The 256355-nt window shown below is 42.1% G+C and overlaps 4 protein-coding genes and 1 pseudogene across 7 annotated transcripts; 1 reads left to right on the forward strand and 4 right to left on the reverse strand.

Annotated features, from left to right (window-relative positions):
• Window positions 1-35654: 35654 nt before the first annotated feature.
• HMGA1 (high mobility group AT-hook 1) lies at window positions 35655-44807 on the forward strand. 2 transcript variants are annotated; one of them, XM_054568704.1, is made up of 6 exons: window positions 35655-35753; window positions 35996-36106; window positions 39470-39632; window positions 41591-41674; window positions 42314-42364; window positions 43633-44807. In XM_054568704.1, exons 3-6 carry the CDS (start codon window positions 39498-39500, stop codon window positions 43684-43686), a joined length of 324 nt encoding a protein of 107 aa, XP_054424679.1. In that variant the 5' UTR covers window positions 35655-35753; window positions 35996-36106; window positions 39470-39497; the 3' UTR covers window positions 43687-44807. The 2 variants fall into 2 exon arrangements, with proteins under 2 accessions (XP_054424679.1, XP_054424680.1); XM_054568705.1 differs by having other exon boundaries at window positions 39470-39599.
• A 205-nt stretch (window positions 44808-45012) lies between these two features.
• On the reverse strand, window positions 45013-47432 carry SMIM29 (small integral membrane protein 29). Its single transcript, XM_054568706.1, has 5 exons — window positions 47371-47432; window positions 46093-46276; window positions 45898-45923; window positions 45555-45660; window positions 45013-45407 (listed from the first exon to the last, which is right to left on the reverse strand). Exons 2-5 carry the CDS (start codon window positions 46201-46203, stop codon window positions 45342-45344), a joined length of 309 nt encoding a protein of 102 aa, XP_054424681.1. The 5' UTR covers window positions 46204-46276; window positions 47371-47432; the 3' UTR covers window positions 45013-45341.
• Window positions 47433-63319: 15887 nt separating this feature from the next.
• NUDT3 (nudix hydrolase 3) lies at window positions 63320-196358 on the reverse strand. The gene is made up of 5 exons (XM_054569235.1): window positions 196085-196358; window positions 121619-121729; window positions 76844-76888; window positions 74332-74416; window positions 63320-71367 (listed from the first exon to the last, which is right to left on the reverse strand). Exons 1-5 carry the CDS (start codon window positions 196181-196183, stop codon window positions 71189-71191), a joined length of 519 nt encoding a protein of 172 aa, XP_054425210.1. The 5' UTR covers window positions 196184-196358; the 3' UTR covers window positions 63320-71188.
• On the reverse strand, window positions 91543-92565 carry LOC129067395 (small ubiquitin-related modifier 2-like; annotated as a pseudogene).
• Window positions 196359-218663: 22305 nt separating the features above from the next.
• Window positions 218664-225499, reverse strand: LOC129067394 (40S ribosomal protein S10). Of its 3 annotated transcripts, none has more exons than XM_054569236.1 (6): window positions 225411-225499; window positions 224494-224643; window positions 224095-224266; window positions 222619-222696; window positions 219574-219629; window positions 218664-218753 (listed from the first exon to the last, which is right to left on the reverse strand). In XM_054569236.1, exons 2-6 carry the CDS (start codon window positions 224641-224643, stop codon window positions 218712-218714), a joined length of 498 nt encoding a protein of 165 aa, XP_054425211.1. In that variant the 5' UTR covers window positions 225411-225499; the 3' UTR covers window positions 218664-218711. The 3 variants fall into 3 exon arrangements, with proteins under 3 accessions (XP_054425211.1, XP_054425212.1, XP_054425213.1); XM_054569237.1 differs by having other exon boundaries at window positions 225333-225431; XM_054569238.1 differs by having other exon boundaries at window positions 225286-225423.
• Between the last annotated feature and the right edge of the window lie 30856 nt (window positions 225500-256355).

The following is a 256355-nucleotide window of genomic DNA, read 5'->3' on the forward strand; positions in this document are numbered from 1 at the left end:
GATTCAAAAATATAACAACTCTAAATACCTAATCACATAGCTTCCAAATATATGAAGCAAAAAAAAAAAAGTGGACAGAAACAAAGAGAAATTAAAAGAACCATGATCGTGATAGGACATTTCAACAGACCTTTTCCAAGTATTAATAAGAAGACATAAAGGTCAGCAAAGATAGATTTGAATGATGAAATTAACAAACAATTTACTGGACATACATAGTAGCCTGCACAAACAATTAGAGAATAGGTATTCTCAAGGACACATGGAATATTCACAAAAAAATGATCACATGCTGGTCATAGAGCAAGTCTCAAGAAATACTAATAATACAGTGTCATGCAATCCATAGCTCTGACCACAATGTAATGACATCATTAGTCATTTAAAAAAAAAGATAAAATATTCTCATACATTTAAAAAACACCTTCAGAATAAACCAGGTTTGGGAGTTGAGGGAGTATATGGGAATATAGATAAAAATAGACTGACCGTATGTTCACAATCACTCTGGACCTGGCTAATAAGTACCCGGGGGTTCATTACATATTCTCTTCACTTTTATGTATTAAATTTTTTCCATAACAAAAAGTTCTTTTAAAAAATACTCCAGAGTAACTCATATCAAATAATGAAAACTAATTTTTAAATATTAAAAAATAAATATTAATGAAAATACATAAAAACTTGGGGAATACCGTGAAAGCAATGAGTAGAGGGAAATATATAGCATTAAAAGCTTTAAAAATCCCTGGCCAGTGTGGCTCAGTTGGAGAGTTGTCCCTAAATCAAAAGGTCGCAGGTTGGATTCCCAGTCAGGGCACATGCCTAGGTTACAGACTCAGTCCCTGGTTGGGGAATGTATGAAACAACCGATAGACGTTTCTCTCTCTCTCATCCTTCCCTCCTCTCTCTAAAATCAATAAGCATGTCCTCTGGTGAGGATGAAAAGATAAACAAGTAAAAGCTTTAAAAAGAAGTAAGGCTGGCCCTGGCTGGAGTGGCTCAGTTGGTTGAACATCGGCCCGTGAACCAAAAGATGTCAGTTCGATTCCCACTCAGGGCACATGCCTGGGTTGCAGGTTCAGTCCCCTGTCAGAGAGGCAACTGATTAATGTTTCTCTCTCACATGGATGTTTCTCTCCTCTTTCTCCCTCCCTTCCCCTCTCTCTATTAAATAAGTAAATAAATATTTTTAAAAAGAAGAAGAAAGGCTGAAAAACCATGCTTACTCTCCAAGTTAGAGAAAGAACAGCCACATAAAGCCAAAAAGTGTGACAGGAAACAACAGATAAGAACAGAAATTAATAGAAAACAACGTAAAGAGAATCAATAAGGTCAAAAATTGGTTCTCTTTAAAGACAAATTGCAAGCATCTGGTGAGACTGACCAAGGGAAAAAGAAGTCACAAATAATTAATTACTAATTCAAGACTAGGCAGCCTTACTGTCAAGTGGATATGAAAGGATGAGGGAAGTACAAGCACCTGTGAAACCTCAAGAGGGCCAGAGAGTCCAAGATGGCTTAAGTTCCCAAGGTCACTCCATTGACCTTGGGCCTGAGCATCAGTACGTCATGTACTCAGAACCACATTTCTGACAGCTAGAGCCCAGCTCACCGGGAAAGGGACAGCCAGCAACCTCCTTTTTCCTGCCCACCATCTCCTGTCATCCACAGCCTCTCGTAAGTGTCTGATTGTTACTGTAGACAGTCATTCGAAGCATCGGGGGGTCTCCCCACACTGGCCAATATGGCACATGTGGACGTTTTTAAACTTGTGCCACAAGATAGAAAGATGAATGCATAGGCTCCAAGTACACCAAAAGTTAGCAAGATAATTGGATAGGGGAAAAAAGCCCTCACCTTCCCTGTCCCTATAAGAACAAGGGACTTCGCCCTGGCTGATATGGCTCAGTTGGTTGAGCATCAGCAACTGATCAATGTTCTCTCACATTATATTTCTCTCTCTTTCTCCCCTCCTTCCCCTCTCTTTAAAAATAAATAAATAAAATCTTTATAAAAAAGAACGGGGAGCTTGAACAGCAACGAGGCATGGTCTTTGAGACAGGAATCCACCAGTTCCCCAGGATGCAGCACCTGAATCTCCTGTACCAGTACCTGTCTCATGAGTTTGGTTTCCTTGCGACAAGCAGCCAAACGTGTTTTTTATTGTTTTTTTTTAATGCAGATTGATTTTATTTATTTTTTAATGTCAAAATCCATTATAAAATATTTAAAAATTTAAATCCATTATAAATACTCAGCAATTAAAACAACATGACACCAGCACAGAAATAATAAAGTAGATAAATGAAATAAAACGAGCATTCTAGAAACAAATGTATATATCTATCTAACAATGTAATATATGATTAAATTGATATTTCAAATCAATGGGGAAAAGGCTTATTCAACAAATAAAGTGCATGGACCACTATTACTTGAAATAAAACAAATATAGAGCCCTATTTCACACATTATACAAAAAAATATTCAGATGAGTTAAAATCAATATGTAAAATCTAAGGAGTTTTAGGAGAAAATACAAAATAATATTTTTCTTATCCTGAAGTAAAATATTCAAACCCAGAAGCTATAAAGTAAAATATTGACAATATGACTATATTAAACATTTAAGACTATGTAGTAATACACATATAAAAAAAGTTAAAGGCCAAGTAATAGAATAACAAAGTATTTGTAACACATCTAAAAAAACGTTTGTTTGTTTTAGGGAAAAATTCTACAAACATTTAGTCAAAAAATGAATAAAGAATACCAAAAAGTCATTTAAAGCTTTTTAAAAATAATAGAAATAGGCAAGAAATATACTAAAACAGGTTTAGTTTCAACAAATAATAAAGCAATGCCTAAAATAACATGTCATTGTCACAATCAGATTAATAAGTATTAAAAATATTGGTAATATCAAGTATTGGTGATTGTGAAAAGAACTAGGTATTCATAGACTCTTTTTCTTCATCTTCTTAAAGCAGTCCCTTTAGCATATTTTGCAGTGCTGATTTGGTGGAGGTGTGTTCTTTTAGCCTTCTTTTGTCTGGGAAACTCCTTATTTTGCCTTCCATTTTAATTGAGAGCCTTGCTGGGTAGAGCAGCCTTGTTTGCAGGCCTTTGCTTTTCAGGACTTGGAATATTTCCTGCCATTTCCTTCTGGCTTATAGTGTTTCTGTTGAGAAGTCAGCTGCTAGTCATACCGGGGCTCCCTTAGATGTTACTACGTCTTTCTCCCTTGCTTCCTTTAGGAGTCTCTGTCTTTGATATTTGCCATTTTAATTATGATGTGTCTTGGAGTGGGCCTCATTGGGTTCCCCTTGAATGGGATCCTCTGTGCTTCCTGGACTTGTGTGACTTTTTCTCTCCTCCAATTAAGGAAATTTTCCATCATTACTTTTTCCAACAGGTTCTCTATCCCTTGCTCTTCTTCTCCTTCTGATATCCCTATTATACAAATATTATTACGTTTCAGGTTGTCCTGCATTTGCCTAAATGCCTCTTCATTCTTTTTTAGTCTTTTTTCATTTTCTTGCTCTTTCTGGAAGCTTTTTTCTACCTTATCTTCCAGCTCACTGATTCGATCCTCTGCTTCCCAAACAAGAAAAAACTAAAGGAGTTCATCATCACCAAACCACTGTTACATGAAATGTTAAAGGGCCCTGGCTGGTGTGGCTCAGTGGATTGAGTGCCAGCCTGTGAATCAAAGGTCAATTGATTCCCAGTCAGGGCACATGCCTCAGTTGTGAGCCAGGTCCCCAGTAGGGGGCACGTGAAAGGCAACCACACGTTGATGTTTCTCTCCCTCCCTTTCTCCTTCCCTTCTCCCCTATATAAATAAATAAAATCTTTTTTTAAAATGTTAAAGGGACTATTTAAGAAAAAGAGGAAAATCAAAACTATGAACAATAAAATAGCAATAAATACATATCTATCAACAACTGAATCTGAAAAACAAACTAAGCAAACAAGAACGGGGACAGAATCATGGATAAGAAGAGCGTTTTGATGGTTGCCAGATCCATCTGGAGGGTGGGGTAGGGGAAAGGGTGAAGAGGTGGGGGTATTAAGAAGTACAAATAGGTAGTTACAGAATGGCCATGGGGATGTAAAGTATAGTATAGGAGATGGAGTAGCCAAAGAACTTATACGCATGATCCGTGGACATGAACAAAGGTGTGGGGACTGCCTAAGGGAGTGGGGGGTGCTGAGTGGAGGGTGGCAAAGGGGGAAAAATTGGGACAACGTAATAGCATAATCCATAAATATAATTTACAAAAAGAATCATGAAATATTATAAGTAACTATTCTTAGCAGGAGAGCAGATCAATCTTAGTTGTCATAAAAGAAGACACACGGGGATTACAATGGAGGGATTAGATTTACCTAGATCAGCACTGAAGATCTCAAAAGCATAATGCTGAGATCAAGCAGTTTGCAAAAGGATAAGTAATATTATGGTACCATTTATGTGGAATTTTATTTTAAGGTTTTTATGATTGATTGATAGAGTTTAGAGAGAGGGGAAGGGAGGGAGACGGAGAGAGAGAGAAGCATCTATGGGTTGGCTGTCACATGCCCCCAAGCCAGGGAGCTGGCCCACAACCCAGACCTGTCCCCTGACTGGGAACTGAACTAGCAACCCTCTGTAGGACAACACTCAACCCACGGAGCCACACCAGTCAGGGCCATTTACGTGGACTTTTAGAACACGAAACAATATGTTACATTGTTTATGGATATATAGATATTTGGTAAAAGTTTTAAAACATGTTTGGGAATTTTTAAAAAATACTTCAGGGAAGGGAGAAGGAGGGATGCCAAAGGTGGGCTTTAGTTTTTTCTGTGACAATTTTTCTTTTCAAAAATTATATATATATGACATAAAATATTTTAAACAAAATAGTCCTGTTAGAGGATTATAGGCATTTGTTATAACATTTTCTGTATGCTTTAAATATTTCAAAATTTGTAATTAAAAGCAAAATAAAAAGAGGGCTATCCATGTAGCTAGCCAGGCGAAGCAGGGGGAATGGCAGTGAGAGGTCATTTTCCATCCCTGCCTGGAAACCCTGTTTCTTTGACAGTCCTTCCCAACAGTGACCCAAGGACTCAGCCACCCCCATCTGACCATAGGGTCACCTGCCCCTGGTTTGCTACTGGAAAACCTGAGTCCTGACCCCACCACCCACCACCACATACCCTTACTGGATGCACAGCCCAAATAGCCACCCATCACTCGTGACACAAGGTCAGGCAGAGAATATAGGACTGAGAGCCAGAAAACCTAGGTTCAAACAATAGTTCTGCCATATCTTGGCTGTGTGACCTTGAGCAGGTTGCTTTACTTCATGTTGAAGGTGACAGAACAGCAGCAGAGGAGGAACTGGGTCCCGGACATCTCACCTTCAGTCTCGTTAACCTGTCAGAGAAAGAAATTCCATCTCGTTTAAGCCTTTATTACTTTAGAGGTTAATATTAATAATATCTGCTCTTCCCAGAATGCTCTGCCCATAAACTTTGTGTATCTTAAACTTTGTTTCTCAAAGTGTGGTACATGGACCAGGAGCGTGGGCCTCACAAGCTGGGAACTTGTTCAAGATACAGAATCTCAGGCAAAATCCCAGGGATTCATATGCACGTTGGAATGTGAGAAGCCCTGCTCTAGGTGTAGGACATCAAGAGGAACATTCTTGTGGCCCTGGAATTGCAAAAGCAACAAAAAGGGGGAAATCGGGGAGTAAGTACCCTGTTATTGCAAAGCTGCCCCCAGGGAAAACAGGGCTGCTCCCTTCTCCAGCCCTCAGGAGCCTGTGTGAGAGGAACTTAAAAAAGGGAGAATGCTGTGGCTTCTCCCTTTCAGTTGCTCCCTCCCACCACCACCACCCGCTGCAGGTCAACCAAGAAGGGCTCCAAGGTGACCTGGGAAGGGGAACCTAGGGAGTGTTCCACTCTCTGTAGTTGTGGGATATCCCGGGGAACATTACCTTGTCCTGGCCTGCATGAGCTTTCTTCAGGGGTGCTGCTGGGTCTCTGCACTGCCTGGCACCTGACAGGAAGATGCCTTCTCATGTGGCTCTTTGCAACCCCAGCTCCTTGCGCTGCCAGGGTCCCTATGCCTGTGGAGGACTCTGCGAGGCCCTTACGTCCATTTGTGGTAAACACACATTTGCCAAAAGGCGGGAAGCAAGCTAGCCCTTCCCTCTGTCTGCCATCTTCTTTCTCCTCCTGCTCAAATAGAGGATCCATTTGGGAAGGTCAACGTCTAAATTGTAGGAAGTGCAAAGGAGAGAGCAGAGAAAACAGGAAACCAGACAGAATTATTCAATCGTAGTAGCCAAAAAGTGGAAACAACTCAAATGCCCATCAACTGATGAATGGATAAATAAAATATGGTAGACCCATATAATAAAATATTATTCAGCCATAAAAAGGAATGAAGTACTGATACATCCTACAACATGGATGACCCTTAAAGATTCTGTGCTAAGTGAAAGAAGCCAGACCTGAAAGACCACATGTTGCATGGACCCATTTACATGAATGTCCAGAATAAGCAAATCTGTAGAAGCAGAATGTAGACCAGTGGTTGCCTAAGCTTGATGGAAATGGAAGGAGTGGGGGGTAACAGTGAAGAGGTGCAGGTTTCTTTTCTGGAGCAATCAAAAGGTCCTAAAATTGATTGTGATAATGGTTTCACAATTCTGTGAATATACTTAAAGCCATTGAACTGTATACTGTAAATGGGTGAATTGTGTAGTATGTGAATTATATCCCAATAAAGCTGTTAAAAAAAAAATTCAAGAACACTTCTTTGAACTGAAGGGCATGGGTTTCCAGACTTAAATGGCCAGTCAGGTAGCAACACAACGGGTACAAATCAATCCTCACCAGAGTTTGTCAACATGAAGTTTCAGACACATATATTCTATAATCTTCTGAAGAGGAAAAACTAGGTCACATTTTTCCTAAATGGGTCAGGAGCTAAATGGCTTCAGATTGCTCTATGGTGGCATTAGAAACAAGAAAATGAACAAGAGGACAACACATCGTCACTTGGACATTCTGAAAACAAGTGCTTCCCCACCCTGAGTTCTATAGCAGCCACTAGGTGTGAGGGGACTGAGGACGTGTCGGGGCCTGCGCTGCTTGCAAGGCTTTGCCCCACCAGCGCTTTCAGAAAGTTAGAGGCTGTGTTCCACCAAGAGGAAGGAGTAAACTGAGGACAACAGAGGGTACAGGGAAGACGGGTCCCCCATAGTGAGGGGCAAGGACTCCTGTAATGTGGACAAGGGGAGGCTAGGGTCACAGTCAGGCATTGGGCAGAGAGAACAGCCAGACACCTCTGCTGTCTTTCAAAAAATATATAGTTAATACTCCCCTAGATAAATATAAGTGCTGATTATAGAAAATGTGACTTAAAAAGAAGGACAGTCTGGCTCCACACCGGCCTGCACTTAATCATGTGCTGATGAGGTGCCTCTGACCCCTCATGCTCCCCGACCTGGGTCAGCTGGGGACTCATGCTTCAACCTTCTACAAGCCAGAGGCGATCACTAGGAGCTGAGAAGAAGAAATCCAGAGGCACCTGCTCCCCTCACGCATTCTGGCCAGCCTGGGAAGACACAGGCCTCACCACGGGCCTGCAGGCAGCCCCAAGTTTTCAGAACTCATTCACGACCTTACCCACCAACTCGTCCACAAGGGGTTCTTGTCCCCCCTTGGAAAGGTGGAAGCCCATTGTGACCAGAGGCTCAGTTCAGAAGATACTCCTGGGGCCTCCACCTGAGTACAAGACAGGCCCTTCTCCTTCACAGCTGGATCCTGCCTTCCTTCATCCATCTATATGCAAACCCTGCCTTTTTCTAAGTTTTTCTTCTGGTTGAGGAAGAAAATAAAGAGTAGAAAGAAGAGTGTGCCCAAAAGTCATGAAGTCAGAGAAGCCAGTGTGCAAAAGTGTACAGGTGAGTGCTGCTAAAATGGAGAGTCTGAGGCAGAATGGCAAGCCAGTCTGCAACGTGAGCTAGGGGGCGGACACCTGGGACTTTGGCCCTCAGGACAGTAGGTTCCCAAACCCTCTCCTGGGCTCATTCCAACTGCCCTCTCCCTCCAGTGGGAACCAGACAGCCCTGGGCCTGCTGAGGTGGGTCCTAGGGCAGCCTGGGCGGTCCGGTGAGGCCCAGCATCCCCACACTGCTGCCCCACTCTTGCTGCGAGCCTGGGGGTGTCCCAGGACAGTGAGCACACATTGCACTGCTGACCACCTAAGCTGCCTGGAGCCAGAGGCCCCACGGGTGAGCCCGGCTGGCCCAGGAAGCTTGCCTCACTTCCACAGCCTCACTCAGGGTTCTAGTCCTGGATGGATGACAGGCCTGGGCTGGGGCCCCGACCCTCCTCCCCACCTGTCCTCAATGATCAGGAGAGAGTGAAAGATGCCTCCAGCCCATCGACAAACCAGGCATCGTGGCTGGGTCACAGAGGAATCTCTGAAAAGGTGTGGGATTCAACTGACGGTAAATAGAACGATCGATCGTGTGGATCCTGGGGTGTTTTTCTCCTCCTGAGACCCAGGGAGGGTCCTCACCTCCCATCTCTGGACTGGATTCCCCTTACTGCTTCCTTCCCCACCTTTTTGCTCGTCACAGGCCCCTGGGAGCCCTCAGAGCCTTGGTTGTTCCTTCCAAGACAGGAACAGGGGTTGAAGGTTTGTCGCAGTGTCACAACCCAAGAGTCCAAAGTGGCCCAGCCCTAGCCTAGCGCCCGCGCCAGCATCCCCTTTCAGAGCAGGCGCAGCAAAACCAACCACAACCACGAGGTGGCACCAGGAAACCGCCTGAGACTTCCAAACTGACACCCACGGGGCACATTTCTGTGCCTCCAAGCTGTCCACTGCAGCGGGCCCAGTCCCCCCTCCCCAACACCCACTCCTGGAGCCCCGCGCTTGCATTGAGGCCCTCGTTCACAGAGGAGCAGTCTGGTGGGCAGCGGGCCGGGGAGAAGTGTGGGGAAATGGTTCAGCCAATACTCTCCTGAAAGGAGCCTAGGGGCCACTTCTATCTAGAGCAACCTGTAGGCTGGAGGGCACCAGCATTATCCCAGGATCCTGGAGGTGTCCCCATCAGGTGTGCAATGCTCCCTCCCTGCAGGGACCATCAGGGCAACCGTGCTCCTCCTGGATCGTGAAAGGGAAGGGAGGAATAGAACATGGAAGAGAAATAGAAGACAGCCATTGGCAGAGCCACTCCTGTGCCCAGCTCTGCCTGTGCCCTGCTCTGGGCCAACCTCAGCCAATGTTTCTAATCTTTATCAGGTGCTCTTATCCCTTGCCTTTCTCCACAGCATGGAAGGATTTCATGGCTTTCCCAGGCTGCACAGCTATCCGTGGTGGGAGCTCGCTGGCATTGGAGCTCATTCCTGCCTGCTATGGAAACTCAACCCCAGGCCTCCCCTGCTGCAACTGGGAATCTCAGCCTCAGGACAAGGCAGAAGTGCTCACCGCTCTGCTTGGCCAGGAGTCAGTCCAGGCACCTGGCACATGCCTAACCTGATCCCCAGCCTCCTTCCCAGTCCCACCCCTGAACTGGACTCGCCTTCCCCACATCCCACAGTCTGGAAAGAACGGGGGCTTTGGGGGCCTCACAGACCTGGAATAAAGCTGGTTCTGCACTTTCTGGCTGTGTGATCTTGGGCAAGTCATCACACCATCTGAGTCTCACTTTCCTTGTCTGTGAAATGGAAGTGCTCATGCCCACCTTGGCAAGTTGCTGTAACTATGAGAAACCACACACAAAAATTTTTTTCTCAGAAAGAAAATGTCTCGTGCGTAGTAGATGCTCAATAAAGTCTGGCTACTGAATGAGTATTTAATGACTCCTGTGTTGTGCCAGGGCCTTTGTTGGGGTCCAACAGACCCCAGATGAATGAGATCCAACTGCTGCTGTCCAGGAATGGCTACTAGAGAAGCGAAAATTGTCATTCTCCCCTGGAGGTCCAGAAGGAACGGGAGATGCACAAAGGCTTCAAGAAGAAGCAGCTCGCTGCTGACATTGAACATGGTGGCATTCCAATGTTTATAACATGCCAGACTATAAACATGCTGCAGATAACAGCAGCTATAGCCACCTTCACAGAGCACATACTCTGCACATACATTCACTCAATGGATAGGTATTGAAGGCCTAGTGACTGCCAGGTATTCTTCCAGGAGCTCCGCATAGGACTGGGAGCGCCCACACGGAGCAGACAGTCCAGTGGGGAACAGATGACAAAGTTGCAACACAGACACACTCTTTGAGGTAAGTGCCTCAAAGGGAAATAAGTGCAGGATTCAGTACCAAGGAGGGCTCATGCGGAACGTGGGGTGGTGGGAGCATCAGCCCTGATGACAGCAGCAAGGAGGGGTATCGTAAGCAACAAATTTTTAACAATACAAACACACTGCAGTCTGTTTTTTATTACCACTATGTACCAGTAATTCTAAACAATGTCCTCCCCCAAAAGATCTTTTATTGATTTAAGACCCTAACAATTATTTCAGTCACTGTTGACTTTTCATGATATATAATGTTTCAAATTAGCACCTTTTTATTACTTATCCTTTACTGAGCATTGTATTCTACTTGGAAGTTAATTGGGAGAATTCCCTGTCATTGAGCCACTCCCTACATGGGGAACCAGAGACCCAAGGTTGTATGGATGCGGAATTGTCCACATGCACTTCAGAAGAAAGTTGTGTTTCTAATCCTGTTGCACTGTCCTTCATTTACAGTGGAAATAAACATTGGTAGCACAGTTTGACGTGACCATGTGGAGTTTTTATTTATTTAAAAATTTTCAACTAGGAAGATATTTGAAAGCTGCTAGAATCAATTCCAAAGAAACAGACGTGGACAGTACTATGATTTCTGGAATTTATTGTGAAATGAATTATTTTTTTAATTTCTGCCAAATTTATCCTTATGTTTAAGGCTGTCCCTAATTATTTGTGTATCAATTGCTTCATGTGAGAAAAAACATTTCCAAATAAAAATTAATAAAAAAGATTCTTTGTTCAATTACAATCAAAGAAAAATTGACAAGTCTGCCTACGCTATTTCTTAAATATAAATATTCAAAGATAATTTTTGAACCCTGGCTGGTGTGGCTCAGTGGATTGAGTGACAGCCTGCAAAGATAATTTCTGATGAAGTCATTGACAAATTTGTAGAAGCCTGAAAAATAAATAGTGTGATGTTATTCATTATTGCAATAGACGTAGATATATATTTTTCCCTTTTGTCAAAAAATGCATTAATTTAATTAAAAAGTATTAGTCCATTACTTTTTTTGTGCTATAATATTTTACTTTATTTTCAATTACGGTGATTATATATATGAAATAAAAGAAAAATGTCATTACTATATTTTTAAAGTATATTCTATTGATTATGCTATCACAGTTGCCCCAATTTTTCCCCCTTTACCCGCCCTCCGTCCAGTACCCTCCCTTCCCTCCAGCTTCCCCCCCACCTTAGTGCATGTCCATGGGTCATGCATATAAGCGCTTTGGCTTTTCCACATACTATTCTTAACCTCTCTCTGTCTATTTTGTGCCTGCCAATTATGCTTCTTACTCTTACTCCCTGTACCTTTCCCCTCATTCTCCCCCTTCCCCCTCCCAGCAGATAAGCCTCCAAATGAACTCCATTTCTGTGATTCTGTTCCTGTTCTGGCTGTTTGCTTAGTTCGTTTTTGGTTTTGATTTTTAGATTCAGTCATTGATAGTTGTGAGTTTGTTGTCACTTTAATGTCCTCCATTATATTTTTTATTGGTTACTATTACTATTCATGTCATGATTATCATTGAAAATATTGTATAGAGGATAGGTATTTAAAAAAAGAAAACCAACCCCACCTGCTCTGGGTGCGGGAGACTGTAGGTGTGCCCCTGCAGTCCGAGAAGGCTTCCTCGAGTAAGTGTCATCCCAGCTGAGGCTTGAAGGGGGAGCTGGAGATGGCCAGGGAAAGAGGGTGCTCTAGGAAGAGAGGAGAGCACATGCAAAGGCCCTGAGTCGAGGCACAGCTTGGAGCGTAGGAGAAACTCAACACCAGCATTGTAGCGAGAGCACAGTGGCCACGGGGAAAGGCCACGGAGCTGACACTCCAGAAGGCAGCAGAGGCCATGGGATCAGGGCAAGCTTTGGTTGAACTGTGAGAAAACCTAAAATAACTGATTTAAACTAGATCACAGTTTATTTCTGTTTTCCACGAGAGAAGCCTAAAGGTAGACAGGTGTGTGCATCAGTGTCAGGGATCAGGCCTTTTCTGCCAGCCTCAACATTGGCTTCCTTTCCATGGCCCAATATGGCTGCTTGAGGCTTTGCCATCCTGTCTACGTTCTTCTCAGCACCAGAGAGGAAGGGGCAAAGGAACCCCACCCCACCCCCATGTAGGAACACGACACCTGCCTTCATCCAATTGGCCAGAATTTAATACATGGCCTACCTAGCTACAAGGAAGGATGGGAAATGTAGTCTCCATTTAAATGGATTTGTACCTGCCCAGCTACAAATAGGGGGTTCTCTCTCAAAGTCAGAAAAGAATGGATAGTGGGGAAGGGACAAGTGACTCTGTCACACCATGAAAAGAATTTTTGTCTTTATCCCAAAAGCAATGGTTTTAAGAACGAGAATAGTATGATAATACCTCCATTTTAAGATGGTAAGGAATGGCTGGGGCAAGCTATGGTGGCTCCATGAGGACAGGAAGCGGCTCTGGTGGTGATCCAGGATGTAAAGTGCATGTGGAAGGAGAGATAGAGGAAGGTATTAAAGATGCCAAGACTGTTAGCTGGAGGGTGGAACACTTACAGAGACCGGCTAGAGTAGAAGAGAAGCCAGTGTGTGGTGATGTCATAAGCTCAGTTTTCGATATGAAGGTGCCTGTAAGTCTCCCAAATGGGGGTGTTGGCAGACAAATTTGGACATACAGACCCAGAGCACAAAGAGTGGTCCCGAAGGCAGATAGGAGGGTAGTATGGCTCAAAGTAAGGAGATGGTATTTAATGCCATGTGCCAGATGAACACATAGGGTACAAGTGAGAAGGCTGAACCTGGGGGCTCCAGCAATCACAGGCCAGGAAGAAAACGGGGAGAAGGAGACAGAAAGAGACCAAAGATCACGTGAACTGCAGAAGACAGAGGACCTATAGAAGCCAAGGAAATTGAGTGTTTTGAGGCTTCCTTAGCCATGGCCTCACTTGACCTGTGTTGACAGAGAGGCAGGAGAATGGGAAAACCTGGGGTCAGAAGTGAGCAAACCAGAGGTTCTAGACCCAGCCCTGACACTTCTTCTCTGGAACTCAATTCTTCATCTGCAGAATGGGGCAAAGGCACCAACCCTCCTTCGCAGGTGCTGTCTTTGCCTCTCCAACATCTTCTTCCTGACTCCCTCACAGAACCCCAGTTTTATTGGAGTAACTATGGTAGAGACTGCCAATTGCCCAATATCCATTCGCCCTTTTTCCGTAGAAATGAAAATTTCAGGTGCACTGAAGAATACATTTCCCAGCCTCCTTTGTGGTGAGGTGTGGTCATGTGACTGCAGTGAGTGGAACAGGAGAGAAACCCTAAGCTTAGGGAACCTAAATCTTTTCAAATGGGAACTAAACAAATATGCTCCTTGATCTTGAAGAAAATGCTATATTCTAAAGCAGCTGGCTACACAAACCTTCTTGAGAGATGTGCAGAAACATGAGAGACCCATGGAAAATTAAATTTCTCCCAACATTGCTCTAATAATTGATTTTGAATGAGCAATGATATAATTATGACCACTGAGAAACGAAGATGAATTGTCGGTAGCTTCCAGGAGAGTTCTTCTCTCCTTTCACTATACATTGTCACATCTATACATGATGCTTGGTGAAAGGCAGCGATCCTGTGACCATGAGGAAAAACATGGCTGACCCTTGGCCATGGCAGAGATGAAGGCTGAAAACAGCCTTAGCCCTTGTCGCTAAGCATGTGTTTCGCAAGACAGTCTTTCAATAAGTCAGCTGGGCAATTGCTCAGCTAGGTGCCTACAGAGCAACCCGGCACCAAGGAATAGACAAGAGTCACACAAAATAATTATGCTATTTACTCAGCTTTTATTGAATGTAGGTTCACTCAAGGTAGAATATCAACATACACTAATATCCTACTCACACTCTTAACAATCTAGGAGGACTGTAACACACACAGCAATCAATGGGGGATAACAAACTTGAGTCCCAGAATATCAGCCAATGGCTCTGGGACACAGCATGGTGAGCAAGGTAGCTGTCAGCATCTTGCAAGGAAGAGCTGGTCTCACAGATCAGAGAGGGTACGGTCTCAATCTAGTGGAGCAAAGCCTTCAGCGGCCAAGCCAAGAGAGGAGCAGCACTCTGGTGTGTAGCGCTCGCCTGTCTCAGCAGTGGTCTGAAGTCCACCTCAGTTATGTCCTTGAGGGTCGTGTACTCCATCCCTCTGGGTCTCCTGATAAGTGTCTTGATACCCCTGATGGTGAGTGAGGAGCTTCCCCAGGAGCCTCTCTCTGCAGCAAGGTGAGGAGGGGGTGTTCCCTGCTCTGCAGACACGGCTGTTCTGGTCACGTGTGCAGATATCTTAGTCATACTTCCTTGCTAGATGTGTCTGGTGTGACTTTCATAGTTTCCTTCTTGAATCAAAGTGTATGACTGACTGGCAGCCATCTTGGTTGACATGAGTGATGTCATTTTGTTTTATATACTTTATCCTATCTTGACCAGACCAATGTCATTTTATTGGTCCTACTTTCCACAGGTTCTTGATGACATTGTTGAGCCACTCCGTTAACTAGCAATCTTACCATGTCAGCTCTGGCCACCTTGTTACAAGACAACAGAAATTTTCTCAATGTTGAAGCTGTTTGAGCCAGGGGTCAGGTTGAGGCACCCTGGATATTGCTCGAGTATGGTACACCCCTCTCCCTCCTAGAAATGCTATGATACCATTTGGGGCAAAAACCCAGGTGGGAGGTAATTCCTCATGAGAGACAGACCTAACCTTATCCAGAGGGATGGGGTGAAATAGCTCAGTTAGGGGTTTTCCTCATCTAAAATCATGGGTAACAGAACCTTGCCCATCTAACAGTGAAGGACCAGACCGATTGGCTTATTGGGTCCCCTTCACCTCTGAGCTCTGAGGCTGTGTGACACCATCTCACTGAACCACAGCACAGCTGCTCCTCCATTCCTTGGGTGCATTTCCACTGGGGCTGTGCATGGGGGAGGGGCTGTGGCACCGATGGGAGCTTATTCTGCTTCACACTCCTCACCTGGGAAGCCCCAGCAGGACCCTGAGCGTGGTGATTGGAGTGTTAAGTTTTGGTGAGGAGAGGCTGTTACATGGGGGTGGGGTTACTAAGAGGGGAGTCCAGACCACCAGGGGGTGAGTTGGGGCTTGGGTGGTGACCCTGAGGAAGAACGAAGTCAGGAGAAGGCAACAACACATTCAGTGATTTTTATAACATGGCTTGGAGCTGTTGGTGACAGATGGTTCATCACATCAGTTCATCAGGACTAATGGGCTGCTTTGTTACCTGCCCACGGAACAAGCTGGGCGCAGATTTGAATGGAGGCTTTCTGAAGACACTGGCTTTGAAGCCAGGCATGATTCTAACGGGGTGATTTCAGGCATCTTGAACAAGCTGGTGGAGGGAGGGGTATTTGGGGGAAAGCAGGGATTTTATCACCCCTCAAATCCTCAAGTAACCCTCCTTTCAATTAATTTCAAAAGGAACTCTTGAGCAACTAGAGTGAGCAGATGAGAAAAACACAATTGCCACCCACTGCTGACTTGACATCCTGGAGGGCGGCAAGGGATACCATTCACTTCTCAGCTCAGGCTCACTTCCTCCCGGTGGCCTTTCCGGAGTGGCAACCTCCCCAGCCCCAGCCTCTGCTCCCCATCTCAGCTAGGTTATCTTCTTGCTCCCTGTAGCGAGTTAGCCATCCTAGAGGCCCTCTATCTCAGCTGAGTTAGCCACCACCCACATCAAAACTGTTCCAGTGTGGGTCTTTCCACCCACCCCACAGGCTGTGCCCCGTACAATGCCAGGCACAAAGAACAAGGCAGGGGACATGTCCTACAAGGCATAGAGGAAGCCGAGGCCCACCTGGGTGATGCCATCAGGAAAGGCTTAGGGAAGAGATGAACAGGAGGAAGGGGCTGAGTGTGAGGATGGCATGTCAGGTTAAGGTATTGGGGGTGCAGGAAGCACAGGCCAGGCCCTGGGAGAGGGCAGTGAAGTCAGCTGGCAAGGTTAGGTAGAAGATGCTTCAAATGCCTTGGTGTTGCAGCCTGGGGAACCCCCTCGAGAACACTTTGCAGGGAAATTCACCATCGTAAAGCTTTATTTGGGCAAATTATGATGTACCAGGTGCTAGCTTAGGTGTTTTACCTGGATTTCCTCTTTTAGTCCTCACAGAGACCCAATAAGATAGATATCAGCATCCCATTTGATGGATGAGGAAACTGAAGCACCACAAATACCGAGAAGCAAAGCTGAAACTAGAACTTCAGGCTCTCTGAGCCTCTTTCCACCAGGACCTAACATTCAGTGAGCACTTACTGTGCTAGAACTTACCAGAGGGCACCCTTATGGTAGGTACATTGCTTCTCCCCTGTATCCCCAGAAGTGGCATCAGTCTTTACTCAGGTAAAACCTTCGACAGAGGGCAGGCTCAGGGCAGGCCCTCAGCACAGTTGGCAACAATGTGAGTGAGCCATGTGAGTGAGCTACCTTGGGGGCACCTCCAGCCCCCATCGAGCCTTCACATGACTGCAGTTTTGGCCAACATCTTAACTTCAATCTCATAACGAACTCCAAGCTAGAACCACTCAGACCCCTGACTCCCACTTACTAAATTTTGGAGGGATTTCTTACTCATCAGTAGATAACTAATACACATTCCATTCAAGCTCCAACTGTTTCTGGATATGTGACTGTGGACATCTTTACCGCTCTGGGCATGTTTTTTCCAACTCAGACCCTTCTGCTGAACTCCAGATCAATGCACTTAGCAGCCCCCATTAAGGTTCCTTAGGCATGGGAAATTGTTTAGGCCTAGTAGAATGCTGCGAATAACAAAATCTCAACATACCACTAGATTATACCAGGCGGAAGTACATTTCTCTCACACATTCAAGAACTCCAGCCCTGACCAGTGTGGCTAAGTTGGTTGGGTGTCATCCTGCAAAACAAAAAGTTGCTGGTTCAATTTCCTGTCGGGGTACATTCCTGGATTGCAGGTTTAGTCCCTAGTCAGGGCATGTACGACAGGCGACCAATCAATGTTTCTCTCTCATATTAATGTTTCTCTTCCCCCCTTTCTCCCTCCCTTCCCCTCTCTCTAAAAATAAGTAAATACGATCTTTAAAAGAAGACGAAGAAAAAGTCCAGAGGCAGGCTGTCCAGGGTTCGCATGAGCATTGTGTATATACCACAGTCCCAGCAACCGATGCTCTATCTTGTTGCTCTACAGTGTTCAGCTTTCATTCCCAAGGTTTTCTCATGGCCTAAAACAGCTGCTTGTGCTATAGACATCATATCCACAATCTAGCATTTATAAATTTTTTTAATTTTAGAGAGAGCCCTGGCTGGTGTGGTTCAGTGGATTGAATGCCAGCCTGTGGACCGAAAGGTTGCCAGTTCAATTCCCTGTCAGGGCACATGCCTGGGGTGAGGGCCAGATCCCCATTTGAGGGTGTGCAAGAGGCAACCGGTCAATGTATCTCTCATACATCAATGTTTCTCCCCCTTTCTTTCTCCCTCCCTTCCTCTCTCTCTAAAAATAAATAGATAGATTTCTGGCCAAAATGGAGGCATAGGTAGACACTCTTCACCTCCTTGCCCAATCATAAGGAGCATCACAACTAACCTCAAACAAAAATCATCCGGAACTGCCAGAAAAATCAAACTGTATGGAAGTCCGACAACCAAGGATTTAAAGAAGAAATATTCATCCAGATGGGTAGGAGAGGCGGAGACGGGGACCCAGAGCGAAGAGGATGTGGTGTGGCAGCAGCAACTGGTGGAATGGGTGGTCCCACACGCATATGTGATGGATGAGAGCCAGGAGGGCCACCTGGGGAGCGAGTGACCCAGCACCAGGCCAGACGGCACAGCCCAGGGTTCCAGCACCAAGAAGTAAAGCCTCATAACTTCTGACTGTAAAAACCAGTTGGGGCTGGGGCAGTGGAAGAAACTGCCAGTCTTTCAGGAGAGTCCATTTATAGGACACACACGGTCTTAGAACATATGCAAACCCACCCACTATGGAACTCAGCACCAGGGCAGCAGCTAGAAGGGTGCTAATTGCATATGAGAAGTGGGGGAAGTGACTGGGAATGGGGCAAATCCAAGCAAGTGGCATTGTTCCCTCTCTGACCCCTCCCCACATACAGTGACACAAAGCAGCAAGCAGGTTGCCCCACCCTGATGAACACCTAAGGCTCTGTCCCTTACAACATAACAGGTGTGCCAAGACAGGGAGTAAAATCCGCTCTACCTAATACGCAGAAACAAACACAAAGGGGCTGCCAAATTGAGGAGACAAAGAAATATGGCCCAAATGAAAGAACAGATCAAAACTCCAGAAAAAGAACTAAGCAAAATGGAGCTAGCCAACCTATCAGATGCAGAGTTCAAAACAATGGTGATAAGGACACTCAGAGAACTTCCTGAGTACAGCAAATACATAATGGAAGAAATGAAGGCTACACTGAGTGAAATAAAGAAAAATCCACAGGGAACCAGCAATGATGGGAATGAAGCCAGGGTTCAAATCAACAATTTAGAGCATAAGGAAGAAACAAACAGTCAACCAGTACAGAATGAAGAAACAAGAATTCAAAAAAACAAGGAGAGAATGAGAAGACTTTGGAACATCTCCAAAGGTGCCAACATCTAAATCATAGGGATGCCAGAAGGAGAAGAGGAAGAGCAAGAAACTGAAAACTTATTTGAAAAAATAATGAAAGAACACTTCCCTAATGTGGTGAAGGAAATAGGCATACAAGCCCAGAGAGCACACGAGAGTCCCAAACAAGTTAAACCTAAAGAGGCCTATATCAAGACACATCATAATTAAAATGCCAAAGGTTAAAGATAAAGAGAATCTTAAAAGCAGCAAGAGAAAAGCAGAGAGTTACCTACAAAGGAGTTCCCATAAGACTATCAGCTGATTTCTCAGAAGAAACTTTGCAGGCAAGAAGGACTGGCAAGAAGTATTGAGTGATAAAAAGCAAAAAACTGCAACCAAGATTACTCTATATAGCAAAGCTATCATTTAGAATTGGAGGGCAGATAAAATGCTTTCCAGACAAGGTAAAGCTTAAGGAGTTCATCATCACAAGCCCTTATTATATAAAATGTTAAAGGGGCTTATCTAAGAAAAAGGAGAAGATCAAAACTACGAGCATTAAAATGACAACAAACTCACAACTATCCACAAATAATCTAAAAAAACAAAAACAAAACAAACTAAGAAAACAACTGGAACAGGAACAGAATTATAGACATGGAGATGACATGGAGGGTTATCAGTGGCGAAGGGGAATGAGAAAGAGAGGGAGAGAAATATCGAGGTGTGGTTGCCTCTCACGCACCCCCTAGTGGGGACCTGACCTGCAACCTAGTCATGTGCCCTAGTCTGGGAATTGAACCAGTGACTCTTTGGTTCGCAGCCCAGCACTCAATCCACTGAGCCACACCAGTCATGGCTAAAATCTTAAAAAAAAAAAAAAAAAAAAAAAAAAGTTAGAGGGAGAGGAAAGAACAGAGCAAGAAACCTCATTTTTTTTCCATTTATTTATATATTCAGTGGCTGACCCGTATTTGTGTCCTAACCAGGGTTTGAACCTAAAACCTTGGTGTATTGTAATGATGCTCCAACCAACTGATCTACCTGTGCAGAGCCACAATCTAGCCTTTAGAAAGGAGTAACTGGAGAAAAAAGAAAAAGAAAAAAGAAAAACTACTCCTTCCTTTTAAAATCATTTTGCTTAGCCCTGGGTGGTGTGGCTCAATGGATTGAGTTTTGGCCTGGGAACCAAAAGGTTGCTGGTTTGATTCCTGGTCAGGGCACATGCCTGGTTTGTGGGCCAGGTCCCTGTTTGGGGGTCTGTGAGAGGCAACTCAAACACATTGATGTTTCTCTCCCTCTTTTTCTCTCTCACTTCCCCTCTCTCTAAAAATAAATAAAAAAATATTTAAAAAAATAAAAAATAAAAATAAACAAAGTATTAAAAAAAATAAAATAAAAAAGTTTTGCTTAGCCCTGTCTGGGTTTCTCTCTTTCTCATTCTCCCTCTTCCTCTTTCTCTCTAAAATCAATAACTAAAAAATTTTTATAATGAAAAAATAAAAATATTTTGCTTATTTTCCACTGACCACATCTCATAAGAGAAACAAGAAAACATAGTCTATTCTGATGGTCACCTAGATGTGCTCATCTAGAAATACGGAGATTCTGTACTCAGGGAAAAGGGGACACAGGCATGTGGGACAGCACCCTCCATGCTGCTTCCGGGTGACAGGGTTTTATTAATTCTTTTGTTTATTTTTCATGATAAAATAATATAGAAAGCTGAGGCCCAGAGAAGGGTTATAGAAAGCTGTTAGCTGTGCCAGATGTAAACCATGCCTGCCTTTTATGTTTTAAATATTTATAGTTATATTTTTTAAATAACAAAGAATGCAAATTCTTTTCCTAGTTCAATTCTTGAAATGTGGAAAAATTATTACACCTTCTTTGCCTCAAATTTATAGAACAGAGGCCATTTTCTTCCTTGTAAATGTAAAATTATTATTGTAGGGTAATGGTAATGGGAAACAAAGATGTAATATGTTTGAGCTAGTTTTCTAAAGATGACATAATGTAAAAGAACTAAAGATTTACCCTTTAGAATATATGCAGAATGTCCCCTGTAGGGTTATATAATTCTGTATTATTTGAACTTGACCATAAGCATAGATTAACATGTAAGTGAAAAAAAAGACATTTAAAATAAATAAAATAGCCATGGCCAGGTAGCTCAGTTGGCTGGATCATCGTCCCGTATTCTAAAAGGTTGTGGGTTTGATCCCCAGCAGGGCATGTAAGGGAGGTAACAGATCAATGTTTCTCTCTCACATAGATGTTTCTCTCTTTCTCTCTCTTGCCAAGAAAAAAAGACCAATAAACATATCCTTGGGTAAGGATTTTTCTAAATAAACAAATAAAATATAGCTGATACTCTTCCTAAATAAAATAATGTGCTCGTTATAGAAAATACAGAAATATTTTTTAAAACCATTGTAATTACCCACAATTTTACCCTTCATAGAGATCCCCATTATTAATATATTGGTATGATATCTCCAATTTTATTCCTATGTGTAGATAGGCAGAAGATAGATCGATGGATAGATTTTAAAAACAAACAGGATCATTCTGCATATAGTGTTCCCCAACACTGTATTATGAAAATTGGTCGACAGCCAAGCTAAATTTATTGTTCAGTGACCCCTCATACCCACCACCTAAGTTCTCCCATTAGTAGTGTACTATTACTTGATTTATTGCATAGTTATCCAATTAGGTGTGTGTAGTTGTTTTTTTTTAATTATCATACAGTAATAGTGACCTCTTTGGGGTGCAGTTCTAGGAATTTACATGTACTGGCACATGTAACCACCACAGCCAGGATTCAGAACAGTTTCATCATCCTCAAAAATTTCCCTCTTGCCACCACCCCCTTACAGGCACACCTTCCTGCATACCTAAGCCCTAGGAGCCACTGATCTGTTCTCAACACCATTGTTTGTCTTTGCTAGGACATCATAGAAATTGAAACATGCAGCATGTAACCTTTTGGGACTGGCTTCTTTCATCCATGTTGCTATGACTAGCAACAGTTTGTTCTTTCTTACTGCTGAGTAGCAGTCCTCTGCATGGACGTACCACATTTCATTTACCCACTCTCCCAATTGGGTTGCTTCCAGTTTTTGGTCATTATGAATAGAATGGCTGTTAACATTCTTGTGTGAATGTCAGTTTTATTTCTCCAGGGTAAAGATCTAGGATTGGATTGCTGGGTCACTGTGGTTTTAATTTGCACTTAACCAATGGCTAATGATGTTGAACATCTTTGCATGTTCTTATTTGCCATCTGCATATCCCCTTGAGTGAAATGTCTGTTCAACTGTTTTGCTCATTTTAAAATCAGTAGATCTTTTTCTTACTGTTGAGTTTTGAGGGTTTTTTGGGTTTGTTTGGTTTTTTTTGTATCCTGGAAACAAGTCTTTTGTTAAATAGGTGATTTGTAAATATTGTCTTTTAGACTATACTCTGTCTTTTTACTCTTAACACTGTCACAAAGCAAAAGGTCTTGATTTTGATAGTCTAACTTATCAATTTTTTTTGTAGCCTGGAAGGCTACAAAGAGAGCGTGGCCCTGCTGACACATTGACCTCAAGCTTCTAGCCTCCAGAGCTGCGAGACAATTTCTATTGTTTTAAACCACCCAATTTGTGGTACTTTGTTATGATAGCTAGAGAAAACAAATTCAATTAGTTTGGAGATAAATTGCATCTTTATCATGTTGAGTCTTCCAGTCCATGAATGCAGTACGTTTCAGATCTTTTTTTATTTCTTCATCAACATTTTATTTTCAGTGTAAACACCCTGTGTATGTTTTGTTAGCGTTATACTCAAGTATTTTTTCCTTTCTTTCCTTTTGGAGCTATTATTACAAATAGTATTGTATTTTTTAATTGTTCATTGTTAGTATATAAAATATGATTGACTTTTTTGTATTAGTCTTGCACCTTGCAGCCATGATGAACTCAATTACTTCTAAGACTTTTTGAAAAATTATAGTTATTAAACATTTTGTGATATTTCATTTTAATTTGAAAATGCAAGGGAGATACTGTTTTTCTCCTATCAAATGGCAAAAAGTTTTAAAAAGGAGCAACTCCTATATGTTGGGCATTTATATTGTTTCCTTTTATTATTACTGCTATTAATGATGAAATGAATTTCAGATTCTGGGACATCAGTCTCTGACCCCTTTTCTAAGTATGTCGGAGGAGGGATTCCTAGAAATGGGATTAGCAGGTCAAAGGGCTGAACCCTCCTTGAGTACTTACTACACAATGGCTCAGCTGCCTTCCAGAAAGGTCAAACCAACCCATCCCCATCAGCATCACATGCAAGCACTCAGTGCTCTGAAATGTTGCCAGCACTGGGAATGAGCATTTTAAAGCTCTTTGCTGTTTGGTAGGAGAAAAAGACTATCTCCCTTGCATTTTAAAATACTGCTTTTGAAAATGCTAACCTGTCCCACCCCTATTACAAACCTTCCATGGCTCTCTTCAAAATAAAGTCCATGTCCCTGGCTGACAGGTGCATGCCCCAGTATCAGCTCCTGTTTACACCCTTCATTGTCAAATTCCGCTGCTTCCTTTTCCCACTGTGTACTAGGTGCTACAGCATAGCAAGTAACTTCTGAAACTCATGACAAAATTTCTTCCCTCCCAAGGCACTGCCTGAAATGCAGCCGTGCTCACCCTGCTTGTTCCTCCCAAAGTACCCAAGGAGGTACCTAGGAGAGATTTAGAGTGGTGGATCTGAAGCCAAACTGACTGCCTTCCTGTCTGGCTCTGCTGTGTGGCCTTGGAAAAGGCCACCTCTCTGTGCCTCAGTTACCTATACTGCAAAACAGCAGTAAGGAGAGCAGCCATCTCATAGAGTTGTTGTAAGGATTAAAAGAGTTAACAACAGTACAACTGTCTGGTGCTTGGAAAGTGTTAATATGTCTTAGCTGCTACTGTTATTATTCACAGCAGCCCCCTCCTTGATCTGGCCCATCACCCATAGGAAGCAGTTCACTGTCATGTACCCTTATTCCATTGTGTTGCTTCTTAAATGCATGAGCCTCATGTTTCTCTTCTACCAATAAACGAAGTGAATAACCCCACACCTGCTTCAGACTCACCACGATGATTTAAAGAGCTAATATGTATCCAAATGCTTTTTAATGTTGTATATCACTTTGGTGAGGGTTATTATCTCTGTTCCCCACCCCCTCCATCGGAAGGAGAGAGCAGGATGACAATGAGAGCTGCAATTTACTGGGTGCCTGTGCTGGCCACCTCCTTAAGTCCTTCCGTGCTCCCCCTGCTGTGCAGCAGTCAGGGCCCTGGCAGGATATGGGACCCACCCCAGGGCCTTCAAGAAGCTCTAATGGAGGGTCTCTTTACAGGGGTGCAGGCAGGCAGGGTGAAGGGGATCAAGGAGGGGCGGTGTGGCACAGGGATCAGTGATGGCGGTAAGTCATTGAACCTCCCAGGGCCTAGAGGACCAGGGGCATGTGCGCTGTGCCCCAAGTCGCAGTCATGGAGGGACACAGAGCAGCCAGGTCAGGAGCCAAAGCAGGACCAGGGCGGGGAAAGGAGCACCCCAACTTCTCTCCTCCTCTAGGATATCCCAAGCTAGGCACTGCCCAACAGAAAGCCATCTGGCAAGGGGGCCCAGAGGTCAGCCTTCCAGGCACTGCGCTAGTCAGAGCAGGGTAAGTGGGGTGAGTGAAGGGGTCGATGGATGAAGGGAGAGTAACAAGCACGGGGAGACAGGATTGTTCTCTACCATCACCACCTCCGATTTTGCAGATGAGAAGATTGAGGCCCAGAGACAAGAATAACTTACTTTGCCAGCTCTCTCAGAGCTGGTTGCGGGGGCGGGGGGCGCGGAGAGCAAGGCTCAGAAGGATGGTCCTGTCCCCGCCCTGCCCAGCCTCCCAGGTGTTAGCTGGGCTCAGGGACAGCAGCACCCATGAGCTTCTGTCTCCCTCCTTTCTCCTCCCTTCCTCTCACTGTCACTTGTCCCATCCTCTCACCTGCTGTCTGCCCTGGCCTCCGAGAAGGCTTTTGGCTCTCTCCCCCGTGTCTCTGTCTTTCTCCACTTCATCTCTCTCTCCTCCCATTTTCCCAGTCTCCCTCTTTCAGTCTCTCCTATAGCTGCTCTGTGACTTGTCATCCATTTCCCAAAGCTCAGATTCTCGGCAACTCTCCTCTCTAGGTTGTGCCTCTGAGTCTCCCATCTCCGCCTCCACATCCCTCCCATTTCCGCCTCCACATCCCCATCTCCGCCCCGGCACCGGTGCCTGCATGTCCGCCTCCGGTCGCCCCTGTCCCTCCGCCCCTGCAGCAAGCTCGGTGGCCGAGGTGGGGGTGGGGGGGATTGGCGCGGCGCCCGGCCTGAGTCACACGCATGAGGCAGCGTGAGTCAGGCGCGGAGGGAAGTCCCTACGGAAGGGGCTTTCGGAGCCGCAATCGAATCGCGGGGAAAGAGAAAGTGTTCGGAACGCTCCTTTGACACAGTGACCTTGTGTGAGCCCAGGCCGGACACACCCCCACACTCTACCCACAGACAACAACACGCACCCCCAACCCACGGCAGCCGAGGGCCCTCACGCCTGCTCCCAGGTGCGCGGCTGCCGGAGGTGGGCGCACAGGGACGCCCCGCGGGACCGGGCGGGGCTGGGCGAGGGGCAAGCCTCTTGGGAACCAAGGGCTCTCCAGTCCGTCCACACGACCGTCTCTTCCCCAGCTTCCCAAAAGCCTGGCGAGTACTCCATCCAGCATCGCTCACCTGCTCCAGACTCCAGACCCATTTCCCCATACAGGGTGGGGGAAGGGTGTCAAGAGGGCTCCTCAGGGCCGATTAGGTCACTTTGTGGGGCCCCGTGGGTGGTAGAGTTGGATAACGTGGGTCCCTACACGGACGCTCTCCTAACCCTCTGAGGCTGACCTGCAAACAGATCGTTGGATTCAATTAAACAAGTATTTATTGAACACCTACAATAAAGACGAGTGCCAGGCTTAGAAGACCTGGAATATGGCCGTGAACAAAACAGAAGAGTGGACAAAATAAGTCAACTCCTGCCCTCCAAGAGCGACATGGGGTGGGGATGGGGGTTACAATAAATAATAAATAAGCAAATAATCTAGACCAGCACCGTCCAATAGAAATGGAACGGAAGGCACATATCTAATGTTATATTTTCTAGTAGCCATATTAAAATGGTAAGAAGAAACACAGGAAATTAACTTTAATAATATATTTCATTTAACCCAATATATCCAAATATTTACATTTCAACATGCAACCAATATACAAAAATCAGGGTTTTTTTTTTATGTGTGTGTGTGTGAGAGAGAGAGAGAGAAAGAGACAAGTCTGGGAAATCCAGTGAGGACTTCATGCTTCCAGCACATCGTAACTCAGACTCACTACCTTTGAGAGTCAAGTACTCAGCCACCACCTGTGCCTAGTGGCAACCCTGATGGGCAGCATAGTCAAGATATCAGATAAAAGTTGCAGAATAGAAAAAAGTAGAGCACAGTGAGGGGATGGGAAGAGTTGGGTGGGAAGAGGAGGTGAGGTGGGGCAGAATTCAGAGAAGTGAGACCCACAGATATTCTAAATCCTGGTTCTGCCACTGGCATTGGCAAGTCACCTGATCTTGCAGAGTCCCAATTTCACCATCTATGAAATGGGAACATGACTTCTCCTGTGCGGATTGGAGGAATGCCCACTCATTAAATATTATTTTTGTCCCCACCCCCTCCAGCTGTCTGTAGCAGTGGCCACCGCACAGCCCCCTAATCTCAGAGTCATATTCCCTCCACCCCTAACATTTAAAGTCCTCTAATTGCAGCCTAGCTACCCACCCACCCCCCAGACCCTCCATTTTTTATGTTTCTATCCCAGCAATATACTTAACTTCTTTGGACTTCAGTTTCACTGACTGAATTGCACACCTTGAATTCTTAGGAGAAATTGCAAGGTGTGTAATTGCACACCTTGAACTCCCTCTTCGGGAAACAGGAAAAAGATTTCTGCCCATGAAAGTCATCCTGCCCCCAAAGACCTCTCCCACCGAACGCAAAATGCCAGAAAAAGGGATGCTTAGGAACTGTGGACAGAGCCCAGGGAGCGGGGTTGGAGGAGAAGGAAACCCCAAGCCAAGAGGCTGCAGTGTGAGGCGTTCTGCATAGCTTTTATGCACCCCGCCTCCAGGGCAGGCAGGCCAGGGGGCCCAAAAGCCCAAGGGAAGCTCAAGATCAACAATCAGGCCCTCGGAAGAGGACTCCATGGGGTTTCACCAAGGCCCCACCAAGGATGGAAGTGCCAGGTGGGGGCAGGCCCTTAGTCCCAAAGGAGGCAGCAGGGTCTGGATTTGGCATGCAGCCCTGCCCTCACCTCACTGCACCCCACCCCCAAAGCCTGGGAACTGGTAGGGCTCCCTGGATGGCGACCCAGAAATCTGTCAGCAGCTCCTCCCTGGCACTGCCCACACGGATCTCCACTGCTTCCCTGGCAGCTGCCAGGGTTTCTTTCCCCTGGCTTCCCATGCTCACCCACTCGCCCCTCTACCCCTAGAGACCCACCCAGACTCTCCAAGGCTACCCAGAGCCAAGTAGCTGGATTTCCGGCTATCCAGACCTCAGCGTTAAGGCAGTGAGAGCATGTCCAAGCCTGGGTTTGCTCTTAGACTGACACTGCTCAGCCCCCAGGGCCACTCAGGTGTTCCGGATCCAGAGGGCCACCGATCCTTTAGTGACTGAGTTCCTAGAAAGTAAGAAAAAACAAAGATGCCGCCCACTCAATTCACAGTGAGGACTAGGCCTTGGAGGACATACGACCCCCAAGGATTTATAAGGTACGAGAAAAACCGGGAGCCTGGGTGAGCGGGGAGCAGCGAGGTTTAAGCCAGGTTGGTGAGGAGGAAGGCCGGCTGGGCCCCTCCCCGCCGCCATCTCCTGCTCGCCAGATTCCAGACCAGCAGGCTCGCCCTGCTCCGCCCGCCTCCTTCCTCCTTCGCTCTCCCGCCAGTGGCCACCTCCCCTCCCCCACTTCGCTCCTCTCCCCTCCCCCCCAACCACCTACTTTCTCTGCCCCTCCCCCAGCCTCTTTCGCTCTCATTCATCCATCCATTCACCAAACTTTAGCTGAGAGCCAAGGCCCCCTAAGGCCCCGGTGCGAGGCTCGAGGGTGTGGGGAAGAAAACAAAGCCCTGGAGAAGCCCCACCAATCCCCGGCGTGGCGTTGGCTCCTCCCCCACTCCAGCCCACCTCCCTCAGCCAGGCCCCCCGCCCTTCGAGGCCCCTCGACCTCTCCCCTGCCCTCCTCTCCTACTCCGAACTCTGGCCCGGCCTGTGGGGCTGTGGGTCCAGCCGAGCGTCCCATGTGCTCCGGGCGCAGGCAGGCAGCACCCTCTCCTGCCCGTTCCCCGTACGGAGCTCCCAGCCCTAAGGAAAGTTCAGGGTGAGGGTTCAGGGTGACCTGGAGCGGAGAGAGCACTGCGTGACTCAGGACACATCTCCCCAGTTGGGGCAACATTCCCCTGCAGAGGCAGAAGGAACCAACCAGGACTCCTGCAACTGCGGACTTGGGGTAGGAGGTCGCCTCCCACAGCTAGTAATGGAGGACGGTCACTTTGGAAGGCCTCGGGGTCACTGTACCCTTCCCCAGCCCAGGACATATTCCCACTCGAAAAGCAGGCAAGGCATAGGACAAGAGAAACAGAAGCCAAAGACCATATGACTGTTTCCTGAAACCTTGGGGCCTATGACCTGGAGAGACAAACTCAGCCCCCAGAGAACAGAGTCACAGGCCCACAGCGGCTGTCCCAACACTTGCTTCCACTGGCTTACATGGATGGGGCCTCCGTAGGCTACATAACTTTAAAGGGCATGTATTTTGCACCCTTTCTCAGTGGGAGGAGGCAACGTGTTAGAGGCATTTTACCTGCAGTCTGTTGCACTTGGCGTCATCAGATAGTTCCTTAGACCGAAGGGAAACTGTTTTGTTCCATGCGAAGCATATATCTTACACTCACCTAAAGTGCACTCTGCCACCACTGCCCAGTCACCAACAAGCAACCGAGCCAGCCATTCTGCCCCAGCCAAAGGCCAAGATGGTTGTCAAGTGGCTACCAGCTGGTATTGACTAAACCTGAGACCAAGGGGAAAAATCCAATTTCCTACGATCAGTGGCAAATTATAAAGTCTACAGGTAATATCCACTAGACATGAGCTTGTGTGCAGGAGATCGTGTGATGATGATAGCCCACAATTTTGACCTAGTGAGACAAATACAGATGTCCCTGTAAGGTGCAGATTCCTGTCTCACTCAGGCCGGGCCACTCTGTCACTCCTATGATGATCTGCTGGCTTCCTTGCCCTTTTCTCCGCCTTGGAGTTTGGGTCCTCAGAACAACTCCCTGTGGCTTGGTCTTTGCTGACAACAGAAATCACTTTGGCTAATCATTCCTCATTTAACACATTTTTGAGTTTGAACACTGGGCTAGACCCTAGCAATACCCCAGTGAGCCCAACTGATAAAATTCCTTACCCTCCAGGAGCTGACCTTTCAGTGGGGAGAACCAGAGAGAAATACGAGAGAGAACCAGAGCAACATAATACATATCACTTTTATTGATAATAGTCCAATAGAAAAGTTAACTACATAATATGTTAGAAATTGACAAGTGCGATAGGGAGAAAAAACATGGTAAAGTGGATGAGATTTGCAGGAGGAGATGAGCAGTTTTAAATAGTGTGGACAGGTAATACTGAAGGCTGTGAGAAGGCAAACTGTGAGAATATTTAGGTGAAGAGCATGTCAGGCAGAGGGAATGACAAGTACAAAGGCCCTGAGGGGAGCTCCTGCCTGCCAGACCTGGGCAACATCCTGGGAGGCTGGTGTGGCCAGAGCAGAGCAGCAGGTAGGAGATGGGGCGGGCTGGGGGGGGGGGGGGGGGGGCAATTTGCAGGGCCTTCTGGGCCTTTGTGAAGACCTTGTTTTTACTCCATGTGAGATGGGAGCCCCTGGAGGATTTTGAGCAGAGAAGGGACATGCTTTATGTTTTAGGTGAAAAACGATTCAATATTGAGAATTAGGTGCTTCCCAAACCATTAGGAAGAACTGGAGGAGCCAGCTCTAGGCTGGGTCTCCTGGAACACGACTGCCTGCTTTCCTCTGCCCTGATGGGGGGCTGGAGTGGGGGGCGGGGGGATTGGGATCAGGAAGCCCTGCCTGAATGGCTGAGCTATGATCCAGGGATAGGAGTTCTTTCTGCCACCGTTCCTGACTCTTAACCCTCACAAAGCTGGTGAGTGGATGCTGCAGGTGCTGCAGAAAACCCCATGTCTCTATAGCCCTCACAGCAATATTTCCCTTTCCTTGTTTCCTCCCCCAGAATTTCACTCTTTTATTAGGACCTAATTTACGTTCAAACCTGCAACTTCAAACGAGTGTGGAGAATGGTGCTGAATGCCAAGCCCATCCCCAAGTCAAATGACCTGCCACGTCCCACCCCCACCCCTGCATGCTCTGCCCACGGCCAGACTCCTGCTCTTCATGCCCCAGGCCCCCATCATGGCAGGTACCACACTGGTGAAACTACCCTGTACTTGTTCGTCTCCCTGCCCCACGCAGTCAGTCCCCAGAGGACAGGGAACATAGCTACCCAATTCAAGGGCCCACCCTGAGTGCCTATCTTGGTGCCTGGAGGGATCCAACTAGCCAGGCTGGGAAAAGGCAACAAGCTCACTCAATTTAGGAGAAGAAGCAGTGGAGGGGAAAGAGGCAGAATCCCAAGTTAACCTTCCTGAGCCTCAGTTTCAACACCTGTAAAATGGGGGCAACAGTCATGCTGACCTGGAAGGGACATTGTGGGATCTGCATTTAGTAGGTGCTCATCAAATCCCCCTTTTCCTCTGCTTTTTTTTTTTTCTTTTTCTTTTTTTCTTTCCCGATGTTGGCGAGGATCTGAGCTTTTCTGGGTTCCAGCTCTGAAAAAGAAGGCTGATAAAATTGATGGTATTGTGGGGTCATACCTGGTGGGTGGCTGGCTCAGGAAAATAGGGAGAGAGGTGCCTGCCCCCTGGGCAATCCTATTTATCGGAGAAGTTTTCCCTCCAAAGTTGGAAACAAAAGGGGCCCTCCTCCCACTGTAGGCCTGCCAGGCTTCCTGGCAGCAAAGCCTGTGGTCAGCAGGGCCTAGTGGCCTAATCCTGCCAAATGACCAGATGTACTAGTAGCTGGGTGACTCTCCAGGAGAGTGGTCAAACACTGTGCACTGGGGTGAGCCTATATCCAGCTTGCCTGGGTCAATTGTGGTTGTTGTGGTCCTGGGGCAATCCTAGTTACAATGGGCCAGTTCAGGTTCATGCTCATTGTCTGCTCATAACTACTACTACCTGCTCCTACTCTGAAGTGTCTTGCTTGTCTGTAATAGCTGAGCATACACCTCCTATGATCCAGGAATTCCTCTCCTAGGTATGTACCCAATAGAAATGAGCACATCTCACCAAGATACATTCACAGCAGCACTACTTGTAATAGTCCCAAACCAGAAACTATCCAAATGCCCTGCAACAGAGTGGATATAAAAACTGTGGTACACTTAACATCATATAACCGTGCAGCAAAGAAAATGAACGTTCTGCAGCCACATGCAATAACATGGATGAATCATGACATAATGTTGAAAAAGGAAATTAACACAAGAGAGTACATAACATATGATTCCATCCACACAATGCACAAAAAAGTTGGAACTAAAGAGTGCTGTTAGAAGTTGAGATGGTGCCCTGATTGATATGGCTCAGTGGGTTTGGTGTAGTTCCACCAACTGAAAGGTCGCTGGTTTGATTCCTGGTCAGAGCACATGCCTAGGTTGCGGGCCAGGTCCTCAGTTTGGGGCCCTGAGAAGCAGTCCAAACATCGATGTTTCTCTCCCTCTCTTTCTCCCTCCCTTCCCCTCTTTCTAAAAATAAATAAATAAAATCTTTAAACAAACAAACAGAAAAGAAGTTGAGATGGTGGTTACATAAGGGAGGCTGAAAATGTTCTCTTTCTTGATCTGGGTGCTAGTGACACATGGGTGTTAACTTTATGAAAGTGCATTGAGCTGAACACAGGGTTTATGCCTTTTATACAGTTTTCATCAGTAAAAGGTGTACTTTAAAACATATCTTGGTTTGTACAATAGGTTCCAGGGCTGTCCAACCTTTTGGTGGCTCAGTGCCACACTGAAAGAAGACTTATCTTGGGCCACACACACATTAAATACACAAACACTAATGAAAACTGATGAGCCAAAAAAGGTTTTAAGTAAATTTATGATTTTGTGTTGGGCCGCATTCATGGCCATCCTGGGCCGCCTGCGGCTTGCAGGCCATGGGTTGGACACCCCTGGTAGACAATTCCTACTCCTCTCCTCCCTGCCTCTTACCATCTACCTTTCAGGTTGGGCTGACACACAGAACACTGTCACACCTTATTCCCATGCCTTTTGAGAAACCTCTACTCTTCCAAGAGCTGCAGTTGACTCAAAAGCAACAGGTAAACTGATACGTAAACATATAACTGGAGAGATAGGATGCACGAATCCCCAGGTATGCTAAGGGACACACCAACTACCACAACCTCCTAATTTCAAGCCATGACTGGGACATTGTCAAGCTCCTGCTACTCCACTTAGCAGAGCAGGGGAAAAACTAACATACATCAGAAAGAATTTCAACAGGTCAAGTAAAATTAAGTTTACCTTCAGCTGTCCTGAAAAATAACGTTGACTCAAATTCCCCACTTCCTGAGTATGTCTGTTGGGGTGGGTCATTGAGTTCAATGTGTTATCCTTGTGAAAACTGTATAATTCAACTCTGACAGTAAGAAAATGCTTCCTGTGGCAAAGACTGGTTCTGATACGACCAATTCCCCTGGGGCCCCTCAGGCCTTGACCAGCCAAGTTCATGTCCCTGGCCTAGAGTAGCTCTCTTTCTGTGCCTGCTCCCCATGGCTTCCCACCTGTCCAAATACCATCCTGGCCCACTCAAGCCCACCTCTAGGAGACTTCCTTGACTACCCACAGCTTCCTCCTCTCCTCCGGTAGCACCTGCTAAGTCTCTCTTTACACATCTGACCCCTCAGTCTAAGTTTCTAAAGCACAGGGAACTTTGCTCACTGATGGTACCCCAAGAGCATGGAAGAGTTCTTGGTACACAGTAGGCCCTCAGTAAATACTGAATCAATGAATGAATGAATGTTTTCTGCTTCATGAAGGGGTCCCCAACCTCTGGGCCTGTTAGGAACCAGGCCACACAGCAGGAGGTGAGCTTGCATATAATGTGCTTGAATCATCCCAAAACCACCCTCCCCCGCTATCTGTGAAAAAATTGTCTTCCACCAAAGCGTTCTTGGTTCTGATTCCTCTAGACATGAAATTCACTGGAGCAAGGACTTATTCATTTTTAAAATCCCTACCATTCACCCTTATGCTTAATAATTACTGAAAGAAAAAAGTAAGTCATTTGGGGCATTTGTAATCCAGAGAGCATGGAGGCAGGGGTCAGTGATAGGTATTTGGCTTTCAAAGGTGTGGGTAATCCTGGAAAAAAACAAACTACTATGTTTGCCTAGACATTTTTTATTTATATCTGCTTCCTTCCGGAGAGAAATTGAGGTGGCTTACAGAAATACACATAATACAAGGTAAAAAAACAAGTCGGTAAGGAAATCAGGATGATGGGAAAATAAAAGTATGAAAAAAAATAAGATCAGGTCAGCTGGTGAAAAGTGGGCCAAAAATTTGGACACATTTTCCCACAGCCCACTGGAGAAGGAAGTCCCTCTCTCTTCCACACCCGCCGCTCAGGGGCAGCCACAGGCCTCACAAGGCCTTCCTGGCCACTAGCGCCAGAGGCCTGGCCTAGAAGCCTGGGGGGCATTGGGGAAGGCTATGTCTAGGGGAACGCCACTCTGCGAGGGCTATCCTTAGCCCAAACCTGGGGGGCCCGGGTTGATGGCAGGAACCCGTAGCACGAGGGCTGAAAAATCGGTCTTCCACTCAATGTCGCGTAGTTTGGGAGGTAACAACTCCATGCCATGAGGCTAACTCTACTCGCGGCCTACTAAGCGCGCGCTTATCGCGTAGGGCACAAAGATGGAGCAGCGCGCCTAGCACCCCGCCCCACCCCCGGCTCCAGACAAAGGGGCAGGCCGCCCCTCCCCCAGCCTCTCCCACGAGTTCCCCTCCACCCTCCTCTCCCCTCAGGCTGCCCTTCGTTGACTTCCTCTCCCCTCCAGGGGCAGCCTGGGGACGTCACGGGGACGGCGTTCCACCTGGGCGTTGGGCGGAGAGCGGGCGCGCGGGTAGGCGGACTCCCCGCCCACCCCCAAGCTCAGGCAGGCCCCAGACCCAGACCCGCGCCCTCTTCCTTGAACCGGTTCTGTTGGCCCCCAGCGCCTTCCCGCCCGGGCGCCCCGCCCCCACCCGGCCGAGCACGTGCTGCCCCGGGTGGGGGCTGAGCCCACTCCCGCTTCGGTACCCCACCCCCACCGGAAACATTCCTGAAACATTCTTGAAACTAGGAGGCCCGGCCCCTTCGGTTCCCCACCCCGCCTCCACTCTGTGCTCAGGGTTTTCCTGAAGTCCCCCCTTCACTGCCGGCTTGCCCCTTGAGGAGGGGGTTGGGCCAGGGCCTCAGCCTACAAGGGAGGAAGAACAACATGAGTCACTGCAGTGTGTCACCGGGCCGCATTGCAATTCCCTGTATCACGGGAGGTGTGGAAGGCCGCCTCCGGGATCATGGGCGGGGAGGTGCGCTCTGTAAGGCCCCGGCCCGGCCTGCAGGGCGCGCCACTAACAGCGTCCTTTCTTCTCCCACCGCCCTCCCCGCCATCTTCCCACTTTGGCTTCTTTCCCGGTCGTGCAACAAGTCTTTGTTGAGCCGGCGCCAGTGCGCCCGGCGCGGCGGGTATAGCGTACGTGGGCTGAGTCCCTGCCCTCAAAGTGCTTCCTAGCGGTCACTGGTTCACACTTTATTTCTTAAAAAGTCACAACAGATGGGGCCAGGGCACCAAGTGGGAAAGCATGTATGAAGGAACCTTCCCTCAGGTTTACCTGCACCGAGTCAATCGTTTGCTTTGTTTGAAACAAGCACCTTAATTATGGTTCACTTGCGACCATTAATAATTTAAAACTCTGGATTTCACAAGTTTCACGTTTAAATTTCACAACACCTTAATTTCACCAATCAGCCACACGCAGGTTGGCACTGAAATGTACACAGACACCTGTCCGCCCAGGGGAAATCTACCAGCCACATATCTGGGCGAAGGGGGCGGCGGGTAGGCCGCGGAATTCCAGCCCGCGCGGACCCCGCCCGCACCAGCACCACCCACATCCTCGCGCTCGGTGGGCGCCAGACCCATACGCCCCGAAGACCCCTGAAGGTGATTCTGTCGGGGCCCCTCAGTTCCAGGCGGTAAGGACGCCCCCACAACCCCGCGAAAGCCTATTGGTGACCCCTCTTGTGCCCTTTCTCAGGTCTCCCGATAAGAGGCAGTGTGGAGTGGGCCGGCACCTCGGGTTCTTAGCCCGCCCCGCCGGCGCCAACATCTGCGTACCCCTCTCCAAAGTCAGCATCCACCCGCGGGGCGGCTGGCGGGCGGCCGCCCTTTTAAATCCCCGGGCTCATTTGCATGGCCCCGCCCCCTCAGTGACACGGCTGGCGCGGGCGGGCCCGTCCCCCCTGCCCCTGGGTCGCTCTTTTTAAGCTCCCCTGAGCCGGGGCTGCGCTCCTCTAATTGGGACTCCGAGCCCGGGCTATTTCTGGCGCTGGCGCGGCTCCAAGAAGGCGTGAGTTCGCGGCCCCTCCGGTGGCTTTTTTTTCTTTTAATATCTATCATTTAATTAAATTATTTATTTATTGAGGCCGCGCACGGGCCGTGCCTAGCTTCCTGCCCCTCGCATCCTTCGGGGGAGGGGGAATATTTTTGTTCCCACTCCTGGATGTGACACATAAATACCCCGTGGGGGCCTGGGCGGCGAGCACGCGGCGGTGGCGGTCTCTGAGCGCCTCTGCTGTCTCCCGGTTTCAGATCCGCATTTGCTACCAGCGGCGGCGGCGGAGCCAGGCCGGTCCTCAGCGCCCAGCACCGTCGCTCCTAGCAGCCCGGAGCGCGCACCACAGGCCGGCGACCGAGCTCGCGGTGAGTCGTCCCCGGGCCCCGCGACGGAGGAGGGCGCCCGCGCCCCCCTTCCTGCAAGCCACCGGGGGCTGCAGCGCGCGCCTCCAGCTTTATTCCCAGGCCGGGACTGCGCGAGCCTCGGGCAGAGGAGGGCCGCGCAGCGCGGGGGCGGGCGGCGGGGCCCGCAGGCGTGGGGAGGGCGCCCGCACCTCTTCCCCCGCGCCGCGGGCGCCCAGTGGGGGGCGGGGACCCGGGAAAGGGAGCGCGGTGGGGGAGGGGGCGCGCGGCTGCGACGAGCGCGAGTTGTGCACCCGGCGGTTCCCGATGCACCTCGCGCCCGCCGCTCCTGCCCGAGCCCGGGCCCTGGCCCTGGGTATGGGGGGGCGGGGAGAGAAACAGGCTGCGGCGCAGCGGCAGAGTGGGGGGCCGGCCATACCCCGCAGCCAGGGGAAGTTCTAGAAGTGAGGGGAATGCTCAGGAACCTCGCAATTAGGCCCTACTCCCGCTCGGCCTTTACCTGGTGTCCCTTCTCGATGATGAGGCCGAATCGCGGGCCTGGGTTTGGGGCTTCACCCCGACCCCACCTCTGGCCCTGCCCGCGTGCCTCTTCAGCCCCCAGGGCCAGGCCTGCCCTCCACCCCCACAAACTGGTTTCTCTGCTTTGCTGGGCTCTGTTGGAACTAGTCCCTTTGACTCCCCGTTTCAATATATTTTCCCGGAGCTTTATTTTGCGGGGAGGGCACAGAGGGAGGCAGCTTTTTTCCTCTCCCCCGCGCCCGCGCGCGCCAGGTTTCCTGCCCCAAGGCGGGCTTGGGTGCCCCCTCTGGCAGGAAGTGGGGCTGGGTGCACCCGCGTGGCCGTGCATGCGGTCGGGGTGCACCAGTTTCCCGCGCCTACTAAAGCGGCCTGCGCCCCTCCCCCCGCACATTCTAGCCCCCAGTCCCCATCGGTAGACCTGCAGTGACCAAGGCAGACACTTGCACAGTCACCCTGGGGCCGGGTGTGGAGCAGGGTATCACAGAGACTTAACTAAACCTGAGGGCGGGTAAGGAAAGTGGCGGGCTAGAGGGTTGCCCTGAAATCTACTCCATCCTGTTCTTCAACTTTCTGTGTGACTTTAGGCAACTTGTAAGGGCTCTCTGGACTACAATTTTTTTTTCCTGTAAAATAGGGTAGCGTCATGATGATTTTCTAGGGTTATCCTGGAAATTCTCTCAGCATTTGTGGTGCACACATTACACGCACGGTGTTATAAAGGGGACAAGGTTGAGGCCCAAAAGGCCTTGTAAATTGAAGGATTGAGATTGGGCCCGAAAAGAACCTTACTCGTGCCAGGCCTCTCTGATGTTCTAAACAGGTGGAAGAGACAGCATTTCTTGGTCCACGAGAGAAGGGCCTCGGGCCTTTATTCATTTCGTGGAGTCCTAGATTTGGGGTGGGTGAGTGGACTCAATGGTTCCCAGCAGCAAGAGGTGGGGAGAGGGAGAAGCACCAGATGAAATAAGAGCTTCCAGGAAGACCCACCAGGATCCCAGCAGGCTGTCGCGGATTAGGGACCAGCTTTACCCAACTAGAACCCCTTCCCTCAGGGGTCTTCCAGCAGACCTCATGTGAGGTCAGTACTCATTTAGCTGATTAATTTGGATGTTTAGTTTGAAAAGGAGGCCTGTGGTGTAATAGAAGATTCTAATCACTGCCTTTAATTACAGAGCAGGCCAAGCCACTAATGACAGAGCAGGATATATCACCAACCACCTTGTTTAAAGGGTCTTCAAGTCTGAAATTTTATAAAATAGAATAATTATCAGAAAAAGCCCTGCTGTCTGGAGCATCCTGAACCTTTGAGAATGGAGGCCTTGCGCCCTCGAAAAGTCACAGTTGTGCAAAATGGGGTTTTTTTACCCTTTGATTGAGTTAAAATTGGAAATTGTCTAAAATCTGAAAAGGAGAAAGTAGTCATTTTCAAATGTTCTAGTTCTCGTTTTGAAGGAAGACTTCTTGTTCAGGCATTTTTAAACTATTTGGTTTGATCTTTGCAACAGTCTAGAAAGGTAGTTGAAGCAGATGTCTTACCTTCACCCTCATTTTATAGACTAAGGGGCTTTCAGAAGTGGAGCCATTTGGGCCAACCCTTTACCAAGTGCAGCCAGGAATTGGTCCACATGGAGGTGTGGAGCAATAGGTTTCCTAATTCGTCTCTAATCTGTAACACGGGGATAATGACTGCGAGGACAAGAATGGGAATGCAGGGTGGGAGGGACTCTCACAGTCCCTTTTTTTTTTAAAGATAGTTTTGTTTTACTGTATTCATTGATTTTGGAGAGAGGAAGGAAGAGACAAACATCTTCTCATTCCACTTATTTATGCACTCATTGGTTGATGCTTGTATATGCCCTGACCTGGGATCGAACCTGCAACCTTGGCGTATCGGGACGACGCTCTAACCAACTGAGCAACCAGGCCAGGCTCTCACTTTTAAGCCTCTGGAAGAGGCTCCTAACTACAGGGTACTGGTGCCCTTTGTGGGGGAGGTTTTAGGTGACTCCAGTAGTGGTGCTGATTATACCAAAATAGGCTTTTATGAAGAGGGAACACACTAGAAAAGGACCAAGATGCTTTTAGAAGCAGCCCTGCTGGGGCTCCAGAGGGCCAACTGGAAAGGTCCATCTCAGTTGGAGGTGCCCCTCCTGTAAGAAAGTATAAAAGGGAAAGGTCCCATCAGACTCCGAGGAGGCCCAGTGGGAGAGAGGGGACCCACCTTACCCACTGCAGTTCAACCGTCTTCCTCCTTCCCAAATTGGGTCCCCATCATTGAATCCTAGGCTTTATCCTGAGAGAGCGAGCAGAGAGGGGCACTGGTGGGGCCCAGGCACCAACCCTGGCCATGTGATTGGTGTGGAGTGTGAAGGTTGCCCTTGTAGTTTTTGGTTCTGAACCTTGAGAATTTGCAGCTAGACGTGCAGGGGATTGAAGCTTATGGCTGCCAGGTGCCCAGGCTCATTTTCTCTGCTTACCTTTCCTCCTTGACTCCCTGTGAACTCCCCAGGCTTCGTGAAAGGGCAGAATTCTGGTGGCTAAAGAGAGGGTCTGCCCCTCAGCATGAGGACCCCCACTTCATCCACAATTTGGCCCAGGTGTGGGCTGCCTGTGCCTCTGGGCCCTGGCCCTGTGTGGGTGGCAGGACAACAAAGAGCCCTTCTGAACAGCAGATAAGGAGCTGATTAGGGTCAACGGCCAGCCCCACCCTGTGGCAGCTGGGTGGGAGTCCCTGCACCCCTGTGAGCAGGCAGCTTTGCTACAGTGTGCTTGGAGGTGGGAGGGCTGAAGGGGTAGGAAGTGGCTGAAACAAAGTATTTTGTCTAAAACCACTTTTCCTGCCTCCAGCATCCACCTGCTCCATAGGGAAGGGAAGATGAGTGAGTCGAGCTCGAAGTCCAGCCAGCCCTTGGCCTCCAAGCAGGAAAAGGACGGCACTGAGAAGCGAGGGCGAGGCAGGCCTCGCAAGCAGCCTCCGGTGAGTCCCGGGACGGCGCTGGTAGGGAGTCAGGTGGGTGTCCAAATCTTTGCCTCAGTTTACTTACTCCTTTGGGCTAGGGAGGTGCCAGGTATCTTGGCAGGCAAAAACAGGAATGGAGGAGCGCGCAATTGTTCCTGTCTGCATGTGCCATCCCCACACTTGCCTCCATCCACATCCTGTACTCATGAACCCTGTAGATAACTCCTGAGACCCCGGGAGAAAAGTGGGGATTGAGCCCATGCCAGAAAGTCCAAGCCTAAGTGACCCTGTGCTCATGCAGGGCTGTGCTTACACTTTGGTAGAGGACCTGCTCTTTATTTCCAGTTTATTGTGGACCAGTGCGTTTATAGAACAGTAAAGATGAACTCTAGAAACTTGAAAAGAAATATAAGCCATCCCTGGCTGGGGATTGAGCCCTGGCCTGTGAACTAAAGAAATATAAGCCTAGGATTTTTAATCATAAGAGTCATCACACTTACTACTCTGTTGATTTACTAATATAAAAGTTTCTGGATACTTTATGGCAGTTTCTGTATTTCCTCATCCTGGGCCAGGAACCAGGTACCTGTTCATGGGCCTCACAACCAGTGGCCGTGGACTGGGCTTTGCTCCTGGCTCTGTAACTGGAAGCTGAGCCCTGGCTGGGTGTTGTGGCTCAGCTGGTGGGAGCATCATTCCATATACCAAAAGGTTTCGGGTTCGATATCTGGTCCAAGCGAGTACAGGAGGCAACTGATAGATGTTTCTCTCTCACATTGATGCTTCTCTTTTTCCCCTCCTCTCTTCAAAATCTGTGAATATATCCTTGGGTGAGGGTTTTTAAAAAGGGAGAAACTGAAGCCCCAAAAGTTGAAAATATTGGGGAGCTGGTGGTAGAGTGACCCTTGGAATGCTGGTGCTGTCTTACCACGGGGTTAGGCCAGCCGTGCAGTCTGGGCACCCCAGAAAGCGTGGCCCATCAGGCTGCAGGGGCTGAGCTTGTTCTGCGGTGGCAGTCTTGGCTTCTCACATGGAGAGGGCAGCAGTGACTTCCCCTTCTGGGGAGAGGAGATGAGACTGAGTTCAGTCCTTGCCCTGTAACCGGAAGCCCCTGGCTTCTCAATCACTGAGGTGGAAAGAGTGGTTAGTGGTCTGTCCTGACTCTTTAGGAGACATGAGCCACGTGGTGGCATCAGCTGCCTCTTTCAGAGCCCACTGTGGAGGGAACTCCAGCATTCCCTGGACCCCCCCGCCCCCACCTGCCTGTTAGCTGGGGTAGGGTCGAGGGTCAGAAAGGGGAGCTGGGTCACTAGTCCATGGTTGGAAACAGCCCAAGGGAAACCGTACCTGAAGTGCCTTTACTGCCCAGCTTCTATGCATAATGTAGCAGCTTTTTATTCTGTGTAGGGCTTATTAAAATTTTAGTGGCAGTAATGCCAGAGATCTGTGGGGTTTCTTCTCTTCTGGGAGGCAGCCTGGAGGGGGCCAGTTTACAGGTAGAGGCTAGAGACTCCCTCCAGGGGAAAGCATTTTTTCTACTCTTAATTCTTGGAAGTGTCCAGCTTCTGTTACCTGAAAGGATGAGCAATGATCCTTGACCTGGGGTTAGACAACTCTTTATTTAATTTTCATGACACTCTGCAAGGTAAGTCTTGTCACTATTTACATCAGGACACTGAGGCGCAGGCATTAAGTGTCTTCTCCAAGATCTTAGGGCTGATCAGTGGCAAAGCTGGGACTGGGGCAAGGCTACCTGTCTGCTCCCATGACATCTTTCCCAGGGGTCTTGTCACAGGGAAGCAAGGGGAAGGGCTTTGCAAAAAAAAAATAGTCAAACATAGCTAAATTCTGAGGACTTGCCCCTGCCATTGTGAATTCCTGGGTCGGGGTGATGGCTTACTTAAGGTCGGGCTGACTTAAACCCTGTTGGGGTGGGACAGAGGGCCCTGTCTTCTGAAGGGGGTGGCACAGGTGGCATCTGTGTCTGACTGCCTCCTTTGTCTTTGCAGAAGGAGCCCAGCGAAGTGCCAACACCTAAGAGACCTCGGGGCAGACCAAAGGGGAGCAAAAACAAGGGCGCTGCCAAGACCCGGGTAAGACTGGCGGGGGTGGGGGGCAGTTCACGAAGAGGGCGGCGTGGGAAAGGGCTGGCTTATTCCGCATCTGCTGCCTCTGCCCGGGTATGTGGTGTCAGGCAGTGGGTCTTTGCTAATTGGGGAAAGCAGTGTGATGACTGAAATCTCACTTCTGGGGCCTTGGTCCTGCCCAGGACAATGGGGGAAATCAAGTCAGAAGTCCTGCAGCATTCCTGGTATGAAGAAAAGAGAATTGGAAAGAGTGAAGGGGCAAAGAGCCCCTGGGCTGAGAATGTTACCTTCTGGCCTGGGGTCTCCTGAATCCCAAGGGACTGGGGATAAGCAGGGAGGCCAGATTCCCAGTGGCATCGGGGTTTCAGAGTTGTTTTGTTTTTTATTTTTTCTAAGACACGACTCATATCCTCTGAGTCATGGGTGGAGGAGGGAGTTGGGGGCGTGTGTGTATATTGAGGGGGCAATGTGGCCAGTCATCACCAGCTGAACTTGGGTGGGCCTGCTGATTAGGGTGAGATTCCTGGGCTGCCCTGAGCAGAGGTAGGCAGCTCTGTCCCTCTCTGTTCCTCAACCATCATTGGATGAGCACCAGTACCAGCAGGGACATTTTTGACTCAGTGAATCTTTTCTCTGACCACCTAGAAAACTACCACGACTCCAGGGAGGAAACCGAGGGGCAGACCCAAAAAACTGGTAGGTGAAGGTGGGGGGGCGACTTGGCCCTTCTGGGTGGGGTGCAAAGACTGGCTGATGCCTGCCATGGAGGCAGTTCCCCCCTGCAGGGCCAAGAATGGTGGACCGTCACATGTTGCCTAGACCCAAGCTCCTGGCACCCAGCCCAGGGCCTTTAAAGGGCTCCATGTCCATGAGTAGTGAGGGGTCCCAGGTACAGACCAGACTCTTGCCCTTCACTAGTAGGGGATGCCTCTCCTTTTAGGGCGATCTTGGAGTCCTCTAGTCTGTCCCCCATTCTGGAAGTGGGCAAATGACATCACCCAAGAGGGGGTGAGGTTTGTGTTTATCCTGATCCTGAGGAGGGAGAACAAAGCAGCAAAGAGTTCAGCCCCCAGAGGGAGTCAGTGCTGGGTGGAAGCTGAGGTATGATCCCACAGGGAGGCACCTTCCATTTCTGGGCCCCCAAATAACTGGGAGTGAAAGTCGGTGTCTCCAGTCAGGAGACTGCCTCTAGGGGGCTCCCCTGCAGTTAGCTGCCTCGGCCTTCCTGTTCCTGGTCCTTTCCTATCCCCAACCCACTCCCCGGACTCCGAGACATTCATTCCTCGAGGTGAGCTACCACCACCAGGCTTAGTGGGGCTGGGGGTCCTGGCTGGTCCCCAGGAGTTGAGCCACCACCACCACCAGGGTTAGCGGGGCTGGGGTGCTGGCTGAGCCCCAGGAGTGAGTAACAGGAAACAAGTTGTTTTGGAGTTTGTGCCTGGCATGGGGGCTGAAGCCCGTGTGGTGTCCCAACATTCCGGCCCCGTGAGTGAGCCTCTGCGGCACACACTTCCCCTTCCTCCCCACCCTGGCCCGGGGTCAGCCTGTGTCTCAGCAGCTGCCCCTGTGCACCAAGGTCGCCTGGTGCCTGGGCACCCTCTAGCCACCCTTTCCCATTTCCTTTCCCTGGTTGCTGCTTCCCACTCCCCCCACCTCCTCACTCCCTGCTGCTACAGTGCATTCTGCCCAGTCCCCCCACCGTGGGCCCTGGGGCAGAGAGGATGGTTCTGTGAGAGCAGCATGTGTGGTTTTTTTCCCTCCCTTTAAATTCTTCCTTTTTTATGAATGAAACTGGGCTGTGGAGGTTGCTGAGTCACCCACACACTCAGCCCTGACTCATCCTCCTTCTGGGGAGGCAGGGAGGGGTGGGGGCAGCAGGCCTGTGCTCCCTCCATCATGGCTGGGGGTGGAGGAGGAGGGCTGGGCTTGGCACTACTGATGGCCCTGCCCACCTCACCTCACAGGAGAAGGAGGAAGAAGAGGGCATCTCGCAGGAGTCCTCAGAGGAGGAGCAGTGACTGCCGTGCCACCCGCTTCCTCACGGAGGAGCAGTTTCCTTCTGGGACTGGACAGCCCCGCTCCCACTGCCCCCGCCCCTTCCTCCAGACCCCCAGTCACCTCCACCCACCTGTGCCCACCCATCTGCGCTGCCCGCACCACCACACTACAAGTGCACCAGCCGCTGCAGGGCCCCGGTGGCCCGAGTGGGGAGCAGTTTTCCTTCAGTCTTGATTCCCAGCAACCCTTTACCCACTCACGTGCATTCACTTGCCCTTCTGGACAAAGCTGACTTCCCACTTAGCTGCACCCTGCGCCTGTTGCATCCCTGCTCCCTTGGTGGCAGGGTCATTGCTGACTGGGCTCCTGGTTTTGGGGGGTCCCTTCCCCACTCTTACCTCTGGCTTCCCATTAGGGAGCCTGGGAGGGCTCCTCTGGCCTTAAAGGGGCCTGAGCCCCATCTCTCTTTGACACGCTCAATCCACTGTACTGGCGGCAGCAGCACATGTGGCCATGGATAGGGCTGTCTGGCCCCAAGATGCCCACTCTCCTTTCTTCCTGCCTTGCCTAGTCCCAGCACTAGGTTGGACAGGTCCCCCTGGGGCACAGGAAGGAAGGCAGGAAGGCAGGAGGGGCGTGAGCCCCCTACCTGGCTGCTTCCACTGAAAGCCTCTGAGTTTCCTCTTTCCTCACATGGGGCACTAACAAGGAGCTAACCTTGCCCACTCCCACCCCCTGCTCCACCCCACCCCCCAAGGTTCTGGTTCCATCTTTCCTCTGTTCACAAACTACCTCTGGACAGTTGTGTTGTTTTTGTTCAACGTTTCATTCTTAGACATCTGTCATTGCTGCTGCTACCAGCGCCAAATGTTCATCCTCACTGCCTCCTGTTCTGCCCACACTCCCCTCCAAGATGCTCTTGGGAAGGGGCCAGGGGCAAAGCAGGCTGGGAACCAACTACCCCAGTCCCAGGGAAGGTGGGGCTCTGCCCCTAGGATGCTGCAGCAGAGTGAGGCCTGTGTTGATGGCCGAGAGTGTAGGGCCACCTTCTCTCCCCTGTCCCGGGGAGGAGGTAGCGTTATTTGTCCCAGCCTGGGGCCCCCCCTCTGGTTTCCTATTTGCAGTTACTTGAATAAAAAAAAAAAAATCCTTTTCTGGACTGGAGACTTTCTGTGTGGTGGGTGCCTGAAGCAGGTAAAGGTGGAAACCAAGGATGTGGGTGGTGGGGGTGGCTTTGGAGGCTCCCAGCCCAGCTCTTCAAGCTTCAGGAGGGAGGAGAAAGCATGAGTCAGATCCAGGAGAATCACTGTAGTCCCTCGTGAAGAAATCACATCCCTAACCACAAAACATTTTATTTACAAAATATATATACTGAATACTATACATCAGGCCTTGCTGCCACGTAAACTCCAAAAGCCAGGTCAGGGAGGGCTAAAGGAAAGTGGGCCCCACAGAAAGCAAAGCTCCCTGCCCCCCAGTTACCCCAAAAGAAGTCTCCCTTTATGCCTCGGATGGACAACAGGCATAGCCCACAAAGGACTTAAAAGGCCTAGGGGGCAGTGAGGTGATGGGGGTGGGGGGTGAGGGGTGGGGAAGAGCAAGTGGGAGGGGGGAGAGCAGGCCACAGCCCTGGACGCTCCAGGACCCCACGGTTCTGAAGATCAGGGAAAGGGCATCAGGTCTTGACATCCAGCAAGGGCATCCGCTTGTGCTGGTAGCCACTCTGCCAGCCATGCACCACCTGTGGGGGAGGAGACTGCACAGCCTCGCAGAAGGGACCTCACTACGCCAGGCCCAAATGGGAGGGCTGAGGGCAGAACTAGGCTCTGGTGTGAGGGGTGAATATGGGTGAAAACAGCAGACTGCCCTCTCCGTCGTGAGTGCTCACCTTCGGGTCTGCTATGTCAGAGAGTAGCTCCTGCTCAGCCTCGTGTAGCTCCTCAGCGGGGTCGTAACTATACATGGGGAGCAGGTGATGGCGAAGCCGGTCCACCCTGGGGAGCAGAGGAGGGGTTCAGCTCAAGGGGCCCACGCCCTCCTGTCTTGTCTCTACTCCCCCAGGGGGTAAGCTGAGCCTGGGCAAGAAAGCCTACCAAAGGGATGCAGGGGATTTCAGGCTTGTATCTGGATGGCTGAGGGGCAGCTTACATATATGCAGAGATCTTGGATGCTGTGAGAAGATACTTAAGCCAAATATGGGGGAGGTAACACTGGGGGCCAAGGACACTCACCGCTTTTTCTTCTGGACATACATTACCTGTAAAAGAGACAGCACTGTGGAGGCTGGGAGCCCAGGACAGCCCACCCACTTCCATGCCACTCACAGCAGGACAGCTTGAGAGGCTGTGTGTAGGCTGGACCGTGCCCACCCAGCCCTGTTTAAGCCAAGGTGTGGGTGTATGTGTGTGAATGTGGGGGCTCCTTACCACAGCCACCACCACCCCGACCAGGGTGATGAGGAAGAAGGGCCCCAACACATAGCCCACCATGGAGTCACTGTTGGCCTGGGGGGCATTGGGCACTGTGGTGTTACTCATGACATCAGCAGCTGGAGGGCTGGGCAGTCAGCATGGGCAGGAGTGCCTCGGGAGGGCGCCTCCACTGGGCTCCCTGGGGAGGAGGAAGAGAGGTTATCATTTTTTCCCAGAGTGACATCCAGGCTCTGGATCCCTCCCCAAGAGCTGGTGATGCATGAAAACTTAGGTCAAGAACTGGGACGAGAAATCCTCCTGGTCAGCGTGCTAACCCTGCAACTTAACCCAGCAAATCCTGGCTATAAAGGGCACCTGGAGGAGGGCCCGACCCAGGGCCTGAGTTCTGCCTGGCTCCTATCCCCAAATCAGGGTGGGGCCCACCTCAAGTGCTGGCCAAACATTTGCAGAGCTCAACACCTGGGAAAGGCTAGATATAGGTTCCCAGCTTCTGCAAACGACCTCCTCGGGCACTAGGCTGCCAGCGCCTATCCAGTGAAGCAAAATGGGGAGATTAGGTAAAAATATGAGGATCCAGCACTGTGGCCTACGGGGTGAGGTAGGTGCATTTAAAGGAGACTGCCCCAGTCCTGATCCAGTCCCCACACTTCAGGCTGTAGGTCCTATGTGCTCTCGTCCCTGGTGTCAGTCCAGACCTATGGCCTGGCCATCCTGTCGCCCATCTGTCTCTTGCCTGGATGGTTACAAGTGGTTCGGGCCGGACTGCATCTGCGAAGTGAGGTCACCTCCTTCTCTGGTCCACACCCAGGGCTCCGCCCACGTCCCTCCCCTGTTGGCCTGGGCTGACCGGCGGAGAGGGTCAGTTCCCATCGACAGATGCAAGAATACTCTCCATGGGAGGCTGCACGAAGATCCCCAACGGTCCCTGACCCCGAGTCGCCTGGTTTCCATCCTAGGGCAAGGCGTGAGCTACCTGTGCCGGTGTTCGCGGGGTCACCGGGCTTGCCTAGTCGCACGCACACCGTCCCATGGTCGAGAATACATGTCGAGGTGGGGAGGATGTCAAGCCGACCCTAGGATGCGGACTAGCAAGGGCGAGCGGGAGGTAGTTCCCAGGGCTCTGGGAGGCTCTGGGAGTCTCTGGGAGGCTCAGGCCGTGGGAGAGAGGCTTGAGGGTAGCGCAGAGGGGCCCCGGCATCCTGCAACCCCGGCACCTGGAGGCGTGGACCCGTGCCAGCACTCTGCAGCCCATGCAACCCGGCCATGCCTTACCTCCCGCCGCTGCAGCCCGAACAGGAACGCCCTCCGACGGCTCCGGGGCCCCGGAAGAGCCTGGAAGCGCGTGATCAAAGGACCCGGGGAAATAGGTGGAGCCTCAGCTCCGGGGCTCAGCCAATCCGGTGGCGGAAGACGACCGGCCCGGAGACTTCTGGAGCTGCCAATCCCACGGTGTGAAGGAGGGGGAATGGCCCGGGTTGTAGGGTCCACTCCGTGGCGACAGGGGGCAGCCGAGGGCTGCGCAGCGGGGGTAGGAGAGCGCGTGGGCTGGGGTGGGGGCAAGGGCGGGGGCGGGGGCTGGGCGCGCGGTTTCCCGGCGTGCCCCGGGGCGGACCCCAGCAAAGCCCTCACCCTTTAGACTCAGATTACGGGATACGGCTAGTGGATCTCATCGCTTCCCCTCCGGTTGGAGCCCAGGTATGGAGCCAAGCCACACTCGAACGTTTAGTACAGGCCTGTGGCGACTAGCGGCACGCTTCTCAGGCAGAACCTTGCCCCGGACCCACAAGGCTCCCATTAGTGTGTTGCATCCTCCACGCCTCCAGGTCGGGAGCAGAGGATAGAACAGGCAGGCTGGGTTAGCGCCTGACCAGCCAAGGGCCCACCCACACTCTCCGCGCCTCAGGTTTAACACGCTGTTGTGAGGACGAACCGGTAACAGGATTAAGAAGGCTAGCACACTGCGTGCCCCGGATGTTAAATTCCCCGTTAACTTCTTTGGGGGTGGGGGCACAGATAGAGCAGCGGGGTGAAATCTCCTGTGTTACAGGCACTTGCTAAATAGGTAAGCTTGGGTCAAAGCTTTCGTGGCCTGATTTGAAATGTCACACACTTATTGAACAAATCTGAATAAGAATGGTGAATGTTATCAATGTCGGTATACTGGTTGTCATACTACAATTTTGCAGAAGTTATTGGGAGAAACTAGGCAAAGTGTACAAGGAGATCTCTATACATTTCTTGGAACTTTAGATGTGCCTACAGTTACCTGAAGTGTATGTGTGTGGTTTTTTTTACCAGACATCCCCTCTTCCCCAATCACAGGCAGTTGGAAAAACTCATGACTGGTAGGTGATAGATACCACCTAAGAATGTAAAGGTTGTGGCAGCTGCTCTAGGCTGAGGTCCTCCTGAGTCCTCGGATGCTATTGAAGATAAAGGGCTGGCCTGGGTCACCCTGTTTTTGCCAGACGCAGCCAATGGCATGGACATAGTTGAGCCATTTGGTCTGACCTCACCTGTTTCCTCAGCGCTTCCAGGGAAGGTTAGATGAGGGCAGGTCTGGTGCAGAGATGACTCAACTGGGAACCAGGGAGCAGGTGGGAACTTTGGTCTCTTGCCCCCAGACACCACCCTCTGACTGTGGTGGGGAATCAGGTAAAGGGAAAGTAATCAGAAACGTCTGGGTCTGGAGGTCCCAGGTAGACATCCTGGTGATCTCAACCTTTTGAGTTTGAAGAATAGGGAGACCACCCATCCAAAGCTTCTATCAGAGCTGACAGCAGAGGCAGAAGGCCACCACCCCAGGCAAGTCCTTTGTGAGGAAGTGGGGATCAAATGATAGGTTTCATTTTTCTATAGTATTTTTTAGTTATTTATCAAGAGAGACTATTTCATAGCCCAAATACCCATCTTTCACAGTTCAGGAACACAGATCAGTGACAAATTTCCATGGAATTCAACCCAAAGAAATTTTTTACATTCCAAAATCACTTTGCACTCTGAAAGATACCAGCCTCTTTCATCTCAAAATCTTTCATGGAATCATAATTTCTGCAGAAATCTTCATATGCCCTCTTTCTTGCTTCAGCCACAGCAAACTAATAGAAAGCTGCAACCCCCGGGGATACAATGATTGCTCCAACAATATGAAATTGCAGGCAATTGGCTGGAAGGCCAAAGACCTGAGGTTTTGTCAAAGTCCTAGAAGCCCTGGTAGTTATTCTCAACCCCGAAGTCTTCTGACTCAGCTGATAGGTTTTACAACCCAGGCCCCCTTGGCTGCCCACACGCCCAACTTTTGTCCCCATTCTCAGGGATTCCAATCATGTATCTTGGGGGCTTAATTGTCCAAGGAGCAGGCCTAGTGGTCACATTGCCTAGGCCAGTGTGTAGAAAGGTTTGGGATCTCTGTCAGAGACTTAGCATGTTTTTACTTCCCTTACTCCTAGGACAGAACACCGTTCTGAGCTAGGAAGGGCAAGTGGGGCAACCCCAATTCAAAAATGAGTAAACTCAGGATCTGAGCAGTATGATGACTTCCATGGCTCTTGGCATGATCAGCAAGGGTAGGGCCAAATAGGATGACAGCTGGGTCTTTCTTCCTGGATGGCGCTGCACTGGCAGCTGCTCCAGGGCTGCATGTGAGGCTTGGTTAGTTCCTGTGATGAGGTGGACTGTGGTAAGTTAAAGATGTATATTATAAACCCTAAAACAACTAGTAAAATAACAGTTACAATTAATAAGGCAACAAGAGATAAAATGGAATAAGAAAAATATTCAAGTAATCCCAAAGAAGGCAGAAAAAGAAGAAAAAGGGAACAAAGAACAGATGAGAGAACTAAAAAACAAAGGATGATAAACTGAAATCTAATTATATCAAAATCCCTTTAAAGGTAAATGGTCTAAAGTTGAGACTGAACAACCTAATTAGAAGGCTGAGATGTCAGAATGGATAAAAAAACCAAGACCCAATTGTATGCTGCCTGTAAGAAATGTACTTTAATATAAATATTCAGCCCTGGTTGATGTGGCTCAGTGGACTGAGCGCCAGCCTGGGAACCAGAGGGTCGCCAGTTCAATTCCCAGGGTAGGGCACATGCCTAGGTTGTAGGGTGGATCTCCAGTGGGGGGAGGGGGGCACTTGAGAGGCAATCACACACTGATGTTTCTTTCCCTCTCTCCCTCCCTTCCCCTCTCTCTGAAAATAAATAAATAAAATCTTTAAAAAAAATTTAAATACGGTAAAAACAAAAAGATACTCCAAAAGGAATCTGGGAAGGCTATAATAATAACAGGTAAAGTTGATTTCAGAGCAAAGAATAATAGTAGGGATAAAGAAGGTCTGTTCATCCCTGTCTGATGTGGCTCATAGATTGAGTGCCAGCCAGCAAACCAAAGGATCACTGGTTTATTTCCCAGTCAGGGCACATGCCTGGGTTGCAGGCCAGATCTCCAGTTGGGGGCGTGCGAGAGGTAACTGATATATGTATCTCTCACACACTGATGTTTTTCTGCCTCTTTTTTTCCTCTCCCTTCCCCTCTCTCTAAATTTTAAAATATTTTTATAAATAAGTTAAAAAAGGATTCAAGTTCCTGCAAAGTATGCTCTGATCACAGTGGAATTATATCAGAAATTATTAACAGGAAGGTCCTTGGAAAATCCCCATATACTGTATTTGGAAAATGAATAACACACCTCTAAGTCAAAGAAAAATTACGAAATATTTTGAACTGAATAAAAATGAGAACAAACATACCAATTTGTGGGACACCTCTATTAGAGAATTTTATAGCACTAAATGCCTATTAAAAAAAAAAGAAGTCAATGATCACAGTTTCTACCCGAAACCAAAGTGTGAAGAAGAAAATAAAGATCCTTGCAGAAATCCATGAGATAGAGAACAGAAAAATAGAGAAATATCAGTGAAACTGAAAGCTGCTTCTTGAGAAGTTCAACAAAAGTCATAAACCTCTAGCCAGTTTGACCAGGAAGAAAGGAAATACCAATCACCAAAATCAGGAATGAGACAATATCACAATAGATTCTACAGATAATAAAAGAATAAAAAGGAAATATTAGTAACAATCATATGCCAATAAATTCAACAACTTAGTTGAAATGGAGAATACATGGAAAGACATAAATTACCAAAGTACTCTTAAGAAGAAACAGTCTAGGTTGAGTGGATACCATCTTAGCTTCAATAGCATACATAAATTTCTCCTACCTATTTCTGTACACACACACACACACACACACACACACACACACACACCCACCCACCCTTTATGTTTTTGCTACAAATTCATCTCTACATGTTGGGTATATATTAAGATAAATTTATAACTATTGTTTTATGCATCTGTCTTTTAAATCATATAACAAAAAAGAGTTACAAACCTAAAATGCAATAATACTAGCTTTTATATTTACCTTGCAGTTACCTTTACCAGTGATCTTTTTTCAAGTATATTTTATTGATTATACTATTAAAGTTGTCCCATTTTTTTCTCCCTTTTATCTACTTCCACCCTGCACACCCCCTCCCTCCAGCAATCCCCACCTCCCTTAGTTCATGTCCATGGGTTGTACATATAAGTTCTTTGGCTTCTCCATTCCCTATACTCTTCTTAACCTCCCCTTGTCTATTTTGTGTTTACTAATTATATTTCTTATTCTCTGTACCTTTTCCCTCCATTCTTCCCCTCTCCCTCCCCACTGAAAACCCTCCATGTGATCTCCATTTCTGTGATTCTGTTCTTGTTCTAGCTGTTTGCTTAGTTTTTGTTTCTTAGGTTCAGTTGTTGATAGTTGTGAGTTTGTTGTCATTTTACTGTTCATAGTTTTTGATCTTCTTTTTCTTAAATAAGTCCCATTAATATTTCATATAATAAGGGCTTGGTGATGATGAACTCCTTTAACTTGACCTTATCTGGGAAGCACTTTAATATGCCCTTCCATTCTAAAGGATAGTTTTGCTGGATGGAGTAATCTTGGGTGCAGGTCCTTGCCTTTTATGACTTTGAATACTTCTTTCCAGCCCTTTCTTGCTTGCAAGGTTTCTTTTGAGAAATCAGCTGATAGTCTTATGGAAACTCCTTTGTAGATAACTCTCTCCTTTCCTCTTGCTGCTTTTGAGATTCTCTCCTTATCTTTAATCTTGAGTAATGTAATTATGATGTGTCTTGGTGTGTGCTTCCTTGGGTCCAATTTCTTTGGATGTAGATCTGGTAGGGATATCCTACCCATGGGCCACACGTGGCCCAGGATGGCTATGAATGTGGCCCAACACAAAACTGTAAATTTACTTAAAACATTATGAGATTTTTTTGTGTGTGATTATGTGTCACAACGTATTTAATGTGTGGTCCAAGACAACTCTTCTCCCACTGGGGTGCAGAGACACCAAAGGGATGGACACCCCTGAGAGAAACTAGAATTCTTGTGCACTGCTGGTGGGAATATATAATGGCACGGCCATTATAGAAAACAGTATGGCAGTTCCTCAAAGAATTAAGAATTACCATATGTTCCAGCAATTCCACTTCTGGGTATATACACAAAAGAATTGAAAACAGAGATTTGGACCTATATTTTTGTATACCCATGTTCATAGTAGCATTATGCACAATAGTCGAATGGTGGAAGCAACCAAGTGCCCATCAACAGATAAATGGATAAACAAAATATGGTATATATGCATAATGGAATATTACTCATCCTTAAAAAGGAATAAAATTTTCCTTTTATTATTATTAATGTAGACACATCTACATCTACAACATGGAATCACCTTGAAGACATTAAGCTAAAAGAAGTAAATCAAGCACAGAATGGCAAATACTATATTTTACTTACATGATGTACCTAGAGTAGTCAAATCCATAGACAGTAAAAATGGTAGTTGCCAGGGGCCAGGGATGGGGAGGAATGAAGAATTATTGTTTAATGAATATGGAGTTTCAGTTTGGGAAGATGAAAAAAGTTCTGGAGATGGATGGTGGTGGTGATGATTATACAACAATGTAGTTAATGCCACTGAACTGTACACTTAAAATGGTTAAAAGTATAAAACTTTAAAAAGAGCCCAGTATATGCTGCTTGCGAGAGACTCACTTTAGACCCAAAGACACAAGTTAGTTGAAAGTGAAAGGATAGAAGATATATTCCATATACAGAATAGCCAAAAGAGAGCTAGAGTGGCTATTCTAGTATCAGACAAAATAGATTTTAAGTCAGAAACTGTTACAAGAGACCAAGGGAGGACATTTTATATTGAAAAAAGGGTCAATTCATGAAGAAGTTATTACAATTATATGTATACCAAACAACAGAGCCCAAAATATATGAAGCAAACATTGAAAGACTTGAAGGGATAAATAGTTCTACTATAATAGTTGGGGACTTAATACCTTACTTTCAATAATGGATAGAATATCCTATACAGAATATCAATAAGGAAATATAATACTTTAGAACACTATAAACCAACTAGACCTAACAAACAGCGCTCTTTCCAACAACAGAATATACATTGTTTTCAAGCACACATAGAACATTCTCCAGGACAGATAAAATATACATTAGGCCACAAAAGAAATCTTAGTACATTAAGAAACAAAAGAAAAGCCCAGGATCAGATGGCTTCACTGGTGAATTTTACCAAACATCTAAAGAAAAATTAACACCAGTCCTTCTCAAACTCTTCTGAAAAACTGAAAAAGAAGGAACACTTACTCTCTCATTTTAACTCAGCATTCCCCTGGCACCAAAATCAGACAAAGACACAAAAGAAAAAGCTACAGGTTAGTATCTTATTAATATAGGTGCTGGGTCATTAAAGAATTCTCAATATATTTTAAAGGACTGAAATAATACAAAGTATCTTCTCTGACCACAGCAGAATGAAGCTAGAAACCAGTAACAGAAGGAAAACTAGAAAATTAGCAAATACGTAGAAAGGAAACAACATTCTTGAAAAACCAATGGGTTGAAAAAGAAACCACCAGGGAAATTAGAAAATATTTTAAGACAAATGAAAACATATGAAGACATACCAAAACTTACGGGATGTGGTAAAAGCAGTACTCAGAGGGAAATTTATAGATCTCAGATCAACAATCTAACTTTACACCTTAAGGAACTAGAAAAAGAAGAGCAAACTAACCCCAAAACCAGTAGAAGGAAGGAAATAAAGACTGGAGAACAGCCCTGGCTGGTGCGTCTCAGGGGGATGAGTGCGTTGAGCGGGTTGAGCCTGTGAACCAAAAGGCTGCCATTTGATTCCCGGTTGGGGCGCATGGCTGCGTCCTGGGCCAGGCCCCGCCACCCCGGAACCCCCCACCCCGCGCTGGGGGTGACGGAGAGGCAACCCATCAATAGCTCTCTCACACATCAATGTTTTCCTCTTTCTCCCTTCCGTTCTCTCTAAAAATAAATAAAATCTTTTAAAAACAGCTAAGTATTTACTCCTTCAAAAAAATTAGAGAACAGACATGAACTAGAGGGGAAACAAACCTGAACAATAGAATCAACAAAAGTAAAAGTTGGTTCTTTGAAAAGATAACAAAATTGACAAAACTTTAGTTAGACTGCCTAAAAAAATAGAAGATGCAAATAACTAAAATCACAAATGAGCCGCTCCTGAGTGTCCGGTTGTGGAAACGCGAGCGTCGGTGCGTCGCATGTTGGCCGGTTCCGAGCTGGACGCCACGCCGGCCTCCTGAGGATAATTTGCACGTGATGCTCCAGGCCCGCGACAAGGCCAGGCAGGGGTCCCTTTCCTCGCCCGTGCCGAGCCGGTCGCGGGGGCGGTCGCCCGGCGCGGGCGGAGACGGCGTGCGGGCCTCTAGGCAGAGAGGGTCCCCCTGCGCGCGGCGCCTCGCCGGCCGGGTCGCAGCCTCTGGAGCCGACCGCGCTCCCCCTGCCGGAGGAAGCGAGACCGCCCGTCCGGCTCCCCGGTCACACCGCGCGCGTCCTTCCCGGTCCCGACACCTTTCGCAGTCTTTTCCTAGAAATAAGCCGCCTGGTGTCTGTGTCTTCACCCCCGACACAGGTTGGTTTAAACCAGATGGGATGGCACCACAGAACCCTTGAGAATCTCATCACCCTGGGACGTAATCCGCCCTTCCCGAGGAAAATACGGAGAACACGAAGCGGGATGTTTGGGCTTCATTCTTGTTCTTTGACGGGCAGATGTCAATTACTTATTTTCTTTAACTTGGGGTAGGTTTACTGTTCTGAAAGAAAAACCACGTGTCATGTCTGTTATCAGTTACAACGTTTTCTAGTTTTTTTCTCATTAAAAAAATACCTAATTATTAAAATAAAAAATGCTTTTTTGCTACCTCAAATCAAATAGTCCGTGGACACCTGTTGGGAAGCCTCCCAAGAGCTGAGCAGTTTTGAGGGTGGTCGGGACCTCCTGGTCTGAGCTGCGCTGAACAGGACCCACCTGTTTCCATAACGAAACCCAGACATTTCCTCCCCTGCCCGCTCCTGTCAGGGAAGCTACGCCACCAGTGTGAACAAAACAGTTGGAACACGAAGGGCAAGAGAAGCCAGTTGTCTTCTAGTAAGACAGATATAAAAAGACATTTGCAAAAGCGTAAAACAATGCCCTCCTTCCCACTTTTTATTTGTTTTGAAAGGTTGAGTTATTTTTAATAAAAAATATGTTTAAAAAAAAACCCCAAATGAGAGCTGGTATATTACTACTGCCTTTACAGAAATGGAAAGGATTATAAGAGAATGCTATGACTAACTGTATGCCAATGAGAGAATATGGACGAAAATGGACAAATTCCTGAAAACGTGCAAATTTTCAAAACTGACTCAAGAAGAAATAGAAACTCTTAACAAACCTATGATAAGAAGATTGGACGAGTAATCAAAAAAAAAAAAAAAAAACCAACAAAGAAAAGTCCAGGAGTAGACGGCTTTACTGGCCAACTCTACCAAATATGTAAAGAGGAATTAAAATCAACCCTATTCTAACTCTTCCAAGAAGAAGACAAAGAAGAGGAGGGTGAGGAGAACACTTCCTATCACATTCTATGAGGCCAGCATTCTCTTTATACCAAAGCCAGAGAAAGATTCCATAAGAAAACTATAGATGAATATTCCTTATGAATATAGATTAAAAAATCTTCAATAAAGTACCAGTAAACCACATCCAATAGCACATTAAAAAAGGATTATATACTGTGACCAAATGGGATTTATCCTAGGAATGCAAAGCTGTTTCAGCATAGGGAAATCAAAATAACACATACAGCATACTAATTGGATAAAGAAAACTACATGATCATCTCCATAGATGGAGAAAAGCATCTGACAAAAATCCAACACCTTTCATGATAAAAAGACTCAGAAAACTAAGAATAGAAGAAGAGCCTTTTCAGCAAACATTGGTAGAACAACTGGATATCTATCTGCCAAAATTATCAATTTAAATCCATACCTTGCAACATATACAAAATTTATGACATATGATTCTATTTATATAAAACCCTAGAAAATGCAAACTATAGTAACAGCAAGCATATTAGTGATTGCTTGGGGGTGGAGGCGTGAGGGACAGGAGAGGAGGACCACAAAGAGGCACAAAGAAAATTTGTGGGTGAGGGATGGGTCCATCACCTTGGTTGTGATCATTTCATATGAACACATGTCAAAACTTATCCAATTGTACACTTTAAATATGTACAATTTACTCTATGTTAATTATATCTCAATAAACCTTAAAACATATGATGATAAAGAATACCTTTAAAAATAATGGCATACCCAGTAGGTGATCAATACATATTTATTTTATAAATGAGTTAATGCAGTTATTGACAAGTTGAGTTGATGGGCCAATGCCCAGAGATGCGGAAGGAGGAGACACACGAAGAAAGAGGAACCAAGACTGGAGCAGAATCTTGTTGGGCACCATCATGTTGCGCAGGCTCGACCTTGCCAAGCTGGCCCCAAGTGCCCTGCTCCCACTCCCCACTACTCTTGTGGCTGCAAGTAAGTAACTCAATAACTTAGAAACTCCAAAATGTACCTAATAATATCTATCCCTTAAATAACATAATTGTTGATTGAAAGACGTAATTTATATGGGATAAATACTGGGTAAATAATAAAATGCTCCTTAAATGTAAGGGACTAGTTCCTTTCTGATTGCAAAGACAGATTACTATCAAGAGTTGGAAAATAGGCCCTGGCAGGTAGCTCAATTGGTTGGAGTGTCCTCCTGATGTGCCAGGGTTGTGGGTTCAGTCTGGTAGGGGCACATGCAGGAGACATAGCCAATGGCTGCATGAACAAGTAGAACAAATCAATGTCTTTCTCTTAAAAAAAAAAAAGGCCCTGGTTGTGTGGCTCCGTTGTTTGGAGTGTCATCCCGATATATCAAAAGGTTGTGAGTCTGATCCCCGAGTCAGGGCATATATCTATGTTGCAGGTCCGATCAGGGAGTGTATGGAGGAAACCTATCAACGTATCTCTCTCACATTGATTTTTTTTCTCTCAAATCAGTAAACATATCTTCAGGTGAGAATTTAAAAAAAAAGAAAGAAAGAAAACTAACCACCTTAAAAAAAGAAAGAGTTGGAAAATATACAAAATCACAAAGAAAAAAATAAAATTCTTCATAATCCCAACTTTAAGACGTTGTTTTCTTACACGAGCTCACTTGTGTTTGTGAAGCTATTTGGGGATCTGCATGCCTGCGGCCCCGACTGCTATGCCCCGCTCCCGTCATGGCTGCTTCAGCTGTTTCCAGAAGGCCGTCCCCCTTCTATCTTTTGGGAAGGCGGAGAAGGAGGCCTCTCCAGAAGGAGGGAGGAGTCAAAGAAGAGCTTCTAAGGAAACATTGGCCAGTGGCGTCAAGTCAGCCTCCGCCCCTACGCCATTCCGTGATAAAGGTCGGGGGCGGCAGGGTCCAGACAGCTCCCCGCCTCCCTCCACCCCCTGACATCGCTGGCAGGCTAGGAGGTGAGGTTGTTATTTGGGAGCTCCCTCTGTTTCAGGGTCATCGGAGGTACTGCAAGGCGTGCCAGGAGGAGGACCACTCCCCACCCAGCCCCCAGCCGCTCCACTGTCCAGGTTCCGCCATGGTGGTTCTACCCGGGTCCCCTTCCACACAGGAGGCTTACCCTCCTTCCAAAGTGGGGCCCCGACAGCACCAGAGGCCTGACTTGCAACAGATTTGCTTCCCCCAGCCTCCTTCGCCTTCTGACTCTGATCCACACTCAAACTATTTTCCCGTGTCCTCCAAGCTCCTCTAGGCTTCACCTCCCTCAGCCCTGAGATGGGGATCAAAGTATCTGCCTCTCAGCATAGAGATGTGAAGGTCAGGCCCCTCGCCCCTGGCCCTGTTCAGGCAGTAGGTGTTCAAGGAATCGTGTGACCTGATGGCAGAGGACTTTGAAAACAGGAAAGCACTAGTTAAACGGTAGCTGTTATAACTGATCCACTCAGCTTCCTCAAATCAAGTTCTCCCCAAGTAAAAGAAATTTCCCTCGACTTCACCCCTAAAATGCCATCTGACGCTTTGCTTCTGCCAACCAACATTTCCTACATACCTGCTCTGAACCACTCAGCTGGATATCAAGAACAAAGATTCTTCCCGCCTTCAGAAGGTGCCACACAGCATCGCCTAAGGGACAATCTTGCAGCTCTTTCTCAAAGGAGGGCCCTGCCCGTGGAAACTGTGAAGCAGTGGGTGATGAGGATGCATTTGGAAACCTGCACAAAGTTCTAAGAGGCCAAGGTGCGCAGCAGGAAGTGAGGCTGCAGAGGTTGGCGGGGGAGCAAATCACAAAAAGATGCTTGGTACTAATCCAAGGAGCTGGAACTTGACTCTGAAAGCTATGGATAGGAAGAGAGCCCGAAGTGTTGCTAGGGACACCATGGGAGAAGGGAAGGGTCAGTGAAGTCAGATAAGACAAGTGGCCTTTGGACTTATCAATGTGGCAGTCATTGACCATTGATTGACAAGTGGCACTGGAGGCTCAGTGGAGGGAAGGCATGAACCGATGGTAACCCCACAGCAATGGTTCCCTCTGGGCAGTCTCAGCTCTAGTATAGGAGTGGGTAGGAAAGGATGGATGAATTCAAGGTTGACATTATGAAGGGAGGCTGCAAGGGAAGAACATGAGGACAAGAAAGATGGAGTAAAGAATGATACACGAGCGAGTGATGAAGCGAAAGATACGGGGTTAGACCTGGCACTGGCTGGATTGTTTGGTGGCCAAAGCAGGGTAACCATTAAAAAAAAAGATATTTTTCGTGCCAAGAGACAGACGAGCTGGCTATTTGCAGCATGGCCAGAGATCTGCATTCTTTGCTCAAGATTTCAAACTAGAACACTGGCGAAGGCCTTCTCACTGTTTCTATTTCCCAATCTGTAAAATGAGAGGACAGGATAGATAATCCCTAAAATCCCTCCAGCCCTACCATGCCATGATTCATTGCTGCTGTCTTATTTTTATCCTCTTCACACCTTCCCAAGTGTCATGACTACCCGCACACCCTCAATAAATGTTTGTTGAGTTCCTGACAGTCTCTCTCACACAGACACTTGGTGCCTAGGTACATCATCGGTGCCCAGCCTGTTGACTGAGTGATGGTGGTATCATGAGGAAGTCCCTCCCTCTGCCTCCCCAGCAACCCTTCATGTGAGGTGTTTGGGGACCAGATGCAAATCCAGCCTTCACTCACCACCTCCCTGCCTTTAGTTTCTGCTTACCCTGGTCCATCTTACACACTAAAGTGACCGGGAGAGAGTACCACTGAGTGGCAGGAGGGCGGGTTCTGGCATCAGGCCCCTCAGGTTTGACTACAGTTTTTCCATTTTTAACCTGCATGATCTAGGATATGTTACTTAACTTCTATATTTTCTTCTAAAAGTTTTATGATTCATTTGACACAGCTGAATTTACTTTCATGTGTGGTGTGAGGTAGGGATCTGATTTTACTTTTTTCCATTTGTCCGTCCAGTTGTTCCTACACCATTCACTGAAGAACCCATCCTTCGTGCACTCAGGTGCCCATTTCCTCTGGCTCTTACCATACTCCCACATATGCATAGGTCTGGTGCTTGACCCCCTGTTCTATTTACTAAGTTATTTCTCCTTCTATCTAGCTATTCCCATTTATCACTTTGTTTTAGTTGTTTTATCTTCATATTATGTCTTTATATGATAGAACACAGGACTCCCCTTTTAGTTTTAGTTTAGTTTTGTTTTCCCTTGTAGTTTTCAAAATTGTCTTAGACATCCTTGGCAATTCATGCTGTGATTTTTAAAATTAGTTCTCCCAATACCTTTAAAAAGTAGTTTGCTTTTCTAAGCCTCCACTTCTTTACCACATAATGGTGATGATCGCAGGTCCTGAGCGTTACAGGACTGCAAAGACTGTAAAGCAGTGACACACGGCCTGGCATTAAGGCCTGGAACTCAAGGAGCACTCAGTAGAAAGTATCATCTTCCCCAAATGCCCAGATGCAGTCATGCTCTGCTTAAAACTGTTGTTGGCTTCCCAGTCATGCAGAGTAAAGATCACACAGCCTGCCAAGCCACCCGACCTCAGCTGACTTTCCCATGCCATCTCCTGCCTCTCCGTCCTCCCTGCCCACTATTGCTATTGTGTTCCATCGCCAGCAAACCTCACTGCTTCCCAAGAACAGCGCCTTGCTCTTGCACATGCTGGCCCTTAGGCGAGAATTTCTTCATCCCTCTTGAATCATTTGGTTGGCTCCACAGCCTTCTTTTTATTGCACTTGTCACTTTGCACTGTGATTATTTGTGTCTGTTGTGACTATTTTCTTATTTAGTGAATTAACACAAAGGAGTAAATTTCTCCCCTACTGAATTGGAGGGAAAAGGATAGTAACTTGCCTAAGACCACAGAACTTATCAACAGCTAAGCTGAGACCTGAACTCTGGTCTAATTCGAGTGCTCACAAAAAGGCGAGCAGTTTTTTGTTTTTTGTTTTTTGTTTTTTAATTTTAGCAAGTGGACTTTTGGCAAATGATTGTTGTTCCTTCCTTTTCTGAATCCCTTACTCCATCCCACCCTCCCATGGTCCTCCTGCCTGAGCTCTCTACATCGTCCCCTCTCACCCCACCTCCAGTGGCTTACCTCCCAAGGCTATCATCTCATGCCATCTGTCACCTAAGCAGCTGCCTGTGAGACTGAGCATCCTGGGTTTAGCATATTGCTGTATTCAGGACAAAGAACATGGAGCTTCATGGCTGTGTCCTCAGATGCTGAGATGTTAGCTGGGCATCACAAAACCAAGGAGATAAAAATAAACCTTTCACACCTCAAATGTGTCTGCAGCCAGAAGGCAAACAAGGCCATGGTTTAAACACCAGGCTTTCTTGGGCATGATTATCAGGCCTCTGGAGCGGACAGGAGCCAGCCCGACTCGGGGATGAGCAGGAGTCCTGCTGACTCAGCCTGGCTTGGCTGATCGGAGCTGCCGTCCAGCATACCGACGGGCGTGTCGTGGCACCCTGGCCTGGGTCCTGGTGCCAGCAGTGTCAGGGCTGCCTTGGTGTTCTCTGGGCTAATTTTCTCTCATCGCTGATGCTCAAAGTTTTGGAGCCTCTTTCGAGTTCTCTCTCCAGCCACGAGTCCTGCAGGCTCCTGGGAGACTGGACTGCAGCAAGATAATCCCAGTTTGCATTTACCCTCTGTGAACGTAGTAAACGTGAGGGGCTACCTGTAGAATGGTCCATCATGATCGGACACAGGTGAATGGAGAGTTTCTGGAACCCCAGATCCCAAGTAGAAGGTGGCCATTTGGTGACTTTCTGAGTATATCACTTGCATGAGCATTTGTAAGCTCATAGTCTCATTACACACACTAAATCTGGCAAAAGAAGGAATCCTCTGCTAGAGGAAGGAGCAGTGATCATCACAGGATGGGCAAAGGAGGCCTACAGAATCAGAATTTTATGGAGAAAGAGTACCTTGACCAGCGGATAGGGAATTTGCCCTGTGGTGGAATGAAGTCATCAGCTATTATTGTTCAGTAAATCAACTTCCTGCCTATTTTCAGCTACCCACACAGACAGCCAGTGCACTAACCTGGTAACTTGGTTTGACAATTTACCATCAAATAAACGAGCCAGGTGTCATCCAGGCACACATTCTTGTATCTCAGTCTTCAAGAGTTAGGTTCATGTGATTGTCACCCTACTAGTGACCTCTGGATACACTGACCATGTCAGGTTTGTGGGCTTACAAAATGGCCATGCCACCGGAGTCCCGGAGAGGCCAGCCTACTTCAGTGGCTGGACATGTTTATCTGACGGCGATAGGCTGCTTGTTCTTGCTTGTGCTGCCGTCTCTTCATCGCCAGGTCCACTGCCGAGTCCATACCACTTCATGCACGGCCATCCCAAGCTTCCAGACTGCTCCTCTCCAGCCTCTCCAGCCGCCTCCTCCTCAACCATGGCTGATAGTCCATGGCTGCCTTGCTCAAGGCAGCTTCACCTGGCCCTGTCCAGGGAGCTCAGTTGGTTACAGCATTGTCCTGATACAGTGTTTGCGGGTTCCATCCACATTCAGGGCACAGAAAAAGAATCAATCAATGAACGCAAAAATAAGTGGAACAGCAAATAGATGTTTCTCTCACTCTCAAAAAAAAAAACCAAACAAAAAACAACAAAAAAAACCAAACCCCAAAGCAATCAAATTTAAAAAATAAAGGCAGGCTTTGCCTGTACAGAGCTAAACTCCTTGGCCTGGCTTTTGTGGTCTTCTCTAATTTAATCTCATCATGCTTTATTTCTCATTACAGCTCAAATACTCTTCATTTGTCTTTGAACCAAGGGGTCCTAGCTCACTTAATGTTGCTGTGACACTGAAGGCGCACTGCCTGTTCTCTGTTGAGGTCCCATCATGACAGTCTTCAAAACACCCCTCCAGCCCTCTTGACTCCACTGTGCCCAACTTCTTCCGCAGACAGAAGCCACTCCTGGCTGTGCTCCCTCGTTATCTCAGAGTGGCTCACGTCTGTCCCCTCAGTGCTGGTACTGCCAGTCTGCCCCTGGGGTCTCCAATCCATTCCTCACCTGAATTCCCTGAACAGCACATCGTCCATGAGGCCACAGATGACCTCTGGGGCAACTGCCAAAAACCCAGCAGGGTGGGAGTAACATCAAGGACTCAAGGAAACCTCTAGAAAGAAGAGAGCAGACACTAAGCAGGGATGTGTGTGAAATACTGGTTTTTATTGGTTGGCACAAGATTACAGCCTACAATTCTGATGCCCTTCCCTCCCACACAGCTCAAATGGAAGGAAGCTGATAAACACAAAGAAAGGAATAGCACACTCACAGGTTTAAGCATTTGTACAAAAAGGAGTGGGATGTGGGGCTGGTGGGCTTTTAGGGGTACTACCAGAGCTCTCTTGGGGGGCGGTGTGCCCTCTGCTGCTGGCACCACATAAGCAGACACTTGCGAGGGGGAATGGTTACATGCGGCTGGCCTGTGGTTAAAGGGGGAAGTGGGGCTCCCATCCGCGGTGTACCTGTCTTGGACCCAAACCTGGGGGCTGGACCCAGTTCCCCTTTCTTTTCAGCCCTCCTCTGAAAGCCAACTGTTCTCATGGGAAAGAGAGGTGTGAAGGAAGCCTGAAGACACCCTCCTTGAGAAAAGGAAACAGGAAAACTCAGGTTCCTTCCACCTTCTTTGGACCAAGTTCCACCCCCCTCAGCTCCTATGGGCACAGTGAAGGTCTTCCTTAGAGGTGCTGTGAAGATACTGGGGAAGAGGTCAGGGCTTGGGCAGGTAGCCCAAGTGGGCAGGAAGGAACGCCTGGTTTTCCATGCAAAACTGAGCAAAGCTGTTCGGAAACAAAGGAAATGGGAAAACAAGGCCATATAGCCATAGGTTGGAACTTAAGTCCTGGAGTGCATTTGGATTGGGGTACAGCAAGCATGATGACAGACCCATTTCATAACGCAGCACTCGATCCCAAGAGGTTAAAGGACCATAACCAACCCCTCCTCCTTATACGAGCGCCATTCCATTCCTTTGATTCCCCAGTTCTGTTCAGCTCGTTCGGGGTTATTCCTGCCAATCTCTCCAATGATGTGAGTACTCCACTTTCTCTCCTTTCTACAAACATAAAATGCACTGCCTGAACAGGTGATACATACACTCTCTCTATAGAATGGCCAAGGAACTAGGAGATCTAACGATGGTAAGGCTCTTTGCTTTTCTGTGCGGTCCTGAGGGAAGGCGACAGCAGCAGAGTTCTGGTGGCATCAGAACAGTCTAGACTGAGCCTGTGTGACCGCCAGGGCACTGGTCCCTGGGTGCATGGGCCCCTGGTTCTGTGTCTCAGTTCCAGAGACATTACTAGATTTGACCATTTAAGCCTCTGCCAAAATGGATGAGCACTAGGGGGAAGGGACAAAGACTTCTGTCCTTTGGAAAAAGTTAAACTCAAAGTACATCCTGGCTACTTTGCCTGAACCCAAAGGGTTCCCTAGAAATACCTGCCGAACTTGGCCCAAGGGACACGGCATCTGGGCGATACACTTGCGACAGGGTAGAAAGCACATTTAGTTCATCTGTTTGAGAACTAGAATGGTCCCAGGGATTTTAACCTTTCTGATGCTGTTGGTAGATGAGGTGATTGCAGGGAGGAAACACCTTAATAAACCTTATGGTGTCTGAAGACCACAACCTGCAGCTGAGCCAACAGGGCAGGGCTCGCCTACTCCTCAGAGCCCATCCCTTACCAAGTCCATTGGATGGGATGGGAGACCAGGTCCTTGAAATAAAGGCTGGGCTGGCAAGATCAAGTATGATGATGCTACTAATGGGCTTCCACTTCCTCTCTGAGGAATAACACATCTGGGTAGGCCAGAGACACTTGCTTTACAACAGCTCTCAACAGCCTCAAATGCTCCTAGCTTCCTTAAATGCATGGCAAACTGGTAGCTATCTTTCTTAAGACAGATGTACCACTGACTGAAATTTTATCTAACCACCAACCTTTTGATTATAAACCAGTTTGAAAGTTTTCAAACCAAAAAATAATAAACACAGAACTGACATTTACAAAACCGCACTACATACTCTGTATTTCTTTTACGATAGAGTTAACTAATTGTTTAACTACTAAATGTAACACTATGCCACTGGGCCCTGGACTCACTCATGCACCTGTGCCCTGAGCAACACATTCACAAATATCCATCCATGGGTGGAAGGGAAAAGGTGAGGTTCTTGGGCTAAACAAAACACCTGAAGCTAATCTGATTTTGGAGGAGAGTCCCTTTGGGGTTCTGAGCAGAACTGCTCACAGCCACGTGGGAAGGGAGAAGGGGCAGGGTTGCGCCTGCCCGCTGCAGCTTAGATGCCTGCCATTTCCTTTTGAACTCCTTCCAGTTCTCGGGAGGAACACACACTGCCTGCTCAGCCTTCGAAGACCTCCTGTTCCTTCAGGATTTGGAAGACCTAACTTGAGATGTGCCCTGGGTGAAAGCTCTATGTGGAGCAGACCCATCCTGGTTCCTGGGTGTCTCCATAATGAGTCTTGACTTTCCTTGGCGTAAGTAGTATCTGTTGCTACTTAACTGTACATAAGTAGTACAGTATGCTGCTGGAATCAAGTAACTAAAACTAGATGTCTTCTCTGGTCATTTATTAGTGAGCCTGAAAAGCTCTTTTTTCAACAGGACAAGATAGAGGCCATAGGGATCTGTTGCAACTTTAGGTGCACATGTCCATTCAGCACAAAAGTGCTCAGGACAGGCTCGTATCAGTGCTTCCTACAGGTAAGCCAGCTGCACCCCACAGGACAGAGAGGGGAGTATAGCCTCAAGGCCCAGCATTGGGATTGAGGCATCTTGCTTTTTTCCTAAGGAGTTCCAAAGACTTAAGATTTTGACCTAAATGGGACCTCATTCCCAGGAGAGTGATTTTATTGCACTGTCGAGATGTTCCCTGAAAGGTACACCCAACAGATAATGGTCACAGACAGTAGGCAATTTAGTGGGTAATTGCACCAGAACCAGTATTTGTTCCTCAGCTCAATGATTAATAAAATCTTCTTGCCTCGACTGGCTGCAACTTGGGGTGACAAAGCTGGAGAATGACAAGGCTGCCGTTTTTGTATCTAAATTTTAAAGACTATCTCCAGGGTTTTAAACGCCTCCTTTGGTGTTTTGGAGGCCCTTGTTCCAGGTTAAAAACTGGGAATGTAAACCAAAGGAAACCTAGGGCAACGAATCAAACAACCGATTGCTGGAGGAACAGGAGCCATGGCTCTCCACCTCTCACAGAACCGCTTTACTTCTTCAGCAGAGTCCCTCCTGGTGTGCTGGATTCTGAGCTAACTGGTTTCCGTTTGAGCTCCCTCGCCGCAGACAGTCTGAGTTTCTCAAGACAAGCTCAAGCTCACCAAATCATCACGATGAACAAAGCTTTAAGAAAGAGACATGCCTTTTTATTTAGAAAACTTCACATTGCAGAGATACACAAAATCATGTGACTGGCCTCAGCTCCAGGACCCTGTCCAAATCAACATCAAATGGGATTCTTTCCTTCTCTTTTATTAATATTTAATGGGACTTAGAGGACAAGTTATTTGATGAATCTAAAGATGAGAGGTATCATTTTCCCAGATGTCCTGATTATGGCCTCTCACATCCCTGAGAGGTTACCAGCTAATGCAAGAACGTGGTCAAAATGGGAACGCAGGAGTGGAAGGAAGTGCCCCTAAAATCCCACGGTTTCCAGGACCCACAGTCATCTTGAGTCAACCTGGTGCACAGGCAACAGTGTCTTTTATAGATTGCTGTCGATGTTTCCCAATTTTAAATTTACCTGACAATCTCAAATGTCTCACTGTTTTAGATGATATCTAATGACATAGAGAACACAGCTCTTCCCGAGGGCGAGAGGTCTGTGCTGCACAGCTCACCCCTGAGCGCAAGGCTGACTCCCGGCTGCTGGCCCCGCCCCGCTCCAAGTGAGGTGAAGCCCAATGCAGAGACGGAGACCACCAGAAGCGGGGCTGCACAGCCCACAGCCGCCTGCAGCCCTGGAGAAAGGTTCCACCCCAGCAAGGCTCACAAGAAATGCTTGCTGCCTCTTCTGGGCATATGACCTGCACAGCTTCAGGTCTGACCTCTTTATCTTCAAAGAGTAAGAACCAGAAAAGGGTTTGCACTATTCAGTCACTACTGAATAATCTCACCCTGGAACTGCCGGCTTAACTGTCCTGCATGTCTCTTTTTCTTTTGTTAAAAATGTGGATTATTTTCTGAAATGCGGATGGGACCAGGATGAAGTTATATTGTCAATTATAGCTAACCCTCATTGCTCTTAAAGCAAAAATTCATCCCACTGTAATAATTTCTCTAGGTATTTCTTTTAATTCTAAATCTACTCTCACCTAGAACAGGCTTACAGAACACTTCAGAAATATTAAAAACTATAGTTGTGGCAAAAATCACATTGTGATTATTAAATCCCTTCTGTAAACTAAAACAATGTGGCTCAGGCTGTTTTTTAAAAAAAGATCCGGTGGGAAGGCCAACAAAGGTGTTAATATAGCACTAAGTGGAAATGGTAAAAATGAAAAGTACAATGTGTGAAATGCACACTAGGGTCCCACAGGAGACTGATCAATCCTCTGGTTAAAGAGGTTCAGGAGCCTCCAATCAGCATTGTATGTGGAAAAGAGAAAGGGGAAGGAGAATGAGGAAAACGGTCCTGTGTGGAACTTTTTTCTTCTAAAAACAAAGTGACTTTTTTCTTCTAAGCAAGTCTAGGAGAATTCACATGTGCTGACTGCTAACATCAAGACAGAAAATATTTTTTTGCCACAAAGGAATTTGACTATGTAGCAACACATTTACAAAGCTGCTGCAAAACACTCTCAGAGGGCAGGGACCCCCTCTCCCCAGAGGCTATGAGGAGTAAGGCCCTAACTGCTGTTCCTGCCACAGCATTGCACGGTGCAATGCAGACTGAAGGGAAATCCAGCTGCAGCCACAGAGGGCGTGACAGCCCCACACCCTGTGGTCCCTCCAGCTGGCCTCTGCTCAGACGGAGCAGTGAGGGAGCCCTCTGTATGCAGGGCAGATTGGGCGGCAGACACTTGTAAAAACAAAGCACAGTCAATTCCTAACGTGTCCATCCTGTTGTGTTTGCGTTAAGAAAAATCAAGACTCCTGTTTTATGGGCTGCACTGTTCTGGAAGGCTTCCAAAAAAAAAAAAAAGTTTAACATAGCTGACTCCTGAGGGTAGCACCTGCTCCCCGCCCCCCAGAGTCCTGTTCCAAAAGGATGGCATGACCTCACTTGTGTGTCCCCAATGGCTGCAATTTCCAATGGCTGCAATTTATAAACTAAAAACAAATTTAAAAAAATCCATTGCTGTTTTTCTCTATCCTGAGGATTGCAGACTCTGATGGATACTCCAGTGGCAGCCAGAATCTAGAAGATGCAAATTCACTATGAGACAGACTTGATATCTGCCCTGAACACAGAAACCTGTTTCTGTCAAACCTGAATAAGGTGAGTATTTGTAAAACTAATGGCAAATCAATGCCAATAAAATTATTTTGAAAGTAGGATAAGTTTTGTGCTTTCTTTTGTTTCTCCTCACTTTCTCTGCGGAGATACAAAGTTAGCTGCAACAGGTCTAGCTAATCTATCGCAAAAGGGCTGTGACTACACGTCAGTAAAGGCAGGCATGGTGTTTATGGTGCCCGGGAGGGAAAAACACCAATCCCTGCTCATCAGAGTCCCAGTGCAACAGAAAACATCACCAGCTGGACAAAGCCTCCTTTTGTCAGTCAACAAGGCGTCAGCACAATCTCTTCAGTTCACTGTGTTAATAGAATCCATTCATGTTACGGAAAAATACTTCTTGGCACAGTTTACTTTCCTGACCCAAAGACATCAACAATCCAAAGTGGACTTGGTAGGGTAGTATATTGTTACACCAGCCCAGTAAAGGCATCTTTAGATCATTAGAAAATGCACAATTACTGTTAACACTCTGGTTCCCTTTCCAGGAGTACTGACTCTTTTCCTGCAAAGCACTTTCAATCCACATCACAAAGGTAGAATGTATTTGGGTAAACGTGCTTTTGGGATTCCACTAAATGCTTAGGTGATCTTATTTTATTCTCCCCTGTACGTATTTGAACAGAACCTTAGACGCTCTATAAGATGACAGCAGCAGTGTGTGTGTTTTAAAGTAGGGCAGCCAACAGTGAACTGGCATTCAGACTCAGATCCCACGGTGCTGTTTCCATCCAACGGGACCCTAACTTGGGGACAGAACTCCTTTCCCAGAGGCAGGAGGGCATGCTAAGGAAATTGCTGGCACTGCCTTCTGGTTCTGTGTTTAAGACTGGAAGAGAAGATAGAAACTGAGAGTATAGAAAAATTTAAGTTTACCAATTGGTGGCCCCCAAAATGCTGAAAACTAAATGACACAGGCTGACCAGATACATACATTCTTTTCGTGGGAGGGAAGAGCAAAAGCTTTTCAAAGTTTGAGAATTTATTAGAATTTTTAAATAACGAGAACTGCGATTCTAGTTTCACATCTTGGCTGTTTTGACAAAGGAGAAGCCACTAAGAATACAGTGACAAGCTCCTATCCCAAGCCAGGGACTGATCAGTGGCGCCCCAACCCCACCAATTTGAAAACCTTTACTTCCCAACTGAACAACACAAGTGGTGAATGAAGCCAGCAGGAGACCTGTATCAACATCCAACAGGACAGTCTGCAGGGAGCCAATGCATTTCCATAGCTGCTCTAGTAAATGATGACGCATTCTGCCATGTCATTTCTAGGTAGAAGACAGGTCTTTCACACCCCAGTGAGCGACACAGTCAGTATTTCTGAGCATGCTCCCTATGCACTTACAAGTACTGTAACCTTACAAAGACAAGCAAACACTTGGATTTTCCTGCCGTGTACTTTTCAGAAACTTAACATCGTTAACCACGATGGGGACAGGACTACACAGCTGCATTGCTGAGGAGAGCTGGCCACTCCAGCGCACAAAGACAAATACCCAGTTCGGCAAGCTGTAAGGCATGTACGCACAAGGAGAGAGGCCACTGTCGGCGGTATGTAGCATTATGGAAAAAATTCCAAACCGGCGGGATAGGAACAGTGCTCAATGCTCCAGTTTTTTAGAAGTAATCCCAAAAACCCAGTTCAAATCCCTACTGTCAACATGTAGGGAAGAATTCAATTTCTATCATTGTTTCTCTGGATCAGAGCTCAGGCCATTTGCTCCTGGCTTGGTAATAAAAAAGAAAATAGGTTTCTTCCTGGATCTTTCTTGGCATGGAAACACAACTGCAAGAAGAGAAGGCCGTGCGTCCTGGGCACTGTGACTGACGGTGGCTGCGCTCTTCCCGTCCTCACATGACTGCAGTCACAACTGGGGAAGAGCAAAGACAGGAAGCTGATCTAGCCCCTAGCATCAAAAGGAAAGTGTAAATTGTGAGGCTCTCTGTTTCAGAAATGCCTCAAATTTGAAAAACAAAAAACCTTGAAAAATTTAAATTCCTCTTCTAAAAGTCATTTATTTACATATTATATGCCCAGTATATAATGTGTAGATAAATGTATCCTGCAGTCAAAGGAACCGACCTACTGGACAGCATAGCACTTTATAGAACAAATTCTTGAAAGGTTTCATCTCATACTGGTATCTTTTAATAAAAAAAAATTAAAAATCAAAGGAAAAGGCCTGGCCAGGGCTAGAATGAGAGAGACAGGACTACTTCAGAATCCAAGGTAGGGGAAGGCTGTTTGCCTATTTTTAGAGAATGTAGGGGTGTGAACAGGTAGGGACAGATCATGCACAAAAGTACTTATTACAAATTACACCCCCCCCTCAATAAAAGAGAAGAAAAGCCCCATCATTTAACATCAAGTAGCAACACTTTCAATGAACACTTTCTTTGCTGCCATCATGCCTTATTTCAGAGAGGAGGTCTGTGAGGAGAGGTGAGAAGAGCAAGGGTGAGAGGGAAGGTCTGCACTTCAGTCTAATTTCCAATTTCCACCCTCTTCCAGGTCTTCAGTCATCTGATGCCTGATGTGGAGCTCTGAGCAGAAACCGAGTAAGTGGTGGCCACGACTGGGGTGCCGTTGTTGGTGGAGTAGCCTTGCCTCAATGTCTCAAAATACGACGCCTGCACGGGTTTGTGGTACTGCAGCATTTTGATGGCATCCTCTATCTTAAACCACTCCCTCTTCCTTCCTGTGGAGGCACACAGAAAAATAAATTAAGAACACCAGGGAAGCAACGAAAGGTTTCTATCATCTAACCTTTGAGATAATGTAAAAGGAAACGTGCAAGTAATTTTCAAAACATGTATTATAAATACATTTTGTTTTCTTTTAAGAGTAAAGCAAGCACATTTAAAAACTATTTTATTTATTTTTAGAGAGGGAGAGAAACATCAATGTGTGGTTGCATTTTGCGCATCCTCTGCTGGGGACCTGGCCTGCAACCCAGGAGTGTGTCCTACACTGGGAATCAAACCAGCGACCCTTTGGTTTGCAGGCTGGTGCTCAATCCACTGAGCCACACCAGCTATGGCAGCAAGCACATTTTATATGCTTCAAAAATACTGTACAAGTGCCCAATGCAGAAATTAGGTAAGAAATCTGAAAACTGAAGAGATGACAGTAATCGCAAGACAATGCCCTCCAGACAGAACCTCAGCCGGCGGTCCCCCCTGCGCTCCCAGGCCCAGGGGCCCTCCTCAGCTTGTTCAAGCATCCCTCCAGCATCCCTCTCTCCTGAGCATCGAGCTTCTAGAAGTACCAGGAGGGCTGGCTTATAATCAGTTAATTACTTTAAAAAATATATATATATATATATGAGTGATATAGCTATGTAATAAAAAATACTACTTTAGGAAAAAAAATCTCAACACAATGACTATTAACTTTTCAGTATATTTTCTTTTTTAAAATGTGTGTTACATGCCATTGAATTGGCTCTGTCTACACTGTCCTGTCTTCTGTCCTCACAGCGCTGTTCAGCTTCTGCAGACTCAGGCCCATGGCTTCCTTTATTTGGTCAATCCACCTCCTATTTGATCTTCCTCTTAATGCAGTTTGAAAATCTTTTTTTTTTTTAAATAATAAAAGATCACTGCTTAAAAATGGGAAAACAGAGGCAAGTGTAATATAATTACCCCTATTCTTATGAACTGGAAATGACCACTTTCAATACCTTAGTGCATTTGTTCTTCTTTTACTTTATTTAAAAAAGACACTGTATTTGAACTGTAGCTGGATCATGCTTTAAGGTGCTCTAAATCCTGAAATTCTCTGATAAAGTGTTATGGGTGGGAACATGGATGCTGATGCTAATATACTGAGCTCCAATTACATCACTGGCTCTAATGAGCTGTGCAGCTTTGGACAAGTTAGTGAATCTCTCTGTGCCCTATTTCCCTCCTCCATGACAGAGGGATAATAAATAAGACCTATCTCACAAGTCTGTTGTATTAAAATATAAGGTATTTGAACAATACGTGGCACATGGTATGTGCTGTAAGAGTTTGCTTTTTATTATTACCATTATTACTACTGTTTCTTTTTTACTTCACAGTGCTTCTTAAGCATTTTTCTATGTTATAAAAAGACATAACATTTTATGGCTATGCATTACATCATAACATCTAGCATGGATGTGCTGTCATTTATTTAACCATTTCCCTATCACTGAACATCAATATCCTACGATTTTATTATAATAAATAATACTACAGTTAAAAAAACCTTTATCTGTGTTCTTTTTTTACTATTAACCCCTCAGGGAAAGATCCCTAGAACTGAGACTATAAGAATAAAACATGTTAACTCTAGGGGGGTCTTGATATGTAATGCCAAACTGTCTTTCCAGGCGGCCACAGAGACTCCCAGCCCTGCGTGTGCTGGTCTCTACCCCCAGCCAGCACTGTTACCTCTTCTTGATCACTGGCAATTCTTTAGGTGAAAACCAGTGTGTCATTTTTGTTTTCATTTCAAATTATTATTTCAATGTAACTCGTGTGTATGTGTATGTGTGTATATAAAAATTCTATATCATACTGTTTTCATTCACCAAAACTTATTTTGTAAGCACTTCTATAAGTATGTGTTTAACAGCTATCTGACATTCCATCAGATGCAAGTACCTTAAATCACTTACCATTCACTGAGTTGTACAGTTACAACCCAATTTTACCTTTGAAAAAGGCTGATAGCCTTATTCCCCATATTTTAGATTACCTCATCAGGGTCAACTGTCAGAGGTGGGAGTATAGGTGGAAGGCTACATAGCAATGATACCTTAAAAATTCATATCCCAAGTGTACGACTCCTGCCCGACTGAGTGTTCTGAGGACAGGGACATGCCACTCATCTCTGTCTCCCTTTGAGGCCCCAGCACCTGCTGTCAAGGAGTCTATTTTTAATACCACCCCCTCCTACCTTACTTAAGCATACTGCATCTTACCAGACACAACGACATTAAAAGCTGAGGGCTATGAAATGCCCGATTCATCAGTGCAAGGGGCCTGATGACAAGACACAGAGGGAGAGGTTTCGGCAAGCGTTTTGTTTGCCAATTTAAAACAGGAATTAAATATTACACTTTTCTAGAAAATACTTTTGTTCGGGGTAAAAGATTAGCCATGAACCGACCATTAATCACTTTAGTTTTTTAGTTCAAAAGAAATACATCCAATAGTGATCTCAGAGATCAAAGAAAATGGCTCCTTAGAAGAAAGATAGGGGACCTGAAGGGTGATGTGAATAAAACTGGAAACTACTCCCGCTCCTCTGCATCTGCGAAATGACTCGAGAGGGGCTCATACCAGCAAACCAACCGTCTTCTCTGACAGCAAGGATAAGCATCATGAGGAACAGCCAAGGTCCTGCTCTCACCTATGGTTCTGTGGCCAGCTGGCATTGTGGAGGAGGATCCAATCTGATTTTAGAAACATTTCCTATTTTTCATGGGCCATGTTTCTATTTGTTGACCAGGTGTCCAACTTCAGCTTTCTTTGGAACATTTCAAAATACTTTCACAAATTTAAAAATGGACATGCTTGTTTGTATTTAACATATCTTCTATAATTTCTCTTCTCATCAGGCTTTTGTTTCTAGTTCTGAGTAACGACCTGTGCTGTGGCAAGCTCTTTGGAGGCCATCTGGGGTTACTTACCAATGTTAACTGAGTCTTCCCAGTCTTCCAGCACCTCCGTGACAATGAGCACATAGACATACGTTCTGTGCTTCCTTTCCTGGTTCTGAGGGCAAAGAGAGGACAGAGAAAGAGTTATTCCTTACAGAGCTGAGATGACTTAATGAAGCTCACTCTCACACATATGTATAGAGAGCTTAGACATAGGACTCCTTTTACTTCTTACTGTCCCACAGTCAAACATGAAATAGCACCAGATGTTCTATTTGAAACATACCACACTGCATTTGAGGGTAAGCTATTCGGCCGGGTTCCTAAGGCCAAGGCTTTACTGTTTGTTTTTTAAATATATATATTTTTTATTACATTATTACAGTTGTCCCATTTTTTTCTCCCCTTTATTCCCCTCTGCCCTGTACCACCCCTCCCACCAGCATTTCTCCCACCCTCGCCCCTTAGTTCATGTCAATGGGTCATACATATAAGTTCTGTGGCTTCTCCATTTCCTACACTATTCTTAACCTCCCCCTGTCTATTTTGTACCTACCATTTATGCTACTTATTCCCTGTACTTTTCCCCCCATTCTCTCCCCTCCACCTCCCCTCTGATCTCCATTTCTGTGATTCTGTTCTTGTTCTAGTTGTTTGCTTAGTTTGTTTTTGTTTTTAGGTTCAGTTGTTGAAAGTTGTGAGTTTGTTGTCATATTGCTGTTCATAGTTTTTGATCTTCTTTTTCTTAGATAAGTCCCTTTAACATTTCATATAATAAGGGCTTGGTGATGATGAACTCCTTTAACTTGACCTTATCTGGGAAGCACTTTGTCTGCCCTTCCATTCTAAAGGATAGCTTTGCTGGAGAGAGTAATCTTGGCTGGAGGTCCTTGGCTTTCATGACTTTGAACACTTCTTGACAGGCCCTTCTTGCCTGCAAGGTTTCTTTTGAGAAAGCAGCTGATAGTCTTATGGGAACTCCTTTGTAGGTAACTCTCTCCTTTTCTTGTGCTACTTTTAAGATTCTCTCCTTGTCTTTAATCTTGGCTGATGTAATTATGATGTGCCTTGGTGTGTGCTTCCTTAGGTCTACCTTCTTTGGGACCCTCTGAGCTGCTGCACTTCCTGGAAGTCTACTTCCCTGGCCAGATTGGGGAAGTTCTCCTTCATTATTTTTTCAAATAAGTTTTCAGTTTCTTGCTCTTCCTCTTTTCCTTCTGGCACCTCTATGATTCAGATGTTGGAAGGTTTATAGTCATCCCAGAGGTTCCTAAGCCTCTCCTCATTTTTTTGAATCCTTGTTTTTTCATTCTGTTCTGGTTGAATGTTTTATCTCGTCCTTCTGCTACAAACTGTTGATCTGAGTCCCTGTTTTCTTCCCTTTACTGTTGACTCTCTGTATATTTTTATTTCACTTTGCATATCTTTCATTTTTTCTTCTATTTTGTGACTATACTCAACCATTTCTGTGAACATCCTGATTACCAGTGTTTTGAACTGTGCATCTGATAGGTTGGCTGTTTCTTCATTGCTGAGTTCTATTTTTGGAGCTTTGATCTGTTCTTTCATTTGGGCCATATTTCTTTGTCTAAGCGCCGGCTTTACTCTTTTTTACCCCTTCCCCTTTCTCAAAGTGTGACTTCATGGGAAAGCTGTGAGCAGTAAGATCATGACCTCTGAAGAAAAAGGCGCCAAGGAAATTTAACTAGCTGGGCACCAGAAAGAGAAGAGACTGGGAGGATGGGTGGGGCCTCATCAATGCAAGCCAGCCAATTATCTCCCATATCCTCCTTCCCCTACTGACCTGGCTCATCTTTATTCCCTGACTTCTCACTTCCTTCCACCTTCCTCCAAATCTCTACCCCAGTTGATTTCCTTGTCTCTCTGTCTTTTCTACACTTGCATTTTGCTGTGTACAACGTGCACCCACATTTTGGTGCACATTATACATAGGATTATTATACCCATGTATAATACATATCCTTATTTTTCCCTCAAAAACTTGGGTAAAAGAAGTGCATGTCATATATGGCAAAATACAGTATCTACCCCTCCTCACATCTCAGAGAAGGAAAGGAAGAGAGGTAGAGATGGGATAAGTAATACTTACAAATAATACTCTGGGTGTTTGGAGGAGACAAATGCTGCAGTGGACTGAATATATATGTCCCCCCCAAATTCTTATGTTGAGACCCTAATCCTCAATGTAATGGCATCAGGAGGTGGTCTTTGGGGGTGATTAAGTTTGGAGGGCTGATTCTCATGAATGAAATTAGTGCCCTTATAACTGAGACCTAGAGAGCAATCTTCCCTTTTCCACCATGTGAGGAACAGAGAGAAACAGCAGTCAGGTTCTTAACCGGACAATCAAGGCTGGTGCCTTGGTCTTGAACTTCCAGCCTCCAGAATTGTGAAAAATCAATTTCTATTATTTATAAGTGACCCAGTGTGTGATATTGTTATACCACCTTAATGGACTACGACAAAGATATATGTGGTTATAAATATGATATCGTATGTACAAAGATTTTAACAGACTTACCTCAAAAATTCCGACTAATCTTCCCAATGTCCCTTTTACTCCAGCCTGAAAAGTGGGGGGAAAAAATTAACACACTGATAGTCTATACTGTTGTCTTATTCTGAATCTTCTGAGCAGTTTGTAAAATAGAAATGAAAAGCAAGAAGACACATGCCCTGGCCGGTGTGGCTCAGTGGACGGAGGGCCAGCTTGCAAACAGAAAGATCACCAGTTCAATTCCTGGTCAGGGCACATGCCTGGGTTGTAGGCCAGGTCCCCAGTTGGGGGAACGTGAGAGGCAACCAATTAATTTTTCTCTCGCTCTCTTTCTCCCTTCCTGTCTCTCTAAAAATAAATAAATAAATAAATTAAAATAAAAGAAAACCAAGAGGACACATTTTGGTGGAGGTCACACCAGTGTTTCCTGTGTGTCACTGAGAAGAGTAGAGTGCACACTGGAGAGAGAGAATTCCTCTCGGCTCCTCCCAGGCTCTTTCCACACTGCAGAGCAGGGCAAACAGAGCAGAAAATCAAGGCCATGAATTATTTCACTCATTTACTCATTCATTCAACAAACACACTGAATGCCTAATCTGAGCCAGATCACACTTGTAGGTACCATAGATGTAGTGATGAATAGGCTAGAACAAAAGATCCATAAGAGCAAGACCCGTATCGCAACTTGTTCTTAGATGTCTATGTACAGTATGCCCAGAACCGAGCTCAGCACCTCTGAGGAGCTCAGTAAAACTAAGTCAACAAAAACATAAATTTGGCCATTCTGCCAGTGACAGGTATTGACAGAGATGTACAGAACAATGTGAGGGACAGATAGTGAGCAGAATGACAACTTTATACAGGGGTTAAGCATTTGAATATATACTCTCTATTTCCCATTAGCCCTTTGGTAATTTTTTTTATATTTGTGTCTTTCTGATGTATTATCAATGAATTTTTCAGTATATTCCAATTTACTAATTTTCTGTTAAACTGTATCTAGGCTAGAGTTATCTTATCTCTAGTCTGTTTTTCATTTGACATTTTCACTTCTACCTGTTCTTTTTGTATCTGTTTTCCATCATGTACACATTTGTTTCCATATTTTGTTCTTTTAAAATGGAAGTTATTTCTTCATTTACTTCTTCATCGTCTGAACATACTTACGTTGTCTGGCCACGCTGAAAAATTCACTGAATACTGGCTCTCCAGGGTCAGATCTTAAAGTGACAGTTTATGCTCCTGCTCAAAGGTGATATGGTGAATATTGCAGATAGAGCTGTGGAATCAGAGGGTGGCTTGGCTCCATCCTTTATTGTGCACTGCCTCTGTGTCCTCTCCTACCTAGGCCCACATCTTTCTAAAAGTCTCAGCTCACGGTGTCCTTTCCATTGGGCACTGGGCTCCCCTCACTCTGAGGGGTCCAGGCAGGCTGCAGTTTTGCTGTGCTGCTCCCTTTCTGATGTCTAGAGGTAGTGTTCACCTAGCTTTTGAGCCAGGCTGTGTCTTTTTAGTTTTTTCATTTTATATATCTGTCTCTGCTAGGAGCAGGAGGGGTCAGTGTAAGGCCATACTGCCCTGAATGTCCCAGATCTCGTCTGATCTGGGAAGCTAAGCAGGGTCGGACCTGGTTAGTACTTGGATGTAAGACCACCTGGGAGTACCAGCTGTACTATGCTGCTCTGGCCAGGTAGTTCAGTTGGTTAGGGTGCTCTCCTGATACACCAAGGCTGCGAGTTCAATCCCCAGTCAGGGCACATAAAAGAATCAACCAATGAATGCATAAATAAATGGAACAACAAATTGATGTTCTCTCTTCATCTGCCCCCTTCCTCTCTAAAAAAAAAAATTTTTTTTTTAGAGGGCTCAAAGGGGAGGGAAAGATGAAGCTTGGAAATGCAATGGAATGCTACATTTACTATTATTCTATTTCTTACTATCATTCATTTTCTATTATTACTGCCTTATTTGTATAATAAACTAAAAATTAAGGCAAAAATATTTTCTAAATACAACACAATAGGTGCTCAGTAAGTGTGTACAGAATGAACGAAAATTTAAAATAAGTACTCAAAAAGTTTTAAGAGTTAATAATAGAAAGGAAATAGGCCAATTTAAAGGCCTAGGCTCCTAGGGGAACTATATCTTGAAATTAATTTTTGCTAATTATCTGTCAAGGAATTCTAGATCTTTTGCTTGCTAACATGCCTGTTTCTTTTCCTATTCTTATTCTGCCCATTCTTGTCCCCATGTGGCTTTTGGTGTACTTGAATGGAAATGTTATTTTTTCTTATTTAAATTGCTTCTCCACAGTTTTAGAAAAAACTGGACTCCACAGCCAGATAAGACCAGCTACACTGTTACTTCATCAATTAACCATTGAAGCAGCCTGAACGAGTGGGACAAGCTGGCAGGCCAGCCTGAGCTGGAAAGCCAATTCTGTTCTCTGATCCCAGGCAGCCTAAACACACTCAGGTATGTCACCCATGCCCTTGCCACAGGCCTGCACTGGTAGGGCCTGGGAGGAGAGCTGTCAGGGTTGGGGTGGGAGTAAGGAAAGATTCATAGAGGCTGTTACTCACTTTTCCTTCTGCAAAGTGGAGAAAGAACTCTCTTTAGTAGATGTTATTGTCAATTCAGTTTATTTTTAAAAAAGACTTCCGGAGAAGATGGAGGTATATAGGTAAATGCAGCTAATGTCCTTGCAGAACCACAGCAAAATTAGTTAAACTACAGAACAAATATCACTCAGAACTGTCAGAAAATCAAGCTGTATGGAAGTCTGACAACTAAGGAATTAAAGAAAGCACATTCATCTAGATGAGCAGTAGGGTGGAGATATGGAATGGGCTGGTCCCACACATCCACGTGTAGTGGATAGAAATAGGGAGGGATATCTGGGGAGCTAGGGATCCCAGTTCCACATCAGAGCACCCAGCCCAGGGTTCCAGTGCCAAGAAGATAAGTTCCCATAACTTCTGGCTGTAAAAATCAGTGGGGGTTGCGTTGGTGGGAAAAACTTTGGGATGCTTAGGTGTCTCCTCCTGGAGCCCTCCGGCCCTCACCACCTCTTGCACAAGGACTTACTCAGACTCACTACTTCTGGGCTCCAGCACTGGTGCAGTACCTTGAAGGGCACCAGTGGCATATGGGGAGGAACTGAAATGTCTGGCATCAGGGCAAGAGCTGGAGGACAGCTTCCTCCCAAACAGAACTGCAGACAGTGGCTATTGTACCTTTTCTGAGCCCTCCCCCACACAGAGCCACAGTGCAGCAGCCCCATATGAGTCTCCACCAACCTGGCTCACATGGTAAGCTCCGCCCTGATGGTTAACTAAGGGTGTGCCCCATTCAAATTACGGGTCCACCTAAGCTGGTAACAGTGGCTTTTCCATATGAAGGTATGGACTAGATTTCAGACCTTCCTAAGTCCACTCAAACAAGCAACTACTGAGCTCAGCCCCCATACCACTTGCTGAGTGGCCCCAGGCCCAGCACTAGCAGCAGCCATCCACAGATCACTTTATAGCTTATGCCCCAGACAGAACACAGGTGGAGGCTGACCTTGACTTGCGTCACCCAGGAAACTCCAGAGTCTGCACTCCCAGAAGGCAGTTACAGACCATGTTGAAGCACACAACCTCCACAAGCCATGGAGGGAGGTGGTTGCTGGCCAGGGGTCACAGCTAGTCCTACCAGCTGTCCAGACTGGGTAAATCCCTCCCATTGACCTGCTGACAGCAATCAAGACTCATCTACAAGAGGAGGGAGTACCCAGCCCACACAGATGGAATACCTCAAGTACACAGCTTAGGGGTTAGGGGAGGCTGTGCCACTGGATCCTACAGGATACCTACTACATTAGGCTATGTTATGAAGATGCGGAGTCAAAGCAGCTCGACCTAATACTTAGAAACAGACACAGACAGGGAAGCTGCCAAAATGAGGAGACAAAGAAACATGGCCCAAATGAAAGAACAACAAAATGGAGATAAGCAATCTTTCAGTTGCAGAGTTCAAAACACTGGTTATAAAGGAAGCTCAAGAACTCAGTGGGTACATCAACAGCATAAAGATGATCCAATCAGAAATGAAAAAGACACTAAGTGAAATAAAGTACAATTTACAGGGAACTAACAGTAGAGTGGAAGAAGCCGAGAATGAAATCAATGATTTAGAACATAAGGGGAAAAAAAGTATCCAATTAGTACAGTAAGAAGAAAAATGGAATCCAAAAAATCGAGGATAGTGTAAACAGCCTCTGGGACAACTTCAAGTGTGCTGGCATTTGCATGACAGGGGTGCCAGAAGAAGAGAAAGAGCAAGAAACTAGAAACCTATTTGAAAAAATAATAAAAGAAAACTCCCTTATTTGGTGAAGGAAACAGACATACATACATATCTGGTCACTGTCAGTTTGTTCTTTATTTCCATGTCTCCGGTTCTATTTTGCTTGCTTGTTTGTTTCACTGATTAGGTTCTAAAGAGAGAATCTTAAAAGCAGCAAGAAAAAAACAGAGTTATCTACAAAGGAGTTCCCATAAAACTCTCAGCTGATTTCTCAAAAGAAACTTTGCAGGCTAGAAAGGACCAGCAAGAAGTATTCAAAGTGATGAAAAGCAAGGACCTACAACCTAGGTTATTCTATCCAGCAAAGCTATCATTTAGAATGGAAGGGCAGATTAAGTGCTTCCCAGATAAGGTCAAGTTAAAGGAGTTTATCATCACCAAGCCCTTATTATATGAAATGTTAAAGGGACTTATTAAGAAAAAGAAGATCAAAACTATGAACATTAGCCCTGGCTGGTGTGGCTCAGTGGGTTGAGTACCCACCAGTGAACTGAAAGGCCACCGAATTCGATTCCTGATTCGGGCATATGCCTGGGTAGTGGGCCAGGTCCCCGGCTCGGGGCATGCAAGAGGCATCTGATCAGTGTTGCTCTCACACACGATGGTTCTCTCCCTTTCTCCCTCTCTCTAAAGAATAAATAAAATCTTAAAAAAAAAAAAAAACAACTATGAACATTAAAATGGCGATAAATATTACCAACAACTGAATCTTAAAAAACAAACTAAGCAAACAAGCAGAACAGAAACAGAATCACAGATACGGAGGACACTGGGATGGTGGCCAGTGGGGAGGGGGACCTGGGGGAATGCTGGAAAAGGTGAAGGCATTAGGAAATACAACTTGGTAGTTGCAGAATAGGCAGGGAGATGTTAAGAGCAAGTATCGGAAATGGAGTTGCCAAAGAACTCATACGCCTGACCCATGGACATGAACAAAAGGAGGGGGGATCACTGGAGGGAGTGGGGGGTCCTGGGTGGACAGGGGCAAAGGGGGAAAAATTGGGACAACTATCATAGCAAAATTAATAAAAAATATTTTAAAATAAAGTTTAGAAAATGGTCTTCAAATTTTAGGGGCACAAATCAACTTCCTAGTATGGCAATTCAATATGATGTAAAAGTTTTATTTAATAATCATTTCTGCATTCAATTCCAACATATACCCTGAATTTACTCTGTGTCGGATGCAGCTGGGACAAATATAAAGGCATTTTCCTTTATGAAATAGATACGTTCTTTTAAAGTCTATTGTAACTCAAATAACGCTGCCATTTGAACACTAAAATTTCAGTGGCATTTATTTTCACTTCTCACTAATCTCCAAGTTATAGAAACTAACAATAGTTTTGTCTCTCTTGTTTCTTTCAAGTTTTATATTAACATTTAGGGGATCTACTTGTGAGAATTCTACCTAAGGTGATCCTACCAATGATTCCATGGTAAAAAGCAAATACTTCCATATTCACCAGCTTTTAAAACTGAGAGTCAGCACTTTTCTTAGGAAGGGGCCCTTCTTTAGTAAGAAAGAGGATTTCAGTTCTTTAAAGTCATAGTGCTGAAAAAGACAAAGATTCCTTAAAGGCAAAGGCAAAAGGTCCGCGAACACAGGGTTCACTGCAGCCATTTCACTTTTTCATAATTTTCCACAGTCTAACTTTCATCTCACAGCTCTCTTTCAAATGCTGCTACAAGCAATTGGACAGTCATCTTTATCTCTCGCATGACCCTTGCATGTAGGTTAGGGTAGGTATCAGGGTCACATCTGACAGATATTCCACTCAGACACGGGATAAGATTTGATTCAAGCTATCCGTAAAGTGGTCCAGTCAGGGTGCTGGTATGAACCTGTTTTTCTCAAAATCATTTGAAAGCAGTTAGAATTTCAATATGTATGTCAAAAGCCCTTAATCCAGAGAAGGAGACTTTATTTAAAAGTCCATCTTAGCTACCAGTAAGAAATCCAAATAAATTATCAATTGGCCTTTATTATTCAACCATATGCAGGTGGGTGCTTCCTTGAACTTCAAAATATATACTATTCTAGCACTTTAGGTCTAGTTAAGAAAAATAATCTGAGCAACTGCCTACTTTTTAAAAAGAAAAATTTTCAAATGTCTTTTTTCCTTTTAGGGTGTTTTACTGAGATTGGAAGTATATCTGCAAAGAGCTGGATCAGTTGAGGAAACTTCCCCATCTTTCCTTCTAGTAAGAACCCCCTCACCCGGTATGTACATGAGATTGGGGCAGAGGTACTTCTGTGGATGGGCCATTGAGACTGCCGCTAAAATGATCTACCACAAAGAACCCTTGCTTTTTTTTTTGTACTTTGGGTACAAAGTGAGCCATCACCTTCTGAAGCCAGTATCTCATTCTAAGGTAGACATTTTGGCAGACACTGATGCTTGTCTAGCCCACAGGCGTCCCCCCTTCTGAAGCCTTGCTACAGGGAAGATCAAGATTCTGTCAGGTGAGAGACAGGGCACGGGAGTGGCACAGGAAATTCTGCTTCCCTCTGCAATGATGGGTTCAGGGGTGTGGCGTGTGACCCAGTTCTGGATAAACGGCTCCTGAGACAATGTCTCTTGGTGGCTTCTGGGAAAAAGATTTCCCACCATGATAAAAGCACTGCACAAAAAGAAACCCTACACCTTCTTGCTTGTCATGTGGGGACCTGAAACTTGGAGCTGCTACAGTCATCTTGGGATCATAAAGAGAAGGCCAAGAGAATCCATGAGAAGTTAAACCAAATCCTGACACTGCCAAGCTGCTGAAAAAAATAAGATAATCACCTACCTCTATCTTCTTACGTGAGAAAATTAACAGGTACTACTGAAGCCACATTTAGTTGGGTATTATGGTACTTGGATGGGAAAGCTTCCTGCTACTTCTCTTGATTTAAAAGGTAGTGTCTGTGAGAAGCCTGGTTATCCCAAAACAAAAATTTTGCACATTCGAGGGAGTTCTAATATAAAAGTTTCCTTTATTAAAGCAATAAACCCAGACCCAAAAGGAGCTCAGGGGAGCAACTCTAATCCAAGCATCTATATGAGGAAACCCACCAACAAAAATAATGGTCTTCAAAGCACATAACTTTCCACTTAAGTCTAGTGAAATCCCTTCCCGGGATTTTTTGTATTTTTTTTTTTAATGAAATATTTCAAACGTTAAAAAGTAAATAGCTCCGAGTGGTGCTGCTCGGTGGGTGGGTATTGTCCCACAAACTGAAGAGTCGCCGGTTCAATTCCCAGTCAGAACACATGCCTGGGTTGCAGGCCAGGTCCCTGATTGGGGGCATGTGCAAGGCAATAGTTTGATCTTTCTCTCATATACTGATGTTTCTCTCCCTCTCTTTCTTCCTCCCTTCCCCTCTAAAAAATAAATGAATAAAATCTTTAAAAATTTTTTTTTAAAGACAGTAAATAATAAATAATCAGGTCACCACTAGCCAGCTTTGTCAAATAGTAATGAATCATTTTGTGTCTTTTTTTTTTCTTTTAAAGAAATAAAACTATTGGTACAACTGAAGCCCCTTCTGCATTCCTCACCCCCTGAGAAGGGAAAACTACTCACATGAACTTGGTGTTTTTCACTTTCCTGCATGTTTTTACTTTTATAACTTAGGTATATATCTATTATTAATGGTATATAGTATTTTCTGCATGTTTCTCTACTCAAATAAAAAAACATTATACCTTCTGCAACTTCCACAAATACCATGTTCCTGAGTTTTAGCTATATTGATACGAGTGGGTCTAATTATTTCATTTTAATGTTGGACAGTATCTATTTTAAAAATTTACCACCATTTATTAATTCATTTACTTGTTGGTAGATATTTAATCCTGCTATACTTTAAAAAAAAAAAAGCGACCAAACCACAAAAACTCCCTTGTAGGGTATTTTTATTATCTACCATGTGTGGGAGTTTAATATCGCTACTAAAAGTCAAATTTCTGAATCACAGGGTAAAAATACCTCCAATTTCCCCACATATTAAGTTGCTCCTTGCAGCAGAACAACTGCAGAAATGGCTGCAATTCACTAGTTCTCCCAGTATCCACATCCTTTGAAATGTAATTTTATAGGTCTTCCTATCAAGAGATAGAAGCTACTTACCTACCCCTATACTAGGCTGGCCTTGTGCCTTGCTTTGGCCAGCAGACTGCAGAAAGATGGAGTACCAGATTCAAGCTTAGGCCTCAAGAGGCCTTACAGTTCCTACTTCTTCTCTTGGAGCTCTCCCAGTGCCCTGTGAGCTAGTCTCCTGAAGGATGGAAGATCTGTCTCAGCTGAGGAAATTACAAAGCAGCCTACAGCCAGCTAACCTTCAAACTGTGAAAGGGCCTAGCTAAGATCAGCAGTTTCCTACTTGCCCCAGAGCTGGCTGCAGGCAGCTGAGTAGTCCAGCTGACACAGAAGCTGACTCATGGGCGTGTGAGCAAATCATCAATACTTAGTATTTTAAGCTACCGAGTTTTAAGATAGTTTGTTAAATAACAATAACTGGTATTCTCCAAGTACACAGGCAGTGTACAAGTTTTCATCACTCTTGTTCCTCTCTAATATTTGATGTCTGCTGTCAGCGTTTTTATTTCAGGTCATTATAATGTATAAAATTATACTGCATTATTTTTATACTGAAATAGTGTACTCTTTCCTATGTTTAATGAACATTCAGATTTCTTCTTTTGGGAATTTCATATATTTTCTCCATTTTTCCTATTTGATCATTGACAATTTTAATGATCTTAATACCTCTGTGGTAAATACTTGCTATAAATCTGGCACCTGTTTTTTTATCTTTGTTTTCGATGTCCTTTGCTAAACATGTTTTATAAGCCATTGCTGATTTTACTGGCCTTTTCCTTTTGTGTATTTAGTATCTTTTAAAGAAACATCCCAGTGGCATAAAGTCAGTCTCCCGTATTTTTTCTAATAGCTTGATAGTTTTATACTATGGTCCACCAAAATAATTTTGGGATTTTTTTCCCAAATAGCCAATGGTCTAGAGACTCCAGAATAGACCCATGGGTATTATGATGTTTTACTAATCTAGTTGTTAATTTATGTACTATTATCACATGGTTTTAACTTACACAGCTTTATTTTAGCCCTGGCTGGTGTGGCTCAGGGGACCGAGTGCCAGCCTTAGAACCAAAGGGTCACCAGTTTGATTCCCAGTCAGGGCACACGCCTGGGTTGCGGGCCCGGTCCCTGGTAGGGGGAGCACGGCAGGCAACCACACATTGATGTTTTTTTCCCTCTCTTTCTCGCTCCCTTCCCCTCTCTAAAAATAAATAAAATCTTTAAAACTAAAAAAATCCTACTACACTCAGAAGGTAAAGCATTATTTTAACACCTAGAAAGGTATTCTCTGTTTCTGGTCTTTTTCAAAAACTCTGAAGCCATTTTTATACCTTTATTCTTCCACATAAATTTCAAAAATCAGTTTTTCAGATCTCTTGAGAAATACTTTGGGATGTTTCTTTTTATCATTTAATTTTTTGATTAATATGAGGAAAACTCCTATCTTTATAATATTTAGTCTTCTCATCTAAGAATAGATTATACCTCTCCATTTACTCAAGTCTTTTTTGATACCTTCAACAAAGTTTTATTACAAAGATCTTCTTGCATTTTATTAATCTGTAGTGAGGCACTTCAGTTTTAGTTTAGTTTTGTTGCTATTGTGAATGGTATATATATTGTGAATGGTATATATATATTTTAAAGTTACATATTTTCTAATTTATTACTGCTGGTTTACAGAAATAGTGCTGGTTTATCTCAATCATTCTAAATGCTCTTACTAGTTCTATTAGTTTCTATTGTGTTCCTTAGGTTTTCTGAGTTAATAATCACACCACCTGCAAATAATGACAATTTTGTATCTTCCTTTGACTCTTTATAATTTTATTTTTGTCTTACTCCAGTGGCTAGGGCCCCAGTTCAATATTAAATGCCAGCATGATAGCAAACACAACTGTCTTTTTCCTGTCTTGGTACCATGGGGATGCTCTGAAAATTTCAAAAATATGATATTTGTGTAGGTGTTATTAGACACCCTATCAGGTTAGGAAATTTCCTTTTATTTTTCAATATATGGGTATTGAATTTTAATAAATAATTTTTCACTTACTGAGATAATTTTTTTCTATTTTAATTTCTTAATAAATTACATAAACATATTTTCTAAGACTGAACTATCCTTGTACTCTTGGGCTAATTCAGTTGCATGATACTTTGAGAAAGCTTTAGATTCTATTTGCTTTTATTTTACTTGGAATTTCTGCATCCATGTTTGTATGTGAGAATTTATTGTTCTTTTCTATGCTTAATCATCAAGATCAGAGATTAGCAAATTATGGCCTGTTGGGGACCACTTTGTGTGGTATCGGGAACTGTTGCCCTGCAGGAGCTAGGCCTCCTGCCTGTGAGGTTTTTCAACTGGAAGCTAGGAATGCTGGGAGGTGCATAGACCAATACTAACACTGAGGTCCCCTGGGAAATCTAGCCTTAAAAAAAAAAGGCAACATAATTACTGAGGCTTGCTCTGCTTCCCACTGCCCTACTAAGGGAAAAACCGGGTGTTTTATTTCACCAAAAGGAGGTAATTTCTGAGCCCCAAAAACTGCTTAATGAGCATCTGGTGCCAACTTGTCTGACAGAACTTGATTTAAGACAAACTTCTGTATTTCTTCAATTTATTATCTATAGCCTTTTGATGTAGATTGATAGGCTTTGTATGCACGCTTTATGGGTATATCATTCTCAATAAAAGCCACTTCAAGGAAAGGGCTGCAGGCATTCTCCACTAGAGGGTTTTGCCACCCCCTCTCCCGACAGGCAAACTGTGTCTGGTACAGTTTATTTCCTCATCCGTAGTGACCAGAGAGACTGTGTGACAGAACCCTCCCTCAATGGCCTATGGGTCAAATCTGTCTTGCCATTGGTTTTTGTAAATAAAGTTTTATTGGAACACTGCCATGCTCATTCATTAAGTATTATGTAAGTGTGCATTTACATTACAACAGCAGAATTGAACATGTCACATATGCACTACGGCTTCTAAAGTCTAAGATAGTTTATGTATCTACACATTTTATTGATTATGCTATTATACTTGTCCCAATTCTTCCCACTTTGCCCCCCTCTGCCTCACTTCCCCCTTCCCTCCAGCAATCTCCCCTCCCCTTTAGTTCAAGTCCATGGGTTGTGCATGTAAGTTCTTTGACTTCTCCATTTCCTATACTATTCTTAACATCCCTTGTCTGTTTTGTGCCTACTATTTACGCTCCTTATTCCCTGAAACTTTTCCCCCATTCTCCCCCTCACCCCCTCCTTGCTGATAACCCTCCACGATCTCCCTATCTATGATTTTGTTCCTGTTCTGTTTGTTTGCTTAGTTTGTTTGTTTGGTTTTTTTTAGGTTGATTTGTTGATAGTTGTGAAGAATTTGTTGCCATTTTAATGTTCACAGTTTTGATCTTCTTTTTCTTAAATAAGTCCCTTTAACATTTCATGTAATAATGACTTGGTGATGAACTCTTTTAGTTTTACCTTGTCTGGGAAGCACTTTATCTGTCCAATTCTAAATGATAGCTTTGTTGGATAGAGTAATCTAGACTGTAGGTCCTTGCTTTTCGAAACTGAATATTTCTTGCCAGTCCCTTCTTGCCTGCAAACTTTCTTTTGAGCAATCAGCTAATAGTTTTATGAGAATTCCTTTGTAGATAACTCTGTCTTTCTCTTGCTACTTTTAAGATTCTCTCTTTATCTCTAACCTTTGGCATTTTACTTATGATGTATCTTGGTGTGGTCCTCTTTGGGTCCAACTTGTTTGGGGCTCTCTGTGTTTCCTGGACTTGTATGTCTATTTCCTTTGCCAAATTAGGGACATTTTCTTTCATTGTTTTTTCTAATAAGTTTCCAATTTCTTGCTCTTCCTCTTCTTCTGGCATGCCTATGATCTGCATGTTGACCCTTCTGGAGATGTTTCAGAGTCTTATTTTCTCCTCATTTAAAAAAAAATTCTTGTTTCTTCTTGCTGTTCTGGTTGAATGTTTATTTCTTCTCTATGTTTCAAATTGTTTAGTTGAATCCTTGCTTCCTCCGCTTCACTGTTGGTTCTCTGTAGATTTTTCTTTATTTCACTTAATGCAACCTTCACTTCTTCATGTTGTTGCCATGCTCAATGAGCTCTCTGAGCAACCCGATCACCAGTGTTTTGAACGCTGCATCTCCATTTCATTTAGTTCTTTTTCTGAAATTTTGTTCTGTTCTTTCATTTGGGCCATTCTCCTTTGTCTGCTCAATCTGGCAGTCTCCCTGTATTTGTTTCTGTTATTAGGTAGAGCTGCTTTGACTCTGTGTCTTAGTAGCGTGGCATATTGTGGAAAAGGCACCTGTAAATTATGTGGGGCGGTGCCTTAGGTGATCACTAGGGTGAGGCAACCCACTTCACTGCTTTGTTACTCTGTGTGGGGGGAAGGCTCGGACAGGTGACAGTGTCACTGCCTGGCTTCTGGAGGTTTGCTTGGCACTAGCCCTGTTTCCAGTCACTTTACCACTCTCCATATACAACTGCACTCTTCCAGCTGTTGCTATGGTGCTGAACCCCAGAGTAGTTTGCATGTGTTCTAAGACCTTGCAGCCCTTTAAGCAGAATCTCCTGCAGATCTGGCAGTTTTTTCCACTGACCCAAACCCCACTAGTTTTTACACCCAGAAGTTATGGGGATTTATCTTCCTGGTGCTGGAACCCTGGGCTGTGCAGTCTGGCCTGGGGCTGGGATTGCTTGTTCCCAAGGTATCCCTCCGGACTTTTACCCACAACAGGTGAATGTGGGACTGCCCCTTAAGCTGCTGCCCCCGCCGTCGCCTCTCTGCACCACACCATGTCTCCTCGCCTGAGTCTCCACTCCTCCTACCTGTCTGGATGAATGTGACTTCTTTAAATCCTTGTTTGTTGGACTTCCAATACAGTTTGATTTTCTGACAGTTCTGGGTGTTACTTGTTTTGAGGTTTAGTTGTAATTCTTTCTGTGGTTGCATGAAGAGAGGAAGCGTGTTTACCTATGCTTCTATCTTGACTGGAAGACCTAAAATCTAAAACATTTATTATCTGTCCCTTTACAGAAAATTTTGTAAAAATCTGTTTAAATTTTATGTACTTATTTTTTTACAGAGAGGGAAAAGGAGGGTGAGAGGGAGAGAAACTTCGATGTGTGAGAGAGACATCATCTCGCATACCCCCAACTGAGGACCTGGCCCGCAACCCAGGCAATGTGCCCTGACTGGGAATTGAACCAGCACTCAATTCACAAATCTGCACTCAATCCACTGAGCCATACCAGCCAGGGCCCTTTACAGAAAATTTTGATGATCGTTGATCAAGATTATACTAGCCTTACAAGACGTGTGTAGTTATCTTTCTGTAGCATAGTTCATTAAGATAAGAATATGTGTTTATAGCCCTGGTCAAGTGGTTCAGTTGGTTGGAGTGTTGTACCAGGTACCAAAACGTTGCAGGTTTGATTCCCAGTCAGGCCAGGACACATACCTATGTTGTGGGTTTGATCCCTGGTTATGGTGTGCATGGGAGGCAACCAATCGATGTTTCTCTCTCTCCCTGCCCCGCTTCCTTTCTCTAAACATATCCTTGAGTGAGGATTAAAAAAGAATAAGTATTTTTTGAAATTTTGGTAAAATTCATCTAATCTGATCTTGGTACTTATTCTTGGGAAGAAGGATGATTACTACTGAATTTCCATAAGGATTAATTATCTATATACAGGCTTTCTAATTTTTCTTAATTAGGGTTTCCCCCCCCCTCAAAAACTTTTATCAATGTTTTCAAAAAAATTTTTTGTAGCTCTTCCTAGCATTCTCTTAATTTCAAAGTCTCTGGCTATTTCTTTTTTGTTCCTTATTTATTTGTTGCGTTCTCTCTTAAAGTTTCCTTTATCTGTCCTGTGAGAGGCTCATTTATTTTATTAGACAAATAAAAATAACCTACTTTTGGTTTTGTTGATTATTTCTATTTTTCTCTATTAATTTTTGCCCTTTTCTTTGTTATTTCCATCATTTTACTTTTTTGAGCACACCCAGTTCCCAGCTGTTTTTTTCTAGCTTCTTGAATTGATTGCTTAGTTCATTTAATGTCTATTTTGCTTTCTAATAAAAGCTTCTAAGACTCAAAGAACTGAACGAGCAGCATCTCATAAGTCATGATACAGAGTGCTTTCATAATTGTTTATCTCTATTTGCTTACTAATGTTTTTGTGATTTTTGCTTTAACTCAAGGATTATTTAGAACATTTTTTCCTACTTCCAAATATGTTTATTACTCTGTCAAGCTGGCTCTATTGTTGATTTTTTTTTAAACAAGAAGTTTATTTAAACAACAAGACGCTTGACTTGAAGGGAAAACTACCTAGGATTCATTTCTTTTAGAGTAATTTATCCCTACTTAAAGACAGGTTGCCCTACACATAACAGCTACATACAAAAAAGTTATAAAATTGTCCTTGGTTTTACAATGATAAATGAAAAACATTAAAATTCTCCAATCAAACAAGGTATGCAAGAGTTTTTATGTTGTTCTTTTTTTTGTTAAACAGTGAGAGCAAAATAACTTACTGGAATATAAAGATAAGAGCTGAATGAGCATGCCACTAATGGAGAAAGGGGGCATCTTCACAGAACCAGTTATTTTCCCCCATCCCATCTCCATGTGATGTCAATCAAAACATACCATTGGCCATTTAGTTAAAAAAAAATGCAAATGCTTGTGTACATACACCAGTTACTTTATGTACAATAAAGGAATGGGGAAAGGGAAAATGAAAGAATAGAGAAAACTATACTGTAGTAGTCAGGATGTGGTGGAACCAAATTGCAGTTTTCTAATTGAGAATGTCTTCTTGGTCTGGAGGAACAGAGTTCTGAAGTAAAGTAGCAGGTTCCCTTTTTAGTAGACACCTCCTGTCTGCTGCTGGAACACATCAATTGTATCTTCATCCTCCATTTCCAACTGTGCAGGTGTTTCTGTTTCATTGATTGGCTGCCCGTCAAATCAGAATCTGATCTGCCTCATTGACAAACCCTGTCGTTCACAATAGGCTTTCATTAGTTTACTAAGTGGTGTATGCCTCTTAATCTTAAACTGCACCACAGAACCATCCTGCCACGCCACCTTCAAATTAATATGATCGTTTTTCTCAGTCTTGACTCCTTCCTTGGGCTTTTCATCGGCCATGGCGAGCGCCGGAGTCTCCTCAGCTACCGCTTCACAAAAGAGGTACCAGGTCCGCACCGAAGGAGCACTCAAGCAGCACCAGGAGCGGCAGAAGAAGGAGGCGGCAGTGGTGGAGGAGGGAGAGGGCGCGCGCACGTTGTGCCAATTGTTGATTTTTGATTTTACTGCATTGTGTCAGAGAATATACATAGAGTCTATGTAATTGATATATTGGGATTTTCACTATTTCTTTTAAAGCTTAATACATGGTTAATGTTTATAATTCTTCCATGTGTGCTTGAGAAAATTGTATATTCTTTGTTGGATGCAAGATTATCTCTCAATATAGCTATGTGGTCAACTTTGTTAATGGCGTTAATCCTATTTTTCTTACTGTTTGCTAGTTTTTCTATCAGTTTCTGAATTAGATGTTTTAAAGTCTTCAGTACAGCGATAGTCTTGTCAACTTTTCTCCATAGATGAAGGCTTTGCTAGGTGCACATAAATTCATGACTGCTGTTTGTCTTGGTATTGTTGTTCCTTTTATCAACATTAAATGTCCCTCTTATCCCTTTAAATATGTTCCACGTAAATTCTATTTTTCTGATATTACAATTATTATCTTAGTTTTCTTCTGGTTAATATTTGCCTGATTTACTTGTTTCCATCCCTACATTCTTAGTGATTCAGCATTATTGTGTTTGGAAACAACATTTGGCAAGTTTTATTTTCTTTTTTAAGCCAAGTGTGTGTCTATTAATTAGTAGCTTTAAGTGAAATCAAGTTACATTTATTGTGATTTAACCTGGAAACTTAGTTTTTCACTGAGCCACACAGGGTCCCTTCAAGATGAGTTGTAATTAGAGTCCTTAAATTTATTTCCTGTGTAGCAAACAAGCTCTGTGCTCGGCAGTTTGCATTTGCAAGTTCAGAGAATTAAAAGGACATTGTTAAGAGGCACCTCAGCAAGATAAGTTAGACCTGCCCAGGAACAGTAGCTGTTGGTTAGATTGCGGAGTCTCTAGAGGCAAGGGTTACATTTAGTATTTGCTGAAACCACTCTGAATTGTATTAGAGTCAGTGAAAAAGTAAGCTGTGATACTTCCTAATGACTAAAACTCCTTTCCTGGAATGTGGAGCTGGGTGGGAAAGCAAATACAACTGTTTCAGAAGAGTCATCTGGACTCAATTCATTTAAGCAGAATGCACTTGGCACCTATCCCAGTAATTCAGTCTCTAGTCAGAGTTACAACACAGATCAGCTCAAATACAGTACTATGTTCTCTAAGAGGGCAGATTCTAATCTCTACACTAAGCCACTGAATTAACTATTCATCAATGGGTAGCATTAAATTATGTGATAATGCAGACAGTTAATCTTAGTAAAAAGATATCTTTTAAAAAAATTCCAGTTTTTAAGGAAGGGTTGAAAGGTAACTTAGCAGCAGTTATTTGCAGTAAAAGCTAATTTTTAAATCAGGTTCTCCTAGTAAGTATAAAATAAGTAATAAACAAAAAATAATATATATATCAATTCTTTTCAAAAAAGTATTTTATTTATATATTTTTAGAGAGGGGAGGAAGGAGAAAGAGAGGTAGAGAATCACCAGTGTGGGAGAGAAACATGAAACGGCTGCCTGTTGCGCACCCTCAACAGGGAACCCGGCCCACAACCCAGGCACGCGCCCTGACAGGGAACTGAACCAACAACCTATCAGTCCACAGGCTGGCGCTCAGTCCACTGAGCCACACCAGCCAGGGATATAAATCAATCCTTTGACTAAAGAGTGATTCTTTTAAAAAGCTGCTAGTGTTTGAGATAAATCACATGCAAAGATGACTGAATTTTTACAAAAACATGACCCACTTAGAATTTTTTATCTATTGAAAACAAGATGCAACACCTGATTAGTCAGGAGCACTGACCTCTTTCCCATTAGACTGTCAAATAAAAAAAGAAATAACAACAGCCAAAACAGCAGCCATCTGGTGTGAATGAATCAAAATTATACCTTTTTTTTTTTGTCAGATCAGCAAAAAATGTATTTTTGGGTGTGCTAAAGAATTTGAGTAATGAGTTTATGTGTATCATGAGATGAAAAAGATTGAAAATCACTGGCTTAGAAAAAGAAAAATATTTATAGTATTGCTTCAGAGTCAAAGGAAAGAAAAGAGAGATACTCTAAAAATAAAAAATTATAACTAAAAAATGTAGTATTAGATTGACTAAGCATATAACCTCTTCTTCTTCCTGAGATTCCATCAAAATGGAAGTAGGGAAATAAAACTGGAAAGCAATTTCAAAAACTCCAAGATGCAGAGAGATAAATAAGGGTTGAAAGGCGAAGAAAAGCAAAAGAAGCTAGCTCAGCTTTCAGACACTGGAGAGGTTCCAGGATAGGACATGGCAGGAACACACAGAGTGCAAGTGAGAAGGGTCCTGAAAACCAAAGGTCTAAATACCAAACAGCTAGCTATCCCAAACACGGAACATGGCCTGGAGCCAGGGCCCTATCACCTGGCCAACTCTGAGGGTTCAAACTGAAGCAGAAAAACTGGGATGTAGTATAGCTTCTATATCTATAAACATCCCCAGAATAAAGTCCTCCTATTGTAGCATTCTTTAAAGGCCCTTGGCACAACCGCTACACTTTGATGCAGGTGAGCCTATATATCTACCCATTCAGTGCTGCTACTGCCTCAATCATGCCTGTGATGGGACAACCACGAATCCCCTGACATCCAAAGAAAGTCACTAAAAGGAAACAAAGATCAAAATAAGTCAATGAAAACTGGCTCTGGTCAAAAGAAAAATTTTTAAAAACTTGGAGAAAATTAGTTCTTATCCTTAAAGAAATTTGAGAGGCTATGGCACTCTAAACAAGAACAAAAGGTATACAAAAGCAACCAAGAATAAATATGTTACCTTAGAACTTAAAAATGATTGTTATCCTTAAGACATTAGAGGAGTTAGAAGTAAATAAAACTCCCTAAAACATAAGAGATGAAAAATATGGCTGGAAAAGAGTTAGAGTAAATGCTTAAGCCCTGGCCCAGTAGCTCAGTTGTTTGGAGAGTTGTCCCGATATGCCAAGGTTGTGGGTTTGATTCCCGGTCTAGGCAAATACAAGAATCAACCAATGAATGCATAAATAAGTAGGACAACAAATTGATGTTTCTCTCTTTGCTTCCCCCACCTCCTTTTCTCTCTCTAAAAAAGAAAAGAAAAAGAGTAAAGGCTCAATATAAAGGACCTAATATATAATTAACAAAAATGATAGATTTCCAGCCAAGATGGTGGTATAGGCAGACATGGCTCACCTGTTTGCACAATCACAACAAAATGACAACTAAAATATAGAACCACCATCACTCAGAAACAACAGAAATTGAGTTGAATATAAGTCTGACAACTGTGGAATTAAAGAAACCATATCCATACAGACTGGTAGGAGGGGCACAGACTCAGAATGGGCTGGTCCCACATCCACCTGTGGTGGATAAAAAATTCAGGAGAGAGTGATCGTTTATCATGGACCTTGCCAACATTCCTTTCTAATCCCTTCTGTATATTCCTCAATGACAGAGCCGGGCCAGCCAAGATGGAGGCATTGGTACAAACTCTTCGCACAACCAAAAGAAGGATAACAACCAATTAAAAAACAAAATCAACCAGAACTTCTAGAAAATCAAACTGCATGGAAGTCTTGACAATCAAGGAGATAAAGAAGAAACATTCATCCAGACTGGTAGGAGGAGTGGAGATGGACAGCTGGGGCAGAGAGGATGTGTGGAAAGATACCTGACTGGGGTGGGCAAGGTGGTGGGAGATGGGAGTTGGCAAATTTGTGTGTAGATAAACCGGGAGGAACAACTGGAGAGTGAGACAAACTGTACAAACCGGAGTTCCAGTACAGGAAACTAAACCCTCAAAACTTCTGGCTGTAAAAACCTGTGGGGATTGCAGCACTGGGAGAAACTCCCAGTCTCACAGGAGAGTCCACTGGAGAGACCCAGGGGGTCCTTGAACATACACAAGCCCACCCACGTGGGGAATCAGCACCTGAAAGGGCATAATCCACTTGTCGGAAGCAAGGGAAGTAATGGAAAGTGGGGAAGATCTAAGCGAGTAGCATTGTTTCTTCTCTGACCCCTTCCCACATACAGTGCCACAAGGCAGTGAAGTGGGTTGCCCCACCCTGACAAATACCTAAGGCTCTGTCCCTTACAACATTAAGAGCTGAACCAGGACAAAGAAATATGGACCAAATGAAAACAGATCAAAACTCCACAAAAAGAACTAAGTGATGAAGAAATAGCCAACCTATCAGATGCACAGTTCAAAACACTGGTAGTCAGGATGTTCACAGAAACAGTTGAGTATGGTCACAAAATAGAGGAAAAAGTGAAGGCTATACAAAGTGAAATAAGAAAAATATACAGGGAGCCAAAAGTAAAGGGAAGGAAAGAGGGACTCATATCAACAATTTGGAGCAGAAGGAAGAGATAAACATTCAACCAGAACAGAATGAAGAAACCAGGATTCAAAAAAAATGAGGAGAGGCTTAGGAACTTCTGGGATGACTTTAAACATTCCAACATCTGAATCATAGGGGTGCCAGAAGGAGAAGAGGAAGAGCAAGAAATTGAAAACTTATTTGAAAAAATAATGAAAGAGAACTTCCCCGATCTGGCCAAGGAAATAGACTTCCAGGAAGTCCAGGAAGCTCAGAGAGTCCCAAAGAAGGTGGACCCAAGTAAGCACAAACCAAGGCACATCATAATTACATTAGCCAAGATTAAAGACAAGGGGAGAATCTTGAAAGTAGCAAGAGAAAAGGAGAGAGTTACCTACAAAGGAGTTCCCATAAGACTATCAGCTGCTTTCTCAAAAGAAACCTTGCAGGCAAGAAGGGCCTGTCAAGAAGTGTTCAAAGTCATGAAAGCCAAGGACCTCCAGCCAAGATTACTCTCTCCAGCAAAGCTATCCTTTAGAATGGAAGGGCAGACAAAGTGCTTCCCAGATAAGGTCAAGTTAAAGGAGTTCATCATCACCAAGCCCTTATTATATAAAATGTTAAAGAGACTTACCTAAGAAAAAGATCAAAAACTATAAACTTAAGAAAGGACTATACATGCCAAAATTAAAATTAAAAAAGAAAAAGAAAAAAAATTCAGAAGGACTATCTCCAGAGCAAGGAGTCCCAGCCCTATACCACGCGCCCCCCAGCCCAGGGTTCTAGTGCCAGGAAGATAAGTCCCCGCAATTTTAGGCTGCAAAAACCACTGGGGATTGAGTCGGAAGAAACTTCTGAAGCCCCAAGTAGTTCCTCTTAAAGAACCCCAAAACAGACTCACCTACTCAGACTCACTCCCCCTGGGCTCCAGCACCAGGGTAGCAGCTTGAAAGGCACCAGGGGTGTGCAGAGGGAGGCTGAGGTGTCTGGCATCCAAGCAAGCAGAAGCCATTGTCCTTTCCTGGGCCCTCCGCCCACAGAGCCAGCAGACTGGTGCCTTTTCTAAGATTCCTTTAACCTGCCTAACGCTGTTTGACCTGAATTGGGGATCCCCAGAGACTACACCCTGCCCAATTTATGGGCCCACACAGGTTCCTTTTCCATATGAATGGCTGGTCTTGCCTCATGCTTCCTCCCTTATTTCCTAAATCCTCTCAAACAAGCAGTGGCTGATCTCAGTGAGCCCCAGGCCTGGAACTAGAAGGCTAGATCCACAGCTTGGCTTTGCTTGGGAATCTCCAAGCACAGTGCAAGGAGCAGCCATCTCAGATGGCTTTACAGCTCAGGCAGGGAGGCCCCAGACAAAATACAAGTTGGGTCTGATTTTGGCCTACACCACCTGGGAAACCCCAGGGCCAGTGCACCCAGTGGACAGCTACGGACCATGTCAAAGCACCACCACCCTGTCCTTGTAAGCTGATCCTCCATGGAGGGTGGAAGGAAAATGATTTTCAATAAAAAATTTCTAATTAGCCAAAACCTTCAGTGGGACAATGAAAGTGTGATGCAACCAAATAGGATATTAACTATTGTGTGTTTTTACTAAGTGGGAATTCCTTAACGTTTCTCTTCATTCTAAGTCTTCCAGTCGTGTTTTATTTTTGAATCATGTACTATGCACAAATAAGATTTTGATATAGTTTCAAATATAATTGATATAATTTTAGAACTCAGGAAAAGCTAATTAAAGAAGAAACATACTAGTTTTATGCACATATATTTGACTCCCTCAGTTTTAATTTCCTCCTGTAACAACCAACATACTTGAAACTTTTGACTCTTAGCAGTAAGAGTGGAGTGAATGGAAAAGTATCAACAAGCATAGGCAGGACCTGTGGAAAGTAAAGGAATCCTCTGTCTCAGTCCCCTGACACTATTGTAATCGCTCCTGACACACTGCAGGAAGTGAGTAGTCAGTAGAACTCTAACCCTGCCAGATATGGAGAAGAGGAGTCCTGGCAAGACTAATGAGTTTATATGTGGTCACTCCTGAGGTATACAAGTTGGAGAAAAGCAAAGACAGCCACAAGTAAGAAATGGTTCCTTAAAAAAAATCTATAATCACCGCAAGTTTTTATTTCAGTTACAACTACTAAACAATTTCAAACTTCATTCAAAGAACAAGCACTCAGAGAAAACTCAAACATGAAAAAACAGCAATTCAAAAAGGGAACCAATCTGCTAATTCAACAAATAGGGTTATTACAAGAAAAAAAAAATGAGTCATTATTCAGTAAGATTCAACAAGACATTACAATTAGAAAACAATGGCAAGCTGTCACAATTAGAAAACAGCGTAAAAGTAGAAAAGAGTTCTTAAATAACATCACCATTATTATTAAAAACTAATAACCTGAGAGAAGGGAATAAATAACTAATTAAATATGGCAAAAAGTGGAGATACAGAGGGCCAAAATTTGAAGAATTCTTCAAGCATGCAAAGTAAAAATGCAGAGATCAAATTATAAAAAGAGATTAAAGAATACTTTATGATGGTGTAAAAGTGATATGCACTCGGTAGTAACCATACATTGGGCCATGCAATTATGAAGTTAAACAACCAATATTCTACAGTGCATTGTTGCCAGCATTTTTTAGACATTGTGTTTTGTTTTTTTGCATCCAATCATCATGTCTACAAAACGCCCACCTGTGTCTCTGCTTCTGGTGAGAAGAGGAAGGCAATTTACTCTTGAGATGAAGCTCAATTATACTTGAGATGAAGCTAAAGATAAATGCTCAACTGTAGGCTAATGTAAGTGCTCTGAGCCTGTTTAAAATATACTAGGCTAAAAAGCTACAATGTTCAGTAGGTTAAGTGTATTCAACTTACAGTATTTTCGACTTACAATGAGTTTATCAGGACATAACTCCATTGTAAAGTCAAGAAGCATCTATTTGTAATAGGAGTTTTAGCAAAGAAAAGCTAAACTGATGAAAGTGGGACAAAACTGAAGAAAAAAAAAGAAAATTTCCTGAAGCTCTGTATCTGAAGGAAAGATACAAATATTCCTATCAAAAGGGCTCACCAAGTAAGAAACAAACTCCAGTGATATTTCTGAGTTTCAAGAAGGAAAAGTTTTACTGTGTTTACATGAGTAAATTTTTTTTGATACTTGACTTTTCCTCTACAATACCATATGCTTGAGGTCAAGAGGCCTGAGGAAAAAGATTATTCTTCAAAGAATCTATAATTAGGCAAATCATTCATGTATTCCCAAGAAAGGGGAATACATGGGGATGGGTTAGAAGAAAGAATAAAAATAGCTGTGATCAATAAAAGCGGGAAAAATTTTTGAGCTTAAGTTTAATTATTGTCAATATGGTGGTTATCAACATAACAAATGATAATTTTCTCTGTTTTCAAGAATAATTTAGTGATAATCTGTACCTGAAATTACAAATTTATTTATCCTTTAATTTTTTTTCAAATATTTTATTTATTTTTAGACAGAGAGGAGGGGGAAAGAGAGGGAGAGAAACAACAGTGTGTGGTTGCCTCTTGTGTGTCCCTTACTGGGGGCCTGGCCCTGCAACTCAGGTATGTGCCCTGACTGGGAATCGAACCTCAACTCTTTGGTTCGCAGGCCCCCGCTCAGTCCACTGAGCTATATCAGCCAGGGCATGACATTACAAGTTTAAACAAAATGAGAATTGGGCAATAAGGAAATGCTAATTTTTTTCTGTTATATAGGGAGTATGTGTATGAGTAGACTGTCTGGCTGGAAAAGAAATACCCTATTCAAATATGTCATTTAAAAGTAAAAGGGACTTCTAGTTTCTGATCCAGCATGTAAGGAGCTTAAGAAGCTGCCACTCCATTCTAACAACAAATAAAAACCTCAACAAACTGGAAAATTAACAGCTCTTCTTATATGCTTCAAAAAGTGATGTTACAAATTTCTCTTAGCAATATTTTTTTCTGATACATCTTCTTGGGCAAGGGAAACAAAGAAAACAAACAGACAGGACTACATCAAATTGAAAAGTTTTTGCACAGCAAAGGAAACCAACAAAATGAAAAGACAACTCACTAAATGGGAGAACATATATGCTGATACATCTGAAAAGGGGTTAATATCCAGAATCTGTAAAGAACTCATCAACTCAACATCAAGAAAACCCAAACAATCCAATTAAAAAAATGGGCAAAGGACCTGAATAGACACTTCTCCAAAAAGAACATAAAGGTGGCTAATAGACAAATGAAAAGATACTCAATGTCCTTAATCATGAGAGAAATGAAAATTAAAATGACAATGAGGTATCACCTCACCCCTGTCAGAATAGTTACCATCAATAAATTAATAAACAAAAGGTGTTAGTGAGGATGTGGAGAAAAGGGAACCCTCATGCACTGTTGGTAGGAATACAGATTGGTGCAGCCGCTATGGAAAACAGTACGGAGGTTCCTCATAAAATTAAAAATGGAACTGCCTATGACCCAGGCATTCCACTCCTAGGTGTATACCCGAAGAAACTCAAAACACTAATTTGAAAGAATAAATACACCCTATGTTTACTGCAGCATTATTTATACTATCCAAAGTATGGAACCAACCCAAGGGCCCATCAACAGATGAGTGAATAAAAAAGTTCTGATATATATACACACACACACAATGAAATATTACTTGGTCATAAAAAATAAAACAAAATCTTACTATGTGAAATAGCATGGATGGACATAGAGGGTATTATACTAAGTGAAATAAGTCAGAGAAAGACAAATACCACATGGTTTTACTTATATGCGGAATCTAAAGAAAAAAATAAACACAACAGAAACAGATTAATAGATACAGAGAACAGAGGGGAGGGGGCTTGGGGGGCTGGGTGAAAAAGGTGAAGGGATTAAGAAGTACAAATTGGTAATTACTAAACAGTCACAGGGATGTAAAGTACAGCATAGGGAATACAGTCAATAATACTGTAATAACTATGTATAGTGCCAGGTGGGTATTTGAAATATTGGGGAGATCATTTTGTACAGTACAGGACTGTCTAACTCCCATGCAGTACACTGAAACAAATATAATATTGAATGCCAACTGTAATTGGAAAAGTGATGTCACAGGGCAAACTGCTTCTCCCCAAACTGGAGACAGACAGGTGGATACAGAGAATTACAACTTACAGGAACAGAAACCACTAAGGAGACAGAGGTACAGAGGTAGGGGGGAGGGGGCCAGAAAACCTAAACTGTAATTGATGAATTTCTGGAAGCTCAGGAGACCAGTCTGAGAGTTAAAAACTTCAGGGGCCATACCATACTTCTGTGTGTTTTACAGCTAGGAGGTCTAACAGGTTTTCACAGTGAATATTGAGAAAAGTTCTCTCCTGCTTTTGAGAAGGGGAAAAAGAGTCATTTGAAACACTCTTGCCTTCAAGAGAAATGATTTTATCACAGCCTAACCTATTGGGGTTTTATCAGAACCTAGCTGAACTAGGAGAAGGATAATAGCCAATTCCAGCCCCTTTCTGCTGTCCTGTTCTACCTAAAGGAAGGGTGGGGAGATCCTGGGGAAAGGAACTGGAACCACTGAAAAGCACTTGTGATGTTCACAGTCCAGGGGCACAAACTCACTAAAAGACTGAGACCTAATCATAGGACTGGAGAATGCTTCCCCTCCCTGCACTCAATACCATCATATCACTAAGGGCCTATTTCCCAGAATTCCTTCTATCCAGTATATCATGTTCAACTTCCAACCAAAAAATTACAAGGCACACTAAAAGGAAAAAATAATTTGAAGACACAGACAAGCATCAGAACAATATTTGCATATGGTAAGAATGTTGGAATTATCAGATGATGAATCTAAAACAACTATGATTAACATGCTAAGAGTTCTAATGGAAAAAGTAAAAGCTAATGGGTATTGTAAGCATGTAATTTGAAAACTCAAAGAAAAAAAATCAAAAAGTAATGCAAGAGATCAAACACACTGTTAACAGAAATTAAGAATGCTTTTGAAGGGCTTAGTAGTAAATTAGACACAACTGAGAAAAGAATCCTTGAGCTTGAGGATATGTCAGAAGAAATTTCCAAAACTGAAATGCAAAGGAAAAAAAGATAACCCCCTCAAAACACAATATCCAAGAACTGTGAGATAACTATGAAAGGTGTACACTGTGTAATGGGGACACCAGACGGAGAAGAAAGACAAAGGAACAGAAGTAATATTTGAAGCAGTAACGACTTAGAATTTCCCCAAATTAATGTCAGATACAAAACCATAGATCCAGGAAGCTCAAAGAACAGCAAGCAGGGTAAGTGCACAAAATTACATACAGACATCATATTCAGATAAGATTGGGTGCGTTCAGGGTGGTACGGCCATAGACTTATTCAAACTGTAGAAAATCAAAGATAGTAAAAGATACTGAAAAACACCTGAGGGGGAAAGACAGTTTACCTATAGAGGAGGAAAGAATTAAACATGACTACTTCTCAGAAACCATACAAGCAAGAGGAGAATGGAGTGAACTACATAATGTGTTGACAAGGAAAAAACCACCAACCTAGGTTTCTGTTTCCTGCAAAATTATCCTGTAAAAGTGAAGAAGATAAAAAGACTTTCTCAGACAAACCTAAACTGAGGGAATTTGTTGCTAGTAGACCTGTCTTGAAAAGGATGTTTAAAAGTTCCTTAAGGGAAGGAAAATGATAGAGGTCTGAAATTCAGACCTACATTTTAAAAAAAAAGCATTAGAGAAGGAATAAGAAGGTTAAATGAAAACTTTTATATTTCTTACTCTTTATTACTATTTATAAATCATGTTAATTCTATTACAGTTGTCTCAATTTTTACCCCTTTACCCCCCTCCACCCATCCCACCCCCACTCCCCGCTCCCACAGTCAATTCCCACTCTGTTGTCCATGTTCATGGGTCATTCATACACGTTCTTTGTCTAGTCCCTTCCCCTTCTTCCCACCATTGTCCTCTTTCCTCCTCCCCTCTGGTCACTTTCAGTCTGCTCCATGTTTCTGTGACTGTGGTTTATTTTGTTTATTAGTTTATTTTGTTGAATAGAGTCCACTTATAGCTGAGATCATATGGTAATTGTCTTTGATCAACTGGCTTATTTCACTTAGCTTAATATTCTCTATTTCCATCCATGTTGTTGCAAAAAGTAGGAGTTCCATCTCTCTTTCTTTCTTTCATAAATGTACATTGATTTTATTTATTTTTTTAAATGTCAAATTATAAAATATTAAAAAAAAATTTAAAACCATTATAAAGTCTCAGCAATTAAACCAACATGACACCAGCAGAAATAATCAAGTAGATCAATGAAATATAATGAACATTCTAGAGACAAACATATATATCTGGTTAACATATGTATGATTAAGTTGATATTTCAAATCAATGGGGAAAATAAGGTTTATTCCACAAATAAGGTGCGTGGACCACTATCACTTGAAATAAAACAAATATAGGGCCCTATTTCACATATTATACAAGAAATATTCAGGTGAATTAAAAATCAGTATGTAGAATCTAAGGAGTTTCAGAAGAAAATAGAACTAATACTTTTCATGACCTGAAGTAAAATATTCAACCCTAGAAGCTATAAAGTAAATATTGACAATATGACTATATTAAACATTTAACTATACAGTAATATACATATAAAAAAAGTTAAAGGACAAGGAATAGAAAAGTAGTTGCAACACATCTAAAACATGGTTAGTAGGGTTTTTTTCTTTTTTTTTTTTTTTAGAGAAAAAAGTTCTACAAACCTTTAATCAATAAATTGGTAAAGAATACTAAAAAGTCATTTAAAGTTTAAAAAAAATAATAGAAATGGGCAACAAATATACTAAAACAGGTTTAGTTTCAAAAAATAGTAAAGGAACAATTAAAATAACATCATTGTCACAATCAGATTAATGAGTATTAAAAATACTGGTAATATCAAGTATTGGCAACTGTGAAAGGAACTGGGTATTCATAGAAACTTTTTCTTCATCTTAAAGCAGTCCCTTTAGCATATTTTGCAGTGCTGGTTTGGTGGAGGTGTATTTTTTTAGACTTCTTTTGTCAGGGGAAACTCTTCATTTTGCCTTCCATTTTAATTGAGAGCCTTGCTGGGTAGAGCAGTCTTGGTTGCAGGCCTTTCCTGTTCATGACTTGGAATATTTCCTGCCATTCCCTTCTGGCTTGCAGTGTTTATGTTGAGAAGTCAGATGTTAGCTGTATTGGGGCTCCTTTATATGTTACTACCTCTTTCTCCCTTGCTTGCTTTAGGATTCTCTGTCTGTCTTCGATAGTTGCCATTTTAATTATGATGTGTCTTGGAGTGGGCCTCATTGGGTTCCTCTTGAATGGGACCCTCTGTGCTTCCTGGACTTGCGTGACTTTTTCTCTCCTCCAATTGGGGAAGTTTCCCATCGTGCCTTTTTCAAACAGGTTCTCTATCCCTTCCTCATCCTCTTCTCCTTCTCGCATCCCTATTATATGGATATTTTTACGTTTCAGGTTGTCCTGTATTTCTCTAAATGCCTCTTCCTTCTGAGTCTTTTTTATTTTCTTGCTCTTTCTGGAAGCTTTTTTCTACCTTGTCCTCCAGCTCACTGATTCTGTCCTCAACTTCATCTAGCCTGTTTTTGATTCCTTCTACTGTGTTCTTCAATTCAGAAATTGTATTCTTCATTTCCTCTTGTCTCTTATTGACAGTTTCTATGTCCTTTTTCATGCTGATGTAGTTTGCAGTAAGTTCCTCATAGTTTCCCTGTAGTTTTTTGTAATTCTCTCTGAGCTCACTGAGCTCATTGAGCTTCCTTAGAACCATTGTTTGGAACTCAATATCTGATAGTTTACTTGTCTCTATTTCATGTAGTTCTCTTTATGGGGATTCCTCCTTTCCCTTCGAGTAGGGCATATTTCTTTGTCTTCCCATTATTTGTGAGACTCTTCTCTTTTGCTTCTGCTTCTTAAGTTGACGTGTCTTGATTTCCTGACTCTGTGGTGTGAACCTGTATGGTAGGGGACTGCTGTTTTTACTTCCTGGATCTGCTTCTGATGATGTCAGATGTTGACTCTGTCTGACCTTAGGCAGTCTGTTCGAGACTTCCAGGAATCTCCTGTCTGTGGCTGTCTCCTTCAGCTGTTAATCTATTCACTCTGCACTCAGCAGGGTGCCTTAGACAGCTCAGGGCGGGGCGGGTGGGGGGGGGGAAATCCCTCCTAGGGGCAGGGCTATTGGGCCCTTTCACACTGCTGCCATATGGGGGAGGAGTCCACACTGGGATTCTGCCGGCTACTCTCTCCATTCTCTCCCCAAAGCCTCCATCCCCAGTCTCTCCTCAAGTGTCACCAGACCTCTCTGCGTCCCTTTTAGCCAGGGATCTAATGTCTGTGGCTGCCACTCTGCATTCAGCAGGCAGCTTAGACAGCAAAGGGTGGGGTAGAATCCCACCTGGGGGCGGGACTATTGGGTCCTTTGATGCTGGTGCTGCTCAGGGGGAGTGGTCTCTTCTGGAGCAAAATGGCTGCTGCCGCATGGGGGATGAGTCAGCACTGAGAGCCCGCCAGCTACTCTCTCAGTTCTCTCCCCAAAGCTGCCTTCCCCAGTCTCTCCTCAGGGGTCTCTAGCCCACTCTGCCCCCGGCCTTTGATGGAGACCAGGGTAAGTGGCTGCAAATAAAAATTTTGCATTGGTCCTACAGAAAGCTCTTTGCGTCTCCAGCCGCCTGTCTCTGGGAGAGAACAACCCTGCCGCTTTTCGCAGCTGGCTGTCTTCTGTGTACTTTTTGGGCTCTGGTGCTGTGGCCTAGAGATCCCTGCTTTTGGTTTAGACCCTGCTCTTCTCAGGGCGATCCAACTGGCCATTTCAATATCCTTCTGGTGCTGCCACCCGTGGGCGCCCCGCCCACCTTCTCAGGTCTGTACTGCACTCCTTACTAGTTAGATTGCGTTAAAGCCGATTCTTCTGTCTCCGAGGTTACAAGGCTCCTCTCTCACTATTATTCAGTTGTTTGTTCCAGGTGATTTCTCCACAAATTAGTTGTTATTCCAGGTTGGTCCTGGGAGGAGGTCAGTGAGACTTCCACTCATTCCTCCGACATCTTGGTTCTCCTCTATATTTCTTATTCTTAACTGATGTAACAGATAGATTGTTCAAAATAACAGCAACATGCAGGCAACTATGTATACATATATGCATGGCTCTCACTGGTGTGGCTCAGTGGATTGAGTGCTGGCCTGCAAACCAAAGGGTCACAGGTTTGATTCTCAGTCAGGGCACACACCTGGGTTGTGGGCTTCATCCCCAGTAAGGGGCATGTGAGAGGCAACCATACATTGATGTTTTTCTCCCTTTCTTTCTCCCTCCCTTCCCCCCTCTACAAAAAAAAAAAAAAAAATATGCTTATGCATAAATGAAATGAATGATAGCAATTATATAAGGGACTGAAAAATAAGAACTCTTTTGTTTTTCTAAGGCACACTACCAGTAAAGTGGTACAGTGTTATTTGAAATTGGGCTTGGATTAATTGTAAATATATACATATATTGCAAACTCCAGGGCAATCACTAATTAAAAATAAAGAAGTAAAACTGGTATGTTAAGAAAGTAGAGAAACAGATTCATAAAAATTGCTCAAAAACTACAAAAGGCAGAAAAGAGTGGAAGACAAAAATAGGAACCAAGAACAAAGTCAACAAATAGAAGAGTATCAAACATGACAGCTATTAATCCAAATATATCAATAATCATTTTAAATATCAATGGTCTAAATAACTTAAGGACAGAGATTGTCAGAGTTCATTAAAAGACAAGAGCCAACTAATATGTTTTCTCCAAGAAACCCATTTTATATTTTTAAAAAAGATTTTATTTACTTTCAGAGAGAGGAGAAGGGAGGAAGAAAGAAAGTAGAGAAACATCAATGTGTGGTTGCCTCTTGCGCACCTCCAACTGGTGACCTGGCCCATAACCCAGGCATGTGACATGGCTGGGAACTGTACTGGTAACCCTTTGGTTAGTAGGCTAGCACTCAATCCACTGAGCCACTCCAGCCAGGGCAAGAAACCAACTTTAAATATAAAGAGATGGTGAAAGATATATCATGCTAATACAAATCAAAAGAAGGTGTGAATAGTTATATTAACTTCAGAGGAAGGAAAATTATCAGGGATAAATAGCACTGCATAATGCTATATAAGAGAATTATGTTGATAAAGGGGTCAGTTCTCCAGGAAGACAATAATCCTTAATGTGTATGCACCTAAAAGCAGAGGATCAAAATATGTGAGACAAAAACTAAGAGAGCTGCCAGGAAATGCAGATGAATTCACTATTATAGTTAAAGACTTCAATGTCTTTCTGTCAGAAATGAACACATCCAGCAGACAGAGGAGTAATCAGATATAATTGACATCTACAGATTACTTCATCCAATAAAAGCAGAACACACATTCTTCTCAAACTTACATGGTTTATTCACCAACACAGACCATATTCTGGGCCATAAAACATACCTATTGAAAAGTATAGAAATCATACAACATATGCTCTAAGACCACAATTGAAATAAACTAGAAATCAGTACCAGAAAAGATAGTGGGAGGATCAAAAATATTTGGAGATTAAACAATGCACTTCTAAATAACACACAGGTTAAAGAAGAAATCTTAAAGGAGATTTTAAAATACTAAATGAACATAAAAAACTACAAATCACCAAAATCTATGAGATGCAGTAAGAGCAGTGCTTAAAGGGAAATTTATATCAAAAAGATATATAAAACACACATAAACACAGACAACAGTGTGGTGATAGCGAGAGGGAGAGGGGGTTGGGGGATAGGTGGAGGTGGACAAAGGGGTGGGAAAGGAATGAAAAGAAACTTTGCTTGGGGTGATGGGCTCACAATGCAGTGTGCAGGTGACGTTTTATTGAGTTGTACACTTGAAACCCATACCTCAATAGAGTCAATCAATAAAAATGAACTCCTACTGTATTTTGCCATGTATAATGCACTCCTGCATATAATGCACACCCATGTTTTTGGCTCAAACTTTTAGGAAAAAAGTGCTTCGCTCTTTGTTTCATTTCACTGAATCGTTGGCCAAAACTGCTTTCCCTGCAAGTTTATCATAAGTTCAAGAAAAACTTTTATCATATTCCGGGATATTATTTTGCATACAGATATCGTTACTGCTTTTGAGATTTACACTTTTAATGTTTAAGCACAAATAAAAGAATTAAAAACATTTATACAGACACAGAATTAGTACTACCCATGCATAATGTGCATTCTTATGTTTCCCTCAAATATCTGGGCAAAAAGTGCGCATTATACACAGCAAATTATGGTATATTACATAAGAAAGATCTAAACTCAGTAACCTAAGCTTTCACCTTAATTAGAGGGATTTCCAGTCAAGATGGAGGCGTAGATAAACATGCCTCACATCCTTACACAACTAATGCAAAAATTACAACTAGACTACAAAACAAGTATCACCCCAAACTGTCAGAAAATTGAGCTGTATGGAAGTTTGACAACCAAGGATATAAAGAAGCCACATTCATCTAGACGGGTAGGTGGGGCGGAGATGCAGAGACAGGTGGAGTGGCATGGAGAGGCCCAAAGACATAAAATGGGCAGTCCTACATCCACATGTCATGGATAAAAATCAGGAGGAATATCTCAGGAGTGAGGGACTTCAGCCCCAGACCATACCACCCAGCTCAGGGTTCTAGCACCAGGAATATAAGTCCTCATAACTTCTGGTGGTAAAAACCAGTGGGGGTTGGGGCAGGGGAAGAAACTGAAGGATTCTCAAGAGACTCCTCTTAAAGGGCCCAAAACGGACTTAAAACTTAGGCAGACTCAATCTCTTTGGGATTCAGCACCAGGGCAACAGCTGGAAGGGCACCAGTGGCACATGGGGAGAAACTGAAGTGACTAACACCAGGGCAAGTGCTGGTAGACAGCTTCCTCCTGGGCAAAACTCCAGAGGCCAGACAGCGGCACTCTCCCCTCTCCAAACCCTCCCCCACAGAGGGCCACAGTGGTGACACAGGTTGCCCTGCCTTGGCAATCACCTAAGGCTCCGCCCCACACAACTTACAGCTGTGCTTTTCTACAATAGGCCATGCTACTAAGACAGGGATTCAAAGCAGCTCTACCTAATACATAGTAAAAAAAACACAGGGAGGCTTCCAAAACGAGGAGACAAAGAAATACAGCCCAAATGAAAAGAAAAAAAACCAAAACTCCAGAAAGAGAACTAAGCAAAATGGAGAGAGCCAACCTATCAGATAGAGAGCTCAAAACACTGGTGATAAGGATTCTCAGAGAACTTAGTGAGCATTCCAAATGCGTAACAGAAGAAATGAAGGATACACTAAATGAAATAAAGAAAAATCCACAGGGAACCAATCCACAGTGAAGGGAAAGAAGCCGGGGTTTAAATCAAGGGTTTGGAACATAAGAAAAAACATTCAATCAGAACAGCAAGAAGAAAAAATAATTCAAAAAAGTGAGGATAATATAAGAAGCCTCTGAGACATCTTCAAACATACCAGTGTCATAGGGGTGCCAGAAGGAGTAGAAGAAGAGCAAGAAACTTAAAAGTTACTTGAAAAAATAATGAAAGAAAACTAATTTGGCAAAGGAAATAGACATACAAGTCCAGGGAGCACAGAGTCCCAAACAAGATGAACCCAAAAGAGACCCACCTCAAGACACATCATAATTAAAATGCCAAAGGTAAAAGATAAAGAGAATCTTAAAAGCAGCAAGAGAAGAACACAGAGTTACCTACAAAAAGAGCTCCCTAAGACTGTCAGCTGATTTCTCAAAAGATACTTTGCAGGCAAGAAAGGACTTGCAAGAAGCAAAGCTTACTAGATTACTCTACCCAGCAAGGTGTCACTTAGAATCAAAAGGCAGATAAAGTGCTTCCCAGACAAGGTAAAATTAAAGGAGTTCACCATCACCCAGCCATTATTATTTGAAATGTTAAAGGGAACAATATAACAGAAAGATAAAAACTATTAACATTAAAATGGCAACAAACTCACAACTATCAACAACTGAATCTAAAATACAAACTAAGCAAACAAGGAGAACAGGAACAGAATCATAGATATGGGGATCATTTGGAGGGTTATCAGTTGGGAGGGGGAAGGGGGAGAATGATGGAAGAGATGCAGGGATAATAGAAATACAAATTGGTAGGTACAAAATAGACAGGAGGATGTTAAGAACAGTATAAGAAATGGAGTAGTCAAAGAACTTCTATGCATAACCCGTGGACAGGAACTACCGGAGGGGGATGCTGGAGGGAACAGGGGTACCGGGTGGAGGGGACAAAGGGGGAAAAATTGGGACAACTGTAATAGCATAATCAATAAAATATATTTAAAAAAAAAGAATAGAAAAAGGGCAAATTAAATCCAAAGCAGAAAAAAATAAAATTAGAACAGAAATCAATAAATTTCAAAACAGAAAATCAAAAGAATTAAAAACTGGTTCTTTGAAACAAGCAATAAAATGTCTCAAACCAGAATAAATAAGGAAAAAAAGGATACAAGTTATTAATATCAGAAACAAAATAGGATATCACAGATCCTATGAAAATCAAAAGGAAAATAAAGGAATATTATGAATCAATGAATACTATATGCAAATTTATTTTTAAAATTCTATTTTATTGATTATGCTATTATTGTCCCAATTTTTCCCCTTTGCCCCTGTCCACCTGGCACCCCCCGCACTCCCTCAGGCAATTCCTCACACCATTGTTGAATCTATAGATCAAGTTAGGAAGAACTGACATCTTGACAATACTGAGTCTTCCTATTTATGAACATAGAGTATTTCTCCAGTTATTTAGTTTTTTATTTTTCTTCAGTTTTATAATTATTTTTATAGAGACCTTGTACATATTTTGTTAGATTTAGACATAAGTATTTCATTTGAGGGGGTGCTAATGTAAACAGTACTGTGTTTTTATTTCGGATTTCACTTGTTCATTGCTGTTACATAGAAAAGCAATTGACTCCTCTATATTAAAACTTGTATCCTGTGCCCTGACCGGTGTGGCCTGGTTGGGTGTCCTGCAAAGTGAAAGGTTGCTGGTTCGATTCCTAGTCAGGACATATGCCCTGGTTACTGGGCTGGACCCTGGCTGGGTCACCTGCAAAAGGCAGCCCATCGATATTTCTCTCACACATTGATCTTTTTCTCCCTCTCTTCCTCCCTCCCTTCCCCTCTCTCTAAAACTAAATGAGTAAAATCATTTTTAAAAATTGGAAAAAATTTTTGCCTTGGCTGGTGTGGCTCAGTGGATTAGTGCCAGCCTGCGAACCAAAGGTTGGCTCGATTCACAGTCAGGACACATGCCTGGACTGCGAGCCAGGTCCCCAGTAGAGGGTGTGCGAGAGGCAACCACACATTGATGTTTCTCTCCCTCCCTTCCCCTCTAAAAGTAAATTAATAAAATCTTTTTAAAAAAATTTATATCCTGCAACCTTGCTATAATCACTAGTTCCACAAGTGGTTTTTGTCATTAATTTTTTTAAAAAAGCACCTATATTTTTAAAAATTTTATTAATTTTTTTAGAGAAAGGAGAAGAAAGGGAGAAAGAGAGGGAGAGAAATATCAATGTGCGAGAGAGACATTGATTGGTTGCCTATTTCAGGCCCCCAACCAGGGACGTGGCCCTCTACCCAGGCATGTGCCCTAACTGGAAATTGAACCGGTGACCTTTCACTTTGCAGGACAGCACTCAATCCACTGAGCCACACCAGCCAGGGCACACCTATATTTTGAAACTAAAATGGTCACTAATGAAAATTCCTAGTCAAAAAGCACCCATATATTAAAACTACAGTAAAATGGCCACTAACACAAATATGTAATAACATTGTGAATACCACTTTTCATAAAGCCAAGAGTAGCTACTTAAGTATTTTTATAAAAGTCAAAATGACACTCACTAAAAATTTTAAGTCTAACTCTAGAAGCAAGTAATCACAGAGTAGCCCAGGAGTAGCCATTTACCATTTTGTAACAGCCCTGGAACAGAGGACCCCTCCTTTGAAAGAAGAGGTCTCCTTGCTCTGGTGCCAGAGTTGAATTACTGGTACATCATCGGCCACAAGAGCACAGGGCAAATCCTGAGCACAGGCATTGTCGTTGCACCTCAGCCAGTCTCTTCACAGGATGCAGTGTCTTTGCCAAGGTCTCCTTTCATCCCTGAATTGTAACTGAGGAAAGGCCCCTTCTAAATTCTTAGCTGCCAGGAATAAGAGATTCAATACAGATTTACTTAAGGGCCTTTGCCAGAGATCTGAGCGATTCACTCTGTCCTCTAACATAAAACAGCTTCACAGCAGCTTCCACACTAAGGCCTGGTATGTTTTCACTGTTCATTTTATATAGTCAAAATTATTCTTCCTGAGGAAAAGCTCTGTATTTTTGTGCATATGCTTTTCCTAGGAGAGCAGGATAAAGATGCTTCCACACACGAAAATATATGTCCGTGTTAAGCGAACAAAGGCTTTCCTAAAATTTTAAATCACATCTCCTATTATTTTAAAAGAATAAATCATCAGAATAAGATCATTACATATAATATTAAGAGACATGATAATTGTTACAGTCTACAATGTGGTCACTAAAGGAGCTAAAAATAGGTCTCCTTACCAAGTAAAAATAAAGACATAGTAGTATGTACAAAAACACAACTTAGGAAGAATGGTGTTCAAGATATCACTGTACTTCATAGTTTCCTCCTCAAGATCTTGAATATATTTGGCATGTAATAAATATTTGTGGCTATTTTCTACCCAACTTTTTATTTTGAACAATTTCAAACCCAGAGAAATTTTTCTATTTTTGTACCTATTTTTAATATAAATCTTTAGGTGTGAATAGTTATACATATACATTATTACTAATAGTTCATATTTGTGTGATTTAAAATTCCTTACAAATTAAATAACAGAAGTTCAGAAAATGCTATCTAAATAAAGCCTGCTTTTCAACAAACGAATGGAAATGATTTGTGATCTCTTGATTTATAGTAATTTACACCTGGATATATGAATATTTTCTCATATTAACATTTCCACTAAACAGTGAAATATTCCCAAGATTAAAAACCTTTATTTGCTTTCACTTTTTAGGAGACTAAAAAAAAAATAATACTATGTTCTTCCAAGAAGTTGGAGCTTAGTTTATGGGTCAGAAAAAAAGTAAAAACCTAGAACACAGCTCATCTACCTGATTAGGAACACATCTTTTGGATGTTTTTCATTACACATCTTTTAGTACTACTGTTGTCATTTCTTTTAATCGGTATGCATATATTATGTTGATTAACAAACTTTGTAAAAATTAGTTGCCTACATTGAAAGATCAGGAGATCTTACACGAGAATCCAGCTTCAAGTCTCTCTTAAAACATCAGAGCCACATTGGGTCTTAATTGCCACATGACAACTACTGGCTGAGCCTAAGAAGGGACCACCTCCAACTAGGGTGGCCTCTCCCTCCTTTGTCAGAGCTATACCCACTGTTAATTGCCTGCCCCGCTTTGCTACAAGCTTAGAAGCTGGAGGACCCTGGTCTACAACATTACTTCGCCCTGTTTTAGGATGTTGAGATGATTGAAAATACTGTTAATATATTATGATACATACTTTGTGATTAAAGTTCTAGATTAAAAAAAAATCATGTTATTCCCTAATTAATTCTGTGATACTTTATCCCCACTTTCCATTCACAACTGTTCAGACTGTAAAGATGAAAAATACAACACAGTCATACAAGGCCTTCATTCTTTTCTCCATTTCAAATAGAGTCAAACACTTATTAGCTAAGAATAAAGGTTAACAAAATTGTATCATAAATTATCCCCAAGTAGTTACAAACTTTTAAAATATTCTACTTGTGTATAACAAGAGATAGGAAAAACTGCTTCCCTATTAGAGACAGTGCTGAGACACCCTTTGTAGACTTCTGGTTGCTATCATACATATCAGAGAGTAGTATAGACACTTATTTGCAGGAACAGGAAACACACAGTGTTGGAACTGGGATAAGAAGACAGATTTTTAAAATAGAGTTCATTATAGCATTTTCCATGTTCTTAGATGAAAATACAAATTAGATCAAGAAGGGTTACAGTTAATCCTTGATAGGCTGACATAAGATTAGTAAGGCTATAGATGATTACAAAACAGCTCTGAACTCTTGAGGCAATTATGATCCTTATACTATATTAAGGCATCCAGACATTCAAAAAACTTTCTTAAATTAAAGTGTAAAATCACTACTTTATGTAAGACACTGTGCATGAACAACTTGAGGGAGGGTATCAAGAGACCAGGAAATCTAAGAAGATATCACTAAACTGAAGAAATGTCTAAGATGGTGCATTTATATGACAAAGCAACAAGTGCTAAGAGCCAAAGCAGTAGCAAAGAAATGTGACATTAGGACACAAGTGAGAAAGTCAGAGGACAAGCTACGTTGTTTTTTTTTTTAAAGCTAGGCCTATGTCACAGGTTAATTATCGGGCTGGGCTACCTACAAATACTTTATATGCTAGAAATGGTCCCATGGACATGGGCATGTAGCGGCAGATGAAAAGAATGGGCATTTGGCTATACATTCTCAGTTATCACCACTGACTGCATTTCTCTAAAGGGAGAAGATAACCGACAACCTTGTCACCCTTGAAGAGAATGAAGCTGAAGGTATGCACATAATTTTCCCTTTTTGTTTCAGTTTTCAGATGTCCTGTATCTTTGTAATAATGCTCTTGATTTGATTGAGGTGAGAGTGAGTAGAAGAAATGAAAATGTAACAGATGAACAGAAGACAGAATAGCTTCAGACCCAGCTTCTCTCTTTTTTTTCCTGTCAGCTGACAGTTTTACCTTTTCCATTGAATCAGCAAGAAAGAACAGCTCTGAAAACCACACAAAGAGGTACTTTTCTTTATTTATTACAGAGAGAGTATCACATAGCTGCTCCAACAAGCCTTTGCTGCTCTGGGCTACAGATGCACTGTAGCCCCTCACCACGGCCCCTCCTGACAGTGGGAGAAAGCCTCTCCCTCTAACCCTTTGAGTCACTATAATAGGATTTTAACTTTAAGCAACTAAAAAAATGGAGGACAGTTCACAGAAGGGAACAGTTTAGTCCTTTAAATGTAACTGCTAATGTTTCAAGTTTTACAGATTTACCTGTTTCTGAAGTTTAGCCACCATGTTGAAACTTTTAAGTTGGCTGAACAAAGTTTCAGAACAGGTTGAATTTGATGGTCCCTAGCCCTGCCATGATAAACTACTTATTAATCTTAACCCATTCATGTTTATATAGAACATTCTTTTAGTAACAAAATAAATATATGTTTAATGAAGACCTAGCTTCATAGATTACCAAAAAGTTGGTAATCTATGAACTAACCCAAAGATAACCACTGTGAACATGTGGTTAACATTCTTTCAAGGAGCACAGCATTAGGAATGTGGGTGCTTTGACTAGATGTTCTAGATGCAAATCTTACTAAGCACTTCAGCATGTTTAACTGGGCACAATTTGTGTGGACAAACTATTTAATCTCACTGAACCTCAGTTTTTTTCTCATCTGTAAAATGTAGATAAAAATAGTTCCTATCTCATAGGGTATGGTGAGAATTAAATGAGGCAATATATGCAAAATGCCGAGAACAGAGCTGAGCACATAGTGTACACGCACTGCTATCTATTCTTTCTACACATATAGTTATATACACCTTTCTTTTCCATTAAATGATTTCATATTATAAATGCTGTTTTGTAGCCTGCTTTGATCACTTAGGAATGGGCTGCAAACATATTCCTGTATTCATAAATATCTTTTCACTATACAGAGAACCCTCAGGTGTGCTGCTGCAGATAGTACCTCAGCACAGGTTGCTATGCTTTTATAGCACCCGAACCTGCCACTCTCAGCACAGCTAGAGGAATAAGAATCAGCAGCTGGGGCAAAGGCACAGCAGGCATCTTAAAAATGTCCAGAAGCTGATGATGGGGCCTGGCAGCTCTGCCCAAAGGTCATAACTAGGCAAAACCAATCAGAGCCTCTCTTAGGAAGACTGAAAGTAAGATACATAGAGTCAACTGACAGGTTAATGGTGCCCAGGGAGGAAAAACAAAACAAAAAGTGGTAAGCAGAAGCCAGGAGGCTGAGGTTAGAAAGGCAGCACCTCCACATTGGAAGGGAGGGACAGGGTCACCAGTGCAGTGATCAGGCTGCTTGTGCTACATGGCATTCCCAATGTCCACTTACCATGAGCAAGACCTGCCTGTGCACTGTGACCCAAGTTTTCATTTCTGCACAGCTGGCTGGGCAGCTGCTGCAATACTATCATATTCTTTCTTATTTAACTGAACGACGTGTAGGCACGTTCACTCCTAACAACCTGAAAGTGCCAACTCAAATGCATTTACGTGGCTGCTCTAGAAGTCACATTAATAATAGTAATAATTGTAAAATACAAAAATTGTGTTTTCTTAAGCTCTTGCTATGTGTTAAGCACTAGGGATTCCAATAGTGAGCAAGAAAGAATGGCACCCGATTACAGAGTGTAGAGTCTAGCCCAGAAGACAAGCCAAACAGTACCAATAAAGGATGATAAACTCCATGATGCTAGAAGTACAGACTGCACTGGACACACAGAAAGAACAAGTTTTCAGGGTGGAATCAGAAAGACTTCATGAGAGAAGTTAACTCTTAGATTAAGGCACAAAGTTAGCCAGACGGTGCAGACTACTCATTCAATGCCCATTTCTACCCACGTGGACTCCATGACCACCCGTCTTGTGAAGTAAGAGATTCCTGAGAGACCAACAGTGAACTGGGTCTATGTTTCCCATCAGGCCACTCAAGAGTCCTGACCTCATTTAACAGGGAGGGCCAGTTTCTTTGGTAGGTAAGCATCTTTCAACACTGGAAATATTTACCATGAAATATAGAAATCAAAATCATAGTAAATTCTATATTAAGAAGACCAGACATATTTTATAATGTTTAAAAGAATTTGGCCTATTAGCTCTGGTTGGTGTGGCTCAGTGGATTGAGTGCCGGCCTGTGAACCCAAAGAGTTGCCGGTTGGATTCCCAGTCAGTGCACAGGCCTGGGTTGTGGGCCAGGTCCCCAGTATGGGGCACGGGAGAGGCAACCACACATTGATGCTTCTCTCCCTCCCTTCCCCTCTCTCTAAAAAAGTGAGCAAATAAAATCTTAAAAAAAAAAAATTTGGCTTATTAGATTGTAACCTCAATTTTGAAAGTGTATATTAATTTATTATACTTCCTGACTTAAGATTTTAAGTTGGAAATCTTAAGTTTACATACACCATGGGAATATGAGGGGGGACCTCCCAAAATCCTGAATTATCTTTTAGAGGACAATGCCCCTGTAGGACAGGCTTCCCCCACTAGGTGAGTATTCTAGGAATCCATCTGTAACAGTTGACATTGTAAGAGGCTGCATTCAGCTTCAGTGAATTTTTTTGAAGATTCTTTCAATGCATTTGTCCATTTCACGATGGGAGATTTACGAGTGCATCTGCCTACACCGCACTGCATGCTCAGTAGTTTTTGACCAAAACTGGCATGATCCCCATGCTCCACCCCCCCTATTCATCTGATCTGGTCCTGAGAGATTTTTGTTTTGTTTGTTTCCCTGAATGAAAAAATTTCTCAAAGGGAAACTGTTTGCTGATGTGGAAGAGGTGAAACAAAAAAAATGGCAGAAGTACTAAAAGGCATCAAAATAGACACGCTCAAAAACTGTTTTGAGCAGTGGGAAAAAGTCTTGACAGGCATACTGCATCAAATGGAGAGTACTTTTAAGGTGACTGAAGTTTAAACATGTAAAACAAAATGCACAATTTTTTTTATAAATTCCAGTTTTTTTGGATCCCCCTCATATTTAAAGAATCTAAGATTCACCTTATTTGTAAGTTTACTATTTGAGATTCACAGGATGTTTCTGTTGAATAGTTTTGTAAGGCCTTTATTTTTTAAGTCAGATAACTGAAATTCTTTAAAAAGCAGTCAAACATATAAAATCTGTAAATGCAACTTGAAACATCTGAAAGTCTTCAATTAACTGGTCTAAATATTATCCAAAAGCCTCTTACAAGTGACTAGTAGCCCTGCCTGGTGTGGCTCAGTGGATTAAGCGCCAGCCTGTGAACCAAAGGTTGGTTCGATTCCTAGTCAGGGCATGTGCCTGGGTTGTGGGCCAGAACCTTGGTTACGGGCGTGAGAAAGACAACCAGTACATGTATCTCTCACACATTGTTGTTTCCCTCCCCCTCTTTCTCCCTCCCTTCTCATTTCTGTAAAAATAAATAAATAAAACCTTTAAAAAGAAAGTGACTTGTAAAATCTCCTCTGCTTACAGAGCAATCTGATCTATCCGCATTACGGAAGTACTAACTTTCTGAATGTGAACAATAAAAAAAGGTAGTAACATTTTGAAAACTAAATAAATCCCTGAATAGTGACTTCTGTTTAATAAAGCTACCCTTTAAGGGCAATAGAAAACATCAACCTATATCCTCTTCAATTCCAAGTCTTATTCTCTGTTTATAGACATGGAATTGGAAAAACCAACCACTCCATTTTATTTTGAAGGAAGCCACTGAAATGTTTGGTTTTGTAATGACACATTTCTTTAATTTTAATTGTTTGTACAAACATTTGTATTTGATAAATTATTCTAAAATCCAAACATAGACATTTTTTTATCCTCTAAATATAATGGAATAAAGTGCAAAGTATGATATGACTCTCCTTGGACTGGAGGAGAAAATTTTACTCAGTCAGACAGGACTCTTCAGGATTGAGAATGGCAAGCTGAGTTTAATTTTAAACTCGGGATTCCGTTCAAGATAGGAGGTATATCAGATACTGGACATATGAGAAATTTCGTTTAATTATCTGTTGGATCATTCACTTTCTCATGTACTAAGCACTCTTTTCCTACTTCATTCTATTCTCCCTTCTACCTACTGAAGGGTGGTGCATACTTTCCAGCCCTATATGCTGTCCTACTCCCTCACTGTATTTCTTATGGCAATCATCTAGTTTTCTACATCTTAGCTGCACTCACATAAGGTAGGGACAGTTCAGCCATAACACTCCAAACAAAAATAGTAACAACAACTAATACAAACTTTACTGAGGCATGGCCAAATCCAAATATCCTCTACAAAGGTAGAGCTGTCAAGAGTTCCCCCCACAACTCCTAAGACCAAGTAGCAAGTTTGGCACAAGGTCTCTGAACTTTTTCCTATCTTTCAGTTCTAGAACCATCACTCTATTTTAGGTCTTCCAACATGTCTGAATCCACAACTGCCACAATACTCTGTTGAACACCACTTTTGCCTTAAGTGTCTTAGAACCTACCTACAGGAGCCAAACAGATTTAAATCAAAAGGATGCGGTTGAGGTCCACCAACTACCCGACTGCACTTATTTGAAGGGTCAAATCCTTAGGATCCTCCAAAAAGAATGCTAATAATTTTCATTTGGGGTATTTCTTCAGGGTTTTTATTATTTCATCTGTCACAGAGGCACACAATAATTACTTTCTGTTCACCTAGCTGTGTACTAGGCACAGAAAGGGAGGATTTAAAGTAGGAAACATAATCTCTGTCCTCAGAGATTACAATCTAGTTATAGATACCAAATATATAATGAGAGTGACACAAGAATTCCTTGAGTATTCCAAGGTTAAGATTAGCCTAAATGGACTTCATCAAGTGCTGGATCCAAAAGAAATGGAGAATTTAGACTTGTTCTAAGTGTCATTTTGTGTGTCCTTAGAATCAGTCTTACATCCCCTCTGAAACAAGGAAATGGATCTAAAAATACTACTGAAGTGATGGGGGGAAGTAAATGGGAGTATTGAAACTTACACTACCAATCAGGAGTTCCTAAATGAGATAACAGAGCAGAACATGGTGTCGCCACAAGAGGCTATGGGGAAACATTAGTTCCTTCCTCCTGGTTTTGAGTGCATTCTCTCTCTTAGTTTCCCCAACCTAACTTGTAACTCTTGAAGTAGGGGAAGAAGGGCCTAAAACTTTACTTCTTCTAACTGTTTATCATAGAATATTTAGTTGGATATACTGAGCATGGCCCAGAAACTCAATACATGTTATGTTGAATACCATATGATTAAACTTTTTAAAAAAGATACTATTATCTCTCAAGCTGCACCATTAACAGCTTCTGGCTAACAGAATTGTTGCTTTAGCCACTGATTTAAGGCCAGGACTGAGGAAAAATAGGACAACAAGGGTTGCTTCCTCCTCATCCAAAGATAAATGAGAATGAGCCATTTCTACCAAAACAGCCTGCTCTTCTTATTTCTTAGGGCTGATGAACTATTTGATTCTTGATCTGCCACAGATAAGAGATGCAATGTTGGAAGAGATCCAAGGGAAATCACAGAGCCCTCTCCCTGCATAGAGCAGTGTTTGATAAACATTACCATGACAGAATCTGATCGGAGGAGGCACATGGTAGCTGTTAGATGCCTTCTATGATCATGAGTATGTTTATCAGTGAGTGGTAATAAATGAAAAACTACACACACACAAAAGGTTCATGATTATAGGGTACACCATCCTCTTTTTTTTCTCAGCGCATACCTCCTCACAGACTTCACGAACTGCTGCCACACTTGGCTCCTCCTCAGGCTCCATGCCTCCTCCAGGGACAATCCATCGGTCTGGATGGCGACTACTGCTCACGAGTAGCACCTGAAAGTCACACAGGTCACACAGAGGTGATTAAAAACCTCAAAAAATACATTCATACAAACTGAGAGTTTAAACACAAAAAAAGTGAAAGTACCTAAGACCCCTCTATTTATACCTCTCCAAATCACTTCTTCTAAGGCAGCTTTCATTTCTGTTTGAAAAAGTAGACCATCTGCCTAGTAAAAGCAGAAGGGCATCTAAATCAGTGGCCACTACCTCTGCCTTCCTCTCAGATTCTGACACTTGTCCTATCTATCCCCTCCTCCATTCCTTTCTCTAAAGCCATGTGAATGCAGAGCTGACAAAAAAATTTTTTTTAAAGATTATCTGTTATGAGCTTGTGAGTGTTGTGAAGGGCTGGCCAGAAGGAAAGAAGCCTTTAGCCATGGTTGGTGCCACAGTCCCAACACTTTCCCTCCAAGGTTTTCACTCCTGTGTGGCCTAAGCTCCTGCTCCATCAGATGGCCAAAGGTCAATACAACATGCCTTCCTAGGTTCTAAGTGTGCACTGAGAACCTAATTCTCTTATCTACATGAGAAGCAGAAAAATTTCTTTTCATCATGCCTTCAGCTGAGATAAAATGATTTTTTACTAAGAAATTTTATTAATAAATAAAAATAAAAGCAAACAAAAAAATATTGATATAGAAGACAGTTTACTAATTCAAATTTAACCAGCCTTTTAGTCATGGCTGAAATAAAATCTGAAATTTTCTTGGTCCCTCCTTCCTTACCCCTCTCTAGGACAGATGCTAAACACAGCTGCATTGATTTGGGAATAAAGTTGGACTAGCATTATTTCCAAAACTAAAGGAATCCTCAGCTGCTCCGTAAACCACCACTTTCTGGTGATGTCTTTTGAGCCTTCATCTTTATCACAAACCATATCCCGTCCCCTATCCCTTTACCTCTAGTCCACTCCACCACTTAATTTCTATTCTGCAGTCATCCTTGTTGCCTGAAAGAAAATATTATTTCCTGCCCTGACTGGTGGATCTCTGTGCGTTAGGAGAAGTCTCGCATGTGGAAAGGTCGCCAGTTGGATTCCCAGTCACGGTACATGCCTGGGTTTCAGGTGCAGTCCTTGGTTGGGGCACTTACAAAAGGCAACCAACTGATGTTTCTCTCCCTTTCTAAAATATATAAATATAAAATAAATACATAAAAGTATATAAATATATATGTAAATGAAAAAAACTTCCTTTCTAGCCCTTAGAGATTCCACCCGTGACTTCTGGTTACTTAACTTCCAGTCATCTCCTCCCTCTCCCTTGACGTCTCTGCAACTATGAGCCCTTGGAAATTCTACCTTTTCCTTCAGCCTTAATCCCTTTACTTCCTGTCATCATCATTGTTCCCCATGGTCCTCTACAGAATCTGTGATCAGCAGGACCAGAAGGGACCAAAGATTTACAAGAAGGAAACCCATTAATCCACACATAGTCATCAATATATAGTCCACGGGAAGCAGCCAAGATGGAGGCGAAGGTAGATATACTTCGACTCCTTGCACAACCAAAAGAAGGACAACAATCAATTTAAAAACAGACAACAACCAATTTAAAAACAGAAAACAACCAGAACTATCAGAAAATCGAACTGCACAGAAGTCTGACAACCATGGAGCTATAGAAGAAACATTCATTCAGATTAGTAAGAGGGGTGGAGACAGGCAGCTGGGGTAGAAAGGAAGTGCAGCAAGGAGTGGCTGGTAGACTGGGTGGGCAAGGCAGTGGCTGGCAGACCTGGTGGTCCTACATTCATGTGGAGATAAGAACTGGTAGGAACAGCTGGGGAGTGAGCAGTACAGACCGTGCAACCCAGGGTTCCAGCCTCATAATCTCTGGCTGTAAAAATCTCTTGGGAATTAAAGCCTCATAACTTCTGGCTGTAAAACCCTTTCGGGGTTGCAGAGGCAGAAGAAACAGTAAGTCTCTCAGGAGAGTCCGTTTGAGTAGCCCACGGGGTCCTGGAATGTACCTTGCCCACCCACCTGGGAATCAGCACCAGGGCAGCAACTGGAAGGGTGCCTGTCACTTGGGGGAAGAGAGAGAAGTGACTGCAAGCAGGGTGAGAGCCAAGCAAGTAGCATTTTTCCCTCTCTGACCTCTTCCCAATATATAGCACCACAATGCAACAAAGCAGGTTGCCCCATGCTGACAAACACCTAAGGCTCCGCCACATACAACCTAACAGGTGCACTGAGAAAAAGAAATATGGTCCAAATGAAAGAACAGATCAAAACTTCAAAAACAGATTTAAGTGACGAGGAGACAGCCAACCTAACAGATGCACAGTTCAAAATACTGGTAATCATGATGCTCAGAGAAATGACTGAGTATAGACACAAAATAAAGGCAGAAGTGAAGGCTGAACAAAGTGAAATAAAGAAAAATATACAGTGAACCACCAGTGAAGGGAAGGATACCGGGACTCAAATCAATGGTTTGGAACAAAAGGAAGAGACAAATATTCAACCAGAACAGAATGAAGAAACAAGAATTTAAAAAAAATGAGGAGAGGCTTAGGAACCTCTGGGACAACTTTAAATGTTCCAACGCCCAAATCATAGGGGTGCCAGAAGGAGAAGAGGAAGAGCAAAAAATTGAAAATTTATTTGAAAAAATAGTGAAGGAGAATTTCCCGATGTGGTGAAGGAAATAAGACATACAAGTCGAGGAAGCTCAGAGAGTCCCAAACAATTTGGATCAAGAAGAAACACACCAAGACACATCATAACTAAAATGCCAAAAATTAAAGATAAAGAGAGAATCTTAAAAGCAGCAAGAAAACAGAAGAGAGTTACCTACAAAAGCGTTCCCATAAAACTATCCGCTGATTTCTTCAAAGAAATCTTGCAGGCAAGAAGGGGCTGGCAGGAAATATCAAGGTCATGAAAAGCAACAACCTACATCCAAGATTACTCTATCCAGCAAAGTTATCATGTAGAATGAAAGGGCAGATAAAGTGCTTCCCAGACAACATAAAGTTAAAGGAGTTCATCATCACCAAGTCTTATTATATGAAATGTTAAAGAGAGTTATCTAAGGAAAAAAAGATCAAAACTATGAACAGTAAAATGACAACAAACTTACAACTATCGACAACTGAACTTAAAAAAAACAAACCCAAAAAACAAAAACAAACTAAGCAAACAACTAAAGCAGGGACAGAGTCAGAGAAATGGAGATCACATGGAGGGTTATCAGCGGGGTGGGGGAAGGGTGAGAACGGGGGGAAAGGTACAGGGAATAAGAAGCATAATTGGTAGGTAAAAAACAGATGGGGCAAGTTAAGAATAGTATAGGAAATGGAGAAGTCAAAGAACTTATATGTACGACCCATGGACATGAACTAAGGGGTGGGATGCTGGAGAGATTGAGGGTACTGGGCAGAGGGGGACAAAGGGGAGAAAACAAAATGGGATAATTGTAATAACAATAAAATATACCTAAAAATATATAGCCCATGGACTGAGGAAATGTGTTATAGTTACAAATACTATTTTTTAAATGTACGTAAGTTCTGCTTTAATACAATGCAAAATAATTTAAAGTAATATAAAATTTACAGTAGTTTTTGGTTGGTATATACAGGGGCTGGCACAAATAATGCCCCTCTTTATTACAAAATCTTTTATTACAAAATCATAAGCATGTGATTTTATTACAACAATATCACACTCAAGCACACCATATGCCTTTCAAGTGAAATGTTCAAATTAAAACTATAAATTATTACACCATATGATTACCCTACTAACCACACTCAAGCAGGCATTACTTCTGCTGGACCATATATACATATTTATTTAACCAATGGATAGTAAAAATACAACAAGGAGAGATCCAAGATGGCAGAGGAGTAAGTGAAGGCTACATTAACCTCTTCTCAGGACCAACCTGAAATTGCAACTAAATTGTAGAGAAATCATCTTGAATAACCAACTGAACACTAGCTAGAGAAAGGCCTTACAGCCATAGGCTGACACAAGAAAACACTTCAGCACAACGTGACTGGTAGGGAGTGCGGAGGAGACATAAGAGGGCTGTCTGGGCTCCCACGGGCGGCAGCTGAAGTGCCAGAGGGATATTTCAGTGGCCAGAGGGTTCCCCCTGAGAAGTGTGGGGTCTAAACTCCAAGCTGGGCTCCCCAACCTACAGCACCAGAGCCAGAAATGAACCCAGATAATATTCAGCTGTGAAAAGCAGCAGGGGTTCTGTCAGCCAGGGAGAGAGAGCTGGAGATGCAGAAAACCTTTGAAAGGGCCAAAGCACAAAATTTCATTTGCAGCCACTTACCCTGGGTGCCAGCAAGGGGAGGGCAGAGTTGACTAAAGACACTTAAGGACAGCCTGGGGTTGGTGGCTCTGATGAGAGAACTGAGGGAACAGCCACCAGGGTCCATGTGCTGAGTCATGCTCATAATGCAGGAGCTATATCAGGGACAACACTCCTCTATAAATGGCATCAGCTTGTGGGGTAACAATAGCCCTGCCCACAGGAATTACTCTGCCCTACCCTGCGGTGCTTAAGCCTGACTGCTGATCACAGGCTGATTAGATTAACAAATGGATTGCTTTAATGGCTGATTAGTTTAACATCTAAGGCAGAACATGCAAAGAAGAAGCCAAAATGGGGAGGCAAAGAAATAGACCCCAAATGACAAGAACAAGAGAACTTTCCAGAAGAACTAGATGAAATGGAAGTAATTTATGAAATAGAGAGTTTAGAGTAATGGTTATAAGGACACTCAACAGGATGAAAAAAGACACAGAAACCATAAAAAAGGATCAGTCAGAAATAAAGAATGCCATATCTGAGATAAATAATATACTGGAAGGAATAAACAATAGGTTAGATGAAATAGAGGACTGAATCAGTATTTTGGAAGACAAAATAGAGAAAAACAAACAGGTAGAGCAGCAAAAAGAAAAAAGAATTTAAAAAAATGAGGAGAGCTTAAGAAACATCTTGGACAACACGAAGGATAACAACAGCATCATGGGAATACCAGGAGAAGAGAGTGAGCAAAGGATTGAGAACTTACATGAAGAAATAACCAAAACCTTCCCTAATGTGGCAAAAGAAAAAGTCACACAAGTCTTGGAAGCTCAGAGAGTCCCAAACAAGTTGGACCCAAAGACACCTAAATCTTCCAGGCAGATAAGGAATCAGGGGCCTAAACAACACACTCAATCAAATGGAGCTAATTGATATCAGAGCATTTTACCCCAAAACAGCAGAATAGACATACTTTTCAAGTGCACATGGAACGTTTTCTTGGATAGGCTACATGCTAGGACACAAAAACAAATCTCAATGAATTTAGAAGACTGAAATCATATCTCTGACCACAAAGCTATGAAACTAGAAATTGACCACAAGAACATTGAAAAGCAAGCAAAGACATGTTAAGACAAGCTAAATAACATGTTATTCAACAATGAATGGGTAAACAATGAGATCAAGGAAGAAATTAAAAGATATCTTGAAACAAGTAAAAATGAGGACACAAAAATCCAAAATAGGTGGGACACTGGAAAACAATCGTAAGAGGGAAATTCACAGCATTACACGCCTATCTCATATAAGCAATCTAACTTCACACTTAAAGGAACTTGCAAAGGAATAACAAACAAAGCCCAGTGTGAGCAGAAGGAAGGAAATAATTACGATCAGAGCAGAAATAAATTGAAATAAGAGTCTAAAAAAAATGATACCAAAGATCAATGAATCCAAGAGCTGATTCTATGAAAAGATGAACAAGATTGACAAACCTTTCACCAGACTAATCAATAAAAAAAAATGAGAAAGGACCCCAATAAATAAAATCAGAAATGAAAGGAGAAATATCAACTGACACCAAAGAAATACAAAGGAAAAAGTGGCAGGAAGATGGAGACAAAAGTATTTGAACAATAAAATAAATTAAAAAGAAAAGATATACAAAGGAGTATAAAAAAAATATTATGAACAATTATATGCCAACAAACTAGACAACCAGGATAAAATGGATACATTCCTAGAAACATACAATCTTCAAAAAATAAATCAGGAATAATCAGAGAATCCGAATAAGACACATTATACCTAATGGAATGAAAGAATAATCAAAGAACTCCCAACAAAAAAAAGCCCTGGATCAGATGGCTTCACAGGTGAACTTCAGCAAACATTCTGAGAAGAACTAACACCTCTCCTTCTCAAACTATTTCATAAAATTCAAGAGGGAAGGCTCCCAAACTCATTTAACAAGGCCAGTATTGCCCTAATTCTACAAACATATAAAGACACTACAAAGAAAGGAAATCATAGGCCAGTATCACAAATGAACATAGATGCTAAAATCCTCAACAAAGTATTAGTAAGCTGAATACAACAATGCATCAAGTGGGATTTATTCAGGGGATGGAAGGATTCTACAACATTTGCAAATCAATCAATGTGATTCACCACATAAACAAAAGGATAAAAACCACATGATCACATCAGTTGCTGCAGAAAAAGCATTTGATAAAATCCAGCACTCATTTATGATAAAAATTCTCAGCAAAGTAGGAATAGAGGGAACATACCTAAACATAATAAAGGCCATATACAACAAACCCAAGGCAGCATCTTACTCAATGGGCAAAAACTACAAGCATTCCCCTTAAGATCAGGAAGACAGGGGGTGTCTGTTTTCACCTCTTATTTAACATAGTACTGGAAGTCCTAGCCACACAATCAGACAAGAAAAAGAAAGAAAAGGCATCCAAATTGGAAAAGAAAAAGTGAAACTGTCTTTATTTGCAAATGACATGATACTGTAATAAAGAACCCCAAAGATTCCACCAAGAAACTACTAGAACTGATAAATGAATTAAAAAAAAGTAGTATACAAAATTAATATTCAGAAATCAGTTGCATTTTTATATGCCAATAACGAACTAACAGAAAGGGAAATTAAGAAAACAATCCCATTCACAACTGCTTCAAAAAGAATAAAATACCTAGGAATAAACCTAATCAAGGATGTAAGAGACCTGTACTTGAAAATTTATAAGACATTGAAGAAAGAAACTGAAAAAGATACAACTAAGTGGAAGCACACATCATGTTCATGGATAGGACAAAGTAACATCATTAAAATGTCCATACTACCCAAAGCAATATATAGATTCAATGCAATTGCTATCAAGATTCCAATGCCATTTTTCACAGAATTAGAACAAATATTTCAAAAATTCATATGGAACCCTAAAAGGCCCTGCATAGCAACAGTGATCCTGAGAAAAAAGAATGAAGTTTTAGGAATCATGCTACCTAGTATCAAACTATGCTACAAGGCCATAGTAGTTAAAACAGCCTAGAACTGGCAAAACAAAAACAAAAACAGAAACAACCAAAAACCAGACACACAGATCAGAGGAACAGAATAGAGAGCCCAGAAATAAACTCACACCTTTATAGTCAATTAATATTTGACAGAGGAAGCAAGCACATATAATGGGCTAAAGACAGTTTGTTCAATAAATGGTGTTGGGAAAACTGGACAGATATACGCACAAAAATGAAACTAGACCACCTTCTTACACCACACACAAAAATAAATTCAAAATGGATTAAAGACTTAAATGTTAGACCTGAAACCATAAAAATCCTAGAAGAAAACAGAGGCAGCAAGATCTCGGACAGTGCTCAAAGAAACTTTTTATCAGATATGTATGTCGCCAGGCAAAGGAAACAAAAGAAAAAAATAAACAAATGGGACTTCATTAAACTAAAAAGTTTTTGCACAGCAAAGGAAATCATTAACAAAAATAGAAAGACAATCCACAGAATAGGAGAACATATTCATTGATACATCTGGTAAAGGATTAATATCCAAAATCTATAAAGTACTTACAAAAGTCCAATTAAAAAAAAAACAAACAGCCCAATTAAAAAATGGGCAAAGAATCTAAAGAGACACTTCTCCAGAGAGGATATACAGATGGCAAACAGACTTATAAAAAGATGCTCAACGTCACTTATCATCAGAGAAATGCAAATAAAAACACAATGGGATACAATCTCACACCTGTCGGGATGACTATCATCAATAAATCAAAAAACAACACTTGCTGGCGAGGATGTGGAGAAAGGGGAACACTTTTGCACTGTTGGTGGGAATGCAGACCGGTGTGGCCACTGTGGAAAGCAGTGTGGAGATGCCTCAAAAAATTAAAAATGGATCTACCTTTTGACCCAGCAATCCACGTCTGGGAACATATCTGAAGGAACCCAAAACACTAACTGTAAAGAACATAGGCACCTCTATGTTCATTGCAGCATTATTTACAATCACCAAGATATGTATGGAAGCAGCCCAAGTGTTCATCAACAGAAGAGTGGATAAAATAACCATGGGACATTTACACAACGGAATTCTACTCAGCAGTAAAAAAGAAGAAAATGTTACCCTCTGAAACAGTATGGATGGACCTGGAGAACATTATGCTAAGTGAAATAAGCTAATCAGAGAAAGACAAATACCGCATGAGTTCACTCATATGTGGAATCTAATGAACAAACTGAACAAACAAGCAAAACAGAAACAGACTCATTGATGGAGAACAGATGACAGCTAGTTGGGGTGGGTGAGGTGAGGGGGTGGAGAGATTGAGCATAAAAGGACTCATGGACATGGACAACACTGGGGTGGGTGGGGTGAGGGGGTGGTGATTGCTGGGGTGATGGGGGTGTAAGGTAATGGAAAAAATATAATTAAGATTTATATATTTTCTTAAAAAGTACAACATGAAGGTTTCACAAAAGTTTGTTCTTATTTTTTATCTTACTATTATTTTCTTTTAGGGTTGACAGAGCCAGCTGAGGCAGTATTTTGAGGGGGGGGGAACACGTGATTTAGTTGGTAAATTCCATCCCAAAGGTGAGCTTAGGACTGGGGCTGAGCCTATGCCTGCCACTCTCCCCTGCACAGCTCCTTTTCCACAGGCTCGCACAACAGTAGGAACCACAGTAGTTGTTCTCTTGGGCAAGACATCAGATGACTGAAATACCAGCTTCCCATCTCAGGTTTCAAGCTTCTTCACAACCCCTCTCTTGGAAGAGCTGGTGCTGGTGCAGCTGAAGGAACCAGAGCTCCCGCCAGAGCCCAAGTTGGCCTGGAAGCCCAGGCTATAGCTGAGGTTCCAATAAGCTGGGGCTGAGCCTACCTGAGTAGCTGCTGGTAGTGTTAGTATGGATACTGTTGTTCTATATCCTAGACTCCAGCAAGTTTTCCTTGCCCTCCAGCAAGTTGGGGTAGGTGGCGACCTCCACATCTAGGGACAGCTTGACATTCATGAGCTGGTACTCATGCACCTGTCGGGCCATGTCCAGTTTAGTAGTTCTCAGAGTGACCTCCAGCTCAGACATCTTGGCCTGAGCATAGTTGACAAATAGCTCCCCATGCCCTCAATGTCAGCCAGCAATCGACTGCTGTTCCGGTTTATCTCAGAAATTTGTTTTCATACAATGCAGGACATATCTGTGCTTCCTAGCCAATGCCTGCAGCTCCTCTTACTTGATCTGGTACATAATCTCAGCTTCAGCCCAGCTGTGGTTGGCTATCTCCTCATACTGGGCCTCGGTGATGATGCCATCCAATTCCAGGGAGTGGCTGTTGTCCACTGATAGCACCACGGATGTGTCAGAGATCTGGGACTGCAACTCACAAATGTTCTCTTCATACAGCTGCCTGTAGAAGTTGATCTCATCAGTCTGCCCTTCTAGGTGGGACTCCAGCTCAACCATGTAAGCTTCATCCACATCCTTCTTGATGAGGACAAATTCTTCCTCCAACTCTGTATACTTGTTTATCTTATCCTTGTAGTTATTCTTCAAGTCGTTCACCAGCCCCTGCATGTTGCCAACTCCACCTACAGCCTCAGGTTCTACAGGGCCAGTGTGTCCAGCTGCCGCTGAAGGTTGCTGATACAGCTCTCGAACATGCTGTCCATGCTACTGTGAGTTGACTTCTGCTACTGCAGGAAGTTCCGCCTGGCCTCAAGAATCTTATTCTGCTGCTCCAGACTCTGTACCTTATTGATGAAAGGAAAAAACTTGTTGAGGCTTTTGATCTGCTCCTTCTCTTGGCTGTGCACAGCATGGATGCTGGGGTCTACCTCAGCTTCAGGGGCTCAGAAGGCTCTGATCACTTGGATAGCTGTGATGCTCCCCATACTCCTAGCCTTGCTGTAACCACTGGCCAGATTCATTTTGGCGCCCAGGCCAACTGGGAAAAGACTGAGGAGCTGATGTGGGTGCAGGGCCCATTTGAGTAGAGGCAACTGCTAAGGCCTGGGGCCCAGAAGTGGACACCTTGTAGGTCTTCTTGGTCACCCTTGTGGACATGGTAGAGGCTGGAGTGGAGGTGAGAAAGCTGAACCAGACAGAGATTCAAGAGGAAGACAGAAGGTTGCCTTGAAATTTTCTTTTTCCTCTCTGGACTCCTGCTTTATACCATATATAAAAATTAACAGACAGTGAACAATAACTTAAATGTATGAGCTAAAACAATAAAACAGAGGTAAATCTTTGTGACTTTGATTTTGGCAATACATGCCAAATTCTTAGACATGCCACCAAAAGCATGAGCAACAAAGGAAAAAATAAACAGGACTTCATCAAAATGAAAAACTGTGAATTAAAGGACATTATTAAGAATGTGAAAAGAAAGTACAAATTGGTTGGTACAAAATAGGGGGATGTTAAGAACAGTATAGAAAACAGAGTAGCCAAAAAACTTATACGCATGACCCATGGACAGGAATTAAGGGAGGGGACTGCTGGGGGGAATGAGTGGTGTTGAGTGGAGGGGGGTAAAGGGGGAAAAATTGGGACCACTGAAATATCATAATCAATAAAATATAATTAAAATAAAAGAATATGAAAAGATGACTACAGAGTAGGAGAAAAAGTTATGTGGCAAGAGTTTAATATCCAAAACATATAAAGAACTCTTACAACTCAACAACAGCAAAGCAAATATCATTTATCCAAAGAAAGCATACAAATAGCCAAGAGGCACACAGAAGATACAACATCATTAGTTACTAGGGAAGTGCAAAGTAAAACCACCATGAGGTACCACTTTATACCCACTGGAATAGCTATAATTTTAAAAATAACAAGTACTGACAGAATGGAGAGAAACTGGAACCCTCATTCATTATTGGTAGGAAAGTAAAGCAGTTCAGGCATTGTGGAAAACAATCCGGTGGTTCCTTGGAAAGTTAAACATAAAATTAAAATATGATCTAGAAATTCCACTCTCAGAACTGAAAATCCCAAAGAACTAAAAACAGGCACTCAAACACTTACACACAGATGTTCATGGCAACATTATTCACAATAGTCAAAAAGTAGAGTAACTCAAATGTCCATCAATGAATGAATGGATACACACAATGTGGCTACACAGTGGATGAACTTTGAAAACATTATGCTAAGTGAAAGCCAGACTCAAAAAGTCACATACTGTATGATTCCATTTGTATGAAATATGTAGAATAGGTAAATCCATAGAGACAGAAAGCAGACTGGTTGTTACCAGGGACTGGGGGAAGGAAAGAATGGGGAGTAACTACTTAAGGTACAGGGTTTTCTTTAGAAAGATAGAAATGTACGAAACTAGGCTGGCGTTCAATCCACTGAGCCACACCAGCCAGAGCGAAACGTTTGAAACTAGGCACCCTGGCTGGTGTGGCTCAGTGGAGTGAGCGCCAGCCTACAAACAAAAGGGTCATTGGTTCAATTCCCAATTGGGGCACATGCCTGGGCTGCGTGCCATGTCCCCAGTAGGGGACATGTGAGAAGCAATGACACATTGATGTTTCTCTCCCTCTCTTTCTCCCTCCCTTCTCCTCTGTCTAAAAATAAATAAAATCTTTTTAAAAAGTGTTTGAAACTAGATAGAAGTGGTGATTGCTACATGCCACTGACTTCTTCATTTAAAAATGGTTTATATTATGTTATGTGAACTTCATCTCAATAAAATAAAACTAGTTTTAAGATTACAGCATTTTAAATTTTTTTAGAGACCGGGGAAGGCAGGGAGAAAGAGTGGGAGAGAAACATCAATGTGTGAGAGATACATCGAGACTGCCTCTCGAGTTCCCCCAACCGGGGACCTGGCCTGCAACCCAGGCATATGCCCTAACTGAGAATGGAACCAGTGACCTTTCGGTTAGCAGGCTGGCACTCAATCCACTGAACCAGTCAGGGCTACAATAATTCTTTAAAAGCTAAGAGAGTCAAAGCCACTACTTTCTTCTTTAGAGTTTAGACTCCTAGAGAGTGGCCTTCCAGAAGGTTATCCTTAGTTTTATAATACTAAATTCTAAAGCTAAAATAATATACTATTTCCATAAAAGATAAAGGGAATCATTGTTACACGCATTCTCCCCAATAACTGTGGACAATCTTATATTTTAAAAAAATTCCTTGTCAAAAAAAGAACCCAAATATAATTGTTTAATTCAAGTTAAAAAGTTTTTTAAAGATTTCCCCAAAGACAACTCTAAACAATGGCATTCAAGTCTTATCTACCTAAACTGTAAGGAAGATTCCAGAAGAAAAAGTAGAAAAGAGGGTTAATCCTTCACTGATTTATTATATAAATAATACGTAGTCCTTTTTCATACAGTTCCCCCACTTCCTGGCAAACCGTTTATCAGCCATTCTAAACCTAAGCATTTGCTTCAAAGGCTGCCGAGGACCATCCAGTTGGGTTATAGTTCAAATGAAAGACCTTTATTATAGGGATATTTCAGATCTAAAGAAAAGGAAACCTCTACCATAAAGTGTAATTTAATTTCTAAATTTCAATCTATGTGAAATATTAATTAGTAAATCCAGCAAATATAACCAAAGGATAAAAATATTTTGAGTATTCTGTATATTCAAAGCATGACTTATATGAGGTAAGATTCTATGTAATACTGAGGCTTTGTAGTCACACTTCAAAGCAAACACCACTACCAATAAACAGTTCTCCCCAGTAAGTTTCCCTGACAACCCATCAAACATTTACTGGAAAAGAAAAACACCCAAAATATTCTTTACTTTAACCAGAGGCTTTACTCCCTTCCTACCTTATAAAATATTAAGTGATGTTCTGGTCACTAAATTCTTATTCAGAAGCTTGATTTTTATATACAAAATTATCTAAAAAGAAATTAAATGGCAAAGTTCTGAAAAATGACACACTAAGAAAAAAATAGAATTTGTCATTTATTCAACAAGCATTCATTAAGCATTATCATGAGTCAGCAATAGGAGATGCAGAAATGAAAACTTCTGCAATTTTGATGCAGATCAGAATGGCACTGGCCAACTAGGTATCAGACCTTTTGTAAAACTTGTTATTGGGACAGGTGATATCAGTGCATGCAGAGATGCATAAGTGCACCCACAGAACCCACCACCCATATATGAACTCCTGGATTCATGATGCAGGTTCCCCTGCTGGAAAAACTTGTTATACACATGGACATACACCAAAAAATCCATTATAGTGATTAGGGATATGTGTGCAGTGAAAAATAAAGAAATATGTGGAAATGGTAAACCTAATGGGGGGAGACTTACAAAAAGGGCTCCAGCTAAAACAGTAATGCTTCATTTCTTAGATTTTAAAAACTGCTTTAGTATTGTTAAATACAAATTTTCAAAAGAATATAAAAGAAAGCCATAGTCCCTGCCCTAAAGAAACTGAATGGAGGAAGAAAGACGGAAAAAAAGAGAGTAATAACACAGGGTGAGGAGTGCTTTGGCTGAGCTATGCATAGGATACCACAACGTCATTGGAAAGAGACACCTGGCTCAGGCTGGGGGGAGCAGTAGAGGGATGGTATGGGAAGGTTTCTTAAAGGAAGTGACCTGAATTGAATCCAAGCTCAAGAACATCATTTACTAGGAGAAAAAAAAAAATCATCAGAAGCGTACTGAGTGCCTGTGTGCTTGGGACACAAAAGCAAGGCAAATATAGCCTCAGCTCTGGAGAAATTTAAAGTCTAGTGGATGAAGCCAACAAGAAGTAAGGTGACTAGATAAATTTCAGTGACTGTTACCAGAAACCATAATGCTCACTATATGTTTCATGTTCTTACCTATAGCATCCAGTTCCCTTGCTATTAGGTGAGGCTATTTGACTAGTTCTAGCTAATGAAATGTGACATGTCACTTCTGCTCTAAGGTGAGGAGAAGCCTATCCAGTCTCTCTCTTCTGTCACAGTGTCCAAGGGCAAGGTGAGTTCTTGTTGGTGAAGCTATGAGTCCCTGAATGGAAGAGTTCCTGTGTGAAACAGAGCCTCTGAAACCTATGATTGATAGACATCATAACGAGGAATAAGCTGTTGTGTTAAAACGAGGAGATTTGGGGGTAAATTTGTTACTGCAGCATAACCTAGTCTATCTGATTAATAGTGTGAGAGGTCAGTGAAATTTCTAAGGATCTGTTCTGCTAACTGCCTTACATCCAATTCCTAAGCATAGAGCCTGACCCATGTAAGTGGCTAATAAATGTTTGAAGAGCAAAAGAAAGAATGGACCAATGACTGAATGAACAAACAACTGCTTTTAAAAAGGAATGCAGAGTATACAGAAGAGATTGTATAGGGAAGCTGAAAAAAGGCAGAGGTCCAATTATAAAGAGTTTGGATGGTAATTTAAAGGCAATGGGTAAGTCACTGAAGTGGTTTATGAAATGACATAGCATGCCCTGGGCAGGTGGCTTGGTCGGTTGGAACATCATCCTGTACACCAAAAGGCTGCAGGTTCAATATCTAGTCAGGGCATATATCGAGGTTGCAGGTTCTATCCCTGATCAGCGCACATACCCAGGTTGCAGGTTTGATGCCTGGTCAGGGTGCATATGGGAGGCAAATGATTAATGTTTACCTCTCACATCAATGTCTGTCTGTCTCTTCCCCATTTTCTTCCCTGTCTCTAAAAATCAATAAACATATCCTTGGGATTAAAAAAAAAGAAGGAAGAAAAAAAGCAATGACTTGGCGCAATCTGGGTTTTAGAAAAGTCACTTTGACTTGGGCTGGTGATAGACAAGCCTGTAACAGAATAGGTTTCTGCAGTTAATTTGGGTTAAGAAAGAATGAGGACAGAAGTGGGAGTTAGAAGAAAGTGACAGGTTTCCAGATATACCAAAGGAAGAATCCACAGGACCAGGTGACTGACAGGATGAGGGCTGGGTCAATAGTGGAGCTGACCTCCAAGGGAGAATGTGAAAGGGTCACGGATGAGGGGACCACAGGGAGGATGTCCTCTGAACACAGGAATCTGATAGTTCATGAGATGTCTAATGAATATTTCTAGTTGACAACCATAAAAATATTTTTAGTTGGAGACTGAGATTTGGAAAACAACAGTCTCAGACTATCCCAGTCAGGGGGGGAATATGTGCATTTGCAGAGCTCTAGCTAGAGGAGCTATTCCCATTACCCCTACCTACCACCCTTGGCGTCATGAAAGTTTCCATTCCCACCACCAAGAGTATAGTAGTGGTAAATATATTCCAGTAACCCATATTATTAAAGTTCTTGAAATAGTTTTCTCAAAACTTAGATTATCTATAGTGATAATCTACATGATGGGAAATCCTGATTAGCAATCTCTATATCTTAGACATATTATTAATTTACAGAAAATTACATATAATAATGCACCTAATATGATATCATTTCCAACAATGTAATGCCCCTAGCAGCTGACAACCCCTCAGCCCCGCTGTTACTGACAGCTAGCTCTTCTAGTATCTCAGATGGCATAAGGACTGTACCCTATCGAATCTGTGACATGCCCTGCAGACTGCTCTTTCTAATTACTTATGTGTCCTTTCTTAAAAATAAGACCAACATAATAGTGAATAATTATCTGTACTTGCTTGGATTCCAGATAAATAGGAATTGCCTTTTTTTTCTTTTTTTTAAAAACAGAACAGCTGCCTTAAGTCCTTGTGCACAACGACCCTATCTTTAAAAGATGAGTAAAGCTGAGTATGAGATAAAATAACCTGTTCAAATCAAGTCAGTGAATTATCACAGGGCCAAGCATTAGTATTTTCAGTTTCTAGATTTTTAAAGCCCTTTTACCCATTAGCTTCCCCCGCAACACACACACAGGAGCTCAAGACACTGCTAAAGGAGGAATAAGTAAACATAAACAGTTTACAAAATGCCTTATAAAAATCCCTTCACTTTAATCAGTTTTGTTTAACAAAAAAGGAAATTCTGTGTCTTGTCCAAAGAAACATACTGTGCTGTGAACAGATATTCTCGCAATTTTTACTTTGGGAGCAACAAGGTATTTTAAGAACAATATGAAAGCAACACACAAACTATTCACACACAGATTTCATTCTTCAGTATGAGTCCCAGGGTATCGAGTATAATACTAAACTTCTAAGTAAGAGTATCCTGCCCTGTTTCCCCAAATTAATGTCTAAATATTAAGAACATGTAACACTTTATATTGTCTGGTATTTAGTGACTTTTTTATTTCTAAAAAGAAGACTAAAGAAATGAGTAAACTTGGCCATATCTGAAGGTTATATAAAAATAAAGACAAAGTACACTGTTGAATATAACTCACTGGAACATCCAATGTGTTCCTATAAACCTTGATCCCCCCACCCCTTACACAATTCTTGCAAATACTGAAAGAAAACAGACTAATATCAAGGGCAAATAAATAAAAGCAGCAGGTAGTATTTATTCAGTTTCCACTTTAAGCCACGTGCTGGCTTTTTATATATATATTTTAAATCTTTCATTATTTTTTTTAGAAAGAGGAGAAGGGACGGAGAATGAGAGGGAAAGAAACACTGATGTATGAGAGAAACATCAGAAACATCTCCATCAGTTGCCTCTCGTGTGCCCTCAATTGGGGGCCTGGCCTGCAACCAAGGCATGTGCTCGGACTGGGAATCAAAACTGCGACCTTTCAATTTGCAGGCCAACTCTCAATCCACTGAGCCACACCAGCCAGGACTGGCTTTTTACATATTCTAGTTTAACTATACTATCTGTATTTTCAAGCAACCATGCAAGCCAAGTATTATGTAACTCTTGCCATTACAGCAATGAGGAAACCAAGCCTTAGATTATTTGGTAAGGTAACAAAGGGCACAGAAAGGGTCAGTGCTAAACCAGGATTTAAACCTACATGCCTGACTGGGACCACCAAGCCACTGAGAGACCATTAAATCCACAATGTAGCTAAACCCACATTAAACACCTTCTGAAAATGTAACTGCCACTGGATAAAAGCCACAACACTGTTTTCTTCAGGCCAGGTATAAGGAAAAAGAAAAGATGGAGAAGGCATTTTAATCTGATCTTTGATTCAAATAAAAGATTTGAAGCACTTTTCAATTTTCTCTCCCACGTGCAAAGAGTATTTGCTTATTTATTAGCTTTTTCCTGGCAGAGTTATCTTATACATAGAGGAGTAGTCCTCTTTGTCTTATACATAGAGAGGACCTTCTTATATTTTCTTTTCTGAAAACATTTTATATGTATAAAAATGAATACTCATTTGCAATATGAAGTTCTGCTATTTTTCACATTTGTTTAGAAACTACCATATACATAGGTAATTCCTTACTTGAGCATTTATTCCATAAACAATTGCTGTCCAGTCATTATTTGCTTTAGAAATGAACTGAGGCTTGGGGGTGACTTGGGGGTCGGGGCAGAGATGTACAAAAATATATAAAGCGTACCCTTGAACAGCCCACCCTCTACTGCAAGGACTGGAACCTGGCCCATAGGCCTAATCTAGTATACCATCTGTTTTTGTATGGCCCATGACCCAAGAATAGCCTTTCAAAAGGTTGAAAAAAATCAAAAGGATAATATTTTGACATGTAAATTTATATGAAATTCAAATTTCAGTGTCCATAAATAAAGTTTACTGAAACACAGCTATGCTCATTCATTTACCTGCAGTGTACGACTGCTTTCAAGCTACAAGGGCAAAGTTGAGCAGTTTTGACAGAGATCATGTGGTCCACAAAGCCAAAAATGTCTACTATCCAGTCCTTCACAGAAAAAGTTTTCCAACCCTTGATCTAATGAAGGGCCTGAGCAGCCACAACTTCATGTTGATAAGAACATGTTGATTATGGAGGAAGAAAGATTCTGAAAGGGCCCCAGGAGACTTTTCAAGAGGGAACATTTTAGCTGGGCCTACAGGAGGAATTTAGTGAGCCTAGAAAGAAGAGGTGTTCCAGGCAATGAACACTGCACTTGCAAAGGCAGATGTTTCCTGCAGGAGATGCTGGGAAACTCAGGTAGTCTGACATGGTGTGGGGTGCATGATGGAAGGAAGCTGCTAAATTTGACTGGGACCAGTATAAAAAGTTCATTTGGTGAGTGCACCACAGAGTTATGGCGACTCAGAATCTTCCCTAGTTTTGGGGAGGAAAATGTCAACCTTACTTGTGTTTCAGAAGCCTGAATCTGGAGGCGGGAAGACCAGGTCAGTTCAAGAGGATAAGGGATCTGGATATAATCGGCATCCCTGGAGATGGGGAGCAGCAAGTGGACTGAAGTCATATTTAGGAGATAGCAATGACAGGAACGGGTAACTAATCAGAGACAAGGGTGCCATGAAAGGGAAGTAGAGGCTATGGCATCTACTGGGGTCAACACGTGGACAGAAGATATCCATTTCTCAAGAGAGATAAACATAGGAGGGGATCATGTGAAAAAGAAAAAACAGTTTGAGGTATCTTACAGGAGAAGTTAGGCTTCCTACACTCTCTGTATATGATGGGAACTTCAAAACTTCAATTTAAATGTTCATTTGAAAGCATTCACCCAAGACACAATGATTGCTTCTGTACAGGACAACTGGCAGCGCTGAAGAGGAGGCGGCATTTCACTTTAAAGCCTTGTGTAAGCTTGAATATTTTAGAATAAGCACAAAAGACTTTTGTAATTGACCAAGAAGAATGTCAAACATTATAGCTTAAGACATTTCTGAAAGCCAAATGGAGTGAATGAAATATTTAGAACACTCAAGTTTCCGGAGGTCATTAAAACAAAGCCACTGCAACAGCATTCCTGACACCTATAAACTACATTATTCCCCTCCACCTCCAGCCTTAGAACAATAGGAATACACTGTAACAAGGTAGGTATTTGTATCCCCAAAGTAGCATCAACACATTAGTCACATTTCAATCTAATTTAAGATGTCAAAGTTTAAACCACAGTTTCATGCTATCTACTTTAAAACGGAGGACAGTCAGAAGACTTGGGTTACAGTTCTGCCTTTCACCCCAATCAGTCACACAATGGGGAAGAAAAAAAGAAAAACTCTCTCTCTTTAGATTTCTGCTTCCCTGTTTTAAAATGAGGTGGTCCAAATAATCTCTAAAACCCCTTCAGCATTAACATGCTATTGTTCTATGTATACACAGGTGTATATGTCTAGAATTGTGGTTCCTACTTCTACTTTTTCAAGAATCTATTTTTCCAACAGTACACACTGCACAAGCCTTGTCTTCTTATGAAGACTTCTCAAGATATTCTAGCATACATGAGTTATACTTACCCTTTTCTTTTCCCTTTGTTAAGCCAAAGAGTAACCCATCATATGCACTGTTCTACCTTATTTTTTCCCTTAAATTATAAAGATCTCATTTCATTGCTACACACTGAAGAGCCTCCTCTTAAAAAAAAACCAAAATGACCATTTGGTATTTTTAAAACTTCTTTAGAAAATTTCTACCTTACACAAAAGTAGAGAGAAAATGTAACAAATTTCCAAGTCTTCATTACTCAGCTTCAATTATTAACATTTTGCTTATCGTGTTTTATTTACTTATACCCCACTGCCAGAGTATTTTAAAGCAAATCCAAGATATCAATGTGTCACCACTAAATACTTCAGTTATGTACACTAAAAGAACTTTAAAAAAAATCACCTCATTATTAATAACTATGAAAATTAATAATTCCTTTTAATGATCTAATAAACAGGCCATATTAAGATTTCTCCAACTGTTTCAAAGACACTATTTTACGATTGGTTTATTTATATGAAGATTAAAATCAGGTCCAAACACTGCATTTGGTTGATATGACACCCAATCTAAAACAGTTCCTTCTGCCCTGATTGCTGGGGTTCAGTATGTTGGAAGTCATCCTCCAAACTGGGAGGTCATCAGTTCCACTCCTGGTCAGGACGTATGCCTGGATTGTGGGCCAGGTTCCCAGATGGGGGAGTTGCAAAAGGCAGCCAATCAATATTTCTCTTGCACATTGATGTTCCTCTCCTTCTCTTTCTCCCTCCCTTCCCCTCTCTCTAAAAATAAATAATTAAAATATTTAAAAAAATAATGAAATAAAAAAATAAAACTACTCCCTCTCCTGGCCCTTTGTTTTCAAGCCATCTATTTGAGGAAAACATCATTTATCCTGTAAAACTTCCCACATTCCTGCATTTACTAATGACTTCTCTTGTGGTAATATTGAACTTCGTCCTTTATCCTCCCTTATTTGCTGTATCCAGCTCAGTATCTGGAAGACTAATCAGGTTTGCATTTGGAGTTTAGGCAAGAAAACTTCACTGAAGGTAGCTATATACCTCCTACAGCATCATACTCTGAGATACAGAAGATCTGGCAACATTTTTAGTGAAGCTGAAACTCTGGTTTCAAGTGTTGTCACATAATCTATCCATTATAGAGCTCACCATCAACCTTTCATTCCATGGTTTTAGCCAAAAAGTCAGTATGGTTTGGCCATATGGATTGGCCAAAAAGTCCGTATGGTTTTCCATAAAACAACATTTTCACCAAGAACTTTATTGATTTAGATATTCTGAGTATGCATGCTATCTCCTGTGTGATATAACATTCATTGTTCTTAATTAATGTCTTGATTTGGTCACTATCTACTTCAACTGATCTACCTGACTATGGAGCATCATACAGCAAGAGCTCTCCAGCAAGAAGCTTCACAAACCACTTTTAACACATTTGATTAGTCATAGCACCTTCTCCATACACTGCATGTCTTTTTGCATTTCAGCTGCATTTTTACCTTCCTTGAAATAATAAATCATCGTATGCTTAAAATGTTGCCTATTTTCTTCCATCTTCAATATTAAAATGGCTACATAAAAATTCACCAACTTCAGAGACAATTGATATGGCAGAGGAGTGAATGGAAGTCACACTCATCTCCTCCCAGGGTCAATCTGAAGTTAAAACTAAATCGTGGCGAAATCACCTGGAATAAAGAACTGAACAACAGCCGAGAGAAGAGCTTTATAACCTTGGACAGACAGAAGAATCAGCATTAGCACAACCTAACTGGTAAGGAGTGCAGTAGAGACCTGAGAAAGTAGGCGGGGCACCCATGGACAGCAGCACCAGAGGGCTATATTGAAACAGAGGGATATCTCAGAGGGATATTACCCCTGACAAGAGCGTGAGATAAACCATAACCGGGGATCTCCAGCATACAGCACCACAGCCCAAAAAGTGCAAAGATAACAGCCAGCTGCAAAAAACAGCAGGGTTTCTCTCTGCCAGAGATAGGCAGCTGGAGACACAAAGAGACTTTTAAAGGGCCAATGCATAAATTTGTACTTGCAGTGACTTACCCTAGGCTCCGGCAAAGGTGGGGGCAGAGTGGGCTAGAGACACCAGAGGAGAGACCAGGGGAAGGAGGCCTTGGGGAGAGAACTGAGAGAGTAGCTGGCAGGATCTTGGTGCTGACTCATCCCCCATGTCAAAGCAGCCATCTGGCTCAGGCAGACCACTCCCTTGAGTGGCAGCTGCGTGAGAGGACACAATAGCCCTGCCCCAAGGAGGGACTCAGCCCTGGCCTGGTGGTGCTAAAGCCTGACTGCTGAGTACAGAGTGACAGCTATAGATAGTAGATCCCTGGCTAAAGGGGGCGCAGAGTGGTCTAGAGACACTTGAGGAGAAACTGGAGACAGAGGCTTTGGGGAGAGAACGGAGAGAGTAACCGGAGGGATCCCAGTGCTGACTCCTCCCCCATATGGCAGCAGCCATCTGGCTCAGGCAGACCCCTCCCCTGAGTGGCAGCAGTGTGAGAGGACCCAATAACCCTACCCTCAAGAGGGACTCTGCCCCACCCTATGGTGCCTAAGCCTCACTGCTGAGTGTAGAGTGACGAGATTAACAACTCAAGGAGACAGCCACAGACAGTAGATTCCTGGAAGTCTCAAAGAGACTGCCTAAGGTCAGACAGGGTCAATATCTGACATCATCAGAGACAGATCCAGAAAAAAAAAGAGCAGCCTCCTACCATAGAAATTCACATTACAGGGTCAGGAAATCAAGACAGGTCAATTTAAGAAGCAGAAGCAAAAAGGAAGGGTCTCACAAAGAATGGGAAGGCAAAGAAACGCCCTCCGGTCAAAGGGAAAGGAGGAATCCCCGGAAAGAGAACTAGAAGAAATAGAGGCAAGCAAACTATCAGATATTGAGTTCAAAACAATGGTTCTTAGGAATCTCAATGAGCTCAGTGAGCTCAGAGAGAACTACCAAAAACTAATAGGGATACCAGAAGGAGAAGAAGAGCAAGGGATAGAGAACCTGTTGGAAAAAGTAATGATGGAAAACTTCCCTAACTGGAGGAGAGAAAATGTCACACAAGTCCAGGAAGCACAGAGGGTCCTATTCAAGAGAAACCCAATGAGGCCTTCTCCAACGCACATCATAATTAAAATGGCCAATATCAAAGACAGAGAATCCTAAAGGAAGCAAGGGAGAAAGACGCAGTGATAAGGCATTGATTGATAAGCTTTGCCTGCACGCTGTATACCCCTGTGCACCGCATTCTCAATAAAAGGCACTTCAAGAGAAAGGCTCAGGGCACTCTCCGCTAGAGGGAATCACCGCCCTCTTTTCCTGGCAGACCAAGAGTGTCTGGAATGACTTATTTCCTCATCAGTGGAGGGCGGGGGGACTCTGTAGGATGGGGTACCCCCCTCACAGAATCACCTGAAGACTAGCTGAACAGCCCCTATAACTAAGGATATAAAGAAGAAGCCATGTGGACACTGAATGTCAACTGTAATTGAAAATTTAAAAAAATTTTTAAAGACATAGTTGATAAAGGGCTTACGAAGAACTCTTAAAACTCACAGAAAGAAAATGAGCACTTGATTTAAAAATTGTTAAAAGCCCTGAAAAGACACCTCACCAAAGTAGACATATAGATGAAAAATATGCATATGAAGAGATGCTCAGCCTGAATGTCATTAGGGAATTACAAATTAAAACAAAAATGAGATACCAGTACACACCTATCAGAATGGCTGAAATCCAGAGCACTGACAACACCAAATGCTAGGGAGGATATACAGCAACAGGAACTCTCATTAATTGTTGGTGGGAATGCAAAATGATACAGCTACTAGGGAAGACGGTTTGGTTGTTTCTTACAAAATTAACATACTCTCACCATATGATCCAGCAATTATTCTCCTCAGTATTTACGAAAAGGGGTTGAAACTTATGTCCACACAAAAACCTGCATATAAACACTTATACAAGCTTTATTCCTAATTGCCAAAACTCAAGCAACCAAGGTGTCCTTCAGTAGGTGAATGGATAAACTGTGGTACATTCAGAATATGGATTATTCAGTTTAAAAAGAATTAGATATTAAGCCATGAAAAGACAGGGAGGGAGGGATCTTAAATGATTATCACTCAGTGAAAAAGACCAATGATTCCAACTATATGACATTCTGGAAAAGGCAAAAATATAGCAACAGTAAAAAGGTCAGTGGTTGCCAGGAGTTAGAGGATAGGAAGGGATGAAAAGGCACAGAGTACAAAGGATTTTGAGGGCAGTGAAACTATTCTGTATATTATAATTGTGGATACAGTCATTATACATTTGTCAAAATCCATAAAATGTACAACACCAAGAGTGAACCCCACTGTAAACCATAGACTTTGGGTGATAATGATGTGTCAGTGTGGGGTTACTGACTTCAACACATGTACCACTCTGGTGGAGGATGCTGACAGTGTGGGGCAGAGGATATATGGGCTCCCTCTGTACTTTCCACTCAATTTTGCTGTGAACTTAAAACTGCTTTTAAAAAATAAAGTCTATTTTTAAAAGGTACTAGATATACAGAATGTCCCAAGTGGTATGCATGTATATATAATCTAACTTAATTCTCACAATAATCCTAGAAATTAGATGATGTTAGTGGATGTATTTCTATTTTACACTTGAAGACACTGTAGTTTAAGGAGGGTAACTCAGACCTGAACTACAGATTGGACTAACACCATGTTCTTTTCACCATACCCTTGACTTCATCTGATTGCTGTAGCACTATCCACTATTATTAGCTAACACTCATAATGAGAGTCCTGGGAGCCTGCACATGAATAAAGAGCAAATTACACTCCTTGTAGCTTCAGTTGTGTAGCACACGGTTTAAATCTGTAAAACATGCTCGGCATATAAAGTAACAATCACAACACTCAAACTAGCAAAAATATTATCTTTCTCTCTACTTCTCTGGGTAACACAAAACTGACAAAAGATTATAGCTCATTTGTGAACTGTGAGGCTGTATTACATGCTAGGAGCCATACCAAGGTTCAGTCAGTTCTTAGCCAGCAGAGCCTGGAAGTCCTCCAGATCCACATACTCAAGCCTCAAGAATGATAAAGGGTTATTTGGGTCCCTTTGTAAATTAAAAGTACTGGTCTTTCCTTGTTTCTTCTAGAGGAAGGTAGCTATACAAAATCAATTAGCAAAAGTAGCAAATAATCAAAGGGAAATAAAAACACAAAGGGCAGACTTAACTCCTCATCCACCCACAGCATTGAAAAATAACTGGATTTTTATCCTAACCCATTAAAAGGAGTGAGGGAAAGCAGGCTTGTCATTTAAGGGTCAGAAGCAAACTCAGCAGTTGTGGGAGATAAAAGTCCTGGCAGTAGGAAAAGAGGGCCCAAAATAGATGTATTACGAACAGCTAGGTGAGAGTCTGATAGCTATTTTTAGTAATTGCACATTTATAACTTTCACACGTCCAGTTCAAAATTAGTCTAGCTATCAATCTTTTAAAATGCCAGAAAAATTATTCCTACCCTATCATACTCACAACGGAAATAACCATATCATGCATTCAGGGCTCAGCACTGATTCTGCCACAGCCCTGTAGCCTTGTAAATCCATCCTGACAGTTAATTTTCACTCTCACCATTCACCTTTCACTCACCATTCACTCAGCCCATACCCCTTTTTCCTGTCAAAAGGAACTTTATGCTCCATGTTTGATCTGTGGGTGGAATTGTGGGGCAGCCTAACGAAAACAGGAAGGATAGGAAGAAGAGAAATATGGCAGAGACTCCCAGTGGTCTCTCAATATCTGTTCTTAGCTTCATCCTTGAAAAGCTGAACGAGAGAGCTGCTTGCTAACTAACCAGATTTAGTCCAGCTCTCAAGACTAAACTTGACCATACCTTGTTTCGGCTGTCATATTAGTATTACAAGTCTCCCTTTATCTGCTTCTGTTGGACATCAAGAATTGAGAAACATGTTTTAGATGACTATAAAATGTTAGAAAACAAGGCTGGTATAAGAAACAGTAATAGTTCTTACACTGTACTTGTCAATTGTTACAAAAACATAACTGAATTAAAATGAACTAACTAAGGTTTTGCTCTCATCTAGAAGATCAACCCTGCCCTAGTCAGGTGGCTCAGTTGGTTGGCGCGTCTTCCTGTACACCAAAAGGCTACGGGTTCGATTCCTGGTCAGGACACATGCCTAGGTTGTGGGTTCCATCCCTGGTTGGGAAGTAAACGGAGGCAACCCATCGATGTCTGTCTGTCTCCCCTCTTCCCTTCTTTTCTCTCTAAAATCATTAAACATACCCTCAGTGAGGATTAAAATAAAAATAAAAAAGAAACTCAACCCTTTTATTCTCAAACACAGAAAAAACTGCATCATTTTGAATATTTCCAACAGCAGCTCAACCTGTTGTTTCCTTTCTGTAAAAACCTTTTGAAAAATAAGTATCTGCATTTACTAATAACATTTTCTAAATAAACTGCTCAAATGACAGTTTCTAAATCTAAACAACAGGGAATCAATACATAAATCCTACCAATCTTTTGAGTCTCAAAGCAAATGATTATTGTGCCATAACCTATAATGGACCATTAGTTGAATACAGGATACAGAAGGAACACTTACTATAGAAATATAAATTTACAAGGAACATAAATGTAATTCTACAAATTTCTTTCAAAATGATTTCTACAACATCTGCACATTGAAGGTCAATGGATCAAAATTACTGTATATAAGATAAATATGTCCCCATACTTAAAAAGCTAGTAGCAAAAGAAATATATGGTGAATATCTTCATCTTGACTTTTTATTAGTGGGAATTAAAAGTTACTCATACTTTCAATGTTATATACTGAAAGATAATTGCAAAAAAGCATCCTGAAATCTCATCTTTCATCATTCTGAAACAAAACTATCCTAAAAATGTGAAATAAACCAGTTTTATTTTGTAAACCATTATGCATTTTGATGTCCATTTTAATATGAGCCAGGTACCAAACAATTTATTTGATGACAAAGAAAGCACTTTTCTTATGTGATTATTTTAAACTAAATTATACAATGTGAGTTATCTATTGTAATTAAGAAATGAAGAAAAGGTAGAACATATTTATATACTCACATTCATTAAGTCATTCAAAAATAGTTTCTTCGTAATGTGTAATGTGCCTGACTCTTGTCTAGGAACAAGGATTGCACTGGTAAGCAAGACAGAGGAGAACACTGCTCTCATGGAGTCAGTGTTAAGGAGGGGAGTCATATAACAGGTAAATAAGGTAATATCAGACAATAATAGGTGCCAGAAAGAAAATGAAGGAGCATAATATGACAGCGTAAGACTTGGAGAGCTACATCAGAGAGTCAAGAAAGGCCTCCTTGAGAAAAACCTATAAAGTGATTCGTCTTTTTTTAAAAATTGTATTTTATTGATTATGCTACTATAGTTGCCCCAATTTTACCACCTCGCCCTCTCCATCCTGCACCCACCACACAATTATTCATGTCCATGGGTCATGCATGTAAATTCTTTGGCTACTCCATTTCCTATACTGTACTTTATATCCTCATGGCTATTCTGTAACTACCTATTTGTACTTCATCTGCTCATTTCTTCACCCTTTCCCTCCTACCCCCTCCCATCTGGCAACCATCAAAACCCTCTCCATATCCATGATTCTGTCCCTGTTCTTGTTTGCTTAGTTTGTTTTTTAGATTCAGTTGTTGATAAATATGTATGTATGGCTATTTTTTTGTTCATGGTTTTGATCATCTTTTGCTTAAGTATGTCCCTTTAACATTTCACACAATAATGGTTTGGTGATGATGAACTCATTTAGTTTTTTCCTATCTGGGAAGCTCTTTATCTGCCTGTCATTCTAAATGACATCTTTCCTGGGTAGAGAGCAATTTTGGCTGTAGGTCCCTGCTTTTCATGACTTTGAATATTTCTTGCCAGTCTCTTCTAGCCTACAAAGTTTCTTTTAAGAAATCAGCTGACAGCCTTATGGGAACTACTTTGCAGGTAACTGCTTTTCTCTTGCTGCTTTTAAGATTCTCTCTTTATCTTTAACCTTTGGCCTTTTAATTATGATATGTCTTGGTGTAGGCCTCTTTGTGTCCATCTTGTTTGGGATTCTATGTGCTTCCTGGACTTGCATGTCTATTTCTTTCACCAAATTAGGGGAGTTTTCTTTCATTATTTTATCAACTAGATTTCCAATGTCTTGCTCTTCCTCTTTTCCTTCTGGCAACCCTATGATGCAAATGTTGGACCTCTTGAAGTTGTCCCACAGGCTGCTTACACTATTGTTGCCTTTTTCTTCTTGTTCTGATTGGTTCTTTTTTGCTTCCTTACATTCCAAATCACTGATTTGTTTCTCGCCTTCATCCACTCTACTGTTGTTTCCCTGTAAATTGTTCTTTATTTCTATTAGCGTATCCTTCATTTCTGACTGGGTCTTTTTAATGCTGCTGAGGTCCACACTAAGTTCCTTGAACACCCTTATAATCACTGACTTGAATTCTGCATCTGGTAGATTGCTTATCTCAGTTTTGTTTAGCTCTTTTGCTGGAGTTTTGATCTGTTCTTTAATTTGGACCATGTTTCTTTGTCTCCCCATTTTGCCAGCCTTCCTGCTTGTTTCTATGTGTTACATAGAGCTACTCTGACTCTGCATCTTGGTAGCATGGCCTGGAGTAGTAGGTGTCCTGTAGAGTCCAGTGGCATAGCCTCCCTTATCACCCAGGCTGGGTATTTGGGGTATCCCCTCCATGTGGGCTGAGTACACCCTCCTCTTGTAGTTGAGCCTTGGTTGCTGTTTGGAGATCAATGGGAGGGAATTACCTAGGCCAGACAGCTGCAAGGATTGGCTGTGACCACTTACTTCCAATCTCCACTCTCTGTGGAGGGTCAGCTCTGCAGGGGTAGGGTGGTGGTACTCCAAACTGGTCTGTTGCTGTCCACTGGGTGTGCTGGCCCTGGGGTTTTCCAGGTGGTGTGGGCCAAGATTAGCCCCTACATGATTTTGCTGGGGCCACCCTGCCTAAGAAGTAAAGCAATCTGAGATGGCTGCTACTTGTGCTGGGCTTGTAGATTCCCAGGTGAAGCCAAACAGTGAACCTAATCTGGCTGCCACTAGGGCTCACTGAAGCCAGCGGTTGCTTGTTTGATAGGATTTATGAGTCAAGACCAGCCACTCTTAAGGAAAAGCAGCGTGGGTGGACCTGTAAATTGGTAAGTGTCTCTGGGAATCTCCAAGGCAGGTCAAATAGTGTAAGCCAGGTTGGTGGAGTCTCAGATATGGCACCAGCTTACTGGTTCTGTTGGGGTAGGGTTTAGCAAAGGAACAATGGCCTCTGCTCACCTTGATGCCAGACACTTCAGTTTCTCCCTGTATACCAGTTTCTCCCTGTATACCACTGGTGCCTTTTAAGCTGCTACCCTGGTGCTGGAGCTCACAGGGAGTGGATCTGAGTAGGTGAATCTATGGGTAGGTTCTTTAAGAGGAAATGCTTAGAGCTCCAGCAATTTCTTCCACTGACTCAATCCCTGCTGGTTTTTGCAGCTAGAAGGTATGGGGACTTACCTTACTGGCACTGGAATCCTGGGCTGGGGGGCTTGGTATGGGTCTGAGACTCCTTGCTCCCAAGATATTCCTCCTGAATTTTTATCCATGTGGGTGTGGGACCAACCCTTTCTGGGTTTGTGTTCTTCCTATGAGTCTGGATGGATGTGGCCTTCTTCAATTCCGTAGTTGTCGGACTTCCATTCAACTCAATTTCTGACATTCCTGAGTGATGGCTATCCCATATTTTAGTTGTAATTTTGGTGTGGTTGTACAAAGAGGCAAGCCACGTTTGCCTATGCCACCATCTTGGCTTCCTTAGTTTTAAAATCACAAGTATAATCATATGGGTGAAAATACAGATGAAATAAGACTGGCAACTACTGATTAAAGGTGGAAGATGAGTACACTGAGTTTATTATACTATCTTTCTTCCATGTATTTTTGAAATTTTCCACAATAAAATGTTTATTTATTTATTTTAAAAAAGATTTTATTTACTAATTTTTAGAGACAGGGGAAGGGAGAGAGAAAGAGAGGGAGAGAAACATCAATGTGTGGTTGCCTCTCATGCGCTCCCCACCAGGGACCAGGCCTGCAACCCAGGCATACGCCCCAACTGGGAATTGAACCAGTCACCCTTTGGTTCACAGGCCGGTGCTTAATCCACTGAGCCACACCAGGCAGAGCAAAATGCTTGGTAAGTAATGACCAAGAAACAAAGACCCAATGCCAAAGACTATGGCTGACAAGGACCTCTATGGTTTGGCCCCACTAACCTCACTTCATGTTTATTCTTTGCACCTCTAATCCCACTGGCCTAATTTCAGTTTTTCAAATGCCCTACACTCCAGCTTGCTGCAGTGTTTGCACACACTGATCGCTCGATGTGCAATGCGCTTCCCAATGACTAGTTAACGCCTACTCATCCTTCTGAGATCAGAGCAGCCTTCCCTAAGATACCCTACAAACACTGGCTACATCAAGGTCTTTTATAAAATGTACTCACTGACTGCTGTTCTCTTTCTAGATAATGTCACCTCAGTTTGTGATCAAACATTTCTGATTGTGATTAACTCTAAACTTTGTAAGGGCAGAAACCGTATTTTTAGTTTATCAGTGAATACCAAGCATCTAGCATAGGACCTGGCAGAGAACCAACTTTTTAAACATAGCTGTCTAATGATTTCTTAGTATCTAAGACTATCAATGTAACCACTTTCAAATTTTTATAACAAAACACATTCTAAATTTCAAACAAATTGATATGTTATTTTGGCCTCAGTTTCGCTCAACTTGCTACAGAGAAATTGCTCATATTCTCTTTGTAGAGCCTTTCATATGAGACACTAGAGTACTCAACATTCCTATGATAAAAGTATCATGATTACCAACCAAAAATAACCACACTAATCCATACCCTGGTCTCATTTCACTCTTCTTTATAGTTGCTTCTCCTCTTCCCTCCCCCAAATCAACATCAAAGAACTGGAAGACACTTGGGGATAAATTCCCTGCCAGACCCCAGGAGCTTCCTTCCGTTCCTGCTCCAGATGGCTGGCACACAGATTTCTGTTAGAGATGCTTCAGCAGAGCCCCAGGACTTTGCTCCACTCTGTTTTTTACGTGATCACCACTAACATTCCTTCTGCGATGTATTCCAGGCGTCACCACAGTGCCATTTAAATGGGCTCATCTTTTTTATCAAAATGGGTGACAGGCAAAAAGCAGAAGAGATTAGAAATTAAATCTGATTTAAGTAAGTTTGGTTATTTTTATCATGTTAACATTCAGTGTAACGATTCCCGTGACTAGAGAATGACATCTTGAACATTAATTTCAATACTTCTTAGAAATGCAGTGCTGGGACTAAGGAGCCTTAAGTGCTTAGGACCCTAAGAAATAAAATGGCCAGCCAAGAGACTCGATTCATCAAAATACCATCTAAATTCTTTTTAAAAATGCATACAGCATCTGGCATAGGTTTCACCAATTAATTCAGACATCACTAATCCAAATTTATCACTGAGAAGAAGCCAAGTAAAAATTTAATTTTTATTCTATGACATGCTAAGTAAATCAACAGTAGAGTCCAAAAAAATTTAAGCCCCCGCAAACCCTTGTTCATTTGACAAATCACTCTCGTCAGTTAAAGCTAGATGGTGAGGACCTTCACTAGAAAACAGTCTAATGCTTTGCATATATGTATCTATGAATCAAGAAAGCTCAGTAATATGTAGTTCAGACTATCAACTAGCATTATTACAGGCAAATGAATCTGAATTAAGAAGGTCCTTGAAATATGAACATAGAAAAAGAAGGGCCTATTATAGTTTTAAGTCATCTTTTAAACACCAAAGTGAAATTTAACACCGCGGAGAAGAGTAAGTAAACATTAAAATTCCTTTTTAAATATTTAGGACAACATTCTTCAGAAATTTTAAGTAATTACTAAAAATTATAACAGTAAGACTATTCAAAAGCTGAATGAGGGCATTGAAAGATTTTCAGAACTTTTTTGCCAAGCTTAACAGAAGTTATCTTCTAATCTAGTAAGGGAAGTTCTCAAGACTGCTTTATCATTTGCTAATTTTAAAACCAGGGCTAAAGAGATTTTCTAAAAACAAGGTCATTCTCTACCTGCAGGAAAGTGTGTATTTCAATTTCAGACAGATGGAGCCTGTCTTTAAGGAAACACTTGATAGCCTATTTGTCAATTTTCACTAGTCTCAGATGCTTGCCCTTGTACTTAACTATCATTAGTCCTATTCTGGAGTTTATTGGAGAATGAAAATCAATCAATCAATCAATCAATCTTCTGTTTTTCTCTTTAGGAAGTGTGGCTCTTGCCCTGGCCCAGTGGCTCAGTTGGTAGGAGCATCCTCTCATACATCAAAAGTTGGGGGTTCGATTCCTGGTTGGGGTGTGTAGGAGGCAAGCAATCCATCTCTCTCTCTCTCTCTCTCTCAAATCAATAAACACATCCTTGGGTGAGAATTAGGAAAAAAAAGAAGAGTGGCTCTTTATCTCGTAGTTACTAAGAGAAGATTTAAAGTGGTAGCCTGTATTGACAATTAACAGTATATATGTTGATCTAAGTGTCTGTCAATAGATGAGCGGATAAAACAACTATGGGACATTTACACAATGGAATACTATTCAGATGTAAAAAATAAGAAATTTTACCCTTTGCAACAGTATGGATGGACCTGGATAAGTGAAATAAGAGAAAGACAAATACCATATCATTTAAAAAAATGTGTGGAATCTAATAAACAAACTGAACTAACAAGGAAAATGGGAACAGACTCATAGATGGAAAGCAGGATGACAGCTAGTTGTTGGGGAGAGTTTAGAGGGGTGGAAGGATTAAGCAGAAGGGAAAAAGGACTTAAGGACATGGACAAGAATGTGGTGATTGCTGGGGGAGGGGGGATATAAGGGGACTAAAAGGTAATGTAAAAAAATACAAGAAAGATTAAATTATATACTAAAAAACCAAACAAACCAGTATCTACGTATGTCTCCTAGGCTGTAAGTACTGACTAAATGTTTAACAAGCCATTCACTATGTCTATGCTGAAGTATCAGGGCCCTTGAGAAGACTGTTCATGTCTATCATTCTATAGAACTTGTGTCATATTCATTACACAATTTTCCTGTTAATCTCTTAAAACATATAGAGATTTTAAAATCAGTCTTCTACTTCTTCATCTATCAACGTATTGCCTACAGATGGAATAGGTGACAGTTTCCAGTTCTGTATTCCCAGGAAAAAGATTTGACTGTACACATGATTTTTCTGATAAAGTCTAAACTATAATCCCAGCCACCTGAAGGATTATCATCAGTCCACAATAAAGTGCTCATTCTGCAGAATGGGGTGTGATCTTCCAGTGCACAATCAAGAAGTTTCTGGATCATCAATCCAGGATGCAAAAGAAACAAGTTAAATTACTAAAACTCAACCTATGAGAGTGTTAAGAGTTTAACATGTAGGGAAATAATTGCAACACTCAGCTAATCAGCCTGATCATTTCAGCAGGGGTAGGCAGCTCTTTCCCAGCACAGTCACTGTGTTATCAGTAAGAGGTGACCCAACCAAAACGAGTCAAATAAATCCTGGACTTAGTCACAAAGCAACAAACTCTCTCCACATAAGAGTTAGAAAAGGGCTGGTTGTGTTCTTTTCAAACTTACACATAACATAATACCAGTATACAACATGATTTACAAATACAAAAAACATGACAATATATGGATGACACAGTAAGGATCAGGAGCAAAGAATTAGAAAAGCATGTATTGGGTTGGCCAAATAGTCTATATGTTTTTTTTATGTAAAGTAAAAGACACACTTTTCATTTTCACCAATAACCATTGATTTGGATATTCTGAATATGTCTGCTATTTCCTGCGTATAATGCTGACTGTTCTCAATTAATGTCTCAATTTGATCATTATCAACCTCAACTGGTCTACCTAACCATGGAGTACCGTCCAGTGAGAAATCTCCAGCATCTAACTTCAGGAAGCACTTTTGACACATTCAATTAGTCTCCATACACTGGCACAAATCTTTTTTTGCATTTCAGTTGCATTTTTACCTTTCTTGAAATAATAAAACATAATATGCTGAAAATGTGTATTTTCTTCCATCTTCAATATTAAAATGGCTACATAAAAATTCACCAATATTTTTTAAAGTATATTTTATTGGAGGAGAGAAGATGGCGGAGGAGTGAATGGGAGTCACGCTGACCTCCTCCCAAAACCAAAGTGGAATTGCAACTAAATAATGGAGTAATCACCTCGAAAGCAGTGGAGCGATAGTGGGAGAGGAGCCTTGGTGCCGCAGATAGTGGATTCTACTCTCACACATCCCAACAGGTGAGAAGTGCGGTGGAGGCTTGAGAGGGTGCGCTGGGTGCCCACGGGCACTGGCACCAGAGGGACATTGAAACAGCCAGTTAGCTTCCCCCGAGAAGAACGGGGTCTGAATCATAAACAGCAACCCCTAGACTACAGCAGCTAAAGCCAAGAAAATACAGACAAAACGCAACCCCAAAAAGCATAGGGGCGCTCTCTGCCAGAGGCAGGTGGCTGGGGATGCAAAGAGACATTTAAAGGGCAAATGCAAAAGCTGCAGTGGCAGCCACCCTCCTTGATCTCTGGGTAGAGGCGGCAGCAGGGTGGGCTGGTGCCTGGGAAAAGACTGGTGAGGAAAACTTTGTGAAGAGAACTGACATGGCGGCTGGTGGAGCCCCGGTGATGGCGCACCTCCCACTCTGCAGCTACCATCTCGCTCAGGCATAAGGGAATCAATTAACCTGCCTTTTGTGCGTTCCGCACACAGCTTGTATGTATGTGTGTGAGCTGCGGGGCTGAGTGCAGAATGGCTGGGAGAGCCTTGAGGAGAGACTGGCGATGGAGGCATTGGGGAAAGAACAGGAGGAGGAACCGGGGAGTCCCGACTCCTTCTCCTTGCCGTAGTCTCCATTGTGCAGGAAGAGGCCACACCCCCAAAGAGCCAAAAGCCAAAAAGCACACATAGACACCCCAAAAACACCCAGTGCAGGCGCGCACACTTGCGCCGAGTGACCGGCGAGGGTTGGCGAGCGTGTGTGTGACCCGCGCGGGCTGGCGAACGCTTGCACCGGCCGCCAAGGCCTCCCACAGATTGGCACCGATATGGCCTGCGAGGGAGTGCACAGAGCAGCAAGGGCAGGCGTAAATTGACCCGCCTGCCCGCGATTGTGGAGTGGCCCACAAAATTAGTAGAGCTGCCCAGAGTCCCTGGAGGAGAGACCAGAGACGGGATTAACGGGAGAGTCCTGGAGCTGACTTCCTCCCATTTCCGTAGTCCCCACTTGGCGAGGGCAAGTAACGCACCCAAAGAGCCAAAAGCGGGGAAAACACACAATAGAAGACCCTAAACTGACCACGGTCACGGAGCTCACCAGCCAGGGGGGCCAGATGAGTACGCAAGGTCGTGAATAAGCCCCCTGGTCTGGGGCAAGCACAGGCGAGCCCAGGCAGGTGGGGGACCCTGCCACGCTGGGAGCGCGCTCAAGGAGCCCGCCTGAGAGTGCAGAGAGATACCAAAAAATAGCCCAGCCCTGACTGAAGAGGTCACAGAGCTGCTCCGAGCAGGAGTCAAACACAGACATTAGACTCTTGGAAGGCTCAAACAAACAACCCAAGGCCCTATAGGGTCAACAACTGACATCATCAGAGGCAGGCCCAGAAAGAAAAGTAAAGGACAAAAATATTTAACAGACTCTCACAAAAATGGGAAGAAAAAGAAGTTCCCCCAAAATGAGTGGAAAAGGGGACTCCCCACAGAGAGAGCTAAATGAAATAGAGGCAAGGGAACTATCAGATACTGAATTCAAAACAATGGTTCTAAGGAAGCTCAATGAGCTCAGCCAGCTCAAAGAAACTGCAGAGAAACTATCAGGATCTTACAGCAAACTATATCAGCCTGGAAAAGGACATAGAAACTATCAAGAAGACACAAGAGGATATGAAGAATACCACTTCTGAATTGAAGAACACAGTAGAAGGAATCCAAAGCAGGATAGATGAAGCCGAGGATCGAATCAGTGAGATGGAGGACAAAGTAGAAAGAAGCTCCCAGAAAGAACAAGAAATGGAAAAACGGCTCAAAAAGAATGAAGAGGCATTTAGGGAAATGCAGGACAACCTGAAATGCAATAATATCCGTATAATAGGGATACCAGAAGGAGAAGAAGAGGAGCAAGGGATAGAGAACCTCCTCGAAAAAGTAATGATGGAAAATTTCCCTAATTGTAGGAGAGAAGGGCTCTCATGGATCCAGGAGGCACAGAGGACCCCACTCAAGAGGGACTCAAAGAGGTCCACTCCAAGACACATTATCATTAAAATGGCAAATGTCAAAGACAAAGAGAGAATCCTCAAGGCAGCAAGGGAGAAGGAGAAAGTAACATACAAGGGGGCCCAGATATGCCTAGGAGCTGACTTCTCAACAGAAACATTACAAGCCAGAAGGGAATGGCAACAAATATTCCAAGCCATGAAAAGCAAGGGCCTACAGCCAAGGCTGCTCTACCCAGCTAGGCTCTCCATTAAAATAAAGGGGAAATACAGAGTTTCCCAGACAAGAGAAGACTAAAAGAATACATCTCTACCAAACCAGCACTCCAAGATATGCTAAGGGGACTGGTTTAAGCAGATGAAGGAAAAGAATGAGACAGAGAGGAACACAGGTACAAAGAGAAAAGATGAGCAAGTTTCTATCAGTAATATCTCTCAATGTGAATGGACTAAATGTCCCAATCAAAAGACACAGGGTAGCTGAATGGATACGAAAACATGACCCACACATATGCTGCCTACAAGAGACCCACCTCAGAGCAAGAGACCTACACAGATTGAAAGTAAAGGGATGGAAAAAAATATTCCAAGCAAATGGGCAAGAGAAAAAGGCCGGGGTTGCCATACTTGTATCAGACAAAGTAGATTTCAAAACAAAGGCCATAAAGAGAGACCCAGAGGGGCACTTTATAATACTTAAAGGAAGAATCTATCAAGAAGACATCAACATTGTAAACTTATATGCTCCCAATATACGAGCCCCCAAGTTTAGAAGGAAATTGTTGGATGACTTCAAAAAAGATATAGACAGCAACACACTGATAGTAGGGGATTTCAACACCCCACTGTCAAAAATGGACAGATCTTCCAAACAAAACATGAATAAACATATTGTGGCGCTGAATGACACACTGAATCAAAGAGACTTAACTGACATATATAGAACCTTACATCCCAAAGAAGAAAAATACACATTCTTTTCAAATGCTCATGGCAGTTTTTCAAAGATAGACCACATGATAGGACACAAAGCAAGCCTCAGCAAATTCAGGAAAATTGAAATAATACCAAACTTTTTCTCGGACCACAAGGCCTTGAAACTCGAAATCAACCTCAAAGAGAAACTTCAAAAACTTGCAAACTCATGGAGACTGAACAGTAGACTATTAAACAATGAATGGGTCAATAATGAGATAAGAGAAGATATCAAAAAATTTCTGGAAGAAAATGAAAATGAACAGACAACAGTCCAAAACCTATGGGACACAGCAAAGGCGGTCCTGAGAGGGAAGTTCATAGCAATACAAGCTTACCTAAAAAAGATAGAAACATTTCAAATAAAAGACCTAACACTACAACTTCAAGAACTGGAGAAACAACAAATAAATCCCAGAGCAAGGAGAAGGAAGGAAATAGTCAAGATTAGAGCAGAACTGAATGACATAGAGACAAAAAGAACAATTCAGAGGATCAACCAATCCAGAAGCTGGTTCTTTGAAAAGATAAATAAAATGGACAAGCCTATAAACAGACTCATCAAGAAAAAAAGGGAGAGGACCCAAATTAATAATATCAGAAATGAAAGAGGAGAAATAACAACTGATAACACAGAAATACAAATGATCATCAGAAACTATTATGAACAATTATATGCCAAGAAATTTGAAAATCTTGATGAAATGGACAAATTTTTAGAAAAGTATAATCTTCCAACACTGAAGGAGGAAGAAACAGAAAGCTTGAACAGACCGATAACAGCTGGGGAAATTGAAGCAGTAATCAAGAAACTCCCAGCACACAAAAGCCCAGGGCCGGACGGTTTCCCAGGAGAATTTTACAAAACATTTAAGGAATTGCTAACCCCTGTCCTTCTCAGACTATTCCAAAAAATCCAAGAGAAGGGAAGACTCCCAGACTCCTTCTATGAGGCCAGCATCACCCTGATCCCAAAACCAGATAAAGACCCTACAAAGAAAGAAAACTACAGGCCAATTTTGCTGATGAACATAGATGCTAAAATCCTCAACAAAATATTGGCAAACCGCATCCAGCAATACATTAAAAAGATTATCCATCATGATCAAGTGGGATTCATCCCAGGGATGCAGGGATGGTTCAATATACGCAAATCAGTAAATGTGATACATCACATAAAAGAAAAGACAAAAACCACATGATCATCTCAATAGATGCAGAAAAAGCATTCGATAAGGTACAGCACCCATTTATGATCAAAACACTCAGCAAAATGGGAATAAATGGGGCATTCCTCAACATAATAAAGGCCATATATGAAAAACCTACAGTCAATATCATACTCAACGGGCAAAAACTGAAAGCTTTCCCACTAAGATTGGGAACACGCCAAGGATGTCCGCTCTCACCGCTTCTTTTCAACATCATATTGGAAGTCCTAGCCACAGCGGTCAGACAAGGGAAAGAGATAAAAGGCATCCAAATAGGAAAGGAGGAAGTAAAGCTATCATTGTTTGCAGATGACATGATAGTGTACATAGAGAACCCTGTAGACTCTACCAAAAAACTCCTCAACATAATAAGTGAATTTGGCAAAATAGCAGGATACAAAGTCAACATTCAGAAATCAAAGGCATTTTTGTACACCAGCAATGCAATAGAAGAAGAAATCAGAGAAAAAATACCATTTGATATAGCAAGGAGAAAAATAAAGTACCTAGGCATAAATTTAACCAAAGACGTAAAAGACCTGTATGCAGAAAACTATACAACATTGAAAAAAGAAATTAAGGAAGACACAAATAAATGGAAGCATATACCGTGCTCATGGATTGGAAGAATTAATATCATCAAAATTTCCATACTACCCAAAGCAATTTATAGATTCAACGCAATCCCTATTAAGATACCAATGACGTATTTCACAGAAATAGAACAGACATTTCAAACATTTATATGGAACCATAAACGACCCTGAATAGCCGCAGTAATTTTGAGAAAGAAACACAAAGTAGGAGGGATCACAATACCGGACATCAAACTCTACTACAAAGCCACTATACTCAAAGCAATCTGGTACTGGCACAAGAACAGACCCATAGACCAGTGGAACAGAATAGAAAGCCCAGAAATAAGCCCAGGTCTCTATGGACATCTACTATTTGACAAAGGGGGCAGAAGCATAAAATGGAGCAATAAGAGCCTCTTCAACAAATGGTGTTGGGAGAGCTGGACGGCTACATGTAAAAAATTGAAATTGGATCATCAGCTGACACCATACACAAAAATAAACTCAAGATGGATAAAAGACTTAAATATAAGTCGCAAAACCATCAAAGTCCTAGAGGAGAACATTGGCAGGAAACTCTCAGATATCCCACGCAGCAATTTTTTCACTGATATGTCTCCTAAAGCAAGGGACATAAAGGAAAGAATAAACAAGTGGGACCTCATCAAAATAAGAAGCTTCTGCACAGCAAAAGAAAACATCAGCAAAATGAAAAGGGAGCCAACCATTTGGGAAAATATATTTGCTAATGATACATCAGATAGAGGTTTGATCTCCAAGAATATAAAGAACTCACTCGACTCCACTCCAAGAAGACAAACGATCCAATCCAAAAACGGGCAAAGGACCTGGGCAGACGCTTTTCCAAGGAGGAGATACAGAGGGCCCAGAGGCATTTGAAAGGATGCTCAGCATCACTAGCCATCAGAGAAATGCAGATCAAAAACACCATGAGGTACCACCTCACACCGGTCAGAATGGCCATCATAAACAGATCCACAAACAACAGGTGCTGGCGAGGCTGTGGAGAAAAGGGAACCCTAGTCCACTGTTGGTGGGAATGCAGACTGGTGCAGCCACTGTGGAAAGCAGTGTGGAATTTCCTCAAAAAGCTGAAAATGGAACTGCCTTTTGATCCAGTGATTCCCCTGCTGGGACTATACCCTAAGAATACCAAAACGCCAATACAAAAGAGCCTATGCACCCCAATGTTCATAGCAGCACACTTTACAATAGCCAAGTGTTGGAAGCAACCTAAATGTCCATCAGTAGATGACTGGATCAAAAAGTAATGGTACATATACACAATGGAATACTACGCAGCAGAAAGAAAAAAAGAACTACTAATCTTTGCAACAGCATGGATGGAACTGGAGAGCATTATGCTAAGACAAATAAGCCAGGGGGCAAAAGACAAATACCATATGATCTCACCTATAAGCGGAACCTAACCAACAATACAAAGATGCAAGGAAAATATGACCAGCAACACTGAAAGGAAAAGAAATCAACAGAGACAAGAGGGAAGGCGGGGGGGCGGGGGGCGCAGGGAAAGGGAAGGGAAGGGGAAAGTCAAGGAACATATAGCAAGGACTCACGGACAAAACCAAAGGGGAAGAGCTGAGGGAGGGAAGGAGGGGGGGGCAAGGGAAAGTGGTGGGGGGGAGGCAGAGACAAATGTATTTAAAAAATTAATTAATTAATTAATTAGAAAATCAATAAAGTATATTTTATTGATTTTTTTCTCCCCTTTTTTCCACTCCACCCTGCATGACCCTTCCCACCAGCATCCCCCATCCCCATAGTTCATATCCATGGGTTGTACATTTGAGTTCTTTAGCTTCTCCATTTCCTATACTATTCTTAATCTCCCCCTGGCTATTTTGTCCCTACTATTTATGCTTCTTATTCCCTGTACCTTTTCTCCCATTCTCCTCACCCCTCTCCCTGCTGATAACCCTCCATGTCATCTCCATTTGTGATTCTGTTCCTATCTAGTTGTTTGCTTACTTTGTTTTTGTTTTTTTTTTAGGCTCAGTCATTGATAGCTGATGAGTTTGTTGTCATTTTACTGTTCATAGTTTTTGATCTTCTTTTTCTTACATAAATCCCTTTAACATTTCATATAATAAGGGCTTGGTGATGATGAACTCCTTTAACTTGACTTTCTCTGGGAAGCGCTTTATCTACCCTTCCAATTCTGAAGGATAGCTTTGCTGGATGGAGTAATCTTGGATGGAGATCCTTGTCTTTCATGATTTTGAGTGCTTCTTTGCAGCTCCTTCTTGCCTGCAAGGTTTCTTTGGAGAAATGAGCAGGTAGTTTTATGGGAACTCCTTTGTAGGCAACTGTCTTCTTTTCTCTTGCTGCTTTTAAGATTATCTCCTTATCTTTAATTTTGGGCAATGGAATTATGATGTGCCTTGGTGTATGTTTCCTTAAGTCCAACTTCTTTGGAACTCTCTGAGCTTCCTGGATCTCCTGGAAGTCTATTTCCTTGGCCAGATTGGGGAAGTTCTTCATTATTTTTTCAAATAACTTCAATTTCTTGCTCTTCCTCTTTTCCTTCTGGCACCCCTATGATTTGGACGTTGGAACGTTTAAAGTTGTCCCGGAGGTTCCTAAGCCTCCCCTCATTTTTTTGAATCCTGGTTTCTTCATTTTGTTCTGGTTGAATGTTTATCTCCTCTTTCTCCAAATCATTGATTTGAGTCCCAGTTTCCTTCCCTTTACTGTTGGCTCCCTGTATATTTTTCTTTATTTCACTTTGCATATCCTTCACTTTTTCCTCTATTTTGTGACCACACGCAACCGTTTCTGTGAACATCCTGACTACCACTATTTTGAACTCTGCATCTGATAGGCTGTCTATCTCTTCATCGCTTAGTTCTATTTTTGGAGTTTTGATTTGTTCTTTCATTTTGGCCGTATTTCTTTGTCTCAGAGTGCCTGCTACATTGGAAGGGGCAGAGCCTTAGGTATTCACCAGGGCAGGGCAGGGCCACACATGTTGCTGTGTTGTGACACTGTATGTGGGGGAGAGGCCCAAGAGGGAACAATGCCGCTTACTGGCTATTGGCCGGCTTTCAGTCACTTCCCCCACAAGCAAATTGTGCCCTTCTGGTGCTGATTCCTGGTGGGTAGGTTTGTGTACATTCTAGGATCCTGTGGGTCTCTCCAACAAACACTCCTGTGAGGCTGGGAGTTTCTCCTGCTGCCCCAACCCCCACAGGATCTTATAGCTAGAGGTTTTGACGCTCTCTTTTCCCATGCTGGAACCCTGGGTTGTGTGGTCTGTCTTGCTCCCCTGTTGTTCCTCCTGGTTTATCCACACACAAATGTGGGACTGCCAGCTGCCGTCTTGCCAGCCTAGTCCTCCAGCCGACACATTGCTGCGCACCCTCTCTGCCTTGGCTACCCATTTCCGCCCCTCCTACCAGTCTGGATGAATGGTTCTTCTTTAGTTCCTTGGCTGTTGGATTTCCATACAGTTCGATTTTCTGGCAGTTCTGGTTGTTTTTTTTTGTTTTTAAATTTGTTGTTGTCCTTCTTTTGGTTGTGTAAGGAGGCAAGGTGTATCTACCTATGCCTCCATCTTGGCTGAAAGTCCAACTTCACCAATTTTTATAAGTTTTTTAAAAGTACCCACTGGTATGACATCTATCACAATACAATCTAACAAAACTGTTTCAAATGAAATTAAAGGCGACTAAGCACTACTAGAGCCATCTTACTGAAAAAAACAAACGAACTTTTTGGCCAACCCAATATGATACACACTGGGTTTTTATTTGTTTTGTTTTGTTCGTTCTCCCAAAGTTCACTGTTTAAAAGCTTTGGCTTTAATTATATACTTTATTAGTGAAGGTGAATTTAGGTTTCACACAAAAGATCAAATATTAAGCAACATACTTTCAAATGTATAATCACTCTGATTAGGCAAATCCTTTAACAGTTCTAGGAATGAAAGACTTAATAAAAACATAGTTTATTCATTTGTTTGCTTTTCTTCCTTCACTAAAAACTAGCTGGCCATTGGTTTTACAGATCTGCAACTTATTATCAACGTTCATTAACACATTGTACATAACTGAAGACTGCTGTTTTTACCCAATATAATCAACTGTTTCGTTTTTACCCAATATAATCAACTGTTTCTACCCTTTTGTGTTTCAGTTAATAAATTTTTCTAACACCTTTGTATATTATTTACAATAGAGTAGAAACAAGAAAAAGTTGAAGGTAAAATTTCACTGTGAAAGCTAATTATCTGAGTGCACAAAAGACATCACACCCTAATTAGGCAGTACACTTAAAAATATTCCTTGATATGAAAGGTAAGATGTAAGAAATTTAAATAAACTTAAAGAATACAAGTATCCCCCATTTAGTGAGAATATGGAACAAAATGTAAACTCTGTAATAGTTATCTTAGAATTCACTTAAGATAACCGGATGTGAAGCTCACAAGTAGCCTAACTTGTTATATTACATTAATGCATCACATTACTGCTATATTACTTGTTATATTACTGTCCTTTTGTGGCTTTTTTGCCATTTCACAGCTATACATGATGTTGCATATTACCCTTAAATGCCCCACCCTCACTCTCTTGATTTTTCTTTTATTGAGAATATAGAGCAATTTAAGAGGAATATCCATGTGTTTCCATCTCCACATCCTTCTATGTACCTGAATCCATGCCCATATACCGTGCCTCTCCTCTTGTTACTATGGAAGCACTACCAGGGAAAACCAATGCCTTCACTTGGGCATGAAATCTCCTCTCTGCCTTACTTAAAAACATTAGTTCAACAATTCTTCCCCTCTCTCTTCTGCACTGTAACACTTAAAAATTATTTTTGTTTACTGATTTTGGGGGGGAAGTGAGGAGAGAAACATCAATTTATTGTTCCTCTTACTTACGCATTCCTTGGTTGATTCCTGTATGTGCCCCGACCAGGGATTGAAACCACAACCTTGGTGCATCAAGACAGTGCTCTAACTGAGCTACCTGGCCGGGGCCTGCATCCTAACACTACCTCTTTACCAGATCAGATCATCCCCATTAACGTAAAACATACTATAATTTCTCCTCTTCTTAAGAAAAATTAAACCCCCTCTTTACTCCTTATCTCCTTATATTTACTGCTTCCCTTTATAGCAAAACTATTCAATAAAACTATCTATTATTATTGATTTATATCCTTTTCTCACTGTCTCCTGAACACAAGTCAGAGTTTCACCTCCTTATCAATGTTATCAATTATGTTCTTGCTGCAAATTCAATAGTCAATTCTCAGTCTTCATCCCACTTGACCCATTAGCAGTCCTTGTCATGCTGACATTCACTCTGCCTTGAATCAATCTCTCCTTGGCATCCAAAACACGTACTCCTCGTTTTCTTGCTCCCTTGCCTGTTACTGTTGCTTTATCTCCTCAGCCTCTAAATCATGGAATGCTGCAGGGCCTGGTCCTCAGGTTGTCTTATCTTCCGTACCTACCCATTCCCTTTGTAATTTTGTCCAGGCTTATGGCTTAAAATACCACTGACAGCCTGACAACTTTCAAATTTAAACCTCTCCCCTGAATGCCTATTTCTTATAAAGCTGATCTTCTCTCCATCCCAAACTTGCTCCTTTAGTAGTCTTCTCCAAGGAAATAGCAGCTCTATCCTTCCAGTTACTCTGGTCAAAACCTTAGGACCATCCTTGACCGAACTCGTATCTCACACCCAATCAACAAAATCCCACTCTCAGATATAATCAAATTGTGACCTCATACCACCTCCACTGCCACCATCCTAATCTATGCAACCTTTTTATTTTAATTTAAAGATTTTAATTATTTATTTATTTTAGAGAGAGGGTAAGGTAGGAAGAATGAGGGGGAGAAACACTGATGTGTGAGAGAAACATTTATAGGTTGCCTCCCATATGTGCCCCATCCAGCCACCAGGCCTGCATCTCAGGCATGTGCTCTGACCAGGAATCGAACCAGAGAGTCTTTGGCTTTGCTGGACGATGCTCAACCAACTGAGGCCAGGGCAGACCTATGCAATCTTCACCTCGTATCTTAATTAAAGTAACAACTCCCTAACTGGTGTCCCAATATCCATCCTGGACCCTTCACCCACACAGTCTACTCTCAACACAAAAACAAGGGAAATCCTTTTTAAATTTAGTCTTACTAGCTATTGTCATTTATACGTGTTATAATTCCTATAACCTGAATATTGTCTAACATATCATGAATTTCAAATCCTGAGGCTTTGCTTACGCCTACACAAGCAGCATACTCTGTTGCCTCATTTTGCAATAAGATTTTTAAAATTTAAAAACCTCTAAATTTAAAAAATTTATCTAGCCCTGGCTGGTGTGGTTCAGTGGACTGAGCACCAGCCTGTGAACCAAAGGGTTGCTGGTTTGATTCCCCGTCAGGGCACATGCCTGGGTTAAGGGCCAGGTCCCCAGTAGGGATGTGTGAGAGGCAACCCCACATTGATGTTTCTCTCCCTCTCTTTCTTCCTCCTTTCCCCATTGTCTACAAATAAATAAATAAAGTCTTTTAAAAAATCTAAAACTGTTATTTTAACATTTTGTGACTTTATTATTTTATTCTCAAATAAAAGAAAATGGGTCTATAACTTTTTTATATGTAAGGATGGATAATTTCCTTAAGAAAGGAAGATTAGAAGACTCCATGTCTCAACTCACAGCTACATGATCCATATCTAAAGGTGTTAAAAAAAGATGAAACTGACCATATGAGTAAGCTGTCTGACTCCTAAAAGGGAGGTGTCTACTCCAAGGAAACAGGATGAAACTGTAAATATGAAACAAAAATATGATGGGAGCTCTTACACTTACCATTATAAATGTCAATAAATTTACCTTATTTTGTCTTATGCAATAAGACACTATCTAATATTATTATTGAGGCATCATTCTGAGACTAATCAAAGTTTTTTAAAAAAATTGAGTGTTTTATCAACCATGGGGCATTTACACAATGGAATACTATTCAGCCTCAAAAAAGAAAATTTTACCCTTTGTAACAGTATGGATGGACCTGGAGAATATTATGCTAAGTGAAATTAGCCAGTCAGAGAAAGGCAAATACCGTATGATTTCACTCATATGTGGACTCTAATGAACAAACTGAACTAACAAGCAAAATATAGACAGACTCAGAGAGAGCAGGATGACAGCTAAGGGACGGGGAGGAGAAGGTAGGGGAGAGGGTGGAGGGGTTGGGCAAAAAGGAAAAAGGGCTCATGGACATGAACAACAATGTGGTGATTGCAGGGATGGGAAAGTGGGTATAAGGGGAATAAATTGTAATGGGAAAAAAATACAATAAAAAATTTTTTAAAAAATTTTGAGTGTTTCATGCACCATGATCAAGTATGATTTATTCCAGGCCTACAAAGAAAGTTCAACATCTGCAAATCGATGAATACGATACACCACGTGAAGAAAATGAATAAAAATTATATGATCATCTCAATAAATGCAGAAAAAGCATCTGACAAAAATTCAACATCATTCATGATTAAAATCTCTCAATGAGTGGGTGCAGAGAGGATGTACCTCAACATAATAAAGGCCATATATGACAAGACCAAAGCTTACATCATACTCAAAGGTAAAAAACTTAAGATCAAAAACAAGACATGGATGTCTAGCCTCATCACTGTCATTCAAAATAATACTGAGCCCTGGCTGGTGTGGCTTAGTGGACTGACTGAGTGCTGGCCTGTGAATTAAAGAGGCGCTGGTTCGATTCCCAGTCAGGGCACATGCCTGGGTTGTGGGCCAGGTCCCCAGTAGGGGGCGCATGAGAGGCAACCGCATACTGATATTTCTCCACCTCTCTTTTTCCCTCCCCCTTTCTCTAAAAAATAAAAAAAACCAAAAAACAAAATAATACTGAAAGCCAATTAGGCAAGAAAAATAAAAGGCAACAAAATCAGAAAAGTAGAACTGTCAGTATTTGCAGGTAATGGTGGTTCCCCCCTCCCCCCAGCTAAGAAAATAATATAATAGTAACAAAACACAATAATTTGATTTTGGCAACAATATACTGGCAACAACCTAATTATGCATTAGGAAAATCATTTACTATGTAACCACAAAAATACTCATGATGAAGATTGTGGCAACATTGAGAAATGGTTCTGATGTTAAAGTTTATTTACTGATTTTTAAAAAAAAATTTTCAATAACATGGTCTCATATATAAAAAACCTGAAGACTCCCCCTGAAATAAACCAATTCAATAAATTTCAGGATATAAAGTCAATATACAAAAATAAATTGCACTTTTCTACACTATCAGTGAACTATCAGAAAAAAAAATTAAGAAAATAATCCTCTTTACAACTGCATCAAAACTATCAAATAATACCTAGGAATAAATTTAACTAAGGAGATGAAAGATCTGTACACTAAAAACTGTTAAGTCATTGATGAAAGAAGCTAAAGACACAAATAAATAGAAAGGTATTCCATGCTCATGTATTGGGAGGATATTGTTAAAATGTCCATACTACCCAAAACAACATACACATTCACTACAATCTCTATCAAAAATTCTAATGACATTTTTCACACAAATAGAAAAAATATTCCTAAAATTTGTATGGAACCACAAAAGACCCTGAATAACCAAAGCAGTCTTGAGAAAGAAGAACAAAGATGGAGGAATCATGCTTCCTGATTTCAAACAATATTACAAAGTTATAGAAATCAAAACAGAATGGTACTGGAATCAAAACAGTCACATAAATCAATGTGACAGAATACAGCCCAAAAATAAACTCATGCATTTATGGTAAATTAATATAGCACAAAAGAGTCTAGAATATACACATAGGGAAAGGGCAACCTCTTCAATATCTCCTGATGGAAAAAGTGGACAGCCACATGGAAAAGAATGAAACTGGACCCATATCTTACACAGCATACAAAATCAACTCAAAATAAAGACTTGAACCTAAGACCTGAAACCATAAAACTCCTAGATGAAAACATAGGGGGCTCCCTGACATCAGTCTTGTCCATAATTTTTTTTTTATTTAACACCAAAAACAAAAGAAATGTAAAAGTAGAACTACATCAAGCTAAAAAGCTTCTGCACAGCACAGAAAACCATTAACAAAATGAAAAGGCAACTTAGCAGATGAGAGAAAATATTTGCAAATCATCTCTCTGAGTAGGGTAATATTCAAAATATGTAACTCATGCCCAAGCTGGTGTGGCTCAGTGGATTGAACGCCGGCCTGCAAAACCAAAGGGTCACTGGTTCGATTCCCAGTGCAGGGCAGATCCCCAGCAGGGGCGTGCAAAATGCAACCACACATTAATGTTTCTCTCCCTCTCTTCCCCTCTTTAAAAATAAATAAATAAAAATCTTTAAATATATATATAACTCATACAACTCAATAACAAATAATCTGATTAAATGTAGGGAGAGGATCTAAATAAACATACAAATGGCCAACAGGTACCTGAAAAGGTACTGAATATCACTAATAGTCAGGGAAATGCAAATCAAAAACGCAATGAGATCAGCTCAGACCTATTAGAATAGCTGTCCTTAAAAAGACAAGAGATAGCAAGTGTGGAACATAGAGAAAAGGCAAGCCCTGTGCACTGCTGGTAGGAAAGTAAGTTGGTAAAGTCACTCAGCAATTCCACTTCTGGGGACTTATCTGAAGAAAATGAAACAATTCAAAAAGATATATGCACCTCTATGTTTACTGCCGCATTATTTACAATAGCCAAGTTATTGAAGCAACCTAGGTGTTCATCACTAGATGAATGGATAAAGAAGTGAACGTGAATGCGCACACACACTGGAATATTACTCATCCATGAAAAAGAAATAGATCTTGCATTTGCAACAACATGGATACACCAAAAGGGTATTATGCTAAGTGAAATTAAGTCAGAGAAAGACAAATACAGTATCATCTCATGTAGGTGTAGAATCTAAAAAACTAAAGAAATGAACAAACAGACCCAAAGATACAGAAAATCCAGTAATTGCCAGAGGGCTGGATGGTGGGGTTATGGGCAAAAAAAGGTTAAGGGGATTAAGAAGTAAAAACTTATAAATAAGTCACAAGGATGTAAAGTACAACACAGGAAATATTAATAATATCACATTAGATGGATAGTGGACTTTTTGTGGTGATCACTTTGTAAGGTGTATATATATATATATGAAATATCACTGTGTTCTACACCTGAAACTAATATAATATTGTATGTCAACTGTATTTTAATTCAAAAGAGCTTTATATTTCCAAATAAAAATTAAACATAAAAAGAAGGAAAACAGTATGGAAAAAAATTAAAATAAAAAAATTAAAACCAGAACTACCATATGATCTAGCAATTTCATTTATGGGTATATATCCAAAAGAAAAAAAAATAATTATCTCAAAGAGATATCTGCACACTCATTGTTCACTGCAGTATTATCTACAATAGCCAACACATGAATACAACCTAAACATTCACTGACTGATGAATGGATAAAGAAGGTGTGTGTATACACACTCACGGTGAAATATTATTCAGAATATAAAAAGGAAATGCTACCATTCATAACAACATGGATGGACTGTGAGGTCCATCTACGTGAAATATGTGAAATAATTCAAAGACAAATACTATATGATCTCATTTATATGTAAAATCTAAAAAAAAAAAATGAACTCATAGAAACACAGAACAGATTGGCAGTTGCCAAAAGTTGGGGTGAGAGGTGGGAAGTGAACATGGCAAAACGGTACAAACTTCCAGTTATAAGATAAAATAAGAGCTGGAGATGTAATGTACAGCATGATGACTATGGTTCTACAACACCGTACTGTATATTTTAAAGTTGCTAAGAGAATAAATCTTAAAAGTTCTCATCACAAGAAAAAAAACTTCTTTGTTAACTATGTTGCCAGTAGAGAAACCAGACAGACAAGACCTTAACCAAGCAATCAAGGAAGACATACTGACTTCATGTGCCCTCTGGCATTTTGCATTGACAAGGGCAAATCATTTCTGCATTACTATTGCCAAAAATGCATCACTCCAACCTAATAGAAAACATCAGACTCAAATTAAGGAACATTCTATAAAATAATTCATTATGTATCTGTGTGCAGCTCAATATTCTTGATACTTCAAAACGACATATTGCAAGACACTGAATGTAGAAGCAGCTATGAAAATGCATCTATCTTCAATTAATCCAGACATTAAAGAGATTTGTAAAAAATATAAAATGCCACCCTTATTTTCACTAAATCTCACACTTGCTTCTTACTAATGACCACCTGGGGGAAGAGGCTGGCAAATGGAATTAGTAATTCTTTAAGATAGTTGGTTGTCATATTTTTTAAAATTTGTACTTTGTGAGGCTGGAGAAAGAAAACCAGTAATTACTGTGGTCACCAATCCTATCTTCTTTTGTGATTTAACAATGTCATTTACAACAGCAAATAAATTCTTTCATCCACTCAATAGACATGTCACCATTAAAAATGTTTATGCCAAGTTCAGACTAGGAAAAAAATGTTTATTATATGTGTATATGAAGAAACATAAAATTGTATATATAAATCAATTATAATGCTATAATAAGTAAAAACCATAATGACTAACAAAAATAATTGTTTCCGTATGTTTTTAAGGAAATTATTTGGAGGATGAATGGCATTTATCCTCACAACAATAGTGGACCTACTATGTACAGTGCACCACAGAGGATAAATAGGCCTGAGAGATGAATAGAACTCTGGTAACTTAAAATCTAGTGGGCTCAAAGGAGGAGTGTTTCTCAAATTTGCTTTAGTGAGTGTGAAAAAAATATATATATATTTTTTAAAGATTTTATTTATTTATTTTTAGAGAGAGGGGATAGGAAGGAGAAAGAGAGGGGGAGAAATATCAATATGTGAGAGATACACTGATCAGTTGCCTCTCACACACCCCCAACTGGGGACCCAACCCACAACCCAGGCATGTGCCCCGACTGGGAATTGAACCAGCAGCCTTTTGGTTTGCAGACCGGCGCTTTCTCAATCCACTGAGCCACACCAGCCAGGGCTGATATATCTTTATAACGGAAGAAAGACTAATAAAACTGCCTTCAAAAATGTTTGGTTTTAGCAAAATTTGCCAAAAATATCCATCCTGCTGATAAATTCACCTTCTTCCTACAACATGTACTGGCTCCAAGATATGTGATGAGCTGCAGCTAATGGTGACAATAGAGCAACTGATGCTGCTGAAGTCGGTCTAGATTACTCTTCTATAATTTTATCACAGCCTTTCATTCCACCTGCTTTGTTTTAATGCTGATGCTGGGAGTCAGAAATACATTTTTACTCAAATTCCTTTCATTCCACTTGTTTAGTTCCTTTTGTGGATCTGTCAGAAGGAATATGCGTTCTTTCTGCCTTTGCACACATTATTTTACCAGAAATATCACAATAGACAAATGTGAACACCCTTGTGGTTTCAGTTCCCTCATCTGACTGAGGTAGCTGGATAGATCATGTCTACGGCTACTTCCAAGCGAGGTCTTACCTCCTTCCATAAAACCCTTTCAAACTAAACTCAGCAGCTCCATTTACTGCATTAAATCCTTTCTTTCCCAATTCCTGTATTTTTGGATCACATGCCAAACTGAAGTCTATCTTTGTGCAGTTGTGTTAGGCTGTTATGATCGGGATCTGACTGTGCTCATGCCTACACAGTCTATTAATGTAGTGGCAACAAATTTCTACTCACCCTTCTATGCTCAGATCTACTCCTTTCCCACTGTTTCCAACTTCCCAATTCAGCATTAGTCACTTCCCCATTCCTAAAGCATTCTGCACAGGGTACTTTTACAACACATATCTCACTATATAATTACTTGTTGACCATTTTCATGGCTAACAATTCCTGAGTGCTCAATATGTACCTGGGAGGCACTTTATCTACATTTCCTCATTCAAGTCATAGCAACTTCATGAGTTACATACTATTAATTCCCACTTTACAGATGGGAATCCATTTGTTCAAACTGACTCGGCCAACTTCTCATTCCTCTGACCTGATACGATGCTCTTGAATCAGTCCCCAACTGTCCCTTCAATTTTTCTATATGACCCAACACAAGACACATAGTACCCGCTTGTTCAACTGTATTAAAATGGCTAAAGGAAATTTAACTAGTCATTTCAGAAAAGCATTCCTCCTGGAGAGCAGAGAACATGCCCATAGTTTTTAAAATCATCACTGCACTCAGAATAGTTCTTTGTATAAAGACTCTATAAATTCTTGCTAACCAACATAAAACTTGGAGACGCTGTCACCTTTCCCCTCTCTAGTTCTACATGCAAAACGATAAGGAAATAAATAAAATTATAAATAAAATTTATAAATAAACACTACAAATTCTATCCTCTTTTGAGCTCACTAGATAATAGTTCCCAAGTTCTAAAATTGTCGCTCTTGCTCACAGTTTATCCTCTGTAGTACTCTATACATAGTAGGCCCAAAACTGTAAGGTGTGTACCCTATAACCTTACAACATTATTTTAATCCCAACCCTATCACAGCAACTCTGACAGACATTTTCTTGCCTCTCAAACTCCTATTATCAGACCACTTGCAGTAATAAACTTAACTTCTCAGAGGGATGGGACTATCTGGAAGGAATTCCTCAAATTCCTATCAATATAATTGAGGCTCTAGGTTTTTTCTTTTATGTACTCTCCAATCTAAGAAGAAAATGCACTTCTTTCCTAAAGCCTGTCCTGATCAACCTAAATCCATGAGCCCATTTTACCATTCTGCTAGAATGGCTCTCTGAAGCCACCCTTAATTCTGCTGCTCCATCTCATCTTCATTATATCTGACTATGCTATGTTTGACACCATCACCCACCATTCCTTTCTTGACATGTCCCTCTCTTTCAACTTGTGTGACACCACCTCTCTGACCATTACGACGCCCTAAGTTCAGACCCTGCCCTCAGCTTTTCTTTGTGCATTTTCTCTCATGCTGACTTTCCAGGATCCCCATCTAGGTCCTTGACGTTCAACTCTCTACTATAGCCCTGACTTCCTGCTCCACGTCTAGCCCCACATCTCCAACTATCATCAATCCATTTGTTCAAATTCGACAAGACAACAACCAAAGTATCATCTTCTCTCCAAAGCCAACCTTGCTTCTCAATTTTCGTTTTTCCTGTCACCCAGGATCAAAATGTAAAAGTTGTCTTTAACTGCAATGCAACCCTCTTCATCTTTAGCATACCATCTGTTGCCCAGTCTGTCCACTTTGACTGTAATACCTCTTAATTTACTCCTTCACTCCACTTCCCTGTTGCCATGGCTCTCAACTCTAGAATAGAATAGCATTCTCCCAACCATTCCTTCCGGTGAAAGGCCCATCAAGTTTATCCTGCATTCCACACTCAAACAAGCCTCCCCACAATAACCCTTTGAAGAATAATCATCGTTCCCACTGCGGGAGCAAACCCAAACTCCTCATCCTCTGAAATCAAGGTCCTATGCCCTCAAATCCCCTCCACCCCATTTCTTGCCTTCCACACCACTAGTCCCAATCGAGGCTCATGCACTCAGAGTCTCTGAAATGCAACAAGCTCATTCCCACCCCCAATCATGTTGGTTCCCTTCTCCCTTGTTCCCTTCTTTCTATCTAAATCCTATCGATTTCTTTAAGTCCAAGATTGAGTACTTCAGTATTCTGCCTCCAACATGAAGTACCTCCAGAGCACAGTCTCTCTACATTTTTCTAATTGTTCCATGTACTTTAAGTCCTGCCTCTTCAATTTTACTATATGACCCCACACAAAACCCACAGCAGCTGCTTGTTCAATTGTTCTAAAATGACTAAAGGAAATTTAACTCATCATTTTAGAAAAGCATTCTTCCTGAAGAGCAGGGGAGATGTCCAGAATAATTCTTTGTATAAAGACTCAATAAACTCAGGATAGAATTTGGAGATAACAAGATGTGTATTTTAAAAAGTATCCTACAGTTTTCATAAACTTGTATTTTAAAAATTCATTTTGTATCTGGTCCTTGACACCCTTAAGGATTAAAATACTAAAAATTCACACATTCACAAATACTCTTTAGGACAATTCTAAAAAGAGAAACTATAAGTATCAAGGAGGGAGAGGATCTGACGATGCTGGTAAACATTTAATAAAAAGATCAATCAGTCCTGACCAATGTGGCTCGGTTGGGCATTGTCCCGCAAAGCAAAGGGTCACCAGTTTAATTCCCAGACAGAGAACATGCCTGGGACGTGGGTCAGTCCCTGGTTGGGATGTGTGTGGGAGGCAACGGTTCGATGTTTTTCTCTAACATTGATGTTTTTCTCCCTCCCTTCCTTACTCCCTAAAAAAATATAAATAAATAAAAATTCAAAAAGATCAATCAGAGTTCAAGCTAGTGTTAGTTACCTTTGCTCTAATTTGACTGGATTGTATTTTGGCCATTCAGAATTTTATAAACTTTAGCATGAAGAAATTCCCCCACATACACATACACACAAAAGAAAAATGTTAAAGCTCTGCTCCATATACAAAATTAAAAAGCTCCTCCACAAAAGAATAAATAAATTTCAACACATACATCATTTCTTCTAGTGCAGTGGATTGGTGAGGAGGTTACCTATAAAACTACCCAGGGTGTGAATTAAACAGGGTTCTTGGGTTGCAAGTAACATACACAAAGTCTGGTTTTCTGTAGCCAAAAGGAATGTACTAGAAGAAATATCAAAGGCTCAGAAAACTGGAGTGGAGGGTCTAAAGAGCCATGGGCACTCCAGAGCCCATAGCAGAAACCACAGCCTGGGTCTAGAGCACAAACACCTGGTCAGGAAAGGGCCACTGCCCTCTCCTCGCCCTCCACTCAGCCATCTAGGGGAACTTGAATCCTGCACCCACAAGGGCACATCAGAGAAGGGAGCTACTACACTGGCCTATTGAGTTTCTGGAGTGGAGGATGAGCATTTCTCCTCTCCAAGGGGGCTGTCTCCAAAAAGGAGAGAAGACTGCTCTCAGAAGGAGGAGATAGCCAGAGACCCCAGAAATAATAAATACTTATCTATCTCCCCAAAGATAAACCCACTCCCAAAATTATTCACAGAATAACTCTTAGAAATATTTATTCTATGCTCTCTAATCTACCAGAAATACTCAATACACTCAAATACAAATGCCTGCACCATAGCCACCAAAAACAAACTCTTCAGAGACTCCACTGTTTATGCTATTGCCTCGACTTGCCCTTGCCCTCTTCTGACAGTCTGACCACAGCATACCCTCCCCCCAGTCTCTTCAGCAAATCCTCTGCCAAGTCCTTCCCAGTCACACACCTTATCACACCTAAGAACTCATCTCCCCTCTTTCTCTCCCATAGCACTGTATTTCTAGTTAAAAAAAAAGTTTTATTATAAAAGCAATCCACAGAGGTTATTTTAGTAATAAGATACAAGTTGTTAAAATAATTCAGAGTTTTAAAAATGCATTTCAAGCAATTTCTTAGAGCCCTGGACAGGTAGCTCTGTTTTCAGAGCATCATCCTGATGCACCAAGGTTGCGGGTTCGGTCCCTGGTCAGGGCACATAGAAGAGTCAACCAGTTAATGCATAAATGAGTGTAACAACAGATTGATGTTTCTCTCCGCCCCCTCTACTTCCTCTCACTCTCTGAAATCAATTACAGAAAAAAAATTTTTTAAACATAATTTCTTAGACATGCAATTAAGTACTAATTTTTAATAGTATATAGTATTACTATTATGAAATAAAAAGTACATAAAATTTTGAAGGATTTTCCTGTTCCCAGTGGCAGCTCCCAGGTTCAAAACAGACAGGGTTGCCTGTTTGCCTTTTTGTTTTCAAATCCTTGCAAATGAGAAGAAGTGTCTTTATCCCTCTTACAGACACTGGTTTAGGTTGGACCCTCTTAGTTTCTCTTCTCCCAGCACAGACGGTGGGGCAGAGGTGGGAGGCAGGCAGACAGAATTTTCTTTGTCAAGAGAAAGGCTTCTCTTCCTTTTTCCCTGCCAGCCTTGGTCATCTGCTTCCTTGATAGTAGGTATTCCATAAATTATGATGTTCTGAGGAAGGAGTAGGAAAGACAGTGGACCACTTACAGTGCCATGCGCCTAAGAACAGGGCCCAGCATCACCAGTACTCTGCCCTGTCTGGTACCTCTCCTAACACTGAAATGTCACAAAAGATGAAAACAGAGAATCATTAAACTACTCTATTTTAAGATCTTCTACTTTAAGTATCACACCATATTCCAATTGCTGGCTTAGTCATTTTTCTTCCAGGTTCCAGGTTATAAGCAACGTGAAGGCAGGGCTGTGTCTGCCTTGTTCACTGAATGGAACACTGTGCCTACAGCTCAAAAAGCACTAACAAACACAAACCACCAGGGCCCAGAAATTCCCATAACCTCTTCCTAGTGCAAGATCAACTGCAATGCAGTTAGAAATTTGCATTTTTCTGCAATATTTTTGCTGCTATATCTCCCAGGGCAAGAGAAATAAAGGAAATAATGAACAAATGGGACTACATCAAATTAAAAAGTTTCTGTGCAACTAAAGAAACCATCATCAAAATGAAAAAGGAACCAACTGAATCGGAGAACATATTTGCCAATCATACACTGGACGAGTTTGATCTCCAAAATATACAAAATATTAATGACTCAACACCAAGAAGACAAACAATCCAATTAAAAAACATGCAAAAGACCTGAATACACACTTCTCCAAGGAGGACATACAGATGGCCCATAGACATATGAAAAAATGCTCAACATCACTAACCATCAGAGGGATGCAAATTAAAACCACAATGAGATATCAACTCACACCTGTCAGAATGGGTATCATTAATAAATCAATACACAACAAATGCTGGCAAGGATGTGGAGAAAAGGGAACCCTAGTACAGTGTTGGTTGGAATGCAGACTGGTGTAGCCACTGTGGAAAAACAGTATGGAATTACCTCAAAAAATTAAAAATGGAACTGCCTTTTGTCCCAGTGATTCCATTGCTGAGAATATACCCTAAGAATCCTGATACACCAATTCAAAAGAACTCATGCACTCCTATGTTCACAGCAGCACTATTTTCAGTAGCCAAGTGCTGGAAACAGCATAAGTGCCAATCAGTTGATGAATGGATTAAAAAATTGTGGTAGGTTTACACAATGGAATAGTATGCAGCAGAAATACGGAATTCCTACCTTTTGCAACCGCATGGATGGAACTGGAGCCTATTATTCTAAGTGAAATAAGCCAGTTGGTAAAAGACAAATGCCATATGATCTCACTTACAAGAGGAATCTAATGAACAAAATAAACTAATGAGTGAAACAGAACAGAGACATGGAAACATAGTTTTCCATAGCCTGACAGCTGCCAGAGGGGAAGAGGGAGGGGGCCAAATGGTAGAAGGAAGGGCAAGGGACTAGTCAAAGAACACGTATGAATGACCCATGGACAAGGACAACAGTTTGGGGATTGATTGTGGGAGTGGCAGGTGGGCTGGGCAGAGGAGGGCAAAGGGGGAAAAACTGAGACAACTGTAAAAGAATAAACAAAAATTAAGAAAAAAAGAAATGGACCTTTTCTTAGCTTGATACACAGCTGACATTAAATGTTTACACGTGTTCAGACACTGGACTGTGTTGTATACATTAAATGATTTCACCAACAATACAATGAAATAGAGCAAGGTACTATTGTTGTCTCCATTTTACAAGTGAGACAATGAGGCAAAAAGACATAATTTGCTCAAGATTACCAGGCTAGTGAGTGTTAAGAGCCAGGGCTCCCACTCAGATCTGTCTGATTACGGGGTCTAATCTCTTGACCACTAAAGACATCAAAACTCAAATGCCACCCTATGGGGCCTGGGTAGGGGAGCATAGGTATGTGAAGTCAATCAGACTATGCTGACATAAACACATCATGATTCCAAAAAAAAAAAGAAAGAAAGAAAAAGTAGGAATATTTTCATCTCCAGAAAGAAATGTGCTCTCCCATTTTTCTTGAAACATGTTGCCCTTTTTTATCTTCCATCTTTCCATTTTTGAGAGAAATCTGCAAGAGTACAAGAAACATCTGACCTTCCTCTTAACTCTACCTTTAAAAAGGCAGTAACATCTCAGCCACCACAATAAACAGCAGCTGACACCGAGCCTTGGAATCTCCACAGGGAGTGTGAGGACTATGTCCAACTGAGGAGGCATGAATAGTGCAAAGGGCAGCCACCACTCAGCTCTGGCCAGTCACTGCACAGGAATGTTGGCCCAGTGCTGCCAGACCTTGTGATTTTTCAAGAGAATCTTAAGGACCAGGTTTCTTATTGAAAATTTTCAATATTAAATATTAACAGAGACATGGGACAGGCTGACAGCTGTCAGAGGTAAGGATGAAAGAAGGTGAAAGGATTAGCCAAAGAACATACATGCATAATTCATAGACAAAGACAACAGTCTGGGGTAAGGGATGGGTGGAAGTGGGCAAAGGGGGAGGGGGATGTGGACATCTGTAATAATAAATTAATTTTTTTAAAAAGAAAATTTTCAGTATTAAAACGTTGGTAAATAATTTTTAAAAATTAAATTATCCTGCAGCCCAAATGCAGCCATAAGCCATTAGTTTGTTGTCCTCACAACACTGAGGGACAAACAGGCTTCCAAAGGCTATATACACCCAGGCCTCTGACTGTCCACAGCCTACCTGGGCCCATGACTTCCACCTGGAATATTCTTCATCAGCTACCCAAACCCAACCAATACATCCAGGTGTGGCTCTGCGCTCCGGAAAACTGTCCCTGACACTCCAGCTCATCTTCATAGACTCCTCCATCAATTCTAATTATTTTACATTCTCAACTGCATCTTTCCAACAGTATAGAGCTCATCAAGAGCTCAGATTCCGTGTTCTATACATCTTAAACTCCTCAGCTCAAAGTATGCTTTCCATATACAACAATTACCTTTGTATAAAAAAATTAATTTCTTTCTGAAAGAAAAATCACTCAGATGTGCTTAGCAGAAGGATGACCTCAAGCTAGCTCCTTATTAAATAGTTGCTAAACCTATGAAAATACCATATAAATACAATTATTACACACAGAAACTCTCTGGATTATTTTTCCAACTCATTTTACCAGTAAGGTTTGTAAGTTTTGTCTTATTCTACCAAAACTGCAAAACCTCCTGGGAAGAAATCAACACCACAGTGATAGATGGAAAAGCTGAGTAGGGCTCAGGACATTTAGTAAATGACTGAATCTAAGTACCAACCAAGTCGTCTCTGCAAAGAGGAAGCAAATGAACACATTAAATAATCAAAGTTCCAATTATTTAAATTAGTTCAAGGTACTCATATATAAAAAGTGTTATATAAAAGTACACAACTTCTCATAAAGCATATTTTATTAGGATTGCTATATATATTCTATTGTACTATTAAAAGGAGGAAGAATCGTGATTTTTCTTCCTCTGAATATTTAGCATTTCTGTTCATCATTGCTAAGCTCCTCTTTTAAAGCACATCAGAAAAGTGTGTTAAAAAAAAACCCACACACAAGATTTTCCAAGCAGTTCTTTAAAAAGTTTATTTATTTATTTATTTATTTTTCTAGAGAGAGAAAGGGAGGGAGAGAAACATTCATGTGTGAGAGAAACATCAATCAGTTGCCTCTCACACGCCCCAACCAGGTACCTGGCCTGCAACCCAAGTATGTGCCTTGACTGGAAATTGAACCAGCCTCCTTTAGGTTTGCGAGACGATGCCCAATGCACAAGCAGTTCTTTAAAAGGCAGTATTCATAAAAGTTCTTTATGAATAAAGAGATCAACTAACTATATACAAAGAAAGTCTAAGGGATTTTTAAAAATGTTTATAATACTCTTGTCTCCTCTTTATAAACAGGTTTTTACTTGATTTAAACTTAAATTTTTATTTTGCAATAATTTTTTACATGGAGTAGAAACTCAATCTCTTTATTTCCTTTCAGAAGTGCTCACAAAATACACCAACATAAGATCTTTTATGACACTCCAGTTTATTAATTTTTCATTTTGAAAATGAGTTAAAAAGCCTCCTAAACTGTCTAAGAATTTTTAAAGTGTATTTGGATAAATCACACAGAAGGCACAATCTCACCCTGCCTTAGATACATTACCAGATTTGCAGAAAGTCTATTTTTAATTAATTGCACTAAGAAAGCTGCAGCAGCGCACAATTTAAATTGCATAAAAAGTCAAAAAAAGAAGAAAAAATATGCAAATACTTTTGGTGCTCACATTTGAATATAGATTTATCATTCTAGTAATTTTTTTCCATTTGAAAGTAAATAAGGAGGTTGCATTATGATGATCTTTTCCAGTCAAGTTTTCCCATATCCAGCTCTTGCATTGTGGGGGACTGGTAGGAAGAGATAGAAAGTTTATTTTAAGGCATGGTCTGCCTCAGGAGGAGATGAAAGGCCACAATCCCACTCAGTATTCTACTGGCCACCATTCTACAGCTATGTGCAAAGGTGTATGAATAAAAGTAAAGAGCTTCCTACAAGGTTTAGGCTCATACATTACCTTGAAAAAGAAGGTACTTTGGCTTCAAAGGTCGACTCTGAGTAATCTAAACAATGTGACCAGTTAGAAATCAGCAAACCCAGTCTAACCTAGACAACTGCTGAGTTGTTGTCTAACCTAGACAACTGCTGAGTTGTTGTCTAACCTAGACAACAACTGGGGCTACTTGTCTCAGTTTGGCAAGTAGCTTCTACACAATAGCACTCTCCTGACACACACAGCCAACTACCAAGAAATTTTCAGCCTCACAATAACTGATCCTACAAACACACAACGCTGTATTCCTAGCAATTCCCCACTCTAGAAGGATCCCTGGCACTTAAGGTAATCAAACCTCAGTGAAACTACATAAGTGTTGGAAAGCATAGGTACTGAAGTGCCCCAGTTCAAGTACATTTCTAGGGAAAATCTGGCATAACTTTGTTCTATTAAACAAAAAATGTCCCCAATATCTTACTTGCAATGCCCAGCAGTACTAACTTTTATAAGTAAACCACCTGACTGTTAAACACACACACACAAACACAATCTCTGAAAAAGGAGGCTAGGGCAAAATCTAGTGAATAGGAATTGGGTAGCTGTTGGGAAACGCCCTGTCTGGTTTCACGAACTGTAACCTTGCCGACAGGCTGGAGGGCCCCAAGGCTGGAAATAATCAGGAGGCCTTGGAGAAACAGGCTCCTGAGGAGACACAATCTGTCCCCCTCTGGCAGGGGCATAGCTCCTGCCTCTCTGCTTTGCCTTGGGAGGGTCCTTGTCAACGATAGGTAAGATCCCTCGGGGGAGGGGCGACCTAAGACAGGCATGGACTAGTATAGGCAGCGGACAAGAAATTGGAGGACACAGAGGAAGGGCAAAACGGCCTGCACCTCTCTGCTTAGCTTGGATGTGGCTGGGGTCCTCATTATAGCCAAAAAACAGTCTACTTATCTCTTGGTAGTTCCCTCCCCCTGCCTGGCTCAGGCTTGAAACAGTGCAGGAATCAGCCCTAAATCAGACCTGGTGGTTCCTGGGGAAATCAGGACTAAAAATAAATTCTTTCGTGTTCTTTGTTCTTTCCTCAAAGCTCTGGCCAGCTCATGCTGAGAAGGACCTTTACATTATTTACACCCCATACCCTATATGTTTAGGCACCTTTATGCCTACTTTGGCCTTATCTTTAGTCTTTCTCGTTGATACTAGTCTCCTCCTAGACCCATGTAAATAAGTGTATTCCTGTCACTTGTTTTCTTAAAAGCACTATATATTCTCTGTGAAACTTAACATACTAATGTAATGAGATAACGTATGCATTCCTGTTACCTAGCCCCACTGATAGTATATTCAATAAAAGCCTTGGAACAAAGGGTGACGGGGCCTTCCCCACTAGAAGGATGTGCCACAGCTTTCTCAACTAAGGGGGCAGTGCCACATCTGCTCTCCCGGCAAACAGGGAAGTGTTTGCAACGATTTGTGTTTATTCCCCTCTTCCGTGACAACCCCTGGACGGGCTCTGCGGGATTCAGAAGCTTGCTCCCATCTCAGCTGGCCTCCGCGGGTTTCCCTCAGATTCAGGGAGTGCGGCGCTCCCTGCAGCGCAGCAGCTGCTGCCCTGGCTGGGAGGAGCGGCAACCCCAGCCGCACTCCCTGAAATGGGTGCCCTGTCTAGCTGCCATGCAGCGCAACAGGTAGCTAGAGAAGACGTATTGGAAGAAGCTCTACCTTTCAGTTTGTATGCTTTGTACCCTTTGAATTTTGTATTGTGTGCAAATATCACCTGTTCAAAGTAGACTTTCTGACTAAACTACTCTAGTAAGAGTATAAAACTTTAGGAGCTTTTCTTTGAGTATTTTCACAATACTGCCCGGACTGGTGTGGCTCAGCTGACTGGGCATCGTCCCACAAAGAAAAAGATGTCTGGTAGATTCAGATTCCTGGTTGGGGCACAAACCTGGGCTGTGGGCCAGGTTACCAGATAGGGGAGTTGCAACAGGCAGCCAATCAATGTTTCTCTCGCACATCGATGTTTCTCTCCTGTTCTCCCTCTCTTCTCCCTCTCTACAAATAAATGAAATTTTTTTAAAAAATTTTTAAGAAAGACCACAGTACTTTATCTCCACCTGTACATTAAACAGCTTTTTTAAATAAATTCTTATCATTCAATTCACTTCTACCGTTTCAGGGGTGTCCAACCTTTTGGCGTCTCTGGGCCACACTGGAAGAAGAGTTCTCTTGGGCCACACATTGAATACAGCGTGACACATAATCACAAAAACATAGCATAATGTTTTAAGTAAATTTATGATTTTTGTGTTGGGCTGCATGTGGCCCATGGGCTACAGGTTGGACACCCCTGCATCACATTGAAAGGAAAGAAGGTGGTTTCATGAAATGTTACTGGTTTGTTTGCTGGCTTGGCTTGCTTTAAGTGATAGAGACAGGAAATATTAAAGAAGAATTAAGAAAACTATTAGAGTAACAAGGCCCCCACAGGATCTGGTTCCCTCCTACCTCTCTAATATCTCCCACCACTCTCCCTGACTCTGCCCTCCAGCTATACTGGCCAGCTTCCTGTTTTTCCTCTTTGCCAACCTTATTCCCCACTTGGTGCCTCTTCATTTGCCTTTCTATTTGGGTTCACCCAATCAAAATTTGCTAACCACCCCCACCTCAACCTGCAATCATATCACACACTTATTTCCTGCCCAGCACCCACTGCTGCCTAAAATCAAGTTCACTTATATTTTTGCTCATTTACTGTCTCCTTGCATTCCTATCAAATGCTCCATAAGAGTGAGGGCTTCCATTCTGCCTTGTTCATCACTGTGTCTCCAGAAAAGTGTATGGCCTAAAAGCAGGCACTCAATGCAAGTTTGCTAAATAAATAAATGAATGAACAAATGAATGAATGAATGAATATAAGAATGAACACTTTGCCCTATTCAAAGTGTTTCAAAAAGTAAAGGCCCAGGAAGGGTAGGGAAAAGATATGAACATTCTTGAGCCGCTTCCATGTTACCTTAGGGCAGAAATTCTGAAACTGGATTCAAGAAAGTTTTACTGGGGGCTGAGAGGATTTTATCAGAAAGTTGACTTAGGCCTGGCTGGTGTGGATCAGCTGGAGCGTAGTCCTATAACCAGGATTCTCCAAACTTTCAATGTCTCTGGGCCACACTAGGAGAGTTGCTGTCTTAGGCCACACATTAAATACACAAACACTAATGAAAGCTAGTGAGCAAAAGAAACGTTTTAAGTAAATTTATGATTTTGTGTTGGGCTGCATTCACAGCCATCCTGGGCCACATGTGGACCATAGGCTGGACACACCTGCATGTAACCGAAAGGTTGAAGGTTTGATTCTCAGTCAGGGCACATGCCTAGGTTGGGGGTTTCACCCCTGGTCCAGACATGTATAATCCCCAGTCTGGTGCGTACGGGAAGCAACTGATTGATGCTTCTCTCTCACATCTCTCCCTTCCTCTCTCTCTAAAAACAATGAAAAAAAATGTCCTTGGGTGAGGATAGGGGAAAAAAAAGAAAAGAAAGTCAGACTTCAGTTGTGTATGTTTTATTACTAAATTTTAAGTTTGATGGCTTTATTTCCTAATTCAATTTCTTATTTTTCATTTATTCACATTATTTTATTTGCCTATGATGGTTCTTTTGTTCTGTTTCATATGCTAATCACCATACATCAAATGCTTCATGACCTAGCACCCACAAACATTATGTTTCTTTGTACTTTGACCTAAAGAACAAAATGACGATGAAAGAAAATTTTTATGACCATCTCTTATCAACCTTCATCTTCAAATTAACTAGTCTAATAGTAACTAGAATCCAGACTTGACATTGAGGGGGACCTCCAAAAAACCAATTACCTTTTGGAAGGTGGGCTTCCCCCAGTGGGTGGATGTTCTAGGAACCCATCTGTATCGGTGTACCAGATGGTATTGTTGTGAGAGGCTGTGTTGGGCTTCAGCAATTTTTTTTTTAAGACTCTTTCAATGCATTTGCCCATTTCATGATGGGTGATTTACAAGCGCATCTGCCCACAACATGCTGAGTGTTCAGCAGTTTTTCACCAAAAATGGCACGACCCCCATGTCCCACCCTCCCCCTGTTCATCTGATCTGGTCCCAAGCGACTTTTTTTGTTTGTTTCCCTGGATGAAAAAAGGTCCTCAAAAAGAAACATTTTGCCAATGTGGAAGAGGTGAAACAAAAAATGACAGAAGCACTAAAAGGCATCAAAATCAATGCTTCAAAAACTGTTTTGAGTAGCGAAAAAATTGTCAATAGGTGTATAGCATCAAATGGAGAGTTGAATAAAGTTTAAACATGTGAGAATATACAACTTTTTATAAATAAATCTATTTGGGGGGGTCTGCCTCTATTGTAGGCTATGAACCACTATGGACAATTCATTAAAACAGTATACACTATATACCTGATTGTAGTTTGTTGATGTACTTATTTACTTATTAAGAAAAGGTTCCAAGCTATCAGCAAAATGAAAACCCTTTCCCCTGAAGTACCGTATCACCAGGGTTGGGGATCAGTATATATCAACTACCCGACACAAATCCTGCAAGATAGTATAGACTTTCAAGTTCAACATCTGAAAGAAATCCGAAGTGTCCTATCATAGATTGATCCAATTATATTCGTAAAAGATTTATAATCAAGTATACATATATTCCAGTTGCGCTGATACTCAAGATCATCAGACGCTCTGTCACTAAGATACTGGAAACACGGAAAGAGCTGTAAGACTTCTCTGGAACATATTTATCAACAGATTACACAGTAGCATTTGGTGTATTTTGGCTACTTTCAGTTCTTTCACTAGACTGTAAGCTTCTTAAAAGCAGGGACTGTTCATTCATTCACCCAGTCAACAAATAATACTGAGTATCGAGGTTCGAAGCACTGATGACACCACAGTGAATAAAACAGTAAAAAATTCCTATCCTCATGGATTAGCTTGCATTCTAGTTAGAGGAAGCATACAATAAATAAATGAATACATAATATGTCTGGTGTTGATATGTGCTGCCAAAGAAAAAAGCATAAGAGACACACAGTTGACAATGGACTGATATTATTTTACATAGGCTGATCATTAAAGACCTGTCTGATAAGGTGAAAATTAAGCAGACCTGGAGTGAGCCACGAAGGAAACAGGGGGAAGAAACAGCACAAAGGCCAGTGTGACTGGAAGAGAGGGATAAGTAAGTGGGAGAAGGGGAAGAGATGAGGTCAGAGCCATGGCAGGGGACCAGATTATCCAGAGCATGAGAAGACTTTGGATTTACTGAGACAGTACTAAATCACTGGAGCAGAGTGACATGATTTGGCTTCTGTTTGAAGAATCACTTCAGCAGCTGTGGTAGAGAAGACTAGAGGAGTACGGGCAGAAGCAGGGAGAGCAGTTAGGAAGAGAGAGCAATAGGCCAAGAGAAGGGGAATAATGGGTTAGGCTAGAATAGCACAGTGGGGGTTGAAGAGAGAAGGTTGTTCAGGTCTTGCTATCAGATAGATGTGGGTATGAGAAAGGAAGAAATCAAGGATAACTCCGAGGTTTCTAACCTGAGCAACTGGTAGCATGGAGATTTCATTTACTGAAAGAGGGGTAACTGTGGGAGAAATAGGCTTTTGTTGCTGTTTTGTTTTCTGGTAGATGGAAATAAGAATTCAGCTTGGGCATTTTAGTTTAAGATGCCTCTCAGATATCCAGATGGAAATATTAAGTACATTGCAGGATATATGAGTCCTGATTTCAAAAGAGAGAGCTAAAAATAGATATATGAAAATAATCAGTATAAACATGGTATTTAAAGATGGGACTGCATGAGATCACCTACTGTATGGGTGTGCGTTAGGGGCAGGAGTCAAAGATTGTGCCCTTGTGCACTGCAATGAAAAGGACTCAGGAAAATGAGGAGGAAAACAAAAACATTAAGGAGCAACCTGGAAGGGAGAGAAGGACTTGAGAGATGGACTTGAGAGATGCTCTAGAAGCAAAGTGAAGAAAGTGTTTCAAGATGAAAAGAATTATCAGGTAATGTAAGGATTGAGAACTGGCTTCTGGGTTTAGTAACTTGCAGGTTATCTTCAATAGTGGCTTCAGTGGAATCAGAGAAAAGAATGCCTAACTGGAATGAGTTCAAGAGAAAATGGAAAGAGGAGAGGTGGAAACAACCAAGTACAGAAAAGTTGTGCCGTGGAAGGGATGGTAGTTGCAGGGAATGCAGGGTCAACAGAGCAGTTTTTTAAAGATAGTAAATATTACAGGCTTTTTGCCTAGGAATGATAGTGGAGAGAACAGGCAATGAAGTAGAAGAGATGAGCCACGGTAGGCGCGAGGTTACTGGACAGGCAAGAGGGGATGGGCACAGAGCAGAACAGGCAAAGGGGTTGGCTTTATGAGGGACTACAGTCTTATTTATCTGTGTATTCCCAGGGTCTCACACAGAGACTAGTCCATAGTAGGGATCTCAAAAAAGTGTGCTGAAAGAATAAACAAATGCATTCTTGAACAGGGCCCTTTCTTTTTGTACAATACTAGGCTATGAAGAAAAATATAGACTGCTTCACACACAGTTGATACACAACACTATGTATTTATTGTGAAATGAGAATCACTCAAAAACAGGTAAGATTAGGACAAGGTGTAGAAAAGAATGGAGACTACAGTATATATGACCAGGATTCCCATCTCAGGAAGTAGGTAGAATGAGAGGTAATGGAAGAAATGTTTAACTGAGTAACCAGTATTATTAGACAAGTACAAGGGAAAGCATGTGCTCGTGCGCACGCCTCCAGGAAAGACTGAGAAAAATGAGGGGCAAAGAAAATAAAGAAAGAAAATAAAAAAAGAAAATTTAAAAAAAGAGAAAAGAAATAAACAGAAATGTCCAGTCAGATGACCGGGTCAACGTTCTCAGATATACTACAAAGAAACGACCCAACCAGCCCGAGATCTTCTAGAAATCCTTCATCCTGGTTATTGCCTCTGGAATTGCCACCTATGTCTTACTTCCCTCTCCAGAGTCTGGGGGAAGGTGTGGTCTGCAGAGCTGTCCCTCCATCTGCTCTTCTGTGACATTTTTACTGACAAATACTCAAGCCACCAGAGTCCTGGCCACTGAAGATCTTCAATGTCAATCATCTTCCCATCCAACCTAGCGTGCTCAAGGGTCTGAGAAAGTGGGCAGTGGCCCTTTGCCAAGAGATGAAGGGCTCCTTGATGGAACAGCTCAAAAAACCTAACACCCTTAAGAACAACTTTGGTCCGTTCTTTTTCAAAAAGATTTAATGCACAAGGAAATCTAAGATGATCATATCAGTACTCACTCTTCCCCCTTGGGAGTATATAAACAAACCAGTTTATATCTGGTCCTTTAGGACCAGTTTTAACTTTGCCAGACACTCTGATGTCATCTGGTATATAGACTGTATCATTGACTTTTCTAAGTGAGTATTTCACTCTGCTAGATATTTCAATTGTCTAAAAATGACTGTGTTAGACTCCCCCACTCCATTCTGGGGAGGGTACAGAGTATAGACAAGCCCACCCTTTGTGTCTCTCTCCTGTCATCACAGAAGCTCCAAAAATGGAAAGAAGTGGGGGAAGAGGGAAAAAATTTCACTGGGAGTGCTTTAGGAGGGCCAAAGTTGAATAATATGACAAAGATGAATGTCATATTACCCAATCCAGTGAAATAAAAATTTACTCAACAAGTTTGCCTTCTATACTGTTTGTGATAAAATATCAACTGGAAGATATGGCAGATTAAAAATATAAATGTATATTTATTTGCTAATATTTGTTTGTAGTCCAAGATTTTTGTCCTGAGTGTGGATCTACTACTGAATTGCAAGTTGTCTTTCTTTCATATACCACACCTGCTGTGATGACCTATGTTTTCAATACATATAAACAAACACCTGAAAACATTCATGAAGTGACTAGGTACAGGGTCATTCTAGACTTTTAAGACTCCCTCCCAATCTATCTCAGTTTGTTTCTCCACATAATTAAGCAGTAATTTATTTTAGAGATTTGAAATTATTGAATTATTCCAAAGTATTTGAAATGCTCACAAAACCATTTTTTAATAAAATTCAAATTCCACTGGTTTATGTCAAATTTAATTACACTAGACAACTACAATAAGAAGTACCATGAACATGAACAGACACAGAAATAAATACAACTGACTCTCTGTAAGCACAGCTTGGTTGGGAGGCCACATGGTTCAGCTATATCATACCCATAACTCACATAGTAAAAGCAAGTGTTCACTATGCCAAGTTGGTTAAAGTGTTAACGGGAGAAACCTGGTTCTTCCTGCTGACATGATAAAAACATATCAGCAAGCCCATTAGCATACAGGTAAAGTTTATTAGTGCTCAGTTCTAATGGGAGAGCAAAAGCAAGGGTGGCAAGAGCAGAGAGGCCAGAGGCTGAGTGACCGGCACCCCGGTGGCCAGAAGCCGGCCACCCAGCCCTGCCCCCCAAACCCAGTGTGGCAAGAAAGGGCCAAGAGAGCGAGTCCTTTGTTCTGAGGACTTACACAGTTGGCGGGATGGGGGTGCGGGAGTTATATATTGATCGACAGGAAAAGCTGGTGCCAGCTTTCTCCCAGGGAGACACGACTACCCAAACGTAGGCACGTGTGGGGGTCTGTTAGCTCAAATCCTTATCTTGCTCTAGACTCCTTTGTTCATTTTGTATATGTATGGGGAGGCAGGCAATTAACCAAAGCTGTTTTGTGGGCTTTTTCTTTGGGCGCTGTGGACCCCTTCCTCTTCCCACTTCTAGGCCTTGGGATGAATGCACAGTCTCAAGATTTTCCTTTCCCAGCTAGTGAAATGATACACAGACTTTCAGGGACGCCCTCACTCCTGCACTATCACAGTTTTGCTTGTGTTGTTCAAGGTGCCTGGCAATCTTACTGGACGGGATCAGGACTGCTGAGTTAGTGGGTGAGACATGTCTTCCCCCTCCTCCCTGCCTTGGTTGACTATCTTTTCTACCTAAGTGCTAAAAGGAATTGCCTGGCAACCAGGACGCTAGCCTCTGGCCAGCAACAGCAGCGCAATCTCAGAGTTCTTCCTATGCTGTCTCCTGCATCAAAAGGGTACATTAAGTCAGAAAATGTTCACTGTATATCAGGTTCAAAGTACTGTAATAAATGTTTAGTTATGACAAACACCCTAAACTTAAAGATTTTAATTTATCAAAATGTAAATCCCAATTAGTAAAATTGGTTAAGTAGGGAAATTTTCCTGCCATGTATTTCTTGTTTATGAACAAGAAAAGCATTCAGAGATTTGAAGGAAAGGGAACTCATTTTCATGTTGCTGGGTCTGTTTGCTTTTCCATCTCTCCCACTAGACTCTCAGTTCCCTGAATGTCTGCTGCCTTTGTAACTGTTTCACAGAACATGACACTCAACAAACTTGGTTGGTAAACTCGCTGAATATGTTCACACATCCTGAAATACTGAATCAGTATTTCAGCTAGCCTACAAATAAATTTTCTAGGGCTGATAAAACATGTTAGAAGGTTTGATTCATGGTCTATTATCTGACAATATTTTCCATCTCTTTTTTTGTTACATTGTATGTATGCTTCCTGATACTGGTTAATAAAATTTATAAATCAGGGTCCTATTCATACATATATTACTACTGTATTACTGTTAATAATATTCTGTAAACTACTCTTTAATTTTTTTTAATTTATTAATTTTAGAGCGAGGAAGGGGTAGAGAGAAAGAGAGAAACACTGATTCATTGTTCCACCCATTTATGCATTCATTGGTTGACCCTTGCATGTGCCCTGACCAGGGATCAAATTGCAACCTTGGTGTATCAGGAAGATGTTCTAACCAACTAAGCTACCCAGGGCTAAACTATTCTATCTTGATTAAAGTCTTTAGTGCCCATAAAAAATAAAAATGGGTTGAATGTCCTACTGAATTAGAATTCCACTTTCCCACAAAGTGGCAGCTAATATTCCAGTTTCTAGACTTTTATTGAAAACATTAAAGTTCTCCTGGAACTCACAAATTCATCCCATCCAATACAATTATATAATCTGAGAAGTGAGCAGCACCCTGGAGATTATTTTTTGTCCAAAATCTCTCCTAATTAAGGGATCCCATTGAAAACTACTCATCTTTTAGGGGCAGGGAGGGATGTTTATCTCACATTAGAGAGTGCTGTACACATAGTAGACTCTTAATACATACTTATTTAACTGAACTGATGAACTTTAAAATGGACCCATTTTTTAAATTCTCGTTTTTCCTAGGTATTACTTGTAACGTCCACTGAATCTGTAATTAAAGATTTGCATGAATGTTCTCATTAACCAATGTTCAAAAAGAAATTCAGTAGAACAACAATAAAAAAGATTTTTTCAAAATTCAGTAGAGGAAATTCGACTTCCGGCAAAGATGGGGGCATAGGTTGATACACTCTGCTTCCCTACAGAACCAAAAGAAGGACAATAACAAATTTAAAAACAAAAGACAACCACAACTGCCAGAAAATCAAACTGTATCAAAGTCCTACAACCAAGGAATTGAAGGAGAAACATTCATCCCAACTGGTGCATCGAGACAAAGAAATATGGCCAAAATTAAAGAACAGATCAAAACTCCAGAAAAAGAACTAAGCAATGAGTAGATAGCCAGCCCATCAGACGCAGAGTTCAAAACACTGGTAATCAGGATGCTCACAGAAATGATTGAGTACGGATACAAAATAGAAGAAGAAATGAAGGCTATGCAAAGTGAAATAAAGAAAAATATACAGGGAGCCAACAGTGACGGGAGGGATACCAGGGTTTGAATCAACGATTTGGGACAGAAGGAAGAAATAAACATTCAACTGGAACAGAATGAAGAAACAAGAATTCAAAAAAATGAGGAGAGGCTTAGGAACCTCTGGGACAACTTTAAACATCCCAACATCTGAATCATAGGGGTGCCAGAAGGAGAAGAGGAAGAGCAAGAAATTGAAAACTTATTTGAAAAAATAATGAAGGAGAACTTCCTCAATCTGGCCAAGGAAACAGACTCCCAGGAAGTCCAGGAAGCTCAGAGAGTCCCAAAGGAGGTGGACCCAAGGAAGCACACACCAAGACACATCATAATTCCATTATCCAAGATTAAAGACAAGGGGAGAATCTTAAAAGCAGCGAGAGAAAAGGAGACAGTTACCTACAAAGGAGTTCCCATAAAACTATCAGCTGATTTCTCAAAAGAAAACTTGCAGAAAAGAAGGGGCTGGAAAGAAGTACTGAAAGTCATGAAAGACAAGGACCTACAGCCAAGATTACTCTCTCCAGCAAAGCTACCATTTAGAATAGAAGGGCAGATAAAGTGCTTCCCACAATAAGGTCAAGTTAGAGGAGTTCATCATCACCAAGCCCTTATTATATGAAATGTTAAAGGGACTTATCTAAGAAAAAGAAGATCAAAAACTATGAACAGTAAAATGACAACAAAGTCACAACTATCAACAACCGAACCTAAACACAAAAACAAAGCAAACAACTAGAAAGGAACAGCATCACAGAAATGGAGTTCACATAGAGGGTTACGGGAGGGGGCAAATGGAGGGAAAGGTACAGGGAATAAGAAGCATAAATAGTAGGTACAAAATAGACAGGGGAAGGTTAAGAATAGTACAGGAAATGGAGAAGCCACAGAACTTCTATGTACGATCCATAGACATGAGTTAAGCGGGGGTGGGGGTGGGGGTTAATGTTGGAGGGACGGGACATACAGGGAGGAGGGGTATAAAGGGGAAGAAAAAATGGGACAATTGTAATAGCATAATCAATAAAACAGACTTTAAAAAAAAGTTCAGTAGAGAATTCCCCATGATCAGTCAAATGTATTAACATCAATGCTACTAATGTAAGTAAATAATAAACCTTTAACAGAAAAATGGAAAATGAAATTTTCTTTCATTTGTTTATGATCAGTTAAGGATTTCCAATTTATCCACAATGCTGACATGTTGCCCAGTCTGGGTAGCTCAGCTGCTCAGAGCATCATCAAGATACACCATGGTTGCAGGTTCATTCTCCGACCAGGGCATACACAAGAATCAACTAATTAATGCATAAATAAGTGGAACAACAAAATCAATGTTTCTCTCTCTTTCTCTTCCACCTTCCCGTTCTCTAAAATCGATAAATTAAAAAAATATTTAAGAATTTAAAAAATGCTCACATGTCCTCAACTTCTAGTATGATTTTTTAAAACAAAGTCTTACGCTATTCACACAACTAAATTATATACTTATAATTGGGTGCTCACAGACTTAACCACAGTACTGTAGTGAGACATGTTATTATGTTAATTAGCTTTCCACCCAGTTAACACCCTGTGATTCCATATGATACGGTAATGAAGAGAACAAAACCTCTGGAGCAGTAAATACCACCAATAATTTTACTTGCTCAAGTATGTATCCCAAAACAGTACATAACTTACATGACCCTGCTTAGTGCACCTATTATAATGCATCTGTTGAGGGGGGTTCTTACAACATATGCTAGGACACAAAGTACAAAATCCATTACAAAATCCATTTCCTTCTGTTTTGCTGAAAGGGAACACACACCATCCCTCAACAGCATAACTAGTGCTTTATTAATATTTTTCAGGCTATAATTTAAATTCCCATTTCCTCCTAAATATCTCTGGACCAACACTCCTGCCAATCCATCCATCTGTCTCTTTCATCACGGCTTCTTTTCATAACTAACAGGTCAAGTTACTTTCCCCTCATTTCAACACAGTGCACTGTATCCACCATAGCCCACTGCTGAATGCCAGACTATAACATATTGAATTTCACTGTCCTTCATTGTTTCCAGTTTAACTGCCATTTTACTACCATGCACGTGAGAGAAATGTGTTCCCACAGGCATCTTATAAATTTCCATAGTGCTATTTTTGTGGATTTACAAAACATGTTCCTTCTCTGAATTCCCTTTACCACCACAAAAACAGCTTTGAAAGGCAGAGATTCTTCCCCCACCCCCCCACAAGTACCCTATGCAAAAAAGAAACTGATTCGAAGTATTTCTATTTAGCTGGCCAATTTAACCCCAAAGGCCTTGATATTGAGCAATATAAGAATATCAGGGCAAATATCTTAAGTACCACTTTCGGCCTTCCAAATTAAAATAAAAATTTTTCAACCCTCAAAAATTATGTTGTTAAATATCCTTTCCTCCCAGGTTATACCTAAAGGACTACCCAGCCCATTATAAACAACTGGCTTTGACTTCTGCACAACGTCCTAAATTTTACTAAATCCCCCACCCCATCCCCGCCCAGGTCTCACAGACACACACAAATCCCTGGGCAAACCCCAAACCTGCCAATGAAGTGAACTATTTCCCTGCCACAAAGAGGCGGCCTGCGCCTCGTGCACGGCGGCCTCTGCACACATGTGCTGGGCAGACAAGTGCGGAACTGCCCTGCGTGGATCCCAGCCTGGAGGCCTGGACCGAAAACCACTCTTCCCCAGCCACTGCCCGCCCACCCACCCCCATGCCTCGCGGCCACTCTCTCCGAAGACAGGCGGCTGGCTCTGAAGTGCCCCAGTCGCAGGCCAGCGTTCCCCTCCGCCCGGCGGAATGGCTGTGCTCAGACCCACTTTCAGCCCACCCACCATCCTTTTTCCTTCCCCTTCTTCTTCGCCTCAGGAAATTCCATCGGAACTTCACTAGGGCCTGGCCGAGGAGTCCTGCCAGGAGCCCAAGCACACCGTTCCCCGACGGCCGCGCCCCCGCGCCTCGCCCGAGGCGGCCACCGACTCCTGCGACCCCCGGTCCTGCGCCTCACCTCTTCCTCGCTCTCGCTGCGGAAACACAGGCACGCGGCCCGCTTCTTGTAGCCGTCGCCGTCATAGGTGCGGGTCTGGTTCGACTTGAGCTTCATCATCCTCTGGCCCGGGTGGGGGTGCGGTGCGGGTCGCAGGAGTAGAGGGTGGGGAGCCCGCTCCGGACGGCCGCGCACGCGCGCCCGCGCGCGCGTTCCCGGCTCGCTCAGGAGCAGCAGGGAGAAGGAGCAGCTTCTCCGCTACCCAGCTCTTCCGCTAGCCCGCCGCAACCTCCTCATTCCCCTCGTCCCAGGTCCTGCGCTGCCGCTGCCGCCATCACGACCGCTGTCCCCGCTGTCCCCGAGGCTGCCACCCCCTTTGCTGCCACCACCCCCGACGACAACCGCGCCGCCATCTTGGGCGTGCTGCGTCAGCAGCGTAAGACCGCGCTGGCCTGCTGGATGACCATGCAGTCGCAGCACCGGCCGCTTTCAGGAATTGCGCCCTCCCAGTCCGAGCAGCGTAAATGAGCGTCTGGATTGAGTGGGCTGCGCGACTCGAGGCGGTCTCTACGCCAGCAGCGTAGGGGTGAGGTTGGTGGGGAGCACGGCAAGAGAGCCTGGGAAGAAATCACGCTGGAGCAGGGCCGCCCAGGAACGGCCAGGGTAGAGCCACAGCTCTTTCAGCCGTTTGGCTGTGTGAAGAGGGAAATAGGGACTTGCACAAGGTCACACTGTGAGTCCGAGGCTGAAGATGACCCAAAGTCAGGCCGCCTGGGCCTTGACCCTGCTAGTCCATCTGGGAGGAGTTGAGGAGCAAGGTCTGGGAGAAAAAGTGGGATGCAATTAAACACGAGAGTGTACCCTGGGATGCCTGGGATTAGGTACTGCACCTGAACGGCGAGGTCTGGGGCGGGGGTATGTTGGGAGGGCGGGCATGTTTCACTGACATCCAGAAGCTCTGGAAGTCTTATGGGCTGTGGCATGTGGAACAAATGTTTATCCTGGGATCCTTTATTTGTGCAATAAAGCAAATATTTCCTCTCAAGGTAAACACAAGGGCCGGAAAGAAAGATACCTGTGTGTATGTGCATACATAACGCAAATCATAAGGCATCAACATTTCTGGCAATAAATGGGAGCATATTGTGGATGTGAAACAGATTCTCCAGGGAAATACATACAGTCAGACACACTCGAGCTGCAGTAGCCCAGACCTCCGAGGCCCTAAACACGTTGAAAATCCTGTATAGGATTTGTCCATGAGTTGCGTATTACCCTTTTTTAATTTGCTTGCATTTAGCATGGTCAAAAAAGACAAGATTTGAAACCAAACAAACCTAGGTTAAAAACAATTATATAATTTATTTTCCTCTGTAAAATGGAGAAAATAAACCTACTTGGTGCCTGGCATATAGTAGGCACTCAGTATATTGCAACTAATATTATTGACATTTCACACAACTCTTGCCACATAACATGTGGAATTTCAGTTCATTTTGGTCAGTCGTCATAACAGTTCCCCAAATCTTGGTGATTTTGGTAGTCTTTTTAGCTTTTCCTCTGTCGTTATGTCTCTAAAATAAAGGGGGGCGGGGGGGCAAAAGGCCTGATTGTAGAAATACTGTTACGTGTACATTGTCAAAAATTTGAAAAATACAGAGGATCTAAAATACTAAATTATGGATATCTTTGAGCACCTTCTGTAGAAATCTGTGTCCTACATTTCTTCCAGTCTTTCCCACATGTGGTTATTTTAAAATCCCATTTCTAATAACCACCTAATAGTCCATCATAGGGGTGTATCATCAATTTTTTTTGCCATTTCCCATTGTTAGAAGCTTAGGTTGTATCTGTTTTTTTTAGAAAAACAATGAACATCCCTGTACATAAATACTTGTCCATATCTCAGATCGTTCAAGATAAATTCTCAGGGGTAGATCCAGGGGGTAGGAACATACGTGTGGCCTTCGCCACCAGCTACCAAAGCCTTTGCAGAAAAGTTGTAGGAGTACAGTCACACCAGCAGCTAGACAGCTACACTGTACCATCTGCCACTTTGTTAAGGATCAGAGCAGAATTGCAAAGGCATTGCAGGTTTCAGTACACGAGCAAAAATAGTGAGTTAGATTGTAAACTCCTTAAGGGCAGTCTTGTGTCATTTACCTTCATATCCCCATATCCTAGCACAATGCCTTGTCCAAAATAAGCACTCAGTAATGTTGATTGAAGAGATGGATGGAAGTTTTTTATTGGTTCCTAATTCCATCCTCAGCTTTTATAGGCCTGTTTAGTTGCAAGAGCCCACAAGACCACTTCCAGATCCCTTGTCTTAGTAGTAATAATTACTTTCTCTCGTTCAGGAAACATTAACCAAGGAATCCCAACCTTTCCTGGAAGACAATGGGTAAATATTAGATAAGTTGCTTCCCACAGTCTCAGTTACCTACAGTCAATGTGTTCTGAAAATATTAAATGGGAATTCCAGAAATAAATTCTTGAGTTTTAAATTGCATGCCTTCACAAGATGCATCACCCCTTAGTTGAGCATCTCCACACTATATACGCTGTCCTCTCTCTCTTAGTCACTTAGTAGCAGTCTGGGTTATCAGATCAACTCGTGGTATCTCAGTGCTTGTGTTCAAGTAACCCTCCGTTTACTTAATGTCTCCAAAGCACAAGAGGACAACAGGTCCTCAAATAATATCCTTTCCTTATAATGTTGCTGAGATGCCAAAGGGCCTTAACTCTTATTTATAAAATTAGCCTATGGTTAAATTGGTTCTGGTACATGTTTTGCTTAAAGTCACAGAATGTATTTTTCTTTTTTCTTTAATTATATTTTATTGATTATGCCATTACAGTTGTGCCAGTTTTTCCCCTCTCCACACAGTCCGTCCCACTTCCTCAGGCAATCCCCACCCAGTTCTCCATGTCCATGGGTCATGCATATATGTTCTTTGGCTACTCTGATGCTGTACTATACATCCCCATGACTATTGTGTAACTACCATTTTGTGCTTCTTAATTCCTTCACTTTTTTCGGCCATCCCCCTGACCCTCATGTCTGGCAACCACCAAAACATTCTCTATGATTCTGTTTCTGTTCTGCTTGTTTCTTTATTTTGTTTTTTAGATTCAGTTGTTGATAGTTATGTATTTGTTGCCATTTTATTCATATTTTTATCTTTTTCTTAAATAAGTCACTTTAACATTTCATATAATATTGGTTTGCTGATGGTGAACTCCTTCAGCTTTTTCTTGACTGGGAAGCTTTTTATCTACCCTTCAATTCTAAGTGATAGCTTTAGTAGGTAGAGTAATCTTGGTTGTGAGTCTGCATTTCATCACTTTGAATATTTATTGCTAATCCCTTCTAGCCTGCAAAGTTTCTTTTGAGGAATCAACTGACAGTCTTAAGGGAACTACTTTGTAGGTAACTAACTGCTTTTTTTTTTTTTTGCTGCTTTTAAGATTCTCTCTTTGTCGTTAACCTTTGGCATTGTAAAAATGATGTCTTGCTGTTAGCCTCTTTGGGTTCATCTTGTTTGGGACTCTCTGCACTTCCAGGACTTGCCTGTTTATTTCCTTCACCAAGTTAAGGAAATTTTCTGCCATTATTTTTTCAAATAGGTTTTCAATTTTTTGCTCTTTCTCTTCCCCTTCCAGTGCCCCCATGAGGCAAATGTGGGTATGATTAAAATTGCTCCAGAGGCTCATTACACTGGCCTCATTGGGAGGGAGGGGGATTATTTTTTCTTCTTGCTGTTTTGAGTAGCAGGCCATGGTCAGCTACTACCTGTGTTCTGTCCAAGGCCATGTAGCATAAGCTACAAAGCAGTCTGCAGATGGCTACTACTTATGCTGGGCTTGAAGGTGCCCAAGTGATGCCAAGCTGTGAACCAGTGCCGGCTAGTGCCAGGCCTGGGGCCACTTAGCAAGAGGTATGGGACTTGCTGAGACCAGATGCTGCTTGAGAAGATTTAGGAAAATCTGAAGCAGGAGCCAAGACCAGCCTGTGTATGGAAAAGCCTTTCACTGGAAACAGCTTGGGTGGGCCTGAAAGTTGGGTGAGGCAGAGTCTTAGGGAATCACCAGGGTGGGGCAAACAGTGTGAGCCAGGTTGATGGAGTCTCAGATATGGCACCTGCCTGCTGGCTCTGTGGGAGGAGGGATCAGAAAAGGAACAATGGCCTCTGCCATCAGTTCTCTCCCCCAGCTCTCACTCCGCTGCTGAACAATTCAGGTTCTCCCATGTACCTGTGGGCCTTCCAAGCTGCTACCCCAATGTTGGAGCTCAGAGGGAATGAGTCTGAATAAGTCTGTGCGTGAGCCTTTTAAGAGGAACTGCCTGAGAATGCAGCAGTTTCTGTCTTCTACAACTTCATTTCCCACTGTTTTTTACAGCCAGAAGTTATGGGGACTTATATTCCTGGCACTGGAACCCTGGGCTGGGGGGTCCACTGTGGGGCTGGGACCCTTTGCTCCTGCGATATCCCTCCTGATTTTTATTTGCCACACATGGGTCTTGGACCATCCCATTCTGTGTCTCCATCCCTCTTACCGGTCTTGATGTGGTTTCTTCTTTAATTCCGTAGTTGTAGTACTTTCATTCAGTTCAATTTCCAGCAGTACTGAATACTGACTGTTCTGTAGTTTAGTTGTAATTTTGATGTGGTTGTGTGAGGAGGTGAGCTGTGTTTACCTAGGCTGACATCTCAGCTTTCTCTCAAGTCACAGAACCTATTGACAACTTTAAGGAAGGACTTAGTGTAGTGACATTGGCAATTCGGATATGCCGAAGAGAAGCCATAAAGTGCTTCCTTTAACAAAAAAGTATATATGTACTGTAGAGGAAAAAACACAGTATATATAGGGTTCGATACTCACAGTTTCAGGCATCCACTGGGGGTCTTGAAGCTTAAGGGGGGATTCCTGTACTTATTGCCATATTATTTCCAGTTAAATACTTCTCCAAAAGTCCTATAAGAAAAAACTAGTATGTAAAATGTTGCCTGTTTCCTTATGACCAGAGTAAATAGTAAGGTATCTCTTTAGTTGCCTAAGCCAGAAACATAGGAATCATTTATATATCTCTTATCTTCCATTTGTCGATAACTCTGTTGCTTCTGCCTTCTGACATCAACCCAGGGCCTTCCCTCCTTGCCATCTGCCATTACTTCAGTAGGATTCTTCCCCTTACCTCTTCTTGGCTCCCATCGAGACTTTACTTCAGCCCCATCCACCCACAGCAGCAAGAGGAATCTTTCCCAGATACAGAACTAAGTAAGTCATTGCTTTGATTAAAACCCTGCAGATGTTTTTCAGTTCTTTGAAGTTAAAATCTAAATTTTACTAGGAGATACAAGACTCCGCAGGAACTGGCCCCCCTGCACCTTTACCCTCTAGTCTAGTCATTCTGAATTACCTACAGTTTCTTGAACCTCTACACAACCTTCCAGGTCTTGAACATGCTTCCCTGTTGTGTGAAGTGCTCTTCTTCTAAGACCCTCACTCACTCAATTGTCCTTCCCCACCAACCCAAAGAGAGGTCATATGCATTTATCCTTCAAAGCTCATATTAAAAGTCACCTCTGGAAGCCCTCCCTAACTACCCCTGTACCTCCTATTAGCCAGGGTTTGCCCTGCTTTATCATGTTATTTGTCACATAGTATCATCATTGTTTTCTTGCCAGTTTCACATTTCAGACTTCTTGAAGGCAAGGTCTTGTGTCACACTTATCCTTGCTTACTTCACTCAGCATTTATCGCAGGACCTAACATAGAACACATCTCAAAAAATTTGTTAATGAAAGAACAGCTATTGCCCTTACAGAACCTGATCTTAAGTATAGAGCTCAATCAGTTGCCCAGTGTGAAATGAGACTGACTCGTTATAGGAACACCTCCATATAACACACCTAAAATTTGTTTTCTGAATGAAGATCACACAGCATTCTTTGTTCCACATTTCAGAGATTATCTGTAGTAACTTTTTAGGGCCGATTCTGGATAAAATGACATATAAAATACAGAAAATTGGTTTTTGTAGGTTCCTTACTTGACTCTGCTCCCTAAACATGCCTCTCACTCCTTCTACCTCTCCAGGACTATCTTGTGCATCCATGAAGTTCCCCAGGAGCACCTTCTGTTTCTGGTCTTTGCTTCTGAATTAGCTCTCTATTTCTACATAATGAATCTCCCCAAAACATAATGGCTTAAAGTCATGAATTATTTATTATTTCTCATGGTTTCCATGGGTTATGGATCCTGGAGTGGTTTTGCTGAGCATTTTTAGTTTGGCGTCTTTAATAAGATTTCAGTCAGGTGTTGGCCAGGCTATGGTTATCTGAAGGCTTGACTGGGGATCCAATTCCAAGGGGCGCCCTCATGTGGCTGGCAGTTGGAAAGAGGCCCAGTACCCTTCCATGTGGACTTCTCCATGGCAATACTTGAGCATCCTCATGACATGTTGGCTTGATTCCTCCCAGACCAAATGATACAAGATTCCAAGACTGAATTGCAATGCTTTTTATGACCTAGCCTTGGAAGTCACGACTTTATCAGTGTCACAGCTTTTTACTTATAAAATAGGGCAGCCTGACTCATAGGTCAGTGAGGGAGGAGGGTACACAAAGGTATGAATAGCAGTAGGCAGGGATCATTGGGAGCCATATTAGAAGCTGCCTACTATACCTCTAATAAGTTACCATTTGTAGTAGCATCAAAAAAATCAATATCTAGGGATAAATATAAGAAAAATTGTGTAAGATCTGTATACCTAAAACTAGAAAATATTGCTGAGAGAAAGTAAAGACCTAAATAAATGGAGAGAGATATCATGTTCTTAGATTCAGAAACTCAATATTGAAAATAAACCATTTTCCCTAAATTGATACATGGATTCAACACAATTCCTATAAAAATATCATCAGATTATTTAGAAGAAATAGGTATAATTATTGTAATATATATGGAAAGGAAAGGATATAAAACAGATAAGGAAAAAATCCTGAAAAAGAATAGAATTGAAGGACTTACGTTACCTAACTTCAATACTTACTGTAAAGTCTCAGTCATCACCCCTGGCCAGGTAGCTCAGTTGGTTAGGACACTGTCCTTATATCCCAAGGTTGTGGGTTCAATCCCTGGGCAGGGTACATACAAGAGTCAACCAATGAATGCATAAATAAGTGAAACAACAAATCAATATTTCTTCCCCCCCACCTCACTCTCTAAAACCATAAATTAAAAATTCATATAACGTGACAGTAATCAGGACAGTGGGACAGACTAATAGATCAATGGAAGAGAATAGAGAATCCAGAAATACTTACATACTTACATGATTATTTGATTTTCAAGAAGGCACCAGAGCAATCCAATGGAAAAAAAGACAGACTTTTTAACAAATGGTGCTGGAATAAATGGATATCCATATGGGAACAAATGAACCATGACTCCTTCCTCACACCATGTGCAAAGATTAATTCAAGATGAACCATAGATATTAATATAAAATCTAAAACCCGCCCTGGCTGGTGTGGCTCAGTGGACTGAGTGCCAGACAGCAAACCAAAGGGTCGTCGGTTGGGTTCCCAGTCAGGGCACAGGCCTCGGTTGTGCGCCAGGTCCCCAAGCAGGGCTCCGCTCAGGATGCAACCACACATTGATGTTTCTCTCTCTCCTTCCCTTCCCCTCTCTAAAAATAAATAATAAAATCTTTAAAAATTTAAAAAAAATTAAAACCCTACAGACTTCTGTGGAAAATGTGGTATACCTTCATGACTTAAAAGGCAGCTAGGTTACGAAAGCAATAACCATAAAAGGAAATCAATAAATTTGACTTAATCAAAACTAAAAACTTCTGCTAATCAAAAGATGCCATTGAAAAAATTAATGGACAAGCGACAATGGGAAGAAAATATTAATAAAACACATACCTGACAAAGGACTAGTATCCAGGATATATAAGGAACTACTACAACTCAATAATAAAAAGATCAATTACCTAACTTTAAACTGGGCAAAAAGATAGCCCTTTCAACAAATAATGCTAGAAAAATTGAACATCCATAAGCAAAATCAAAATCTAGGGGTAAACGTAAATGAACCTCAAACTAAGTGTCGTACATAAAGCTATTCAAAGTAGATCATGGATTTAAATATAAGACATAAAGCCATAAACCTTTTAAGAAAAAAAAGCATTGGAAAATCTTCAGATTTAGCACTAGACAGACTTCTTAGACTTAACGAAAACATGATCTATAAAAAAATTGATAAATCGGTTTCATCAAAATTTCAGTATTTTTCTCTGTGAAAGACTCTATTAGGAGAATGAAAAGGCAAGTTACAGGCTGGAAGACAGTATTTGCAAATCACATATACAACAGAGAACTATCATCTAGAATAAAGAATTTTCAAAACAGCCCTGGCTGGTGTGGCTCAGTGGATTGAGTGCCAGCCTGCAAACCAAAGGGTCACCAGTTCAATTCCCAGTCAGGGTACATGCCTAGGTTGCAGGTCAGATTCTCAGTAGGGGGCAAATGAGAAGCAACCACACATTGATGTTTCTCTCCCTCTTTCTCCTTCCCTTCCCCTCTCTCTAAAAATAAATAAATAAATAAATAAATAAATAAATAAATAAAATCTTTAAAAAAAAAAGCATTCATGAACAGACACTTCACCAAAGAGGATATACAGATGGCAAGTAAACATATGAAAGATGTTCAACAGCAGATGTTCAACAGCAGTAGCCATTAACTGCCATTAGGGAAATTCAAATTAAAACCACAATGAGATCTCTACACACCTATAAAAAATGATTAAAATGAACAATAGGGACCAACATTAAATGCTGGCTCACTCATACATTGGATCACTCATACATTGCTGATGGAAATGTAATATGGCACAGTCACTCTGGAAAACAGACTGTCAGTTTCTTAAAAAAATTAAACATGCAACAACTGTACAACCCAGTAATTGTACTCTTGGATAGCTATTCCACAAAAATAAAGATGTGTTTACTCAAAAGCCTGTACCTAAACATTTATATCAGCTCTATCTGTGATGGCCAAAAACTGGCACCAGTCCAGATGTCCCTCAGTGAAGGAATGGTTAAACAAATTGTGGTGCATCTATTCCATGGAATATTACTCAGCAATAGGAAGGGACAAACTATTGAAACACGAAACAATCTAAATGGATCTTCTGAGAATTATGCTATGTGAAAAAAGCTAATCCCCGAAAATTACATACTGTATGATTCCATTTAATATCATTTGTGAAATAAAACTAGAAATAGAGTACAGACCAGTGGTTTCCAGGGTTTGGGAGGCTATAGGGGTGGGATGGAAGTAGGTGCAACTATAAAAGGGCAACATGAAGGATCTTCTTGGTGATGAAAATATTCTGTTTCTTGACTGTGTCAATGTCAATATCCTGTTTGTGACATTGTTTTGTAACATTTTATCTTCAGGATAGAGTTTTGCAAGATGTTACCATTGAGAAACAGTAAAACATACATGGGCTCTCTGTAGTATTTCTTAGAACTGTATGCAAGTCTACAAGTATCTCAAAATTAAAAGAGTAATTTTTTGAGTGTTCAATTTTTTTCCAGCTTTGTGGAAGTATAGTTGACACATAAAAAAAAAAAAAAAAAAAAACGTTTGTTTTTAAAAAATTGGGCAGCCCTAGCTGGTGTGGCTTGGTGGACTGAGTGCTGGCCTGCAAAACAAAAGGTCACCTGTTGGATTCCTTGTCAGGGCACATACCTGGGTCACAGGCCATGTCCCCAGGTGGAGGCGTGCAAGAGGCAACCGATTGATGTTTTTCTCATACATTACTGTTTCTCTCCCATTCTTTCTCCTTCCCTTACCCTCTCTCTGAAAATAAATAAAATATTTGCAAGATAAAAACAAATCCTTATATAAAAATTTTTCCTAAACTGGGCAAACTATTTAAGAGACAGTTCACAGAAAAAGATGTAAGGAATGGCCAATAAATCAACATACCTGGCTGGTGTGGCTCAGTTGGGTATCTTCCCGCAAATTGAAAGGTCGCCAGTTTGATTCCTGGTCAGGGCGTATGCCTGGGTTGCAAGTTCAGTCCCCGGTCAGGGTGCATATAGAAAACAACCAATAAATGTTTTTCTTCCTCTCTTTCTCCCTCCCTTCCCCTCTAAAAAATCAAAAACATAAAATAAAAAATTGTGTTCAACATTGTTAGTCATCAGGGAAATGCAAATTAAAACCATATGTAATACACCAGAATGGCTAAATTTCAAAATTAAAAAATGTTAAAAGACCTACAATATCAGAGACTGATAGAATGTAGAGCAACTGTAGTTCATACATTGTTGGCAGAAATGTAAAATATACAACCACTTTTGAAAACTGCTTGACAATTTATCAAAAGTTAAAAATATACCCACCCTATGACCTACCACTTCCACTACTAGGTATTTACCCAAGGAAATTGAAGATATATGTCCACAAAAAGCTTGTACGAGAATGTTCATAAAGCTAAAATTTGGCAACATCACAGGTGACCCTCAATAAAAGGATGGATAAACAAACTGGTATAACTGTACAATAGAATATTATTCATCAGCCCCAAAGAACACACTACTGATACACATATATCAACATGAATGAACCTCAAAAACGTTAAGTTTGAGTGAAAAAGCCTTAAACAAAAGAAACATGCTGTATAATTCCATTATATGAAGTCCTGGAACATGTAGAACTAATCTATTTAGGGGTGGGGGGACCGGAAAAATTTTTGCTTCGTGAGTATGGAGGATGGTGATTAAATGAGAATGGTGAGTATGGAGGTAAGTTTCTGAAATGATTGTGAAATTCTGTATTTTAATAGAGGTTTGGGTTATATTATCACAACACAGTGAAATTACACTTAAGGTTTGTGTATTTCAAGATTACTGGGAGGGTAGGGTATACGGGAACTAAATGGGAATGGAAAAAATACAATAAAGATTAAATTTAAGAAGATTTGTGTATTTCATATGTATAAATACTACCACCGATCTATAAATTGGTAATATCCATGCTGAAGTATTTAGGGGGTGGCATACTATTACCTGCAATTTGAACATGTATTTTAAAGATAAGATATATTGGTGGATGGATATATGGATGAAGAGACAGATGAAAGGTAAATAGATAAGTGATAAGTAGTATAGTAAAACGTTAATGTTAGAGTCTAGGTAGTAGGAATGTAAGTGTTCAATGTGAAAGTCTTTATGAATTTTACAATAAGTGGCTATATTTTTATAATAAATATTAGTAAAAATGAACCATGAACTCTGTATCACTACATCCACAAAAATGAATCTGAGAGGATCATAGACCAAAATGTAAAATCGAGACTCATCATCTATAAGAAAGTATAAGGTGCCCTGGCCAGATAAGCTCAGTTGCTTGGAGTGTTGTCCCATATACAACAAAAGCTTGCAGATTCAATTCCCGGTCAGGACACATACCTAGGTTGCAGGCTCAGTCCCCAGTGGGGCACATACAAGAAGAGGCAACCAATTGATGTTTCTCTCCTTTTCTCCCTCTCGTCGCTCTAAAAAAAAATAGATCTTTTTTAAGATTAATTAATTTATTTATAGAGCGAGGGGAGGGGAGGGAGAAAGAGAGGGAAATGAAACATTGATGTGCAAGAGAAACATTGATTGGTTGCCTTTTGCTCGCCCCCAACTGGGGACATGGCCCACGAGCCAGACATGTGCCCTGACCCGGAATTGAACCCACAACCTTCCATTTGCAGACTGGCACTCAATCCACTGAGCCACGCCAGTCAGAGCAATATTTTTTAAAAAAGAAGAAAATGAATAGAGAAGACTGGAAAACACATTTGAGGTATATATAAAACAAATGACTGGTATCCCAAATATATTTTTAAATGTACACAAATCAGCAATAAAATTTTTTTAAAGACTTTATTTATTTATTTTTAGGGGGGAAGGAGAGGAGAAAGAAACAGAAACATCAAGGCGTGGTTGTCTCTCACGTGTCCCCACTGGGACCTGGCCTGCAACCCAGGCATGTGCCCTGACTGGGAACTGAACTGGCGACCCTTTGGTTTGCAGGTTGGTGTTCAATCCACTGAGCCACACCAGCCAGGGCTAAAAAAAAAACCAAAAAAAAAATTAATGGAAATATAATCGAACAGATGCTTTACAAAGTAAGACACAAAAATGCCCAAAAGTACATTAAAAGGAGCTTAAGATCATTAGTTATTAGGTAGCTGTAAATTAAAACTACAGTGAGATACAACTTCACACCCACTAGATTGAGTGAAGTCAAAAAAGACAACAGCAAACACTGGGCACAACCGAAACTGATAACAATGACTGTGTAGTAGTTGTACAATGAAACAACCACTCTGAAGAACTATTTAGAAAATTCTTATTAAATTAAAGACAGGCCTAGTCTATGACCCAGCAATTCTACTCCTAGGTATTAACCCAACAGAAGTGAAGACAAATGTTTACAAAAAACCTTTTTTTTTTAAAAGATTGTTCAAAGATAGATTGTTTTTCTAAAAGATAGAGAGAAGGGAGGGAGAAAGAGGGGGAGAGAAACATTGATGTGTGAGAGAAACATCAATCTATTGCCTCTTGCATGATCCCAACTGGGTACCTGGCCAGCAACCCAGGCATGTGTCCTGAATGAGAATTGATCCAGCAACCTCTTCGTTTGCAGACTGGCACTCAACCCACTGAGCCATGCCAGCGAGTGCCACACACAAAAAATACTTGCACAAGAATATTTATGGCACCCTCATTCATAATAGTCCCAAACTTGAGGAAGACCAAATGTCAATAGGAAAATGGGTAAGCAGTGTTTTATTTAGGGAAGAAATGGAATACAATGAAGTACTATTCAACAATAAAACAAAGTGCTGATACACACAACAATACAGATAAAAGTGGAAGAAGTTAGTCATAAAAAGTAAACAGTACCCCTGACTGGTGTTGCTCAGTGGGTTGGGCATCATCCTGAAAACTGAAAGGCTGCCAGGTCGGACTCCCGGTCAGGGCACACGCCTGGGTTGCAGGCCAGGTTCCCAGCTGGGGGTGTCCAAGAAGCAACCAATCATGTTTCTCTCCCTCTCTTTCTCCCTCCTTTCCCCTCTTTCTAAAAATAACTAAGTAAAATCTTTTTTTAAAAAAATCAAATACTATATAAATCCATTTATATAATATCTCAATACAGAAATTATCAAACTGTTCTGTGGTGGTAGAAATCTGATACTGGTTGTAGAAGGGTTGGGGAGAGGATTGGCTGGAAAAGGGCAGGAGAAAATACTCTGGGGAGAAGAAAAATTTTGTTTCCTCTAGTTTTGGGCAGTAGTTATACAGGAGTATGCAATTATCGAAATGTACTGTATAAGATCTATGCATTTTAGTGTAATGTTCATTACAATTTAAAGAGTCTAGAAATCATTTTTAATATCCCAGGAGAAAACAGTAAGAAAACAAAATTAAAATTAAACAATTCCATTTAAAATACCATAAGAATGTTTAGTAATAAAGTTAACAGAAGACTTTGCACTAAAAATTATAAATCACTGTTGAGATATTGAAGATCTAAATAAATGGAGAGCTATGCCAGGTCAATGGATTGAAAGACAGGGTAGTGTTAGGAAGACAGTTCTCCCCAAATTGATCTATACTCAAAGCTATCCCAATCAAAATCATGGCAAGGTTTTTTTTCTTAAATTTTACATAGAAATACAAAAGACCAAAACAAACCTTGAAAAACAATAGTCAAAACAGTCTTGAAAAAGAAAAAAGCTGGAAGACTTACCTGACTTTAATAATCTAAAACCACAGTAATCAAGACTGTGATTGTGATTTTAGGATAAACATGAAATGATATAAAATAGCAACCAGGTATCAATCCACATTTGTACCATCTACTGATTTTCGACAACAGTGCCAAAGCAAATCAACAGGGAAAGGAAAATATTTCAATGAATAGTGATGGAACATCTGGATATTCTTATTAATGAGAAAAATAATTAACCTTGACCCCTATCTTACACTATATACAAAAATTAATTTGAGGTGAATCATAAACCTAAATGTAACAGTTGAAACCATAAAACACTTGGAAGAAATAATACAAGAACATTTTTTGAACCTGGGGGATTTCTTAGCAGGATCCAAAAAGCAGTAACAATAAAAGAAAAATGTGATACATTAGACTTCATCAAAATTATAAAACTCTGCTCAAGATGTCTTTAAGGAAATGGATAATCAAGATACAGACTGAAAAAATATTCATAAAACATATTATTGATAAAGGACTTGTAAAGACTTGGCAAAGTAAATGAACAGATACTTCATAAAGAAAAATATACAAATAGCCAATAAGTACAAGAAAAAGTGCTCAACACCATTGCTAATAAGTGAAATGCAAATTAAAAACAATGAGATATCACTACATCCCTATTAGAATGGCTAAACTTAAGAATGACAGCACCAAATGTTGGTGAGGACATTGAGTAATGAACTCTCATACATTGTTGTTGAGGATATAAAATAATACACTTTGGAGAACTGTTTGGCAATGTCTAATAAAATTAAACATATATCTACCTAATAACCAAGCAATTCCACTCCTGGGGGTATTTACCCAGAGTGACAGGCAGAATAATGGCCCTCCAAAGATGTCCACATCATAATCCCCAGAATCTGTGGATACATTACCTTACATGGGAAGGTGTGATTAAGAAGTTCAAGATGGGGAACATTATCCTGTATAATCTCAGTGGGCCCAATGTAATCACAAGGGCCTTATAAGGAAAAGAGGGAGACAGGAGAGTGTGAAACAGAAAGAGATGGAAAGAAAGAAGCAGAGATCCGAGAGAGGGATTTCAAGATGCTACCCTGGTGGCTTTAAGATGGAGAAAGTGGCCATGGAATGTGGGTGGCTTCTAGAAAAGTCAAGAAAACAGTCTTCCCCAGAACTGCCAGAGGAACACAGACCTGCTGACCCATTTTGGACTTCTGACCATTAGAACCTTAAGATAGTAAGTTTGTGTTGCTTTATGCTACTAAATCTGTAATAATTTGTTATAGCAGCAAATATGGAAACTACTATAGCTAGGAAAGATGAAAACATGCCACAAAAGACTTATAAGAAACATTCACAACAGCTTTACTCACAATAGGCAAACCGCACAGATGTTCATCTGGGATAGTGGGTGGGTTAACTGGGAAGGGAATGAAAGAATTTTATGGGAAAGTAAAATGTGCTATATCCTGATGGGGACTGGGCAGTGGTCAGTGCCCTCCAGCCCAAAATCAAAAACACAACTGTAGTCGAATGAGGTTGAGTTTTTTGTTCCTTGCAATGAGGGAGAATACACATCACGGAGAAGCAGAGTCTCAGTAAAAAGATGTTAAGAATGAGCTACTTTAGGATAGGGGTTTGCGTTACGTGATTTTTGGGGAGGTGTTCACAAAGCAGGGCTTTGCTCTGGATTGGATGCTATCAGGAAGCAGGTGATTGAGTGTCTTAAAGTCTTCCTTAGGAGGAGGAATGGACATGGCTGAAGCTTTAACTGGTAGAGAAGCAGCAGTCACTCATTAGCCGGGAGAAGGGGATGTTTTATATTTTAGTGGTTTACACAGTGACCTTGTTTTGTCTATACTTAGATATTATAAAGTAGTCCTGATTTTTGCCTACTTTATCAGTAAAATGAATTTGTTCTGATGTTGATGTTTGATGACATTGTTTATGTCTAACAAGAGAACGATGGGCCTCACTGTGAGTGACAGGCCTCACTTGAGCATCAGGCCAACTTCAAGCATGCCAAGGTCTAGCTGTAGGGGTCTGGCCAGTTGCTGGATACTAGGGGCCGCTTTTCTCTTTCTCAGGGTTGTGAGTTACATTCATTCCTCAAAAAGGTAGAGTTGGGACCTGACCAGTGAGACTCAGTGGATTGGGAGTCGTCCTACAAAATTAAAAGGTCACCAGTTCAATTCCCAGCTGAAGGCCTGGAAGAGGCAGCTGATCAACACATTGATGTTTCTCTCCCTCTTTTCCCCTCCCTTCCCCTCTCTAAAAATAAATAAAAGCTTTTTAAATTTTTTCTTTTTTGGAAAAAACAAGTGGAGTTAAGATTTGTATATTTCAATGTCAATTTTTCCCAAAGTGCCTGTATAAAAAAAATCAAAATGGATAAACTGTAGTACAGCTACACAATGGACTACTATGCAGCAAAAAAAAGGGGGGGCACTACTGATACCTGCAACATTGTAGAATCTCAAAATATTATGCTGAACAAAAGAAACCAGACACAAAAGAGAACATACTATATGGTTCTGTTTAACTGGTATTCTGGAAAAGGTGAAATTATAGATACCAAGAACAGTGGTTACCATGGTATTATTGTCCACAAAAGGCAGCACGGGAACTTTTTAGGGTGATGAAAAGGTTCCATAGCTTCGTAATGATCAAGGTTACAAAACTGTATCAAAAACTCAGAACTGTATTCCTAAAAAGGATGAATTCTACTGCATGTAAATTATACCTCAATAAACCTACCTAATATACCTAATTTTTGTATCCTCACCCGAGGACATGCTTATTGATTTTAGAAAGAAAGGGAGGGAGGCAAAAGGGGAGAAACATCCATGTGAGAAACATCAATTAATTGCCTCTCATACCTGCCCCCTGGGACTGAACCCTCAGCCTAGGCATGTGCTCCGACTAGGAATCGAACCTCCCACTTTTCAGTTTCCAGCATGACACTCCAATCGAGCCACACCAGCCAGGGCAGTAAACCCAACTTTAAAAAAATAACTGAGTTAGGAGCAAGAGGGGAGTGGGTGTAGGTGCCAATACAAGAGTAGGAGAATGTGGATGGCCCTAAAAGCTTGGTGGTGGATATATGGTGATTTATTATACTTTCGCATTTATTTTACATTTGTTTGAAATTTTCCATAATAAAAATAATTTTAATTTTAATAGAAAGGAAAATCCCTGAGTGATGGAGGCAAAGATGTCAGTTGACTGTTTATCTCCTAGATACTCTTTTTGCACATCAATGAACTGATGTTCCTCAAGTCTCACACTGACCTCCTGCTCTTCATGCACTTAAATAGACTACTTACTTGACATTTCTTGCTGGTACTTTTAATAATTTTTTAATGTCATTTGATTTGTAGCTTTTATAAATTTTGCTGTTTTGAAGTCTTCTTACTCCTTCAGCTTGGGTAACCTCTATTTAATATTTACTTATTTTTAAGGATGTCCTTTTCCTCACAATGGCCTCTTTGATATGTCAGTAAAACATGCAGGGCTTATTTTTCAAGTGGCTGTTCTTTTGGATGTGTGCCATGCATTTATCAGGGGCTTCCAATAAAGCACTTTAAAAGAAATGGGCTCCACACTTTCTATGGGCTGTAACCTTTTTAAACAATTCCTTTCATTTCTTCCCCTTATGCCCTCATTCTGTCCTCATTTCCCTTATAAAACTGAGCAATTCAAGTGATGGATTTCCCCCCTCCTTTTCCCGTTAGCAGGCTGAATGTGTATTGTGGTCACTATTGACTGAGTGGTGTACCCATGACCACTCAGTGCCCAGTGTGGTCACTGTGCAGACTCAAATTCAGGTTACTATTTCCTGCAGTGGGGGTTCAAGCATTTGCCCAGCAGCCAGCACCCTTGGTCATGCCAGTCCTCACCTTTATTTTGTTAAATCCAAACTCTTCACACCTGTTAGAATGGCTAACAGAGAGAGACTAACGAGACCATTGGTGAAAATAAGAAAATGAGACTTATACACTGCTGGTGGGAATGCAAAATGGTGCAGCCACTTTAGAAAAGTTTGGCAGTTCCTCAAATTATTAACCACAGAGTTACCCATAACCCAACAACTCCATTCTTAAGTATATAAAGAAGAGAAATGAAAATACATGCCCACGCTAAAACTTGTCCAGGAATGTTTATAGCACCATTAGTCACAACAGCCCAAAACTGGAAACAACCCAAATGCCCGACACATGAATGGATAAAAAACTGTGGTATATAGCAACAATAGACTACTACTCAGAAATAAAAAAAGAACTATTGATACATGCAACAATGATACAAGTGAAAGAAGCCAGACTATAAAGAGTACATACTGTATATATTAATTTTTATAAAACCATAGAAAATGCAAACTAATCTACACTGACAGAAAGTGGATCACCAGTTTTGGCCTGTTAAATGGGGGTGGGGGTGGGTGAGGGATTACAAATTAAGAAGGAAACTTTCAGAGTGATGGGTATGTTCATTATCTTGATTTCATGGATGTATACAATGTCAAAATTTATCAGACTGTACACTCTATAAATACATGCATTTTATGTCAATTATACTTCCATAAAACTGAAAAAATAAAAATAATACAAACTCTTGGGCCAGCCACCGATATTGCTTTGTATTTTTAGTCCAAACTGTTAAGATTAAGCTCGGATGGTCACAGTGACCCAATATAGGAGGCCTCTCCTGGATATTTGCTGGCCTCTTCCACAAGTTATCAAAAAAACTTTGGCTATAGCCACTAGGCTACCAACCACTTAGTGTATGTTTCTAGGTCTGCCTTCTGTAATTCCAGCAGAACCTCCACAGCAAGTATGCATCTCAGTCAATTTTGCATTCCCAATTTAGGCATGCAGATTTTTTTGGCACAAGTGTTCTTTCCACAGGAGACAGCATCTGAGACAACTCCTTACAGAACATTATTCATACAGCTAACAATTACAAAGGAGCTACTGCGCAGGAGGCACTGAGTAGGCCCCCAGAGGGAGGCTATCAGAGAGGAAATGGTCAGGTGTCCATTAGTTCCAATATAGCTTGATAAAGCTCAGTCATTGAAGGCACTTAACAGGGGGGCATCTAACCTGACTTTGAAGTAGAGTGGTTCTGTCAGCAAAGGTTTCTTACTGACATTAATTTATAATTAATTGATAAAACTGTATTTGAATAATACAGAATGAGTAAGAGCCCTCATGTGGGTAGGAGGTGGGAGAGTTTCCCTGTAAAAGGAATGCTGTATGTATGAAAATCGGAAGCTGAGAAAGAGCACGAGCCAGGTTAGCTGGATTCTGGATTTGGAGCCTTGTTTGGATAGGCAGATGAAAAGTTGTCATGAACCTGTTAGGCCATGAAGAGTTTTGCATTTGTCTAGATTCTGGAAGACTTCAGAAGGAATACAGAGCTCCTGAAGGACTTTAAACTGGGGAATACCTTGTTCATGTCTGTCTTTCCAATAACCTTGGCTGCATCATGGAGGGTGGTTAAAAGCGAGGCTAAGCTACCTCTTAGGTACTACAATGGTTCTGGGGAATTTAATGGCAGTCTGAGGCAAAGTCAAGGAGGGAGGATTGAGCGAGGGGATGTTAAGACTTCTTCCCCCACCCCAGCTCTTACCTTCTTGCCTACTGACCACCAGCTTCCCTTCACAGCATCCCAAGATCAAGTCTTTCTTCTGAAAGCCTAACTGAAAAGGCCATCTCTCACCTACATCACTGATCCTGCCTCTGAGAGCCAAGAGTGCTTTACACCCACTGGAAACTTAGTCAAACCTTGTCCCAGGACGAAGTAATTAAACCAGCGTGTCCCTCATCTGTGGGCTTTGAAACAATTGTCCTAATTAGTGCAATCAACAAGGTTCCTTTTTCCCATCTCATTCTCCCAGGTCTAAGTGAAAGAACTGATAAACCCACTCTAAGGGTTCAGCTTTAAAGCAGAAGTGGTATAGTAGCCCAAGCCCCCACATCGCTGTGGAGCCACTAACTGGCTGCATTCCCAAACCTTTGGGTAACAATGTGGGCTCTGGTTAACAGGCCTGGTTGTTGGAGCCAAGGGTCAGAATGGGGAATTCTTAGCCCAGTGGGCCCACACTGCCCTGCTGAAGGCCCATGCCAGGCATCCGTATAGGGAGTGTGCTAGTGGGTCCTCATGTCTTCAGGGCTAGCTGTATCCTTCTCAAAAACATGTCTCCCAGCATCTAACATAGGCATATATGTAGCTGTTCTTTATTTAAACCCTCACCCAAGGACATGCTTATTGACACTAGGAAGAGCAGAAGCGGGGGAAAAGAATCATCCAAGCAAAAGACAAGTGTCAATTAGTTGCCTCTCTTACACTCCCTGACTGAGGACCAAATCCACAACCCAGACATGTGCCCTGACCAGAAATCAAACCCACGACCTTTTGGTTTACAAGACTACACTCCAACTGAGCCACACCAGCTAGGGTTGGTAGCTGTTTTTTAAAGGTCTACTAAATTAATCAAAACCGAAGGGCTGCCCTGGCTGAGTGGCTCTTAGAATGTCATCCTGACATTCTACCCCAGTCAGGGAACATACAAGAATAATCCAATGAATGCCTAAATAAGTGGAACAACAAATCGATATTTCTTTCCCGCTCTAAAATCAATAAAAACAAACAAAAGGAATAGAAGTAGGGCTTAAAGGGTCAGACTTAGAGCTGCTTTTGGCACTGCCTATAAGGGGACTGTATTTTTCAGGGAAAGGGGATTTGTGTCCATATTGGAAAGTTTGTTAAATTAGAAAAATGTATCTTCAGCTGTCAGTTTCCAAAATTCCTTTAAAAATTCTTTGATGCCTTTTTTGTTGGTAGTACTGGGGATGGGGATTAACTGGTAAGCTATGGGCCTGGAGACTAACACTGGGAGATGGGCCAACTTCCCCCACGCTTTTGTTCAATCAGGTGCTCATGCAGATGCCCATGTGGGCCTATCTGTGCCACTCATAACCCACCCACCCCAGATGATTTTCTCAGGCACTTCTAATAGCACTTTTGTTTTCCCTAGCTTTACTTAAAAAAAAAAACACAAACCACTCTTCATTTCTAGCATCAGTTTCACAACCAGACACCATCCGACATTTTTATTTTCCAATAAAACCTTTTTAAGATGCCCTGAGAGGTCTCACTTCTCCCCAACACCCTCCACCCCATCACTTCAGCCTTTACTCATCGCCCTGCCCTACCTTCCTTAGAATTCAGCCTGGACACTACAATACTTACATAGTACTTGGCACGGACTCACGGTATAGTTTTGCTTTTGTTTTCCTAGACTGTGAGGTTCTTTAAGGCCAATTTCAAAGCTTATTTCCCAGGGCACTTACTGAAACTCATCTCCGAACAGCTAATTAATTATTGACTGGTAGGGGTCACTCAATATACCAAGGTGCAAGCAGAGGCTGGCAGGCAGCAAGAGCCACCACCACCTGCAAGTTTTTATCTACAGGCTCTACCTCTATCTTGTATTATATTCTTCAGGTGTTCCCAGCATCCATGGGTGATTTTTAAGAACACACTCTGGAACTAACTGAAATCACAAGAAAAGGGGTTGGCAAAAAGCCCTAGTTGAAAAGGGGATGTTTCAGTGCCAGAAAATCACAAAGGCTATAGAAAAAAACCCATCCACTTGCTCTCTGGCCTTGATGTGAAACAGAAAGGCCAGGAGCTACTAACATTTCACAGTGGAATCCAGGTTAAACAATTACAAGGCGTGTGAACACAGGGAAACCACTTGACATCACTTGAGCCAGCAGTAAAATTGGATAAAAAGCAATCTTTGGCAAGGACGCACTGAAACAGCTTCCCCAAACATAACCTCTTTCTGCCAAAGCAAGCTACCACTTACTGGTGGTTCAGATTCCAAAGCACACCTCCCAGGACTGTTTTAAGTGCACAGTTGGAGTTGCCACTGGCTGCCACCTCGTGGTCTAAATTAAAACTGCCTATCAAGTCTTAAGTGGCTACCAAGACAAAACCACCTGTGTGGTACGATACTTAATATCTCACTTGTCTAATATTTTCCAGCTCCATATAATTCTTGGCTCACAGTACCCCACAAATATATCCCCAATCTCCAGTACCCCTTAAGATCCACTTCTATCAGCTACCAGTTTTGCTGGCTGGCCCAGAGCTGCTGCCTCAAAAGCTTTGACCCCTACTTAGAAAGCACATAATACTGCAACCATCCAGTCACAGTGTGATCTGCAAGCCAAGCCAAAAACTTATCCAGCAAACCTGCCTGCGGCTTATATCTGCCTTTCCTGACACTGCCAGGTATACGGTGCTTGTAATGCAGGATCATGGAGAGGATCCCATCAAATCTTCCTCTGGTACCTGAACCAAAACTGGACTTCGCCCCAAGGGATCTTTCAACACCCTGCTCTTTTCTTATCCATTAACTCATACTTCAATATTCCCACATAGGCAATTTTTGTTCCAAGACCAAAAAAATAACAAATTCTCACCACACAGAGCTGAGCTGGCATGGTTGCCTGGTAAGGTGTTCGGCTTTCCAACCACTTCCCAGAAATGGTACCACACTGGACAGGACCCTGTAGGGAGGCGTCTGCTGGAACAAAGAGAGCCCAAGGCAAAGCCAAATACCACAGCTCTACAGAAACAAGTGATGTCGCTCTGGATTAGACAACTCCCAAAACCAACCCAGTCTTGCCTCATTTACATTCTGACCCTTAGATCATTGCCGTTCAAGCTCCATACTGCAAACAAAATAGGGGCACACAACATTATTTTCTGACCACAAGTTTATTCAACACAAAATAATCCCTCCAACTTTACTGAGGTGGTTGACCACGTCCACGACCAAATCCGCCTCTCTGCAAGAGAAAGCACATGACATAAGCATTAGCAGTAAGCTGAGGGACAGCAGGCTTTCTTATCGCTGGTGAGGCATCCCTGAGAGAGTGCAGGTCGTAAATCCTAGCCTCACCTTACTAGCTATAGGGCCACATTCACCTTTCCGGGCTGTTTGCTCATTTGTAAAATGGGGCTACGAATACCCACTCAAAGGTGTGCTCACATATACACACATGTAAGCACCAGCACAGGATAAAGATCTTGTGTATGCCGTACACACACACCTCCTTTTCACTGTGCTGTTTAGAGCTGCCACAGGACAGCTGCGATCCCAGCAGTGAGAGCCCAGCTCCCACAAAAGATCTTGACGTGGATTAACTAATCTCACAATTTTTTTGAGATGGCTGCAATCATCACCTCTATTTTATAGCGGAAGAAACTGGGGCACAGATCATTTCACCTGAAGATAAGAGGATTTGATTCCAGTCCATCCTGGTTCTAGAGCACATTCAATCTCCAGTCATTCTCAACCTTAAGTTTTGGTTCATGAAACTAATTAAAGGGGTTATGATTATCGTTAAAGAAACAGAAGACTATTATGCTACGTGTATAATAAATATTGATTTGTGAGACTCGTTTCAATAATTTATATACTGAAAAAAGTTTCCATGCTGTCTTAATGTAAAAAATTTATTTGGAGTTTGTGGTTTTGGGGGACAGAGAGAATAAAGGATGAGATGCACCACACTATACTACATCCCTACAACTTGCAGACCCCCCTAGGGCTGAGGCCAGAACAGTGACCACTCATGGAAAACCAACAGGGGAATGAATACTCACAAACTGGAATTCAGTTGCTGACCCAGCCCCGGCCTCAGCTTTCTTGTCGGCACCAGCTAGAAAGAGAAACACCAATTTAGATTCATCACAAAGTCTCATCTACTGCAGATAAGTAACCCAACCTAATCTTGTGGAGAAAGCCATGTCAACAAACAGACCCTATGAAATACAAGTTAAGTCATACCTTCTGAGCCACCTTTGCCCTCTCCCTCACCTAGGGCAGCCTCTGTTAAGTCATCCTTCAAAACTCACAGCTCAAACTATTGCCTCCTCTAGGAAAGCTGCCATGACTACAAAGTCTGGATCATGTACCCTTCTTGTATGGCCCCAGAGGATCCCTATTTCCTATTACTGAATCCCCTACATGCTTCAGATCAGCACCTAACTCACAAAGGGAACACAATGAAGAGCTAAAAAGTAAAGGACAAAATGGCCCAGAGGCAAAAAGCAACTTTATCATGACCATGGGAAAAAAAGCAAGATGAAAGACCTTGTGCTGCCCTGTCCTGCCCAGCAGCCACCAGTCCAAAGATGTGTGTGTACAATGACATACCAGATTTCAACACTTAAGAGAATGCAAAATTTATTTATTTTTAAAAAGATTTTATTTTCAGAAGTAGGGGGAGGAAAAGAGGGAGAAAGAGAGGGAGAGACATTATATGTGTCAGAGAAACATGGATTGGCTGCCTCGTGCACACACGCCCCCAACTGGGGAGCTGGCCCGCAAGTCAGGCATGTGCCCTAACCAGGAATCAAACTGGTGACTTTCGATTTGCAGGCGGTGCTCAACCCACTAAGCCACACCAGTCAGGGCAAGACTTAAAAGAACGCAAAACTAGAGGAGTGGGGGAGGAGAGAGGATGCAAAACATCTCACTAATGTTTACATGGGTTAAAAAAAATAACGTTCATTACCCCCAAAAGAAATCCTGTCATACATCTCTCTCCCCCTTAGCCCTTGGCAGGCACACCAATCTACCCTTCTGACTATAAATTTGCTTAGTCTAAACATTTCACAAAAATAGAAGCATACAACAAATTAACATTTATGTAAACTATCTGCATATAAGTGTGGTCCCTAGGAAATTTTATGGTTAGTACTGCAGCAGTGGGGAGGTAGATGAATACGATTTCAGTAAACTTTAATTTAAATAGGGATCTCTCTTTGGCTCATTTCAGACCACATTCACCACAGACTGTTCACTCCCCCACCCCTTTCACCAGTAAGCCAGTGTCTTCCTCATTTCTGTACCTTTGTTCATGCTGATATCTTGCCTGAAAGGCTCACTTCCCCTACACTTGAGTACCCCTGAGGCTTCGTCCCAACTGTCACAATCCCTGTAGACCCCATGTGTTGTGCCTTTTAATAAGAGCAACCACTAACTTTCTCTAAGTGGAGAGCATGTTTGCTGGAAGAATTTGTTTCTACTACCATGTAAGTATTCAGGTCAAGTGCTCATTTCTATTTTACATACAAAGAATCAGGAACCATGACAAGAGGGAGGCAAGAGTGATAAGTCAGTAAAAATTCCTTTTTATACCTTGCTTTTATATCAGTTTTCTGCTTCTGCAACAAAGAGTGACTCTTTAAAACCAACGGAATCCTATCATTCCTCTGCAAACACCAGTAGCTGGCTCCCCATCCTACCCAAGAGTAAAACCCCAAGTCCTCCCATGGGCCGCACCTACATCCTTACCTGATTCTCCGACTGTCTTCTGTTGCTTAGATAAGCCCAGTGCCTTCCCCAGAGGACCTTCACCTGAAATGCTTTCCCAGATAGCCATTGGCTGGCTCCCCTTTACCTCCTTCAGGTGTTTGCGTTAAGTCTCACTTTCTCAAGATTCTCCTGAAATCCCTATTGAAAACCACACCCCCCCCACTTTAATTTTTCCCCGTAGCACACTCACCATTGGACATATTTTGGGTTGGCCAAAAATTTCATTTAGTTTTTTACCTGTGATAGCTTTAGTAGTGCCTAGTTGTCTTTTAATTTTGTTCAAATAATTTTGTTAGATTTTATTGTGACAGCGGTAGTTATCAGTATGCATTTAAAAAAAAATCAAAACTGATGAATTTTTGTGTAGCCATTTAAGATTGAAAATGGAAGAAAATATGCAACATTTTTGGGCATATTATATTCCATTATTTAAAAGAAGGGAAAAACAACTGAAATGCAAAAGAAATTCTGTGCAGTGTAGGAAGAAGGTGCTATGACTGATCGAATGTGTCAAAAGTGGTCTGTGAAGTTTCTTGGTATTATTGACATTCTGACCAAATAATTCTTTGCTGTGGGACTGTCATATGCATTAGAAGATGTTTAGCAGCACCCCTGGCCTCTACCCCTTAGAAGCCAATAGTGGGAGATAGCTGACATACTCAAATATCCAAGTCAATGAAGTTATTAGTTAAAATGAAGAATATGCCTTTTATTTTATGGAAAAAACTAAATGGATTTTTTGGCCAACCCAATACATACTTATTTTTGCTTATCCATCTCCTATCACTAAAATGCAGGTTCAATGAGGAAGGCCTTTTGTCTGGTATGTACACTACTGTCTCCCCAGCTCCTGGGACAGGGCCTAGCACACCACAGGCACTCAATATATTATTTGCTCAGTGAAAAAACACCTGTTGTCCTGCATCAATGCGAGTATTTGCTATTTAACAACAAGATTCTACACTATTTTTACAATAAGGAAACAATAAAGGTAATTTGAGTGGACCCTACCCTCAAGGAGCTTACAACACCTGAACAGAACCACAAAATAAAACCATGTTGCTTTCCTGAAAGGTTTCAATTTTGCTCTAGGTTAAAGGTCTTCAACTAAAGTCTGTCCACAGCTCAGAGGGTGTTCTTCCCAATTCTTATTCATTAAACCCTGCATAAGGCATGAAAGCACAAAGGACTCCAACTGGAGACGGGAGAACGAAACCAAGGATCTTTCCAGTCACTCTGGCATCTTTGAGGGCTGAGCCCCAGCCAGGGCTGACTGAAAATCCAGAGGTTCTACCCCAACAGCCGCATACAGACAATGTGTTACTCACGGGGCACAGCACTCCGTCTGTAAGTGTCTCTGTCAGCTTCCCCTCGTGTCAGTCTCGCAGGTCGCTCGCCCTCCAGACCTACACAAAGTAAACATGCAGTGAACATTGGGCAATATGGGAACTCTGTTCCCTTCTGGCCAAGAAAACTGGAATTGCTCTCCTAGTCTCATTGGACAACTTAGTTATTATAAGTTAACGGGAACAGGAACTCCTACACCCAGAACTGCGAGCCAGAAACTTGTCATCATTGACATCTTGGCTCCTCAAAGGCCCAGGAAAACTCATTCTTAATTAAAATGCCACATATCTGCAAAAGGACTGCTTTCTCCTACTATAATTCTCAATATAAATACATATTTTCCAAACACTTGGCAAATTCAGATATTCAGCTATTTCTACAAACATTTCAACAGCCAGAATTTTGAACTTGATCCATCTCTGTAGTGGAACAGTTCTTGGGCAAAGGAGGAATCACAGATGAAAGCCCCACCTCCGGTAATAAGTATATAAATACAGAGGCTGCCAGAGTCCGTATGTCCCTTCCTGGGCTTCTCCACATACCTCCTTCAGGCTGGGGATACATTAAGACAGATTTGAAGAGGTACCTTAAAAACATTCTCAAAAACACTGTAAGTTTAATCTAGTACTCTCTCTACCCAGTTACCTTGGACTTTATCTAAAGTCCATACTGTTAAAATATACACCACTCTTTTTTAATGTGGAAGAGATAAAACTGAACTTGGAGTGGCTAAAATAAACAAATCGCCAAGTCTCACACAGGCCGACTAAGTCAAAAGTCTGTGGGACACAGAGAGACAATGGCAGCCCCCTCCACAAGCGATTCCAAAATGCAGTGAACTTTTGCTCCACAGATACATAACTCTTTAACCATCAGAACCCCCTTGGGAGCATTCATAAAAAAATAGATTCCTGAGCTCCATGAAATCTCCAGGGGAACCTGGACAGTCTGATGATGAGCTGTGTATAGGAATCTCTGCATCTCCCTTCATCACCCAAGCCCACAAACTGCTCTTCCTACAAAGGTTCTTGTGACAAGGTTTTTCAGAACCTAAGGAAATCACAACCTGGACAACAATGCAACTGTGAACAAGCAGATAACCTCCCCCAACACCCACCTAAGCATATCCCTCCACATTGTGATTCCCCTGAAAAAGTTACTCCATGTTGTACCACATGTGTCTGGCCACAGACTAATAGTATGTGTTTAATGTCATCTCCCCAGATAACCCGAGGGCCTCATTCCAATTCCATTACAAGTCCTGTACTAGGGGACAAAGATTCCAGGACTTGACCCAAGGTCCTGTATGCCAGAGTCCCTCTACAGCCAACACCAATGGTGCATTAAGAGACTACTACTGTCCCACCATCAAAACCCCCACCATTTCACACATGACCTGGCTCCCAGAAAGAGCCACTACAAAGCAGATTGTTAGAGGCGTTTATTTGGGACCATACCTTTGGGCCTTGGCCTGCCAGTCTCAGGCCGGCTGCGGCGCAAAGTGGCAGGCACAATCTCAGGGGGCAGGTGGAGGTAATCACGGAGATACTGGATGCCCTCGTTGGTAAGGTACCAGTAGAAATGTCTCCAGGCAAACTGTTCCTTCACGTAGCCTCGTGATTTGAGAGACTGTAAGACAGAAAACTACTGTTGAGACGCAACTAGAGGCTTGGAGCTAGAAACGCAGTCCAAAGGAAAGCTAAACTGCATGGAATACACGTCTTCACTCTGTGTCTACCTCTCAGTCCTTCAAGGCAGCAAGAAGCTCCGGTTGTCCTCACCTCCCCTTGGAGTTTGCCTTGAACGGCAGTCAAAAACCCCTCCACCTGCACCCCCTCCAGCAGTCCCCCAGCTACCTGCATGGCCTTCATGACATGAAGATTAGGCACGTTCTTGTCTGCCAGCTCAGGGTGTTTAGGCATGTGCACATCCTTCTTGGCCACCATCACTCCCTCCTTAAAAAGGAGTTCATAAATAGCAATACGGTTCTTCTTGGGCATCAACATCTGTAGGAAGAAAATGACCCCCAAGAGCACTTCTGAGCAATTTGGCCAGGGTTCAGAAACCGAGTTCATGACCCCAAAATGACCACACAGAATCAGTCTAATGGGTTAAAATTTCAAACACAAAAACACACAGAAAACATGCAGAATTCAAACTCCTTAGACTGAAACTCATCCTTTATCAGCTCCCACCTCCAACCCTAAAAACACTTCAAGTGAGAAAAGTTGCCAGGGCATTAAAACGCGGTACCTATCCGCTCCAAACTTTCACCGTTAAAACCATACAGGTATAGTGGGGAGCGCAGACTCTGTATATGCGGGACGGCGCGGCTGTACTTTCAGCTACGAAAAGGGACAGAGAAGTCTTATTCATATACAGGCCGCTGACCCCAAACCAAAGTACTAAGGTCTTCACAACTTCATTTTCTAGAGTCCCAGGGCCAAGCGAGGAGGCAACCGGGACGAGGGGGGGTTTCTTTCCCTAGGCAAAGGCGCGCAAGCGGGGTGTAGCCCCCCTAGCCTCGCCCACAGACCCCGCCAAGCAAGAGCTTCATCCTTCCTTATCGCGCCCTTCGCCATCGGGACGCCAATCTTCGCCCACAGCGCCCCACTACCCCCACGAACTGCGCCTCTGGCCCCTCTCACTGTTCAGAAATGGGCGTGCGCCAGCAGGAGAGGGACTTCGCCCTGACCCTGGGGAATCGCAGCGACTACGGCGGTGAGAGAGCCAGGATGGAAGTCGATACAATCCATACTCCAGAAGAACTCACCGCAACAACTGCTCTGTACGGGCCCGAAGCTAAAAAGAAAAAGGCATGCGCGGCGTGGCGCGACGTCTCTTCCGGGCTGGCGTGCCCCGCCCCCCGTCAGGACCCGCGCGCTGCCTGGGGTGGCCTGGGAGGTGCCTGAGAGACTCGCTGTTGGGGACAGCTGCAAACCCTGACCAGTGTGATGGACACTGGTCCGTGGAAACTGCTACCGGGAGCTTCTGCGCTTACTTCCTTTGTCAATAAATGGTCACTTTTATGCTTGGGCAGGCCGTTTGGAAACAGGCTATTTCTTTATTCCCATCGATAATTTAACTTAATATTTTGCAAGTAATACATGCGATTTGAGCGGGAAAAAGAACATACAAAGTAATAACAATAACAACAAAAAAGACTAAAAACAATCCTATCAACCAAAGATAATTATTACTTACATTTTGGTATATATTCTTCCAAACTCATTCACTCAAACAAATGTATAAGTGTATGCGGGTGGGTGTGTACTTACATATATATATATCTAGCACAAATAACGCCTCTTTTTATTACAAAATATTTTATTACAAAATCATAAGCATGTAATTCTGTAACATAACAATATCACACTCAAGCATGCCATGTGACATTTTAGGTGAAATGTTCAAATTAAAACCATAAAATATTACACCCATATTATTACCCTACCAACCACACTCAAGCAGGCCTTACTTCTGCCGGACCCTGTATATGTATATCTGGGGTCTGTTTGGAAAGAGTTCAAGCATTGTTAACATAATGGAAATGGTTTGTGCGAAATCTATGTAACCTGGCAGCCAAGGAGAGTGGACTGGAATGCACCTGTGTGAACGAAGACTTGACTATTTACTATTACACTATACTAGTCAGTGAGGGCAGTAGACACCCTTGAGTGAGCATGTGTACTTTGTGGCCCTTGCATTCAAAATGACTTAGCAAGGAATCTGCATCAGATTTTGCTTTAAGCTTGAACATTCCTTCATGGAAACCATTCCGATGATTCAGAAGGTAGTAGCTATGAGGAAGTGGTGATTGGCAGCTTCATCACCACAACCTGCCTGCTCATGCATCATATCTAGTGCATAGTTTTTTTGGCAAAACAGCAAACCGCCCAGGTAACTCAGCCCCCTACAGCCCAGATTTGGCTTCCTGCGACTTCTGGCTTTTCCCAAAACTAAAATCACCTTTGAAAAAGAAGCGATTTCAGGCCGTCAATGAGATTCAGGAAAATATGAGGGGGCAGCTAATGGCTACTTAGAGAACTGTGTGCTGCCCTGAGGTGCCTACTTAGAAAGGGACTGAGGTGTCATTGTCCTATGTACAATGTTTCTTGTATCTTCTTCAATAAATGTCTCTATTTTTCATAGTATGTGGCTGAATATTTTCTGGACAAACTTCATATATATATATATATATATATTTTTTTTTCATCCTGCAACTGGACATATATTAAATTTTTGTGATTAAACATTTTTTTCTTTTTAGGTATTTGTGTTCTTCCTATAAATTTTTTATTTCCATGATCTGTTTTCTTTATTTTTTTAAGACTTTATTTATTTATTTTTAGAGAAGGGAAGGGAGGGAGAAGGAGAGGGAGAGAAACATCAATGTGTGGTTGCATCTCATGTGCCCCCTATTGAGGACCTGGCCTGCAACTCAGGCATGTGCCCTACACTGGAAATCAAACCAGCGACCTTTTGGTTCACACTGAGTCACGCCAGCTAAGGCCCATTATCTGTTTTCTTACTGAGAATTTTTTCCTATTGATTTGAATTCACTCTTTATGTGTTAAAGCTATTAACCCTTTGTCACATATTTTTTAAGAACTTCCCCCAGTTTTTCAATTGCCTTGATTTTCATGGTATTGTGCAGAAGTTTTACATTTCTTTGTATCCAAATCTTTATGGTTTCAGACTTTGGTACAACGCATAAAAAGTCACTCAATGGCCTCATGATCATATAAATATTCACCTAACGTTATTTCACGTATTTTTGTGATTTCGTTGTTTAAAAATAAGTATGCATCAGTAGGGCAAGATGGAAAGAGCTCTGGAGATCAGTTGCACAGCACTGTGAATCATCTAACACTACTGAACTGCACATTTAAAAATGGTTAAGGTAAATTTTATGTTATAAATATTTTACCACAATTTAAAAAATAAGTATTTATAACATGTTTGCAGAAATTTAAAAAAGAAGCTTGAACATATGGACAAGGAACATCATAATCTAAGAACTGGTCAAACAGATTTGAAAAAATACCAGAAAACTTCTAGAAGTAAAAACTAAAATGATCGAGATTGAAATTTTATTTCATTTTATTGGTTTTCTTTTCATTCTTACCCACAGATTTTTTTTATTGATTGATTTTAAAGAGAGAGAAGGAAGGAGGGAGAGAGAGAGAAACATTGACGTGAGAGAGAAACATCAATCAGTTGCCTTCTGTACATGCCCTGACTAGACATCAAACTTGTAACCTAGGCATGTGCCCTGACCAGGAATCCAATCTGAAACCTTTTGATCTAACAGGATGACACTGCAACCAACTGAGACACCCTGCCAGGGCCAAAAGGGTTGAACTATTAAGAATAATAAATAGCAGATTTGACACACTTAAAGAGAAAGACCAGTGAAATGGATGATAAAATTAAAAAAAAATATTCACAATTCCGTCCAGAGATTAAAAGAGAGGGAATGTTTGAAAGACAGGGTAAGAGGTATGAAGAACAGAGTGAGAATGTCTAATATATGTCTAGGTGAAGTCTCAGAAGGAAATAGTAGAGAATGTAGTAAAGAGACACTGTCAGAATATTTTCCAGAATTATTGGAAGACAGCACACTTCCTACTCATTGTTCTTATGAAATCCCAAGTTGGAAAAATAAGAAGAGATCCAAGTCTAAACATATCATAATGAAGTTGCAGAAAATCAAAGACAAAGAGATCTTAAAAGCAGCCAGCAGGGAAAGACAGGTGTGACCGCTCACTTCCCAATAGGAGCACTGGAATGCAGTGTACTGAATCTTCTCCTTCAGTAGCTAGAGTAATACTGCTGCAACATCAGGCCATATTACCCCCCTGCTTGAAATCCTTGAAAGACTCCCCAGTTCAGCTACAAAAATACTCAAAGTCTTTATACCTTAATTTTTTATGTTTAAATCTTTGATTCTCCTAGAATGTTTTCTGATATAAATTTTTTTCTCTCTGAAGAGTCAGCCAGTATCTCAACATTATTTCCTCAATAAGATATGTTTCTGTTTATCTGAAATACCACTAAATGGTTTATGAGAGATGAATTTAGTTTTAGATTTTGTTGCATTTGTGTCTATGAGACACACTGGTGAAAATAGTCAGGATAATTTTCTATAAAGAACTCAGGCCCTGCCCAGGTGGCTCAGTTGGTTGGAGCATCGTCCTGTACACCAAAGATTGTGGGTTCAATTCCTGGTCAGGGCACATACTTAGGTTGTGGGTGCGTATGACAGGCAACTATCTGATCGATGTGTGTCTCTCTCTCTCTTCCCCCCCTTCCTCTCTCTAAAACCAATAAAAACATATCCTCAGGTAAGGATTAAAAAAACAAAACTCAGAATTTGTCTTGTGGGAAAGAGAGCTGAGTGAGATCAGGTAAGGGAATTATCTAAGACTCTGTGAAGATCTGAGATCACCTACAGAGGGTGTGGAGTAAGAATAGGATGAGGAGGGATCCCACAGCACTTCCCAACTCACCTTGGGTGGTATTCCTGTGGGTATCTCCATACCTGGCTAGAGTTGTCTTATAGGGAAGGACCACGTCCTTCTCTTCTCTTAGTGCCCTCTCCAGCAGTATAGTTAAGTATATCTCACACGTGTTTAATATACTTAATAAATGTTTCAGGAATAAACAGCAACCTCATGGATAGCAAAGGAGGTTAGAGATTACTGAGTAAGAAAGGAGGACAGGTGAATAGTAATGCCCTCTGACACTACAAAAAACTTCTCAGATGGCAATGCACACTGGAGTCTACTGAATTCCATGTAGCTGTTACGCTCTGAGCATCAGGTGGTGAGGCGAGGGTGGGGGCAGGAGCGCACATGGACCAGACACCAAGCAACAAATACCTCTGTTATGTGCTGGGAACTATGAAGAAAATGATCAGGTGTAGTGACAGAGAGCAATGGAGAATAAGGCGGTGACTTTTCAACTGAAACCTATGGAGGAGTAAAGCTTAGGTTGAGAACAAGCTGGGGAAACAGTTCCTCTGAAAGGCCTTCCTGCAGAGGAGGCCTTGAACTGAAAGGCAGCCAGCATTGCTAAGACAAGGCTAACAAGGCGACTTTGACAGACACATTGGCCTCAGGGAGGAGTTTGGATTATATTCAAAATGCAATGAAAAGCCACAAAAAAGGTTCAGACAGTAGTGACAGGGTCAGATGCATCTTTTAAAGAGATTACCCTTATAAAGACCAATCCCATGTTTACCACTTCTACCCTATATTGTGCATGAAATACAGGTGTATTACCTGAGTGGCATTCCACTGTATAGGTATACCGTAATCTATTTACCCACTTATCAGTTGATGGACATCTAAGTTGTTTCTAGGGTTTGGCCATTATAAATAAAGCTGTTATGCGTTTTTATTTATGTCTTCTGGTGGACATGGGTATTGGGCAGGCATCATTAAGAACTGCTGTTAAACAGAGAACCACAGGCCCAAAATGGCTTCATTTGTGCTGAAAGCCCATAACACCAAACCTAGAGTTAATACCTAACCTATTTGCAGTTTCAGCTTCTCCCAGGAGTGGAATTTTAAACCAATCAGTTTGGAATCTCCCCTTCCCCTAAGGTGTCCTTGCCTGAAATAATCCATTCTTAACTTTAGTCCCACCCTCTTTCTATCAATGAAAACCTTCCATTTTCTACAATTCCTTAGAGTGCCCTTCTATTTAGTAGCTGGGATGCTGCTCCATTCATGAATCACTTATTAAAGCCAAATAGATCCCCAGATTTAGTTGGTTGAATTTTGTTTTTTTAAAACCACTGACTTTGAGGAATCTATAAACTCCTAAAAGCCACTGCTAAAGATGGAGGTCAGGGTCTAGGTCCCCAGGGACTCCTGGGAGTCCCCCCCAGGTTGGAAATGAGTAAACTATGGCTTGTAAAGATTTTCTGGTTGCAGTTCTTTTCTGTTCGAGGTTCCAGAACCTTTAATAAAATCTGTGTCACAGCAGGAATGGAGGGAGACCTGGGGAGCAGCACCTCCGCTGGCTAGCACAGTGGTCTCTCTTTCTGTGGCTCTGGGTGCAGGGTGGAAGGCGCCCTTTCATGGCCCAGGTAGGGTGATGCACTGGCTGTAACAACAGTAAACCAGACATTCCTCAACAGCAGGGGCCTCACCCGCCCCCCATCTCCCTTCACCACATCTAGAATAGCTTCCTAGTCCTGCAGCATGTTATCTCCTCCCACTCCTGAAGCAACCTCTTCAAAAGAGCCATCTGTGCTGTGAATTTTCATTTTTAGCTCCCACAGCATATGAGAGTCTGTGATGAGTAGGTAGATAGCTACTGATACAGCCCCAGACACACACACACACACACACACACACACACGTCACTCACATCTGTTGGGTCAGAGGGTGTGATTTCTCCTCTAAATGGAGCCTAACCATCCCCTCCACGTGGGCAAACCTTGCCCTGCACAACCTCTGTCTCGATAACTGCCACCTCTGCCTGGCATTGTTTTGGGAAGTTCCTCTGAACTCACCTACCTGGAGTTGCCATGAGTACCTCCTGAGTTATTTGATAATGACCAGTGTTGGAGCAGAAACAGCAGGCAGAGTTCAGGGACTTCCAGGTGTTCACAGCCTGTTGGATCTGTTGCCTTGCATCCCTGCTCTTGAGGATGCCACAGAGATGAGCCATGTTACTGTCAAGGTCTGGTGTATCCACTGGCTCCCTCCCACGGTGCCCACCATTCTGACTCATCTTACTTCCTTCCATGGAGTCTTACCACTCATGTGTGCATCCCTACACAACGATTTAGTCTTGCTTATTTATTTAAGAAAAAAAAATTGCCCTGGCTTCTGTGGCTCAGTGGATTGAATGCCAGCCTGTGGACCAAAAGGTTGCTGGTTCGATTCCCAGTCAGGGCACATGCCCGGGTTGCAGTCCAGGCCCCCAGTGAGACCTGGGGACCTGGCCTGCAACTGATCCTGAGAGAGGCACGACAAAGTCAGCTAATCACTGTTTCTCTCCAACATCATGTTTCTCTCCTTCTCTTTCTCCTTCCTTCCCCCCCTCTCTAAAAATAAATAAATAAAATCTTCAAAAAAATCTATCACATCCAAGAAAATACACCAATTTTAAGTGTCCAATTCAATACATTTTTGACAGTCATGTAACCACCAATCACGATATAAGAACATTTCCATCATTTCCCAAAATTTCCTTGTGCCCCTTTACACTCCATCCCTCCCCTACTCCTGGGCCCAGGCAACCACTGATCTACTTTTTGTAAATAACTTCTTTCATTCAGCATAATGGTTTTGAAATTCATCCATGTCATAGCCTGCATCAGTATTTTCTTCCTTTATGTTGCTGTGTAGGAGTCCACTGAATGAACATATTAAACTTATTTATACATTCTTTTTATGACGGACATTTAGATTGTTGCCAGTTTTTTGCAATCACAAGAAAGTAAAGCTGCTATGCACGTATAGGCTTTTGTGTAGACAAATGGTTTCATCCTCATGGGAAAATACCCAGGAATAGTTGGGAATCACTTGTGTGGTATCAGGAACTGTAGCCCCATGTGAGCTAGGCCCCCCGCTGTAAGCCTCTACTGGAAAGCCAGGAATGCTGGGAGGTGCATGGACCAATACTAACACTGAGGGTCCCCTGGGAAATCTGGCCTAAAAAATACAATATAATTACTGAAGCTTGCTCTGCTTCACACTGCCCTGATAGGGAAAAATCAGGTGTTTTACTTCACCACAAGGAGATAATTCCTGAGCCCCGAAAACTGTGCCTTAATGAGTATCTGGCACCAACTTGATTGACGGACCTTGATTTAAGACAAACCTCTGTATTTCTTCAATTTATTATCTATAGCCTTTTGATGTAGTTTGGTAGGCTTTGCATGCACGCTGTACAGCCCTGTGTACATCGTTCTCTATAAGAGCCACTTCTGGGGAAGGGCTCGGGGCACTCTCCACTAGAGGGAATCGCCACCCCCTTTCCCGACAGGCAAATTGTGTCTGGTACAGTTTATTTCTTCATCCCCGGCAACTGGGGAGACTCTGCGGGACAGAGCCTCCCTCAGGGATAGAATGGCTAAATTGTGTAAGAGGTATGTGTCAACTCTGCTATGAAACAGTCAGACTGTTTCTAAAGTGACTACACCATTTTACATTCTCATCAGCAATATGTGAGAGTTCCAGTTACTCTGCATCTTTGCTAGCATTTGGAACTGTCACGGTTTTAAAAAATATTTATTAAATGTATTGCGGTGACATTGGTTAACAGGCTCTTACAGGTTGCAAGCATACTTTTCTATGACACATCATCTGTAATACACATTGTGTGCCCACCACCCAAAGTCAAATCATCTTCCATCATTATACATTTGACCCCTTATCCTTTACTACATCCCTTCCCTCTGGTAATCACTATACTGTTGTCTGTGTCTATGAGTTTCAGTTTTAAATATATCCCACATATGAATGATATCATATGGTTATTAGCTTTTTCTGACTTAATTTCGACATGACTCAAGTTCCATCCATGTCGCAATTAGCAGTATTTCATCTTTTAATGGAAGAGTAGTATCTCATTTATATATGTACCACATCTTCCCTATCCAGTCCTCTACTTAAGGACACTTCGGTTGTCTCCATGCCTTGGTCACCAAGAGTAATGATTCAATGAACACAGGGATGCATACGTCTTTGCAAATGAATGTTTTTGAGTTTTTTGAGTAGATACCTGGGAGAGGGATTGCTGGGTCATATGATAATTCTATTTATAGTTTTTTGAGGAACCACCATACTGTTTTCCATAATGATTATACCAGTTTACATTCTGACCAGCAGTGAAAGAGTATTCCTTTTCTCCACAACCTCTCCAACACTTGTTACTACCTGTCCTGCTGGTAACAGCCATTCTAACAGGTGTGAGGAGAAGTGTCAGTGTTTTTAAAATCAGGGTTTTTTAACCCCTTCTAATAGGTATGATATGGTATATAGTATTGTTGTTACTAAACAGCAAGCGGGATCCTGCTGCCCACCACCACCCCCTAGGCAAAATTCCGGAGGCACAGGTTTGGTGATAAAGGAAAGGAGTCTTTATTCAAAAGCTACACAATTTTGGGATAACAACTTTCCACAATGAATTAGTCACATAAACCTATCAGAGAAGGCCAAACTCTTTAACACCTGAGCTTTCCTATCATTCCTGTGTTAGTTTTTAATTATCTTCTTTCTATAAAGTTAGTTTAAAAACTAAAACAACATAGGATACAAAAGCTACACAATTTTGGAAGAATGGCAGGATTCTGCCTCAGAGCCCGTCCCTCAGAGCCTCTAGAACACCCAAAGAATAACCCTGCCACCCTCTGCCAGGCCAGCCCGATCCTAGGCTAGGGCCAGAGTTCCTTCCCATCCAAAATACTATCAGTTTGAAAACGCAGGCGGCTGCAGCACAATCACCCAGACATCGCCAACAAAGAGAGAACCAGAGAGAGACACAGAGAGCAAGAGAGCCAGCAAGCCAGCCTGAGAGCCCAAGATTTTTTTTTATTTAAAATCTGGCCCATAATTCCATGTGCTCTGGAGGCCCTCAGCTTCTCAGCCAATCCTGTCCTCGGCTGTTTACCATTGCCTTGGGCAGCCTCCTCCTATGGACCCTCCCTACTTCTCCCCACTGATCTGATCAGGTGTCTTGGTATCAGTTGTAATTTGCATTTCCCTAATCTTTTCATGTGCTTGTTAGCCATTCACACATCTTTTTTTTTTCTTTTTTAGAATAATAAATTAATTATTTTTTATTTTTCAATTACAGTTGACATTCAAAGTTATATTTGTTTCAGGTATGCAGTATAGTGGTTAGATGTTTATATAACTTATGAAATGATTCCCCTCAATATTTCCAGTACCCGCCTGGCACCACATATAGTTATTACAATATTATTGACTATATTCCCTATGCTGTACTTTACATACTGCCAGTTTATACTTCTTAATCTCTTCACCTTTTTCACCCAGCCCTCCCAACCCCCCTCCAATCTCAAATCAGTTTGTTCTATGTATCTGAGTTTGTTTCTGTTTCATTTGTTCACTTATTTTGTTTTTTAGTTTCCACATATAAGTGAAATCATATGGCATTTGTTTTTCTCTGTCTGACTGACTTCACTTAGCACAGCACTCTTTAGGTCCACCTATGTTGTCCCAAATGGTAAAATTTTAGTCTTTTTCTATGGTTGAGTAATATTCCATTGTGTGTGTGTGTGTGTGTGTGTGTGTGTGTGTGTATACCACTATATGTGTGTGTGTATGTGTATATACATATATATATATATATATATACCATTTCTTCATTACTCATTCATCTACGATGGAAACTTAGGTTGCTTCCATATCTTGACTATTGTAAATAATGCTACAATGAACACAGGGAGGTATATATCTTTTCAAATTGGTGTTTTGGATTTCTTTGGATAAATACCCAGTAGTGAGATTTCAGGGTCACATGGTAGTTCTGTTTTTAATTTTTTGATAAACCTTCATACTTTCCACAGTGGTTGCACCAATGTCCATTTCCACTAACAGCGCACAAGGGTCCCCTTTCTCCACATCCTCACCAACACTCGTTTGTTGATTTATTGAGGATAGCCTTTCTGACAGGTGTGAGGTATATCTCATTGTGGTTTTAATTTGCATTTCTCTCATGATTAGTGCTGCTGAGCATCATTTCATATGTCTATTGACCATCTGTATATCCTCTTTGGAGAAATAAACTATTCAGCTCCTCTACCCATTTAAATCCAATTGTTTGCTGTTTTGGTGTTAAGTTGCATGAGTTCTTAATCTATTTTGGACATTAACCTTTTATTGGATATATCACTAATGAATATCTTCTCCCTTTTAGTAGGTTGTCTTTTGTTTTATTGGTGGTTTCCTTTGCTGTGCAAAAACATTTTAATTTTTTGTAGTCTCATTTGTTTATGTTTTCTTCTGTTTCCTTTGCCTGAGGAAATATATCTAAAAAAATATTACTAAGAGAGATGACAAAGAATTTCCTGCCTATGTTTTCTTCTAGGAATTTTGTGATTTCTGGTCTTAAGTTTAAGTCTTTAATATTTCGAGTTTATTCTTATATAATTATAATACCTATATCTGGTAATAAAAAAAAAGACTGGAATATAAATTCCAGGTTTTATTCCAGGCATAAGAAGGTGATGTAGTTTCATTTTTTTTTGCATGTATCTGTCCAGTTTTTGTAACACCATTTATTGCAGAGACTTCACTCCATTATATATTCTTGCCTCTTTTGTCATAAATTAATTGACCGGACAGACATGGGTTTATTTCTGGGCTCTATTCTGTTCCATTGATCTATGTGTAGCTTTTTGTGCCAGTACCATGCTGTTTTGATTACTATACCCTTGTAGTATAGTTTGATATCAGGTATCATAATACTTCCAACTTTGTTCTTTTTTCTCAAGATTGCTTTGGCTATTCAAGGTGCTTTTTTTAAGTGATGCGAGAGAGAGAAGGAGAGAGAGAAAGAGAGAGGAGGAGGAGGAACATCTACCCTATTTGTTGTTCCACTTGTTTATGCATTTATTGGTTACCTCTTGCATGTGCCCTGACCAGGGATCAAACCTGCAACCTTGGTGTATCAAAATGACACTCTAAACAACTGAGCTACCAGGTCAAGGTCAGTCAGGGTATTTTGTGGTTCCATATACATTTTAGGATTATCACCTTCCCCCCACCAGCTTTATTGAGATATGATTGACAGATAAACATTGTGTATATTTAAGATGTATGACCTGATGTGTTAACATCTTTTTTCAGAAAGGTCTGCCTCTCCAAATCTTTTGACTATTTAAAAAATTTTAAATATACATACCATAAAATTTACCATCTTTACCATTTTTAAGTGTACAGTCAATCCTTTACCATTTTTAAAATGGAATAAATTTTTCTTCTTTGTATGAGTTGTAGGAACTTTTTATACAGGGTGGGGCAAAAGTAGGTTTACAGTTGTTTATATGGAAAATAATACAATAATTAATAAATAGTAATACAAGAATAAATTTTATTTTCCATACTCACAGCTATAAACCTACTTTCATCCCACTCTATGTAATTTATATTTCAGTCTTTTTATCAGATATAGGTATTATAAATATTTTTTCCTAAGTGTGATCTGTCTTTTCATTATCTTAACAGTGTCTTTTGAAGGCCAGAATTTTTACTTTTTATTTTATTTTTTGATAAGTTTTATTTTATTTTTTAATTTTTATTTTTTAAATTTAATCTTTATAGTATTTTTTTATTATCATTTAGTCCCCTTATACCCCCTCCCTCCAGCGATCACCGCACTGTTGTCCATGTCCATGAGTCCTTTTTCCGATTTGCTAAATCCCTTAACCCCGTAACCCCCACCCTCAACTAGCTGTCATCTGCTCTTCATCTATGAGTCTGTCTCTGTTTTGCTGTTAGTTCAGTTCGTTCATTAGATCCCACATATGAGTGAACTCACATGGTATTTGTTTTTCTCTGACTGGCTTATTTCACTTAACGTAATGTTCTCCAGGTCCATCCATACCGTTGCAAAAGGTGAAATTTCCTTATTTTTTAATGGCCAAGTAGTATTCCATTGTGTAAGTGTCCCATAGTTGTTTTATCTTCTCATCTATTGATGAGCACTTGGATTGCTTCCATGTCTTGGTGACTGTAAATAATACTGTAATGAACATAAGGGTGCATATGTTCTTTCAAATTAGTGTTTTGGCTTCCTTCAGACTTACTCCAAAAAGTGGGATTGCTGGGTCAAAAGGCAGATCCATTTTTAATTTTTTAAGGTATCTCCACACTGCCTTCCATAGTGGCTGCACCAGTCTGCATTCCCACCAACAGTGCAAAAGAGTTCCCCTTTCTCCACATCCTCGCCAGTAGTTGTTGTTTGTTTATTTTTTCTTTTTATTTTTTGGGGGGTCAGGGAGAGGGTGAGAGGGAGAGGGAGAGAAACATTTTGTGAGAGAGAAACATCGATTGGTTGTCTCTGTTACATAGTCCAGCCAGGGATGGAACATGTAACCTGGGCATGTGCCCTGACAGGGAATCAAGCCTGTGACCCTTTAGTTTACAGGAAGACACTCTAACCAACTGAACCACATCAGCCAGGGCTGAAGACCAGAAATTTTAAGTTAATTAGTTGATTTATTAATAGTTTAATTTACTAATTTTAAAAAGTATTTTATTTTTAATTTTAGGAGAGGAAGGGAGGGAGAAAGAGAGGACGAGAAGCATTGATGTGAGAGAGAGAAACATCAATAGGCTGCCTTCTGTGTGTGTCCTGGGGGTATTGAATCTGCAAACCAGCCATGCGCCCTGACCAGGAATTGAATCTGTGATCCCTTCCGTTAACAAGACACTGACAAAACCAACTGAGTCACACTGGCCTGGGCTACTAATTTTTAATTACCCATGCTTTTTGTGGTCTATCTAAGAAATCTTTGCCTATCCCAAGGTTGCAAGGATACCTTCTGTTTTCCTTTAGAAGAATTTTTAGTTTTAACTTTAACATTTACATCTGTAATTCATTTCTAATCAAATTTTGTGTATGTTATAAGATAAGAATTAGGATTTTTTTTTGTTTCAAATGGATATATAGTTTTTCCAGCATCATTTGCTGAAATGACTATTCTTTCTACATTGAATAACCTTGGCACCCTTGTTGAAAATCAATAGACCATACATTTGTTGGTCTACTTTTAGACTCTCTTTTCTCTTCTGGATTCTCTTCTCTTTTCCACTTATGTCAATCTTTACACCAACGCAATGCTTCCTTGATTCCATAGCTTTATAGAAAATCTTGATATCAGGTAGTATGTCTTCCAACTTTGATATTCTTTTTAAAAAACTGTTTTTGCTTGTTTGTTAAATTTTTTTTATAAACGTCATAAAAGAGAAGGAAAGACTTACAAATTGAAGAAGACTAAGAAGAAATAACAATTAAATGCAATGTGGGGTCCTAGCACAGATCCTGGAAACAAGAAGGGACATTAGTGAAAAATTCACAAAATTGAAGTAAGGTCTGCAGTTTAATTAATAATATTGTACCAATGTTATTCCTACTCTTGGTTATATAGATATTAACATTAAGGGAAGCTAGTTAAAGGATATAAGAAAACTCTATGTACTATTCTTGCAGCTTTTCTCTAAATCTAAAAGTAGTTCAAAATAAAAAGTCTTTTTAAAATGTACAGATGCCGATTGCTACAATAGTACCACTCTGGTGTGGAATGTTGATAGTGGAGGAGGCTGAGGGGAGAGAGGCTGCTGGGGATGGGGATGGCAGTATAGGAGGTTTATCTGGAAAAAGTCCAGCCATTGTTAATTTAACCAGAACAGTTTGTGCGTCGATGTAACCTGGCATTCAAAGAGAGTGGACTGGAATTCACAAGCCTGAACAATGATAGCTTCACTATACTAGTCAATGGGGGCATTAGACGCTGTTGAGTGAGTATGTATACTATGTGGCCATCACATTCAAAATGACTGAGTAAGTAGAGCAACAAATCTGCATCAAATTTTGTGTTAAGTTTGAACACTCCTCCACGGAAACTATTCGAATGATTCAAAAAGTTTTGGGGGATGATGTATTGAATATAGTGCAAATAAAAGTGTGGCACAAATGCTTCAAAGATGGTCGAAAATCTGCTGAAAATGATCCATGTTCTGGAAAGCCTGCAACAAGCAGAACACCTGTGAATGTTGAGCGTGTACAGGCTGCAGTCAACAAAGATCAGCAACTGATGGTGTGAGAACTAAAAGCTGATCTGGGGATTCCAAAAACTCTGAGATTTTGACACAGGATCTCGTATGAAACATATGGTGGCAAAATTTGTTCCACAGCTTCTGCTACCAGAGCAGAAGAAACATGGTGCTGCAATTGCTAACGTCTTGATTCAAAATGCCTCCAATGAACTAAATTTCCCCAAGAAGGTTGTAACTGGAGATGAGTCATGAGTCTATGACTATGATCCAGAAACGAATGCCCAGTCGTCCTAGTGGAAGTCGCCTGATTCTCCAGGCCCGAAGAAGGATGGCAAAGTTGCAACCATATCAAGACCATGTTAACTGTGTTTTTTGATTGGGAAGGTGTTATCCGTCATGAGTACACCCCTCCAGGCCTAACAATTAATAAGGAGTACTACCTCAGTGTTCTTTGTCGGTTGAGAGATGCAATGACAAAAATGGCCACAGCTATGGTGACTGAAACTTCATCACAGCAATTGGCCACTCATGCATCACATTTTGTGCAGAGTTTTCTGGTGAAATATCAAATAACCCCGGTGACTCAGCCCCACTGCAGTCCAGATTTGGTGCCCTGCAACTCCTAACTTTTCCTAAAACAAAAATCACCTTTGAAAGGGAAGAGATTTCAAAACTTTGATGAGATTCAGGAAAATACGATGGGGCAGCTGATGGAGATTCCAACAAAGGACTTTGCAGAGTATTTTGAACAGTACAAGAGATGCTGGGAGAATTGTGTCAGGTCCCAAGGTGTCTACTTTGAAGCTGATTGAGGCATCATTGTCCAATGTACAATGAATGTTTCTTGTATCTTTATCTTCTTCAATAAATGTCTCTATTTTTCATAGTACATGGATGGATACTTTCTGGACAGATTTAGTAGTATATGAATGCTCTACTTTTTGCTTAATTTTGCTGTAAACCTAAAACTTCTCTAAAAACAAGTTCTTTTAAAAAGAAAAAAAGGCACAAATAAAAAAGGAGGAAATAAGGAAAAAAACCCTGATATGTTGTTGGGGCTTTTTTGCAGATATTTCCCCAATTATTTTATTGTGGTAAAATACAAATAATATAACATTTATTATCTTAACCATCAAATATCTTAAGATTATTAATTTTTAATAATCTTAAAAATTAAGATTATTATCTTAATTTTTTGGTATGTGGGATGATGCTCCAGCCTACTGAGTCTCTTGGCCAAGGTCTTTAAAATACATTTTTTGAAGTAGCTGGGCTGCTTGACATGTACAGTTTCCCACAGCCTGGATTTTGCTCATTGTACACATAGTTAACCACTTAACACTTAACAATTTGTAAGTGTGCAGTTCAATGGTAGTAAGTACATTCACATTGTTGTGCAGACCATCACCACCATCCATCTGCACAATACTTTCATGTTACAAAACTGAAACTCTGTACCTCCCTTAAACAGTAACTTCCCTTGCCTCCAACCCCAGCCTCTGGCAACCACCATTCTACATTCTGTCTCTGTGTTTTTGACTACTGTAAGTACCCGTGGCTGGTTTATTTCACTTACCATAAAATCTTCAAGGTTTATTTACATTGTAGCACACACACAAAGAAGGCACAAATAAAAAGAAGGAGAGAAGGGAAAAACTTGACATGTCTTTTAAATTTCTTTTAATCTACCTGTTCTTCCTCCATACTGGTTTTGCTGCATAACAAATCATGAATTCAGTGGGTTAAAACAATACACATTTATTGCCTCACAGCTTCCATGGGTCAAAGGCTGGGCCTGGCTGAACTGGGTCCTCTGCTCAGGGTCTCACAGGCTGCGGGTAAGGTGGTGGGTGAGCTGTTTTCTCATATGGAAGCTTGACTGGGGAAGAATCCACTTCTAAGTTCATTCAGGTTGTTGACAGAGCTTGTTTCCATGTGGCTTCAAAACTGAGGGTCCCAGAAATTTGCTGGCTATTGGTCAATGTTGCCCTTAGGTTCTAGAAGCTGTATAAAATTCCTTGCCCTTTCCATAGGCTGTCAACAGCATGGCTGTTTTTATTTATTTATTTATTTATTTATTTATTTTTATTCAAGACTAGTAGGAGAGTCACTCCCTCTAGTACGTTAAGATGAATCATATTAAAAAAACAGTTACTTCCATATTCTTCACCATTGCCATATTCTATTGACTAGGAACAAGATTGGTCACAGCCACGCTCAAGAGGAAAAGATTATACAAGAGATTTATACAAGAGATTATATATGTGGGACGATGCTCCAACCAACTGAGTCACTCGGCCAAGGTCTTACAATTAACTTTTTGAAATAGCTGGGCTGCTTGACCTGTACAGTTTCCCACAGTCTGGATTTTGCTCATTGTACACACAGTACATTTCAACATGTTCCTCTGTCCCCTATATTTCTGGCAGACTGGCAGCTGGACCCAGAGAACTGATCAGACTCAGGTTGAATTCCTTTGGGACAATTTCAGGAGATATCATGGTCTTCCCTCAGGAGGTACATGTTGCCTGGCCATATCTCTTTTTGTGATATTAAAAGCCATTTATGCTCAATGCCTGCCTACATCAACAAATTCATAGTGGGTAGCAACATGATGATGATCTAATTCTACTGCTTCATTTATCAGTTGCAATACTCTTTAAGAGATGCTTCCCCTCATCTAGGTTACCTTTAGTATAGTTCACATAGGGAAGACAGGATAAATGCTTGATTCATTTCTTTCATTTACCAGTTTCTAAGATAATAAATTGGTTCCCTATCAAGGTGACCAATTATTTTTTAATAGCATTATGAAGCCATGGATTTAAACCTGTTGATTGATTTGAATTCATTGCAATTCTTATCCTTATTAAAACTCACATGGTCGAGTGGAAGCCTCTTCGAACTGGCTCCTGAGTCCTTCGGACATGATCCCATTAGTTTCCGAGAGCTTCCTGCTAGCTGCTGCATCAAGGCTGTCCAGGCTCACCTTGAACCTTTTGTTTCCAGGCTCTAGACTTGAAACCAGGCAGTTCTCTAAACCCTAACTTCTTTTCATAGGAAATGGTATCTCTGGACCACAATCTTGGCTCTAGGAATATTCATTGCTGTTGGGTTGAGTGCTATTTCTAGCCTTTTTGGTGGACACAACTAGGGAATACATACATCATTTCTTGTGAGATCATCTGATGTAAGAAAGGGAGTGTTGGCGATGAGAAGCAATAAATTCACAACTGGCCCGTCCACTTTTTTCTGGCCTTTCTCTTTTCTTCATTCCCGGTGTCCCTGTTCTGAAGCTCAATTTTATTCTGCAACCAGTACTTTCTCCCCAGTGTGGCGTCCTGTCCCCACAGGACAGGGAGACTTGGTAGGTCTCTTCCAAGAGTTGATAGGCAATAGGCTACTCCAACCACTTGCAGCCCCTTGCCCATAGACACACTGCGGTGTTGGCCGCTGTGGGGTCAGTGGACATGGCCCTTCCCCATCCCATGACTACGGGCTGGTCGGACAGCCGCTGGCCAGAAGGAATGTGTATTGTATTGGGAATGGATCATAAATCCCTCCTTATCTTCTTCTGGGAGTGGCTTCTTGTCCTGTGACTGCTTTGTGACCCTTTACACACTAAGGTAGTGTAGTTTAGAGTCATGTGTAGGACATGTATATCCTTTGTCTGGGACTCCTTATAATGAGCCTCAGATTGGAGGAGGTGTGGTCTCTCTCTCACTGACCCGCTGCCGTCAGTGCACGTCCCCATAATGTGAGTAATAAACGGCATGTCCACATCTGCTAGCTCTCCGGGCGGTTTTTTCAGAATATCACAAACACTAAAGTAGCTCCCCAGTTTCAGTTTGGAGTTCCTGTGTTACAATTGGTGTCACGAACAGGATATTCCGGAAAAATACTCCTGTTGGGTGGACTGCATGAGATAATGCGCCGGGTTAGGGAGACCAGGGGGTAGCCCTGGAAATAGCAGGGGGAATCTCAGGGTGGTGCACCAGTACTGGGGGGACGCCCCCAGCATGCCTGCAGGCCTTGCAGAGGACCTGCAGGCAAAACGAAAGAAGTAGCCGAAGCAAAAGTACAGCAGTTAGAAGATGAGTTTAAGTTAGAGAGAAAAATAAGGAGATGAGATTCTAAATCTAATCCTAATCTCTTCTTGAAATTTTGCCTTTGCTTTAGATTTTTTTCTTAGTTTCTGTTTTGAAAAAAGTGGCTAAGATTTCATTTTAGACTAATTAGAATTGTTTTGCTAGGGATCTAGTAAATGGGGGAAGATTTAGGAAATGTATTCATAAATTTGTCAATCTAAAGAATGCTAATCACTTAGATTTAGGTTGGAAAGAAATTGTATGGTTTTAATAATAGAAGCATAAGGCATGGAGATGCAATTTTGAAGGACAAGGATTGAAAGTGAATTATTCTAAAGATGGTTATTTCTGAATGAATAAGAAAGTTTGTGAAAGTTCCAGAAAGATTTGTGAAGGTTGTGAAAGTTTTATATTGGTAAAGAAAAAACCCTCAGTCAGGCTCCAGTACCCCTTCTGCCTAATTTCTCTCTGGTGACATTCTTTGACTCTGGTGGGACCTGTAGTTGTTTTCATTACTAGAATTCCCGGTCCTCTAACTGAAACATTTATCTTCTGTCACCAGATTTCTGACCTTTCAGGGGGTCAAAGCAGCCTCGCCCAGGCTCTTCTCTGCTGCTTGATTCCTTGGATTGGAACCAAGACTTATTTTTCACTGTTCATTCACAGTTGTTAAAGCTTTCATTCAGTCTCAACAGGTCTTTTTACTTGATATTTAGCACCTCCTATCCCCTTTCCCAGTCTTCTGAAAAGTTGCCAAAAGCAAATGAGAAAAATCTTGTATTTTCTCTATAAAAATTAGTAATTCAAATTTTCTTTATGTGTTTCATATTCATGTATATGATTTTCATGGGATATACGTTTGTCTGTGTATTACACGTGATGTGTATTCTGCCTCAGGATGGCATAACTAGGGGGTAATATTTTATTGATTTAAATATATTAATTATATAAATTAAACAGGATCTTGTGGCCTGGGCAAATTATTTGATGTGAAAACCAGTTTTAAGTTTAATTAATGTCTTTTGAAGTTACTACTATAAAAAATGTGTTGTTTTACAGAAAGTTTGTTATACTCTTGGTTAAGTTTGTTTCACAGCCTTCCCAAAGTTTAAATTTAAGAGGCTTTTTAACTAAGAAATGACCTTGAGTTATTCCAATGAGTCCCTGGAATACCTCAAGGACTTGTTTTCCCTTTTTTATAAAAGAGAAGTTTTGGAACAAATTAGCCCTGTTTAATATGCTTAAAGTACATGGGAAGCATTGTCAAATAAAGAAATAATAAGTATATTCTATTTGTATATATAGTTTTTGATGTTCTAGAGATCATATAAGTTCTGATATACTTTCATTTGTAATTTTAGTTGTTATCTTAAAATGTTGTTATAGGAAAGTAAATTCCTTTGTCAATTGCATTATATTCAACTCTGTAACCATGTCATTTTAAGTTTTGTCACTTATAGACAGTCATTATTTTGCTCTAATGCATTTGCAAAAAGATATTTTGTTTTGGGAGGGGTTCATGGAGAGGGTTCTAGCTTGTTTTGGATTACATATTTCTGAGAATGGATTTTCAGATCATCCCTTTGAACTGAGTGACGATTGCTGGAGCTCTGTGAAATGACTAGTTTTAAAGAGGTGCTTACAGATAGTCAGGATAGACAGAAATTAATTATGGGACATAATAAACTGAAGATAATTTTGGATTTTATAACCTTTTGTTGAAAATATTGCTAATTTTTAATCATTTATTTTTCAGACATAAGAAAACTTTCTGTTTCTTGAAGCAATTTGGTAAAGTGTACTTTTATAAGCAATATTGAAGCATTTATATTTTTCTCCCTACTTAATACCTCTGGAATTTGGAAGCTGTTAATGAGTGAGTATTATTCTTTCCATGGCAATATGTCTGTTTGCATAAATCCAATAGGAATCTGATTTCTTCAATAACAAGATGCACACAGCCAGTTTCCGATTGTGATTCTATTCACTAAGTCTTTGTCTGGAGTGTCATGATCAGAGCAGTCTTGCCTGGACTCTTGCTGTCATCAGAAAGCCATAGGAATTAAGATTGACTTTGAAGCCAAAAAAAGTCCCTTGAAGAAGTGGCCTGGCACCTTGCTTGCTCACATGGTTCATGACAGTCTTCCAGGTAAGGAACAAGGGCTTTCCTGAAAGATGACATGGAAGGAACGTCAAGACATTTTGGGGACCTCAAGAACTTGAGAAACTCACCCAAATATCCAGGTACTGTAGGAAAAGCCTGATGGCAATTGTGTGGCTTGGCTTCCCAGCCCTGAAGGGCTAGTTAAAGCTCAATCTAGGAATTCCTTGTAATGTTCTAGCAGAGTACAATAGATTTAAGAACATATACAACCAATTGCTATTCTCGTTGTGTTTATGCAAATAATCAGGCCAAGTTGAAATTAGACTTAATGCAGTAAGTTAATTGGTCTTAATTTGGTTCTTTGATAAAAATGAAAGTGACTTTGGGGAAAAAATTGTGTTTCAATAAAATATTATACACAATTATGGAAAGTAGATTTTAATTCACAGAATTCTGTAAAATTTTATTTCTAACCTATGAACTAGACTGGATCCTAAATGTCCACAGTTTTCTTTCACATGAATATTTCATTTTTCCTTCATCCTTTGATTTGGAATTATTGAGAAGTGCTGATACAGTATCAACCATGCAGAATTTACCTGAGCACCTCATGACATCACTAGAGACATTTAAACTACAGAAAAGAAGGATCTGTCATATTGTCACTGCTTAATTTCTTTCCAGCAAAAGCTTTGCATTTGGAAGTCTTCTCATCTGACACTCTTACAGACTCAGAAACTGATTTATGATTTGCTGTGTTCATTAACCTTTGTGTTCTTTCTGTTTTCATAGAATGTGTATTATGACATTGTTTATCTGGTTTCTCTATCAAATTCTTGCGGGTGGTCTGGTTGGATTCTGGAGAAGCAACATCTTTCCCCTAAGGGCAGGAATGCTGGCCACTGAGAACAACCAGGCTGTTGGGTCTGCACAGAGTTCCTGATCAGGACCTCTGCCGACCTGCCATGGTGGATTCACCCTGTGAGCCAGACACTCTGGTACTGGCTGCAAGGCTGGAAGTCTTCTGACACCCTCTTCAAACAGAGACATGAGAAGGTGTTTTCCATCACAAGAGAGCAGACTAACCGCACTAAGCCTTAGCTTATGTATACAGTTTGGGACAGTGTGGGGTGGCTGTCAGCATTACTGGTAGAAGTATGACAGCCTGTACCTATGTGTATTGAACTTAGAAATGGGACTATAAATGAAACTGTGCAATTCATGAGATGGATGCCAGTAACCCTATGCAAGAATATTACGGTACTGACTGCTACAGGCTATTGGTGGCAATCCCTCCTCCTAGGTCTCTTTGGTCTCTGTCTTGCATTTTTAGTCTTGGGGTATGTCCTTTACTGTATCTGTGGTATATGGATGCAATGTGCCAGCATGCTCACCACCCAGGTCTCCTATCAGAAGAATTAACGTTAAGAGTGTGAGGTAGAAGAGCAATGTTGGGGTGGAGTGTGGGATCAATGGACATGGCCCTTCCCCATCCCATGACTGAGGGCTGCTCAGATGGCCACTGGCCAGAAGGAATGTGTATTGTTTTGGGAATGGGTTTTAGTTCCCTCCTTAACTTCTTTTGGGAGTGGCTTCTTATCCTGTGACTCCTTCTTGATCATTTTACACACTGAGGTAATATGGTTCAGAGTCACACATAGAACATGTGCCTCCTTTGTCTGGTACCCCTTATAATGAGCCTCAGACTACAGAAGGTGCGATCTTTGTGCTAACTCACCACCGTCAGTGCACTTCCCTGTAATGTGAGTAATAAACGGCATGTCCACATCTGCTAGTTCTCTGGGTGCTTTTTCAGAATATCTTGAACACTTAAGCTGCTCCCCGGTTTCAGTCTGAAGCTCCTGTGCTACAGCTGCTGTGGTTTCCCATGAATAGCAGGTTACCAGATGCTGTCCCCATTGCTTCCCTCTCCTTCTTCCCCCACAGATGCAAGTCTTGTAGTTGTCTGCAGTTTGTCCCCACCCACTTGTATTTTAGGCTTTGTGGAGGGAGGCTCTTGGGATTCATAGCACCCCAGAATGGTGTGGGGTTTGCACCTGGGACCCTAGGAGCATGGGGATGGGTGGGGCCCTCCTCCTGCAAGACAAGCACTATGGAAAGAAATTAGCTCTCCTCTCTTTCTTCCCTGCCCTGTCACTCACAGCCCCTCTGAGGGCGGGCAGGACATATGGCACTGCTGGTGGGTAAGTCTAGCCGGGAGCCCTGCCAGGGAGGACCAGATGGAGCTGGATGGAAGGCACAAATCAGCCTCCATGGCCGGCATCATAAGTAACGCCCTTGGGCTGCAGGGCAGCTCTGCAGGCCTGTTTCTGGGTATCCAGGCTGTTCTCCCTCCCTGCCTCTGGCCTGGAAGTCTTAATGAAACTGCCTGGTACAACAGTTCCTTGCAGCCTACAGGGCGAGGAGAGCTGAAGGGGAAAACTGATATTTGATGTGCTAGGGCCACTCCAAAAGTCATTATTTTGTTTCTACCTTGCTGATTCTACGTGTGTGAGGCTGAGCCTCCGGGCTGAGCGCGGGGACAAGACCTGGCCTGGAGCCCTGGTGTTCTAATGGACAAAAGGGTAGGGCATGTTTATTTCTGATGCCTCAGCTTTTTTTTTTTTCTGGGATTGTCTGGAAGCACCAGCAAGGATGAGAGCCATATGCAAGTTCTCTTTCCTTAGCTGCTGAAGCAAATTTTTCTAAATTGGAGAGTCGGCCCTCAGCCTTTCCAACTGTCTTTTGTGCTGACTTTCTCTCTTCAATGTGAAGATTTGACTTTCTGCTTCCAGTTAAATACTGCATGCTGAAAGTTTGATCTTTAAGAAGCAGAAATGGAGCTCCACCTGCCAGCGCTCCCCAAATATCTCTGTTGTCAGGCTCACGGTGAGCCACGGTGCCATGAAGAGCAGAGGGTGCCAAGATGAGCAGGACTGAGCACTCCCTGGGGCTTGTTCCTCCCTTGCTCTGGGTAATGGAGTTGTTTTGAATTGGGAAACCTCTTCGAGTTCTGATTCTCAAAATGTAGCCCAGGTCCCACCTGGGAATCACTGAATGAGCTTTTAAAAATGTCAGGCTCCAAATCAAAACCACAAGATACTTACCACCTCACACCCATTAGGATGGCTACTATAAAACAAAATCAAAGCAAACAAACAAATAAACAAAAAATACCCAGAAAAGTGAAAAGTGTTGGCAAAGATGTGGAGAAACTGGAACCATGGTGCACTGGAATGTAAACTGGTACAGCCACCATGGAAAACAGCGTAGAGGTTCCTCAAAAAATTTTAAATCAAATTACCCTATGATCCAGTAATTCCACTTCTGGGTATGTACCCAAAAGAATGGAAAGCAGAGTTTCCAAGAGATTTTTGCACACGATGCTCATTGTAGCATTACAGCCATGTGCTGTTTAACAAGGGGGATATATTCTGAGAAATTTGACTTTAGATGCTTTCGTCATTGTGCAAACTTTGTAGAGTGCATTTACACAGATCTAGATGGTACAGCCTACTACACACCTAGACTATACAGTTCTATTGCTCCTAGGCTAGAAGCCTCCACAGCATGTTACTGTACAAAACCACATGAGATTAAGTCAAGTGAAAATTATGCAATCAAGAGAGGCTGCTGCACTGGCTGTGTGGCTCAGTGAGTTGGAACATCATTCTGTGCACCGAAAGGTTGCTGGTTTGACCCCCTGTCAGGGTGCAAACAGGAGGCAACCAACTCTCTCTCTCTCTTTCTCTTTCCCCTCCTTCCTCTCTCTCTAATAATCAATGGAAATATGTCTTCGAGTGGGGATTTTTAAAAATAAATAAATAAATGTAAATTAAAAAAAAAGAGGTTCCTGCCAGTGTAACATGGCGTATTGTTTTACAAGTTTTTCTAAAATAATGACAAAAAGTATAAAATAGTAAATATATAAATCAGTTACACAGTCATTATCATTGTCAAGTATTATGTACTGTACATAATTGTATGTGCTATACTTTCATACAACTGGCAGCGCAGTAAGTTTGTTAACACCAGCATCACCACAACATGCAATGCATTGCATTATGGTGTTATGATGGCTGTGACATCCCTAGGCAACTGGAACTTTTCAGCTCCATTATAATCTTAGGGGACTGCCATCATATGTTGTTATACTGTGTGTGACTAATGTTCACAATAGCAAGAGGCAGAAGCAATCCAAGTGAACATAATTGAATGACTGCATAGTGAATATGTGGCATATCTATACAATGGAATGTTATGCAACCTTAAGAAAGAAGGAAATTCTGTCATATAATACAACATGGATGAACCTTGAGGACATATGGTTAGTGAAAGAAGCCAGTCACAAAAAGATAAATACTGTATGATTCCACTTACATAAAGTATCTGAAGTAGTCAAAAGTATAGAAGCAGAAAATAGGGGTGTCAAGAGCTGCAGGAGGGGAAATTAGTGTTTAATGGGTATACAGTTTCAATTTTGCAAGATGAAACAATTCCTAGGGCTCTGTCGAACAACAATGTAAATATACTCAACACTATTGTACACTTCAAAACAGTTAAGATGGTGAATCTAAGCCCTAGCCAGGTAGTTCAGTTGCTTACAACATCATCCTGATATGTTAAGGTTTTGGGTTCAATCACTGGTCAGGGCAAGCACAAGAAGCAGACAATGACTGCATAAATAATTGGAACAACAAATTGATGTTTCTCTCTCTCTCTCTCTCTCTCTCCCCCCCCATCTCTAAAATAAAAAATTTAAAAAAGATGGTGAATTTAATATTTTGTGTATTTTTTTACTATAATTTTTTAAAAAGGTGCTCACTTTCATTTGGAAATGCAAACATTTATTTAAAAAAAAAAAAAGGCAGATAGATTCCTGTGCTTTGCCAGACCTCCAGATTCATAATCCCTAGAGAAGAAGTTTGGGAAGCTGCCTTTAAAACAAGTCCTCATGTACTTCTTAAGCCCAATAACATTTCTTGTCTTAGATGTTGTGATTAGGAAAACAGGTTCTGAAAATAAACTGCCTGGCAACCAAAGCAACCCTAGAAAAACAACTTGTCCCCTCCATGCCTTAGTTTCCTCATCTGTATAATGAGGATGATAGTAGCACCTACTCACAAAGTGTTGTAAAGATTCAATTAGTTAAGTTTAAAAGCATTTGATCCATGTATATGTTATGATTATCAGAATCAAGTACCTCCTTTTGCCCAAGGGGAACAGAGGCTCAGAGAGGGGAGGTGACTTGTCTAAGCTCACTCCTCAATGTGGCACCAGAGCAGGGGAAGGACCAGCTCATAGGTTCAGTGCTCCCTTGCCTGCCTGCTCTTCTGGCTAGGAGACCAGGTCACCACAGACAGGCTGGAGAGGAATGCAGCCCTTCCCTAAACACACGTGCCTTGCCCCAGGATGCCTCCAGGTCAACCCTGCATTATTCTATTTCCTGGGCAAATAGAGCCAGTCCTTGCTTTAGGCAAGGTACAAAAACCAGGTGTGGGGTTAGGGGGTGCTACGGATGTATTGACTGGGAGCTGTCCGCCTCTATTATTAACCCCAAGCCTTTGCATGCTTGGCTTCCTGGTTTCTGGGGATAGGACAGCACAGAGCATTTGGAGCACAGCCTTTTGTGAGGGTTGCAGGTCCCATAGAAACTCTGCACAAACAAATACAACCTAATAGCAGTTTGGTATATCACTAAGAACAAGAACAGATAAAGTGGGTTGCCGGTTTACTGTGTGCCTAGCTCTGTTATGGTTATGATCCCATTCTATATAAATGATGAAACTGAGACAGAAGGGTTTAATTAACTCACCCCAAATGTTTACAGCTAGTAAAGTGGAAACAGCCTGGCATTTTACTCCCCCAGCCTGTGTCCTCATCTGTAGCATGGGCATAATGACAGGGGCTATGGAGTGATGGGCTGCATTCAGAGGGGAAAATGGCAGGCCAGAATTTGTTGTAAGAGTTTGCTGAATGAAGCACAGATACGAGGTCCTCCTACTCTTTTGTGGGGAGCTCAGTGCAGGATGGAGAGTGGGGATGGCTTTGCAGGAAGCCACCTCCAGGATGGAGGAATGGGGAGGGCACAGGGGCACACTTGTTCCGTTGGGGTCTGGTGGGTCGGAGGCTCAGTCTATAAGTCCATGGTTATCTTCTCTGGGGCCAGGGGCCAGTCCATCTCTGTGGTGGGGCTGTGGATGGGGGCTCAGCATGTTGGGACGTGTTGTAATTTGAATGAAGGTTGTAACTTTGGGAGGATGGAATAGGGATTCTGCCTGCCATTGAGCATTTACACAGCTACCACTATTGCTTTTTCTTTGTTATTGGAGTTCAGTGCCTGTGGGTGGGCATAGTATGCTCCAAGGAGGACCTGAGTCTTCAGCTCCTGTCTTGGCTCAATCAGATTTGGTGGGGTGAAGGGGACAGAATAGTGTTAGGGTGGCAGGTGGGGCTCAGTGCCTCTGTGGCCTGCCCAGCTGGCCTCCCCTTGGGCCTACTGCAGATTCAGCTGTCTGGGTAGGACCCTAGAGCCAGAGAGGAGAGTGAGAAGGATGAGGGACTCTCTTTTTCCGTAAAGATCCCGATTTCCAAGAGGACAATCATGCCCTTCGAGAGGTGAATATGCTTAAATGAATAGCAGAGTAACCCCCCCTGCTGGCGGAGTGCCCACTAGGTCCTCACATTATTGATAGTCTTTCTGACAACACAGCAAAGTGACCACTGTTTGGTCCATTTTGCAGATGGGAAAGCTGAGCGTAAGAGGCCAGCCTGGGCTCCTGTTCACTCTCACATAGCCGGCAACTGGCAGAGCCAGGACTGTCTGGACTCAAGGCCGTGCCAGCTTCCCCTGGCCAGGCCAGGTGGCCTCAGAGAGGTCAGAAAGGGGGCCTCACAAGAAACAGATTCAGGGCAAGCCCTATTAAGTGCTCAACAGCTTTTTATACAGAAATAGAAAAAATCATCATAAAATTCATATGTAATCTCAAGTGACCTCAAATAGATGAAACAATCTTGAAAAAGAATGAAGTTGAAGGTCTTGACTTCAAAACATACTGCAAAGCAACAGTGATCAAGATGGTGTGGTTCAGGCACAAAGACAAACATAGAGACCAATGGAACAGAATTTACCCTTGTGTATATGGGCAAATGATTTTTGACAAGGGTATCAAGACTACACAATGGGGGAAGAACAGTCTCTTCAACAAACTGTATCAGGAAACTGGATATTCACATGCAAAAGAACAAAGCTGGACACCCACATAACACCATGTACAAAAATGAACTTAAAATAGATCAAAGACATAAACATAAGATCTAAGACTAGAACATTCTTAGAAGAAAACACGGGAAAATCTTCATGACATTGTATTTGGCAATGATTCCTTGAATATGACACTAAAAGCATAGACAAACAAAAGAAAAATTATATAAATTGCACTTCATCAAAATTTAAGACTTTTGTGCATCAAAGGACATTATCAAAGAATAGGAAAACATTTTGACACTGTTTTTTCAATTTTTTAAACTGATATATAATACACATAACATAAAATTCACGATCTTAAAGCATACAATTCAGTAGCGTTTAGTGTATTCAGAATGTTACATAACCATTACTACTATCTAATTCCAGAATATTTCCATCTCTTCCAAAAGAAATCCCATGTCCTGTAGTAGTCACTCCTCATTCTCCCCTTCCCCAGCCCCTGGCAACCACTAACCTATTTCCAGTCTCTATAGATTTGCCCATTGGCCCCCCTTCTTTTAAAAAAATTTTTTATTTATTTATTTTTAGAGAGAGGGGAAGGGAGGGAGAAAGAGAGGAAGAGAAACATTGATTGGCTGCCTCTCACACACCTCCAAGTGGGGACCTGGCCCACAACCCAGGAATGTGCCCTGACCAGGAATCGAACCTGTTACCTTCCAGTTTGCAGGCTGGCACTCAATCTGCTGAGTCACACAAGCCAGGGCAATTGACCCCATTTTTAACATAAAATTTTAGTCAGGTTTATTTCCATTATCAACTTCCATTGAGAAAATATTTTCTAGAGTGAATAGTATTAAGAAAAGATATATCTCTGAGCAATTGTTTTTGCCTTGCTGAGGTTATTGTGATTGGGATCAATTCTTTTCTAATAATTTTTAAAAATCCCATATGATTTGGGGCTGGGGAAGAACATATCAATTTCACTGCTTAGAGCTCCTACAAAGGTGAGTTTTTTGGGGAGGACCATATTGCTACCAAGTATAATTTCCCTGATCAAATTTTGCAGATATGAATTTTGTCCATAAGTTTCTAATCTTTTTTTGAGTCATTTTTATGTTGTTTTGATGATTTCTCAGGAATACTCACTCACCACCCTTATGAAGAGTATCCCGTTACTCTAACTCTTGAATCCCCTGTTAGTCTTCATAACCCTATCACCATCTGACATAACTTCATATTTATTTATTTATCTTCTTATAGTCTGTCTTCCCACCAGGCTGTGAGTTCCTTGTGAGCAGGGAGTTTTGTGTCCTGTTCATGTCTGTATTTTTTGTACCCGTAACAGGGTCTGAGACATAGTAGACCCTCAGTAAGTGGAAGAATGAAGAAACAAAGCATGGCTGGGATGAAACACTGACATCTGTGTTTATCTCTTAGTCTGGGAATAAAATCATGAGGAGCTGCATTAGACAGAGAGAGAGAAATGATGCAGGACCCAGAAGGGTCCAAGACCCAAATGGTGGGAGCCAAGCCAGCCCATTCCACATTAAGGATGAGCCAAGTTCTAAGGAGCTCCCAATTTTTCCAGGGAGACCGTTTGATTTACTGATGCTACAAAGTGGAGACTTATGTCTTTAGGGATAACAGGGCACATGGTCAGCATGATCAAAAATGGTGCAGAGGTGAGACCAAGAGAGACAAGGAGGTGTATCTCGGACAACACTTGCGTGCATGCCTCATGATAGCTGTTACTGCTGAAAGCTGACATCCAAGAACTGGGCCAGGAGCTCTGCATTCTCTCCCTCCATTCCGTGCAATTGAACACTTACTGAGCAACAGGGCCTCCTGGTGAATAACCTCACTTTAAGTCCTCCATCCTGGTTATCTAATGTTGCATAACAAACCACCCTAAAGCTTGGTGGCTTCAAACAGCAATGTATTATTATACCTCTCCTGATTCTATGGGTTGACTCAACTCAGTTAGGTGGTTTTCTCACTCAGGGTCTCCCGGGCATGGCCCTGGCCAGGTAGCTCAGTTGGTTAGAGCATTGTCCTAATATATACCAAGACTGTGGGTTCGATCCCTGGTCAGGGCACATACAAGAATCAACCAAGGAATGCAAACAAGTGGAACAACAAATCGATATATGTCTCCCTCTCTCTCACTCTAAAATCAATAAACGAAGTTGTGCTTTTTTTAAAAAAGCTCTCTTATATGTTTGCAACCAGATTGCTGCTGGGGCTTGAAGTCTAGGAGTCTCTCTCACCGCTGCTGGTTGGGGCTGGCTCTCAGTTGGGGCTGTCGACCAGAGCATGTGAGAGGAAGCGGAAGTTGCCAGGTTGCCTAAGGACTCCGCAGGAAACGAGCACAGCATCACTTCTGCTACATGGTATTGGTCAAAGTAGTCACTGGGCAGATTAAAGGGAGGTGGAGAAATAGACCTACCTCTTGGTGGGGAGGCCGAGGTCACATTGCAGAAGAGCAAGGGGATGGGAGCGATTGCTGGGGCCATCTTTGGAAAATATACTCTGTCACAGCCTAAAAATGCATTGAGGTGGGATTCTGCCAAGATAATCCACTTTTGCAGATCACTGTGGACTCTTCAAAGAGATTTCACGCCCACACTCATCACAAAAACTGTGAAGGATGTGGGCTGGGTGTACGTGAGGCAGTAAAGCAGGGTGGGGCCGGAGCACCTGGGACCTGGGTCTGCATCCAAGCACAACTGCTTCCTTCCTGGGTGACTTGGGGAAGCTATTTCACCTTTCTGTGCCTTGGTATCCTCATCTGTAAAATGAGGGGGTAATAATAATGCCTGCCTCATAGCTTCGTTGTGAGAACTAAGTGAAGTACTGGCTGTGGGATAGTTGGAATAGTGTTGAGGATAGAACAAGTCCTTGTGAACTGTGGTTTATTTTTATCTTTAAAATTTGTAATTTATTTTTTAAATAGGTTATATATTTACATCGTTCAAACACCAAAAAGGAATATGAGAGTCTGCAAAACACAGTGTCCCTGCTGGTTATCCAACCACCTGCTTCTCTTCACTGGAACAGACCATTGTCTCCAGGTCTCAAGTCCTGCCAGAAATACCCCCTGCATTTACCAGCAAACTTAGATATTTATTCTCCTACTATCTCCATATATATATATATATGGTAGTGACTATACTCATAGTTTTGCACCTTGCTTTTTCCCCTTTAGCAGATATTGCTGATTGTTTCATATTAAAATATTAAGAGTTGCCTCATCCTTTTTATTAGCTGTATAATATTGCAGCTAATAAATCTCCTGTGGAGGTGGTTTTCAGTCTTCAGTTCTAACACACTATGCTGTGATCCATCCTCACTGTGTTCGTAAGGAAACTGAGGTCTGAGTGGCAAAGTATCCCACCCGGGGGCCACATGATGAATGGTGTCAGAACTAACCAGATTGCAGTCCCTGGGCCCTACATACATAATGATTTCCATCTCATCTTGGTTTGGGCCTCGAGCCAGCATGAAAGGGGACAGGTGAGGGTGCTGAGCAGGCAAGTCTAATGTGCCG

Source organism: Pteronotus mesoamericanus, unplaced genomic scaffold, assembly GCF_021234165.1.
Source record: "Pteronotus mesoamericanus isolate MK-2021 breed Mesoamerican mustached bat unplaced genomic scaffold, CSHL_Meso_final contig_20, whole genome shotgun sequence".
Lineage (NCBI taxonomy): Eukaryota > Metazoa > Chordata > Mammalia > Chiroptera > Mormoopidae > Pteronotus > Pteronotus mesoamericanus.

What these genes read in the sequence shown, in the direction of transcription:
- LOC129067394 (XM_054569236.1), bottom strand. Translation starts at nt 224,643, where the DNA reads ATGTTGATGCCCAAGAAGAACCGTATTGCTATTTATGAACTCCTTTTT. An exon ending in ATGTCATGAAGGCCATGCAG is followed by an intron (nt 224,267 to 224,493) that starts GTAGCTGGGGGA and finishes TCTGTCTTACAG; the next exon opens with TCTCTCAAATCACGAGGCTA. An exon ending in CAGCAACTGAATTCCAGTTT is followed by an intron (nt 218,754 to 219,573) that starts GTGAGTATTCAT and finishes TTTCTCTTGCAG; the next exon opens with AGAGGCGGATTTGGTCGTGG.
- SMIM29 (XM_054568706.1), bottom strand. Translation starts at nt 46,203, where the DNA reads ATGAGTAACACCACAGTGCCCAATGCCCCCCAGGCCAACAGTGACTCC. An exon ending in TCGGGGTGGTGGTGGCTGTG is followed by an intron (nt 45,924 to 46,092) that starts GTAAGGAGCCCC and finishes TCTCTTTTACAG; the next exon opens with GTAATGTATGTCCAGAAGAA. An exon ending in CTGACATAGCAGACCCGAAG is followed by an intron (nt 45,408 to 45,554) that starts GTGAGCACTCAC and finishes CCTCCCCCACAG; the next exon opens with GTGGTGCATGGCTGGCAGAG.
- HMGA1 (XM_054568704.1), top strand. Translation starts at nt 39,498, where the DNA reads ATGAGTGAGTCGAGCTCGAAGTCCAGCCAGCCCTTGGCCTCCAAGCAG. An exon ending in CGGCGCTGGTAGGGAGTCAG is followed by an intron (nt 39,633 to 41,590) that starts GTGGGTGTCCAA and finishes TTGTCTTTGCAG; the next exon opens with AAGGAGCCCAGCGAAGTGCC. An exon ending in GGGGCAGACCCAAAAAACTG is followed by an intron (nt 42,365 to 43,632) that starts GTAGGTGAAGGT and finishes CTCACCTCACAG; the next exon opens with GAGAAGGAGGAAGAAGAGGG.
- NUDT3 (XM_054569235.1), bottom strand. Translation starts at nt 196,183, where the DNA reads ATGATGAAGCTCAAGTCGAACCAGACCCGCACCTATGACGGCGACGGC. An exon ending in GATTAGTCGGAATTTTTGAG is followed by an intron (nt 74,417 to 76,843) that starts GTAAGTCTGTTA and finishes CTTTGCCCTCAG; the next exon opens with AACCAGGAAAGGAAGCACAG. An exon ending in GGAAGACTCAGTTAACATTG is followed by an intron (nt 71,368 to 74,331) that starts GTAAGTAACCCC and finishes GTGCCTCCACAG; the next exon opens with GAAGGAAGAGGGAGTGGTTT.